Genomic DNA, 276578 nt, shown 5'->3' with positions numbered 1-276578 from the left:
AAGCATCATACGATGGGACTTGCTTCTGGATGGAATTCGGATACTGAAATATGATGTATGTTTTGTGATTTCAAAAATGATTTCCATTGATCACTTGTAAAATTTGGTGCAGTATCAGTTAGTACTTCACGGTATTCACCAATGTCTGGTATGTAGTCTTCTAGAATCCGCTTTATAATTGGTCTAGACCTGAATGCTTATAGCTGAAGATACTTACTAAAAACGTGTACAGGGCTACGATGTATTTGACCCTGTTGCGGGCTTGGGGATAAGGTCCCGCAGTGTCAATAGATCCCTTGGTTGCTTTGTTATTATTGGGAGAAGTACGTTAAGACATGTCCTATTTTGATGCTTGACCTTTTGACAAACTGCGCAGCATCTGATACTTGCTCTATACGTCTCCTCATATTAGGAAAATAACAATACGTAGAAATTTTGCCAGCACACTTTAGCATGCTGTAGTGTCCCCATGTGTGGTGTGTGTATTGAATTAAGTTATCCACATATTCTTGAGATATGCACACAAACCACTTATCCATTCGTCGGTCTCTTCTAAGGAAATGTACGCCATTATGTATAATGTAATACTGCTGTAAATGTTTGTGTGTTCTAAACTGCAAATTTTTTATTACCTTGCCCCATCTTGGGCCTTCTTCCTGCAAGCGTTGCATGTTTTGGCACCGGTATGACATCTCCCTTACTTTATGAATGCATATGATTTATTTACCGGTATGTTAGTATAATTACTTATATATTTGCACCTGGTGTGGATGTAAGTAAGGGCAATGCATAACGAAGTATTTTTGTTGTACTTATCTTGTAATTTGCCTGAGTCGAGTAGCTGGTGATTCTTTCTAATTAAAACTCCAAGTCATACAATTGTGGAGGTTTCTTTGTTGATAATAACATTTTTCCAGAGTCATTTCAAAATACATCAAACTTGACATATAGTCTCTTTGACAATCCAACAGCTGACAGACTTACTGACCAAAGAAACATGACCACAAAGCGAACCCCTAGGCGAACTGACGCTGCATTGCCACGTTTGCTTATATATATTACAAACAATGAGTGTTCATTACTTCAACTATTACACCATCATGAAATTAATAGTTACAATTAAAAGTTACAAAGATACAAAAGGTAGACAATAAGAGTACTTACAGCATAAAATATTAGTTCGTTATGGACGAGTTTTAGGTTAGAAATTCTACAATTTAAGACTGAAAATTAAATATGACTGTTTTACAATAATGCGGTTCATTAATTTAATAAATACAAATCAATTATCCATCGCAAAATATTGCTAACATTTACGTAATATATACACAAGTTGTTTAACCTCTTTAATGGCTCATAACTTTGAAATATGCATCCAAACGTAAGTAATGGATTTAATTACATGTGCTATCAATGATCAATTAATTATTTTATAATGGTATTAATTCTGGTTTACAAATTTAGGTTTGAAATTACATATGACTTGAAATTACGTGAATTTAAATTTGGTTCTTGCTTTTTGATCGATTTACAATAACGTTTTCCAAACTGAACTTTCGATATCTAATTGCAGCTAATTAACAAAAGTAATAACAATGCTAACACTTATAACTACTTCTAATCAAATTAATTCCATACTGATTATTATAGTTCTGAGTAAATGTAGATGGTTCATAGTGATTATTATGTTACATATTTACACATTATTTAATTATTCATGAATTTTGTTTAAATATCATTCATAGTATTATATAGTACAATTACATAACAGGAAAAGGTGCCGTAGTGCCATGATTTTTATTCTTTGTGTAACAGAAAGTACCAATAGCTGGCTACAAATTCTGGATATCGAATATTATAGGAATTTTAGGGGGGGGGGGGGATGTATGTTACAACGGTTAAAAGTTCCATCACTTATTAAAAGTATCCTGAAATCTGATGTTTGCTCTTATAACTCGTGGAAATCGTCGAGGCCTTGGAGTAGCTTTGACAGCGCATCTGGCAAAATATGCTGTTCTCCTTTCATGTACACTGTTTCAAAATCAAACCCTTGAACATACATGCACAACCTCACTATTCTTTTATGTAACAACTTGTACATAAGAAAAAAGGACAAAGCTTGATGCTCACAGTAAACTTTAGTATATTCTTCCCAAAGGTAATATTGAAATTTGCGAAACGCCCAAACTAACGCTAACGCTTCTAACTCAGGTACAGAATAAGATCTTTCACATTCCATGAGGGTTCTACAAGCAAAACTGATTATATTGACTTCATATTTACCACTCATTGTTATTATTTGAAACAGACACGCACTGAGCCCCTGATAACAAGCACCAGTGCTTAAACAAAAGTCCAACTCTGTATCTGGGTGTTTAAGAATAGGTGTGTTAATTAGTGCCTGCTTAATCTGCTGAAAATCATTTTCACATTCTTTAGTCCACAACCAAGTGTGGTTTTTATGCAATAAGTTTAATAGTGAACTACTGTTCAACAATTGTTGTGACAGAAATTTCCTAAAAAATTAGGCCAGTCCTAGAATACCTTTTAATTATTTCTTTGTGTATCGCTTCTAGTTTACTGGGGTCAGGTACAATTCCTACTGGTGAAATGATATGCCCTAAGAATTTTATTTTGTGTTTTCCAAATTCAGACTTATTAAAGTTAACAGAGACATCGTATTTATCAAATTTTAGAAAAACCTTTTCCGAAATATATGTGTTCATTCCATGTTTTCGTCGCAATTAATCGGTCATCAACATAGAGTGTAATCTGATAAGAAATTCCTGTCAGAGTACTCTGTCTAATGCTTCACTAAATACACCAGCGCTCACGTTTAACCTGAAAGGTAGCACCCTAAACTGGTAGCTTCTTCTGGCAATTACAAAAGCTGTGTACTTTCTACGCTCTTCAAGTAATAAAATTTGCCAGTATGAAACCTTTAAATGAGGAATGTTAAGTTCCTAACGCCATGAAACTTTAATAACTGTTCTTCTAAACTCTCTGGCCTGTTTCTTATAGGAACAATGATTTTGTTTATTTTTCTTTTGTCTAACACCAACCACACTATTCCTTCAGATTTGCCAACTGTGAGAATTGGACTGCAAAAAGGTGAGTGCAGTGTTTCAATAAACTTCCGTCTAATCATACTCTCTGTCTTATTGCCTCTTTCTTTGCTCAAAGAATGCCATATGACATTCTACAACAAGTTTCATGCAGGTACACTTCCATTTTATACTCGTATCCCTTACTAATACTGGGTTGTTTTCGAAAAATGCTGTGATACTTAAACAGTAATTTTGTCAATTCACTTCGCTGTTCATTGTTAAGACCAGTAGATTTACTAATTTTACTGTCTGTTGTTTGCTCACTGAGGATCACCCCACCAACATCATCATGTTCTATTTCATTTATCATTAAGATTTGAGGGTAGGTAAGTTTAACATTAATGTCTGGTGCCTGCCTAGTCCGATTTGACGTTGTAGTTCTTATTAAGACTACTGTCAGTGTGTGTTCTCCAACATGTTATTGACATTCCCCATTGGCGATGTCTATCCTTATCCCATACCTTCTGAACACCTCCATACCAAGTATACAGTTCACTGTGAGTTTATCTACCAACAAGAAAGTACACGGCAAAATTACACCTCATATGCTAATGGGTATGCTGGCCTGTAATTTAATAACTTTAGATTTACTTCCCATCGCGGTTATAACCTTACAGTTCTCTACAGATAGTGTAGGTACATGTACTTCCCGCACTATCTCTTTAAACAAACTCGTTGACATCAGGCTTGTTGATGTACCAGTATCCAAAAGAACTGGTATATCTATCTATGTTTATCACCTTTACCTTTATTGTTGCTAGAATAATTTCACTTATCTTGTGTGTTGTTTCCTTCTCTTCACTGAACAAATCTTCTTTTATTTCTGCTTCCTTCTCATAGCTTAAAACCAGTTTACAGATACGCTATGTGTGTAAGCTTGTTTCAGTTTCTACTTCCTCTTTCCTATTTCTGTTCATGTTAGTGTTTATGTCACTAATATTATTACTGTGGCACACTGTCATTTCATTACCTTCTTCCTCTTGAAAATCTATTTTTAAATTATGGCTTAGTGATGCATGATTATTGATATTTCCTGTGGGCAGTTAAGGTACTGTTTCATTTTCTGCTGTCACTTCTACTATGTTCACCGTATGTTCGCGTGCTCGCCAGTTCGTGTCCTGATTGTTCCAGTTTGACTGCATGGGCTGCTGGTTCTCTGTTTTATCCTTGTGTTCCACATTCCAATCCTGGTAATTTGCATTTCCTTGTCGCCTACTATCAAAGTTTTCTCTCGAACTTCTGCTATCTCGGCCATTGCCGTACCAATGGGGCTGATATTTATTTTCTTACCTTCACTCACCCTGTGGCTGATAAGTAAACCGATTGTACTGATTTCCGTTGTGGCGCAGCTGTACATAAGGATGCCATTCATTCATATGCATGTGACCGTTATAGATTGCAAAGCCATTGCTGTTACAGCAGTTTTTCCTCCCATATGGGTTGTGTTCATTACCGTCACGATAACCAAGCATGGCTTGCCCATCCTCATGAATTAGATCTATTGAGTCGAGCACTGAGAGAAAATACTCGAGACCATATTCGGATATGGTTACTAATTTTTCCCTAAAATTTACAGGCAGTTTGTTCTTCAAGATTTTCAATACATCGGCATGAGAAATCAGAAGATTCCAGTAGCAGGTCTTGTTTAGATATGTATCAAAATAGTTTCTTAGCCCCCAGAATTTTGGATGTTATGGTAATGGGTTGAATACCTCTCGTCTTAATCTCTCCTGAACAGCTTTTGACCAGTATTTATCTAAAAATACATTCTCAAACCGATCATATGTCTCGCAGAATTATGACATCTATGTAACTCACAAAAGGGCGTCGCCTTCTGTGTGTCCTACCTCATATTTGATTTTTTGAGCTTCTGTCCAAGTCCTAGGCAGTATATTCCTAAAGGTTCGGACAAACACTACTGAGTGTCTTCGTTTTGTTTCATTTGAAAATACAGGAAACTGTCAGTGGTTTATTACGCTGTCGGCCATTAGCAACGCTGTCCAGCAGGATGGAACAGCATTTACTTGCGGTGATGACATATCTGTCTCATAAAAGTTTTGCTCATTACTCGCATCGCGCGTCGGCATGCGCTCGCGGGGCGTGGGTTGGTCGTCGTTGTCTGCGCCACTGATTGCTCTCACCAGCGGACGACTGTTTATAGCTCCGCTTACAGCCCCTGGCGATGATATTACCAAACTTGATTTGCTAACTATTTCGTCCATTAATCTTCGTTCCACCTGTTTGATATCATGTTCTACGCGTTTTAAAATTTCTTCTTCCTTGTCCCCCACTACTTCCCTTACCGCTTCCACATAAGCAGGCAGTTCGTGTACGCATTTTTCCGCGAACGTTGTGTTTTCATCTTTTGTATTATCCTTTACTGTTTCGTAAAGTTGCACAATATCTGGGTCGATACTTTTATGTTCTAACTTAAGTAATCCTATATCCACTTTGATTTTCTCTACATTTTCTGGCAAGTCTTCACAGGATGAATGCAGCTTCGCTGCTTCTGATTGTACATTATCTACGTTGACCTGCGTACTCTTTTGCATTACCTGTAAATTATCCTGAGTTTCTCTGATTCTGGATAGCTCCTGTCCATATGTGTGTGTGCATGTTTCAAATGTTTCTTCCACTGTGACTTTTAATTTGTGACTCATATTGTAAACTGAAGTTCATAGTTGTTCGTTAATTTTCCTGTCCACCTCTGTGAAGATTTGCAAAATCTGCTTTGTGAGCTTCATATCCAGATTATTGGGTTCAGTGTGCAAATTTTTTACTTTGCCTGATATGGGTGTCATGTTTGTATTTACCTTCCCGATTTCGGACGTTGCCGTGGTCATGTCCGCTTTCATATTAGTCATGTCTGTTTGTATTGTGTCTAAACTCGACATCTATGAATTTATTGTGCTCATGTTTGCCTGTATTGTTTCTAAACTCGACATTTTTGAATTTACTGTGTTCAAATTGGTCTCTAAACTCAACATTTTCGAATACAAGTCTCTTTTCATTGCGTTCATGTCTGTTTTCATTGCGTTCGTGTCTGTTTGTATTGTTTATGATAAACCTCGAAATAAGGCTTGCATATCTTCCCTAGTCACATCTGACCTAAGCCTATCAGCATCTGTGTCTGTACTGTGCATACTACTTTCATTTAAATTGTTCCTTTGCTTTGAGGTGTCATTAATTTCGTCTACTGTAATCAACATATAATTTGTAAGGAAATGTTCCATATTCACAGGCGTCGAATGCAACAATGTCATGTCGCGCCCAGCATCCAAATAAACACCACTTGATGGTCCAGACCACTCGTTGTTACGTTTTGCAAATGTAAGTCTACTAAATTGGTATTTTGATTTTGAAATGATATTTCATTATCGTTCTGTCCATCCATTATGGAAATATTTACACCTCTGCAGTTACCAAAATTAATATCTTGTCTGCTTGGACTTTACTTCCACGCTATTTCTTGCACAACAGAATGAATGTGCAGCTATATGTAATTGTAATCTCAATTGTTGTTCACTCAATATACTTTTTGTACTGATAAAGAAATGTCATTCTCTCCACTTGATTGCAATTGCGTTCGCCTCTGAATCTTTAGCTTCTGGACTTTAGGAAATAGGTGCTTGGATATTCTAACATGTCTACTAGGAACACATTCTCTATATGCATTGTGCGGAACTACCTTATTGTTGTCTTGTAACTGGTACTTCCCTCTATTGTATTTTTAGTTGTCCACTCTTGATATTGTTATCTTCTTCCTTCTAATTTGTTTGTTATTTTTTTCAGTTAGTATTTCTCCAGTATTACATTATCATCTCCGTCATGTCATCAGTTGTTCGTTAATTTTGAGTACATGGAATATAAAGAAATTATTAACATAAATGTATATCCATTGTCTTAACAATACTAGTACTCACTGTTTTGACCACTACGTATCGTGCCAGTCACTTGTCACCACTTTATAATATAATATAAAGATTAAAGTTTTAGATATATGGAAATAATGAGATTAATTTTCAAGAGTGTTAGACATGCATAGTAAGCTGAGCTATGCCTGTAAATGGGCAAAGAATGTATGCATATTAGTTACACATAAACGAAATAGTCTTTCTCTTGTTGTAGATTTGTGCTTAACTATTAATAATACTATGTCTAATGGCCATATCCACCTACAAAATCTTGAATGTGTCCATCATTCCTTTTGTAATCGGATCTTTGTAATAACTCCAAAGTACACAGGTGGGCTTCTTAGATTTTTGTATGTTACAGTACTACTTGGAATAATAACTCAGTTTTTCACTAGCGAAATACTACTATATACTTTCTTCTACACACGTCAAAAACACAGACTTTTTCGTTATTCACACAACCAAAATGGCTAACGCAAATTTCGCTCTAAAATAACCTGCGTCTACCTTTGTTCATTAACAGAGAATGAGTCCTCCCTCCTACCGAGGAACAGGAAAAACATCTTTTGTTTTTTAACATTTGAAAATCAAAAATACATTGCGGTAGGTGCAGGCTCTACGCTGGGCTACCGCTTCATCTTTTCTCTTTGCTTTTGAAGAAAACGAAAACATAATAGCAAGAAATGCAAAAGGAACATCACAAATGGTAAATTGTGGTACACCACAGAGTTGTAGAATTTAAAAAAAAATAAGCTACCGCTGTTAAAGCGCCTTAGCAAAGTGAGTAATTATAATGAAATTAAGGTCCCCAAAATAACCACTAAGAGACTATATAAGAAAGACTTTAAACATAGCTGCGCTACAGCAACGGTTCCACGTAAATCAGACTAAGAGCAGCCGACCAGTTGCAAAGGATAAAGTAATCTTTACCTAGGTTTCAATAGATATAAATCTATCTTCTTCAGAAGACGGCCTGGGGACAATGAACATCGTAATATATATTAAGGTATGAAACATGAGTCAAGAATGAAGTTTAACATATATTAGGAAAATATTGTATTACAGGTTGTGAGAAAGGTTCTTGGTACTTACAGTATTATAACAACATGAAGTGATATGTCCTTATCGTTTAGGCAAACATCTGCATAGTTACATTAATCATATAAAATATAGCCCTGAAAACAGGGTTTGTCAGACAAATAAAATAGGTACATAGAAGTTGCAGAGCGCCTAAGCGACTGAGTAAAATCGGCCAGCGTAGTAGCACAGCGGCCAGGGCAGGTGGCGCTCATGTCGCGAACTATGTGCCGATAGGCGTACTGAAGTAACATTTGAAATATCAATATTAAATGCGTTCTTAAATAGAGTGATAATAAATAAAATGGCAAGCATTTAACACTCCCGTTATGACATTGTGGGAGGTATAGGAACAATAACGTAGATACATACATCAAAAAGACAGGTGGCGCTTCCGCCGTGAGTTACAAGCAGTGGTCTATATAGCCAAAATATAAAAGTTATATTATCATATTAGTGAAGCCCATAGAACATATATAAGTCAAAACATCAAGAACAATCAGTAATGGCTTTTAAGAAAATTATGAGACCTGGTCTACAATCCAGTTGCTACGTAATATAGAATAAGAGAAAATTACATGAGGGCTCCTGTAGTGGCAGCCATACATCGTGAGAAGAACACATTATATGAACGGTAGTAAACTGAAAGATTTGAAAGTGCATTATAGCTTCCTGAGGAAATAGACTACTGAGGTTACTATCATTAATGTTATATATTAAACAGTACGGGTTTAAAGCCTTCGAAAAATTGTTTACAGGCAAGGTTCAACTGATCATTCAGTATATTGCCGTCTTTGAGCTCTAGATGTTTAAAAATAAATAGCTCTTCCCACAGATCTAGTCTCCGTCCTTTGACCTGTCTATGTAGGATAACCGTGTCTTCTAACTGTTTAGGCGTATGGCCGGTTATCAAGAGGTGTTCAGCAAAGGTAGAGTTGCGGATATTTGTTCCTTTTTTACCTAAAAGATGTTCTTTATATCGTGTTTTCACAGCTCTGCCGGTTTGACCAATATAATAAGAGGGGCAGTTGTTACAGGTTAGCTTGTAAACACCTGAATTAGAAAACCAATCGCTGGCAATCTCTACTGACTGTACAAGATTTCTTTTTAAACTGTTATCTGTAGAAAAGGAGACGTTACAGTTATATTTTTTATTTAGAAGACGTTTAATCCTATACGATAAGTTACCCAGGAAAGGGATGGAAATAAATTTTTTAGTTTCAGTGGTATCCGTGGGGAGAATATTTCTCAAAGTCGAACATTTTTGGGAGATTTTCTTATTGAGCAGGTGATCGATCATGTTCTGGTTATACCCATTATTAACCGCAATCGCTTTGATGACATTCAATTCCTTTTTTTGATCTGCAGGTGATAAAGGAGTGGTTACCATCCGGTGAATGGCGGAATGAAAAAATGCCAATTTATGAGCTTTTGGATGGGTTGAGTCAGAAGGAATGACATTATCTGAATATGTTTCCTTGCGGAAGATATTAAAATGGAAGGAATTATCTTCTATAGAAATTGTTAAATCGAGAAAATTAAGTTCACGTTTATCATTTTGAAGTTCTTTTGTGAAGGAAATTTTTTCATGTAAACCGTTGAAAATGTTAAAGAGATGCTCTAACTCATGATCAGTGCCATCGAAAGCAATGAAAATGTCATCAACATACCGTGCATAATAGCGGATTTTGTGGCGTAATTCTGAACTTGAATTGAAAAACGTTGTTTCCAGGGCGTTAATGAAAACCTCTGCTAGAATACCGGCGAGGGGGCTACCCATTGCTAGACCATCTGGCTGTACATACATTTTCCCATTAAATGTAAAGTAATTATATTTTAAAATGACCTTAAGCAAACCAATGAGTTCGGCAATCTGAGTTTCACTTAATTTTTTATGTTTCAGAAGATTCTCTTTTACAAGGTCTATGGTTTCATCAACCGGAACATTTGTGTAAAGGCTGACGATGTCAAAGGACACCAGTCTAGTGTCATATATATATATATATATATATATATATATATATATATATATATATATATATATATATGTTAAGAGCAGCAGAAACCTTAGTCATAATCAAGTCAGACCTTCATTCAAACTCTTCAAAGAGGTATGCCAAGATGAAGTTTTTAAAATTGTCAAAGCAGTGAAAAATTCATGTAGTACAGACATTTTTAATATGTCAAACAATCTACTGAATGAAATAATACATTAAACTTCTGCACCATTAATGTATCATATAAACTTGCGTCTCATAGAAGGGGCTTTCCCCGATCCTCTCAAACTATCCAAGGTGACTCCAGCCTTTAACAAGGGTAGCAAATATGGTCCAGCAAACTACGGGTTAGTTTCACTAATTCCAGTACTAGCCAACGTCTTTGAAGGCATAATGTATCAGCAGATGTATGAGTACCTAAAACTAAATGATGTGTTAAGTACATCACAGTTTGGTAACAGAAAACAAAAGTCAACTATACGTGCTATAGAACTCTTAGTGAGAGACATTTTAGCAGCATATGAGGACCATGCTCGCATACAGGTAAGCTTATGTGATCTGAGTAAAGTCTTTGACTACAATGACCACTTTGTTTTGCTATCTACACAGGAGTACTATGGAATATGTGACAAAAGTTTAATGCTCATCAAATCATACCTTAATAAAAGGAAGCAAGTGGTGAGTTCAGGAAGTCATCTGTCAAACACACTTGAGGTTCAACACAGAGTGCCATAGGGATTTAAATCACGACGACTTCTAATCCTTGTACATATAAACGACTTACTGAGAAACATAGATGTAAAGATGTGTATGTATGCAGATGACACAACTTTCCTGTCTGTAATCCATGTACTTGATAACCTTGTTAGTAGTATAAATTGGCAAAAGAAAATGCAATATCATGGTTTAATGCAAATGATCTACTATTAAATGAAAGAAGACACAGAATATGTGGTTCAGTCTGTCAAAGACTGTAAAAATAGAAAACAAAATACAGAATTTTTAGGTATCATACTTGACAATAAACTAACATGGAACTCTCATGTTAAACACACAATGGTTAGGCTGTTAGGAGTTATATATCTTCTGAAGAGACTGTTGTGCTGTGTTACATTTGAATATGTAAGGTAACTTCCTTTGCTTTTTTGAGTCTGTTTCACGGTATGGATTCATACTCTGGGGAAACAGCAAAAAATAAGTGAAATTCTGGTGCCCCAGAAGAAAGCTGTCAGACCAATGGCAAAGGTAGATGGTAGGACGCACTGTAAATCATTGTTAATTAAATATAGAATATAACAGTTATTAATCTATATATTCTTGATAGTGTTAACTATATACTTGTTGAACTACTAAAATTAGTTGTAACGAATCAAGGCATGAATACAATACAAGAATCTGTACTCCTCTGCTCTTGCAACAAAATAGGTCAGCAAAAACGATCATTAGTCATAAGTTCACAGCAATTAAAATATATAAAAAATTATCTAAACATGTCTCAAGCATGACAATCAAATTACTTAAGGAAAAGTTACACAACTTCTTGTTAACTAACCCATTCTGCTTATTAGAAGAATTTTTAGAAATGTCCCATCTCAATTAAAATAAGTAATAATGTATTTTATAAAATTAATATGTTAAGTGAACTGATGAAGGCTACTGCATACAACAATGATGAATGACTAATAAAGAATCTGAATTTACAGTAAATGTTCTCGCTGCTCATGAGTCAAAGATTACAAAACGTGTCATCTAAACAGTTTAAAACACCAGAATTTATTTATTCAAGAACATATATATACTGGTATATGTAAACATATCATACAATGTTTAGAAGGAAATAAATAGACTCTGCTTACCTTTCCATTGTGTTTTGTTCTACTACTATGTACTGGTATCAAATAATGTTGAAAACAGTTGTATTTTTCTCCTTCAAGAGATTTGATCTTATCATTGTTAAAAGAGGTGTTTTCTGATGAAAATTGTTTCCTCTATTTATTCTTCATTTATGGGTGGTACAGGCTCATCTCGGTCAAGATATTTTAAAACCTAGATTATTTTTCGTTTTCAGACATTTTGACTCTTTTTGTGAAACAATACTCAAAGGAAAAACATCCAAGACTTCACGGAAAACTGTCACAAAAACGAAAAATTAAAGACGACACAACAGTCCACAATACATTTGTACAACACACACACACACACACACACACACACACACACACACACACACACACACACACACACACACACAATTTCTGTGTCTCTGTTTTTCTTTCACTCTTAGGTACACACACTCACTAATTATTTAACATTTAGAAATCCTTGTACAGAATAGAAGGAGCTGTCAAGTAGATATTATTTCTGTTTATGTTTGAAGCTAGTTTCAGTACCTATTAAATTCTCTACGCTACTAATTAAGTATACAAAGATTTTTATGATTGAAAACCTCTCCTCCCATCTGCGCCACACTAAGGCTGCATTGTGGGTAGTATAAGCAGTTGCTCCTTACAATAACATATTTATGATTGAACTATTGACAACATGAGGGGGTAAACCTACCGAAAGTATACTACAAGGCATTCTGAAGGATACACAACATATGATCCTTAACACATGTGTCTGTGCAACCAGTACCTTTTTCCCCAGACTATGATCTCATAAATTGTGTGAATAAAAATACTAAAAGGAAGCTAACTTTTTTACATTTTCGTATCCACAATCTGATATTATTAATAATGCCAAAGTTGCAAAGTTCTGATGCTTAGTAAGAGCCATAACATGTAAATTCGCATTCAGATCCTTATGAATATAAACACCTAAGAATTGAAAATATTTTGTTTAAGTAACAGCAATGGTAAATAATTGTTAGTGTTATAGATGCAGATCAAACAACATGAAAGAAGGGACAGTTACTTTTCAGAGACAAATATTAAAGCCTCATGTGAGCTGGAAGGCAATGTATATTGGCCACAAAAGGTCTGTTCTCTCACAGCTTGTAGAAGGCTAGTCTTGCACACATGAATGCTCACATCAGTATCTTCACTATTTTTCAAATGAGTTCCAAAGCGAATATCAAGTGAAGTGCACCTTTCAAAAGACTGATCACAAAGCCAAGAATGATTATGACATGAAACAGATACAGAAGAAATTCTTAAACAGTACTGAAAGAGAAAATTTTTACATGCTTAACATAAAAAACGAGAGAAAGATGTGAAAGAATTGCCCAACAGAGGCAGCAGTATTATAGAAAAAGGGCAGAGGAAAAAGATCTCAGGAATGAAGACATGGAGGCAAATAAAACTTACTCTTCAAACTAATTAGATCGACAACAAATATTCATATTCAGATCGGTAACAAGCTTCTGAAATTCCATATTTGTAGAATATTACAGTATAGGTAGCTAATGTTGACCACAGGAAAACTGCAGAAAATCTTCCCAAAACATTTCAAATGTACATTGGCACAAAATTAAGTATTATATTTCTTTTTTGGTGTACTGCATCTTTTCTGTATATGAGTATGACATACAGAAAAGTTAATTTGTGATGAGAATTATTATATGATGAAGTCATATCTCGAATCATATTATAAGTACATTGGCTATTGTATTATCCCAGATACTGCTCCTGTCTGATGATATTTGATAACTGTAGAAAATTTTATCTCTGAAACACAGCTTTAAGTGGAGGTTTAATATTAAGAAATTATAACTCTTCCATTATTTTGATTATTTAAGTACACTCAGATTGGTGAAATAAATTCAATGCTGTGAATCATAATGGCAGAAAATCTTATGAGCAAATTAACATGTTTCTTCCATATTACTGTTAGCATCAGAGTCACAGGGTGGTTTTCTCTAGTGACCCTTTCATTTGTCTCTTGTACATGAACTGGTGCAATGAAGGGTTGCTCACCTTACAAGGCATCTCAGAGAAAGATGTAGCACTCGATGACATTAAATTATTGTAGTCTTGGTGGAGTATGTCAAGTTTCCACTGCTTTCTGCATAAGTGAGCATATAATTTCAAATATGTAGTGAGTGTGTAATAGAAAACTAAAATGTACTTCACCAGCTCTGTGCCCACTAGGCTTAAGGCTTCTTTGAAACTGTAAGGTGTAATTCACCCTTAAGAGAAGCCTTAGGCTTTTAACACAAGCTACAGGTTTTCAGCACTCACTGTACTCAGCGTCTCATATTGAAAGGACCAATACTTGATGAGCTTGTGTGCACACTTCATTGCTCCAAAATTAATCTACATATAATACATAACGCCACATGAGCTTATACTCAGGAATACAACCTAGCTGCCTTGGTGTTCATGAAAACAATTTTATATTTTACAGAAAAAATTAATGGTATTCTTTTTAGAGCTCTTCAGGTATGGATTCTTTATTTAACGTAACAAAAGAATGTTAATTATTCAGAACTAATGTTTAAACAGCATAAATCCAATGGTCTCTCTCCCATAAATAGCTCTTGGAAGAGAACAGTACTTCAGTAAATTTTTTATCTTCCACTGGAATGAATATTCGTTTGTTGTTTTTCAGTCAGAGGAATCTCGTCTTAAACACACATAAGTTTCGGATTAATAATAAAATGCAAAGTTGGAAAGTAAAAAAAAAGTCCAAGAAAAAATAAATTTTAATTTTTCCATTTATCTTTTCTCTTTTTGCGTGATAGGTATGAAGGTTTGGGGCTGATATTTTACCAGTTCTCGGTAGTGGGCCTCTTTGGTAGAATAACACATTTTTATGCTGCATGTAGTATGCTCATATTTTATTCGTTCTTCAGTACTGAGTTTCAATTTTTCTTCATACCATGCTGCATTCTACCCATGCTATGACACAAATCAACAAAACACTTGTCTTTGATTACAGGAAGTTTTACATAATTATCTGTGGTTTCCCTGTCTGTAGATAATTTCAAGACTGATCGCTTGTATTTAGTCTCCCCATCCCTCAAATTTGGCACACGCCAGTTTACCAAGCATTCTTATATACTTTCCAGATAAATGACAATGAAATCTTTAGCATTTCTCACAATAATAATTACTTCAAGCTCTGTGTTCACAGCAGGCTGATTGTTTACTCATCTGACTTGAAATAAATATGAACCTAGCACAAAATCAGAGGTATCAGTGAGCAAACCTAAGTTTTGGTTCACGTTGAGAGGGTTGTAATAGCCTCCTTCTCCAATACAGCTTTTATGGTGTCAAATTCAGTCTGATATCCCCAGTCAAAAATCCATGGATCATGCTTCTTAAGGAGCTTTCCTAATACAATATTGGTTAGTGCTTAGTTTGATAGAAAACGTCGATAAAATGCACACGGACGAAGATGTTTTGAGCGGTTTTTGGTATGGGATATGGGAAAACTGTATACTGCATTGAATGTCGATTTATCATGCAAAGTGTCTTCTGCCGTGGTAATATGGCCAAGTGACTGGGTTTCTGTGTGACCAGATTTTTATTTACTGAAGTTCTCAGTTACAAGGGATGAACATGTCTTATGCTATACAGGATTAACCATTGTAATCAAAGTTCGTGTTTTTTATAATTTTAGCAGTACTATCCTTTCCAGAATGGAAGGTGGGAGACGAGTTACTGGCAGAAGTAAAGCTGTGAGTACCGGGCGTGAGTCGTGCTTTGGTAGCTCAGTTGGTAGAGCACTTGCCCGCGAAAGGCAAAGGTCCCGAGTTCGAGTCTCGGTCGGGCACACAGTTTTAATCTGGCAGGAAGTTTCAGTACTATCCTTGTTCAAACATCATTCATCCCACAGTCATACATTGGTTCATTCCGAATTTCAGCGTTTATCAATGAAGAATAAAAATATATTTTGAGAATTTTCAGAAGTTACAAGTGTTGTTTTTGGATACTTGTAACATATATTTTCGAGGATCTTCGTGTTTCGAGCGTTGTGCGGACCTCTCTTGTAGTGAACCGGCGTTTGCGATTTACAAACAACTAACACATCACATTAGTTTTCACTTTTAAGAGCGTGCATATTTCCAGTGTAGAATCTTACCCTGCGGTAAGATAATGGTTGCAGTTAGTAACGACACTATACTCGTTAGAATACTCTTTATTTACCATACAGTGCGAATAGGAAAGTATGTTACTCTGTTTTGCAACCATAGAGCGTACCGAGTCACCTCAGGCATCTAGTGCTAGCAGAAATGGGGCTGATCAGCTACCGGGCTTTACGGTCCATTAGATGTCTCGTCATTCACCTTACCATGAAACTTTGCGAGTCCAAGGTGCCCATTTTTGCGGCGTAGCTTGCAAGAAGTAGAGTCAGGATAACAATGCACTGAAGATGTATCAGAAACACGTCACTCTTTTTACGAATTGTTATAATTAAATGTCAGTTTATGACATACCCTTGTTAAAAAGCCTTCAGAACAGTGTTAAGTGACGGTTAAAGTTTAGTTTTGTGTAACTGCAGCATAGCTTATTGCACTAAGTCTGACAGTTCAGAAGCAGAATAAAAGGGTCTCGCATCCAACCATGTACTAATAATTCTTTTTTTTCATCTTTGGATTTATAAAAGGCTCTCGGAATTTCGTATTAATTTAAAAAAACCTGTGTTTTGCTATATCCTATGGTGTTTACACGCAATATCACCTCAAAAAACCCTAGAACTTTAGCTACGCTACAGTTATGTGTCACCAAAACCAAGATTTCAAGGGGGAGGGGATGAAATACCATGCACTAGCCCCGTTGCATTTAGCACAGTTTTCTTGGCTCAAGACATCGGATTTTGGTTGCATCACACTGCATTTTAACTTATTCTTTTCTTTTCAGCCATTGCATTCATTTGGAGCTGCAGGATGTCCAAGTGAACTTTCAAACTATATTTATACATATTCCACAGAAAAAACACATTTTGGATATCTGATTGGCCTAACCAGTTTTCATGAGCTGACACTTTAATTACTGTGTAAAAATTGTTACCATCATGTTTGAACGAAAAGGCATTGACCCCATATCCCACCTCCTCCCCCCCCCCCCCCCCCCAATCCAGAAATCTTGATTGTGGTGACAGACTGATTTGTAGCATAGTCCAAGTTCTACATTATTTTTGAAGGTGATATTTTGGCTATGAGTTGATGACGGCAATAAATGAGAATGCTAAATAAAGGTTGTGGTAATATATTGACATTTTGTGTAACCTAACATTTACGTTTGCACATTATTAACGCATTCTACCATACTTGATGTAACTTTTACCATAAAAACTAAAACATCAAAGTAAATTCAGACAACCTGTATTAGACAATGGACAAGTCGAAGGCGAATGTTCTGATGCATATATTGTATATATACACACTCGGAAATAGCGCCGCATTGGAAAACAAACAGCCAATACTTTTGACAATGTAGAATATAAATGTCACTTCTGCTCATCTTCACTCACCACAATGTACTCTTCGGTCTGTTAGTCAGACTAGTGTCACAAAATCTAAAGAAGTCGCTCCTGAGAGAGAGCTTTCCTATGTGTAAATATCATCCAGCAATGCAAAACACACTATTATTAAATTGTTACCTAACTCCAACATTTTACAAATGGAACATTTTACAAATGGAAAGGTGAAAACAATGTCTAGAGCATCGTCAGATGTGAACATATTTCCTTCATCTTCAGAGCTGCCCAATTCTATGGACTATGCCATTCTGTAGTTACAGAAAATTAGACAATAACGTTCATCTTAACAAAGTTATGAAGGCTTTTAACACTGACATGATAGTAACTGACATTTAATTATAACAAATTGTAAAAAGAGTGACATGTTTGTGGTGCACAGTCCAGTCACATTTATGTGAACTCCACCTATTGAGTAAAATTTTATATTAAAAATATATCATATAATTAATTAAACAAATTGGTTTTTTCGCACTTTTATCATTTTGATTCCTTATAGATTTTTAAGCCAATGCAATGTCTTTCAGTTTTAACTTACATCAATTCCAATATTGTCTATGCTGTTGAGATTTACGCCATTTGATTATATTCGTCTTCTTCTGCCATAAGTATTTCTCATTCTTGACCTTGGATACAATAAGGATATTTAATCAGACTTCCTCTTCTGATACAGGCAGCTACAGTGACATGACATTGGGATAAAGCGCAGAATAAAAGAAAGCTTTTATGTGTTTGCACTAAATGAACTCTCACACTTCATACTTTCATAGGATTATTATTCAGACAACATGTTGTATCACAAGAAATACGTCTTCTCGCCACAAGAACAAAAGGCAGAGTCTCTCTAATAATTGTACAAAAAAATTGAAAAAAGTTTCCATCATTTGCCTTTCGCCTTCCAGCATAGAAAATATCTCTTTGCCGATGCTTACAGTGGCGGCCCTAGTGTTTATTGGTAATAACTTTTATCTTAGCATGTCAGGGCTTTTCCTTTATGTAACTATACACTATGTACGACATCAACTGGCAATAACTATTGAAAGACGGCAGGTGGCTGCACTAGCAGTGGAGGGTATATAGAAAGTTTCTGGGGGATACGGACAACAGTGCAGTTGTTTTGTAACATGGAAACAGAGCGATTTATGTGACATCCAAAGGGGCATGATCATTGGATTTTGGGCAATGCGTGGAAGCATGTCTGAAGTGGCTAAGTTTACGAACTCTTGAAGTACTGCTGTGGTAAAAATATACAGGGCATGGCAAAATTGCGCAATCCAAAACTGGCACTGAGACAACTGTGGTGCACCACAGGCCGAGACGACAGGAGTCAACGACAGCTGCAGATATGTGTACAGGCGAATAGACATGCCGCTATTGAGCAACTGACCGCCCATATGAACCAAGGGGCTACCAGCAGTGTCTCCTCAATGACCGTTCGGCAACTGTTGCTGCATATCGTCCTCTGCAGCCGGTGCCTGGTTCATGAACCCAAGCTGAATGATGTCCATTCGACAAAGGCTGGACTTTGCATGCTACTACCAGAACTCCACGCCGGAGGAGGAAGGATTATGATCTGGAGAATGTTTATGTGGCATCCTCTGGGTCATCTCGTCATTCTGGAGAGCATAATGGATCAACATAAGTATCCACCTGTCTTTGGGGACCATGACCACTCGTACATGAAGTCTGTTTTTCCTCGGCATGATGGCCTCTATCAGCAGGATAATGCAATGCTTTACGCGGCTCAAAGTGTATGTGCATGGTTCGAAGAGCATCAGGATGAGTTTACCGTAGTCCCCTGGTCACCAAACTCTCCCGATTTAAAGCCAATTGAGAATCTGAGGGACCACATTGCTCGGGCTGTTCTCACCATGGATTGTCGACTGAGTAACCTAGTACAGCTGGGCATGGCACTGAAATTGGCATGGCTCCATGACCCTGCAAGTACCTTACAGAATCTCACTGACTCTCTTCCTGCACGTCTCACCATGGTCTATGCTGCAGGAATAATTAATTATTCGCAATTTTCACAGGTAGTCTCATTAATGTGACTGGACAGTGTAAACCTTCAATGTTTCGTTGCTTGAATAGCTTCTCATGAGCTTAATAGAAGAAATGGGCACCGTGGACTCGTAAAAATAATGATGGTACCGTGACCATAGACAGATCTACAGGATTTCTCTCTATTAGAGCGTCCCCATTTCTGTTAACATTAGATATCTGTTGAGAACACCTTACAAAGATTTCCTTGACGAGGACACAGACGGCGATCCGACAGGTTCCTCTCTTGTGGCGTTCCCACAGCTGCATTCATCATAAATTAACGATGTTGTTTAATTCATTACTGACAATAACATGAAAAATGTTTCAGATAAACAATCAATTTTCTACCAAATTTATCTGTTGGCGTAGTAGACGTTAGGGTTCGCCTGCAAATTGCTTCAGTTCCAAAAGGCTACTGGTAGTTCTATCAGCACAAAGGAAAGGAAATCGGCAAGGTTAGTTTAAAGTTATCTGTTTATTGTTCCACAAAATACTGTAGAAGGCACAATACATGCCACTGTGTATGCTGTTTGGGGCATGGGATGAATCAGTTGCTGCTCATAAGCAGCTGGAAATTTCCGTGATTACTGTCACAAGAATAGAAGCTGCTGCGAATGGGTATGTTAGGATGGCTACCCTGAGTCATCTACCTGAGATACCAAAGGTACATTAAGTACTCTCCTCTCCTGTTGATACTGTGTGTTCTGCAGAAAATACAGGATGTATCATCACTGCGTGTCTACTTGACTGTGAGTGGCGTGTGAGTGGTAGGTCTATGTGTCCTGTACAGTGGAGACAGGGATCAGGGAGAACAAACCAACAAGTTCGAGTGCTGCCATTCACTGAAATCGAAACTCACTCTGTGAGACTCACTTCACTACATCTACATACACACTTTGCAAGCCACCATACGGTGCGTGGCAGAAGGTACCTTGCACCACTACTAGTCATTTCCTTTCGTGTTCCACTCACAAATACTGCTGGGAGCGTGATCTGTCCTTGTCAAAGTGAGGAAAACACAAAAGGGTAGTGGTCCATCAATCAAAAGCTGTTCAAATTTACGATGAGTTAGGGAAATGGCAGCGAGGAGTGGGAAGCAACTTCAAGTGCACTCAGTGTGTAAGCCAGGGTGGGTCATTCAATATGTTGGAGGGCTGTTCTGGCCGCCACTGAGGAAACAGCGTTTAACGAACTGCAGATTATGGCACATGTTTGGACAAACGATGCCTGTTATCCGGGCTCTGAGGGCAAACATGGATCATTCCAAGGAGTGGCAGAGAAGGTTGAGAATGCCAACCTTGCTCATGAGTTGCAACGAGTCCCACAACAGATCGTGGTAGCCTAGTTCTGAGTTGTGTTAAAGGTCTGAAACAAAGATTATGAGGGTTCTGTGACAAGCTAGACTGTGACTTCATAGACTTGAACCATAGGGTTCGGAATTGTAAGAAGGGTCCGATGTGCACAACACATCAGAGGAGTTCAAGTAAGTCTGTTTTTTTTTTTTAGATTAGGGTACTCTTCATCCAGTCCATATACGATAGCTGTAGGAGACTTGGAAGATCACTGCAAAGCCCAAAGATACGTCATCCATAGGCGAGAGTATCAAAATCCTCGTGGTCAGGTGCTGAAGTTTCCAAAAGAAAATATCAGAGTCTGTTGCCCTCTTAAAAAGCAGTGAATCTCACGTAATGCACGTACAGAAAGTTGGTTAAAACCTGAAATTGACAGCACTAGGCTTTTTTGAGAAAATTTAAACGTATATCGAAAGGAAAGCCTAATGCAAAATGGAGGTGGTGCATTTGTCACATCAGAAAAGAAATTCAAATACACTGGGAATGAAACTCAAGCTAGATGTGAGATTGTCTGGGCAAGACTCTGTGTCAGTGGTGAGCATAAAAATGTAATTGGATCCTTCCATTGACATTGACCAACAGACTCACCTCCTGGGATAACTGAAAACTTAAGAGCAAACGTCAGATTCCCAATATGTAAGTTTCCCAGTCACACTGTACTCACTGGAGGAGACTTCAGCCACCCAACAGTAATTTGGTATAGTACCAGTTTGTTAGTGTTTAGTGTGACAAGACGATCAATGAATATGCCTTATCTGAAACTTACCGAGAACAGATAGTTCCTAAGCCACTCATGATGGAACTATATTAGATCTAATGATAAGAAATAGATCTGACCCCTTTGATGATGTTCACATCGAAATTGGTATCAGTGACCATGAGGCTGTTGTAGCAACAACCATTACAAAGGTACGCAACGTTACTAAAATAAGTAGATTTATATCTTCATAAAATTGGATAAAGAAACAGTAGTGTGATCTCTCAATGAGGATCTTAAAACTTTCAGCTCAGGACAGGAGCATGTGACGAACTATGACTCAAGTTTAAAAGAATAGTTGACCATGTACTGGACAGATATGTACCTAGCATAATAGAACATGATGGATGCGACGCTACTTGGTACACAGGTGCAGCAAAAAATTTTCTAAAACAACAAACTATCGCATAACATGTATAAAACAAAGTGTAGGGCTATAGACAGAAAGATGTTGATCGAAAAACATTTGGCCATAAGGAGCACAGTGCGTGAAGCCTCAGTGACTACCATAGCTGAATATTGTTGAATAATTTTTCAAAACACAAAGAACCTCTGATGATATGTGAAGGCATTTACTGGCATCAAAGGGTGGTGAACCAAACTCAGAAAACTGAATACTTAACATTAATAATTCGTCCTCATATCTGTTTCGCAGAACAACGCCTCTTGCACCATTGCGAGGAGAATACTGCTGAAATTAATTTCAGTTTCAGTCAATCAATGACTGTGAAGACTATGGGTAGTAGGTTCCCTCTATTCTCATAGTAACAACGACACTTGTGTCAATTTCAGTGGGAACACAAGTGAGTGACAATTCTCAAAGCAGGATCAATTAGCATGCATTCATATGTTAGTAAGGAACCGCATCTTTGCGCCCGGCCTGTTACATGCGGAGAAATACTAAATTATTCATTCGAAGTTCTCTGTCGCATCTGAACAGTGTTCACCTTTGCAATTCATTCAGAACTCGCTACAATATTCGTCATCAGGTATCCCTTTCGTAATGTTCGTTTTGCTTACTAACTTGAAAATCGAAGATTTATTCATCATTCTTAAGTTAAGCTGCCCAGAACTCTGACTCAAGTATAATAAATTTTAAAGTTCCATTACAGATAAAAATCCATTACATATACATCTACATCTGTACTCTACAAACCATCATGAGGTGCATGGTAGAGGGTACTTCCCATTGCACCAGTTATTAGGGTTTCTTCTTGTTCCACTCACATATGGAGTATGGGAAGAAAGATTGTTTGAATACCTCAGTGTGTGCAGTGATTATTCTTATCTTATCCTCATGATCCCTGTGTGAGCCATATGTAGGGGTTTTAGTAGATCCCTGGAGTACTCTTTTAAAGCCAGTTCTCGAAACTTCGTTAATAGACTTTCTCAGGATAGTTTATGTCTGTCTTCGAGAGTCTGCCATTGCAGTTCCTTTAGTATTTCTGTGAAACTATTTCTGTGACACTCTTCATTGGATTAATCAAACTGTGACCATTCGTGCTGCCCTTCTCTGTATAAGTTCAATAACTCCCGTCAGTCTATAATGGATTATACTGTAAATGATGAAAGTATGTGAATGCAGCTTGCCGCTAACTTGGTGTAATGTCTCTCACACATAAACCTGTATAGTAAAGTAAGGGCCTCCTGTTTTATCTTTAGGCTGATCCGTGATAAGACAGGCAAACAATTATACTAATGGAGGATTCTGCGTATTTTCTCTAATTTCATTCGCTCTCTCTCTCTCTCTCTCTCTCTCTCTCTCTCTCTCTCTGTCCTTTATCTATATACAGTTTTAAATATAATATTTTATTACGTGAACTCAGCCCAATAGAATCTCTGGTGGAGCCCTTCGTCTTAATATTCAGCGGCTGGCTTGCTGTAAAAGATCTTTATATCTATTACTATTGCTAAGCGCTGCATTCAGTTGGGAAAATCGATCGTTTGAACAATTTGTTCATTTTACGACAGATTTAGAATTTCAGATGTGTCCGAAGCCTTTTTGGACGATTTTATAAAATCTCGGTGACTGCAGGCTCTCTTCGTCACAACTGAAACTTCCCCACTAATTACAGGGCCAAGACAATCATCAATGGTTCAGACAGAGAACTCATTCGTCATTCACTCTAGAATAAAAGGGTCACAAACCTTATTTCTGAGGAAAATTGTATATTCAATCCATCTCCATTACATGTTCCGTTTTCTGTTGATTCCAAGTCTTACTTAATTTGCATTTACAGTTTTTCTCTCTCTTCAAATAACCCGCTAGTGGCACAAACGTTAATAGCTCGCTTTAGCAAGAAGAAGAGCAAATATGTCTCTTTTAGCAACCCGACAATCTTCCAACAGATACTTCCGAAGCTGTCCTAGTTATCCGTCTATAATAACCATGGAGAATACATATATGTATCTCTGTTATTCCAAAGAATAAACGTACTAGAAAAATACCTTGGCGTCGACGAGCTGTCGGCGCATATATTACTAGAAAATCCGATCAGATACTTTTCAAAAGTGAATAAATGTGGATGATTTGATTGACCATTATTAATTATTGCGTGGTAGAGGGTAATTTTCCGTGGGGAGATTACAAGTCCTACCTGATGTGGGTCCCCACACACTTGAGCAATATTCTAGGGTGGGTTACATGAGTGATTAGTGAACAATCTCTTTTGTAGACTGATTTCCCCAGTATTCCACCAATAAATCGAAGTCTACCACCTGCTTTACCCATGACTCAGCTTATGTGATCATTCCATTTCATATCCCTACAAAGTGTTACACCCAGGTACCGAACATTTAGAGCAAGTAGACAATCTCTGCACCATGTTGAAATCTTGACAAGATCTGATTGAATATTCATCAGATTCTTCCAGATCACAGGTAACTGAATAGTATGCAAAAGGCCAGATTTTACTATTAATATTGTCTGCAAGGTCATTAATATACAACATGAACAGCAAGGGTCTCAACACACTTGCCTGGGACACAGTAGAAGTTACTTCTACATCTGACAATGACTCTCCATGGAAGGTAACATGCTGTTGTTCCCTACCAAAAAGTCCCCAATCCATTCACAAATTTCACTTGAATCCCCATATGATCGTACTTTTGACAATAAGTGTAAGTGTGGTACTGAATCAAATGCTTTATGGAAATCAAGAAGCACTGCAGCTGCTTGGTTGCCTTGATCCAAAGCTTTCAGTATGTCGTATGTGAAAACTACGAGTTGGGTTTCACATGATCGATGTTTTCGAAATCCATGCTGGCTGGCATGGAGGAGGTCGTTTTATTAAAGATACCCTAATAAGTTTGAGCTCAGAATGTGTTCTAAGATTCTACAACAAATCTATGTCAAGGATATTGGACGGTAGTTTTGTCGATCGCCTTTAATACCCTTCTTGTAGATAGGTGTAACCTGTGCCTTTTTCCAGGAACTGGGGACAGTTTTTTGTTCGAGGTATTTACGATCGATTATAGTGACAAGAGGGGCTAGATCTGCAAATTTGGTGTAGAATGTGACAGGGATTTCATTAGGGCCTGGAGCTTTGTTCAGTTTTAACCATATCAGCTGTTTCTGAGCACCACTGACACTAATACGTACTTCATTCATTCTTCAGTGGTACGAGGACTAACTTTGGGCAAGTATCTTGGGTTTTCCTTTGTAAAGGAACATTTGAAACCGGAATTAAGCATTTCAGCTTTTGCGTTGCTCCCGTTAATTTCAGTTCCTGTCTCATTCGCTAGGGACTGGACACCAACATTGGTGCCATTGACAGCCTTTACATGAGACCAGAATTTCTTTGGATTTTGCAGAATATCGTTTCACAATATTCTGCGAAACTAGTCATTGAAGGCATCAGGATTTGCTCTCTTGACAGCCAGACATTTTTCATTCAGCATCTCTGTATCTATAGCTCTCTGCTTTGTTTTACACCTATTATGCAGTAATCTCTGTTTCTTTAGAAGTTTCTTCACAGTGACTGCATACCATGGAGGTTCCCTCCCATTATGAACTGTTCTACTGGGTACATATCTATCCATTGCATGGTCAATGATTCTTTTAAACTTGAGCCAGAGTTCCTCTACATGCTCCTGACCTGTGCTGAAACTTTCATCTTCCTCACTGAGATATGACATTACATTACTTCTCGTCTTATTTGTCCCTTGCACTTTGGTAATCGTTGTTGCCACAACTGCATCATGGTCACTGATACCAGTTTCGATGTGTACAACCTCAAAAGATCAGGTCTATTTGTTGCCACTAGATCCAATATATTTCCATCATGAGTAGGATTCCTAACTATTTTTTACGTGGTTTTCAGAGAAGACACTTACAAGGGGAGGCCGCCAATTGTGAAATTCAGATTCGATTCATACTGCGCATAATAAAAGCTCATGGCCAGAGGAGTAATGTGGCAAAGCACCAAGATGCACTTCTCAGCCGTTGTCGAGAAAATCCACAGTTAAAACAAACCGTTGCGGTGAAATACTCTCTACGATTAACAATTTTCCACAGCGTCGTGGCGCAGCAGTAAGCGCTCGGGTTCGTAATCCGGAGATCGCCAGATCGAATCTCGCGCCGAGTAATTTTTTTTATTATTAGTTTTTTTGTAATTCATATATATATATATAAACTATTAATGAATTTCTTATGCATGTTGGTGAAGGCGGATCGCTCTCCAATATTACCGCCTCCATTTTTCCGTTTGTTTAACATGGTGTACCAAAGCTCTCACGCCCGCGCTGATTTTCGACAATGTTATAAGTTGCGCTAGGGACCGCATCTACCTTCTCTCGAAGTTAGCACGCAACTACGCTGTTATGCGGCGGCTCGTTTCGGCCCATTCAACATCTGTCTTTCAAGTGTAACGAGCGAGTAACGGAGTTTATATTTCATACCTGCCATAGCGAATTTGTGTTAGTGGGGCCTCTATTCTAATTCTAATGTTTGACTTACGCTATACGTATTCGTTTCGGAATATCGTTTCTACGTCTTCCGTTAACTATACGTGGTTAACATTATGAAGACAATTAATAACATTTGTGAAATACAACTTTGTTTACGGAAAACATAATGATGTTCGAAGACGCCAGTTTTTCCACGACAAACAACTTTCAACAACTTATTATATGCATAATTGTTGCAACTGATTATATATACATACACATTTGAATTGCAAGAAACAAATACTAAAAAAAAAAAAGTTGCATAGTGCGAGATTCGATCCGGCGACTTTCGGATTACAAACCCAAGCGCTTACCACTGCGCCATGGAGCTGTGGAAAGTTATTAATCGTAGAGAGTATTTCACCGCAACGGTTTCTTTTAACTGTCGATTTTCTCGACAACGGCTGAGAAGTGCATCTTGGTGCTTTGCCACATTACACCTCTGGCCATGAGCTATTATTATGCGCAGTATGAATCGAATCTGAATTTCACAATTGGCGGCCTCCCCTTGTTAGTAAAGTTTCACAAGATGTCTTATCATGCCCACCACTAACAAAACTGTAATTTTCCCAATTAATTGTTGGACGATTAAAGTCTCCTCTTATGATGTGTTTGAGGAATTTATATACTAGGGAACTGAGGTTTTCTGTCAAATTTTTGGTTACACCACAAGATGAGTCTGATAGAAGGATCCAATTATCATTTTATGCCCACCCCTGATACTGAGTCTGCCCAAACAATCTCACATGCAGCTTCAATTTCTATCTCAGTGGATTTGAGTTTTTTGTCTGCTGCAACAAATACACCACATCTGCTTCCCATTTGCCCATCTTTTTTAAATGCACTTCAATTTTCCCAAAAAATCTCACTGCTGTTAATTTCAGGTTACAACCAGATTTCTGTACTAGTATTATGTGAACTTCACTACTTTTCATGAACGCTTCAAACTCTGGCAGTTTGTTGCGAATGCTTCGACCGTTAACCATTAGGATTGTAATACTCTCACCGTTGCGAGGCATTTCTTTCGATCTTACACTGATACTTCTTCGTTTTCTACAGCTATCGTTATCTGGATTGGATAGAGAGTCGCCTAATCTAAAAAACCTTTGTGTGCACCCCACACACAGTCAGCTACCTGACTAGCAGCAACCTTTGATATATAGTGCTCACCTGACGTATTTAGGAGGACCCTACAGTTCTCAACCCTATGGCGCAAGGCCAGGAAGTCGCTGTCTAACTTTTCACAGAACTTTCAAGGTCTCTGCTTCAGTTCTTCCACTCGACTCAGAATCAAAGGGCCATGATCAATTCTGGGGACAATGGTTCAAATTGTGAGTTTTGTTGAAACTCTGTGTGGAAGGCTGGTCTTCTAACCTTCTCTGCCAGTAGCTGGAATGATCCAAGAATGAACTTGGAGCCCACCCAACAGGCATCATATGTTCCAATGTGAGCCACAATCTGCAGTTGGTTGCACTCTGTTCCCTCAATGGCTGGTGCAATAGCCTCCTCTACATGTTGAATGAGGCCACCTGGCATACATACTGAGTGCACCTGGTGTCGTTTCCTGTCCCTTGCTGTCATTTCCCTAGCCACTGAGCATACAAGAACACAGTACTTGTACTCATCGTTACAGTTACTGTTAATCTTCACTCATTTAAATCTATTGATTATACAGACCTTCGAAAAAAATTTTAACAACTTTTTTTTCTTTGATAGCTGATCATTATAGATTTTTATGAGCTGAATCCAATTCTAGCCATAGTTTTTTTGTATCACCTATAGTTTTCGAGCAATATGCTTTTTATTGTATAGTACAAATATCCTATGCTATGCATTAAATGGGGAAATTCATGAAACACTTTGTTACAACATAAGCATGGTTTGTATTTACAGTAAGCTACTTAAAACAATGATATGTGTATATAGAGGCACTTGTCAGCTGGAGTTGGCTTGTATTTTCTTTCTCTTTTTTCATTGAATCTTCTTGTGTAGCTTTTTCTACGATGGGTTGCTTGCTGAACTTCTCGATGAAGTGACCAACAGTAGCCCCCATCGTGTAACTGTTCCAGGTGCTTTAGTAGCGTTTTTCCATCACTTCAATGTCCTGGTGAAAACGCTCTCCTTGCTCCCCACTAACATCTCTTGTATTGTCTGGAAAGTAATCAAAATGACTGTTCAAAAAGTGAACTTTCAGTCTCATTATATATCCTAAAGTTTTAAACTTCTTTAACATTGTAGCTATAATAGAAACATATTCTGGGTCCTAAGAACTTTGTAGCGACTTGCTTGAATGATACCCATTCTTCTAACTCATTTAATGTCATTGTGGATTCAAAGTTAACATCAGACATCAATTTTCTAATCTCAGGTCCGACAAAGACGCCTTCTTTTAGTTTAGCTTCTGAAAGGTGCGGAAACTTTTGGCAGAGATACTTAAAACGTGGTCCATCTTTAGGGAAAGCCTTTACGAACTGTTTCATTTGGGCTAACTTTATATGTAGAGGTGGTAGGAGTACGTTTTTTGGATCTACAAGGTTTTTTTGCAGAATGTTCTTCTCGCCAGCTTTTAAAGACTCCCTCACAGCCCAGTTCTTCCTCACCAGTGTTGATCCCAAGCCCTACTGTCTCATTCACACAAGGAGCATGGAAATTTGGTAAAGCCACCTTGCTGACCAAGGAGTATGCATGTTCCTCTTAGATCGCCGTATATCATCCAACCATGAGCAGAATAGCCCATTTTATTTATCACTGTTCCTAGGTTTTCATAGCTTTCTTTCATATGTACAGAATGTCCAACAAGTATAGATGCATACATGTTACCATTGTTTATAATAAAACAGCCTTTAAGCTCTCTCTCTCTCTATTTGTTTAGTCGGTTCAGACTCTTTGTGACCCCATGAACCAAATCACGCCACTTTTTCCTGTCTTGCACTTTCTCCCGTAGACCTTCCAGGTTGGAACACATTGCTTCTGTGATGCCATCAATCCATCTCATCCTCTGACGTCCTCTTCTTCTAGTTCCTTCAATCTTCCCCAGCATTAATGTTTTAGGCTAGTTTTGGATAAATCAATAAACAGCCTCCAGTCTCTCTTTTTGTATTCAATACCAAACTCATTTATCAGAACAGGAATGTCTGAGCAGGACACTAAATCACATTATTGTTGAAAAAACTTGGAAAATTGCTACTCTCTCTCTTTCTATACATGTATATGCTGGTTCCAACTGCCAATAAGTTCTTTTGTTTTAATCTAGAGACAAGAAATTCAGCTTTTTCTTTCGTTAAGCCTAGATCTCTAACCAAATCGTTAAGCTCGGTCTCAGTATACAATTTGGGCTCTAGATTTTCTGCATAACAATGGAATTCGTCATCATCTGTTTCATCTAAATCAAATTGTACATCAGAAAATACTTCTGTAGGAATAGAATTTAAATCATCTGGTGGTTCAGGAACAGCAAATCTACACCACGCCCTACTGGTCAGATGGTGGACAGAAGGTTAGGGTAGCTTATTACTTTCTTCTTTTCCTAATTATGACCAGGAATATCAACAGTGCAAAAGTAGCAATCACAGGAATGATTTCTTGGCTCCCTCCATATCATAGGAACAGCAAATCTAAAGGCTTTTTTCCTCCTTTTTGGACCATTTTCTCAGATCTTCGACACATACATAACATACCTTTTCCTGAGCCCAAGATTTGTCTTGATCACCAAGTTTAGATTCAAAGTATCATAGATAAATCTTTTTCACGAAGTCTGTAATGTTTCTTTGGTGTATTTTACTCACAAATTCACCAAAAACACAACAAAAACTGTCAGCAGGGGTTTTACAACCACGATTAGACATTGTACTGAGTACATGTACAGGAAATGGGAAAGTGACATTAGAATGATAGTAAACAAACACCATCTGTTAACACAAAAATAGAATCGACCTTTTTTGCCAGCAAATATTTTTCAGCAGTGCTACCAACATCATCTACATTCATTACACCTCATCTTCAAATTATTGTAACCATATAAAAACTTTTAAATACTTTAAAAAAATCGCTTAATTTAATAAATTTAACTATAAAATGTGAAGAAATGGTGGATGATCAGTTTTTTGAGTATCATATTTTGATTTCCCATTCTAAAAACATAAGAACAAGGTATTTTCAACAAAAAACTTGTGCCATCATTGGCCAGTGTTATTCATGTTACAATCCTTTATGCACAATTGTGCTTGTAGATATTGTTAATTGATATCCACTTGGTAACATGACTGAATGCGGTTTCTGGTAATGATAGTTGAGTTTTGCCTCCTTTTTGCCTTTTTAATTGAAAGTAGTTTTCCTCTTTGGTACATGGCCACAGACCGCTTGATGTGACGCTAGCAGTTGAGCTGACCTGAGCTACGCTATGTGGAACATTTTTTTACACTGATAAAGTACACACTATGTCTCAACTCGGTAGCCTCATAATTGATTAATTATTTTACAAGAAAGATGCTGAACAGTACTGGTGCAAGATATCCACCGAGTGAGTCCACAGGTATTTTCTTCGTCCATTTAAAGAACTTATTTAAGAGGAAATAGTGTCAAATTTAAATTTTATTTGTTTTGTGTACTTGCTGTAGTGTCTGTTCTTGTCACTCAACTGAATATTAGCGTCTCAGAAGAGCTTGTTCTTGAAAAAACTTCGTTTTATCTGAAGTCCCGATAATCGCGACATAACCTGAAATGTTGCGTGACATAAGCATAAAAAATTCTATTGAAGTTTCCTTGATAGTGGAAATTTCGTTTAAAAAAGACAGCTGCTAGTTTCATCAGTGTCTATTGTCGCAATAAAAGTGTAATGAAGCGTTTCAAATACGTATTTAACTAACACATTTTGTATTATGTCCATTATAATTACCCGGGCTGTTATGCCGTGGTCGGTTGATGAATTCTGTGGTGATTCCCAACGTTTCGTCTCCGACTGTGGGAGACATCTTCAAGGGGGTCCGTAGCTCGATGGAGGTCCAACACACCCACTGGCTCGCTACTGACTGCCGCTAAATTCCGTGTCCGCGCGCTCCCACGCCGCAGCGTGACGTCCCGTGTTTTGAAAACGTCAGTGCAATTGGCCGCTGTCCGTCGCCGTCGATCGCCGTTGCCATCACCCAGAAGTGGACGGGTGGTACACATCTTCTTTAACACCAGCATCCATATACCGTTTAATTTCACGCCCTCCTCCTTTCGGTTGAAATTATTTGGGTGTTTAGCGATTTCGATTGCCTCCCGGTAGAGCCTTTCGTAATATCCGCTTGTGGCCGCTAGTACTTGCGTCTCCTCGAAACGAATATTGTGGTTCCCTGGCTGGAAAGCATTCTCCGCAACAGCTGATCGTTCCGTTTCTCCTCTTCTACAATTTCCCTTGTGCTCTTCCAAACGTTTAGAAACAGTTCTTTTGGTGGTACCCACATAAACATCACCACACCTTCATGGGATCCTATACACTCCAGCTATTTCCAATGGTTTGCGAGCGTCTTTAGCAGGCTTAAGGTATTCCTGTATCTTCCTGGTGGGCTTGTAAATTACGGTAATATTCCGCTTCGTCAAGATCCTCCCTATTCTTTCCGTTACATTTTTAACAAACGGCAGGAAAACCTTAGATTTTGCAGTAGCCTGTACGTCAGTATGATTTCTGCATGGCTGCCTCAACGCACGGTTTATTTCGGCGGACGAATATCCGTTCTTCGTTAGTGCATTGTGGAGATGTTCCATCTCAGCGTCGAGCAACTCAGGTTCACAAATATTTCTAGCTCTGTCCGCTAACGTCTTGATAACACCCCGCTTCTGTTGTGGGTGGTGGTTCGAATCCCGGTGCAAATAACGGTCCGTGTGCGTGGGTTTGCGGTACGCTGTGTGGCCCAAACTACCATTTTCGTTTCTAAAAACAAGCACATCGAGGAAATGTAATTTGCCGTCTACCTCCTCCTCCATTGTAAACTGAATTCTCGAGTTTATACTGTTCAGATGTTCGTGGAACCGGCTTAGTTCCTCCCTACCATGTCTCCACAGCACAAACGTGTCATCCACGTATCGGAACCATACATTTGGTTCTTTGCTGGCAGTATCTAAGGCCTGTTCTTCGAATTTCTCCATAAAGAAGTTTGCAATTACGGGACTTAGGGGCTTCCCATAGCCACGCCATCCGTTTGCTCATAAATTTTGTATTGTTTACTAGTTAGACGCGATCTAGGCCTAAATTTTCCGAGTTATAATCGTTTAAAAACCTGACCAAACACGCTTGATAACGTAAATTCTCTAAACGCAAATTAATTACAAATTTATTCTCCTGTCATTGTATCTCTAAATCAGTGCAAAAGCAGCAACCACCGCACGTAAGACATTTGTATCGTTTTTCGTTTACATACAGCCAATCTTGCGTCCTTGACAAATTTAAACTTAACTATTCTTTCTAAACTGACAGTGAATGAGAAATGTGGGAGCTGTTATAGGTCAATGAGTAGAAGGATTTGTTGCCAATCTTGTAGGAAATGTTTTCACTGGGTGGGGGAGGTTGCGGTGGGGAGAATATTGGGAGAACAGAAGAGGCTCTCTCCTGGAACTGCAGAGTATGCAGTAGGAACGATTGATTGGGGAATGGGAAAGGAAAATCTGTGCCCTTCATGCACAGTTGGAGGAAGCAAGAAAGGAACCGATAAGGATAAAGGGAGATAGGGGAGAGGAGGGTGGTTAAGAACTGGCAGCTGGTAGGAGGATAGGAAGAAAGAGAACGAGATGTGACAGTTTTATCATCAACACCAAAAACAGGTATCTACCACTGCCAGAGTTCAGTGGAGATGAGCCTCAGGTAGAAAGAGGAACAGGAAATGTGCAGCACACTTCAACCGAAGCCAAGAAGCCTAGGAATGTACAAAGTGTTAGGAAAAAGAAAGTGCTGCTGCTAGGTAGTAGCCATGGGCGAGGTGTAGGCCCACAGTTACAGGAAAGTTTAGGGGCAGCGTACCAGGCCACCAAGCCAAATGCAGGTCTTTATTTAAGGCTGGCTGGCTGGTTTGGGGGAAGAGACCAGACATTGAGGTCATTGATCTCATCAGGTTGGGGAAGGACAGGGAAGGAAATCGGCCATGCCCTTTGAAAGGAACCATCCTGGCATTTGCCTGGAGCTATTTAGGGAAATCATGGAAAACTTAAATCAGGATGGCCGGACGCGGGATTGAACCATCGTCCTCCCAAATGCGAGTCCAGTGTGCCAACCACTGCGCCACCTCGCTCGGTTTTATTTAAGGGTTTGACAAAAGAGAAGCATGTAGTGATAGAGGATGGGGTGGGAAACAGTTTGTACAGGAATGGGGCATATGACATAGGTGGTGACCTGGACAAGATAGCTTCTCCAACTCATGGCACCAATGTACACTTTGTTGAGCTGTTCCAGCATCATGATCGACCCCATCTTGATGGAGCTGTGAGGCTAATCAGTGTGGGGTTAGGGATGGCTCTGAGCACAACCAACTTTGCTATGTTTCTCTGGTGCCCATTGGGACTACAACAGATGGGGTTTCACTAGGCATGGCCTAGACATAAACGGAATTGGGAATGGAAGATTGGTACAGCTGATTCATGAAAGTATAGGGGGTGGATCTCGGGCCATACATGGTCAAAAACCTGTTGTCATGGGTAGGAAAAGTAGCTTTTTTTAGGGATAAATCCGAACAACAGGTTCCCCTACCTAAAGAGTATCTTCAGCAGTTTAAAAAATTACTGAAACAATCATTCACAAGACAGTATTTACACTTCAAATATCAGACATACCAGATATCACAAAGAAAAACAAGCCATTGGAAAGAGTAACATGGGCATTTCACAGACAGAAGTTGAACTCTAATCTTTGAACTGCACAGTAGTTTGTGTTACTGAGCACTGGTGCAGAGACACAGAAATCAAACATGCAGTATTATCATTGTATGAAAGGGAGAATTCTTACTGCAGAGCTGCTTCAGGAGGTGGAGGATCATCCATTTGTATCAGAAAAGGAACACAGTTCCAATCAAGGCATGACCTCAGTACAGTAAGTGAAGACAAAGACTTTGAAATATCAGCTATTGAATTAACAGGGCTTCATATCACCAAGAAATTAATCATTTTGTATGTGTATAGATCTCCTAGTGGTAGTATGGACACTTTTTTGAATAAATAAACAGAAGTTCTAGATAAAGTCTCAAGTACAAATGTCAGCACATTCTGTGTGGGGACATTAACATCAACACTAATTTCATAAATGAATCCAGCAGCACCTTCATAAATATCCCTCAAATTTTGGCATGTCCCTAATGGTCAATAGTCCAACAAGGTAACTAGAATGACTGCATCACTAATTGGCCATGTGGCCATAAATATGGACAGGGAAAAATGTGATGTAGCTGTGAAAGATCTCGGACTATCAGACCATCTCTGTCAAATAACAACAGTATATTCAGGTATCGAATCATTCCCTAACTTACAAACCTACAAACGACATCTATCAGAAATCAAAATAAAATATTTTTCAAAAGAACTAGCAAAACAAAGCTGAGATGAAGTGTATAAAGAAACCAATGTGAATAAGAAATTCTCTAAATTCTGCACATCGTTTAAATTGAGCTTTAAAAAGGCATTTCCAAAGTTATGCATGTCTGTATCAACATCTCACAAAAACAGATGGATAACAGCAGGTATTAAGAAGTCCTCCCAAACACTTAAACACTTCAGTTCCATGAAAAGGATTTGCAATGGACCAGAATTCTTAAATTTCTATCATAGATACGAAAAGATCTATAGGAAGGCGCTGATTGCTGCAAAAAAGTCATTTAATGACAAAATAATATATGATGCAGAGAACAAAAGCAAAGCAGTCTGGGATGTTATAAAAAAGGAAACGGGTAGAGGCAAACAAACGCAGAATAACATACTGCTGAAGGAGGGGGATCAGATTAAATTAGATTAGATTAATACTGGTTCCATGGATCTTGAATACGATATTTCGTAATGATGTGGAACGAGTCAAATGTCCCTGATCTGAAGAATTAATTTATTATATTTGTTAAGGGGCCTTGTATAGTCCTTATGCATTGTTTCAGTACACACATTGGTACCTCATCTAAGCATACTGACATTTTATTTTTTAGTTTTTGAACTGTTTTATTGACTTCATTCTCTGTCGTTGGAAGTAACATGATTGTATTTAGTGCAACATTATTTACAGGTGTTATATTTGTTTTGGGGAATTTTTGCAAGTAACGTCTCTGCAATACTTGAAAAATGCTCATTTACGTAGTTTGCTAAGTGTTGTGGATCATTTATTACCTGATAGGGTATAAAGAGTAGGGATAACACATATTTCAAATAGATGCAAACATTTAGTAAAACACGTATCAGAACCATATTACATCAATATAGTGGTTCCACAAGGTATCATATTAGACCAATACTATTCCTGATATACATCAATGACTTTCCCACCAGTGTTACTCATGCTGAAAAAATTCTCTTCGCTGATGACAGCAATATTATAGTCACTGAAAAACAAGAGAACTCCTTGCAGAGAAAGCAAATGACACTGTCAAGCAAGTTTACGATTAGTCAATAAGCAATAAAGTGACATTGAAAAGAAAGAAAACTAAAGCCATGAATTTCTGTTTGAAGAGGAAAAGTTACACTGTTAATTTAAATGTAGATGGCACCTTTATAGACTGTGTAACAAGTTGCAAAATTACACTTATTTAAAAATCAGCTAAAAAGTGCATGTGATGCAATACATTTTATACATTGAAGGATTACTAAGACAAAACAGAGTAGGGGTTTGATAAAAAATGTTATACATATAAATAATAATAATGATTATAAAACACCCAATATTCCACATAACACCTTCACATTATGTTTTTTTCCTTTCTAGAAACACTTACCCCCAAGCTATTCATACCACAGTACTAACACCTCTTCCTCTTTCTGAGCTCAACATCTCACTCATTACACAGGGATGCTGACAGTTTTTCAGGATAGCAAATGGGAAACTATGGTACAGAAAATGGCCCAGAGATCACTAGTGTGTGTGTTTGTGTATGTTGTGAGTGAAGTGCTAGGAAACAATGTGTGTATAGTGTGCAGTGACTAATTGTGAGATATGAGTGAACAGTGTGGCATTACATTATTTAATAAGTTATTTGTAAAAAAAAGTATTGTATACCAGGAGTAAATCTAATGATTGTCTCTAACTATAAGTCTGTAAATGAATGTATATACAAATTAGCTTATTCTAAATTGATCTAAATTTGCAAATACTTTGACATGTCCTATATCCTGGTAAAAAGAGATCTACAGATGAACAAAGCCACTACTACTACTACTATTACTACTACTACTACTACTACGTCCGCCCCTGGTAGCTGAGTGGTCAGCGCGACAGACTGTCAATCCTGAGGGCCCGGGTTCGATTCCCGGCTGGGTCGGAGATTTTCTCCGCTCAGGGACTGGGTGTTGTGTTGTTGTAATCATCATCATTTCATCCCCATCGACGCGCAAGTCGCCGAAGTGACGTCAAATCTAAAGACTTGCACCAGGCGAGCGGTCTATCCGACGGGAGGCCCTCGTCACACGCCATTTCATTTCATACTACTACTACTACCTCTAGGTAAGCTTTTATTACAAGTCTGCAAATCTTAGTAGATACAGTCACAAGAGAATGACTTTCCACTCAATTATTTGGTCCCTGGGAACAACTAGAATAACTATAATCCTTACCCAATACTATAATGGGGAATGACTTACACTTTTCAAGCCTTTGCCTGAAATTAACAGAATTATTATACATGAAACCCTGAACAATGGAAGTAAGTTCATTACCCATAGACTGACACTGAACCTTGAGACCATTGGATCAATGCTTTGGGAATGTAGGGTTACTACAGGTAAATCAGAAGAAAATGAGAGTATGAGGAAATGTGGGACATAATTTTTAGGTAAAACAATAAACTGGTAGCCAAGATCACAGGAATTCTTTTTATTCCATGATTACCAGTTTTGGTGAAACTAAAGCCACCATCATCAGATCTTAGGACACATACAGGTTACAACATCAAGGCAAACAGTGGTGATATTAATAACTGTCCTAAGATCCAATGATGGTGGCTTTAGTTCGTCGAAACTGGTAATCATGGAACAAAAAGAATTCCTGCGATCTACCAGTTAATTGCTTTACAACCATCTAGTTCGCTCTCACATGAGCACTATGTGCTCCCTACATAATTCTTAGGATTCCATACATTAGTCAGTAAAAAACGGGACACTTATAGGATCACTTTGTTGTTGGTCTATCTGTCTGTATGTCTATCCATCTGTTAAAAATCATTTTGTTCTCAGGAATGGGTAGACATATCATGTTGAAATTTATGTCACACACCAAAGTGTGTGGTCCATTGACATTGTGATAAATGTAAGCTTCTAAGTCAATAGAGTCAAAAGGTAACGCCATTTACGTCACATATTATGATACTTGCAAACTCACTCATCAAAATCTATTGGGTACTTCCCATTGGGCTAGAATCATGAAATTTGGCAAGAAAAAAGGTTTGAAAGCACACACATGGGACAAAATTCGAAAAGTGTTAATTTGTAATTATATCACACGAAAAAAGTATTTCTTTCGTTGTTTGTTAGCTAACTTCAAACTGAAATTTAAAACATTCTCGAAAGTCTTGGAATTTCTAGGATCAATATCAATGTCGGTAACAGGCAAAAATCGTCGAGATCCTCGACTCCTGGGATGGAAGAACTGTCTATATACATAATTAGGTTCGTATACAACCTTCGCAACGCAAGTCCTACTCGCACCTGGCCAATTTTTTCGTGCATCAAAGAGCTATGACTCCACACAGGTTCTATTAGTTGATGAGAAACGCGACTGAAGTATTCTCCTTGAAAAACAGGATACTGATTTACATATTTAAAGCGTGACTGTTTATCACTCTCTTCTTCATTTGTGTAATGCAAAGAGGCTTGGAAACATTAGAGAAACGAAAAGTATAAGGTAAAGTTTTTCAGCATTAATTTGTGAGAGGTAACATTGTTTATGAACGAATTCTACATGATGTAAATGCATACACAATTTTACCATCTTCAAACAAGAGTGGCACTGCTGTAGCAAGAAATAAAGGATAATTATGATTTGGTGAGAAGGAGATATTATGAGTGTTATAACTGCTTAATGATGACTTTACAGTTCGCACCATTGCTCCTGTTATTACGCCTTGCATGTCATGCTTACATATTTCACTGTGTTGCTTTAAGAGGTTGCTGAACCCCTACGTTTCTATTTTTCCTTATTATCGATTTTGCATTAATTGTTATTTTATGTGTTATTTAGTTGCATGTTTCTGGTGAATTTCAAGTGTGCTACAGACAAGTGCTGAGAGTTCATCTCCCTTGAACTAAGCCAGACTAAGTAAGCCAAGAGTTACAATATTTTCTATGTGAATAATGTAGTAAAAAACTTGTGAGGGGAATAATTGTTGGTTTTAGAGTTAGATGGAAGCTACTAGGATGAGACTGCGAAGTCTATGAAATAAGTGTGAGATATGACAGGTTGTATCAAAGTTTAAATAAATCTGTTTATAAAACCCATGACTAGTTATACGGGGAGGTTGAAGAAAGTAATGTACAGGTGACACAACTCACTCTTCCTGAATAACTGGGTTGTTCATAACCACTCCTCATGAGCTCATAATCCTTTAGTGACGGGTTATTCCCTTGTGGTTAGTTAGTGATGCAATTTAGTACCTCATGAGTATATTGTCCATTTTATGGACTACAGTGGTGGAAATTGTCTTTCCTTTGAAACAAGTACCATGAGTTATGCTACAAGTTCTTTTAGCTGAACATTTTCATGGTACATGTTTGATTCTGCTTCTACTGCACCCCACTACTATTTAAATGTATAGATGAAATTTGGTGTTGTTCCTACAAAGTATAGTAGTAGTAGTAGTTACCTACTCTATCAAAGTTAATGTACAAGTGACCATGACTCCTGATGCTATGGGAAGAGACATGAGTAAATATATGTACATATACGAGTTTACTGTCATACAAATTTATTAATTTTGGCACCAATAACAAGGATCTGTTGTTGTCTTGGAAACAAAGTCAAATTACCCTTGACCATGCCACAATGCACATTACAGGTTGGAGATGTCATGAATATGCATGAATTCTCTCTAATATCATGTCTATTCCTTTAATTTTAATTTTATTTGGAGTGATGATATGATTTCTATGCAACAGAGGATATTGCATGTGGTTTGTAACACCAAGACAAGCTGTGCCTGAACAACAGCCTTTGGGAAATGATCACAATTGAGGGAAATTTTAAAATATGTAGTTGTCAAAGGCATGGCCCTCCTTATTATGAAGCTTAAAGTCAGGTGATTTTGAGGCAGTATGTTTTAGCCCGAATAGTGTTTAGCATATTCTGACTGTTATTACTTCACTGCTACAGATGGATGAACTTCAGAAATACCGTGCGACTTTGTACACTCATTTTATTGTCATCTTAACAATTTGGTACCACGAACTGAAGTTGGCTTAAAGGTGTGAAGAGGAATGTTACTGTGCTTTTTCGCCACAGTATCATAGCTTAGACTCCACTTTAATTTTGTTTTTCTGCATAGTGGAATAAGAAGTGACAGCCAACAATACACTTTTCCTTTTTCTATTGGACTTATTCGTGTTGTGGAACCTCTGTTCTAATTAATTACATCACAACAACACTATAGATGGCGGTTAAGTCTCACAAAAAAAACAATTCATTCGGAACTACGAAACTATTACACTAAATATGGTAAGCGATTCGCACCACCTGCTTGTCCATTATTATTTTAAATTTTTCTTTATTTACCCTTCGCTTTTTATAGACAAGTGAAACATCTATACCATTTTTGGCCATCTCGTCAGAAAAGTAAAACAGTACAATATTCACAGAAAAATAATAAAAACTAAACAATGCAAAATCAATGCGCGAAATTTGGAGTAATAAAAGAAGTGATAGCCAACAATATTTTTTTACATTTTCTATTGCACTGATTCAAATTGCTGAATCTATTATAATAAACTATATTACAATGACACTGTACAGGAAACTGTCTCATGCAATAATCATTAGATACACACAAGGGTTTGAGAACATTTATAAATTGGACGAAATTAATGAGAATGCTATATATAAATTTTATCTGCATACGAATACAGCATCAATATGTATGTACTGACTGACAGTTTACCCAGACAGACTTACAAATTTATCTAGCATTTGTCTTGTAAACATACGATCATATAATCATATAAATTATCTCTACAATTCGACTTTATAATACTTGGCTCGATATTTTTTCAAAATATAAGGTGCCTCATGTCAATATGACATTTACAAAAAGTTGTATATATGTATGAATCGTTGTATATATCTATGAAAATTATTCTTCTCTTTACATCTGAGTCAATGACAATACTACACCATAGTCATTACAAAAACTCAAATCTGCATAAATATACATAAAACAAGGCAAATATGTGTAATATTCAAGTTTTGCTATTACCGCCAATTGCAGACAAGCAGCATTGTCCCAAAAATCACGTGACGAGCTCGGTTTGATATTCAAACATGCACAGTAGGCTATGCTACTCTGCAGATATATATATCCTATGACGCATAACTCATTGGAGGCTTAGAAAACCTCTTCCTATTGGGAATAAGAACTGCCTGCTCTGCTCTCAGACTTTAAATTCTGATAGGGAAAAGTTCCCAATCGTCCTCATTGTGACCTTTGCTGCCAGTCCTCGCTATCTGTCATCGCGTTGGCTGGCAGTCCTCTCTACCCATCATCGTAATGACTGCCATTCATCATCTTTTTATCCAGACGTCGCCCTCGCCACTGGACATCGTCAGCCCGCATCTGCACAGCTAGTCTCTTCGCCTCCATTAGCCTTGCCATGGTTTCATCACCTGTTTCTCTGTGCTACCGCCTCCAACTGTTTATCGCAGCCACCTCATCATGCCTGATATAGCAGCTTCCATCCCTGTCACATCGGAGAGATTCTCATCGCTCACAACTTCACCACAGCTCTTCACCATAGTCCCAGTGCCACTTCAATACTGTTCAATACTCTCCATCATCAAGTACCATCCTAGTACACCTCTCCATCTCCTGCTCCCTCTGTCACCACATGAAGCATGTCCTCTATCCCACCCCCTTACATCTATCCCTCCTTACCCACAATATCCTGTTCCACCACAGCAGTTACACATGTATCTCTCTCTGTTGTCAGCTGCCCCTATCTGTTTCCCTTTAGCCAAGACTCGTAAGCCACTGCCCCCCCCCCCCCCCACTGTGGCATGTGTCACAGCCCTCTAAGCAACAGTTGCAACAGATGACGTCACATACATCACCTCCTTAGCCTCACTGCACCGAGCAATGCAAAGTGTGCTGAAGGATAACTCCTAGGTAACCATCCTGCAACCCCAAATTGCACATCTGTCCTTCCCTCCAACAGTTATTAAGAAACACACAAAACGTCAAAACACTGACATTTCTCACACTCCTACACCTAATAAACCACAAACTGAACCTGGCGACAGTCAGCATACACATACAACTCCTCCCCCTCCAACTTCTTCCCCTACCATCAACACCTTCATCCTCTCCAATCCTGACCTAGAGTCCTTAAACCCAAATACCTCACCTTCAAAATAAAATAAAAATCTACCAAGCCACCACATCCAACAAATCTTTCCAAGAAAAGACTCTGTCTTACTAAAGTTCCTGAATCTCAACGTCCATACCGACCTTCTCTCCAAAATTCCTCCCAGTACCCTTTGTTCCAAAGCCTCCTTAACATGTCTCACCACAACACCCAGTTCCAAACAACCCTAACCTTGCTGCCATTTCCACCCTCATAGTAGTGATCATAAAGCTCAACCTTGAGATCATCGATTGATGTAGTGGCGTCTGAATGGGACAACCACTCGAATTTAAGGATACAGGGTATTTTTCTGGCTCAATAGTATGTAAAAAACAACACTTATTTCTGTCAAGCAATGTTTATAATGTATATGTTTTACAGATTTTTATGTTGATATCAGGTAATGCAGCACACTTTCTAAACAAATTAGAAGTATTCAGAATATTTTTGAACCTTCTCAGGGTTATTAAAAAATTACAAAGAGATTGATGCATTTTTTCCCAAAATGCTTCCTCAAATTGAGGTACCATTTCATCCAGTGTTATACATTTGAAGGAAACCAAATTTTACCAGATATGCATGACATGATGGCTGAGGTACTAGACCTATTTAATTCGACCTATTATGAATATTACAAGGATAAAAAATATCACATCTTACTTTTTAATTTTTATAATTTTTTACTAATAAGAATGTTATTTTTTCTATAATTTAGTTGATTCTGCTATGAAGCTTAGGACTACTACGTAAGTATGGACTATTGCAAGTTACAGAAAAAAATTAGAGAAATGCTTTATAAACTTTGGGAAATATTTGTATGTGAATTCTGAAAATACAAATTTCGTGAAATTGCGAATGAAGATAAGAGTCCAATTAAGCTGTGCCTCAGAACATTCCTGAAGCACAGTCTCCATCCTGCAGCATTTCTTCATCCTCAAGCTTCCTCTTGGCATTCCTTTTAGCACTTCTTGATTCTTTGGTAACTTGAAGAGCGAATCTTTCAGCTTCATGCACCCATTGTCTGACACACGCAAGCAACTGATCTAAATCAAAACTTCCAACCTTCCTATCACTCCATCATTGAAACATATCGACTGGTAACCAACTTTTTATGTATTTAGTCCAACAAAAACATTCTTGCGTAATCTTTCCCATATGCAATGGTTGAAACTTTAATTTGTATTCTGAGCGCCCTCATTAAGACATTTACTAAGCAAAATAGGATCATTCAGGTCTCTAAAATTTGCTAGGCTCAGGAAGAGAATGCGTATGAAGGTATATTTGACCACTTTCTTGTGCTTTTTGGTAACCACACCAAGAATCCTTTAGGGGAAAGTCCATGAACAGGGTGGTCATCTATGGACAACTTATGAAAGTATGTGGCCCATACAGCTTTTCTCATTGCTCTAGCATCATTCAGAGGTGCAGTCTGTCTAATGGCCAGTCCATAATAACTCTGAAGAAGGTCTATTTCACTTTCTGTCAATCTGCCTTGGCTAGACAGAGATTTTCCATCAGATAGCAACTTTCCCTTCATTTCTCTTCGTAGCTTCCTCAATCTAGCATCCATCCTCTTTTCCAAACGTCCACAACACTCCAGTTTTGTTATCAAGGTATCGCTATAAACATTGATCTCATTAATTTTATTGAAAGCTTTAGAGTCCCCATCGCCTAGGTACTTCGTATACCTACCGTTATAAACGGGCAGCGACGTCTGAAACATTTTTAGAGCTCCATCACACTCCGAACCCCCACTGTAACCATCATAATTCTTAGAACACTGATGTTCAATATCTCCTTCAGTGTTACCATGGCAGTACTTAGATAAGCACTCAACATCAACAACTTTTCCATTCGTCAGAGAAGTAGCGCTTACAACACCATTCAAGAAACAAAGTCCTCGATGTTGCCATGTCCCATTAAGTGCAACAGCAATGTCCCTGGCTCCACTAATATTTACAGTTTCTTCTACTGCTCGTTTCATAGATGCTTGAGACACAGCTGTGAAGGCACCTAAAAGTATTTTTATGTACTTGCTGAATCTACTTGGAGGAGGACAAAGGTCCATCGAACCACAAAACGTTTGAGCAGCCTTTTTCCGTTTCCTATTGCACACATTGCATTCACTAACTTCAAATTCACATCATATTAATTATGCACAATGTTCGAAGTCATTTTCGAGTTAGATTTATTGCAGGATCTACACAGAGCAACTAATTTTGACTCTAAACCATTCCTACTACTTTGTTGTTCAGTTATTTCCAGACAGCCTACACCTTCACATTATTTACATTTCGCCACTTCCTTTGTCAAACAAGATAAGATGCTCACATCATCAACAACAAATCCACTACAAACTGCATCATCATTAAAATTTGAACACCATGAAGCCTGCCACGTGGGAGTTTCTTCCCTGAAGAACTGATACATAGGCTACTTTCAACAGTGTGGCTTGCTTTGTTTGTGAACTGGTTACCACGGAATTTCCTTTTATTGTGTTTCTTGATGCATGACATAGTTCGTATTTATTGTGCGCTAAGGGATATGTACTTCCACAAATATATTTAGCACATGGGCAACAAACATTCATTAACACGTGGACAAACTGCTTCAGCAGAACAAAAGTAAATACTTGCAAAGATAATCATTTACAGACACTAGAAACCTGCACTGTCACCAACAAACACAATATATCATACGTATAATCGCTGGAAACAGAAAGTTCACACTTGTTTTCGAATTAATACTGGTTTCTGTAACAGAAATAAAGGGGGCGTGGTGACATATGTGACCATAACTTTAAAATTTGGTATATGTTGGTCATTTTTCATTTTAAACCCTATAATCTATATATCAATGTAATCAGGAAAGATTATAGAATTTAATGAAGTCATTATAAACTTCGTTTTTTCCACCATTTATAAGAACCCTGTATCATTAAAAGTTTGAAAAGCCCCTCAGATCAATAATGACCCTGGCCTCTCGCCTTGTCTATGTTGTGTCTGTATCTATCGCCATCATAGACCTTCTGCTTAAAGAGGGAGCCCCAAAATGTCACCACCACCACAAGGTTGACCCTTAGAAATGTTATCCTCAGTCCCAATGTTGCCAAAAGTCACCTTACTGCAGATTGTAAAAACCCAACTACCTGTCCACACTGTAAAGCTTCCCATTTTCTTAAACAGTACCTTTAGCCTAGTATCTGCTCCTATCTCTGCAATGACTCCCAACCCACCTATTGTGTGAAATGGAATACTAAGCCACAACCTACCAAACTTGAGCTCAATGTCTGAATTCATTTAGTTGATATCCCCACTCACCACAACAATTTCCTCCATCTGACTTTACTGCCGAAGACATTATGAAGTTCATTACAATCATCCTTCAAAACGTACATCCATTCTGACATCCACACACCCTCCAACAAATCTCCTTTGCTACGTGCTCTATCTTTCATCTCAATGCACAAGCTAGCTACTCCCCTAGGTCCACTTTGTCTTCACCCACCTTTACACACTTGTCTAATCCTCCTCATACTTCATCCAGACAACCCAGTCTTATCCCTTATAATTCCGTGAAAGCACTGTAAAATCCTGTTCGAGAAAATCTGCTCCATCCCCACCAATACATAACATTTACTGCATACCCTACCCCAACACAATGTCCATATCTTTATCATTAATGAAACGTTCCTCCAACGCTACCGCACCATCTAAATGTCTCCCTTTATCCTCCACCACACAGATAACCTCGTTCCCCTGGCTAGAGGTGGAGTTGCAATTGGCCACAGCAAGAACATCCCTGTCTGTTCCAAAAATTCCGGAACATTCGAAATTTCACACCAATGGTGTGTTAGAGCGAAATGCGGTTGGCATCACTGTACACGCCTGTGTCCCATGTGAAACTTTCATTGTTGTATGTCTGTTAGTTATTTTTCATTGCTGTATTGAGTAGCAATTGTGTCGCACAGTTTTAAAATTTTGAGATGGCAGAGTTAGAGATGCAATGCGTCTGCATTAAATTTAGTGTGAAATTCAAGACACGTCAAATGATGTAGGAAACCTATGGTCATGAGTGCTTAAGCTATACTCGAAGTTACGAATGGTTCACACGTAACATTGATACCCCACTCACCTCAACAATTTCCTCCATCTGACTCCCACAAGTCAGCACAGAAGTTAAATAAGACCCTCGTTCAGCACGCCCTTCGACATCTACCGACGATGTTCATGCCAGGAACATTAACGAAATTATGCATGCCAATAGGAGACTGACTGTCCGAGAGATTGCAGAAGAATGTAAAATTTCAGTTGAATCCTGACAAAGCATCCTGGAATGCATCGTGTTGCCGCCAAGTTCGTACCATGGCTCATGAGTCAAGACTTGAAAGACCTTCGTCTCGCTGTCTGTGAAGAGCTTTTGGGTTCCATAACAGAATCATAACTGGTGATGAGACGTGTTTCTACAGTTATGGTGTTGAGACAAGGGTTCAATCTTCATAGTAGGCAGGGAAAAGTTCCCCAAGACCAAAGAAGCTCATGAGGTAAGGACAAATATCAAAGTCATGCTGATAGTTTTCTTTGACGAATGAATTGGTGCCACAGGACAAACTGTTAATAGATGGTACCATCAGGACGAGTTGCGACGCCTGCGAGAGAATGTGAGAAGGAAATGGCCCAAAATGTGGTGAGACAATTCATGGCTCTTACATCACAATAAGGCATTTGCACATTCATCCTTGTTGGTGCGTAACAGCTGCAAAAAAAAAAAAGAGGAAATCACTGTGCTGCCTCAACCTCCATGCTCTCTAGACCTGGCCCCTGCTGCGATCTTTTTTTTATTTCGAAAGTTCAAAACCCCATTGAAAGGAAGAAGATTTGCAACGATCGACGAGACAGAAGAAAATTCGCAGACTGCGTTTTGGGCGATCCAGCGAGAGACTAACAAGACTGCTTCTGGAAGTGGAAACTGTGTTGGGATCGGTGTATCAGCTGTAGAGGAGAGTATTTCCAAGGAGATTTCCAGAATAAGTAACCGGTAAGCATGAAAAAATTTTGTGGATATAGTTCTCAATTTTTTTGAACAGACCTCGTACAATACTTCCACCGAACACCTTATCCTTATCCTCTTTTTGCAGTCCTGTGCCGCCAGCTACATCTGACCTAATCACCCCATTTCGTATTACTTCCTATTCTATGTAGATCATATCTTTACCACCTACATTATTGCCACTGACCACAACATCCAGAACTCTTGTAAATCTGCATTTTTTGTCTCCTGCTACATAGAAAAAGCCTATGACCATGTATGGCATTCTGGTCTTCTTTTCAAATTCCAGACATTCACTTTTACAATTAACTATGTCCACCTTATTGCATCCTCCCTATCTAATCGCCCATCCTTTGTCCCTATTAACAATATCAGTTCCCATACCTTCCATCCCACTGCAGGAGTGCTCCAAGGCACCATTCTCTCTCCTCTCCTTTACCTCCTGTACACTGCTGATATGCCCAAACGACTCCTACCAGTCCACCTCCTTCAGTATGCTGATGACAGCACTTTCCTTGCCCTCTGCCCTACACTGCAGAAATGCCAAAGAGCTCTCCAAATCCACCTCAATCAGTTTACTTCCTGGTGTAACCACTGGCTCCTCAAGATTAGCCACTCCAAAATTCAGGCAATAATTATAGGATGAACCACCTGCACCTACTGCCTCCATGCGTTCTACCTTAACATTTACAACCATCCTTCCCCAGTTAACTAAACCATTAGAATATCTTGTACTACCCCTTAACCGGCATCTAATGTCGAAACCTCATCTATTAAACAACCAACTGAAAGCTCACAATAGACTAAAACCACTAAAACGTCTAACAGGCCGAACTTGAGGATTACATCCCAACACTATTCTCCACACCTACAAACCCTTATCTTACATGTCCTCTGCTATGCAAACATTGCAGCGATCTCCATCCCACCAACGTTCTGTAAGTCCCTACAAAACTTCAAATGCCTTGCACTTCATCTCGCTTTCTGATCTGTTTACCTACTTCCACATGGATCTTCTACCATGTCATCAAATTGCCACCCTTCCTTACCCACATCGAACATCTCCGCATCTCCTATACTACCCGGAAACTAGATTCCATTAACTGCATCGTCTCTCCTCTGTTCACGAATCCTAGTATGCTGGTACGCCTTCGTCCATATGCCTACACACACACTCCATATCCTATCCCAACACAACTTCAATCAACTCTCTCAGCCAGACAATGAGATCTGCCCTGATACTGATCCCTCCTAGATACTTTGACTCTTCCCACCAATCTTTTCCACATTAGGGCTCCTCTTTCCTTTTCCCTCTCCATCCCTTTTTTTTGTAACTACTACTCTACCCACACAACACACTACTTATCACCCTCAGTCTTTCCCACCGATTGTATTTCCCACAATCCACCTCAAGTCGTACATGTCGTCTCCATAATTTTCCTATTTGATACATCTCTATCTTTTATCCACTCCCATCAACCCTATATGGAACACAATCTCTCCTCCAATAATATTTCTCACACAGTGCAGGCCCTTCATATTTTAAGATTAGACTAAGTGAAAGTGCATTGCTTTAATGTGCTTTTTAATCAGAAGAGTTTCACCTTACTAAAGTGTGTTTTTAACTTGTATAAATTTTTGTTTTTTAACTGTCCGTTTTTGATTTTAACTTACAATTAAAAAACAGACTCAAATTTTGTTTCTAATTACAAATTTTCTAATTCCCTTGGCTGAAGAGCCGAATATTATACCGCTGACAACCTCTCCCCACCTTCCCCACCCATGTGCATCGAAGGGGATGAAATAACAATAAATGCGTGCTTTGGCTTGTTTAGTTGGCTATGCTCTTACTCATTGATTACATTCGCAGGTGCGTAACAATCGAAATTATTGTATCGATTGAGACGATAGTTACATATGAATCTGTGGTTGCAATTATTATGCGTATCAAGTCTTTGGTTTGTGAGACTCCGGTAGACAAGATTTTGTTAAAAAGTGAAAAATATATATATGATCGTATAAGTTTTCATGAGTGAAAATAATTAAAACATGATTTTATTGTGTATAATATGATGCGTATCATACATTGTAGCATGCTTTAGAGGTAAGGAGAAATATATTTTAGCAAAAAAGTGAAGTAGCGATTGCTTCCTTATTACCACCGTACTTTTGCAATTTAAGAACTACCTTCCTACAGTAAGTCAGTGTAACTGCCAGTAAAGACTGGTCCAACCATACAGTATTGTTAACTTGCAGAGATCTGTACTTTGACCGAAACATATGATTAAAGTGAACCACCACTTCTTAACTCCGGTTGTCCTTTTCTTACGCCAGAGGCCAATGTATTACCACAGATGTGACATTCACATTCGTTGATTCGTTAACTTTCAATCAAATTGTCACCATCCAGCCTACCAAGACCTTGGTGTACGCTACCGATCATTGTCACAACAACCAAGATTTTGTGGTGCATGGGCGATCCAATATCGTACTGTAGCCCATAACTCGTTTCCAAATAAAGAAACAATGCGTACTATATAATTATTTTGTGACATGTATTATTAGTGTTGATAGAAAAAAAGTTCAGATGAAGTTGATTTTTTATACCACCAACAAAGCCAAGTGAAAAGTACGTGCATGAATTCTAAGATTGTTAAAAGAGGGTGTGCACTAAACCCACTTCTCAACTTCCAAATGCAAAGGATGCGGAACTAAACTTCTTGTTTGCAATATTATGAAAAAGGGGAGTTGCTACTTGACAGATTCCGTAGTCATGAGTGTGATGCTTGAACTATAGAAATGGACTGTAGATAATTTTAAAATGTCCCATATTAAAGATTCCTCTTTCAATATATATCATCTAAAAGGAAATTGATTACATTACTAAGTCTGAATATAATTTTCTTTTTGTAATTGATGGAAACCTATTTTAAAAATCATATGTCGCGGGTGTGACAAAATTCAGAGGTGCAATGTAGCACATTGACCATTACAGGGAAAAATCAGTGAATTGAATGATTATATGTAAACAAATTAATAACTGTATAATACTGAAAACTTACTGCATTAGCCATGAAAGTATCAGAAAGAAACTTACATTATTTTCAAAGTAATAACATAATTTTCGCTGTTGTGGGTGTGACATAATTATGTGACGGATGTGACAAATTTCTCTCAATATTTAAGAGAATTAAAGGGTGATAACGTATTTATTACAAGTTTTGCAGCACAAAAAAATCGCATTGCTTAATGAAACTGTTGTTGGTGTAAATTAATAAAAAAGATGCAGTTCTTTAAAGAGACTAACAGGCAGCTCACTCTCTCTTAGCTCAACATAATACACAATATGGAGAGTGAAGCATTGCCATGCTCAAATAAATTAAGGAATGAATACCCAACTAGCTAACTAAAGAAATATACACAGAAATACAGTCTTAAATAGTTTCATGAAAGTAATAAAAACTTTATTTCCTTTCATTTGAATCACAGGAGAATTCAAAATTTAACAACATTCTTTTGTAAAGAAACAATTGAAATGTTGTTTTCATTAGCAGAAAAGAGTTTGTTTTCTTTCTCACATGGTTTTAAAAACATAACCTTGATTGCATTGGCCACACACGCTGGTTGGCAAACAGCAACGAAATGCTGTCCATTTCCCCTCTTGATGATTAAAAAGGTTCCAGCTTTAATTTCCTTAGTTTCATTTATGGTTGCCAGTACTTCATTTTCTGATGTTGCTTGGTTATCTTGAACATTACTCTCTTCAGAATCTGAATAAACACAAAATTTTTCTTGGATTTAGAGATATCCTGAAAGATTTCATATCTTTTCATTTCACTGCCAGATGTTTCCACAGCTAAAATATGGTGACTGTCATAGTCTCTGTAATAATGGTTAGAATGCTCTTTAGGAATAGGAATGACATCTTCTCAAAGCCTTGACTGCCATTCCTTTATCTTGTCTACACCACTGCTTGAAACGAAGAGAATGTGAACTTCATTCAATTTACCACTTGCATAATCTGAAAATAACTTTGCATCATTCACCACCACTGTCCGACTTCTGATTCTTCTCCAAACAGTTCTCTTCACTGTTCCTCCTATCCCATCAACAGCCCATTTGCCGTGTGAAGCAGCAAAGAAGTTCCACTCAATTTCAACTCCCAAACAGGATTTAGTGCAGCAGAGGTAGAACAATATAAATTTATTTTTAAACTGTGCAGTGCAGTTGTCAGGAAAAATATGAACTTGTAAATTTCGATTCTGCTGTTTTAGATGTGCACCAAATTGCAAATTTGTCATGTGAAAGATAACCACTTGCAATTGCATAAGAAGAACAGTCTTTAGACTATCCCATACATAGCACATAAATAATGTTATTTGTGTATAGCTCCAATGTGCAGCCTAAATTTCATCTTGTGACATTAAAGAAAAGTTCTTGGCGAAGTCAACTTGCGTGGCAACATAGTTCTTCGTAAGCTCTTCCTTACAAGATTCAAAATATTTGGCTTGTTTTTCTCTTATCCAGAAATGCCTTTTAAATGTTGTCATCTGGTCCTCTAACTCTTCAGTGGCTGCTTTCAGTGTTGATGTATTTTCCACCAACTTTGGCACTCCATCATAGTCCTTCCACTGCTTCCAGGACAGAATTTTATCATCAGTCAACCACAATGAGAGGTCACATTTGCACTTACTGCATTTTTGTGTCATGCAATCCTCATTTTCTACATCACAAGTAACTTTCTGAAGCAACTGTAACCACATGTGAACTGCTTTCAGGTAGAAATTTAAAATTTGCGTGGTATTTGCATACACACACATTATGAGGTGTTTCTGAAACTGGTAGTACATGACTTGGCCTTAGTTCATAAAATGTTGACTTTCCTAATGGATATAGGGGTTTGAATTCTTAAATTCCTCATAGGCCTCACCAACAGTCATAATCATATACCACTTCGGAACATGTTCTCGTTTTCTACTTCTACAGTCTTTAACAGATTTTACATCATGAATACCAGGAGTAGCTCGACTATCATCATCTGGACTCAAATACTCAACTACTTTATTTCTTGTTTCAGTTGACAAACTTCTTTAACCTTTTGGGGATATGTTAACATTTCTTTTAATGTCAGCAAGATCCAGTTCCTTAACCAGTGGCGCAGTGGTTAGACACTGGACTCGCATTCTGAAGGACGACGGTTCAAACCCACGTCCGGCCATCCTGATTTAGGTTTTCCGTGATTTCGCAAAATCGCTCCAGGCAAATGCCGGGATGGTTCCTTTCAAAGGGCACGGCCGACTTCCTTCCCCGCCCTTCCCTAATCCGATGAGACCGATGACCTCGCTGTCTGGTCTCCTTCCCCAAACCAACCAACCAACCTTAACCAGTTTCCTGACAACAGCAGTCCATTTCCTTGGACTGTTTGGAAGTGATTTTTTTGCCTTATGTACAGCTTTGCCTAATGTCGGGGAACATTTGTAAGATCCTAGTTCACTGGTATGGTTTGTTTCTGCCATATTTTTATGTTTCCTTTCTCTACACAACCTGTGTCTAGTTTTATCATTCTCTCTCTTAGTAGACTGTGTTGGTTCGTCAGCAGTTGCGCTCTGTTCTTCATTCTTCTCATTTTGTCCTATGTGAACATCGTAACACGTGAACAATAGACCCAAAAGAAAAGACTACTTACCACAAAAAAGTTCTGCACTACATACTAGGTCACTCACTCCAATCACACACACACACACACACACACACACACACACACACACACACACACAAACCAACCAACCCTCATAATCTGCTTGCATACACTGCATTTCACTATGTCCGCCATGGGTCCAAAAAGTTGCGGGAACTTAATGACGGACAACATGTCGTGCCCCATTTCAGCCCACAGATGTGCACTATTAAACTTAGAAGTCATATCCATACCTAACAAAAGAAGCCACAAATTGACTTAAACGACTTACCATGCGACAAACAACAAACCAATAACATCAGACGACACCGCAATGACATAAACACAACAGAAACTTAATTCTTAACTCACTGAAACTAATTTCCATTCTTCTGTAACAGTCACGACTGACAAATGCACACTTCAAGCACCAGCACCCAAATGAACCCAATACACCACATAACACGCAGACCATACACACACCACCAGAGGACATCACCAACCGCAACAAGATGACATCTGCAAACACAACACACTCATAAACTAAACTCCACACCGCCATGACATCACACAACACAACACCCTTACGTCATGGTTCAAAGCTGACGGGTGGGGTCAGATGCCTCCGTTGACCCCAGTATTTTTGTAGTATGCAAGTAATGATCGGTACTGACTTGTTCTTGCCGTTCCCTCTTCCTCTTACATGATATTTTAAATCTCTTTATCATAGCTTACTTGTTTTTTAATGCTTCCGGATAACTGTTCAGGAAAGCAGCTTTCAAATATTAACAGAAATTTACTATGGAATAAACTGAATTGACATTAGCATCTCTTTCTATACATAGCTCACCCCCTACCACTTTTTTCAACATACTCCTGTTCCCAGTAAAAAGCCTTATTGCTTTGTATGAATCAGCCTCAGGGCTGTAAGGTGTTATATTGTGCATCATGATCAGAGACTCAATTAATAATAGAGTACACACTAATTGTTCCAGCCTAAGTTCTACATTATAAATGTTACCAATCAATGTCTTACTGTCTCTCTACACACAAGTTGGCAAACTGTTTGCTGAAATTATGCTGGAACACCCAAATAATGATTCCAGTCCCTTTTTCCGTTCGTATCTTTTAAGAAGTCTACATTGAAATCTTAGGCTACTAACTGTTTCTTCTTGTCTGACATGTAGCTCGATAATGCATTTGTATTTCTCATAAATAGCTGAAAGCTTCGCAAAGATAATTTTACAATTACCAGAAAAGTATTCTGCAATAGCAATTCACAAGCACATACTTCTACATTCTGATCTACCCAAGAACTATTTGTTTCAACATATTTCTGACTTTATGTCCAATTTTTACATATGTTTGCAAGTCGTCCTTTTTCCATGTCAACTGTAGACAAAAATGATGCAAGTCTAAAATCCCTGGTATTCAACTTCTTCATCCATACTTTAACGTGATGTTCAGAGAAGCACAGACCATGTATCACCTCAGATTTTCCCCATCTGCTAGGCATATAAGAAGCCCATCTACCTCATTATTCAACTCCCTAAAGTTCTGATGAAACAAATTGATTTTATTTTTCTGGAAGCTGCTACAGATACTATATTCGTATTTTGCTCTGATTTCTTTCAACATCTATGCTCCATAAGCTACCATATGGTGTGTGGTGGTGGGTACTTCATGTACCATTGCCCTTCCCTTTTTCGTGTTCTAGTCGCATATGGCTCGCAGGAATGATAATTGCCAGTAAGCCTTCATGTGCTCTCGAATCTCTCTAAGTTTCTATTGATGGTCTTTTTGTGTGATATATGTAGGAGAAAGCAAAATATTAGTTGAGTCTTCTAGGAACACACGCTCTCGGAATAATAAATGACTGAGTGGGACACATAATGCCTCTCTTGCAGTATATGCCACTGGAGTTGGCTGAGCATCTCCATGATGCTTTTGCACTTAATAAGTGAACAGGTAATGAAATGTGCTTATCTTCCCTAATTCCTGTAGCAGCCTGTCTTTTACGGATCCCATACTGAAAAGCAGTATTCAAGAATTGATGAAATGAGAGTTTTGTAAGTTACTTCCTTTGTTGAGGGGCAACATTTCCAAAGGATTCTTCCAATTTCAGTCTGGCATCTGCCTTACTCGCAATTTGTTTAATATTGTTGTTTCACTTCAAAGTGCTCCATACACATTCTCCCAGGCATTTTTCTCCAAATACTTACTCCTAATAGTTTATGGAGTAACTGCTTCCATTGATTGTTCTTCAATTTTGTACTCATACAGTGAAGGGTCTATCTGTGGATTCGTTATACTATCCGACTCTAACCTAAAAAGAAGTGCTCCTCCGACTCCAGTAATCGCAGGAATATTCTCTTGTGTGCCTGTGGCTCCCCTTACATTTTCTGCAAGATTTTCAGCTAATGTGCCCTTCCCCTTCCTATTCAGGTGCAGGCCATGATTTGTGTATTCCAATTGTAGCAACAGGCTCGCAAAGATACGAGTTTTATACGATTAAAGTGATACATAAATTGTGCAGCCATGTAAATGTTTTCCTCAACTTTTGTTTTCAAATTGATAAAGAAAATATTATGCAAAAGATGCAGTAAAATGTTGCTGAAACTGCAAAATGGTATTGACCTTGACTTTACTACTTCAGCAGGCTTTTTTATTTATTTTTAATTTTTTTTCCCAAATACTGTGGAAATTAAAAAATTCTTCCTCCATTACATTCACAGAAGTTATTTTCCTCAGAGAACCTAGAAAGTGTCTTTGTGTTTCATTTGTCATTGGTAGTCAGAAAAGTTGAAGAAGACATTAATTTTTTGGAGATTAGTAAACAGAGTGACACCAGTGACATCGTGGAAATACAAAACTCAAGAAATGACAAATCAGTGATACCACTAAGCACCCAAAAATGTTTACAAAGCAATAAATGACAAACTAACATATCTCCACGGAGTAGTGATTTTTAGATATGGATGTTCTTGTTAGTAACATGAAAACAGCAGATAATAGTTTAAATATAGAGGTTTTTGCCAGGGATGTAATTGTAACTAATATGCAGTGTGGTGAGAGGTGGCATAGTCACTTTAAGATAGTAGTGATCCACAGTTTAACAATACGTCTATTTAGCGAGGCATGGATTCTATATCAGAACAAGAGATTAGATGCCAAAGGGGGAATATTCATTGCAGTCAATAAGAATATTGTATCTATCAAGGTCAAAAATGAGTCTGTGTAACATGTCTCTCGGAACACAAGTTAATTGTTGGATATCTTTACTGGCCACCTGATTCTGCTGTAAAGTTCTACAGTCATTCGAAGAAAACCTCTGTGAAGTAGCACAGCAATATCCACATCATGCTATTCAAGGTGGTGGCGACTTTAACCTACTGCGTGTAGTCTGGTACATCTATGAATTTGTTGGAAGTGGTACATACAGGCAGTCTTCTGAAGTACTTTTGAACACGTTTTCCAAAAACTGTCTTGAGCCGCTACTTTGGCAGCCCATGTGCAGTGGAAATATTTTAGACCTAGTAGCTACAAATAGGCCTGACTTTATTGACGGAGTCATTTTAGAGATAGGAATTAGTGATCATATCATCATAGTGACAATGATTACTAAAGTTAATAAATCTATCAAGAATGCTAGGAGACCGTTTATGCTAGAAAGAGCAGATATGCAGTTCATACCATCCCACTTAGATAATGAGTTGACATCTTTTAGGCTCAGTGTAATGAACAAAGAGAGATTATGGGCAAATTTTAAATGGATTGTAAATACGCTCAGGAGAAGTATGTGCTGAGTTTAAATGAATTAACGACAGAAAAGGTCCCCCCCCCTCTGTGGTTTAATAATACAATTCAGAAAATGCTGAGGAAACAGAGACTGTTCCAATCTTGGTTAAAAAAAATTGCACAAATGGTAACAGGCTCAAGTTAGTGGAAATTAGCATGTCTGTAAAAAGATTGATGTGCAGTGCATACAACAACTGTTATGCCAACAACTGTTATGCTTTAGTGAAAGATCTTGCCAAGAACCCAAGGAGATTCTAGTCCCGCGTAAAATCACTAAGTTGACTGAAAGCTTTTATCCAGTCGTTCATTGATTGGTTTGGGGTGGCAACAAAGACAGCAAAAGGAAAGCCGAAGATTTAAATTATGCTTTTAAGAAATAATTCACACAGGAGAGTCGTACAAGCATACCATTCTTTGACCGTCACACAGACTCCTGTATGGAGGGCGTAGGGGTAGGCGTTCCAGGTGTCAAGAAGCAACTGAAAGAGGTGAAAACAAATAATTCATCAGATCTATATGGAATCTTAATTTAGTTTTTTCTTTCTGTGGCGATATCCTGCAAATCGCGGATGAAGGCAGCAAGCAGATTCCATATTCCTAGATTTCCAGAAAGCACCTGATGTGATGCCCCTCAGCAAACTGTTAGCAAAGGTACAAGCTTAAGGAATAGGTTCCCAGGTACGTGAGTAGTTTGAAGACTTCTTAAGTAGTAGAGCCCACTACATTGTCCTTGATGGTGAGTATTCATCAGAGAAAGAGTATCGTTAGAAATGCCTCATGGAAGAGTGATGGACTGCGTTTATTCTATGTATACGTAATTGATCGGATAGACAGAGTGACCAGCAGCCTGCGGCTGTTTGCTGATGACTCTGTGGTATCATCATTCACTGGCTGTATGAGGAGACAAGCTGACTTAGATAAAATATGTAATTGGTGTGGTGAATGGCAGCTTGCTCTAAATGTAGAAAAAATGTAAGTTAATGCAAATGAGTATGAAAAACAATTGTGTAGCATTTGACTACAGCGGTAGTAGTGTCCTGTTTGGCATAGTCATGTTGATTAAATATCTTTGTGTGACATTGGAAAGCAATATGAAATGGAATGTGCAAGTAAGGACGATGATAGGGAAGCCTAATAGTCAACTTCAATTTATAGAAAGAGTTTTAGATTTTAGGAAAAAGTGGTTAATCTGTAAAGGCAAGAGCATATAGAACACTAATGTGACCACATCTTGAGTACTGCTTGAGTGTCCGGGATCCTGAGCAGGTTGGATTAAAGAAAGACATCAAAAAATATAGAGGTGGGCTGCTTGTAGGTTCGATCAGCACACAAGTATTATGGACACGCATTGTGAACTTAAATGGGAGTCCCTGGAGGGAAGAAAATGTTCTTTTTGTGGAACATTATTGAGAAAATTTAGACAACAGGCATTGAAGTTGGCAGCAGAACAGTTCTGCTGCTTCTAACGCATATTTTGCAGAAAGACCAAGAATTTAAGTCAAATTAGGGCTCGTATGTAGGTATATAGACAATAGTTCTTCCCTCATTCTGTTTTGTGAAGGAAAAAAGAAATGACTGGTAGTGATACAAGGTGCCTACTGCCAAGCACTGGTTGGCAGATGGTGTATATAGGTGCATAAGGGTTATCCGGAAATAACGGTTGCAAGGCATGTAGCCTTAGCCTGGAATGTCTGTGGGGGAAGTTGGTGCCACTGCTGTGTAGTGGGAATCCAGTGGAAGGAAAGAGCATTCCCAACGATCAGTAGCTTGTTGGTTAGTGTTTGGTGACTGTTAGAAATGAGCGTTCTCATTCTGGCTCCTGCCAAGTGTGAAATGCACACTGTAACTTGCTACCTAAATGCTAAGGGCATGAACGTTGCTGCGATTCATCATAAAATTGTTTCAGTTTATGGAGAGGATGTATGTGACAAAATGGGTACAGAATTTCAATTCTGAAAGGACTGAAGTTCACGATGAAAGCAGAAGTGGAACGTCATCTGTTGTGACTGATCATGTGGTGAAGAAACTTGAACATTTTCTCTCTGATGATCGCCATTCAACAATTGACAACCTGCTTGCAGTTTGTCCAAGCATTTCACGAACTATTGTTCATGAAATTGTAACTAATCAACTAAATTATCAGAAGTTGTGTGCATGATGGGTGCTCAAGATGCTTACCAAAGTACACAAAATGAACAGAATCAGTGCTAGTGCTGGATTTCTTGACTGTTTTGAGACTGAACGCGAGGCTTTTCTCGGAATATCATGGTGCCAGTATTTTGGAACAGAAAAGAGGTTGCGATCTTTGATTTTTTTGGAAAGAGGTGAAACGGTAAATGCTGCAAGATATTGTGAGACCATGAAGATACTTCGCAGAGCTATACAAAACAAACTATGTGGTATGCTGACAATGGGAGTCTGTCTCCTTCATGACAACGCGGTTCCGCACACCACTCATGTAACACAGGAGTTGTAGACTTCTTTTGGTTAGGATGTTTTAAGCCATCCCTCTCACAACCCCAATCTTGCACCTAGTGTCTATCACCTGTTCATCACCTGTTCACTAAATAGAAGGAACATCTTCATGAAAATACTTTTCTGGCAGTGACGAGATGAAAATCTATGTGAAGAACTGGCTGAAAAAGGCTGCGGGAGATGTCTATGACACAGGAATCATAAAACTCATCCCATGGATGACAAAATGTATTGAGGTAAATGATGATTATGTGGAAAAACAATTCAAGACTTATACTACAATGCATGTAAATTTTACTAAAATAAATTCATTTTTTCTATTTCAAAAAAATCTCGTAACCATACTTCCCAGATTAGCCTTGTGGAAACAATGTATGATCGCAAGTAGAAGTACTTGTGATCATGGACTATTTGGTTTTTACATAATACACCATGTGTTAAAAAAAGAAAAACAAATCAGTTCACATTTGTTGGGTTCACCAGATCACAAAATATCTCCCTCTCTCTCCTGTCCCTGTCACCTCCCACTTCCTCCTCCTCTCTGTACGTCTTTTGTGAAACACAATCTGTGTCACTGCCCCCCTAGTAACTAAATGACATGCTGTAAAGAACATGAATGACATACAAATAAAAACATCACAAACACCAATTATGTAAAATATGTCGTGAAACTTCAGGGAATACACTGATGGCTTGCATTATTTGATAGACACTATTTTTGCATAGAATTAATATGTTGTCATTATTGGTAGAACTGTTGGCAGAGGCATGAAGAGCAAGTTTTTTTTTTCACTAGAGACAGGAAAGACTAAACTTTTGTATTAGTCCAGGTGGTATGAACTTTGATGAGTCTAGATTGGAGGCAGTGGGAGGTCCTTTTGAGGAAAATCTGTGAACTGGTGCAGCGGGTCAGTATGACACATTTTTGTATCACTGTGTGCTGAAAGCTTATATAAGGGTTCCCTTACTTTTATATTATTTTTTGCAATGAAGATAATGGTGACAGACTTACGCGTAGTGTAGCACGATGTGTGTTAGCTTGAAAAATGTCAGCTTGATTGTGAATTGCTGAAGCCAACAGATGCCACCCAGATTTGGAATGTTTTGATGATTTCCGTAAAATCTCTTAATGAATGCTGGGATTGTTTCTTTGAAATCACGAAGTTAAACCATGTACTTCATTTACCTTTGTTTATTTCATGAATATGAAAAATTCATAACTTTGCTTCTGTTGATTGCATAACTTTGTGTACTTCTGCCAATAATTCTATCATTATGATATGGAAGGAATTTGTTAGTCAATGTGTATTTGATTTTGAGGCTCTTATTTATAGGTATGATAAAGCAGAGCCTACGTTGTTAAGTCAAATTATGCAAAGTCTGTCCGAAGGAACATTGCACTGTTGTTAACAGCACAAGCACTGCAGTGTTGTATTTATCTGCCAATACCAGGCAGCGACCTGCAATTAAAATGTTATCCGCAGTACGGGAATTACATAATGCATGGACGAGTACTGGTTGTGATGCAGGAACAATGGCATATGGAAGTTTGGGTCTGTCCGTGAGTGTTGTGCAAGGATAGTCAAAGCGGTTAAGGTGACTGTTCATGTAAAGCAGGAAATCTGGATTTGAATCATCATCTGGCACAAATTTTCATTGTTGTCATTACCTTATGCAGCTGATAGGTGTCCGCATTCGCAACTGTGAAGTATGTTTCATGTACTTATTTATAGCTTGTGATTTTTTTATTGTTATTCTGTTTAATTGCAGCTGTGGGTTATTACAAACAATGTCAGACGATGAGGTAGAGAAATTTGAGATAACTGATTATGACTTGGAGCATGAGTTCAATATTAATAGACCTACCAGGAGGCTAACAAAGCATCAGCAGATATATGGTAAGTAGCTCATGGCATAAGAGTAATAACTTTCCTATGAACATGATACTAAACTATATCAAGGAAACGGGTGTCATGAACCAACAGCTGTATGCCAATTTCATAAATGCATGATCTGAATCTTAAACATGCCATGATGGTACCTGAAAAAAGTGTACTGCCAATTCCTTCATGAGCACCGGGATCACTATAAAATAACACTAATCTTTGTATATCACTACTTTATTTCATTGTGTATGGCTTCTAAAACTTCACCCACTATAACAAAGTATACACTTCATTATTATGGGACAGTTGCCGAGGTATGAATAAAATTAATTATTTTACATTCATTTGCAATAATAGACTATATGTGCAATTTGAACATGCCTTGTGGGGTGATCCAAGATTTCCACCCTCAGCTGCCCCGTACTTTTGCTTTGTACGTGTGCATCCATGTAAATGACTTTAATATTGGAGTAACTGAATGTGGAAAATATGAGAGAAGTAACATAACAAAATTGCCAGACTTGGTACATTTAGAAGTTTCTTATTTGCTTCCAATTTTATATTTGCAGTTGTATTTGTACTAATAAATAAGTAAATATTTTTATTGTCATATGTTTAGAACATATCATTTTTGTCTTTTTAAGTTACATTGTTCTATGGCACAACTTGACTAGAAGAAGGGATCGGTTGGTAGGACACGTTCTGAGGCATCAAGGGATCACCAATTTAGTAATGGAGGGCAGCGTGGAGGGTAAAAATCGTAGAGGGAGACCAAGAGATGAATACACTAAGCAGATTCAGAAGGATGTAGGCTGCAGTAGGTACTGGGAGATGAAGAAGCTTGGACAGGATAGAGTAGCATGGAGAGCTGCATCAAACCAGTCTCAGGACTGAAGACCACAACAACGACAACATGTTTAACCTGGACTAAAAGAAGCACTGTATATTATTTTAAGCATTGTTACCAAGAGTGCCTTCAACAAGAGGCATTTTTCTGTACTGTGATTGTGGTCATCATAATATTAACTTTTTCTCCCATTACTGATATCTTACACTTACAACTTCCCATGCTACTTGTCATATATGAGGCATTCTGAGCAAACGGAAATCAAGTCACAATAAAAAAGTTTTTAGGAAAGTAGACAAAGTTTTTGCTGAATAATTAGTTACAGGAAAAAGTTTACACCATTTTAAAATGTTCAAATGATAGAATATATTTTGTATAGTGAATTTTCATATATTATATTTTCATATATTATCTTTAAATGTTATTACATACTACCTTGAATAAGAAAATAAAATTATGGACTTTATTCTTTTGTGGACTGAATGTATTGTATTTACATCTACCTGTGTATTCTGATCTTTAGTTTTTATTTAGGAAACAAAGAAGAAAATGTTCCATGTGTCTGCTTGTATGAAATATTTCCAAATAAGAAGTTATGTTATTCAGATTCAAAGAAAACTGTAATGACTTTTGTCTACTTGCCCTCAGGGACTCAGCATTGATTTGTAGGGTACGGGCTTGGTGACCCCATGGTTCCTGAGCTGGGAACTGGTAAGCACCACCAATCCCGTCACCGTAAGCTCTGGGCATGCTTCAGTGACCACCATGCGGCGTGGCGGTGGAATGTTGTGTGTCTCAGGAAACGGGGATATTAGCTTGACCACCCAGATTGCGAGGATGGGATAAACATCTATTAAAAAAAAAAAAAAAAAAAAGAACCTCAGTCTCTAGGTGTGCTGCGCACTGATGGGATGCATGGCAATTGAGGTGGAACAGTCATTAGCGGGTAACCTCTGGGGAACCTACCGCAGCTTAGTTGTATAAGGCTTACTCAGGCAGGCAGGGCTCTGTCTGAGTGGACCCTTATTTCCCTAGTTGCTCGTGGGACTGAGAAGGAACCCTTGAAATCATCATCTCCTTCTCCCAGGGGGAAGGGTGTACTGCCTGCGAGTATTCATACCCATTCATCCAAAAGAATGAAAGGTTAGTCCTCCTGATAATAAGAATACTTTGGACTGCAGTAACAGGGCCCATGGAGTTACGAATAACAATGTGCTCCTGGTGATAAAGAGGAAGGAGGGGACATTTGAAAAATTGTCCCCTTTTTATATCCATAAGGGTTTTGAAAGGCCTTGCTGGAACATTAAAATGTGTAATATGATTGAGCAATGGCTCATTGTTGGCTGAAATTAACAGGTCAAAGCAGGTAGACCACCTTAAGAAATCACAGAAACTGGGTGACTATGATATCATTGTTGAGATGCACACCTCACTCAACTCCAGTAAGGCCGTTGTCACATGCCAAGATTTTATGGATATGGATGTAGCAGAAGTGAAGCAAGAATGGGCATCCCAGGGAATAGTCAATGTGTAGCAATGAACGTGCAGGAATAATGAAGCAACTGAAAAGACTGCCACTTTCATTGTCACATTCAATTCTTTGAGACTGCCTGAACAACTTATAGCTGGGTTAATGTTCGGCTTTACATTCCAAATCCTCTGCGGTGCTATAAATGTCAGCGTTTTGGCAATACAACGATCAGTTGTGGAGGTGAAGCGATCTGCAGGAACTGCGGAAAAGCCGTTCGTGATGCTGGCACTGAATGCCCATCTCCGGTGATCTCCATCAACTGCTCTGGTAACCACCCAGTCTAGAGCCAAGACTGTCCTGTTTTTGCTGAAGAACGCAAGATACAGTAGATAAAAGTGTATCCACAACAAGCACCTGTACTTGCATATGTACATGTCAAGGGAAAAAGAATAAGGACAAAGCAATCCAGGCAGTTGCACCAGAAAAGACAAACAGCAATTCCGCAGCAAGCATCCAGAGTGTCTCTCAATGCCCCTTTCCCCTGCATCCTCGTAGGGACAGAGTGCAGGGAAAGGCTCATGATGTTCGGGTCAAAAGCTGTCCCAAGTGCCGTCAGACTTCATTCTGGCTGTTTTCAAACAGTGCAACAGCATCCAAGGATGGGTCGACCACATCACAAGAGTGTTCCATCATTTCACTGACCTCTCCATCCCACAGTCCTCAGGTCATCTTAGGAAGTGACCAGCACATTGGTGGACATATGAGTTCTATTCCACAATCCAGAAAGGCGTACGGCTCTTCGACATTTTAAATGCCAACCGACAGCAGACAACCTTAGGACCTTTCGAGTTGTGAGGGAGAGTAAGAAAAGGTCATGGCAAGTGTACTTGGACTCCATTAATTGTTCCACTTCTTCTATAGAAGTATGGGAAGCCGTCTGAAGGATTTCCAGTAAACACAGCTGTATACCGATAGCAGCAGTGCTGAAACAGGGTGCCTCCAAACAACACCTAGAGACATTGCTCAGACGCTGGTTGAACATTTTGCACAGACTAAAGCCCATGCAAGCCAGGATCCGACATTTCATCGCTATCATGCACCAATAGAGAGGGAAAAGTTGGCCTTCAGGTCTAACAGTTCTGAGGTCTACATCTCCCCTTTCGCCATGTGGGAGCTCGAATCGGCACTGATTGAGATCCGTGACACCGCACCCGGTCATGACCAAATCCGGTACAGCATGCTTCGACATTTGCCAGCAGCATCAAAGGAAATACTCCTCAAATGTTTTAATCTGATATGGCAAACAGACAACTTCAACAACATGTGGGGGGAGGCAATTCTGAACCCTCTCCTCAGACCAGGAAAGGACTGCACATGTCCCAGTAGTTATCAGAGTATCGCCTTAATGACCTGTGTAGGAAAGACCGCGAATGGTTGACCATTGTCTGGCCTGGTTGTTAGAGACCAGGCAACTCCTTAGCTGCTCTCAGTGTGGATTCCGAAGATTTCGGTCCACCATTGACAATCTGATCCCCCAAGAGGCGGCTATTTAGCAGGCTTTCCTCCGTAAACATCACTGTATCGGCATATTCTTTGATATAAGTAAGGCATATGATACTACTTGGAGACACTGTATTCTCACACAACTGTAGCAGGGGCTTTCATGGCCACATCCCCATCTTCATAAGGTCTTTCCTGTCTCAACGGTTTTTTAGGGTCCAAGTTGGTGGCACGCTGTCTGATCTATTTGATCAGGAGAATGGTGTTTCTCAGGGCAGTGTTTTAAGTGTTACTCTCTTTGCCATAGCCATCAACAGTATCACATCCATGGTAAGGAGTCCTGTACAGTTTTCCTTATTTGTAGATTATTTTGCTGTTGTCTGTTCCTCCTCCAGTGTTGCAGTCCGTTGCTCTTGGTCTAGTGGCTCGCATTGTTACCTTTGGATCACGGGGTTCTGGGTTCGATTCCCGGCCGGGTTGGGGATTTTCTCTGCCTGGGGACTGGGTGTTTGTGTTGTCCTCACATTCGTGAAAGTGGCCAGATTGGACTGTATAAAGATTGGGAATCTGTATGGTCGCTGATGACTGCGCAGTTGAATGCCCCACAAACCAATCATCATCATCATCATCATCATCATCATCATCCAGTTTTGCAATGATGAGCCATCACTTGCAGCTTACAGTGCGGAGGTTAGAGGAGTGGGCTCCAAAGATGGGTTACCTGTTTTCTACAGATAAGTATGTGTGTGTTCATTTTAATCATTGTCGTCTTTTTAATTTGCCTGCCCTGAAAATGGGGGACACCATCCTACATTTTAGAGACACAGTGTGGTTTCTGGGCCTCATTTTTTATTTTCAATTGTCGTGCTTACCACACCTGATAGACCTGGCAGCCAGAACCCTGAAGGCACTGAACTTCATCAAGTACCTCAGTCACAGGTCTTGGGGAGCGCACAGGGCATGTCTCCTTCAGTTTATTGGGCTTTTGTGCATTCGCGGCTGAAGTACGGTTGCAAGGTGTATAGGTCAGGGAGGCCCTCTTACTTGTGGACCATTGATGTTGTCCATCATAAGGGGATTTGGCTGGCCACAGGTGCTTATCGGACCACCTGTACTGAGGAGGGGGAATCGCCACTTACCACCTGGCGCCAGCTCCTCATGGTGCGTCAGGCGTGTAAGCCCCTCGCAGCTTCAACTCCACCCTTACACCATACTGTTGCTCGCTGGAATGCATTTTTTCCAACCGCCCTCAAGCCATGATGACATTTGAGATCCACATGCAGCGTGTGGTGGAGTCACTCGTTACGGAGCCAGTGCGGACCCAAATACAGGTTTTTAACTGTCTGCTACCCGTGTTACTGGAGAGACTCGGAGTGATTTCAGATTTGGTGTGGTACAGGAAAGATAACACTCCTGCTTCCGTTTTTAATGCAATATTCTCTGACATTTTATCTGAGTATCACGACCATGTAGTTGATTTTGCAGATGGGTGTAAGCAGGGGATCTCTTTTGGTTGCTCTGTTGTTTAACCGGAGCGTGTCCTCAAGGTCAGACTGCCTCCAGAATTTACTATCTTTGATGCAGAATTATATGCGATTTTGCGACAACTAGAGCGGATGAGATGTTCTCCCGGTGTTAGATTTCTCGTCTGCTCAAATTCTCTGAGTGCCCTGTACTCTCTCCAACGTTTGTATCCAGCAGATACCTGTACAGTAACCCAGAATATCCAGGATGGCCTCTGACAACTACAACGATTGGGGAAGGAGGTATCTTTCTGTTGGGAACCGGGGAACATTGGAATTAGGGGGAATGGGAGGGCAGATCGAGCAGCTGAGGAGGCGTATCGTGATCCTCTGGTATTTTGGTGTGCTATCCTCCTGCATGCTATCACCTCACTGTTGAGGTACAAAGTCAAGATGAGTGGCTGGCAATAACTGATAACAAGCTCCAGGTCATCAAGCGCACAACTTGGCTGTGGAGTACTTCCTTCCAGCCACATTGCCGGGGCGAGATCCCTCTTACTCATCTTCGCATAGGACACAGCCCTATGACACATGATTCTTACTTCGGCGTAGGACCCTTCAGTGTGTGCTGCTTTCACTGCGTAGATCACAGTGAGCCACATTTTATTGGACTGCATTTTATTTGCCGACCAGCGGACTGCCGCGGATTTGCCATCTATTTTATGTAATGATCAAACGAATGTGGTTAGAGTTTTAGTTTTGTGAACTGTCCAACGCTTTAAAAGGATTTTAGGGAGATGTTCTTAATGTGTGAAAGGGTGACTGGCTCGCCGTTGTTTTTTCTGAGTGCTTTTATTTCTTCTGTGTTTTTTTCCTCTCTGTTTTAATTTCTTGATTAGCTCTCGTCCCTCCTGTTTGGTTTTAGTGCATGTGAGAGTGCATGTGATACAGAGTGACAGTGTGGTCATTTTGAGTGCATGTGTGTGCAACACTTTTAGTTCATCTCCACATTTGTTTGTTTTCATAAGTGTAAGGGCACTGATCACCTCACTGTTGGGCACCCATCAGATCCAAAAAGACACACACACACACACACACACACACACACACACACACACACACACACACACACTCTCACTTTCATTTGTCTACTTGTTCTTGCAAAGCTGAAGTGGCTCTCTTGTGGCAGTGTCACATTCTAGGCTCTTGAAGAAATGGTGATGTGCAGGCAGGATGTACAGCAATAAATCCTCCAGGTACTCTTTCTTTGCTTTTGTTACTCATCAATGATTGGTAACATTGAACAGCATCCTCTCTATACCAAAGTATGTCATGGATTGATTGGGCTTTTTGCTTGTCATCTTCTTCATATTACCAGGCTGTATACGACCCGGGAGATCAGGGAAAAACCCGGGAATTTTTTCATCCGGGAGAAAACCGGGAAAAACCCGGGAATTTTTTAGAATTCCGGGAAGTTTTCATTGTTTTTGTTTTCAGTTAAATTTTTGTAATGTTGACTGGCAAGAACCGATACTCTAACAAAGGAAATTATTGTATACCGCTATTTCAGAATAATACTGCAACAGTAAAACATGAACGAGAGAAAAAACAAAAATAAAACTTAAATTGCAAAGGAAATGCGCCATATACAGCAACAAAACACAGTGCTCATACAAGTGTCTGCCAACTGCAAAATGTATCAAAGGCTTTAGGAAGACTATGCAATGTTCCGTAACAACACATTGCCTCCGATGAACTTGTCGCCATAACGGTTTACATTAGATTCGTTTTAGCAGTTACGAGCGGGATCGTGCGCATCCACAGTTGAGTAGTACCTTTTCCCGCTTCTGGCTACAGAAATGTGGCTGTTGGCTATGTAATAAGCAGTCGCAGCAAGCAGCTAGATGCTACCGGGAAACATTTTACTGGAGCACCCAAGCTGCTAGATTCTTGCATGCGCAGCAGGCCCAGTTGTAGGAGGGGGGTGGGGGGCAAATTCATACTATTGAGGGAAAAAACCTTGTTTCACAAAGCGACTAGCATCCAGCGCACGTTAGTCTATCGATTATTCATATGACTTTGAAACGCATCCCTGTCAGTTTTTGAACATTTTTGAACACATTCTAAGTTAATTTCTGAATCAATTGTAAGTTGATTTGTGAATGTGTGCATAGTGTACATGATGTCTCTGTCAGGGTAATCCTCGTCCCATGTAGAAACCAAGTTTCCTACAGACAAAAGGGGCTATACAAGCTGAGCAGAGTAAGGCCGAACGGATGAATGGCAACCGCTGTCTGATTGTGCGGTTGATTGGGTTTGCGAATGATGAGCGTTGTTATAATTACTAGCTAAATCCATAGATTCAGACTACAGGAGTGGAAATAAACGAATAACAGGTAAGAAAGATTACGTATTACCTTCTCGGTGTATCCAAGAAAATGAAAGTTTGACAGAAAATTTTTGGGCAGATCGCTATACTAGTAAGGGCCAGTTGTACAATCCCCGGCTAGCAGCCGCTTTAAATTCTATTCTGGAAGAAACTCGGAATACGCGTTGTACAAACATGTAGCAACGCCTTACTGGAGAATAATCGCGGGATAGCTAAACCGGTGATTCTGGCAGAATTAGTGGAGTTAACCTGCGAATAAGCTTTGACATTGGCAGTAACAGTTACAGAACTAGTGCTAACAAGACAGTTTGTTAGGACGAGGAAGTAGAAGAAACGGGGACATGATATGAATTATGGAACAATATGACGATTCCAAGTTTGTATAAAAATTTCGTACTACTGCTTTTCGATCTCATACTTGAGAAACTGCAGCGTATGAATGAAGTGTGAAACTACTTCCTAATGTAAGGCTTTTTGCTTGTAGTAGGCCTGATAGGCATTTGATATTGGTACTTTGTGAATTATATTCTGTCGTTACAAAAAAGACCGTTTGTGCCAAAACAGTCTCGTTTATTTGGTGTGTATTACAATTGTTGCAGTATTAGAAAGGCTTATTTCGTTTTATCTAGCAGAGAGTGGCAAAATAGACGTAATCAGATCAGGAAACCACACCAGTCTTGGGTCCTATTTGCATTAACAGCTTTTTCAGTATTAGACAACGACATTTCGACTTTTCATGTAGCAAGATATTTCACGAACTTTGATGAGGTAATAGATTCTTTCGCAGAAAGGAAAGTACGCAATGTAAAGCTGTTGCAAGATTAAAGAGAAAAAAATTCTAGGAGCTAAGGATTGAAGAAGTTTGTATTGTCTTGCTTGTCTTATGTCTTTACTGGGTTTATGCATCCTATATTTAATTTTATGTCACACAGGGCAGCAAGTTGTTAGCTGATACGGAATGAAGAGTGCAAATTTTCTGAAGAGAGACCAGATTTCAAACCGACCAATTGTAAGCAGGAGCAGGACATTTTAATTTCCACTGTCCTGAATATGGTTTGATGGCATTCATTACAAAATATACAATTCCACAGAGCGAAGCACACTGACGTACGACAGAAGAATGCTGTGTGAGGAGGCGAGGCACTGCCCTTTGGCACATTTACGACCAAATAACATGTCTTACATTTCCTCGAACACACGTTTTATGCAGCAGACTCTTCAGAAAGATGTGCGCTACAAAATGCACATATTTTTGAAAATTCGATTTTTTAAAAACTTTTGACGTCCTATCTCAAACACTCAAGGGAGTGGCTGGATATCGCACCGGTTCGGAAATATTGTAGATCCTGGGCTGATGCGCAGAGCAGTCTGAGTTACAGTGGGGTAGTCTCCACGTGACCCGTGTTTACATTTAGTGATTTTGCTTTTTTCGTTTACTGCTCTCACGTCAAATGAAAACAAAACAGATTTCTGATTTCCTTCCACCTTTCTGACAGTCAAGCATTAATTGCCTTGCAGAACAATGAAGTTATTTTTGTCGGTTTGCTAAAGAAATTTTCTTTTTAATTCCACACACTGTTCGGTGCATTTCAAGTGCACGTTTTCAACTTCTAGCACATATGACATAATGCCATAATAAAGTACCAAACATGAGATAACACAGTACTGGTACTCCAAGAAAATTTACATCCCGAAAACTACATTGAAAAGCGTAATGTCAGGTCGTGGCCTACTTAACTGGGAATATGGACATACAAATGTGCACTTTAAATGTGGACATTTTAGTATGGGTCTCGAAATTCCGATGCTCTTGGAGTATCCTGTGATGTCTTGTTTCTTCTATGACATAATGTACACTCTTTTAATGCTTTGCATGTACGAACATACGGGCACCCTGTGACATCGTAGCTGCACAAGCGCGGTGACGCCTGTCATCTGGCGCTCTCTGGTAACTGCGGAAACGACCCTATTTCTAACAGGTCACGGGAAAATATTCCGAATGGTGGTTTGAAAAGCGTTACCATCAAGGTACCATTCTGGCAGTTACAACGGAGCTACGTGTGATAATGTACGATGAATTTATTAAATCACAGAGCGTTTGACTCTCATTTAAAAATCAACTCTGATGACGAGCCATTTAGATGAATTTTGAGCCCAGATCATCAGACAATTAAGTCGTTATTAAAAATTTTACGATCTCATTTGTGTGATATATCTTAAATTGTAATACGCGCATAAAAGACCAACATTGTATGTGAAAGCTTAGCTTCTCTTGCAGCGTATTAATCTTACAGACCAATACTATATGTGAAAGCTCTGCGTTTCGTCTAGCAACACCATGTATATTAACCCATTTAGTCCTGAATTATTTGTTTTTCAAAAATTGATTTATATCTTATCTACATTCATTCACAAGGTTGTAAGGAAGAAAGTGAAAACAATTTTGAGTATTTATTTTTATTTAGTATTTCCAAAAATGGGCGTCCTTCCAGAAGGACGTCAGGACAATATAAGGGAATGTGTTTTTAAAGTATATGACATTGCACAATTAACTTGTTTTGGTTTTTATACTTTCAAATAAACATAAATAAATTTGAATTATGGGCTAAAACAGCTAATAAATACAAAAAACAAAGAAAATAACCTATACACATATTTTATGCACTAGTATGATAAGACAAAAAGCAACAAACATGAAGTGGTTCGTCACATTTTATACACATAGTAGTAGTTTTTTTGTGGCAACTTCGACATTTCAGCTGCTTCTTCTGTTTTGTTATCTCGTCTGTTGGTAATTCAGCAACATAATGTTCTCTTCCATCAAATCTAGAATCGAGTTTCGCCCTCTTTCTAGGACATCCTCTGCTGGTAGTGACTCTTTTGTTACTTTCAAGAATTGCAGTGACAATTTGATGAGGAAATGTCAGATGATCTATGGGTTATTCGTTGTGCTTGTAAAGATCCCAGGCATTTTGCTCTGCAATGTCTATAAAATGTGCAGTGATTGGGAAATACCACTTTTTCCCTCTTATAGAGCATCTATATAGGGATTCATTTTGGTCAGTTCGATCTATGCCTCCCAAGTTGGGTTGAAGCACGCTAATCCTTTTCTTTTGCTCCCTGGAAAATCTTGCTACAAAGCGTAGTGTTTGCACTCTGTCAAAATTGGTGGCTACAGTAACAACATTGTTGTCATTCCAACGTACAATGGAAATCCCGGATGCTGAGTCAGAACAAATTTCATATGATTCTCTATTTTCTTTTATCATTTTATCTACAAATGATAGAGTACAATTTTTAACTCTGTTTCCTCTTATTGTTCCTGTTGCTTCCACGCCCCTCTCTTGTAGGTCATGTAGCGCAGCAGCATTGAGCTGACTTACTGGTAATTTATCTACACTTGGATTTTCTTCAGCACCCGAATCTTCATCTGTTACATCATCAGTTGAATTTAGAGGAGGGTGTAATGTTAACATTCACACCAGTATTAGGTATTTCCTCATCTTTTGATTCTAACATGTCCAAAAGTTCCATAAGAGTACATCGTTTTCTGTGAGTACAAAATGACAACATATTACCCTGACTTCCTTCTGGAAGGATGGTTGAAAACATTATTGAATTACAACTGACAAAAACTTTCAATCGTAATATGAGCCCATAAATAATTCTTTAATATATTATATGACAAGTTTCAGAATTATTGACGCAATATGAAAGAAAATATACACACCCATCGATGACAAGGTCGGTCAGTTCGTCCATGGCAAAATCGGCCCTATTTTCAAGACACAATTTCTCACTCACTATAAACGACATCGTCAAACTGACTGTCGCAGCGCGCAATTGACTGCCTACTTCATATAACAATGCGTCACAGTCCAATGCAACAATGCGTTATTCGCAAAAATAAATAATTTCAACAGTGAGTTATGTCGTCCTTCCAGAAGGACGTCAGGGTTATCTGGGTTGATTTAAACCATTAACTTTTTCTGTTTGTGTCTTCGCACTAATTAACAGTGATGTTGCTGTTGGCTGACTACATCACGTGTCCTAAGCTCTGAATACCCGCTGTCATCGGCTGGTGAGATCACGTGACATGAGCTATGACTGGCTTACAAAAGCGCATCGCAATCTTGATTTCAGTGCTTCGGAAAGTAACATGCGGTGTTTGGTGGAATTCGAATTTATACTATCGTAATACGAAAATATGCAGCGTATATGTTGCTGCACATCAAAGATCCTTCCAAAACGCTTTTTTTCCCTGTGTTTAGTTTTATAAAGTGCCGGGAAATTCTACTCCCGTGTATAAAACCATAATCATTCAAAGGACTTATAGAGTTCCAAGAGAAAATATACTGTCAGTTAATAGGGTAAAAGTATGTTTTCACCTGGGAGAAAGTGTATTTTTAACCAGGAAATACGGGAAATTTTTTTCCTTGTCCACGTATACACCCTGTATTACACATCAGGTTTCAGAGTCTGCGTAAACATCACAGTAAAAGAAGATTCTGTTTCATAATATAACCATTTCTGTCGGCCAGTTGATGTCATAACCATCATTATTTTCCTGTTTGTTACTGAAACTCTGAATTTCTGGTGAATATGGGGTCTTAGAATTTAATTTCACTTACCTCAAATTTGGTTGATGCTTTCTTTGCTTTGCTTATCTAATGATGTCCCTCCAGTCATTTGGAGTGTAAATATATGAAATTTTCTTACTGGCTATTTCTGCAAACCAAAATCACTATCACTAAGTAAGTAGGAATGCCCAGATACCAAGAATTTGTGATCATACTCGAATCGTGACATAAGTTCATGAGAGACAATGACATTTTATGGTTGCTACAATGTGGTACAAGAATCTGAATATAAGGTTATTTTACTGTGTGTCGAGGTATGTGCTTTAAGAGGATGCACTAATCATGAAGTAGCTCTTGAAATCCCCTTCCTATCTATAGCTTTTATTTTTCAGTGCGATTTCATGTTAGTCTTCACAGTGTTTTACATACAACTCGTACATTTTTTCGCATCGTTAAATCCTGGTGGAGATATTTCCTTTCCGGATTCTTCCCTTGAATATAATGGATCTGGAAAGATGCTATATGTTCAATATTTTAGTGTCTTCAATTTTATTTGGTGCTCACTTCCTAAACTGGACATCCAATACACCAAAAAATTCATTTTCATTTATGCTTTTATATTGCCTTGCGACAGTACCTAATGGTTATTACTACTGCAGTTGCTCTTTTAAACAGCAACCAGTTGTGTGTTTACTGTGGCTACTTTAGGTACTTGGGCTATGCACGGCTCTGTTTGCAAAGAATAGCTCGATGTAGTCATAGGGTCGAGTCACACGTCTGCTTTTATGCCCCGCGTATGGTCTTCAGTCCGAAGACTGGTTTGATAACAGCTCTCCATGCTACTCTATCCTGTGCAAGCCTCTTCATCTCCAAATAACTACTGCAACCTACAGCTTTCTGAATCTGTTTACTGTATTCATCTCTTGGTCTCCCTTTATGGTTTTCATCCCTCACAGTTCCCTCATCTACTAAATTGGTGACCCATTAAGGTTTCAGAATGTGTCCTATCAACTGATCCCGTATTTTGATCAAGTTGTGCCACAAATCTCTTGTCACCTCAATTCTATTCAGTACTGCATCGTTAGTTATGTGATCAACCCATCTAACCTTCAACATTCTTCCACAGCACCACATTTCAAAAGCTTCTATTCTCTTCTTGTCTAAACTGTTTATCATCCATGTTTCACTTCCATACACGGCTCCACTCCAGACAAATACCTTATGTTAACATCTTTCTCTTCTTCTCTTTTCTTGTTATTGCCAGTCTACATTTTGTATCCTCTCTACTCTGGCCATCATCAGTTATTTTGCTACCCAAATAGCAAAACTTATCTACTACTTGAAGTGTCTTGTTTCTTAATTTCATTCCCTTAGCATCACCTGATTCAGTCCGACTACATTCCATTATCTTTGTTTTGCTTTTGTTGATGTTCATCTTATATGCTTCTTTAAAGACACTGACCATTCTGTTCAACTGCTCTTCCAGGTCCTTTGCTCTGTCAGACAGATTTATGTCATTTGCAAACCTCAACATTTTTATTTCTTCTTCCTTAACTTGAATTCCTACTCCAACTTTTTCTTTGTTTTCCTTTACTGCTTGTTCAATATAAATTTTGAGTAACATTGGGGATAGGCTACAAAGTCTCACCCCCATTTCAACCACTGTAATGCTTTCATGCCCCTCAACTCTTATAAATTCCGTATGGTTTCTCTATAAGTTATAAACAGCTTTTCAATATCTATAAGTGCTATAAATTTAGGTTTGCCTTTCCTTAACCTATCTTCAGTTAGATAAGTCATGAGGTCAGTATTGCTTCCCATTCTACATTTCTCGGGAATCCAAACTGATCTTCCCCGAGGTCTGCTTTTCTACTAGTTTTTCCATTCTTCTGTAAAGAATTTGTGTTAGTGTTTTACAACCAGGAGATTTATAAACTGATATTTGGTGATTTTCACACCTGTGAAGCAACTGTTTTCTTTGAAATTAGAATTATTACATTATTCTCGGAGGGTATTTCACCTGTCTCATACATCCTGCACACCAGATGGAAGAGTTTTGTCATGGACGGCTCTTCCAAGGTTATCAGTAGTTCTGACGGAATATCGTCTACTCCCAAGGCCCTGTTTCAACTTAGGTCTTTCAGGGCTTTGTTAAATTTTTCTCACAGTATCATATTCCCACCTCATCTTCATCTGCATCCACTTCCCTTTCTATAATGCTTTCAGGTACATCTCCCTTGTCATCTCAAGCTACCCATTCATCTTTTACTGTATTCCTTTCCAAACATCTGTTGCCTGGTGCTCCCTCTGAAGCTCTTGACAACATTCTTTCAACTTATCCAGGTCCCACTCCTATTAGTACCTACCTTTTCCCAATTTTTTCAGCTTTAATCCACAGTTCACAACCAATTAATTGTGGTCATAGTCCGCATTCCCCTGTGAATGTCTTACAATTTAAAATCTGGTTCCTTGAAACCTTCTGGTGTTACCAGGTCTCTTCCACGAATACAACCCTCTTTAATGTTCCTTAAAATAAGTGTTAGCGATGATTAAATTATACTCTACCAGGCAGCTTCTTCTTTCACTCCTTTCCCCCAGTCCATATTCACCTACTGTTTTTCCTTCTCTTCCTTTTCCTAATAACAAATTCCAGTCCCCAGTCACAATTAAATTTTCATCTCCTACAACTATCTGAATAATTTCTTTTGTCTCATCATAAATTTCCTCAGTCTCTTCATCATCTGTGCAGCTAGTTGGTAAGTAAACTTGTCCTGTTGTGGTGGGTGTGGGCTTTGTGTCTATCTTGGCTATGATAATGCATTTACTATGCTGTACCAGCACAATAAGGCCATTTTGGTTGATGCTACAAGGCCAGAACAGTCAATCATCCAGATTGTTGGCCTTGCAACTACTGAAAATGCTGCTGCCTCTCTTTGGTAACCACGTTTGTCTGGCTTCTCAACATATAACCTTCTGTTGTGGTTGTACCTTCGGTGTGGCTATCTGTAACGCTGAGGCACGCAAGCCACCCCATCAACAGCAAGGCCCATTGTCCATGGGGGAGGGAGGGGGACAGAGAATTAATTTGAATGATTTTTATTCAAGAAAGGACATCTCAAATATACAGAAAGTGGTCCTAGGATATTTATTTGAAATATAGACAGAAAATACTGTTATCAAATGCAGTAAAGTCATATTAAGAGCATTACGAGAATGGTGGCAAAATCCCCAGACTAAATAGTAATCAAAGATACGCGAAAACTACATCCAGTTCGCAATCACAATACATTTAACATTCACCCACTCAAAACACTTAAAGAGTTCAACTTGATGATATAAAAATTATCACATGTTATACAAGGAATATTAACTTGTACTTTGTCTATCCTCAGTTCCATGATACAAGTGGAAAAATTTGAGAGTCCCACTCTCGAGCACATCACGCCTCTCAAAATATAAAGTCCTTCAGAAGTTTAAGTATAGTAGTGGCCATTCAGCACCCAGTATCAGATACCTCCATGATCAAATACTACTCATTACCACCTACAGGTCAGTTTCCCTCCAGAATTCATTTAAAAGTGCCCAGAACTGCTCCCTTGAGCTCTTCACTTAGAAAGCTCTAGTCTCCTCTTGACTCCCATAGTGTTCTGCTGTTGTCTGCTTTTCCATTGGCTGAAGGCCATCCCCACCAAAAATACAGTGTCGTTATGTTCTACAGACATCATTTGACTCAACTTGACCACTTACCAGATGAACCTATTGCATTACAACAATATTTAAATAAAGAGGTCTTATAAATATTTGTTCACATTCAGACCATTCACAATAAATATAAATAAATGTTTGTCCAATAATAAATAAGCCAGTATTCTGCAAAAGTGTGCTCACAATAAATAACAACAGATTATCACTAAACATTGTTTAAACAGTAATTTAGACCTGCTTGTCAGAAGCACCTTTTGGCACTCTTTTACAAAGGAGGTGTCAGCTAATACACGTAACTGACCACTTCTTAAATTACTGTGCTTTTGTATTGTCAGTTGTAATTAATATTTAAATGAAGTTACTGGCAAAATAGTAAACTGTTCATTAAGTAAATATGCAAGTATGACAAAATGTGTGATATTCATGATGTATTCATTTGCTCTGTAGTTATGGAGGAGACAATGTTCTGACAAACATTTGCATTATGAAAAGTTTTTAAAAACATAGTAAATCAAGAAACAAGATAAACACAATACTTAGCTTTCAGAGATGTCAGCTATAGGGCAATGCTATCATCCGAAATACTGTATGTTGAAATCACATGAAGTGTTTAAAAGTTATTAATTCAGAGGTTCATTGTGAAAATTTTTATTCACTATGAAATATTAACTTCTGTGGTTTTCAAGGTAGTGAAATATTATTGTGTCACTGGATGCACCTCATTTTATTTTAGATTGCAGATGTATTCAGACATGCTTTAATACTTAGCTGTTAATTATTATAGGTTCTTGAAGAGCTGTAAGAAGCTCTCTTTCACCTTGCCTGACACGCCACCTTTTCTTGTAGCATTGTCTCCTGCACAAATACCATGTAAGCAACAGCTGTCAAAATTTTCAGCTCTGGGATTTACACATTTACGGCGACACTGCTCACTTTTGTAATTGGCCTTGGCTGTACCGGTCACCTAGCCGGACCTGCTGCAACCCACCCTGAGCTCTGGGCCCTCTAGTGTTCTCCCATACAACAATTTCACCTTCCTCATATCACTTTCAGGCAGCCAAATCGCTTGCCTATGTATGCGTAATGTTATAGCGTTTTCCCACTAATTTGAAAGGTATTCAGAAAATATTTCTGATGCACCCTTACATATCTTATTCAGTCCCAAGAAATATTTGAAACTAACACTTTTAGGATATCTGGAACCACCTCTTTTCCAAGACCTCATAATCGGACATGGCTCAAAAAGCCTCTGAAGATACATATTGTGCTAGCTATAGTCACTAAGTTTCCAGGAGGAATGAAATATGTTTTCTGTATCTTCTTCAAGTTGTTCATGGCGTTGCATTTTGTAGCAGGGGTGTTTGCAGGAAGTCTTAGAACTAGAACTCTTATGCCCTTCCTTGTAGTATACTCTTCCCTCAGTTCCACTGCCATTGCCTAATACTTCTCTGCCACTTCCCAGAATGTTGCGACTTGTCTGCTCTCTGTTTCACCTTGATTGCAGACATTGTTGTCACCTGCTGCAGAAGTACCATTTTTCTCAGCAGCTGTCTCGTGTCCTGCATCAAAAGAAAAATGTGACAATATAACAAATAGTGACTCTGAAGGTATGATGTAATATTATGTATGTATCTTATATTTTAGGTACAAAATGATGTAAAATATAAAAATACTGTTATCCTGCATTTAACCTCTGCACGCAAGTCTGATTATTAAAGTTCTAACCCTAGAACACTGTAATTTATTGCTTGAACAGTACACACACATGGAAGACAAGGCACAGCAAAGTTAGCAATTCATAAGTAGCCAGCAGAGCCTTATGCTGTGGCCCATATAATCGTCAGTTGTAACGGGTCACAACAGGCAGGCTGCGCGCACAACTGCTGTCATATTAGCAGGCCAGGTGGCCTCTAGTGGCCAAATCAAGCAAAACTTTACACGCGAACTATGAAGTGGTGCGCACACAAAATTGGTAGTTGTAGCACTCCTTTTCCTTTGCGAAGAATTGAGCACTGTGCTCATGTCCATTTCTTCTGTAGTCGACATAGGTTGTTGGGTCATGTAACGAGTTGCCATTGGTGCTTAGGGTCGGAAGTGGTGCGAGTGGGGAAGGTGCGGTGCCCCACTCCCCTGTGAGAGGCCATACAGTATGACACGCAAAGCTTGTGCAGCATTCATTTCCTCATCTGAGTCCAACCCCAGGGAAGGAGGTTGTGGCAAAGGTGGCGGAGCAGGTGGCACCAACTGCAGTGGAGGCAACAGGAGCAGCAGCAGCAGCAGCAGCAGCAGAGGTGTTGGCTGCAACAGTGCAGGAGCCAGGGTCACCCAGGGTCCGCTGACAGCTGAAGGGGGCATCCACAGCACAGAAGAAACTTATGAAAATGTTAGGAATGACGACGGAACCAGCCACAACGTAAGTGGCGGTGACACAGTTGGAGGATTCTGGGGACAGCAGAGGTACACTCGGTGCGCAGCCGCCCTGCGAAGTGAAAGCTGGTCAGTGCGTTGTGACATCCTCCCCTTATCCATGTGAATGAAGCAAGAGTCGTCGGCCACAGGTGCTCTTGATTAACACCGACACCCTTTTCAGCTGACGGCCAAACCTGTGAGCTCAAAGGGTGGCGGTGCCGGTGGATGGCCTGGCATTGACTGAGGCAGATGCAGCAGAATTGGGGGCTGACGACTGTGCCACAAGTTTGCCAAACTCTTACTGCCAATAGTGATGAACTTATACGAGCTGAGGAGCCAGTCAAGAGCTACTTCCGGTGACACATCTAAAACATATTTTTTCATCTGAGTATTAAATGTGTGCACTAGTTTTTCTGCTTCCCCATTCAATTGAGGGTGAAAAGGGGTAGCCGTGACATGGTGAACAACACACTTTTTTTTTACAGTTATCTTCTAATTCTTGAGATATGAACGGGGGCCCATTGTTGGTAACTAAAGCATACGAAGACCTTCCATTGCTAAAATTTTTGACAAAGCATAAATTGTTGCCGTCACAGAAGTGGACAGGCAGCGCACCCGAAACGGAAACTTAGAACCATAAATTACAATGAGCCAGCAGAAATTCAGAAAAGGTCCTGCAAAATTTACATGAATTTGTTCGCAAGGATGCTGTGGATCCAGCCACAGTGCTGAAGAAGCATGGAGAGCTGCCTGAGAGGTGGCACACTGTGAGCAGGCTGCAACAACTTGGGCTATTTCTCCATCAGCACCTGGCCAAAAATCGAGAGCTGACACTTTTGTACATGACGCACCCCAGTGGTCCACATGTAATAAACGCATAACCTCACACTGAGGGGCAGATGAGACTACAACGCAGAGAGCAGTGCCCTCTGTAGCTAACAGCAGCACTCCGTCCCAAACAGAAAGATGATTTTGTAACGCAAAACAATTTCTCAAAGAATCGGAAGCAAGGCTCAAAGGTTTGTCCGGCCAGCCATGTTTCACAAAAGAAATAACTTTACTTGGGACTAGGTTCTCATTCAAATGCGCAAAAAATAGGCAAAGTTTGGAATTTTTTTGAGACAGTGAAAAGACATAAAAAGGATCTGCTTGGGGATTGTGATTGATTATTTTATTTTAGGAAAAAAAATAAAATAATAAAATGGTGCTTGCAATTGAATAGCTGCCCAGAACAAGGTTGTAACCAACAAGAGTAACTTTTCTCAGGAAGAAGGAAAACATTATATTGCATAAACGTTTATACTTCGCAAGCCAAAATTACAATGAAACAAGTGTACTGACTTCATTATTTGACTAACAACCACTTGTAAAGGTCACATGTAAATAAAGAACGAAGTAATGGAAAAAATACCATCTTGACACAGAACAAGGTCGTAAACTTCTACAGAAGGACAAGGTTGTAACCAACAACAGTATATAAATGATTGTATTTAACCACAGTATTCAACAAAATATTCATACAAAACATTGTTAATACTAAATTTCTATAGATCTGTCAATATTTTGTGTGTAGTGCAGAGGAAATAATCTCACTGAAGTTGTTTATTGTAGTATGCATTCCTTTGTTGGCAACAGCTGAGAATAAAGAAGAGGAATTTCGGTTAGTGGTGCACTGTAAGGCTTAGAGTATGTATTGCGAACCCCTTGTGATACCTTTAAGATGGAATATGCATACCAGGGTTGTAATACATTTTGGTTGATTCTCATACGAACTGTTCCTGGATCATCTGCTGATATCTGCAGCCAATGTGATGATGTTATTTTGAGGCTCGGAACCCTGCTCAGTGGATGTTCCAAGTCACTCAAATCTTTGAAGTCCTCAGGCTGCATATCATATGCAAGTAAAGGTTTCATTGGCCTTAGTGAAGCAATAACCTCTATTGAATGTTTAGGAACATGCACAGTATGACGTTTCTTTTGACCCTCATCAGGATAAAGTCTCAGTCACACTCCAGAAAACTTTGACCTGATACCAAGAACTTTAGATTGACTGTTGTAAAATATCCCAGAGTTTTTAAGTATTGCCAAAGTGACAACATAAGCCAATTATTGTTTTGCCCTATGCATCTGTCAGACCAAATAATTCGTCTTTTCTTCTCCCCGAGCAAGGGGCTGATAGTTTGAGGTGATGCACTTTAATATACGAAGAACTTTCGGTTGATCCTTGCCTGCCCACACTTTCATGCCAAAAGCACGTTGTTGCATCATTAGTTCCAGCATTGTGTGTGGCTTGATTATAACATGAATACTGCCGTTGATATAATTCTGAGGAGTGGGACGATACAGGACAGAAAAGCACTTGCTGTAAATCCATGTAAAGTACAATGTAGTTAGGACTTCGTTTGACTTTGTTTTCATCTTCCTTCATTGCTTTACAAGCTACTTCAGCCACGGAATGATGTAATTTACTGTGAACTTCAGTAGTTAATCTCTCTCATCTGTTTGTGCTGACATAATACCCAAGTACACCTGTCACAATATGAGCAGGAATCTGCTCTGGGGAGACCAAATTGCAGATTGAAATCTGAGTGAAAAATCTCTCTGTATGTGTGTTGCATTTATATTCAGGATGTTGTTCTCTAAAATATCAAACATATTTTTTTAAATGTAGATCAGCAGACAAGCAACTCTTTTTCGGATTTGTGGCAATGATAATGAGTTTCTTGTTTTGACAACGATCATATGTGATTTCGCATAGCTTTTTTACATGGTCAGGTATAGCATAAGGCTGATTTTTGTCTTTGCTCCTCTTGTCACAGAATGACTCTGAACTTTTTATTATCTCTTGCAATTTCTGTATTTGATGAGAAGCTGTGTTATAAGCATGACGTAATATCTTTTGACAAATCTGGTATGTGCCACCTGGCAGCACTGTTAAGAAATGAGAAAAACTGCAATGTCTATGTGCTCAAGTTTTACACAGTTTTGTACTAACAGTGCTGACTGTTGATCATAACTAAAAGTATAGAAGTCTTGTTGTGTCTTTTGTATACATTGGAATTTGTTTTCATTGGTAGGTTTAACTGCAGCTGAATGCCTGAAATCACAAAAAACGATTATCACATTTTGAAGCAGTGTTTGGATGACTATATAGTATTTTTATAAACTCACTGTAATTCGTAATTATTTATACAGTTGAAGACAATGATTAAAGTCTAATGCTGTCTGAATGTGTAAGTCAAGTGCTCTGTTATGTTAGGTTATTATGCATTGTGTTACATAACCTTTTCATTGTGCAACCATTGACTAAGTTGTGATATGGTTTGCACAACTTGATGTTTCACAATAAAAGCTAGACAGAATTTTGCTTCACTAGTCACAAGCTAGGCTACTTATTTAAGGTTACGGAATCATAATATTACAATTAAAAATAGCCGTGTGTAAAGTTGGGTTACAACCTTATCTGGTGGAGATTTTGTCACTATTAACTTATCCTCGTTGATATATATTGTTTTTCAGCATCCCTGAGTTGCTTATGTTTCACATCATGCCACTCACTCACATATTGTTTACACTTTTTGCCTCCATTCATGTGTTTTTTAGCACTGACTGTAAGAGGTACACTTGATGCGTCTGCCACCTTATTTACAGATACAACCTTGTTCCGTGCAACCCGAACTTGTTACCAATCTAACACAAGCAGAAGATTGTGTAAAGCAGTTACAATATCCTTACCTTGTGACAAGTACTGTTAACAACCTTTTTCCATGTAAAAACCAACTTTTGTAAAAGTAAGGGTTACAAACTTGTTCTGGGCAGTTATTAAATTATGGTTTCATCAAGGACCTGCAAGTTTGAAGTATGCAGACTGTGTGTAGTGTAGCCGCTCTGGAGTTATCTTAAATAAAAAATGGATAACATCAGTCGATAGTATATTAAATTTACGTTAGCTCATACGTAGCCACAATGAAATAACCTTAAATTTAATGTTATAGTGCTAACTTGATCTTTGATTTTGATTTTTGTGGGTTTTTGTCACTCTTTATGGTTTTACAAAAAATAGTTAATGTAAACAAATTTCATACATTACGGGTACGGGCTCCCAAGAAAAGTGTTTACTTTTCAGGGGTCAAAGGTAGAAGTTAATAGGTTGAACTGTTGTTATTTTATGCTGCACACAGTTTTGAAAAATCATTTCTCGAGAAATACCTGTTTAAAGTTTAGGGAAAACTTTGAAATGTATTATTAGTTCAATTTGCATAAAAACTACATGTTGTTATATATTTTTGATGTCACTGAATACAAATCTGAAGATAGATTTTCAAAATTCAAAATGGCTAATCCAATATAGCAGACCAAAAATTATATTTTGGCTAAAACTTGACCAAAAAGAGTGTTTCTGTTACTTATGTTTTGTCTGAAGTTCCATATATCAACCCTTCCTCTAACTTGAATCATTTCTAAAGAGCAATTCCCTCATTTAGTGAGAAAAGATGATCTAGCTGAACTGGATATCCTGCATTTGGCAACTTGCACACATTGTTCATCAGCTTTTTCAGCTAATATGTTTGCTTGCATACTGCAATATAAATCATTTTGTGAACATGCATCACAGTATGACAAGTTTTCAATCTGAGCCATGCGTCTCTGGCTGAGAGCCCCAGGGTGGCCGCAACACTGAATTGAACAATGCACTGTAGAAACTTCTTTGTCCCAAGATTCTAGGCACATATACGTTTCAAAACAGCAATTAAAAAAAAAAAAATTGAATTTTCGACCATTTTGAATGAGAACCTGCCCTTAAAACAGGATCTGTTGCTACCATGGCTGGAACTTTAGTGCTAGTAATAGGAAAACTGTCATCATTTAGAACTTCCACTTCTAAATAAAAACAAAGCAATTCCTCATTATTAAGTTCTGGATCCAGATCTGTTTTTGAATATGTCATGCATTGCGATGCGATTTTGTAATCCTTGTTTACAGCAATGTTTGACCCTTTTCCGAATGTATTACCGCTGCTCTCTCATTGGCGGCATAACACAAACAGCTGACACGCCTTCTTTGTGCCACTCGTACCTCATGGCAAGCGCTGACAACATTCCTGCACGAAACATGGAAGTACGCCACTGTCCCTGGTCTAGATTTTTTCCCTGCATCTTAAGGACTGCTTCACTTCGTGCTTAACAGTATTCCCAATCCTGTAACAGTTATTTACAGCATATGGACATGGTTTTTGTGTGTTCTAGAGGAGCTTCATAAATGGTTCTTAAAAGCGAATTAGTCCAAAATGACCAAAAACTTACTTGTTTTTCTTGTTCTCTGAATGCCCTGTACACTGTACAGCATCAGTTTATGTACTTATGCATCATAAGTTGGTGAATGTATTATAAAATTATTCTAGGCTATTGTGGGTTACATCCACAAATTTAATTTCATTATTGCCAGTCTCACTTCCTCCTGGGCAAATGTAACCACATTCATGTGCTCCTTTAGCAATTCAGAATGAAGATGTTGATACTACTCTGTTTCTTCCATTGTTCTTTTCTCTGATGCAAAAAGGTGTTGGCAGTTGGGAAAAACACACAAAAGGAATTGGAGCGAAGCTATTGTTGCAGGTCTTCTTCCTATTATATTTAAAACAAATTTAATTTTCTGTTCATTGTATTAGTAGTTGCTGTTAATAGTTTATTGATCCTGTTACTGCACAAAAGGTCTCTCGCTGCCATCTTCCTGCTCCCTCTCCTCTTCTCTAACCATCAACCTCACCCCCACACCCAGCAACACAGTTTGCGCACTTAACTTGTGGAGAACAGTTAGTTGTACACTAGGCAATCTCTCTCTCTCTCTCTCTCTCTCTCTCTCACTCACTCATTAACTCTACTCTACTCTACTCTACTGGACGTAGTGTTAATTATTTCCTCTAAGTAGACTGATATCTTCCAGTCTGTTGTCATTGTGCTGTCGGATCGTCTAAGGGTTGATAATACAGTAGTGACTGAACATTGTTTTTTGCAAGTTTGTACGGATAACCCCAAACATCTGATTCCATTTGGCCCTTAATGTACACCTCCCATTTTAGTACTCTTCTTTCTTTATATTGATGTTTGATAGAAACTCGGCCTTTTTTTCCCTTCTGTTTCCCTTAAAGATCTTTCGTTGTGTCTCCTTGCATGACATGCTCTGCATCTTAAGGACTGCTTCCCTCCATTCTCAACAGTGTTACCAGTCCTGTAACAGTTATTTACAATATGTGGACATGAATCTTTTATGCTCTGTAAGGTAGCTTCCTGAATGGTACTTAAAAATGGGATTAGTCCAAAATGGCCAAAAATGCACTTTTTGATTTCCTTGTTCTTGAAATGCCCCATATACTGTAATGACAGCATCAGTTCATGGTACTCATTTGTCACAAATTGGTGAGTGTAATATAAAAAATTCCAGGCTCTGCTAAAGTGTGGATTACATACAAAAATTAATATAGGAATGACTTGTACAGGTAGAATATCATACCATAATTGTGTAGTTAATCATTTTTTATTTTAATTTTAGTGGTGTTAGACCACAGTAGGAACCACTTACAAGTAACCAATAAAGTTCCACACAATGCTTATGCATAAAAAACAACAACTTGAACTACTATAGTTAAATGGAAAAGGTGTAAAGTATTTGCTGGCTACTTCATTTGTGAGAAGAATTTTTTAATTGGGATTAGCAGAAGACCTGCAAAGGTACAGAGATGAGTTGCATGCGAGACATAAACTCTTTGTTTAGTTAGAATGAGTGTGACAGATATACTCAACAAATATCAGTAGGTGATGTTGGGTGCATTAGAAGAAAAGGTATTATTGTGTAAATATTTATTCTTAATATGCCAATCACCTACCTTCTGAGAGAGGACAAACATTAATACCTCGCATTTGCATAAAACCAGTCCGCGGCTAGTGATCTAGTGGTTAGTGTTGCTGTCTGCAGTTTGGGGGCTTCTATGTCAGATTTCCTGACAGGTCAGGGATTTTCTTTGCTCGTGGAGTGGGTATTTGTGTTGTCCTAACCATTTCAACTCATCTTCATCAATGTAAAAGACACCAAAGTGGTGTAAAATAGAAAGACTTACACCAGGTGGCTGACACAACCCCTGACAGTCTCTCCTCGCTAGAGTCCATATGACCATTTCATTTCAATGTATAAAATCAGAGAAATGTGAATCTGATTTGCAGTTGTGTTAGGGGAGGAGAGAATAAAGTTAATGGCACTTTTCACCACATAGTATTAAGTGGTTTGCAAAGTAAAAGTGTAAATTTAGACAGAAATTACTATATAGATTCATATAAATACAAGTATTACTTTCAAGCATGCATAACGGTTTCAATAAAGCAAATAAGATGAAATGGGAAGAGAGAACAATGTCAGTAGTTTATCTTGTTACAAAATTCATGAATTCCAACTAAACTTTGTCATGAAAAAGACTTGCCCCTTCCCCTATAATGAAGAAATGGAGCGAACAGTGGATGATGAAAGATAAAAAGAGAATGGTGGAGAAGGAAATGCACAAATTGATGCTTACTTATGTCTATTTATTTCCTGTGCTGTACAATCACTTTCAGTCACAGTTATTTTGTTGTGGTATCCTTTGAACTTTAAAAATAATTTGTAAATTTGTCATGATTACATGACACAAAAGATATTTCTTTTTTATGGCATTAAGAAGAATGAACATTTGCCATTTATGTAGTCATTTTGATATAAAGTATTTCAATGTCATAATCATCTCACTGTTTCTGGAATTTGACTGGGGCAGCGAGAAACACAAGCTTCTACATTCCAGTTACTTCCCTTCCAATCCACATTTTCCTTCACTCTTTTTGAGTTATTTGTCACTTGCTCTTCGTTTTTGACTCTATCATTGAAACTTTACGGCTAATTTGCCCTTTGGTATCCTCTCCCATCTTGTTCTTCTCATATGACCACACTACCCCAATCTTGATCTTCCTGTTTTGTTTCATAGAGCCCCCTTTTCAAGTATGTCTTAATCTTCATTCCTCTAGCTAAAATTCCACATGGTGGTTGCTTTTCATTTTTCTGTTTATGTAGTTGTATTGCTTCAGTTCAAATCCTCAAGAACTTTAATTCACTCGTCTGTACTCTGTATTGATTTCCTTCAGTGTTCGTGTTTTGCAGCGTGGTTTACTTAAATGAGTCACTTGTAGATGATTCATTAGCCCATGCTCCATATACATTGTCATATTTGAGATATAACTTGCTTTGAAATGTGGGGTGGATATGGATGGCCAGAAAAGCACCACTTTATTGCCAAAAATAACAGGGTGTAATAGTAATCCTCTAATTCACTGATATCACTTGCCCGAGATTGACGTCTTTCTTTAATACAAATGTACTACCATATTTGACAGAACTTCAAAATTAGACTGTGATGTGAAAATGAATACACTTCATATGCTGTAACCACTGTGTGGACACTTTTATTGTTCCCAGATGACTGGTTTCAACAGTTTTATGCTACCATAATCTGATCTTATGGAACCTGTTATAAAATTGTCATGTTACATTACAAGAAGTCAAAACATAAGACACTCCCCACGTATACAAGTCTTGATAAAAATCCAGTTGATAAAATGAACACAGACAATAAAATGCGCACACGGTTGATAAAATCCTCGTGTAGTCCATGCTGCAGAGTGCTGTGCAGCCATCAAAGTGCGTGGATGATTCAAAGGTTTTAACATCTGTGTGGATTTTGTTGTCTGTGTGCATTTTTCATCTGTGTGCATTTTATCAACTGGACTTCTGTCAAGACCTGTATACGTAGGGAGTGTCTTTCATGCTTTGACTCCATATAATGTAACATCACAATTTTATAACAAGTTCCATAAGATCTGATGATGGCAACATAAGATTGTTGAAACTCATCGTCTTGGAACAACAAAAGTATCTATACTGCAATTGCAGTGTACAAAGTGTGCTCATTTTGAACCATACTGATTTCCCCAAAGCACATGTGTATCTTACAAATACTATGAGTCCTACTGAAGTTGAGCAAAGCATTATCCATGTTCAGCTTGTGTAAAAAATTACTCTCAGCACATAATTTGATACATTTTATCTTTACTGTTGGGTGGAATTTAAACAGTACCACACATCAATAAATTGTCCTCTTCACTGAATATAGCGTAGCTGTTAAAGCGGGTACACCATGAGAAACATTTCGTGCCAGTATGGACAGAAATGTGAACAGTGCAGACATAAATATGTAGTGAACTACATTGTAAACAATGTTGGGATCACAAACAATATCAAACTTATTTTTGGTGATCTTTACATTTCTTAGTCAGTTTATATTACTTCTGATTGCAGGTATCTGGGCTGATGAAAATGGTGATGAAGGTGGAGGAGGAACATCAACTAGAGCCAGCTTTAGGGGTGCAGTTGGTGGAAAAGGATATAGCTATACAGCCCCTGTAAGTTTCGTCTCTGGTGGCATACAGCAAGCAGGCAAGAAGAAGCCTGGTGAAAATGAGAAAGAGAAGGAAGAAGAAGAAGAAGAAGAAGAAGAAGATAGTGAGGATGGGGAGGAGACACGGGCTGGATTTGGCACTCGGAGACGGAGAGGTGCTGATATAGCTACTACATCAAGGTAATTTATATGTTAGGTTGTTTATAAAGTTTGTTACAGAAGCCATATATGTTAGACTTCTGTACTTCCTTTGACAAAACGCTCATTCAGTCTTGGCTGTAATATCATCATTTGCATTGTTCTAACTTCTAGCCCCCCTACTCAGAAGGAATCATCAGTTTGCTATGCTAACAGTGGGGAGGGAGGGGGGAGGTAACAATTGTAGAGGGAACCAAGGGATGTATTTATGCAGAGATGAAGAAACTCATGTAGTATGGAGTAGTGCGGATAGCTCCATCTAACCATTGTTGTAACTGAAGATCACAACGAACAGTAAGAAGTGACTTACATTGTTGTACTCTAGTCTTATCTCCGACATTTTTATACCTCCTTCTTCTGTTGATCAATTGAAGCTTTTCTCCTGTTACCTAAGGTTTCTTTGCAGTTTTTCGTCTTTCTACTGAGTGGTTGTAACTAAAGTGCAGCTACTCACAGAGGTCCATTTTGAGCTGTAATTACCATATTGCATGGAACCTTGGTAGACATGCTAATGCGTCAATGCACAACCAATTTACAATGGAAAAATGTTAGTTTTAATTTTTGCCACCAGGTGCAAATCTGGTACTGTGAATGCAGGAAAGGCGTACAGAAATGTTTGCATATGTAGTGAATTACAAACAGGACATGGACAGAAAAGGTCAAACAAGAAAGGCATAGTGTTGATTTTATTATTAACCATAGCTTAACACAGTTTGTTCAGTATGAGCCCCGGAGAGGTCGATGAAATACTGCAACAATTTCACACAGCAGTTCCAGTGGAATCTGAGCAATGTGTTTCTGTAACTGGCTTTCAGATCAGTTAGAGAATGAATGTGTCCTGGTAAATGTGTTACTTAAACCAAAAGTCACATGTATTCAGATCCGGTGATCTTGCAGGTCATGCATCTGGAAAACATGTTCATGGAAGGTTGCTTTCACTGGGTGAGCAATTTGTTGCCTCAAAGTTGTGACTTCTCTATATTCACTGCAGCCTGTAGTGAAAAATGTGCCTTGTCACTCCATATTTCCTGGCCACTTGTCAACAACTTAGACCTGGGCCAGAAACTGAAGAGCAAATTCAGAACAGTGTTGTGGATCATGATGTTTCAGTTGGTGCGTCATCTAGATCTTTGACAGGTACTAGTGTAAAATAGACTGCAAAATTTTCCGTACTGTTGACCATGGGATGCATGAGCACAAGTACTACTTGGTTAGTGGCATGTGCTGCATGATCAGTTACAGCAACAGCTACCGTGCCAATAACTTCCACCAGGATTGGATGTTTTCCTCTTCCAGGTACCACACAAAGCTCACCTGTGATTTGCCAGGTTTGCGCGTGGTGGCCACAATTGAAACTAATTTTTTCCAGCGTAAATCGGTTCCACATTAATGCATTATTTTATCTATCAGGTTTTGCTACCATACCATAACTATGACTACGCTGGACCTCGATGAGTAGGTGCACTTTAATTATAACCACCCGGTGTAAATAGTTTTCCGGCCTCTAAGATTGCAATTTTCAGAGACATCCATTCCTGTTAAACTTAACCACCTACAGTGGTATTCATTATTGCAGTATCAACAACCTTTGTGAACATGAAATGCACCTGATCATTCTTCAATACTTCAGTATCCCAATTCTTCACACATTGATTGTTCCGGCAAGTTCTCTTAAACATCATCGTACTTTTCATCATTGCTTAAGTGTGATCTGAATCTGTATTTGTTCCTGGGTATGCCTTACAGCCCATTTTATGACTTCAGAATCCATGTCTCAAGAATGGTGTAATCCAACTGGAATCTGCGTCTTCAGGACATTTCCAAATGTGTGTCCTCTATTTGTGGTTATTGAACAGTGTCTTCACTATTACTAGCTGATATTTGCTGCAGAACTCAACTAGTGAGCAGATTTTTCTTTATCACTGTTACAGCTATTGTGATGTTTGTTATTTATGATGATAATGTCTAACAGTTGTTTTTATTTTTTCAAGTGAGGAAGATGAGGGAAGCGGATTAGAGTTCCGGCACCACAACAAAGTCAACTCATTTGTAGATGGAGATATTGCTGGTTTAAGAAGGAAGAAAGCATCAACTGTGTCTACTTCTCTGATGCAAAAAGGTGTTGGCAGTTGGGAAAAACACACAAAAGGAATTGGAGCGAAGCTATTGTTGCAGGTCTTCTTCCTATTATATTTAAAACAAATTTAATTTTCTGTTCATTGTATTAGTAGTTGCTGCTAATAGTTATTGATCCTATTACTGCACAAAAGGTCTCTTGCTGCCATCTTCCTGCTCCCTCTCCTCTTCTCTAATCATCAACCTCACCCCCACACCCAGCAACACAGTTTGAGCACTTAACTTGTGGAGAACAGTTAGTTGTAAACTAGGCAATCTCTCTCTCTCTCTCTCTCTCTCTCTCTCTCTCTCTCTCTCTCTCTCTCTCTCTCTCTCTCTCGCACACTCGCTCACTCATTAACTCCACTCTACTGGACCCAGTGTTAATTATTTCCTCTAATTCTTTCAGATACTTCTCTTCCATTACACTCACTAGCCGGTGTCCTGTGTCTCCACGTACTCTGTTATGCAATTGCCAAATTCGGTTCTTACTTCTCCACACTCTCCCATTACCATTACCCAATTTTTTCACTTTGCCTTCTCACACAGCGTCTCTGAGCCTCCTGCCCCACAGGTCTCAAGGTTATTGCAGCCTTTTTTCCCCTTTTCTCCTGCATTCCCTTCCCCTTTCCCCATCCTCCCTGTCCTTGCTCCTTCCCCCCTCTTGATGTTCTTGCTTATGTTGATCTGGCTATCCTCCTGGTTCCTCACATTTCTGTCTGCTCCACCCCTTTTTTCCTGGCTTTTTGGTCCCCCTTTGGGGTTTGACTTCCCATTCTGAATTTTGCCTCCATAGTGTGAGCCAACTGGGAAGAGCATATTACTTAGTGTCTTTGATGTGACCTTACCACCTCTCCCATCTTTTACTCTTGCCCTTGTCCTTTTCATGCTATGTAGCCAGCATTGTAGCCAGTTGGTGCGGTGGGGTCATTATCTACTGGTTTGCTTAAGCCCCTCACAACACAGGGATCATACTTCTGATATGTGAGCTGCTACCTCCCCATGCATGCCTAGTAATGGTTGCTTGTTATTCTTGAGCATCAGAACTCCTGGCAATGGCCACTATGCCAGACAGACCTTGCTGTGGCTAGGTGGCAACCACTAGGAGAACCCCTAATTGGAGCGGGTGGTATCAGGGTGGACACTTTGCATATGAAACGCATTAAACTCCAAAAAACTGCCTGTTCTTCCGCGACTCTCTCTTTAGTTGGGAATCGCTCCTTTCACACTACTTCTTACGACCCTGTGGTCTTCCCTTCTGTAGCTACTCCCTGGGATTAGGACCAGGCTTGCTGACTTGTGGTGAAACCCATTCCCCAATCCCAGGTTTGCACCAGGACTGTTGGGGACACTTTCACTGCCACCAAATCAATACTTTTTGTATAAATAATTGAAAACAAGTTTGGCAAAGTGGACTCTCGGAGTAAGGTGCAGTCGAGTTCGCTGTTGATTAGAACTACTTCTGCCACCCAGTCTTCAAACCTTCGTGCCAGTGACCACCTTGGTGACATTCCAGTGTCCATTACTCCTCACTAGTTTTTGAATGTGGTTCAGGGTGTCATTTTTTTTTATAGGGACCTCATCTTTCAAACTGATGAGGAACTCTGGGCCTATCTGGAACGGCAAGGTGTTCGTTTTGTTTGTCGTGTTCACCAAGGCCATAAGGACAGTTGCTTCGATACAGGTGCCTTTAGTCCAGCATTTGAGGGGGACACCCTCTCGGAGGAAGACAAGGGGTAGTTTCAAAGAACGTTTCAAGTGACATGTATCGAAAGTGTGACTGTCGCAGAGCAAGATATCGATTTTATTTACAGCGATCAGAACAACTATGACAGAAGACGAATGACGTGGATTTGAGTTGTAATATTGGCAACAACAAAAGCAATACATAAAAATTGTGTAATGGCGACATTAAATGTAATTTCACTTACCTTACTTATCATCAGTATCTTCATTCAGGACAATTCCATATTTTCTGTGTGCAGGCAGTAGAAGTCCTTTTTTTTCCATAGTTGGGGTATGCTCTAGCAACATCTGTTAAACCGAGCGAGGTGGCGCAGTGGTTAGACACTGGACTCGCATTCAGGACGACGACGGTTCAATCCCGCGTCCGGCCATCCTGATTTAGGTTTTCCGTGATTTCCCTAAATCATTCCAGGCAAATGCCGGGTTGGTTCCTCTGAAAGGGCACGGCCGACTTCCTTCCCTAATCCGATGAGACCGATGACCACGCTGTCTGGTCTCCTTCCCCAACCAACCAACCAACCAACCAACCATCTGTTAAGAAAACAGGTAAAGTCTCACAGGGAAGTTTTTTACCATGTATTGAAAAATATACAGTTAATTTTTGTCTCCTGGCCATTCTTCTCCTCTGATGGCTGATTTCAGGGATTTCCGTAATCGCTAGATGTTTTGTGTGTGCACAGATGGAGCATCAAAAGACACGTATTTGACAGAATGGTTTACAAACTCATGGTGAAATCCCTCTTCCTTCAAAGTGTTGTATGATTTCCATCCATATTTAATGACATTGGTGCTTGGTGCTGGGCAAGATGAAGTTCTTAATAAGAGGCACTAAAGTTCGTTTAGTCTTGGAATACACTTTCACAATGAAAAATTTTCTTGATTCTCTTTCTATGCCTCCATATACCCAAATTTGTTCAGTTCCTTTGTTGGGAAGCCGTCCTTTCCCATATTTTCGAGTTGTTGTGTGTGACTCGTTTATTTCCACAATCTTGTTGACATCAGCTGTTGGACCACTGTAGTTAGTCACAATTACTTCTCGACAGAATCTGTAACAGTCACAAAACAGTATAAATGGACAGTCCACTTTCTGACTCTGTGTTTTACAGTATATAATCTGTAACCCAGTAGGAAACTAAAATAATACTTTGCTGTATTGTCAGTTTAAAATTATCAAACCATGTGTTTTTCTTTATACTTGTTCTTTTCCAACATTTGCTGTGATACAACTGTAACAGGACTCGTGACTGCTACTTCTTGAACCTAGTTTGACGCAGTTCTCCCCTAGCAATCCACACAATTTCTAGTGTTGTGATTTGGGAGCAGATGGCCCTCACTACAGAATTCCAAATAATTTTCCATCATACTCAACCTAGGAATCAAATCATGCCACTTGAGTCTAACACTACTGGAAACTGTAGCTGCTTCGGTCATCTTGGTGAGAATACTAAAAAAATATAATTATTACTACTTATAATGTGTCAGTGCTGTTGCTTGAAGTGAGATTTTTTGCTGCAGGTTGTGTGTCATCACTGTAAACAGAATCGATATCTTACTCCAAGACAGTCGTGTGTTCAATATATATCACTTGCAAGCATTCTTGGAAATTACTGGTCAAGGTAATGGTTTACTGGTATTACTTGAAGCTGTATGTCCTGCCACACAAGAGGCGTTTTAGGTGTTTGTGTTTCTGGCATATGTCTTCCCCCTGTGCACCCAATACACTACTCAGTGAATGTAGACGCCCACTCTGTGAGGGGAGCTCCTATACTCCTCCACCCATGTGCATTAATTGTCATGGCCATTTGCTGGTTGGCCCGGGTTATGTGAAGGGGAAGAAGATTCAGGAGTGTAAGTCCCTCGATCGTTTATTTTATTCTGAGGCTCACCAGAAATATGACCACCTTCACCCTGTCTCTGTGACATCTAACTTGGCCTCTGTTACGTCCTTTTTCCCATCCTCTCTGCTCTTCATCCCAGTCCTGAGCTCTCTGTTCTCTACCCTCTCTTGCAGTGCCCAAGCTATCCGCTCTGGGTGCTGTCCCCTATCTGGCTGAAGTGTACCCACTTAATAATAATAATAATAATAATAATAATAATGGTTTATTTGTCCATAATAACTTTTACAGTCGTGGACATAGACAGTCAGTACATACATGAACAATAAAAATAGTTTAGTAGTAGAAATAAAGTACATTCAACATAAAAATCCTTGATGGAGTACAAACATTTAGCAATTAACAGCTGCTTTAATTTTATTTTAAATATGTTTCCTTTTAACATTTTTATGGTATTTGGCAGTCTGTTGTAAAAAAATCTTCCACCAGAAAATGGATTATGATCGGTTGCTTTCTTATTTCTGAATTTTATGTGGTAATCCTCTTTCTTCCTTGTATTATAACTGTGGATATCACTATTTATTATACTGTGCTCCATATTTTCTTTTACAAACAGTATAGTCCTTAGAACATATACTGAATACACTTCTTCGGCATCTCCTGGTGAGAGGCCCCCTCCCCCTTGCATCATCCTGATGAGATGTCTGCTGCCACATGTTGCCAACAGGACCTACAGTCTGTGCACCCCAAGGTCACCCACTATCTTTTAGTTCCAGATCTAACTGAAGGCTGCTCTCTCTCTCTCTCTCTCTCTCTCTCTCTCTCTCTGGGCCCAGCCCTTCTCAACCTACAAAAAAGGAGGAGGAGAAGGAGAAGAATAAAAGAAGAAGAATCATATGTGCTGGGACAAGACCCCTTCGGTGCTCCCAGAGGTGCTGTTTCCCCCCTCGAAACCTGAGTCTGACCTCTTTGTTTGTGGATGTCGATCCATCCTTGCCAGTGACTGATGGCTATCTGACAGTGTGACGAGCTTCAGCTCATTCCCCTCCCATTTGGATCCCTGTTCTGTGCTTATTCTGTGGAATTGTAACATATTCTACAGTGACCTTCTGGAGTTGCAGCCTGTTATTTCTTTAACTCCACAGCTTTTCATTTTCCAGGAATCTCATTTTACTGATGCCCCCTACTGACCCTTTGTGGATTCTGTGCTCTCTGTTGAAACTGGGTCAATCCTTTGGGGGCTAGCGTTTGCACGTTGGTCCATATGGACATTGTTAGAACTTGGATCCACCTTTGTACCACATTGGAAGCAGTTGCTGTCCGGGTCCACTTGGACTCTGGGGTCTTGGTTTGCAATCTCTGTTTCCCTCCTGGCAGCCACCTTTACCTGCTGCCCTAATTGTCCCCCTTCAACAACTCCCCCCTCCCTTCCTTGTTTCTTCAGGATTTTAATGCCAATCACCCGTTGTGGAGCAGTGCTTTTTCATCTTGTCATGGTCTCCTCATAGACTATTTTCTTGTGGACCACAGCCTGTGCCTTCTTAATGATGTTTCCCCTACCCAGTTTAGTGCTGCTTATAGCTCTTACTGTGCCATTGATCTTCTGCTCACTTCCCCTCCTCTTCTCCCTTCAGTACAATGTTCGCTGTACATAATGACTATTTACCATTGATTCTGTCATTCCCCCCCCCCCCCCCTCCACCCCCCCCCCCTCCTGTGGCTTTCAGTCACTCTGATTGCCTGTATATACACCCCAGGTTGTGTTTACCCCTCTTTGTCAGGTTGTAGTGATGTTATCTCTTATGTGCCTGATACGATTATTCAGGCTGCTGGCACTGCCACCTCCTTCTCGACAGGCCCCTTTCGCTGCCGGCTAGTCCTGCAGTGGAACACAGCCATTGCCATTGCCATTCGTGATTGCCGTTGAGCCTTGTGACGCCTTAAGTGACACCTATTCTACGACAGTCTCATTAACTTGCCACAGTCTGTTATTTAATCAAACTGAGCGAGTGGCTGTGTTGGGAATGCTTTGTCTCTGCACCCTCGAAGGCTTGTGTACGGATGTGTTGTTTCTCGTGGAATACCTTGTGACCCATCTTGCATAGGCTTTGGCATCTGCCTTCTATCAGGCCGTCTTCCTCCTCTGGAAATAGCAGGCCGAAGATTCCTCCTTATGTTTTACTCCTTGTCAGGGTGAAATCCTCCAATGAATCTTATCTGGAATGAAATTTTTACTCTGCACCAGAGTGTGCACTGATATGAAACTTCCTGGTAGATTCAAACTGTGTGCCAGACCGAGGCTCAAACTCGGAAACTTTGCAAAGGTCCCCACTGTCTAATAAACTTCCTGCGATTAAGGGGACTCCGCCATGAGGTATTATTCTTCCACCCATCCTTTCCTGTCTTTGTGTCAGCCATATCAGAGCAACCCATGGTTTTTTTAATCTGTAATGACCCCCCCCCCTCCCCCCTATGTAGTTACATGTTCCCCCTCACTGCCCTTGTTAGACTGCCCAGCGCCTTTTGCCCTACACACTAAACACGTACACCTACTTCCCATGTCACAGGTGTTAGTGGATGACCTTATGTGGTTACGTCCATCCATGGTTTTCATCTCAAAAGTGGTTTTCCTTCTTTCTGGAATCGGAGCCCCTCAGTTAGCATTGGCATTGTTGGGAGGCTTTTGGCCCTGCGTCCCTGCTGGCCCAGCTTTCCCCAACTTGCCCCTATAATTTGTCTGGTCTTTTGCACTGTTTTTTCCCCTTTTCTTGTATCTTCTTCTTCTGGTGTTGCCCCTGTTGTCATGATCGTGGTACGATGTGAGGATCAGAATGGGTCGGTAGCAGTGCTGGTGCCCCGTCACATGTAGTGCCTCGGGAGCACCCCCTGCTCTTGCCTCTCCATATCTCCCCACTCCCATTCTTTACTCTATTCTTCCTGCTACCCCAGTATTCATTCTACCTTTTTGTATGTCCACTTTCCTTTCCCTTTACCTGGACTGTGCTGTTGTTTGTCCAATAGTTTCTGCTACCTTGAATCGTAGACGCCATGACCTTGCTGTCTGGTCCCCTCTTCCACAACCCCTCTCCCTCACTCAGCCACCTACCCAACCAACCTCTCAGCCTTCCCCCTCCTTTGCTCCAACACACACACACACACACACACACACACACACACACACACAGAGAGAGAGAGAGAGAGAGAGAGAGAGAGAGAGAGAGAGAGGAGGGGGGGGGGGGGAGGGGGGGAATGGGGGAGGGAGGTATGAATTGCCTGAAACACATGTTTTAAATAAAAAAAAAGACACTAAATATGGATGAGAATTTTAACATTTGCAACTACATTCTGGGGATGTTTAATGCTGGAAATGAAATGAAAATTACCAGGAAGCTCATCATGAAAGACTAAAGTACTTGTGAAATATGCATACAAGCTACTTATTATGATGTAAACGTAATAACCGAAGAAAAAGTAGCAAGTAACGGAGCCGAGCATTGTGTCGCAGTGGTAGGACATAGGATAGTGGTTCAAATAACTATTCAATTTTACATTTTTGTGGTTCCCATAAATTGCTTAAGGCCAATGTCAGAATGTAAGGCAAATGCCAGAATGATTCCTTTGAAAAAGAAACAGTCTGTATCCCCATCTGTACCCATTCCAAGCTTGTACTCTTGTCTCTAATGACCTTGTCAGCAGTGGAATGCTAAACCTTCCTTTCTTCTTTGTTTTGCAAATAATAGAATACCAGTTTAATAGTTTAAAATAAAACTGTTTTTGGACTTACTGAAAAACAAAGAAGTGAATTTCACTTGGTGGTACCATTTGCACACATTTTATACCAGAATAAATAAAGTATTAATGTTTATGTTCTATTTTTAATAATTACTGGGATAAAATAACGAAGAATTTTTGTCGTTTGAGTAACAAAACAAATGATTTTCAATTACCAAAAGGTAAAAAGTGATTCCCAATATTATTATTGCACTTAACTGTCTTATGACATTATTTTTGAAATTAATATAATCTTTTGTCGCTGTGTTGTTTCAGATGGGTTTCCAGCCAGGAAAGGGCTTGGGAAAGGACCTCCAGGGTATCTCTGCACCTGTAGAAGCCCATTTACGCCGTGGAAGAGGCGCTATTGGTTAGTTTGATCATCAGTTTTGTTATTTGTTAAGCCATGTTTCAATGATTTCAGCTAAACCGAGGTGGAGAAATATGTCTTACTGCATTTGACATGCATGTTAGGTATCTTGTATTTTACTGTTTGAGGTGTTGATGTACAGATTACTGTGTCAGCAAAAATGGTATTGTAACTTGGTTTTTAGTTTGCCAGTAAACTGTCACTTGTTCATCAAAACATTTACCTAAAGATTCTCAAGGATCGCAAAAAAAGTGAAGGTTGGAACTTTTTTTGTTCTTGCCTTTGCAATGTTGTTGCTACATTTGATTTGTGCAGGCTGAAAGGCTCCTCTGTCTTCTGTATTATTTCATGGTAGTACTTGGTAAGCTCGTCATCAGTACCACAATTTTTTTATGGGCTAGCCTCCTCTCATTTTGTTTTACATCCATTCTCCTTGCAGATGTTTGCGATATCTATTGTGTTGCATTTTACTACATTTTCTGTGTCCTAGATTGCCTCTACAGATTGCTTCCAACTTCAAGACTGATTTAAAACTACATGCCAGCATGGGGTTTTAGAAGTGTTGTTTTCAGAATTGAGACTTTGAGGGCAGGACACACATCAAGTCTGGATAGCTTGCTCAGTAAATTTTGTCCACTAAAGGCAAGGTTGTTGATTAAAGTTAAGGATAGGCTCATAGTTTTAATCTGCCAGGAAGTTTCGAAAAAATGCACTCTCTGTTAGAGTGTGAATAATTCATTCTACATTGTTACCAAGTTTTTGCACAAAATACTTAGAACTTGACAAAGTAAGTTGGACCGAGAATAGCATTTCATTCTCATTCTTGCTGCCGGATGGGTCAACCTATTTGTTCTGGAGGGACAGTGCTCTGTTCTTTAAGAATGAAACATCATTTGCCTGTTTTCGTGTGGTTGGTAGTAGACTTGCAACACTGCAGAAACATCAGCACATGCACTTGGTTGCTTTGCAATTTTTCTGACACAATGTTAGAAAATGTTAAGTAAAAAAAGTTGAGTTTTTTTCGCACCTTATAGCCCCATTGGCCAGCTTTGTGGTGAACTGCTTATCATTTTGCTAATGGTCATACTTCCTGTAATATTTCAAAATTAAGTAACTCACCACACGAAATTAGAATATTTTGCAGTGAAAAATAGGAGTCACTGTGAGTTCATGTTTAGTGCATATGAGTCAGAGGTTGATGCCTATAAAATGTAGCTAAAACTTTCAGAAATTAGCCATATGGGAAAATAATTCTCCTATTTGTATGTTGTCGTATGCCAAAAACTCATTACGTTATCTCAGAGCAGTTATGTTACCATGTTAAGAGTATTTTGCTCTCACTGTACCGTTTGCCTGTGTGAATGGAAATGAGTGAGAGTGAGTGAGTTTCATGTCCATAAATCATTTGCATTCTTTTATCAAAATGATGTGTAACAAGTAAGTTTACAGGATATGTGCACATGATTAGTGTTAACATTACTGAATACAGTATTTTTTAGTCCTGCTCATGCAGCCACACGAAAAAACAACACTGGTAGCCCTAGTAATGGGTAATGAAGGTCATTTTTCCCTCTAGTGGTGTAGGTATGGACCTCACTGTTCTTCTCAGATTGTGATGAATTATTTATGACAAATTTTATTGTTGCTCTTCACCATATAGCAGAGATGCTGAGTTGCAGATAGACACAACAAAAAGACCGCAACAAAATAAGCTTTCAGCCAACGAGGCTTTTGTCAAAAATAGACCGCACACACACACACACACACACACACACACACACACTCACACTCACACACACAGTCTTCCCATCTGAAGCCAGACACTTGTTGTGTCTATCTGCGACTCAGCATATCCGCTGTGTGGTGAGTAGCAACTATTGTTTTCATAATATTGTTACATTCCATCCTGGATTTTCCATTGTTTGAATTTCATTGGCAAATATATGTATTGTGATGGCACAGTTAAAATGCCTAGCTCCTTGAAGAGATATGTTCATGCAGGGTGTATATGACCAAGGACAACCGGGAGATCCGGGAAAAACCCGGGAATTTTGTAGAATTCCGGGAATTTTTCATTGTTTTAGTTTTCCGTTAAATTTTTGTAATTTTGACTGGTAAAAACAGATACTGTAACAAAGGATAGTACTGTATCCCCCTACTGCTGAAGAACACCTCAACAATAGAACATAAACGAGAGAAAAAAACGAAAATAACTTAAATTGTAAAGGAAATGCGCCATATACAGCAACGACACACAGTGCTCATGCAAGCGTGTGCCAACAGCAAAATGTGTCAAAGGCTTTAGGAAGACTATGCAATGCTTCATAACAACAAATTGCCTCTGATGAGCGTGAAGTCACAACTGTTCACATTTAGATTTGTTTTAGTAGTTACGAGCGGGCTCATGCGCATGCCCAGTTGAGTCAGATTCTCCCGCTTCTGGCTACAGCAATGTGGCTGTTGGCTGTGCAAGCAGTCGCAGCAAGCAGCTGGATGCTACCGGGAAAAGGGGGCGCCAAATTCATATTCTTGAGGAAAAAAAACTTGTTTCACAAAGCGCCTAGCATCCAGCGCACGTTGGTCTATCGATCATTCATGTGATTTTGAAACTCATTCCTGTTGGTTTTTGAATATTTTTGAAAGCATTTTAAGTTGATTTCTGAATGAATCGTATGTTGATTTTTAATTGCGTGCATAGTGTACGTGATGTCTCTATCAGGAGAATACTCGTCGCACCTAGAAATAAACTTTCCTCAGACAACAGACAACAGGCGACGTGGCTATATGAACTGAGTGGAGTAAAGCTGAACGGATGAATACCAATTGCTGTCTGATTATGTGGTTGATTGGGTTTGCGAATGATCAGCGTTCTTATAATTACTAGCGAAATCCACAGACTCGGACTACCAGAATGGAAATTAGCAACTAACAGGAATAACAGGTGAGAAAGATTACGTATTATCTTCTCGGTGTATCCAAGAAAGTGAAATTTTGACAAATTTTTTCGCCAGATCGCTACACTAGTAAGGACCAGTTGAACAGTCCCCGGCTAGCAGCCGCTTAAGTTCTATCCTGGAAGCATCGTGGAAAACGTGTTGTACGAAGACGTAATAACGCCTAACCGGAAAATAATCATGGGATAACTAAATCTGTGATTCTGACAGGGTTAGTAAAGCTAATCGCCGAACAAATTTTGACAATGGCAAGAATAGCGACAGGATTGGTGATGACGAAATTGTTAGAACGAGGAAGGAGAAGAAACTGGGACATCACACAAATTATGGAAGAATAAGACAATTCCTAATTTATATAAAAATTTCTTAATACTACTTTTCGATCTCATGCTTGAGAAACTGGTGCGTATGATTGAAATGTGAAACTATTTCCTACCATAAAGCTTTTTGCTTGTAGTAGGCCTAATAGGCATTTGATAGTGCTACTTCGTGAATTATATTCTGTTGTGTTATAAAAATGACCATTTGTGCCAAAACAGTCTCGTTTACTTTGCGTGCGTTACAAAATTGGTGCAATGTTAGAAAGGCCTATTTTGTTTTATTTAGCAGACAGTGACAAAATAGACGTAATCTGATCGAGAAACCGCACCAGTCTTGAGTATTATTTGTATTAACAGCTTTTTCAGTATTAGAAAATGACATTTCGATTTTTCATGTAGCAAAACATTTGACGAACTTTGATGAGGTGATAGACTATTTCGCAGAAAGAAAAACACGCCATGATTATAGAGGAAAATGATGCTAGGAGCTAAGGATTGAAGAAGTGTGTACTTTTTTTGCTTGTCTCTTGTCTTTATTGGTTTTATGTATCCTATATTTAATTTTATGTCACACAAAACAGCAAGTTATTAGCTAATAGGCAATGAAGAGTGCAAATTTTCTGAAGAGTTCTTGTTCTCCTTATTACTAATAATCCCATTCGCTAATAATTGCGAGATTTTTTTTTTTAAGAGGGGCAGGCTGTCAAACCGGTTGACTGGGAGCAGGAGAGGCACCACAGGACATTTTAATTTCCACTATCCTGAATATAGTTTGATGACACCCATTACAAAATAAACACGTTTGAATACCACAGAGCGAAATAAAGTGACATGCGATACAAGAATGCTGTCTGAAGAGGTGTGGCACTGCACTTTGGCACACTTAAGACCAAACAACATGATTACGTTGCCTGGAACACATTTGTTGTATGTTTCAGAGTTTTCAGAAAGATGTGCGCTACAAGATGAGCATATTTTTGAAAATTCGATTTTTTTAAATATTGACCCGATTAGCAAATATCGTAGATTCGGGGCTGATGCGCAGAGCAGTCTGAGTTATAGTGGGTAGTCTCCATGTGACCCGTGTTTACATTTAGTGATTTTGTTGTTCAGAAATGTGTGTGATATCTTATGGGACTTAACTGCTAAGGTCATCGGTCCCTAAGCTTACGCACTACTTAACCTAAATTATCCTAAGGACAAATGCACACACCCATGCCCGAGGGAAGATTCAAACTTCCACCGGGACCAGCCGCACAGTCCATGACTGCAGCACCTCAGACCGCTCAGCTAATCCTGCGCGGCGATTTTGCTGCTTCTCCTTCATTTACTCTCATGTCAAATGTAAACAAAACGGATATGTATGGCCGGGAGCTATCAAGTGAATTAAAATACATTCACATAATTACGGAAGGCTAAAATATGTTATTAGTTTCAGATTTTATTTCCACCTTTCTGACAGTCAAGCATTAAACGCCTTGCAGATCAATGAAGTTATTTTTGTCTGTTTGCTAAAGAAATTTGACTTTCATTAACCTTTTCTGCGGAGGCAGTCAATGTATTTGAAACGAAATGTTTAATTCCACAGTACTGGCTAGTTTCAACTGTTCGCTGCATTTCAGGTGCACGTTTACATCTTGTAGCATGTATGGCATTATACCATAATAAAGAACCACACGTGATATAATACAGTATTGGTGCTCCAAGAAAATTTACATCCCAAAAACCGCACTGAAAAGCTTAATATCAGTTCGAGGTCTACTTCATTGGGAATCTGGACATATGAATGTGCACTTTAAGTATACATTTTAAATGTGCATATTTTAGTACTGTTCACGAAATACCGATGCTCTTGGAGTATCCTCTGATGTCTTGTTTCTTTTATGACAGAATGTATGATCTTTCAATGTTTTACATGTACGTACATACGGGCTTCCAGTGTCACGGTAGCTGCGCAAGCGCGGTGTCGCCTGTCTGTTACCTGCGCTCTCTGACAACTGCTGAAACGAACCTATTTCTAACAGGTCGCGGGAAAATATTGCGAATGGTGGTTTGAAAAGAGTTACTTTCAAAGTAAATATCCTGTTACGTAAGTCGAAATATGTGCGAGAATGTACTTTGAACTTCTTGAATCATAGAGCGTTTGACTCTCATTTAAAAATCAACTCTTTGATGACGAGCCATTTAGAAGAATTTTGAACCCTGAAGATCAGACATTTATGTCATTATTAAAAATTTCACTGGCACATTTGTGTGATATATCTTAAACTGTAACACGCGCAAAAAAGATCAACATTATATATCCGCTGTCATCGGCTGGCGAGATCACGTGACATGAGCTATTACTGGCTTATAAAAGCGCATCATCGATTTAAATAATTCGGAAAGTAGCATGCGATGTTTGGTGGAATTCCAATGTATACTTTCGTAATATGAAAATCTGCGGCATACATGTTGCTGCACATCAGAGATATTTCCAAAATGCGTCTTTTTCACTGAGTTTAGTTTCCTAAAGTGCGGAAATTCAACGCCCGTGTATAAAACCATAACCATTCAAAGTACTGATAAGTTTTGCAGGGAAAATATACTGTCTCTTTACACAGAAAAGTGTGTTTTAACCCGGGAGAAAATGTGGTTTTAACCGGGAAATCCGGGAATTTTTTTTTCCTTGTCCACGTATACACCCTGTGATGACACCTGCAGGCCAACAACACAAGTTATTCTTACTGATTGCTTCTGTGCAGTCAGTACTTTCTTTCTAAGTGGTGAGTTACCCCAGAAATTTATTCTGTAAGACATTATTGAGTGGAAATACACAAAATATGTTAGGAGGTTGACTTTTTTTATTTCCAAAACTAGCAATTATATGAAGAGCAAAAGTGGGTGAACCTAATTATTTGAGAGGCTTAGTAATATTCTTTTTCCAATTCGAGTTCTCATTGGTATGTACAACAAAAAATTTGTAGCACTCTTCCCTGTTTAATGACACCTGTTCATGCAGTACATCAATTATTGGTATGACTCTGTGTGTTGTAGGAATTGAATGTAGTGTTTTTTCAAAACTTAGGTAGAGTCCTCTTCTGAGAACCCCTTAATAATTCTTTGAAAAATGATATTTACAGTCTCTTTTGTGGCATTCTCTCTAATGGGATTTATCATAACACTAGTGTAATCTGCAAAAAGTACCAATTTTGCTTGTTGAATGTTAAGTGGAAGGTCATTCACACACATAAGGAACAAGAGTGGGTCCAAAATTGTGCCCTGGAGGAACTCCCTGTACGATTTCTCCCCAGTCACTAAAATTTTCTATACCTGGCGCTAAAATTTTTTGCACCTCTAGCATTGTTCGAATTAATGAGCACCACTTTTTGTGTTCTATTTGTTAAGTATGATTCAAACCAGTTGTGTGTAAACCCATTGATTCCATAAAACTTGAGTGTTTGTTAAGAGTGTAACATGATTTACACAATAAACTGCCATGGAAAGATCACAAAATTTCCAACTGGCAGTGTTATATTTAAGCCTTGTAATACTTGATGAGTGACTCTGTTGTTGTTGTGGCCTTCAATCCTGAGACTGGTTTGATGCAGCTCTCCATGCTACTCTATCCTGTGCAAGCTTCTTCATCTCCCAGTACCTACTGCAACCTACATCCTTCTGAATCTGCTTGGTGTATTCATCTCTTGGTCTCACTCTACGATTTCTACCTGCCACGCTGTCCTCCAATACTAAATTGGTGATCCCTTGATGCCTCAGAACATGTGCTACCAACCGATCCCTTCTTCTGGTCAAGTTGTGCCACAAACTTCTCTTCTCCCCAATCCTATTCAATACTTCCTCAATAGTTATGTGATCTACCCATCTGATCTTCAGCATTCTTCTGTAGCACCACATTTCGAAAGCTTCTATTCTCTTCTTGTCTAAACTAAACTATTTATCGTCCATGTTTCACTTCCATACATGGCTACACTCTATACAAATACTTTCAGAAACGACTTCCTGACACTTAAATCAATACTCGATGTTAACAAATTTCTCTTCTTCAGAAATGCTTTCCTTGCCATTGCCAGTCTACGTTTTACATCCTCTCTACTTCGACCATCATCAGTTATTTTGCTCCCCAAATAGCAAACTCCTTTACTACTTTAAGTGTCTCATTTCCTAATCTAATTCTCTCAGCATCACCCGACTTAATTCGACTACATTCCATTATCCTCGTTTTGCTTTTGTTGATATTCATCTTATATCCTCCCTTCAAGACACCATCCATTCCGTTCAACCGCTCTTCCAAGTCCTTTTCTGTCTCTGACAGAATTACAATAAGTCTACAAATGCTAGAAACGTAGGTTTGCCTTTCCTTAATCTAGCCTCTAAGATTTCATCTTCATCTACATCCTCTTCCATTTCCAAAGTATTGTCCTCAAGTACATCGCCCATGTATAGACCCTCTATATACTCCGTCCACCTTTCTGCTTTCCCTTCTTTGCTTAGAACTGGGTTTCCATCTGAGCTCTTGATATTCATACAAGTGGTTCTCTTTTCTCCAAAGGTCTCTTTAATTTTCCTGTAGGCAGTATCTATCTTACCCCTAGTGATATATACCTCTACATCCTTACATTTATCCTCTAGCCATCCCTGCTTAACCATTTTGCGCTTCCTGCCGATCTCATTTTTGAGACGTTTGTATTCTTTTTTGCCTGCTTCATTTACTGCATTTTTATATTTTCTCCTTTCATCAATTAAATTCAATATTTCTTCTGTTACCCAAGGATTTCTACTAGCCCTAGTCTATTTACCTACTTGATCCTCTGCTGCCTTCACTACTTCATCCCTCAGAGCTACCCATTCTTCTTCTACTGTATTTCTTTCCCCCATTCCTGTCAATTGTTCCCTTACACTCTCCCTGAAACTCTGTACAACCTCTGGTTCTTTCAGTTTATCGAGGTCCCATCTCCTTAAATTACCACCTTTTTGCAGTTTCTTCAGTTTTAATCTACAGTTCATAACCAATAGATTGTGGTCAGAGTCCACATATGCCCCTGGAAATGTCTTACAATTTAAAACCTGGTACCTAAATCTCTGTCTTACCATTATATAATCTATCTGATACCTTTTAGTATCTCCAGGGGTCTTCCATGTATACAACCTTCTTTCATGATTCTTGAACCAAGTGTTAGCTATGATTAAGTTATGCTCTGCACAAAATTCTACCAGACGGCTTCCTCTTTAATTTCTTACCCCCAATCCATATTCACCTACTACGTTTCCTTCTCTCCCTTTTCCTACTACCAAATTCCAGTCACCCATGACTATTAAATTTTCGTCTCCCTTCACTACCTGAATGATTTCTTTTATTTCATCATACATTTCTTCAATTTCTTCGTCATCTGCAGAGCTAGTTGGCATATAAACTTGTACTACTGTAATAGGCGTGGGCTTCGTGTCTATCTTGACCACAATAATGTGTTCACTATGCTGTTTGTAGTAGCTTACCCGCATTCCTATTTTTTTATTCATTATTAAACCTACTCCTGCATTACCACTATTTGACTTTGTATTTATAACCCTGTATTCGCCTGACCAAAAGTCTTGTTCCTCCTGCCACCGAACTTCACTAATTCCCACTATATCTAACTTTAACCTATCCATTTCCCTTTTTAAATTTTCTAACCTACCTGCCCGATTAAGGGATCTGACATTCCACGCTCCGATCCGTAGAACGCCAGTTTTCTTTCTCCTGATAACGACGTCCTCTTGAGTAGTCCCCGCCCGGAGATTCGAATGGGGGACTATTTTACCTCCAGAATATTTTACCCAAGAGGACGCTATCATCATTAACCATACAGTAAAGCAGCATGCCCTCGGGAAAAATTACGGCCGTAGTTTCCCCTTGCTTTCAGCCGTTTGCAATACCAGCACAGCAAGGCCGTTTTGGTTATTGTTACAAGGCCAGATCAGTCAATCATCCAGACTGTTGCCCTTGCAACTACTGAAAAGGCTGCTGCCCCTCTTCAGGAACCATGCGTTTGTCTGGCCTCTCAACAGATACCCCTCCGTTGTGATTGCACCTACGGTACGGCTATCTTTATCGCTGAGGCACGCAAGCCTCCCCACCAATGGCAAGGTCCATGGTTCATGGGGGGGTGGGGGTGACTCTATAAGTAGCATTCTTAGGTGAGCGACCCTTCTGAAGTCCAAAGTGTGACATTCTAAGTAATTTGTTTCTACTTGAATGTGAGACTAATCTTGAGTACATTGGTTTTTTGAATAATTTGGGAAAGGGTGTCAGTAAGGAAATTATGTGATAATCAAGCCTTTCTTGTCACCTTTCTTATGAAGAAGTTTAACACTTGCATATTTTAAAATGTCTGGAATAATTGCATATGCCTGTGATGCATTACATACAAGGTGTATGAGAAGGAATGGTCAGTATTCCAGGATATGACAGAAATGATTGTGAAGATAAAAAAAATATAGTGAACTGGGTTGTAAAATATATACCTTAAGGGCTATGAGAATTTTTTCATATTTGATGCTGTGAATCATACATCTTCTACTCATAGTTGTTCAAGGTATTCCTTTTAGAGCCCATGTTTAGTAGACTTTTTTGCTTTTAATGATTATTCCTGTCATATACCTGCATATTGACCATTCCTCCTGGGACATCCTGTATATTACTAAGGACACTATTTATTAAATTAGACTTTTTCAGAATTCTGTTTGAAATTCCATCAGCACTACATGAGCTATTGTTTTTTAGATTTTTTTTTTATAATTCTGTCAGTTTCAGTGTAGGATGTGGGTGCTACTTCTAGTTGCTTTAAGATTTGTAGAATGATCATTTTATGATTACATGACATTTTCAGTGTAAGCAGGAGGTGATCTTCTGTATTTTGAGAGTCTAGTGTCCTTTTAGAACACTTTGTTACCAAGATTACTTAATAACCACTTTCCCAAAATGACATCCTTCTGAGACATTTTTCAATTTTGGGAAAAGAGAGAAGTCTCAAGGACTCAGATCAAGTGAATTGGGGGAAGGGTGCAGCTTGTACAACAACAGGAATGCATTTTAGATTTCTGTGATGGAAGTGGCCATGTGACATGGGGCATGATGCAGCATCTACTTGTCTGCAATGTTCGATCTCACCCGATTCAACCTTTTGCTGAGTCTCTCAAAGACATGTTTTTAAAACACTTGGTTGATAGTTTATTGTAGGTGTCCCAGTAGGTTCACAACTCTTTGGTGAGTACATACTTCGCTACCAAAGGGCCTCACCCTTTGCAGCATTACTTCCTTTCCTTGCTGCAGGCTTATACTTCCACTATCCCTTTCCCCCCTCTGCCTCTCCATCAAATGATTTTCTTGGTGCGGATCCTGCTTGTACTTGGCTTATGAATTGGGACTTGAGTTTCCACTTCCGATGTTTTCTACAACTTTCATTAAATACATGGTGTCCATTGTTGGGTTTGACCTGCCAGCAATTTTCAAAATTCTCAAGAAGTGCGGATTGTGCAGAGAAGGTCGCCAGATGCGGTGTGTGCACTATCTTTGTGCCTTTTCATATTTGCACCCTGCCCTTTAATAAGGTAATACACCTAAAACCCAGCACAGTAGCCATCCTTTGGGGAAGGGGTTGTCAGGTAAGCCCCTGACTACACAGGCATCACACTGTTGGTGCCTGAGCTAAAAACTTCCCGTTGCTGAGCCTGCGTTGTGCCCATGGAGAAAGACCCCATTTGGAGGGGTGGTACCATGGCACATGAACCACAAATGCAGCAGATGAAGTTATCTCCCACTGGTGACCATACAGCCGCAGCAGTCTCTATGGAAGAAAAGTCTTTGTTCAGTGTAAAGAGACATAACACTAAAATGTTTCCTTCTTTTGCTACACATTGGTAGGAACATAGAGCGAAGTGGCTAGCAGAGGAATGCTTCCTGCAATACTTAGTTTGCACAAGGGCTTATGGTGATTCCTTCTTGGTCGCAAAGCCCTTATTGTGTGTGAAGAACCTAGAAGACAGGTTTGGGGAATTTTGGTATCCATCTCTAAAATGAAAATTATCAGTTTTGATCAAAACAGCATCCCCTGCTCAGTCATGGGCACTGCTCACTTGTATAAGTTGAGTGACGTACTGGAGGCTGTCACTCCCATTAATAGTCTAAATATGGTTCAGGGCATCATTTCTCACTGAGACCACCTCTTGCAATCTGATGAGCTGCACTCCAACTTTACCAACGGGTGTACACTTTATCTTCGTGTCCATAGAGGGCTGAAGGATGGTAGGGTTGCTAACAGTGTCTTCATCTTGGCTTTTGAGGACAATTCATTGCCTGAAAAGGTCAAGGTGTAAACTGATGCAGTGTGAAACCATATGTCACATCCCCCCTCCCCCCCTCCTGCCCCATGTGACATTTCAAATGTATGAAATTTGGGCATATCTTTAAGTAGCAATGCTAGCCTCATCTACCGAGATTGTGGACAACTGTTGCGTGGCAATGCTCCTTGTGCCCCCCACCCCCTCCGGTCTGCGTTAACTGTGGAAAGCACCATTCTCCCTGCTTGACAATTTGCACCATTTTCTAGAAACAGAAGAAATACAAGAGTATAAGACTTCCGGCAAACTTACTTATCTAGAGGCCTTGAAGTAGTATGAACAGTTGTATCCAGCATGTATAACAGTGTCATATGCAGCAACTGTGGCAAACGTCGCCATATATGCCAAGGAGTAAGTACTTGTCTTCTTGGGGCATAAGGACTCCCGGCAATGGCCATCGTGCCAAGTGGCTTTTGCTGTGGCTCTTGGGGAGAGCCCCTGATCGGAGTGGGTGGTATCAGGGCAGATGACCCGCAATGAAGCAGATGAAGTTGTCTGATGCTGGTGGTTGAATGGCCCCAGCAGTCCCTAAGTGAGGTAAGGAACACTATAATGCTGAGAGATACAACCGCAAATCATTCCATTCCCGGGCTACATGAATGCCGGGCTCAAGGTTACGGACAGACGTACTCCCCTTGATACATAGTTTGTGCCAGGTGTGATGGGGAATTCTTTTTAACAACAAAGCCTCTGTTTTTCATTGAGCACTTAGATGTCAAATTCAGGAAAGTGGCGTGATTATCCAAATTGAGGAACGGATCGGTTTTGATACAAACAGCATCTCCTGCCCAGTCCCATGCATTGCTCGCCCGTGGCAGGCTGGGTGATCTCCCGGTCTCAATCACAATCCCCCCCCCCCCCCCCCCCCCCCAATAAAAAGTCAAGTACAGGGTGATTCACAAAGATATTTGCATATTTTAATATGTCATTCTACAAGTAAAACTAAAGAAAAAAGTTCATATAAATATAGGTCCATAAATGTTTAGTTATGGGGCTAAGGCTAATAAAAGATTTTGCCTGAAATTTAGCAACTTCGCTAATAAGAAGCCATTGCAAAACTGTACGAGGTTAAAGTAAAGTATGATTTCTTTTTTGTTTTGTTTTTATTGGTCTGGCGAATCTAATAAAACATGTCCCAGATGTGTGTCTGCAGTAGTTTTCCAGAACATCCAGAGAAGCAAAGGTGTAATTTTGTAAAATTTTTCATTCATTAACTACTAGCCCAATTTGTTTTCTAAATTCCAGACAGTTGCACAAAGTTTCAAAAGGAGTTGTAGAGAATCTAATTTTGGAAAAATGTTGGTAATAATGTTAACTGAAACTGTATGAATGTGTCAGATAATCTGCTTTTATTAATACCACAGCACTCGAGAATTCATGTTAAACCAGAAAAAACAAAGCTCAGTGTTACGGAAGCTGTACAGTGTACAGACAATTTCACAATACATTCACAATAAATGTTCAAAAATGTCTCCACGGAGCTCAATGCATTTAGCTGCAGATGTATGAACAGATTTTGTTGCTAGTTTGTTTCACAGGGTTGTTCATAATTTTGTCAATTGCATTCATATTGTGAGCAAGTAATGCCGCACGTGTATTGACTTTGTCCTCATAAACTATTTCTTTCATCCATCACTGTACACAGAAATCCATTGGTGTTAAATCGGGCGATCTGGGTGGCCACAGATGTGTAGCACCATGACCAATCCATTTCTGTGGAAAATGTTCATTTAAATGTATAGTAACGGCGCCATCATGACATTTGTAATCGCGCTGCAAGTGGAACATCTTTCAGCAAGCAGGGCATTTCTTCTTGAAGAAATTGTAAGTATGTCCCACCAGTTAGATGAATGGTCCAATAAAGTGTGTGTTGATTATATCACACCACACATTTATGCTAACTCGCTGCTGGAAATTGTGTTGCACTGTTGCATGTGGGTTTGCTTCAGACCATACATGCTTGTTATGTAAATTTTTTACACCATCTCAAATAAACTGGGCCTCATCAGTAAATACAATTTATTTGTGTAACTGCTGATTAGTATTTAACCAGTTTCACAACCCCAAGCGAAGGGTAGGATTTCCTGAATTTAAGTGATGCACTTTTTTTACGGTAAGGCTACAGATTATTGTGCTTTAGTGTACGCCACACCTTAGATTGTGAAATGCCTAATCGTTGAGAGATACATCATGCACTGATACCTGGGCTACGTTGAACAGCATCCATAATACCCTCATCATCGTCTTCACATATTGAGCACTCGTACTCATTACAAACGCTAGGTATAGAACCTGTCTCCCGTAAGATTTGAAATACTCTGCTAATGATTCATGCATCCGGAATCCTCCGAGTTGGATAATGTACGCGACATTCATTAACTGTAGCTGTAGCATTACCATCGCATTTGCCATAAATAAACACCATATTGGCGTATTCCTTTGTCGTAAATTTGAAAGGCATCCCTATTTCATAAATAATTTACAAACTACAACAGTTACTATGTGGTTTCACTTATTTGCATTATTGTTATTATGTTCTTTCACTGAACAGTACAGAAAACTAACTCGTTACAAGGTTAGGAAATGGCTGAAACAACTCGCTAACGGTTGCCAACAATGACATAAACATTTCTACATTCTTAATGGAAAGTAAACGAATTTACATGGATAATAATCTTTGCTTCTCTGGATGTCCTGGAAAACTATTGCAAATACACACTGAGACATGTTTTATTAGATTCATCAGACCAATTGCAACAAAATAAATGGAAATTGCTCTTTGCTTTAACCTCGTACACTTTTGTGATGGCTTCAGTTGCTAAATGTCAGGGAAACTCTTTAGTTAGCCATAACGCTATAACTAAACATTTGCGGATCTATGTTTATATGAACTTTTTTCTTTAGTTTTACTTGTAGAATGACATATTAAAATATTTGCGTGTCTTCGTGAATCACCCTGTATAGTGCAGGGAAGGATATTCCATAGAGATCTCCTCCTCCAGTCCGATGACAAGTTGAGCGCCAGTCTACAGTGGCAAGATGTACACTTTGTCAGGCATCTGTATAGTCGGCCTAAGGACGACAGCACTGCTACCGGTGCCTTCATCTTGGCCTTTGAAGGTGATTTGCTGACTTCAAAGGTCAAGGTGGTGATAAACCGGTGTGATGTTAAACCTTCTGGTGACAATAACTATGCCAGCTGTACCTCGAATAGTGGGCCCTCAGGCCCCCTTGTGGGTTGGGGTCACTCTTTCTCCCATTGCTCTCCAACATCTAAAGGCCTAGTTCTTAGGATGAGCTTGAGATTATAGTGTCCCATGAGGACATAGATATCCCAGGAGCTGAAGAACCAATGGACACACAGACCATAAGCCCTGAGCAAGGTGGCAGAAGATGATCTTGAGGCATAAACTGCCTCCTTGGTGACTCCATGCTTTCCCAGGCTACAGAAAGTGTTGTCCTCCAGTGAAATTGTGGTGGTTTTTTCCCGTAGCTGGCAGAGTTATGACAACTCTTTAAGTGTCACACCTGCTTTTTGCGTTGTGCTTCAGGAAACCTGGTTTCTAGCAATAAGGACCCCTACCCTTTGTGGCTATTGGGGGTATTACAAATATTGTGCTGACTGTAACAGGATGTCATGTGGTGTCTGTATCGATGTCCTTACCTGTGTATATAGCACACCTGTGCCCCTCCAAACACCTATAGAAGCTATGGCTGTCAGGTTGAGGACATGCAGGGAATTAACATGTGCAAAATCTATATTCCTCCAGATGGTGAAGTACTGTGCCATGTATTGGCTGCACTAATTTCCCAACTCCCCCACCTTTACTACATCTGGCTGATTTTAACATCCATAATCCTTTGTGGGGTGGAAACCGAGATTACTGGCCGTGGTAAAGATATCGAGGCTCTACTAACTTGACTCGACCTTTGCCACTCATTTCAGTGTGGCATATGGCACATACTCAGCCATTGATCTCTCAGTATAGAGTCCTGGCTTTCTATCATCTATCCACTGGAGAACTGACGACAACTTATGTGGTAATGACCCCTTTCTGCTCTTTCTGTCGCTCCCCTGGCATCACTCGCCAGGACGCTTGCCTAGATGGGCTCTTACCAAGACTGACTTGGACACTTTCACCTCTGCTAGCACTGTTGGATCTCTATCGCATGGCAACATCGATGAGGTGATCCAGATCATTACTACTACCATTGTGACTGCAGCTGAATTGGAAATCCCTTGTTTCTTTGATTGCCCCCCCCCCCCCCCCCCCCCCCCCCCCCCCCACCCCATTAAGACAATGCCTTGGTGGTCGCTGGAAATTGCAATGGCCATTAGAGATTATAGGCGGGCCCTGCAACATCAAAAGCACCTCCCATCCCCAGAGCACCTCATTGCCTTCAAATGGCTGCATGCCTGAGTCTGTCAACTAATCAAACAACAGAAGCTTGAGTGTTGGAAATGATACATCTCCACCATCAGTACACAAACCTCTCCTTCCCAGGTTTGGGCCAAGTTCATGAGACTTTATGGATATGATCCCTGCAGGAATACCTGGAATTTCTGCACATGGAGCTGTAGATACTGACCCAGACGCAATTGCAGAGTATCTTGCCGAGCATTATGCTCGAACCTCTGCATCTGAGAGTTACCACCCCACCTTTTGTATTATCCTAAAACAGCAGGAAGAAGAATGATCTTTTGCTACATGTCACCCTGAGCCATATAATGCTCCATTCAGTGAGTGGGAATTTCTCAGTGCCCTTGCCAATTGTCCTGACACGTCCCTTGGGCCAGAACGCATCCATCACCAAATGATTAAACATCTGTTAGCGGATTAACAGCAACACTACCTTGTTGTCTTCAGCCGCATCTGGAGTGATGGTGAGTTCCTGTTGCAGTGGCATAAAAGTGTCATCGTTCCAGTGCTAAACTGAGTAAGAACTGCCAAATATGGATAGCTACCATCCTATTAGCCTCAGAAACATTCTGTGCTAGCTGCTTGAACATATGGTGAACCAGCGGTTGTGTTTGCTCTTTGAGTCCCGGGGCCTTTTGGCTCCATCCCAAGGCAGTTTTCACCAAGGTCGCTCCACCACTGACAGCTTGGTATATGTGGAGTCTGGTGTTTGACTGGCCTTTTCCCACTGTCAACACCTTATAGCCAATTTTTTTTTAATCTGATGAAAGCCTGTGACACCATGTGGTGCCACCACATTCTCGCTACATTACTCGAGTGGGACCTCTGGGGCCTGCTCTCGATTTTTATAAAGAACTTCGTGTCGCTCCGCACCTTCAGAGTTCGTCTCAGTGCTTCATACAGTTCCCCCCATATCCAAGAGAATGGGGTCCCACAGGACTCTGTACTGAGTGTCCCACTCTTTTAATTGCCATTAATGGTATCGCAGCAGCAGTGGGGTCCTCAGTATCGCCCTTGTTATATGTTGATGACTTTTGTATTTCCTTTCGCTCATCTAGAGTTGATGTGAGTAAACATCGATGGCAGGAAGCTATATGAAAGGCAGTCATGGGCCCTTACCCACGGCTTTCAGTTTTCGGGCACCAAGACTTACATCATGCACTTCTGTCATCATCGTACTGTCCACCTACATCCAGAACTTTACCTTGATGACCATCTGCTTAACGTAGAGGAGACTTATCACTTTTTAGGAGTAGTTTTCGCCATCTGCTTAATTTGGCTTTCCCATCTTTGTCAGCTTAAGGACAAGTGCTGGAGGCATCTTAACATTCTTCGATGCCTGAGTCGCACTAACTTGGGTACAGATTGCTCTACACTGTTGTGGCTGTACAAAGCCCTTATAGAGTCCTGTTTTGACTGTGAGAGCCTTGTGTATAGTTCAGCATTGCGGGTGCTGGACCATATTCACCACTGTGGAGTTCGACATGTAGCGGGAGCCCTGCGAACAGTGTACTCATGGAAACCGGGGTTCCTCCATTGCGGATCAGGCAACAGCAACTGCTTGCAAATTATGACTTGTACATTCGCAGCTCGCCTCAACATCCAGATTACTGTCTCCTTTCCCCTAATACAGCGAATCAACTTTCACAGTGGCGGCCCAGATCAGGGATTACGATTGCTGTCTGTGTCCGGTCCCTTCTCATTGAACTTGAGTCTTCCCCTCTACCACATTTCCTCTGGGTCCATCAGATACATCTCCATGATCCGTGTCTCGGCCTCAGCTCTGTCTATCGCAAGACCCAAAAGACAATTCCTCCTGCAGCCTTCCACCACCAATCCTTCTCTATTCTTGGTGAGTTCCAGGGCTCAGTAGTAGTCTACATCGATGCTCGATGATCACTTTGGATTCGCTTACGCTCATGCTGGCTATACTGCACAGTGCTCCTTGCTGGATGGCTGCAGTGTTTTCACTGCAGAGTTGGTAGCCATCTCCTGCACTCTTGAGCGTATCTGCTCCTGCACAGGTGAGTCCCTCGTCATCTGTAGTTACTCCTTAAGCAGCCTCCAAGCTTTTGACCAGTACTTCCTACGCCATCCTGTAGTAAAGACTATCCAGGAGACTGTTTATGCCATCAAAAACTGTAGACATTCAGTGACCTTCATTTGGACCCCAGGACATATTGGAATTCCAGAAAATGAACTTGCTGACAGGCTGGCCAAACAGGCTACTGGTATACTGCCTCTGGAGATTGACACAATGAAACTTGATCTCTGACCGGCCTTATGCCATAAACTTTTCGGCATCTGGGATACCAAATGGCACAGTGTAAATGCGCTAAATAAATTACATGCTATAAAGGAGATAGTGTAGAGGTCATCCATGTGAGCCACTCCAGGGACTCTGTTGTTCTTTGCCGACTCACTGTTATCTCTTCCATCGTGAGGATCCATCCCAGTGTCGATGCAGTTCTCGATTGGCAGCAGCCCACATCATTTTGGACTGCCCCAGTGTAGCCTCCACAAGGTGGTCTTTTACCCTTCCTGATTCACTCCCCAGGTGCTAGGTGACAGTGCCTCAGTGGTTGATCTACTTTTATGTTTTATTGGAGAGGTTTTTTTTTTAATCATTCAATCTAAGGGTGTGTGTGGCCTTCTCTCCCAGGCCTTCACCCTCTCTCCATTTTAACAATTCAGTCATTCTTTGCTGTTTGTTCGCCTTGGTGTTCATCTTTTCCTTATCTGTGTGCTGAGATTTTTGTGTGTTGCAGAGTGGCTGGCTTGTTCTTTTTGATTCTTGCAATCAGCCAGCCCAGGCCATCAGCTATACTGCCTTAATACCTTGTAACGCTTGTTTTCCCCCTTTTAAAATATGTTTTCCCCTTTTGGTTTGCTGCTTTTGTTTTACTCTTTCAGTGTGGTTCCCAGTTAGTTTTACACCTTTTTTACTTTCGCAGATTCTTTTGCGGAATAATTTTAATCTGAGACCTGTTTGAATGAGGAAAAAGGAACTGATGACCCTGCAGTTTAGACCCTTTACTCTTCAAACCAACCAACCAACCAACCAACCAACCAGCTACAATGCCGTTGTCGCCATTTGTGATGGTACTCCCACCTGTTATATCTCCTACAACGAACCCTCAGGGCCGCTTGACTAAACCTGCCCCCCTGATGATTGGAGGCTCTCTCCTTGCTGCTCCCCCCACACTTACTTTGGGATCGTTTGCATTCCACCCACCAGGGATATTGTTCCCCGCTTCCCAGCCAGAGACAAATCACCTTCCTCCAGCTTCTCTCGACAGGAAGGGGTCACTTGGGACACTTCCTTCCAAGGCTTCTTCTGGTCTACAACCAGACATCAGCCAGTGGCTGATAGAACCACAGGCTGCTAATGGCAGGGCTTCACTGTTGTCATCATTACCTGAAACTGATTCATAGAAGTCCTTTCAGTCATCCAAATCCTCTAAGAAGAGGAAAAAGTCCTCAAAGAAGAAGAAGATTTTTGTGGCTCCCACAGACCTTGCCTGTTTCACTCCTGTGGCCGAGGTGGAGATTCTGGCGGCCCCTGAGGCCCTGGATCACTTCACAGAATGGAATCCTTAACCTATGTGTGCTGATGCCTTAACTCCTCAGCCAGTGGTGGCAGGTGACCCTATGGCATAATCTGTCTCCTTGGGTCCCTCGTGGTCTTATGGTACATCAACAACATTATTCTCCAGTGGAATCGTAGTGATGTTTTCCAACACCTGGCTGAGCTATGTCTTTTAAGCACTTCCCCTGTGTTTGCACACATGTTCTGTACACACTATATAGTGAACTTATGCCTCTTAATACACCTTTGGGGGCTGTGGCTGTTCAGGTAAGAGCATTTCAGGATATTACCATCTGTAATTTTTACCCCCCCCCCCCTACCCCACCCCTGCCTCCCCCCTCCCAATGGTGAAGTGCCTGTTGCTCCCTCACACTTCAGTGTGGCACACACAACTTTCTTGGCCATTGACCTTTTCATCTGCAGCCACAGTCTTCTTCCATCCATCCACTGGAGAGTCTATGATGATCTGTGTGTTAGTGACCACTTCCCAATCTTCCTGTCCATTCCTCAGTGTCCCTTGGACGCTTGCCCAGACAGGCTCCCAACAGTGTTGACTGGGGTGCTTTTGCCTCTGCTGTCGTCCTTGGCTCCACGCCGTAAGGAGGTATCGATGAGGCAGTCCAGAATACAACTGAAGGCATTCTTTTGGCAGCTGATTTAGCAATCCCATGTTCCTTTGACCTGCCCCTACGGAAGACAATACCTTGGTGGTGGTCATCAGAAAACACAGAGGCCATTAGAGATCATAGGCAGACTCTTCAAACATAAGCGCACCTGTTGACGGAGGACCTCTCCAAAGATCAGATGTCTCTACGGATACCAGACACCTGCAGTTGTACCTGGTATTACCTTGAATGACACTGTCTACACTGACCCAGATGCTGTAACTGAATATTTTGCTGTATGTTATGCTCGAGGATCAGTGTTTGAGAATTATCAACCTACCTTTTGTGTCCTAAAACAGTGGGTGGAATGAAAGCAATTATCTTTCACTACACACCACTTGGAGCCATATAATGTTCCATTCAGCAAATGGGAATTCATCAGTGTCCTAGCCCACTGCTGTGATACAGCCTCAGGGCCGGACCACATCCACAATCAAATGATCAAGCACCTATCGGTGGAGTGTGAGTGACATATCCTTGCCCTCCTAAACTGTATCTGGAGAGAGAATTAGTTCACATCTCAGTGGCGAGAAAGGATCGTCATCCCATTGCTGAAACTTGGTAAGTACCTTCTAGGGATGGACTCTTATCGCCCAGTTAGCCTCACCAATGTCCTCCGTAAGTTGCTGCAATGTATGGTGAGCCGGCAGCTGCATTGGCTCCTCGAGTCTTGTGATTTTCTGTCTCAGTCTGAGGGTGGTTTCCAACAAGGCTGTTCAACTAGAGATAATCTGGTTTACCTGGAGTCTGCCATTTGAACAGCATTTGCCTGACCTCAACACCTTATAGCCATCTTCTTTGACCTGCAAAAGCATGGCAACACTACATCCTCGCTGCCTTACATGAGAGGTGCCTCAGGGCTCCACTCCCGATTTTTATCCAGAACTTCTTGTTGCGCCACAGTTTCTGTGTTCGAGTTGGTGCTTCCCACTGTAACCCCCTGCCCCCATATCCAAGAGAATGGAGTCCTGCAGAGCTCTGTACTGAGTGTTCCTCCCTTTCTAGTAGCCATCAATGGTCTATCAGCAGCTGTGGAGTCCTCAGCGTCACCTTCCTTGTGTGCTGTTGACTTTTGCCTCTGCTATTGCTCCTCTAGTGTAGGTATCGCTGAATGACGACTGCAAGACGCCATACAAAAGATGCAGTTATGGTCCCTCACCCATGGCTCTTGTCTTTCAGCCATCAAGACTTGTCATGCATTTCTGTCAATGTCGTACCGTTCATCCACAACCAGAACCTTACCTCATGACCAACTAGTCAGTGTGGTAGAGAGCTGTTGCTTTTTAGGACTGGTCTTTGATGCTCCGTTGACATGGATTCCCCCATCTTCGCCAGCTTAAGCGAAAGTTCTGGCTGCAATACACATCGCTTCCTGAGTAACACCAGCTGAGATGCAGATCACACTACCATTCTGCAGCTTTCCAAAGCCCTGATACAGTCGTGTTTTGATTATGGGAGCCTGGCATATGTTTCGCCATCACTATCAGCATTGTGGGTACTGGATCCAATACACCACTGTAGGGTTTAACTTGTGCCTTTCGAACTAGCCCAGTGAACGGTTGGGTCCCTCCATTGCAGACCAAGCACAACAACAGCTTGTCAAGTATGCTACACGCATTTGCAGCTCCCCTAAGCATCCAAACTACAGTCGTCTCTTTCCAAACACAGAAATCCATCTCCTACAGTGGCTCAGAGCAGGGATTACTGGATGCAATCTGCATCCAGTCCCTCCTCTCTGAACTCCAGTTGTTCCTCTACCACCTCTCCTCTGGTTCCACTCATGTACACCTCCTTGGCACATCCTTTGGGTACAGCTTCATCTTGACTTCTCACAAGGTCTGAAAGACTGTTCAGACTGAGGCCCTCCGCCACCAATTTTTCTCCATCTTTGGTACATCCCGGGATTCAGAAGTTAGTCTATACTGATGGCCTGATGGTTGCTGGTCACGTAGGCTTTAATGAGTATCCATGTGGGGCATACTAAACACTGCTCTTTACTGAATGGCTGTAGTGTTTTCAATGCAGAGGTGGTAGCCATCTCTTATGTTCGTGAGCATATCTGTTCCTGCACCAGTGAGTCGTTTCTCATCTGCAGTGACTCCTTGAGCAGTTCACAAGCTCTAAACCAGTGTTATCTTTGCTATACCCTGGTGGTGGCTACCCAGGATTTCTCTGTATGCTCTTGAACAATGTGGATGCTCGGTGACCTTCGTCTGAACCCCAGACCATTGTTATCCCGGGGAATGAACTCACTGATAGCTTAGTCAAACTGGCTACCAGTAAGCCTACTCTTTGAGATCAGTATTTCGCAAACAGACCTTCAGTCAGTATTGGGCTGTCAAGTTTTAGTAATCTGGAATGGGGACTGGTGCACTCTTGACTTCACCAAATAAACTATGGATGATAAAGGAGACTACGAATCTGTGGAGGTCCTCCACGCGGCTTCTCACAAGGGCTCTACTGTCCTTTGCCGGCTCTGGATCGGCTATACCTGGCTGCCTTGTGGTCATCTCCTTGGTCGTGAGGACCCACCCCATTTTTGTTGTGGTTACCATTTGACAGAGGTCCACATTTTGCTGGACTGTCGCAACCTTGCCAACCTGCGATGGACTCTCAATCTACCTGACTCACTGCACCTGGTATTAGGAGACAATGCTTCAGCAATTGACGTAGTTTTACATTTCATTCGTGAAATGGGCTTTTACCACTCTCTTTAATGGAAGGCTGCGTAACCTTATTGGCCCATTAAGGAATTGGCTGAACACACTGTTGCCTCCTCTGCCCAGACTGGGCTGTGGATGAGTGGGTCAACCCTGGCCCTCACACGTTACATGCTCATTTAACCCCCCCGCCCCACCTTACATCCTCTCCTGTGGTATGTTCGACTTATGTTTCTCTTTGCTTCTCGTGCCCTGTTTTCCCTTATCAAGCCATCGTTGACCTTAGGCGGACCTTGGGTTTTCTTCTCCGGGGTTTACACGGTAGGCCATTTCTAATGTACAGTAGACCTGTCTGTTCGAGGAAACAGGGACTGATGACCTTGTAGTTTGGTCCCTTTATTTATCCAACCAACCAGCTCAAAGCGAGCTTGGTGTTTTTGTATAACAAATTTCGATAAATGGGCTTGAATCTTGTGCCTTAAATATCAGTGCAGCTTATGTCATACGTATTTTAATGTGTGTAACAGTTCTATTATGTTGTGTTATACACTGTTATGTATGACATACATATGTCTACTAATAAATTTTAGGTAACTGATGTATTTTATTTTATTTATAATGGAATATGCAGTGTTGTAACTTCTCATGTTAGATGTCTCATACTATACTGCTACCTGGTGACAATAACTAAGACTTAAGGTCCAAATGACTTGCAGCAGTTAGTTTGCCTGTTTCCTTCAGAAGGACAACTTCAACTGGTTGCCATGTCATGCAGGATGGCATGTTATATTCCTTATGTTTATTACCTCAGAAAGAGTAAGATCAGCATACACATGGGTTTCTGCACCCTTTTTGTGCACTCTGTGAAAGTACTCTATACAGAGTCTAATACACTGAAGTGCTAAAGAAACTGATATAGGCATGTGTATTCAAATACGGAGATACGTAAACAGGCAGAATAAGGCGCTGTGATCAGAAATACCTGTGTAAGATCGGTTGCCGCTGCTACAGTGGCAGATTATCAAGATTTGGGTTTGAACGTGGTGTTACAGTTGGTGCATGAGCGATGGGACACAGTAACTCCGAGGTAGCAGTGAAGTGGGGATTTTTCCATTTGACCATTCCATGAGTGTACCGTGAATATCAGGAATCCAGTAAAACATCAAACCTCCGACATTGCTGTGGCAGGAAAAAGATCCTCTAAGAACAGGATCGACAATGACTGAAGGGAATGGTTCAATGTGACAGAAGTGCAAGCCTTCCGCAAATTGCTGGAGATTTCAATGCTGGGTCATCAGCAAGTGTCACCGTGCGAACCATTCAACAAAACATCGTCGATATAGGCTTTTGGGGCGGAAGGCCCACTCATGTACCCTTGATAACTGCATGACACAAAGCTTTACGCCTCTCCTAGGCCCATCAGTACCAACACTGTACTATTGAGGACTGGAAACATGTTGCCTGGTCGGACGAGTCCCATTTCAAATTGTATTGAGTGGATGGACATGAAAGGGTACGGAGACAACCTCATGAATCAATGGACTCTGCATGTCAGCAGGGGACTGTTCAAGGTGGTGGAGGCTCTGTAATGGTGTGGGCATTTACAGTTGGAATGATGTGGGACCTCTGATACGTCTAGATACGACTCTCACAGGTGACACATATGTAAGTATCCTGTCTGATCACCTACATCCATTCATGTCCATTGTGCATCCCAACAGCCTTGAACAATTCCAGCGGGACAATGCAATGCCCCACACGTCTCGAATTGCTACAGAGTGGCCCCAGGAACACTCTTCTGAGTTTAAACACTTCCACTGGCCACCAAACTCCCCAGACATGAACATTATTGAGCATATCTGGGATGCCTTGCAATGTGCTATTCAGAAGTACTCTTACTGATTTATGGACAGCCCTGCAGGATTCATGGTGTCAGTTCCCTCTAGCCCTACTTCAGATATTAATCAAGTGCATGCCACATCGTATTGTGGCACCCTGCGTGCTCGCAGGGGCCCTATACGATATTGGGCAGGTGTACCAGTTTCTTCGGCTCTTCAGTTTATGTTGCAAGTTCTGGGATTATGGGAAGATAATGTACATGTAGCACAATTGTGTAATGTTAATAACGACTTTGGATCAATTCGGTAAATTATTATATTTTTTGTGTGTTGAACACAAACATGCAATTAGTTACTCAACAGCAGTGATATTATTGTATAGGTTGAATATTCTACTTAATTATATAACAACATTTTTGATTAGGATAAGATGTATTGACCTGTATTTTGTGTAAACATTGTCACATTTGAAGATGGCCGTTGAAGTGGCAAAAATTAGTTATCTGTGTAGCAAAACTTGCAATCTAGGCAATAAGTTGTTCTGAAAGGATACTAGACTCTCGTGATCATTTAATCTTATTCAAACTGCTACATTTAGAAAGTGATCATTAAAAGCACTCACAACTTGTGAATTATCGGTCACGACATTGTCAGTTACTTTAATTGTTGTGGTAACTTATATACTGACTGGCTGTTCTGTCTCCCATTTAACAATATTTCACATACTTTTGATCTTACTATCCACATTATTAATTTATGATACAATATACATTCTTCTTGACATATTAATGACTTCCCTTAAAATATTACAGTATTTTTTGTTGTATGCAAGTAATGTCTGATCTTGACTTATGCTGACCTTTACCTAAATTTGCCTCTTCTTCTTACATGAGATTTTAAATCCCCTGGTTATCCATGGCTTGCTTTTTTTAATGCTTATGGATAACCCTTTAGGAAAGCAGTTTTCAAATATTGACACAAATTTATTATGTAATAAATTGAATTGACATTAGCATCTCTTTCTACATACACTTAGTCTCATACTATCTCTTTCAACTTTCTCGTAAAACATTGTATCCTATTCTTAGTATAAAGCCCCACTGCTTGGCATGAACCTGTACAGGGCTGTAAGGTGCTATATTGTTTATTTTTGTTAATTTGCACCAATCCAATAACAGTTGGATACAAATCAGTTGTTTCAGCTTAAGCACCCCATTATAAAAATGTTATCAGTCAGTGTCTTACTGTCTTGCTACACACGAGTTGACAGACTGACTGCTGAAATTAGATTGCAACACACAAATAAAGATTCTAGTTCATTTTTCCTGTTCATATCTTTTAAGAAGTCTTCATTGAAATCTCCACAAGTTATTGACTGTTTCTTCTTGCCTGACACAGTTCATCTTCTTGCCTGACACATAGTTCAATAATGCATCTACATTTCTTATAAGTAGCTGAAAGTTTCCTTCAGAGGATCTGTAGTATTTTACAATTACCAGAGAAGCATTCTGTAGTAACAACTCTCAAGCACATCCCTCTAGGTTCTGATCTGCACAAAAACGTTTTGTTTCTATATAATGCTGACTTTATGTCCATCTTTTACATACATTACAACTCCTTTTTCCATGTTGACTACATATACACAAATGATGCAAATCTGAAATCTCTTATATTTAACTTCTCCATTGGTGTGGTTACATGATGTTCAGAGAGGTGCAGAATATCTATTACCTCAGAATTTTCCACATCTGCTAGGCATACAAGAAGCTCATCTTTCTTGATTTCCGACACCCTAATGTACTGATGAAACATTAAATTTAGTTTCCTGGGAACTCTTGCATTCATTGTGGGTCTGTTCTGCTTTAATGTCTTTCAGTACTGTCTGTCTGTAACCTGACTCAAACCTAAAAAAAATGTGCCCCTTTGGCTCCAATAATCACAGTAATTTTGCATTGTGTGCTTGTGGCCACCCTTGCACTTTCTGCAAGATGCTCAGATAATCTGTCCTCCCCCTCCATTATTTATGTATCCCCATCTCCCAATTGCAGCAACAGTAATGGGATGGATATGAGGCAATCCACTCAGTTCTCTGCTGATACAGCTGACAGCCGCAGCCATGGCACTTGTAAAACCTCCACAAACCCCGCATGAGTGTCTGCTGTTGCTGTTCCTGTCTTCCTTCAGGTCACCTTTAATGCTATATTGTAAGTTGCCAGCCAGGCTGTCTCCTGCTCTTGCTATGAGTACCTGATCCTCTCCATCAAAATCTCTGTCACCTGGCTAAACTTGGCAGTAGGTTTCACAGTGCTTGTGGCCTGTTATTCTACACCGAGGTTTTCCGTAGCATTCGGCCTGCACCACTTTGTAACAACTGCATAGTAGCAGAAATCTTTTTCTTTGTACTTGACTTTTCTACAAACCTAGGCTTAAAGTTCTTCCTATGACTCTGCTTCACTCTACTTTGGTTGAGGCTCTTCTATTTCAGGTGACAAGTCAAACTGATTGTTAACCATTTGAAGTATAATGTCTGAGGTTTTCTCCTTTTGCCTGTTAATTGTTACTATTTACCAGCTCCCATTGTCTCTTTCCCCATTCAACCTATTTAATTCAAAATACACCCTTTTCAGTTATACATGAAGGTCAAAAACTTTTCTCCCCTGCTCAACGATTCTCTTGTCTCAACTACATAATCTACATCGCTGTGGGAGAGGCTCATCTGACACTTTACTGGCTTTCCAGTGAAACCTCATCTCACAGTCCAGACATGTTTCTCCTGTACTAACTAACCAATGGCAGCATTCACATTTATCACACCTGTCCCAAGCTTTACAGTGAACTAAAAAGTACTACCACATGTTTAAAGTGTAATAAAGTAATAATTAGTGACAACTTATCTTTGGTGAGATGTACAGCTAATTTATAGGTGGCAGGAGTGGTGATAGATACAGATCTCCTCCCAAGTTTAAATAATTGTAGGTGGCAGGATTGGTGATAGATACAGATCTCCTCCCAAGTTTAAATAAAATGTTAGAGACATTTTGTACACAGCCGTGTATGACCTATTTTGCATTGCAAACTACTCGAATTTCATGCTGTGGATTACTTAATTTTGAAATATGCAATAGCTATGATCATTATTAAAAAACTAGCAGTTCACCAGAAGCTGATGAATGACACTATAAAGTGCAAAAGAATAATTTTTCTTTACTGAATAGTTTCTTTAAAATCATGTGAGATAGACTGGCACTATTGCATCTTGTGTGTGTGTGTGTGTGTGTGTGTGTGTGTGTGTGTGTCAAACTCTTGTCAGCACACAGACTACTGGCTTTCTATGTATTCTCACACTTGGGAGTGGCTGTCTCAGTTTCCTATACACTGATTTTCTTGTTCCGTACTCTAATCAGAGACTACTGACTTATCAAAATATTTGTCGTATTGGCATAACCTGTTAATATGATCATTTACAGATTCACTAGCTGTAACTTACAAGTTCTGGTGGTGAGTAGGGTTCACCTGTTCTACACCTCTCCTACCATATGGTGGCCACATGCAGTGGAATCCTGTCACCACTACTGCTGTTCCCTTCCCTACCACACTAAACCTACTTTTGTTCTGACCAACTGAAACAGAAAAAAAGGCCCCATAAACGAGACACATTTTAGTTACTTATGCTCCTACCTGACCACAGTTAAAGGATGTGACATGTTTCTTTATTTGAAACAATCGTGTAACATTCTTTATGTTGTAAAATTAATGCACACATGTGCACGTGCACACACACACACACACACACACACACACACACACACACACTCGTTTTTTTATAAAGTTTAGCTAGTCGTAATAGCAGCTCCAGTCCAGTCTGTCTGAAGCAAAGAGAGATTGTCTCAACATTTTTTTTTTTTTTAATAGGTGCGTATGGACCAGAGAAAGGGAAGAACCAACAGCAATCTATTGAGGTCGTTGATTCGGAAGAGGAAGAAGAAAGAGAGTTTGGGGAGAAGCTCTCACAGTGGAGGCGGAAGGACGCTGGGAGCAAGAAGCGTATCCGCTATGTCTACAAAAGTGTGGACGATGTATTGGAGCAGGGTAAGACCCAGCCCTCGATCAGGAAGGATTACAGGTCAGCACTTGTTATCGCTCGTAAGGAGAACTGTAAACTCACAGATAATTGTTGTTTGGGCCACAGCATGTGCATATTCTTCCGCATTGCTTGTGGTGATTAATGTGACGATTAGGCTGTAATAACAGAATTTACAGCACATTATATTTGCTAATGTTATGACACCAAGTTCATGTTCTCACCTGTTTTCTATCCTTGTATTTGGGATGGGCTTTTTTGTTTATTTGATTATTGGCTTTTTCAGTAAGAATGAAATCTAAGAGGTGACAGAGTTTGTATTTGTAACAATGTTGTTGCAATACTTGATTACTTTTCCTCCAGAAAACATTTTCACTCAATAAAATATATAACATTATTATGATTAGTTACAGAAATAATTCAGTTTTTTACTTTATTTCTTTCTTTCAACATTTTTAATGGTAGTGCTACATAGTTCTGGTAATATTTTCTAGCAGTTTGTGTTCACTTATGCAATTTGTACTTATAACAATATTTTTCTCTTACAGTCAATTCAGCAAGGTGAAAGTGATCGATATGACCGGACCACAGCAGAGGGTGCTAACAGGCTACCATGCAATTGCCGGCCAGCAGAGGCCATCAGAAGAACTGGAGGTACGAAAAGACAAGGCATTTACAAATTTTGCTTTGCCTGAGCTCCAACACAACCTCAATTTGCTGTTGGATATGTGTGAACAGGTAAGTTGAAGAACTTTCCTTCTTTGTTACTTGGTTTGCTCAAAAGGAAATGTGAAAACTGAACTTATTATTTACCTTCTGATAGGTAAGACAACCAGCAAAGAAAGTATAATCTGAATACTATCTGATGGGCATATTACAGAGCCACAAGACAAGGGAGCCATAATTGGTAGAATCACATTTGAAATTCAAGTTGCAGATTGTGAGTCAGCTTTCTTACTGTTTCCCAAATCACTCTTGGTGTATTTGAGGAAATGTGATTAACAAAGACTAATCTATTTGCTTTGAAAACTTCCTCTATTGTGACTTTGTACAGGATGACTGATTGTATGTTGCTTGAGAGAATTGTAGTTCTAACAGAAAAATAAAAGAGAATGAAATTCGCAAAGTATATAAAGCATTTGCAAGCAGAAGTGATGACAGTAATTCATTGTGACATTTCTGGTTATTTTTCTCTTCTAAAGTGCTAATTGTTGCCTTTAATAATTTTCCATAATTGTATCATATCTTTTCTCTATGATCATCCAATAATTCACTGTTGGTTCAAAATCCTAAATTCTCCAGCTGTCTTCCTCACTTTTTTTGTGAATATCTTCAAGTTATAAAACAGTGGCTGACAGCTACTGGTCTAATCTGTTTCATAGCAGTTAAGTTTTTCTTGCTATTCATTAAAATAATGGTAAGTAGCTGAAAAAGTTTGAATTTCACACTGTCGCTTGCAAGTTCATGCACATCAGCTGTAGTTCAGTTTTTTTGCAACATCCATTAAGAGCATCACTTTGAAAATCAGGGTAGAATACTTTCCTTTCATGGGTGGACTATTTAAAGAATGTGATTGTTGTCACAAACAGTATAACCCCACATTTAGGTTCCCGGAATTAACGGTATCCCACCATTTAAAAAATCTTTTATCATTCCAGTCAAGTTTCAAATATTCACAGTGTTAATTCACACCCATTAACATATTTACAATTTTCTAATGCATCAATGTTTTACAATTTTTCAGCAATTTATGCTTTATGGGACAGTTTCCTTGGAGAAAAAAACAGAAGTAATTGACAAAAAATGCACTGGCATGGCATTGGCCTTTAAGAAGTGTTTACAAATGTTACGTGATTATGTTTCTTGACACCAGGGTGCTCTACTCAGCAGATCTAGATCAGTGAAGTCCGAACAATTCCTGCTTTGTCTCCAGCTACCACTCTGCTTGGCATGGTTGCTGATGGGAGTAGCTTGAACCTTTCATTAGTTATGTATTTTTTCATGCTTAGCATGACATGTTTCGAGAATTTGTTCTCATTATCAAGTGTAAATATTTATGTAAGTATTTTTGTGATGTTTCACAAAGAAGCAGTGTGAGTGATGGTTTGCTTGTGTGTGTGGTTTTCTATGTAATGGAAGAGGCACAGTACACCTTGTGACCTCAAAAAGATGACTGCAGTGGAAGAGATGCAAGACGACACACACACACACACACACACACACACACATCCACACATCACACAACATACATAAATATTTGCACTTGGCAGTGAGAATAAATTCTCAAAATGTGTTGCGCTAAATTTGAAAATATACATAACTGGAGCAGTGTTTCATTATTTAAATAATGAATGACACAGTTGTAGGCTTTCCAGAAACATTGGTTATGGTAACTGAAACTAAATCGATCCTTTCTACATCCCAGACAATTAACAGTTTCAGTTCCATCAGCAACTAACCATAGTAAAAAAATTGGATAATTGTTTTTTTGATAATAAACAAGTCCATGGCGAATATTTTGATGCCTATTACATGCATGTATCATATACAAACTATGAAAATACAAAGGGGGAGGGGGAGATCCTGTATCTAAGTTTTGCCACTTAAAAAGTTATTTCCCACATTTTACTTTTTTCTTTTTTTCAAGTCCCATCAAAAATGCAAAAGCAGGTGTTTCTGGTAAGATTAAACAACTCATAGGTTCTTACTCATTTAAGAAACATGAAATGGAATTGAAATAAACTATAAGATCTAGCATATTGAAAAACATGTAAATGTTGTGTGCTAATGGTTGGAAAACAGGAATTTATGACACTGTAAAAAATTTTTAAAATTGCATAAACTGAACTTATTATTTACCTTCTGATAGGTAAGACAACCAGCAAAGAAAGTATAATCTGAATACTATCTGATAGGCATATTACAGAGCCACAAGACAAGGGAGCCATAACTGTGAGATAGTTGATTAATGCTTCTGGCATCTGGTGACTTCAGGTATTCATTGTTTCATTGCTTTCAGCTTCTAGTTCTCTGTGGTGTTATCATTGAGATGCGAGCTATAATTTTCTGTAATTCCGTGATTGGTTGACATCCTCTCCCTGAAATTTTCAGTTTCTTCATCTGTCTGTTGCTTTTCTTAAATACATAATGTGATCTTCATTTCCATTGGTCCATTTCATAAAACCTCTCACCCTTAAGTGCTTGCCTTTTCATTGTCCAGGTTCACTACAGCATTTTCCAATTTCTGAAATCCAATTATTAATTCCATGCACCTTTATTTTATTCAAGAATCTGATACCTCACACTAATTGGAACCTGGAAGCCCGTTTCTTCAGACCATCTCCCACCAACTTTCGTATTTCACAAGATTATACATGTATGACTATCAACATTAATATTATATTTATTTAATGCAACAAAATTTACAGTTAGTATACAACTTGAGCCTCTCTCAAGCAATTGCCTGCTCAAGTACTTTTAATGACTCTGGGAACATGACTTTTATAATACATGTAATAAATCAGTTGTATTGTAAAGTTACTAAACAAAATCATACATAGCCGCTTTTCTTTCTTGGCTATTTTACAAGGCTACTACTCGCTTTTCCAGTGGTGGCTGCTCTTCTAATCTTCTTATGTGCTGATAACCACAGCATTGAGCATCCAAAAAAATTAAAATAAAAACAGAGTTTTCACAAAATATTGATTATTGTGCTGGCATATTACTTGTTAGAATGATAGGAATCTTATGATTTGAAATTGTGAAGTTCTATTTGTATGCTAGTGCTAAACCAGACATGGCAGTAAAACCAGACATGGCAGTAATAATGTCTGTGTACAGGCATATTTGGATGCCGATGATTTTTATATGGTTGCTTAATTTTGTTTTTACATAGTACCGTGTTCTCTCTCTCTCTCTCTCTCTCTCTCTCTCTCTCTCTCTCTCTCTCTTCTGATACTGCATCAAGTTCTTTGTATTACTTAGGGACCCACAGAGAAATATTCACAGAGCTATTGGCAGTGTGATACAATGAGTGTTGCGCAGTTAGTAGACCAAAAATTTCAAAGAAAATTGGTTATCTGTTTAGGGTGACTATCATTCTGGAAGATCATCAACTAGTCAAAACATTGCTGCTGTTGAGAAAGTGCATTTGTCATTGTGGACTTTGAATGGTCATGCTGACTTCGGAATCAGCTCGTTGTCAATGGAAACATATGTGCCTAAGCAGGTTTCAGTAGAATGGACATAATTCTGTGTTGACACCATATTGGTGAAGCCTGCTGATGGGACATGAATGTCATTTATAGGCATTCAACCTTTTTGTTGCCCCGACAGAAGCTCTCAATGTTCAGAAGACGACAAACTGTTCAGAGCTGCACTAATAAACCAGGTGATTCACAAGGAGTACTGCAATAAACCATTCATTATGCAGATAAAACTGTAGGGTCTCATGGATTTAGCAACTGTACCCCATTTAATTCAGTACACCTGCCTGACTAGGTATGATGCTACACAGCTTGCTAGATCCCTGCTTTCATGATGTGGGATTTTGTTGTTCCTGGATGTTCTCAGTGAACAAAACAGCTGTATAAGTATCTAATTTTGAAAGCTGTAAGAAAATATTGCAGTGCTACTAACAACATAGCCTGGAAAAGCCTTGTAAGTTTTTATTCTGGTGTTAGCTATTCTTGAGGTGAGTGAGATGATACACAAAGTGTGTACTTCGAAGAAAATCAAGTATTTAATTAATTAAAGAAATAACCTTCTTTTGCTAGACCAATGTCAAATACTTTCGAGGCAGGCATATTGAACTTAGGTACAGATGAGACACAGTTTTTACATGTTCCTCTCTCAATTAGAGGAAGGATTTTAGTTTGAGAGCAGACCTGAAGAAATGAGTCTACAACAAATGAGGAACTCTACAGTTTAATTCTTGCAAGGAGTGCGAATGGTGTGTACCTGTACTCATGTTGCACTTTAGTTTTGCTTTTCGGAATTTTCATTACTCCTTCCTGTGTTGTTACCAAGTGCATTCGTCTTCAAGTATTTTTGTGGCTCTTCCATTTTACAATTAATCATTGCTTTTAGATTGTACATATTTTAATCCTTTCTCCTTCCCATCATGCTTGTTTTATATTTTGTCACTTGATTCTGAGTTCCATTTCAGCACCTCTGTATTTGTCCTGTACTAATTACCGTGAAGACATAGGTCTTGGGCAAGCTGCCTATTACTGCACAATTGTTTATATTCTGCATGCAATAATACAGCAAAACCATGAACATTATGCAGTCTCTTGACTGAATTATAATTTATTTCATAACTCTGTTTTCTGTAATTATGAAAAATGTGTTCCCAAATGTGAGTGAGCACTGATACAGTGCATAAGTTTTTGAATTTGTCTGCTAAATGTGAGGCAGGAACTGAAAGGTGTGTTTTAAAGACTTGATGATTATGAGGGGGGATGGTGATGATGCTGGTGCTTATGGTGTTGGAGATGCATTAACAAATTTCAGTGTGAGATAATCTTGTGTTTCCTTATTGCATACATCAAGCATAAATAAGTTTAATTAAAAAAGGAAAACATTATTCATTAAATAAGCAGTAGTAATACAGATGAAAGAAATAAACAAACATAGAGATTACTGCCTTTTATCCTATAAATACTATGTATAATTATGAGTCTAATTGCTTGTCAGTAGTGTTCTTCAGGAGACAAAATTCTTGTAGCTGTCGATAGACACATGTATGAGTACCAATGGTCTTTGTCTCCTGTTATCCTAACAGAAGATAGGTCCCTCTAATCTTCTGATATGAGGTACCTGCCCTGCCGTTCTGACTATCTCCAATCCTGCCCTCTTTCCTCCCAGGAAAAGAAACTAATAGTTCAGAAAGTTGTGAGAGTTTTTTGGTACGTTCCTATGTTTCTGTCAGCACTACTAAAAAAGACATCACCTCCTGAAGAAAAGTACTCCGTAATCGTTCTTCTCATAATTTTACAGTTTTTCAAGTGAATTTACATTTTGCTAAGAATAGTTCATTTCATATGAATTTTTGAGATTTGTGATTCAATAACAGTGAAGTATTAGGGACCAGAAAAATTTGCATTTTGCCATAAATGCAAAATAGATGAAAATTCTGCCTCAGAAGGCGAAAATGAGAAATTACTTAATAGATGCTGTTCTATAGCGAATTGTATCCAGATGGGCTATTTATCAGAGATAATTTGAAATAGTTTTATTTTCTATGTACAATATTGAAAATTTAAGTAATTATTGGCGAAGCCCAATTTGGAAAGATAATGCGGGAAAAAAAAAAGTGTACGAACGCAATGATGTATCAGTGCACCATGCCAATTGTGTATGGTTGAATGGTCTGTTTAAGATACATGTCACATAATGCTACGTAGCACTCAGCTGTGGGACCTAGCATTTTAAGAAAGAAACACGTACGTTTGTTTGTCAGATAAAGCTCAAAATACAATATAATGCAGACAGTTTTAATGTGGCAAATTAGGTGGCAGATGCTTTGAACTGTAGTTCATTAAATACTACTGCTAGAGGCCGGGCCTGAAATACGTCAACAGTACCATGCTAACGTCAACAGTCAATTTCACGATAGCCGTCCATGAATGCTTTGTGTTGTTTATTGTTCATTATTTTCTTTTCTTCTTTTGAAATAAGTGAAGTGACTCATCCGGGTCCATCACAGATTAGGATTACGGCCTTTACAACACCTGAAGAGGTTGGTGATCCCTGTGTCAATGTGTCAGTTCTGCTGTAGGCTGCTGCTCAGTGAAATGGAGGGGTTTTTTTTTTCCCCTGCACAGCTCCTTCCCCTGTGGCGGTTAAAATTCTGTCTGTTTATGCCCATGGCCACCTGCAACAACAGCCTATAGCGCCTGCCTTCTGTGTTATAGCGTTTTGGGGGGGGGGGGACTGTAATATTTCTTGATGGTGCCAAAATTCTTCCCCTAATGTTAAAATCGAGTGCCATAAGTTCTTTTCAGCTTCTATGCTAAGTGCTTTGTCAGTTCTATCTGTAGAGTTGTTAATCATGGGTTGTAGGGCTATGAATGTCCACAAAAGGTCGAAATTAGTGGTCTGCAGATATTTCAATCTTCAAATTGGGCAGGAAAAGAACAAATAATGCCCAGAAACACCATATATTAGAGACATGTTTACTTAACTGGTGGTGAAAATGCTGCTGCTTTTCAACAGAACAATCATTTTTGAAAGCTTAAATACAGCCAAACGAAGAAAACAAAGGCCATTGTGGAGGGAAAAGGTGTTGAAGTTCCTGCAAAAGCAAACATTCCAGTCAGAAAGTTCCCTATCAGCACTTTTGCTAACAGTCAGTTTAAAAGAAATGATAATTTGTGTCTTAACATATGTAGTGCCACCTTTTAAATTTGTGTGTCTGATCATTTACAAAGAAAATAGATGCAAATTTCGACAAAAATAGATGCTAATTGAGCAAAAAATAGATGTGAATTGTGCCAGAAATAGATGCTATGTTTTCCGGTCCCTAAGTATTATAAGTGTGTAGTATAGAATAGAAGAGGATAACAATTCTCTGTTGTAGTCACATGAGAGTCCTCTGACACAGACTCATGGCTTTAAATGTGTTATTCCAATGGAGAAATCGTATGATTCTAATTCTGCAGTTTATATTGCGTGGATAATTTTCTTTATATTATGTGGATATCATTTTCTATGTTTATTTATGGCTTTTCTTTTGTTGTGTATCACTACTTTGTAAACTAAACAGAACTTTCTTCGGTAGTGTAGTTGGTATGATCTGCTCGATGACAAACTATAACTGAAGAGGAGGCCGATACACAAATTATTTTCCTACAGATAGCTTAACAAGACTTTGCTAATAAGCTTCCATAGTTTTATGAGCTCTAGAAACTGATAGTATATGTTTTTTCCCAACATGCAGGACATAATCCAGAATGATCGTCGATTGCGTTACACAAAAGATCAACTGGTTGTTATGACTCAGGAGAAAGATAGACTTAAATCAAAAGTAAAAGATCAGGAGCAGCAAATAGAAAAACTACAAGCCCTTTTGACAATGATTGATGATGCTTTTAAGGATGGGAACAGTTTGACCCTTGATAAAGCAGCAGCATGCTTCAGAGAGGTGCAGGTTAGTATATTAGATTTAAGTTAACAACACTTTGGAAAGTTGAGAGTCTATTGTTTGTGCAGTGTCTCCAGCATGGATTAGTTTGTCACTATGTACATTTAGTGATCATATTAACACAAATTTTTCTTTTTATTCTTATGTATTTGTTTTTACGTGGGGTTCTATTTACACAGCAATATGTGATAGAAGCTGACAAAAACACCGAAGTTTATGCGATCTTCAGTTTCCAAATCAGAGATGTGGATACTGGTGCATTTGTGTTGCAATAAACTGTTGTAACTATCATTCTTAAAACAATTGCAATTTGTCATACTTTCCTTTATTGATGGGCTCCATAGTTTTGAAACAGTGGACGTCATAAGACTTTGTGGCAATGGGGTTTAATGTTTAGCTTAGCTGCTGCCACCCTTAGTAATGTAATATAACCAATACTGTGTGTAGCATTCTAGAGCCATTACATGAGGATTAGGAAATCTTCTGCAGCCAAGGTACCAAGCAATCTTGGCTGCAGAAAATTTCCTGTATACCATGACAGATCACTCCCTGCAACATGTGCAACCTATACATTATGCAGAGGATTATCATGTAGGTTTTTTGTTTAAAATAGGTGATGAAATAAAGCTAGGTCCATCACTTATGGTACTCTTGATTCCCCACTTAAATGGTACAGCAAAGCATTTCTTATATCTGTCTGTAATTTCTATAAAGAAGCCCAGAACGAAGCACAATCCATATGGTACAGTGCCAGCATTACATGAGTAGTTGGAGCTTGTTCCCCTTGCCCTTCCCCTTCCCCTTCCCCTCCCTGCCCCACACGAGGCCACTACTTACCCCATAGAGACTATTAAATCTAATGGTATAGAACTACAGAAACATTTGCAGTCTGCGTCTCTCACTGGATTGTGCGCAGACATTTTTATATATTTTGGTTAATCTCTGCTATAGTTTGATTTCATGATGGGACGTACTGATTGTTCTGAAGAAAATTAATTTTTAATTTATGTGGTGTCTAACATTTTGTTTAACAGCTAGAAAAATTAATAGCTTTACAAACGGGCTCTGTAAGATGCCCATACAGAAGTATATGGCTATACAGAAAAGCTTGTGTGAACATCCAGCTGATGTCTTATTTTTTCAAGTGGCATACATAATCCATAGTGATATATGGGAGTGTACAAAGTTCATAAGTTTGTTCTCTGAAAGTTTGAGAACTCTTTATATAGTTCATGCATTTGCTACCAGAAGCCTTGTCAGTGTTCATCTGAGAATTTCAGGTGCTACTTGCAAACATTCTGGGTGACACAGCAGATGTCTAGATGGTAGACCATTTCATCCCAACATATCTTCATTTACCCACTCAGAATCCATAAAATATGCAGTTCCTCAAATTATTCAGTTGATGTTATGAAGAGGAGCACAGGCAAACATTCATGATGGGCTCTAAAAAAAGAAGTAATTGGGATTTAAATTCGGTGAGCCCATACAATTTGCATCTGCTCATCATGCAAAACACATTCTCTTTAGATGCCTCATGTTTCACAATTGCATGAGGGTTTTTTGCACCCTAGATCATACTGTTATGATGATTAACCTGAAATATTACCTCGTTCACAGGATATTACGCATCAGCAACTTCACCATCTCATAGTAGTTTGTCAATTTCGTTGTGCAAGGTAGTGTGTTCCGACTTGTCTGCTGGTGACAGTTTATGGACAAGCTCAAATCAAATAATGGAAAATCGAGGATGGAATGTAACAATATTAGGGAAGGAAGTTGCTACTCACCATATAGTGGAGATGCTGAGTCGCAATACGCACAACAAAAAAATTCACACAATTATAGCTTTTGGCCATTAAGGCCTTTGTCAGCAATAACTTGCACAAACCTCTGCTGTCTCAGACAACTGAAACCACACTGCGAGCAGTAGCACAGTGCATGATGGGAGTGGCGACTGGGTGGGGGTAAGGAGGAGGCTGGGACGGGGAGGGGGAGGGATAGTATGGTGGGATGGCGGACAGTGAAGTTCTGCAGTTTAGATGGAGGGCAGGAAAGAAGGTGGGGAGGGGGGAGTGTGTGTGGTGGTGAAATGACGGCTTAGTGCTGGAATGGGAACAGGGAGGTGTCTGGATGGGTGAGGACAGAGACTAATAAAGGTTGAGGCCAGGAGGGCTACGGGAACGTAGGATGTATTGCAGGGAAAGTAAGCAATTCAGAAAAGCTGGTGTTGGTGGGAAGGATCCATATGGCACAAGCTGTGATGCTGTCATTGAGATGAGGGATATCATGTTTGGCAGCGTGTTCAGCAACAGGGCGGTCCACTTGTTTTTTGGCCACAGTTTGTTGGTGGCCATTCGTGTGGACAGACAGCTTGTAAGTTGTCATGCCTACATAGAATACAGCACAATGGTTGCAACTTAGCTTGTAAATCACTATTGGTTTCACAGGTAGCCTCTTTTTGTTGTGCCTATTGCGACTCAGCATCTCCGCTTTATGGGTAAGCTGCTGTTTGTACAACTTGCAGGACAGGCCTATTTGTTGAATACACCTTACAGTATGTCGTGATACTGTTAATTTACTAGTGTTGTTGATATGGTGGTGATACAGGTTTGCTTCGGGGACACTCCAGCTTCACATCACTTACAAACAGTTCTCTCTTCCCTGCCACTCATCTTGAACTGACTTAAGTGACTGCAGATCTTTCAATGGGTTTGCAGGTCCTCAGCCAGGATGCTCACTGGAGATGGAATTTTAGTGACCTCACATGTGCCTACATGTCGTGAGAGCACCTTCACCTATACCCGTTTTCTCCCTTTACTCTGGCCCCACACGTTCCTCATGTACACCTTGTCACTCACCACCATTGGTGCCACATTCGTGATCCGATTAGGAGTGCAGGCTTCCCTTTGGTGGCCAAGAATAGTGCATCCCCCCACTGCGTCCCACTTAACCCTCAGATCGCTGGGGTCAACACACACTGACATTAGGTCATTGAAGAACCAGAGGTTGCTCAGTGGGATGTTGATCTTGAACACAATCAACTTGGGAGGGGTCGTTTTGGCACTTCGTAGCAAGCTGTGTAAGCTCAGAAAAGTGGTTGAATAGATTCTGAATGTTTATCACCATCATGGTCCTCTTGTTTGGGATACGCCACAGGAACCACATAAATGTACCTTCAACCATAAACACAAAATGATTACCATCTTTGGTGCACTGTTGCTGGCCAAGATAATCAATAAATAATTTGTTAATGGGTGGAACTCATGAGTGAACTGCAAGAGGGTCCTTTTGTTATTGATGGGTTTCCCTCACTTATGCTCTTCATACCTAACCACAAACTTCTGGAATTCAGCTTTCATGCTCTTCAGTGTTATGTGCTCATTAATTTTCATCTGCGTCTTATGGACACCCAAGTGCTCGCCACACAATGATTGGTGAAAATATCTAAAAACAGCCAGACCAAGCCCCTGGGAAGGCAGATTATCACTTTTCCGTTATGTCTAATGCATAACAGAGTGAGTATCCCTTCCTCCATCGAATACTTGTTCACTGGATGCCTCTCTGTAAATTCTTTTTATATGGCAGTTAATTCCTCAGCTTTTTCTTGCTCTTGCTCAAGATCACAGAAGAATGCAGGGATTTTGTTCAGTTCAGCAGCGGCCACTTGGCAACAGGGTACCCTTGCAGCACTTGCAGGTAACAATGCCTCTGGCTCATCTTCTGCTCCCCCTCCCAACTTCCTGACAGAATATGTGGCTTAGTGCGTCAGCCATTTGCTTCTCTCACTCTTTGGTATATACAATGTCAAAATGGAAGGCTGAGATTCACATTGCCCATCATGCTATTCTCCCCATTTTGCATTGGTGGACCAAGCCCCAACTCCTATGATCCAGCTAATACACTGAATAGTGCAGTTGGGGAGACCGACTGCCTGATAACTTTGTCCTTTAATCATTCGTTCACACTCTTACATAGCTCTCTCTCTCTCTCTCTCTCTCTCTCTCTTTTTTTAAAAGGGGGCGAGAGCCGACAGGGTGCCCGCCACACTTGATCATGGTCATTCATCCTAATCTGATACTTTACCTTATTCATCACTGCTAACCTGTTGGTTAAGACATCTGGAAACTGATCTAGCAATCCAAGCAATTGCTTTGTTCTAGTTTCCGGCAAGTGCCCGACATCGAACCCTGACCCTTCATCTTGCACATGACACACATTAAATAAACTTTGATGCCTACAAAATGTAACCCTTTTGACAAGACAAAATTTAAAATAGTACTCCTTGCAGGCTACTGAGAACACATCAAGAAATCACAACCCAGTAACATTTTCAGAGTCAGGTGCTCAACCGCTAAAAATCTTCATGGCCACGTGAACTTCGCAATTCTGTGTTTGATGCAAACCTGCCCGATGACCTCTAAGGTGTTGCTCTAAATGGATCAGCAATCCTCAACCTACTGTAGATGTGGCAGACTGGCAATATGTGTACTCATATTATACCATTCACGATCGACAAATGATACACTACTACCTGACTCAATCCATACACTGGTTCAGAAGATAAGGCAGCAAACACATTATGTTAACTCTGCACATTGTGTGACAGTCACGTGGTGCTAAGTAGGTATCCTGTCCCCATGCCAGCCTCTGGCATCAGCTGTTGTTGTGTTGCCTGAATTCCCTCTACCCTTCTTGCCCCCCCCCCCCCCCCCCTCAGTTTCTCATCAACACGCTTAACATTCTCCACGCTGATTATTATTTGTTGTAGGTCAGAAAATTACCTACAATTGGTCTTGTGGTTGTATGCTCTCCAGAACAATCACTACTGCTTCACTTTTGCTATATCCATACAGAGGGCAACCATTGCCGTCCACACCAGGTCAACATAATCAGGCAATGTCTCATCAGCTGCCTGCAGCTTAAAAAAATACTCATTAGTTAGAAGGGGAGGTATCTTCTAACAAATCAACACTTTCTTCAACCACACCCAGTAAGGAAGTGCATGTGCTGCTCACGTCTCCGACTGTTTGTGCTGTGATGGTAATTGGCTCATCCAATGCACCCCACAGCCACTGGCACAACTCAGCCAGGCTGTTCTCTTCCGCTTCCCCTCTGATTGCAGTTCATGCTACGAATTATATATTTTTTTTCTTGCTCCGATGATATAGGATGCTACAAACACACAAGAAGATGTTACAATGGAACTGATAAAAATCCTTTAACTACCTAACCCACTGACTAATGATAATTTCTCTTAATTGTCAGTGCCAAGGGATGTATTTGCACAGCAAAGGTATGGTAGAGAGATCCTTATGTAGTAAGCCACTGAATCTTTTTTTTACAAATCTTATTTTGCACAGCAGTAACTACAAGTTTTGCATACATTGGTTCTTGAGCAGGTACTTTGGTTCCTAATATAGTTAAGCACTACGCAGTTATGAAATCACTAATAATTTTAGAAACACCACGGACTTCTGCCCAAGCAGGTATACACATGCAGTGGACTTCTGCCTGTTAAAAGAACTAAATGTCAGCAAGGTTCCTACCCACCTAATATTTAACCAAATAGACTTACAAAGCAATTGGGCCTCAGCCCACAAATATGATTTTAAGAAAGATTAACGGGCTTCTGTCCTTAGAGAAATTGAGAATTCGATCTATAATTTACATTACTTTATCGTGGGCCATAGGCCACTACAAACCGAACAAAAATATGTAAAAATACTAATGGGCTTTTGCACTTTATTGTGGGCCATAGGCCACTACAAACCGAACAAAAATAAGTAAAAGTACTAATGGGCTTTTGCCCAAAACAGTTAAGCACACAGTGGGTTTCTGCCCCTTAAAGCAACAAAGAAATTGATCTATAAGTTACTATAAGTTGTTGTTGTTGTTGTTGTTGTTGTTGTTGTTGTTTTAGTCTTCAGTCCAAAGACTGGTTTGATGCAGCTCTCCATGCTGTTCTATCCTGTGCAAGCCTCATCATCTCCGAGTAATTACTGCAAACTACATCCTTCTGAATCTGCTTAGTGTATTCATCTCTTGGTCTCCCTCGCCGGCCGCGGTGGTCTAGTGGTTCTAGGCGCGCAGTCCTGAACCGCGGGACTGCTACGGTCGCAGGTTCGAATCCTGCCTCGGGCTTGGATGTGTGTGATGTCCTTAGGTTAGTTAGGTTTAATTAGTTCTAAGTTCTAGGCGACTAATGACCTCAGAAGTTAAGTCGCATAGTGCTCAGAGTCATTCTTGGTCTCCCTCTATGATTTTTACCATCGACGCTTCCCTCCAGTACAAAGTTGGTGAACCCTTGATGCCTCAGAATGTGTCCCAACAACTGATCCCTTCTTCTACTCAAGTTGTTTCACAAGTTCCTTTTCTCCCCAATTCTATTCAGTATCTCCTGATTAATTATGTGATCAACACATATAATCTTCAGCATTCTTCTGTAGCACCACATTTTGAAAGCATCTAGTCTCTTCTTGTCTAAACTATTTATCGTCCATATTTCACTTCCATACATGGCTACACTCCGTACAAATACTTTAAGAAAAGACTTCCTGACACTTAAATCTGTACTCAATGGTAAGAAATTTCTCTTCTTCAGAAACTCTTTCCATGCTTTCGCCAGTCTACATTTTATGTCCTCTGTACTTCAACCGTCATCGGTTATTTTGCTGCCCAAACAGCAAAACTCATCTACTACTTTAAGTGTCTCATTTCCTAATGTAATTCTCTCAGCATCACGTGATTTGATTTGACTACATTCCATTATCTCATTTCGATTTTGTTGATGTTCATCTGATATCCTACTTTCAAGACACTGTCCATTCCGTTCAGCTGTTCTTCCAAGTCCTTTGCTGTGTCTGATGGAATTACAATGCCATCACCAAACCTCAAGGTTTTTATTTCTTCTCCCTGGATTTAAAAACTACTTCAATTTTTCCTTTGCTTTTCGTTAATGCGTGTCCATTTTACAGATTGAATAACATCGGGGATAGGTTACAACCCTGTCTCACTCCCTTCTCAACCACTGCTTCCCTTTCATGCCCCTTGTCTCTTATAATTGCCATCTTGTTTCTGTACAAATTGTAAATAGCGTTTTGCTCCCTGTATTTTATCCCTGCCAGGTTTAAAATTTGAAAGAGAGGATTCCAGTCAAATTGTCATATGCTTTCTCCAACTCTGCAAATGCTATAAATGTTGGTTTGCCTTTCTTTAACCTGTCTTCTATGAGGGGTCGTTGGGTCATTATTGCCTCACATGCTCCTGCAGTTCTACGGAATCTAGATTGATCTTCTGCGACGTCAGCTTCTATCAATTTTTCCATTCGTCTGTAAATAATTCGTGTTAGGCCATGCCCTATGTAAATGTCAGAAGTGACTGATAGTGAGCGACGTCTGGATACATGACACTTCAGCAACAAGCAGCAGCATCGAGCAGAAAGCTTGAGTGTCCTGCATGCGAGTGAACACAACCTGCTACAAGGTGGCTGCTTAGAACCAACCAGCTCTATAAAACGGTGCTCCTATACTGTAGAATACTTTATTTGTAGAGTAAGGCTACAAAATTAGCTTTACTTAGGAAAATAAAGGGAAAAGGAATGCTATGCATGAAATTTACAAAGAGAAGAATCTTCATGGTAAACTTCATAATTTATATCATCAACTCCGAAGATCACCAGACAAATTCTTTGAATAAATGTGAATGAGCAGAGGAGCATTCGACTCTCATCAATAAATGAAAGACGAATGTTTTTTACATGATCAAGAACTTTTAACAGCTGATAAATGTGGAAGAATGACAGACTAATGCAAAAGAATGAGTGTAGCACCTGTGAACTAACTGTGATGTAACGGTAGCATTCCTGGCTGGAAACTGTAGTTAATAAACGAACCTGAATTGGGTCCTGGCTACTTCTTATATTTTAACTGACTCAGCTACAATTCTGTATACTAAATTTTATGTATACTGTTTACACTGCATCGCTAAGTATATTTTTAAGGTCTTGCCAAAGTACTTGTTCTTTAAGTGTATACACACCTATCCCAGTATATTAAGCACATTAAATTCCTAATAAAATACAATGAACAACCGTGAAATTTTACTGATATTTAATTTTGCGAACATAATTCATCAGCAGTCAGCGTTAAGGTCAAGTGTTTCAGTTAATCTAAATAGTCTTCAAAAGTAAAGCATACAAAAATTTTGAAAAGAAAGTCAAACATTTTGTGAAATAATTTGTCTAAAAGTATGAAATAAAAAATATTAGAGAAACATTTAATGTTCCTCATTTTCTGTTCAGGATTTTGAGCATCATTCAAAGGCACGTGGAATGTTTCTCTGATTTGTTTATTTCTTTTACACAAATCATTTCATAAAATATTTGACCGATTTCTTTCATTTTTTTATTTTCAAGTTTTATTCAGAAAGCATGACCTCATTGACAGACACCTCATTCGCTTTCCTAACATCCTCTGTTCTCAAAAATCGTAACTGTACTTGATTCGAAGGAAGCCTTTTTGACTTTTAAATCCACACCGATGTGTCTTTTTATGTGCAAAGTAGCTAGGCCCTCAACAGATGAACTTTTTGACACTTCATTTACATAGCTTTCCAGCTGCTTTTTGTGAAATATTTCAATTTTTCCTCAACTCAGTAATTAAGTTTTCCTTAAGTACCCTGATTACTTTCAAGCAATTAAATATCTCCATGCAAAATCAGACCTCATGCTGGTCACTTTGATATCTCATTTGCCTGTTTCTCTCTCCTTGTTTGGCTATGAAAATTCGGACAAAACCTCATGGTGTAATTTATAGGGTGTCTTGTTTTTGCTCTGCTCACATGTCTGACAAAAAGTATCGAGTGTTAATCATACGATAAAATAGTCCTTTGTGTGTGCTGTCACTTTCAAAAAACGTCATTTCAATATCTTGAATCGTTTATGAGATATGACGATTTTTACGACCACTTGATTCTCAAAGTGCAGGAAAGGATTTGGACACACCGCGAGCAATCCGTTCGTGGATATAACCATCAATATCTCAAGAATAAAAACAGATATCATTCCACTCTCAACTTTAAATACAATTTAGATATATTGGTTACATTTCATAAACAATAATGTATGGCATAAAATGAACTACACGGAAAGTCTATGTGATGTGATTTTATCTCTGCAAACCCTTAAAAATTTCGTGCAGCCATGTACTCAGTTTTGTGCAGCACAGTAACTATGGTGAATAATGAAAGTAAATTCTGACCTTTATTGAGGAAAGATATCAAGCTGTAAGATGTGAAGAATCAAATTTTTTTACCATATAGTTTGCTTTTAAATCAGATGATAAGTATTTCATAGATGTTGACATGTCCGCTCCACTGCTTTGCTGAGAAGATGCATGGCTGTCGCTCTCACTGTTGCGTGTGCTGCAGCAAGATTCAAACATGTTTAAATTCAAACATCATTAGTTGTAGCAGAGGACATGCAGTCCATGCACGTTGCACATGTAGGACACTTCCGTAACCCTACCTGCGGTGGTGTTCCGTTGTCTGAAGCTGTCGCACGCTGTCGATTGCTTGTCGCTTACGTAGGGTGTGCAGGGTGTATACGACCCAGGACAACAGGGAGATCCGGGAAAAACCTGGGAATATTTTCATCCAGGAGAAAACCGGGAAAAACCCGGGAATTGTTTAGAATTCCGGGAATTTTTCATTGTTTTAGTTTTCAGTTAAATTTTTGTGATTTTGTCTGGTAAGAACCAATACTCTAACAAAGGATATTATTGTATCCCGTTACTGCAGAATAATACTGCAGCAACAAAACATGAATGGGAGAAAAAAGAAAAACGAAAATAAAACTTAAGTTGCAAAGGAAATGTGCCGTATACAACAAAAAAAAAAAAACAGTGCTCATACAGGCGCCTGCCAACAGTAAAGTATGTCAAAGGCTTTAGGAACACTATGCAATGCTTTATAACAACAAACTGCCTCCGATGAGCGTGACGTGACAACTGTTTAGATTCATTTGAGCATTTGCGGGCGGGCTCTTGCGCATGCACAGTTGAGTCGCGTATGAGTAGTACCTTCTCCCGCTTCTGGTTACGGAAGTGTGGCTGGGCGCCACTACTTAATATTGCCCCTGTTTGGAAATATTGTAGATCCGGGGCTGATGTACAGAGCAGTCAGAGTTGTGGTGGGGAGGTGGGTCGTCTCCACGTGACCTGTGTTTACGTTCAGTGATTTTGTTGTTTCCTCTTCGTTTATTGCTCTCATGTTAAATGATAACAAAACAGATTTTTGTGGCTGGGAGCATTCAAATGAATTAAAATATGTTCGCATAATTACGGCAGACTGAAATATGTTACTAGTTTCAGATTTTATTTCCACCTTTGACAGTCAAGCATTAATCGCGTAACAGAACAATGAAGTTATTTTTGCCAGTTTGCTAAAGAGATTTGGCTTTTATTAATCCTTTCTACTGAGGCAGTCAATTTATTTGAAATGAAGTGTTTAATTTCACACTATTAGCTAGTTTCAACTGTTCGCTGCATTTCAGGTGCACATATGGCATTATGCTATAATAAAGAACCAAGCATGAGTACTGGTACGCCAAGAAAATTTACATACGGATGTGCATTTTAAGCCGAATTATGCATTTTAGTATGGTTCGCGAAATCCCGACGCTCTTGAAGTATCCTTTGATGTATTGTTTCTTTTATGACATAGTGTAAGATCTTTTAATGTTTTACACGTACAAACATATGGGCTTCCTGCGTCGTCATAGCTGCGCAAGCACGGTGACGCCAGTTATCTGGCACTTTCTTGCAAGTGCTGTAACGAACCCATTTCCAACAGGTCGTGGGAAAAGGTTGCAAATGGTGGTTTGAAAAGAGTTACATTCAAAGCAGATTTCCTTTTACGCAAGATGAACTATGTGCGAGAATGTACGATGAATTTCTTAAATCACAAAGCGTTTGGCTCTCATTTAAAAATCAACTCTTTGAGGATGACCAATTAGAAGAATTTCGAGCCCAGATGATGAGACTTTTGCGCCGTTATTAAATATTTTACTGGCACATTTGTGTGATGTATCTTAAAGTGTAACACGCGCAAAAAAGATCAACATTATAAGTGGAAGCTTAGCTTCTCTTCCAACTTATTAATCTTCGAGACCAATATTATATGTGAATGCTATGTATATTAATTTAAGCCGTTAACTTTTCTTATTTGTGTATTTGCACTACTTAAGAGTGATCTTGCTATTGGCTGACTACATCACGTGTCCTATTGCTGTCATCAGCTGGCGAGATCACGTGAATGAGCTATGACTCTTACAAAAGTGCATCGCATAATGGTTCAAATGGCTCTGAGCACTATGGGACTTAACTGCTGAAGTCATCAGTCCCCTAGAACTTAAAATTACTTAAACAAAATAACCTAAGGACATCACACACATCCATGCCCAAGGCAGGATTCGAACCTGCGACCTTAGCGGTTGCGCATCGCAATCTCGATTTCAATGCTTCATAAAGTAACATGCATTGTTTGGTGGAATTCAAATTTATATCTTTGCAATATGAAAATATGCAGCGTACATGTTGCTGCACATCAAAGGTCTTTCAAAACGTGTTTTTCCCCCGGAGTTTCGTTTTGTAAAGTGCCGGGAAATTCTAAGTCGGTATATAATACCATAAACATTCAAATGTTTGATGACTTTTACAGAGGCGAGGAAGAGTATACTGTCACGTAACACGGAAAAAGTGTATTTTCACCTGGGAGAAAGTGTATTTTTCACCGGGAAATCCGGGATTTTTTTTTCCTTGTCCACGTATACACCCTGGATGTGGCCTTAGTATTTTGCAACCGTGACTTGTTAAAAATATAGTTTGGTAGTTTTCACACTTGTCAGCACCTGCTTTCTTTGGAATTGAAATTATTATATTCTTTTGGAGTCTGAGGGTATTTCTCTTGTCTCATACATCTCGCTCACCAGATGGAAGAGTTTTGTAATGGCTGGCTCTCTCAAGGCTATCCGTATTTCTAATGGAACGTTGTCTACTTCCAGGGCCTTTTACCGAGTTAGATTTTTCAGTGCTCTGTCAAATTCTTCACACAGTATATTTAAAAACAAAGATGATGTGACTTACCATATGAAAGCACTGGCAGGTCGATAGAAACACAAACACACACATACATACACACAAAATTCTAGCTTTCGCAACCAACGGTTGCTTCGTCAGGAAAGAGGGAAGGAGAGGGAAAGACGAAAGGATGTGGGTTTTAAGGGAGAGGGTAAGGAGTCATTCTAATGCTGGGAGCGGAAAGACTTAGCTTAGGGGGAGAAAAGGATGGGTATACTCTCGCGCGCGCGCGCTCGCGCGCATACACACACACACACACACACACACACACACACACACATAAATCCACACACACACAGACACAAGCAGACACATTCAAAGGCAAAGAGTTTGGGCAAAGATCTCTGCCCAAACTCTTTGCCTTTGAATGTGTCTGCTTGTGTCTGTGTATGTGTGGATTTATGTGTGTGTGTGTGTGTGTGTGTGTGTGTGTGTGCGCGAGTGTATACCCATCCTTTTTTCCCCTAAGGTAAGTCTTTCCGCTCCCAGGATTGGAATGACTCCTTACCCTCTCCCTTAAAACCCACATCCTTTCGTCTTTCCCTCTCCTTCCCTCTTTCCTGACGAAGCAACCGTTGGTTGCGAAAGCTAGAATTTTGTGTGTATGTATGTGTTTGTTTGTGTTTCTGTCGACCTGCCAGCGCTTTCGTATGGTAAGTCACATCATCTTTGTTTTTAAATATATTTTTCCCGCTTGGAATGTTTCCCTCTATTATATTCATCTCTTCACGCAGTATCATATCTCCCACCTCATCTTCATCTACATCCACTTTCATTTCCATAATATTGCCCTCAAGTGCATCTCCCTTGTATAGACCCTCTATATACTCCTTCCACCTTTCTGCTTTCCCTTCTTTGCTTTGGACTGGTTTTACATCTGAGCTCTTGATTTTGATACAGGTGATCTCTTTTCTCCAGAGGTCTCTTAAATTTTCCTGTAGGCAGCATCTATCTTATCCCTAGTGATATAAGCTTCTACATCCCTTCATTTGTCCTCTTAACTGTTTCCGCTTGGCCAGTTTGCGCTTCCTGTCACTCTCATTTTTGAGACGATAGTATTCCTTTTCACCTGCTTCATTTACTGCATTGTTATATTGTCTCCTTTCATCAATGAAATTCAATATCTCTTGTGTTACCCATGGTTTTTTTATTATCTCATCTTTTTACCTACTTCATCCTCCGCAGCTTCCACTATTTTTTCTCTCAAAGCTACCCATTCTTCTTCTACCGTATTTCTTTCCCCTGTTCTTGTCAATTATTCCCTAACACTCCCTCAGGAATTCTCTACAACCTCTGGTTCTTACAATTTATCCATGTCCCATCTCCATAAATTCCTACCTTTTTGCAGTTTCTTCAACTTTACAGTTCATAATCAAGAAATTGTGGCCAGAGTCCACATCTGGCCCTGTAAATGTCTTACAATTTAAAACCTGGTTCCTAAATTTCTGTCTTATCATTATACAATCAATCTGAAACCTTCCAATGTCTCCAGGTCTCTTCCAAGTATACAATCTTCTTTCATGGTTTTTAAACCAAGTGTTAGTGATGATTAAGTCATGCTCTATGCAAAATTCTACCAGGGGGCTTCCTCTTCTATTCCTTACCCCCAGTCCATGTTCACCTACTATTTTTCCTTCTCTTTCCTTTTCCTACTATCGAATTCCAATCCCCCATGACTGTTAAATTTTCATCTCTCTTAACCATCTGAATAATTTCTTTTATCTCATTGTACATGTCTTCAATCTCTTCATCATTTGCGGGGCTAGTTGGCATATAAACATATATAATAGATGTGGGCTTCGTGTCTATCTTGGCTACAATAATGCTGTTCGTAGAAGCTTATCAAATTCCTATTTTTTTTTATTCATTATTAAACCTACTCCTGCATTACCCTTATTTGATTTTGCATTTATGATCCCACATTCACTTGACCAGAAGTCCTGTTCCTCCTGCAACCAAACTTCACTGTACTCTGGTCATCACAAAAATAAACCTGATGTAAACATTACGCCATGTATCCTTCCGCATTTTCTTGAATCTGATTGGATTTCGTTTTATGTGGAGCGGAGCCAAACTGTGATCAGTACAGTCAAGTACGATCATAATGTGTTTTAAGCCGTGTTACACGCACATAGACTAAGCGACAATGCGGGACAACAGCTTTATCGGTGCATTAAACTTTGACAGCACTGGCCAACCAGCAGTCCAACTAACTTGCAATGGTGTGAGTAGTTGCAGTTCAGACATAAAAAAAGATGAGATATATAGGGAAACATTCCACGCGGGAAAAATATATTTAAAAACAAAGATGATGTGACTTACCATACGAAAGTGCTGGCAGGTCGATAGAAACACAAACAAACACGTACATACACACAAAATTCTAGCTTTCGCAACCAATGGTTGCTTCGTCAGGAAAGAGGGAAGGAGAGGGAAAGACGAAAGGATGTGGGTTTTAAGGGAGAGGGTAAGGACTCATTCCAATCCCGGGAGCGGAAAGACTTACCTTAGGGGGAAAAAGGACAGGTATACACTCGCGCGCGCGCGCGCACACACACACACACACACACACACACACACACACACACACACACACACACACACACACACACATATCCATCCGCACATACACAGACACAAGCAGACATTTGTAAAGGCAAAGAGTTTGGGCAGAGATATCAGTCGAGGCGGAAGTAAAGAGGCGAAGATGTTGTTGAAAGACAGGTGAGGTACGAGCAGCGGCAACTTGAAATTAGCGGAGGTTGAGGCCAGGCGGATAACGAGAAGAGAGGATATACTGAAGGGCAAGTTCCGATTTCTGGAGTTCTGACAGGTTGGTGTTAGTGGGAAGTATCCAGATAACCTGGACGGTGTAACACTGTGCCAAGATGTGCTAGCCGTGCACCAAGGCATGTTTAGCCACAGGGTGATCCTCATTACCAACAAACACTGTCTGCCTGTGTCCATTCATGCGAATGGACAGTTTGTTGCTGGTCATTCCCACATAGAAAGCTTCACAGTGTAGGCACCTCAGTTGGTAAATCACGTGGGTGCTTTCACACGTGGCTCTGCCTTTGATCGTGTACACCTTCCGGGTTACAGGACTGGAGTAGGCGGTGGTGGGAGGGTGCATTGGACAGGTTTTACACCGGGGGCGGTTACAAGGGTAGGAGCCAGAGGGTAAGGAAGGTGGTTTGGGGATTTCATAGGGATGAACTAAGAGGCTACGAAGGTTAGGTGGACGGCGGAAAGACGCTCTTGGTGGAGTGGGGAGGATTTCATGAAGGATGGATCTCATTTCAGGGCAGGATTTGAGGAAGTCGTATCCCTGCTGGAGAGCCACATTCAGAGTCTGATCCAGTCCCTGAAAGTATCCTGTCACAAGTGGGGCACTTTTGTGGTTCTTCTGTGGAAGGTTCTGGGTTTGAGAGGATGAGGAAGTGGCTCTGGTTATTTGCTTCTGTACCAGGTCGGGAGGGTAGTTGCGGGATGCGAAAGCTGTTGTCAGGTTGTTGGTGTAATGCTTCAGGGATTCCGGACTGGAGCAGATTCGTTTGCCACGAAGACCTAGGCTGTAGGGAAGGGACCGTTTGATGTGGAATGGGTGGCAGCTGTCGTAATGGAGGTACTGTTGCTTGTTGGTGGGTTGGATGTGGACGGACATGTGAAGCTGGCCATTGGGCAGGTGGAGATCAACATCAAGGAAAGTGGCATGGGATTTGGAGTAGGACCAGGTGAATCTGATGGAACCAAAGGAGTTGAGGTTGGAGAGGAAATTCTGGAGTTCTTCTTCACTGTGAGTCCAGATCATGAAGATGTCATCAATAAATCTGTACCAAACTTTCGGTTGGCAGGCCTGGGTAACCAAGAAGGCTTCCTCTAAGCAACCCATGAATAGGTTAAACTCCAGCACTGCCACGCACTTCTTAAGTGACGAGATGGAAAGCATAAAATGCCTTCATTCTTACCTTACATAGTATTCCAATTACAAACAAGAGTGAATGAAAATTCCTAACTTACACACAGGGTAATTCTTCTGAGCAAGCTGTGTGTGATGCAAAGGCGTACTGCATGGATTTCACTGTACTGTTGAGTACTGAAGCCAATGAAGGTATTAATTACAGTTGGTCATCAGGTAATATCTTAGCTCCTTCATTATCCAAGTTCGAGAAATATGTTTCAGTTGTGAAACTGTCATCTGCTATGTTGATAACGAGTCGGCCAACAACAGAATCCATGAAAACAACCGGGCACCGCATTGTCGCCTCGTCTTTTATGACGTGCTGCGCTGTATCCCTCCAGTGTTCGGCAGTGACATGTGAAAAAGCTGCATGCGTTAGTTCCAGAACATCTGGGAGCTTAATAGTCTTGATATTTCTTGTGACAAATTCCTTAACTTGGCTCCAGATCTGTTCTGTTGGATTCATATTGTAATGGTACACTGGCAAATGTAAAATTGGAACATTTGTATGGTGTGCTCAATGATGTGGAAATGATTGTTTTCCATGTTTCTGTGACACTTACTACATCTGTGACATAAAACGACGGACCTAGTCCAAATAAAGAGTATTTGGTTTTTCATTTTTGCCTTAAAAATTAAGTAGTTGTGTTTTATTAATTTAGCTAACCTTTGTTAACAGTCCTTCATAAAAAATCGATAATTAAGAATTTATATTTGGAATGAAAACAGGAATTTTGTGTGCATAATGTAATTAAAAAGAAGAATGACATACATTATTCATAAAAATGATGATGAAACAGTCGGAACTCAACTGTACCGAGACTGTGACTGTACACAATTTTTGAAATAAAAACTACATGTCTAAAGTATGATTAAGAAATACGTTGATGTGTGTTAATACATTTGAATATCTTGAAGTTTCATTTAACGTAACTTAGTAGTTATACACTCCTGGAAATTGAAATAAGAACACCGTGAACTCATTGTCCCAGGAAGGGGAAACTTTATTGACACATTCCTGGGGTCAGATACATCACATGATCACACTGACAGAACCACAGGCACATAGACACAGGCAACAGAGCATGCACAATGTCGGCACTAGTACAGTGTATATCTACCTTTCGCAGCAATGCAGGCTGCTATTCTCCCATGGAGACGATCGTAGAGATGCTGGATGTAGTCCTGTGGAACGGCTTGCCATGCCATTTCCACCTGGCGCCTCAGTTGGACCAGCGTTCGTGCTGGACGTGCAGACCGCGTGAGACGACGCTTCATCCAGTCCCAAACGTGCTCAATGGGGGACAGATCCGGAGATCTTGCTGGCCAGGGTAGTTGACTTACACCTTCTAGAGCACGTTGGGTGGCACGGGATACATGTGGACGTGCATTGTCCTGTTGGAACAGCAAGTTCCCTTTCCGGTCTAGGAATGGTAGAACGATGGGTTCGATGACGGTTTGGATGTACCGTGCACTATTCAGTGTCCCCTCGACGATCACCAGTGGTGTACGGCCAGTGTAGGAGATCGCTCCCCACACCATGATGCCGGGTGTTGGCCCTGTGTGCCTCGGTCGTATGCAGTCCTGATTGTGGCGCTCACCTGCACGGCGCCAAACATGCATACGACCATCATTGGCACCAAGGCAGAAGCGACTCTCATCGCTGAAGACGACACGTCTCCATTCGTCCCTCCATTCACGCCTGTCGCGACACCACTGGAGGCGGGCTGCACGATGTTGGGGCGTGAGCGGAAGACGGCCTAACGGTGTGCGGGACCGTAGCCCAGCTTCAAGGAGACGGTTGCGAATGGTCCTCGCCGATACCCCAGGAGCAACAGTGTCCCTAATTTGCTGGGAAGTGGCGGTGTGGTCCCCTACGGCACTGCGTAGGATCCTACGGTCTTGGCGTGCATCCGTGCGTCGCTGCGGCCCGGTCCCAGGTCGACGGGCACGTGCACCTTCCGCCGACCACTGGCGACAACATCGATGTACTATGGAGACCTCACGCCCCACGTGTTGAGCAATTCGGCGGTACGTCCACCCGGCCTCCCGCATGCCCACTATACGCCCTCGCTCAAAGTCCGTCAACTGCACATACGGTTCACGTCCACGCTGTCGCGGCATGCTACCAGTGTTAAAGACTGCGATGGAGCTCCGTATGCCACAGCAAACTGGCTGACACTGACGGCGGCGGTGCACAAATGCTGCGCAGCTAGCGCCATTCGACGGCCAACACCGCGGTTCCTGGTGTGTCCGCTGTGCCGTGCGTGTGATCATTGCTCGTACAGCCCTCTCGCAGTGTCCGGAGCAAGTATGGTGGGTCTGACACACCATTGTCAATGTGTTCTTTTTTCCATTTCCAGGAGTGTATATTGCATACATAGTAGGACCTACTTCCAAGAGTGTAACAACACCATTGTACGTGTGCTACGGCTTCTGACCAATCATTGTGTTTGTGGTTATTTACATCGGGTTTATTCTTATGATGAACAGAGTATAATTTCCACTATATCTAACTTTAATCTATATGTTTCCCTTTTTAAATTTTCTAAGCATGATTAAGGGACTTGACATACCACACTCCGATCCATAGAATGCCAGTTTTTTTCTCCTGATAATGAAGTCCTCTTGAGTAGTTGCTGCAAGATCCAAATAGGGGACTATTTTACCTCCGAATTATTTTACCCGAGAGGATGCCATCATCATTTAACAATACAGTAAAGCTGCATGCCATCGGGAAAAATTGGGGCTGTAGTTTCCCCTTGCTTTCAGCCGTCCGTAGTACCAGCACAGCGATGCTGTTCTGATTGATGTTACAAGGACAGTTCAATCAATCATCCAGACTGTTGCCTCTGCTGTTACTGAAAAGGCTGCGGCCCCTCTTCAGGAACCACACATTTGTGCACTCTCTCAATAGATTCCCTTCCATTGTGGTTGCACCTACAGTATGGCTATCTGTATCACTGAGGCATGCAAGCATCCCCACCAACAGCAAGGTCCATGGTTCAGCAAACAGTTAAGGTTCTAAAACCTGTCATGTTTCACTAAACATAATTTCCCAAAGAGCATCAAACCAGACTTTACAGCAGTTAACAAAACTCTGTACATTTACAGTAAAAAAAGAATCCGCCTACCAGAGCTAATGAACTCATTGCATTCATTCTCAAAAAAATTGCAAGGTGATGAGCCTTGTCTTTTAAGGAAACCAGAAATAACAAGGCAATAACACTACCAATCAAGACAGCTGCTTGAAATCAGAATACAGCCAGTAACCTGTACCAACATGTGCTCATACGTGGCACAAAGTATGTTCCATAAACAGTTTATGGCTTAATGTTAAGTTGAACGCAGGCTGGACTAACACTTCCAACAAAAACAGCATTTTGTCCCCACTAGAATTCCAACCCGAGGTACAGTAAGTTGAAATCACCAGCATCAATAAAACCTAATTTCACTGGTCTGTAGAAATATACTCCTAGGTGGAATCCAGTGAATGCTCACTGTTGATTGAACAGCAGAATGAATACTCAGAGCACAGCCTTGGAACAGTGTGGTGTTTGCACCTTGTGCCACTATCATTAGGCCAACACAATCGCCAGCTGCTCTCCCTCTCTCCGGCATATGCTGCAGTCAGCACTCGGCCAAGACTCCACTGGCCTGGTTGTACATGGATAATGCACATGATCCCAACACGAGTAAAACTGCAAGCCTATGCTCCGATCATGTCAGAAGCCTAACACCGTCTCCCGGTTTCGCGCTTGTGCCTTGCTTAACATCCTACCTTCAGCCGCAGTGTGTGCCTTCTTTCCCAGAGTGAGAAAGAATATTTTTGCACCAGAGCTTGACCATGGAGAAGGAGTGATAGGTACACACCAGTTGTTGATTCCTTCGGACTCCCGAAGTACACACTTTTCATGATTTCCAGTGTCTCACTCCAATTCTGCAGGCAACTAGGACTTTTCACAGGGCACAGAAATCATTTACGTCAGGACTGGTGCACCCATGATGATTTACAGTTCCTATGTGATGCTAGCTTGTTAAATTGTGTTCAGAAGTGTGTGTGTAGCGTTATAACAGTGACTGTTGTGCAAATTCCCAGATTCAAAATGTTTTTTATTGTGAGGAGAATGGCATTTTGTAAACATTGATGGTTCATCTTTCTGGCTGTGTGTGGGAACTGCATAGATAGACATAAACCAATTTCTGAATCCATTCTGTCATTAGAAATATTTTGTGAAGATGTTGTTGGATAGCTCTTAGGAATGTTAAGAACTACATTACTCAGTGCACACCTGTACTAGTTACTTTATATTTGTCTGTTGATTTCGGTCCATTTCAGACCTTCCATATGTCATGTGTATCAAAAGAGAATGAGCTGTACAATGTATACAATGACTGCAGGTAGTGCCTCATGAAAGATATTTATACCTACATTTTACATGTGTTATGTGCAGACTGTTACATAATTATAAAAATGTACTTGCAAAACTTACTCAATTGTGCATCCCATAATTGCAATGTCTACTCATCCTGAAATGTATTAACAACATGTTTTATACCCAACATATCCCCTGCCTTATAGTGTAAACACTGAAGTGCTAGTTAGCAAAAGTTGCTGCTCTTGTTCAAATATATTGAAATTCGCTCACTGTCTAATTACAACATGGTATTGTTAAGCCATTACAAAAATGCCACTATGAATTAAACAGTGCAATTACGAAGAGGATACAGTCAGTTCCCTCTAATTGTATTAGGTTAAGCTTTAATTACATTGACACACTCCGTGCATAATACATGTACAATATGTGGACAAATAATCTTTCATGAGGTGCTAGCTGCAGTCATTTTACACTGAGATGACATTCGCAATTATGGATTGCTATAAAAACAGCGTGGCTCAGTATTTCTGCAGGGGACTTCCAATGACTTGTTGAGTCCATGCCATGTTGAGTTGTTGTGCTACGCCAGGCAAAAGAATGTTCAGTATGAGATTAGGAGGTATACCACAAATTTTATAACCTGAGTGTGTAGTTTGTTTTCTGTTGATATACATGACCTGCGGATGGTCTGAAATGAACCAAAATCTGTAGTCAAAAACAAAATGGCTAGTACATCTGCATATTCTATCACTGTGTACTGTTGTGAATATTGTAGATAACCTCAATAACAAATTTACAAGCTTTACTTTTATTTCACAAGTTTTACATAATCCTGTATGGCTGTATAGTTAGTCTTTTGTTGTTAATTGTGAAGAATTTTATTTATTGGTATTTCAGGACCGATATTATGAAGAGTATCGTATGTATGAGTTGGAGAAGCTGGCATGTGGCTTGGTTGCACCCTTGATCCATGAGAAGCTGAAATCATGGAAAGCTTTAGAAAATCCAGCAGAACCAATACGTCTTTTCCAAACCTGGAAGGATATATTGGAAGTTGGACATCCGCCTGGGACAGAAAATGGCCCTTATCAGCAGTTGGTTTGGGAAGCATGGATGCCAGTCATTAGAACTGTTATTAGGTAAACTAGATGAATTTATTAATATTACTGGTGGAGAAAGATCAACTTCTCCCAGATGCTGTTGTGCCTTCTGCTTGGTTTTACTGGTTTCATCCATTGAGGATAATGTACCAAGTATTTGAGTGCAGATATATCATGTGTTAAAATTTGTTTTGATTTTGATAATTTTTAGCATCATTTGAAATTTTGTTAACTTTAATCCTTACTGCTTTCTTTTCTATAGGTAAATATGTATTCTGATTTCCAGAATTTATAAGATTTGCACCTTGTAGGACTAACGCAAACTGCGAAAATAATGACAACTTGCAGCATGGACCATAAAGGATTATAGGTCTCCCAGGAAATCTTAAATGCATAGGAAATGTAGCAGCCACAGTCTGTGTCAGAATATGTTTGTTGTAAGACAACATTGTGTCCCCTCTTGTATGTATACAAGGATCTAGAGAGTTGGGACTCAATATGATGGTGGAACTCAGATAGAATATCCGAGGTGAAATGTATGGTGCTGCCAATAGACACACACAAATCTGCAAGAGATACACTTCTAGCTTTTGGAACTAATAGTTCCTTTGTTGAAGAGAGGAGAGGGATAGGTTTAGGGAAGGTTAAAAAGGAAGGGCAGGTCACTCTGGCCATAGGATGAGAGTGCCCCACCTGTAATGAAGACGAGGCTAAGTGAAGGTACCTTTATGGTGTAGGGACTAAAGAGTTTTTTGTGTGATACTAGGAAATTCAAGAATTTCACATGATTCAATACGTTCTTGGTGCTGCCAAACTAATATGTACAAATTTAATTAAACCAAGAGGAATGGTGCACGCCTAGCACAACCTCGAAATTGCTACCTGCAGGGTGTATATGGCCAGGACAACTGGGAAATCCAGGAAAAACCAGGGAATTTTTCCTCCGGGAGAAATAAGAGAAAAAACCCAGGATTTTTTTTAGAATTCGGGTGATTTTTCATTGTGTTAGTTTGCAGTTAAATTTTTGTGATTTTGACTGGTAAGAATTGATACTCTGACAAAGAATTTTACTTTAGCTCACTTCAGAATAATATTGCAACAGTAAAAAAGAAACAATAGGCTAACACCAAAATACAGCTTTAGTCGCAAAGAAAATGTGGCACTTCCAATAACACACAGTGCACACACAAGTATCTGTGTGTCAAAGACTGTGGAATACTTCGTAACAACAAACGGCTTTCAATGTTTCCCGCGGACCTCACTTTGATGAGTGTGAGGTCACAACTATTTACATTTCAACCAGGTTGTGGGAAAATGTTGCCAGTAGTGCTTTGAGGAGCGTTGCTTTCAAAGTAATTTTCCTTGTATGCAAGATGAGTTATGTTGGGAGTGAGAATGTGTGATGAATTTATTAAATCATGGAGCTTTAGACTCTCATTCAAAACTTAACAATGAGGACCAGTCACTTTAAAAAAATTGGGCCTAGACGACCAGCCATTTATACCATTATTGAAAATTTTACTGGCACAATTGTGTTTGGTATATCTTAAAGGGTAAAATGATAAAAAGACCAAGTTTCAAGGCAAATTTTTCATATTTATTGTAATTTTTTCATAGATTACAAATTGTGCAATAACTATGGCAAAAAGTATAATCATTCTTTAAAAAAAAAGTGTGAAGTGAGTTCTTGAGCAATTTCATACTTAATTAGCTTTTCTATGGAAAAGTCGAAGTGCTCAATGAAACATGTATTCAGTCAGGTAGCCAATAGAATGTTTGTTGCACAGCAGTGAAAATTTATGATAATACTTGTCGGAAGTATTCAGCTGCTGCAATTTAAGCTGTGTGTTCATGATCTTGTGTAACCACACCCTTAAAAAAATATTTTTAATGACCAATACTATATGCAAAAGCTTAGCTTTTCTTGTAGCTGTAATGTGTGCATATTAACTTAAACTATTATCTTTTCTTATTAATGTGTCTGTGTTACTTAACAAGGATGTTGCTATTGACTGACTACATCACGTCTTATGCTCTGAACATCCGCTGTCATTGGCTGACGAGATCACACAACATGAACTCTGATTGGCTGAAAAAAGAGCTTCACAATCTCGATTTCAGTAGTTCAGCAGCTACTGTGCTATATTTGGTGGAATTCGTGTTTACACGTTTGTAATACGAAAATATGCACTGTAAATGTTTCCATACATCAAGGGTCTTCCCAAAATGCATTGTTTTTTCCTGGTTTCTTTTCTGAAAGTGATGGGAAGTTCTGTGACAGTATAAAATCTTCACCATTCAAATGATTGATAAGTTTTACAGCTGCGAGGGAAAGTACATTGTCATTCAACACAGAAAAAAATGTGTGTTCACCAGGGGTCGACTATATTTTCACTTGGGGAAAAAATGCAACTTTTGTTCACATGACCACAGTCTCTGGCTGCCGAGGTCTTGAGCTGGGAAATCCAGGAAAAAGCTTGGACTTTTTTTTCCTTGTCTGTGTATACACTCTGTACTTGTGAATTAAGTAATGAGATAACCTTACAGCAAAGCTCCTCAACAAGCAACAACATAAAAGTTCTGAATCATCATCTGGATATGCATTTAAACCATCATTCAGTCTAACTTTTTCTGATGATTGACGATGACGACAGAGATGATATTGCCCCTCATCAGCTTCCCCCTTCATTGCAAGGTCAGCAACTTGATGTCTAGAGATGTCTCACCATTTACGTGGCTACTGTTCTGCACTGCAGTCTAAGAGGATTCAGGCTCCACATGGAGGAATAGGAAGCGCTTCGTGGCTCTGCATACAACAACATTATTTCAAAATTGATTTCATCTCAGTGTTAATGGTAAGATGGCTGAAAGCAGACTGTTGTTCGTGTGTAAGACATTTCATTCCTGATCGGTTCTCCTCGCTACCAACATACAGACTGCTGCTATATCAATATACATTTGTTATATATTCAAAATGTGCTCCATCTACTTGCTGCTGCAGCAGCCCTGTGATAATGAGATATATTAGTGAATGCTAATGAGCCTTTTATTCTTGGCAAAGTTAATGTATGTAACGCATTTTCACCTCTAACAGGGTTTTAATAGTTGATCATCTCCGTAATGAGTGAGTCCTATGTATTCATGGAACAGCACATATTTTCTTTTCTATAAGAATTATCTGCTTCATAAGCTCTTCTGCATTTCCACCAATGTATGCTCAGAGCTGCTGTTGGAAATATGTATGCTGTAAGCTCTCCAACAAAAGCATCATCTTGACCTTGAGATACTTGTGACACAATCAGGAAGCATAATATAATCAGTGTAACTAAGATCATTGGTTTCCAAGCTGTTTCCTAGATTCATACACAGTTTTATATATCACACCATAATGAGCAAGAGAACAGTGTCTGCAAGACTCATTTTTACATCTTGGCCCTGCTGTCATGACAAACAGCATCAAACCACTGATGGAAATGCCTTGCAACTCTTCTTGTTTAATGACAATATTATGAAAAGGATAGATTGGCACTCGCCTTATAGCAGAGATGCTGAGTCGCAGAGGGGAGCGGGACGGCAGGGGGTGGGGGTGGGGGAGGAATAAAATAAAAAAAAATTAAAAGGAGAGAGAGAGAGAGAGAGAGAGAGACTGTCAAACAAGTAAGTTTTTGGCCAAAAAGGTCTTTATCAGAATTAGGCCACACACACACACACACACACACACACACACACACACACACACAGAGAGAGAGAGAGAGAGAGAGAGAGAGAGAGAGAGATATACAACTCTTGTATACATGACCACAGCCTCTGGCTGCCGAGGTCTTCTCATATAAAGATTTTTTTCTTTTGCAGTTTTCTGCTGCTCTTTTGGTTTTTCAATAACTTCATAATTACATTTGATGTTTAGCAGATTAGAGAGGAAGCAGCAGTTGTAGAATTTAAATGTTCTTCAGATAAGCCCATCTGTGTTAAAGATTACTGTCAGTGTCTTGGCCTTAACTTAGCTAAATTGTGGAATGAGGATCCTCTCGCTAGTATTATTGCTTAAAAGATTTTTGGAGCTCATTTGATGATGGGTTTCTCAGGTGCCCAACCTCGTTCAGTGAACTTGATGCTCCATTTAACAATTCTGCCAATTGACTAAAAATTCCATAACATTTATTTGCTGTGTACCAGGTCAGTGTATCTTCTGAAGAAACCAGTCTTGTGGCCTTGTGCTGATGAGATAAATACTGGACCAGTTTCACAAGTTAGTTTGAGATTTGATCACTTGAGAGTCTTATGGGGAACCTACAGTGTGTTGTCAGGGTGGATGCCTCATATATTTATTTAATAAATTATATCCAATCCAGTCACAGTTTTCCAAATTACATGTTTTGACTATTATTCGTTGTCCATATTAGTACATTTGCAAGTATAAAGGCTTATCCTCGGCTGATGACACCTAGTACTAGTAATTAGGTATTGTAGGTATTAGGTCTGTAAGGAGCAGAAATATGTGAACACTGAGTAATTTTCACCAATTTATTCACAAATATAGGTTACAATAACATGCATACTATACGAACTCACCTTCACCGTGTCTGTCACCCTAGCCTGAATAATTACAGACTACCAAGGCTAACCAGTGTGAACTGAGAAAGACTAATATTTGGTCCAATCCTCCACTGACAGTACATCACAAACACTTTGCCAGCATCACAGCTGTGGAGACATTTTGTGGCGGGCGGTCACCTGCACTGATGCAAGTAGCTGGCAGCTGCACGCATGTGTGAGCACGAGTTGCTGCTTGCATGCCTTTAGCTCTTACAATCAATCACGTGCAGAGAAGAGCTACCTAAGGTGTCACCTGGGCATCATAAGTTGCTTGTTGCAGCATCGGAAGTGATTGCAGTATTTATGTAATTTTCAGACTCAGTAATGGTTGGTACTGACAAGTGAGCTTTTAATGTACTAACTTAGTGGCGATGTGTGCTATAGAAACCAGACAAAGTAATATAAGAATTAAGAACATAATATTGCCACTAATTAGGGATTAACTTTACTGGAAGGCTCAAAAGACTTAACCTCTTTGCTGACCGTAGAAAGAGACTATTTCGTGTGTTGGAAAGGAGAATGTATGACTTAGTGTGAATCAGAGTTAGCAGTTGACATTTTAATATCATTTTCAAAGTTTGAATTTCGAAATATGTAACTACATCTGTGTAGATTATTTTTGAAAGGGCATCTGACCACCTGGCCATTGTGTACCTTACCACATTAGAACCACCATCAGTCCTCATATTTTAGTCTTTTTAATTCTCAAGATTGTCTCTTGATTAATATTCCTTAACACTTTTGCTGCTTTGGGTGTCTAGACGTGTCCTGCTACACGTTCCCCAGGTGATGTGGGCATACATAAGTGCGCTGCTTTGGTCTTTCTACCATGCTGTGGATGTCTGTATTCGTCTGAGCTGTTGACCACTCACTGCTGCAGACAAATTACATCCACATGTATATAAGTGAATAAAAAAATTTCGAGTATTTATCATACAACATGTGTGTGTCAGTATGCTATCATCTGCAGAAAACCTTGTTTGAATATCTTAAATTGTTTATGTGACATGGTGATTGTTATGCCCTCATGATTTGTGATGTGCAGAGAGGTGGATGGGTGCATTGCACATGACCATCCTTCAGATATAAAACCCAATAACTCGAGAATGAAATGAGATATCGTTCTGCTCTCTGTTTTAAATAAAATTTTGATATCTTATCTAAATTTCATTTGCTGCAACATACGAGATAAAATCAACTACACGCAAGGTTTACCAATGTGTTTTTACGTCTATAGACACTTTAAAATTTCATAGAATGTTTTACTTAATTTTACACAGCACACTAAGTTTTGATGGACAACGAAAAGAAATTCAGTTTTTTATCGAGAGAAGATATCAGACTCTAAGATGCGCAAAAATCCAATTTTTTCACCTAATAATTAATAAGATAATGATTCAGATGATTTTATATTGGGTGGAACGCTGTCTCTCAGCAGACACACCAGCATTTGGCGAGCAGTACAGCATAACAAAAGACACCTCAACACAGAATGCAGAGAGCACGTCTGTAACAGTGAAAGGGTTAATTATCCTGCATCATATGAGAGCAGAATTAATTTGAATATTATAAACAGATCATTAACAATGGTGTGTAATTTGGAGACAATTCGTGACATCTGTATAAACAAAACTAACCTCTGCATTGCCTGCCTGTCATTTGAGATATTTGTGGTTTAAATATTTGTAATATACAACACTGTAAATGTAAAGAAATTATAGGATGTTAGTACTGTCGAGGCCATATTCAGGCAGGTGCAAAATGTGTAGCTGTACAGGGCAGCAAAATTTTTGGGGCAGAAAAATGTTGCCATTGGTTTTTTTTTTTAAGTATAATTTTAATGTTCATTACATCAGCCTTCAGTCATTCAATAATTTATCGGCAAAGTGTTGACAAATAATTGTACCTGTCATTAAATTCGTATTTTACTACTAGTCTACCTAGTTTTTCATGTACAAGCACATTAAAGCTTTGTCAAACAGGAAGCGCACAACCTGTGTGGGCACCCGCCGCACTCTCTGTGTTGCGCGGATGCATGCTACAGCTTCCTCCTGGTCAAACAGTTGGTGGGTGCCCACACTAGCCCGCCCTTGCCTGTATTGTGCAGTTGGCAGTTTGTGATTTTCTACAAAATCTGTGGCAGGCAAATGTGAACAAGATGGCAGCAGAAATAGAAAGAATGATTGTGTTGGTGCTGGAAATTTATTTTGTACGATACGAGAATATGACACTGTGATTATAAAAATGTGATGAAAAAGGCAGCAAGAAGGAAGAAAACTGACGCAAGTGTATTTCAGACTGTAGTGTACAGTACAGTTCAGTTGGAAATAATAATGGGTTTGCACAAACTAGTGGTGTCATTGTAGGACAATTTAAGCTACAAATATACCGTTTTGACAACAGTTTCCGCTGTATTGATTGTAAGTCTATAGGCCTCAAAAAGTCATCACCATTGAGTGAGTATACTGAATGCATTTTTCACCACACACCAGCCCTTGCATATTTGTTTATTGAAAACTGCTTTTGAAGGATCTTACAGGGCTGCTGATTCGGGGAACCTTTCTTCACCTGTGAGCACAGGACAGATGGACATATTTGAGCCCGGGCATGATTTCAAAGGCTGATACATATTCCCCATCTGAACTCCCATAAAAATTCAGAAATTTAAAAACTTATGCTGCCACAGTGTCTGTCATAGTGATCCATATCGATAACCATGAAACTGTGATCAATAACTGCAAGCCAAACATTGAAAACAAGTTTTTATAACAAAAATAATTTGAGCCACTATTTTTAGGACACTTCATTCTAACATGCTTCCCATCTACGTTCTGAGTGCAGTTAGGGAATTGTCACCGTTCCATTAGTACCATCTCAATTTTCTTCCAGAATTTCTCTGCTGGTTGAGATAAATACGGTGGATGTGAAATGTCGTAGAGGTCTTGACACCCACATATCTGACTTAGCTGGAGGGAGTTGCCTTTCCCATGTGGAATTAAAAAGCAATGGTCTGGTGTGAATCACCAGTGGCCAAATATCTGGAACCAAATGTACTGTTTGTTAGTAGTAAATGTGGCGGATGGAATGAAATAATTTGCTTGTGGTGTGACAGACAGGTGAGGCTGTTTGAGCAAAACAGGAGAATCTACAAGACTGCTACAGCAATTACTTAAAATTCGTAAAGGGAGGCACCAGTTGAGCCAAGAAGTATCAGAATTGTCCATGAGCAGGTCATATGGAGTTTCTTCCTGATACACAGTTGCCACATCATAAATATCAAATGTGTTGAAGAGTCAGAGAAAACAGAGAAATATTTTCCTGATGATTGGGATTGAGAGGAAGAAGCATAATTCAATCCCTAATGTGGGACCACCTGGGGGGGGACCAAAGCGAAAATAAATAAATAAAAATGTGGCTGCAATCACAAGAAACACCACCACTTGTATCCCCTGCAATTCTTTTATCACCCAGCTCAGTGGTGTCACAATGTAGTGCTGGTCACCGTTGCAATTTTTGAATGGGGAATCTTCCAGTGACTTTTCTCGCACCAGAGAAATGTATGAGAAGGCAAAAGTTTGTTTCAGTATAGACAATTGTTGATTGACCTGTAGTTCGCACTTGTTTGTATACAGTGCTGACAATATTTTTCAGTGTATATTTTGTTCATATAGTTCAATGTTTTATGATAATAACTATTTTTGAAAATATACAGGTACAGTAAGTAATAAAATAAACTAAATGGTTTCTACAATAAATACCAATACAATGCAATAATACAACAGTACAACAACAACAATAATAATACAATAATACAACAATATAATAATACAATAAATATCTATCATAAATAATATTCTACTAAGCAGTGACAGAAGAATCAATTACATCACAAATAAAGAAGAAATTGACAAGTCTTTCCTGTGAACCTGTGGCTTTCTCTTGTTCATTTGTTTTTTGAGATTTTTGGTTAAATGAGTTTGTGTAATGTTCCCAGTTGTTGGCGAGACATTCAAAGATAACTGAAGAAACGGTGTTCGCAAGACCAAAGCTCCTCGCAAAGACAGTGAAATTCCCTGTCATCTTGTGGTTTAGTGTTAATTCTATGTTTCTACTTTTTTTTGTTCCCTCTAAGTAAGTTTGAATAAAGGCAACAGTTGATTGTCATGAGAACTGCTACTCATGTTTTTTGGACAGCAGCTGATTCACTCACAACGAGCGTAGTTCAACAACTGGATAGCTGCATCCTGTCTGTCCTCTGTTTGACTACAGCTGATCGCAGTGGCAACAGAGCGTTCTGAGTGCACCAGCAGGGCACTCTCTGTCGGACACAGCCTTACTCTCCATGTAATCACATAGCCTACAAGATCTTGCGTGTGGTGTGTTGTTCAATTCTTCATTCATTGATAGTTACATTGCTGTCATACACAACACAGCATTTCATGTGGTTCTCTATTTAAAATTAAAGTACGTAATTCGAGTACTAACATGTATTGATGTATTTGATGTAATCAAAGTACAGTGGACTCTTGACTATCTGGCTCATGACTATCCAGTCTTTGGACTATTTGACCTACGGGTACTTAATTAACATCGTAATAGTACTTCTCTGTAATAAAATGAGGATTAATTTGTTTTGCACACCAGTACTGAACTTTTTCAAAGATTTAGCAAGCAGGCACTGGGTGCAATTGCGTGGCCTTTCAAAATGTTTTGTACATCTTTTTTGCTTCTAATACATGTGGAGTCACAGTTACAATATTGAACAAATTATAGGAATCACTCATCAAAAAGTGATATTAGAAGTGCTCACAAACAACAATGAACACATGTAGAGAACAGCTGTCCTGGCAACCCTGTGTTGTTTGTTTCTTCAGTTGCATATCAGACGGCCTACTACTGGTTTTTTGTTGTCCTAGCTTCTAGGGGTCTAACACTTTGTGGAGACAAAGAAATGTTTGACTGTGCAAAAAATGGAAATATCATAATTTGTCTGGAAATAATTGCAAGGTGTGATTCTTTTTTTGGCTGACCATATAACAAGGTTTGGTGACTCAGGAAAAAGATTTACTTCATCCTTCTCACTAGCAACTTATGAAGGTTAAATATGTCTTTCGGGGAGGTCAGTGACCCAAAACATATGTAATGAAGTTATTTATTCTAAATATTTTTCAATAGTAGATTCTGTACCATATATCGCATAAGGACCAGTGAAGTATAATAATTAGATACATAAACGAAGATGGGCTCTCAGTTGAAAGAGTCCTGTGTTTTATAATAAATGCAGGTCGCAAAGCAGTTTTACAGATTTTGCTTCTATGTCTGTAGCTAGTCCTGCCGTCAGGTGCTGAGTATTCTCTGGGTTGCACAGTATTTTATTAGATGAGAACCAGTTTAACGTTAAGGTGTGGGTGTACTGTGATTTCTGGTGTAACCTTAACATATCTCGACCTGAGGTGATTAAAGTTGTGTTGCCTGCATATCAGATAACTGACTGAAGTGCAGCATAATGTGGTAAACCGTTAAATGTAACACTGAAGAAGAATGGTCCAAGGACAGAGCCCTGAGGCACCCCATAAGTGACTTTCTTCAAGGAAGAATGCCTATTTTTAATTGACACAAATTGCCTCCTGTTACTTAGATAAGAATTAATAGTTTCTAGTGCTGTATTATTTGTTCTATAATACTATAGTTTGTCTAGTAAGGTGTCATAGGGGATACAGCCAAAAGCATTACTCAAATCCCATACCTCTAGAGAGACTGTATTCTTATTTTCAAATGCAGTTAATGTCTGATTAACAATTTCAAAGACAAATTTAGACATGGCTGTTTCTCAGCAACCATATATTAATTTCAATGTGAGAATTATACAGCCAACCGGTTGCAAATAATTTTTTGGTACACTGACCTAGGTTACAACACCTCTAAGGATGTCTTCATCAGTGTGAAATTTTGATAAAACAATAAAACTACATTGCAAAAAAGCAATCATCAGAATTAAGAGCAGGTGGGCTAAAGTCGAAAAATAAAATAAAACTTTTCCAGTCTTTGGCAGAGCTCCTTCTGTGAAATTTTCATAGGCAACTACACTCCTGGAAATTGAAATAAGAACACCGTGAACTCATTGTCCCAGGAAGGGGAAACTTTATTGACACATTCCTGGGGTCAGATACATCACATGATCACACTGACAGAACCACAGGCACATAGACACAGGCAACAGAGCATGCACAATGTCGGCACTAGTACAGTGTATATCCACCTTTCGCAGCAATGCAGGCTGCTATTCTCCCATGGAGACGATCGTAGAGATGCTGGATGTAGTCCTGTGGAACGGCTTGCCATGCCATTTCCACCTGGCGCCTCAGTTGGACCAGCGTTCGTGCTGGACGTGCAGACCGCGTGAGACGACGCTTCATCCAGTCCCAAACGTGCTCAATGGGGGACAGATCCGGAGATCTTGCTGGCCAGGGTAGTTGACTTACACCTTCTAGAGCACGTTGGGTGGCACGGGATACATGCGGACGTGCATTGTCCTGTTGGAACAGCAAGTTCCCTTGCCGGTCTAGTAATGGTAGAACGATGGGTTCGATGACGGTTTGGATGTACCGTGCACTATTCAGTGTCCCCTCGACGATCACCAGTGGTGTACGGCCAGTGTAGGAGATCGCTCCCCACACCATGATGCCGGGTGTTGGCCCTGTGTGCCTCGGTCGTATGCAGTCCTGATTGTGGCGCTCACCTGCACGGCGCCAAACATGCATACGACCATCATTGGCACCAAGGCAGAAGCGACTCTCATCGCTGAAGACGACACGTCTCCATTCGTCCCTCCATTCACGCCTGTCGCGACACCACTGGAGGCGGGCTGCACGATGTTGGGGCGTGAGCGGAAGACGGCCTAACGGTGTGCGGGACCGTAGCCCAGCTTCAAGGAGACGGTTGCGAATGGTCCTCGCCGATACCCCAGGAGCAACAGTGTCCCTAATTTGCTGGGAAGTGGCAGTGCGGTCCCCTACGGCACTGCGTAGGATCCTACGGTCTTGGCGTGCATCCGTGCGTCGCTGCGGTCCGGTCCCAGGTCGACGGGCACGTGCACCTTCCGCCGACCACTGGCGACAACATCGATGTACTGTGGAGACCTCACGCCCCACGTGTTGAGCAATTCGGCGGTACGTCCACCCGGCCTCCCGCATGCCCACTATACGCCCTCGCTCAAAGTCCGTCAACTGCACATACGGTTCACGTCCACGCTGTCGCGGCATGCTACCAGTGTTAAAGACTGCGATGGAGCTCCGTATGCCACGGCAAACTGGCTGACACTGACGGCGGCGGTGCACAAATGCTGCGCAGCTAGCGCCATTCGACGGCCAACACCGCGGTTCCTGGTGTGTCCGCTGTGCCGTGCGTGTGATCATTGCTTGTACAGCCCTCTCGCAGTGTCCGGAGCAAGTATGGTGGGTCTGACACACCGGTGTCAATGTGTTTTTTTTTTTTCCATTTCCAGGAGTGTAGTTTGGCAAGTTTAACTTAAATTTTATATTTTTTTATATTTATTTTATGTAAGCTTTATGAAAAATTTCGTACAGCTCTGTGCCACATTTGTAATTAATTTTATACATATTGTAAAGTGAAATTTTTGTGATTCTGGCAACATTATCAGTGTATCATTTAAGCTTTTCACCTTTTCTGTTTGGTTTAGAACTGTTTCTTTTCAGTGGTGAACAAGAGCACCATAAATCAATATACACTGTGTGATCAAAAGTATCAAGACACCCCTGAAAACATACGTTTTTCATATTAGTTGCATTGTGCTGCCACCTACTGCCAGGTTCTCCATATCAGCAACCTCAGTAGTCATTAGACATCGCGAGAGAGCAGGATGGGGGGGCTCCGTGGAACTCATGGACTTCAAACGTGGTCAGGTGATTGGGTGTCACTTGTGTCATATGTCTGTACGCGAGATTTCCACTCTCCTAAACATCCCTAGGGCCACTGTTTCTGATGAGTTAGTGAAGTGGAAACTTGAAGTGATGTGTACAGCACAAAAGCTTACACTCCGACCTCGTCAGTTGACTAACAGAGACCGCCGACAGTTGAAGAGTGTCGTAATGTGTAACAGACAGACAACTATCCAGACCATCACACATGAATTCCAAACTGCATCAGGATCCACTGCAAGTACTATGACAGTTAGGCAAGAGGTGAGAAAACTTGGCTTTCATGGTCGAGCGGCTGCTCATAAGCCACACATCATGCTGGTAAATGCCAAACAATGACTCACTTGGTGTAAGGAGCGTAAACATTGGACGATTGAACAGTGAAAAAAACGTTGTGTGGAGTGACAAATCATGGTACACAATGTGGCAATCTGATGGCATTTTGTGGGTAAGGCGAATGTCCGGTGAACGTCATCTGCCAGCGTGTGTAGTGCCAACAGTAAAATTTGGGGCTGGTGGTGTTATGGTGTTGTGTTCTTCATAGAAGGAGCTTGCACCCCTTGTTGTTTTACATGGCACTATCACAGCACAGGCCTACTTTGATGTTTTAAGCACCTTCTTGCTTCCCACTGTTGAATAGCAATTTGGGGATGGCGATAGCATCTTTCAACACGATCGGGCACCTGTTCATAAAGCACAGCCTTTAGCAGAGTGGTTACATGACAATAACAACCCTGTAATGGACTGGCCTGCACAGAGTCCTGACCTGATTCCTATAGAACACCTTTGGGATGTTTTGGAAAGCCAGCTTCATGCCAGGCCTCACCAACTGACATCGATTCCTCTCATCAGTGCAGCATTCTGTGAAGAATGGGCTGCCATTCCCGAAGAAACCTTCCAGCACCTGATTGAAAGTATGCCTGCACAAGTGGAAGCTGCCGTCAAGGCTAAGTGTGGGCCAACACCATATTGAATTCCAGCATTACTGATGGAGGGTGCCACGAACTTGTAAGGCATTTTCAGCCAGGTGCCCAGATACTTTTGAGCCCATAGTGTGTGTCTTAAAGAAGTTAATAGAGAGAGTTTCAACAGTTGGTTTGTCTACAAGTCCCAGTTTGCATTTCTCAGGCAATCTGTGAATAACATCTGACCTAAACACGTCATGCCTGGCTTCGTATTTGCAGTCACACAGTTATTATCTGACTGTGCATAATGGTACGTGAGGAATGGTGGATCATGATCTGCAAAACATTCATCTGCTATTCTAACAGCGTATAAGTTTCGTGAGAAATCAGCTATAATTTTGTCCAAAAGAGGCATTCCCACTTGTTGGGTTATTATTAATACAATATAAATTTAATGACCTGAATAGGTTTAAAAATGTTTAGGGCTGGACTCATCTGAGTCAGACAACCCTATATGTTGAAATTGCCATATACTGCATTTGTTTTGAGTTTTAAAATTTTTCTCATCATTTGTCAATTTCCACCCCCCCCCCCCCCCAAAAAAAAAAAAAAAAAAAAAAAAAGAAGCTACATCGCCATTTGGAGATCTGTATACAAACTGTCAATTATTGTACTCTGCTTGATCAGTCTTATACAACTCAATTCTCCATTTAATGCAGAGGAGTATGAGCATAAATTTATTTTAGAAAATGGTGTGTATTGTCAGGTACACATTGCAACCCCTACCCACATTTTTCTTCCCATTTCTGCACATTATAGCTGCCAGAATGTACTCATTAGGTATGAAGAAATCTACTAGATTTTCTATAAGCCAGTGATCTGAGACACACAATGCATTACATTTTATCCAGTAATGTGTTCCTAATACTGTGAATGTTTACTTGCAGGAGGATAAGTAATTAGCATTTTTTTTTCTCTCTAGGCAATCAGGACCCAGTATTTTTTACAGGAAGCATTTGTACTGTGTGATGACTCGTACTGTGAACAAAGAAGAATATACGGGTATTTGTCTATTGTAGTTCTCTGTTGACACATGAACTTGAAGTTATATTGCATCTATGGGGTATTGTAACAACAACTGAACTTTTTGATTGCTTATGTTCTAAGAACATTTTTATATTTTTAATACAGGTGACTGGTTCATTATATGCCACATAATTTGAACCACTTAAATACATAACATAGTTTCTTGCGACATTACTTTTGTTTGGCTGATATCTTCTAGGAGAGCACTCGTTTTTGCTCCCAGTTTTGGGGTTCCAGTAGCTGCAGTGTTGCTATTTATGTCATTTACTACACTAGTTAATTTTTTGCCGTGACTGTCTGCAAAAAACACCACATTGTATTTATTACCTCATAGATTTTTGTTTGAATTGCCATGTCTTTAGCCAGCAATGTAGTTTCCTGTTGTTTATAAAAGTGTTCATTGTCGTCATTATTAATACTACAGTCAGTGTCTGTGCTGCTTTTGTGACAGTATGTTTATCTTGGCTTTTTGTTGCTGGTGATACACATTTTTCTTGTTGGAGTTGTTATTTGAAGCACTAGAACCCTTGTTCAGAGTAAGGAGTTTGTTATTATCGCGTTTTTAGTCACATCATGAGCACAGTACATCGGTTGTGTGTTGCTCACTTTCTGTTGTTAGTTTTTTTTTGTTTTTACTACTTTGAATTTCTTCATGTGGTCCTCATATTCGAAATGTGTTGTAGCTAATTCCTCTTTTAGTGCATTAATATCTTCTTCCTGTGATGCCAAAAGAACTTTAAGAATGCATACAGTGAAGCATTCAGCAGATAGTTTTTCTGTTAATATTTTGTGTGTCTTCAAGAGTTCTCCATGTTCAGAACGTATTGCTGCTAGATCTTCTTTTACTATATTTATTTCCTTTTCATTTATTGTTAGGGAATCCTTTAAATTGATTTCTACTAAAAGTTTGGCACATGTACAACACTGCCACTGATCTTCATCGTTTATGAATTTGTGATTTATTTTTACGCACTTATCATGAACCCAAACCCTTTCATTCTGTAGATAAAATACATCTTACTATCATTATGGAGCACATATAACATACAGAACAATCGCATAATAACTAACTAAATATTAGTTACCTGCATGGATACTATCAGAAAGCTGCACTGCATATAGTTACAAAAGGTCCTACTTCAAGAGAGGACAGAAATGTCAGTCCATACCACGTTATTAGTAGAACTGTTTTCCTCATACTCTAATCGTTGAACTACTCAAGAATTTCTTGTCAAAATTCGTGTCACTGTCTTTGAAGACTCCATCCTCCGTGGGTGCTGATGACCATGATGTTGAGTGCCCCACAAACCATCATCATCATCATCATCATCATCATCCATCCTCCATCCTCCACCTGACAATGTATGCTATGAGCACGTGGAACTATATAATTTTTTGTGCCTTGATGCTTTTATAAGAAAATTTAATGTCTAGCAGCAAGTTTAATTAATTCATGTGCTAAACTTACCACCACCACCACCACCACCACCACCACCACCACCACCACGATCATCGTCATTGTTATCAATCTGCTTCAAGTTTCAGGTGCTATAAGTATTTTTATTGTACTAGTTGAAATTGATGGAAAACAAAATAAATTGTGGTATGATGTAGAATTGTTTGTATGAGGATATGTAGCCACTATCTTATAGAAGAAGAAATGAGCAGTGGATAGGTGCACATACATGATGATATTGATGGCTGTGTGTTCCCATAGGAGACAATTGCAACGCATTCAGGTTTTCATTAGTTTACCCGAGCGATTAAAAGTGAATCCACGAATAGCTCCTTAAAAAAACCCTTGGCCAATGTTCTCTCCATCTTTCTCTCCTTTTCCAAGCTTCTGGTGTATCTCTAATAATCGTGTGTGTGGAATATTAAAACCTAATTTTCCTTCCTTCATTCATTCATTCACTCAGATTTGTTCTTCTTTGTCAGACCACACTAACCTCATGTATACATGTACAAGAAAGAGCCATCAGCTTTCCCTCCTCCTAACTTGCCTTTCCTCCTAACCCCCTTTGCTCATAACCCCCTTTGCTCCTAACTCCCCTTGCTCCTGACCCCCTTTGCTCCTAACTCCCCTTGCTCCTGACCTCCCCTCCCTTTCGACCTCCCCTCCCTCCTGACCTCCCCTCCCTTTCGACCTCCCCTCCCCTCCCGGCCTCCCCTCCCCTCCCAGCCTTCCTTCCCTCCCTCCCTCCCTCCCGGCCTTCCTTCCCTTCCTCCCTCCCTCCCGGCCTTCCTTCCCTTCCTCCCTCCCTCCCGGCCTTCCTTCCGGCCTTCCTTCCCTCCCTCCCTCCCTTCCCTCCATCTCTCCCTCCCCTCCCTCCCTCCCTCCCTCCCTCCCTCCCTCCCCTCCCTCCCTCCCTCCCTCCCTCCCAGCCTTCCTTCCCTCCCTCCCTCCCTCCCTCTTGGCCTTCCTACCCTCCCTCCCTCCTTCCCTCTCGGCCTTCCTTCCCTCCCTCCTTCCCTCTCGGCCTTCCTTCCCTCCCTCCCTCCTTCCCTCTCGGCCTTCCTTCCCGCCCAGCCTTCCTTCCCTCCCTCCTTCCCTCCCTTCCTTCCCTCCCTCCCACCTGGCCTTCCTTCCCTCCTTCCCTCCCTCCTGACCCACCTTTCCTTCCTTCCCTCCTTCCCTCCCTCCTGACCCACCTTTCCTTCCTTCCCTCCTTCCCTCCCTCCTGACCCACCTTTCCTTCCTTCCTTTCTTCCTTCCTTCCTTCCCTCCCCTCCTGACCTTCCTTCTTTCCCTCCCATTTGATCTTCCTTCCCTCCCTCCCTCCCTTCCTTCTCTCCCTCCCACTTGATCTTCCTTCCTGACTTTCCTCCCTTCCCTCCCTCCCGGCCTTCCTTCCCTCCCTCCTGGCCTTCCTTCCCTCCCTCCTGACTTCCCTCCCTACCGACCCTTCCTTCCTTCCTTCCTCCCTCCCTTCCCTCCCTCCTGACTTCCCTCCCTACCGACCCTTCCTTCCTCCCTTCCTTCCTTCCCTCCCTCCTGGCCTTCCTTCACTCCCTCCTGGCCTTCCTTCCCTCCCTCCTGGCCTTCCTTCCCTCCCTCCTGGCCTTCCTGCCCTCCCTCCTGTCTCTTCCTTCCCTCCCTCCTGGCCTTCCTACCTTCCCTCCTGACCCTTCCTTCCTTCCCTCCTACCCTCCCTCCTGACCCTTCCTTCCCTCCTACCCTCCATCCTGACCCTTCCTTCCCTCCCTCCCTCCTTCCCTCCTAACCCCTCCTTGCCACTAATTCTCCCTTTCCTCCTAATCGTTCCCCTCCTTGCAACAATTTTCCATTTACCTCCTCCTTCCTCCTGACCTCCCCCCCTCGTCCTCCTGACTTCCCCCCCCCTTGTCTTCCTGACCCTCCCACTCCCCTAGTCCTGACCCTGTTATCTCATCCTTAATGCTACCTTCCCTCCCAGCCTTCCCACCCTCCCTCCCGGCCTTCCTTCCCTCCCTCCCTCCTGGCCTTCCTTCCCTCCCTCCCTCCCGGCCTTCCTTCCCTCCTTCCCTCCCTCCCTCCCTTCTGACCCACCATCCTAACCCTCACTCCTGACCTCCTTTGCTTCCTTCCTTCCTTCCTTCCTTCCTTCCCTCCCCCCTGACCTTCCTTCTTTCCCTCCCATTTGTTCTTCCTTCCCTCCCTCCCTTCCTCCCTTCCTTCTCTCCCTCCCACTTGATCTTCCTTCCTGACTTTCCTCCCTTCCCTCCCTCTCGGCCTTCCTTCCCTCCCTCCCGGCCTTCCTTCCCTCCCTCCTGGCCTTCCTTCCCTCCCTCCTGACTTCCCTCCCTATCGACCCTTCCTTCCTTCCTTCCTCCCTTCCTTCCTTCCTTCCTTCCCTCCCTCCTGGCCTTCCTTCCCTCCCTCCTGGCCTTCCTTCCCTCCCTCCTGGCCTTCCTTCCCTCCCTCCTGGCCTTCCTTCCCTCCCTCCTGGCCTTCCTGCCCTCCCTCCTGGACTTCCTTCCCTCCCTCCTGGCCTTCCTGCCCTCCCTCCTGTCCCTTCCTTCCCTCCCTCCTGGCCTTCCTACCCTCCCTCCTGACCGTTCTTTCCCTCCCTCCTGGCCTTCCTACCCTCCCTCCTGACCCTTCCTTCCTTCCCTCCTACCCTCCCTCCTGACCCTTCCTACCCTCCCTCCTGCCCTCCCTCCTGACCCTTCCTTCCCTCCCTCCCACCCTTCTAACCCCTCCTTGCTACTAATTCTCCCTTTCCTCCTAATCGTTCCCCTCCTTGCAACAATTTTCCATTTACCTCCTCCTTCCTTCTGACCTCCCCCCCTCGTCCTCCTGACCTCCCCCCCTCGTCCTCCTGACCTCCCCCCTCGTCCTCCTGACCTCCCCCCTCGTCCTCCTGACCTCCCCCCTCGTCCTCCTGACCTCCCCCCTCGTCCTCCTGACCTCCCCCCTCGTCCTCCTGACCTCCCCCCTCGTCCTCCTGACCTCCCCCCTCGTCCTCCTGACCTCCCCCCTCGTCCTCCTGACCTCCCCCCTCGTCCTCCTGACCTCCCCCCCTCGTCCTCCTGACCTCCCCCCCTCGTCCTCCTGACCTCCCCCCCTCGTCCTCCTGACCTCCCCCCCTCGTCCTCCTGACCTCCCCCCCTCGTCCTCCTGACCTCCCCCCCTCATCCTCCTGACCTCCCCCCCTCATCCTCCTGACCTCCCCCCCGTTGTCTTCCTGACCCTCCCACTCCCCTAGTCCTGACCCTGTTATCTCATCCTTAATGCTACCTTCCCTCCCAGCCTTCCCTTCCTCCCTCCCTCCCGGCCTTCCTTCCCTCCCTCCCTCCCTCCCTCCCTCCCTCCCTCCCTCCCTCCCTCCCTCCCTCCCTCCCTCCCTCCCTCCCGGCCTTCCTTCCCTCCCTCCCTCCCGGCCTTCCTTCCCTCCCTCCCTCCCTCCCTCCCTCCCGGCCTTCCTTCCCTCCCTCCCTCCCTCCCTCCCTCCCGGCCTTCCTTCCCTCCTTCCCTCCCTCCCTCCCTCCCTCCTGACCCACCTTCCTAACCCTCACTCCTGACCTCCTTCCTTCCTTCCTTCCTTCCTTCCCTCCCTCCCTCCCTCCCTCCCTCCCTCCCTCCCTCCCTCACTCTCGGCCTTCCTTCCCTCCCTCCCTCCCTCTCGGCCTTCCCTCCCTCCCTCCTTCCCTCTCGGCCTTCCTTCCCTCCCTCCCTCCTTCCCTCTCGGCCTTCCTTCCCGCCCAGCCTTCCTTCCCTCCCTCCTTCCCTCCCTCCCTCCTTCCCTCCCTCCCAGCCTTCCCTCCCTCCCAGCCTGCCCTCCCTCCCTCCTTCCCTCCCTTCCTTCCCTCCCTCCCTCCCTCCTGGCCTTCCTTCCCTCCTTCCCTCCCTCCTGACCCACCTTTCCTTCCTTCCCTCCTTCCCTCCCTCCTGACCCACCTTTCCTTCCTTCCTTTCTTCCTTCCTTCCCTCCCCTCCTGACCTTCCTTCTTTCCCTCCCATTTGATCTTCCTTCCCTCCCTCCCTCCCTTCCTTCTCTCCCTCCCACTTGATCTTCCTTCCTGACTTTCCTCCCTTCCCTCCCTCCCGGCCTTCCTTCCCTCCCTCCTGGCCTTCCTTCCCTCCCTCCTGACTTCCCTCCCTACCGACCCTTCCTTCTATCCTTCCTCCCTTCCTTCCTTCCTTCTCTCCCTCCTGGCCTTCCTTCCTTCCTTCCTTCCTTCTCTCCCTCCTGGCCTTCCTTCCCTCCCTCTTGGCCTTCCTTCCCTCCCTCCTGGCCTTCCTGCCCTCCCTCCTGTCCCTTCCTTCCCTCCCGCCCTCCCTCCCTCTCTCCCTCCCTCCCTTCCTCCCTTCCTTCTCTCCCTCCCACTTGATCTTCCTTCCTGACTTTCCTCCCTTCCCTCCCTCCCGGCCTTCCTTCCCTCCCTCCTGACCCTTCCTACCCTCCCTCCTGACCCTTCCTACCCTCCCTCCTGCCCTCCCTCCTGACCCTTCCTTCCCTCCCTCCCTCCCTTCTAACCCCTCCTTGCTACTAATTCTCCCTTTCCTCCTAATCGTTCCCCTCCTTGCAACAATTTTCCATTTACCTCCTCCTTCCTTCTGACCTCCCCCCCTCGTCCTCCTGACCTCCTCCCCTCGTCCTCCTGACTCCCCCCCCTTGTATTCCTGACCCTCCCACTCCCCTAGTCCTGACCCTGTTATCTCATCCTTAATGCTACCTTCCCCATAACACTGGCTAAATTCTGGTTCTTTTCCAGCTTGAAACCCTGTCCCCAACCTTTATCGTTCCTTCCCTGCCAACTCCCCTCAGATGTTGACTCATCATGCCTAACACCTTCCTTTCTCCTTCCTCCCAGTCACCTTCCGTCCCCTTGTGCACCTTCTTCCTCCCTCACCTAATGCTGCAGTAATTGTTTGTTTGTCTATCCACTGCCCTTTTCTTTTTCATTTCAGTTAGGACATTACATTATCACATCAATGAATTGTTTGTTTGCTAAAGAAAGTGTATTTTCAGTGTGCGTGGTAGGTTTTGACTGCAGAGTCTTATCTTGAATGATGAGAAGCAACTCATGTTCCAAAGGAAATTTTTGTTTGTTTGTCACAGAATGCTCAGTGACCAGGCTTTGTATTTTTGCTATTGATGGCAGCTAAATGCATTATTTTTGGGTCCTCTGTGTTACAGATAAAATGATTTCTAATTCAATTTCCTGTATGACATGTCTGTGTTAACATTGGAAAAACTTATTTAGAAATTATTAATATTATTTGAAAGGCACATTTGGAAAAGGTAAGCGACCTCCAGCACCACATCTGGAAAATATTTCTTTCAAACTTATCTGCAGAGCTGTTCAGTGCTAGTTATTCACTTTTGCTATGTAGGGTGTTAACTAATGTTAATTTGAAAATCTGTATTTATGGTAATTACTACAATCTCATCATATAAAATTACTATTATTTGTAAGAAGACAACGTTGACTGCCTAAAGTTAATGCCAAAAAGGATTTTTTGAAAGAGCATGGCCAGTTCTTTCCCTAACTCGAATAGGGCTCTGTTTCTAACCATTTCGTCTTTAACCAGATTTTAAATACTAGTCTTAGTTCCTTTTGCAATGACCAGTTTATTATATCATAGTTTGCACCTTGAAGAAAGTGGCAGGAAAGTACTGTACTTGAATATTACTTTGATTCAAAAATTTTGAAGTAATTGACCTGAAAATACCACTAATTCAGAGGTAATCTAGTGGAGGTAGCAAGGAAGTGAATATAATAGTAAAGATCAATTGCTCCCATTATTCATTATTCAACTTATATTCCTGAAAATACATGCCTCATCCATTGAATTTAACACAGGCTGGCAAAATATTTCTTCCATGTGTTAACAGCAGTGCCTGTCTTGACACATGGCTGAGATTTATACACTCTTCACTTAATATTGGAACGAGTTATATGCATGTCATTTATTACAACTAACTTCCATTTGGTACATCCATGTGTCACTCATAATACATTTGTTAAAATTTTAGAGAGATTGACCAGGACTTACCTTCAGTAGGTGCAATTTTTAGTAGTGTTAACAGAAATACTTTGAAGTTGAAAGTAGTGGTCCTAGCTTTTGGACTGTTAGACTGTGTGTTCTTCTTCTTCTTCTTCTTCTTCTTCTTCTTCTTCTTTTTTTTTTTTTTAAAAAAAAAAAGACAGATTGCTGGGGAAAAAGGGAAAAACAAGGGGTTCATTCAGACTGAGTGGAGTGTGATGCACCTTGTTACTGAAAAGAGACATAAAAGATGAAGGACAAAGTATATGTGGTCAAGAGAGCTCATTGACAAAGACTCTATCATAGATGCTAGAAGAAACAGGGTGAGAAATAAATGTTGATTAAAAGAGGAACGAAATGGAAAAGCGAAAATAATAATGAGTGATTCTTCAGGCTTTGTTGGCTGATTTACAAGTTTCTTTTTTTTGCAGCTAAGTTGTCATTTACTCTTTCCACAATATTTCAACAACTTCCCTGTGGTCAATACAGCAAGATAAGATCCCCAACAGGTACAGTGAACTTAGTGCAGCTGCTTCACATGACAACTCTGACCAGTCATTTAACAAAGTTCTGTTTATGGTTCTATGGCAAAGTCTTGGGCAGCTAGTCAGTCTTACAGCAGCAGTTTGAAGTCTGTGGAGGAAACCTGGCAGCAGTGCTGCTGTCATGGATCTTCTTTTGCCATATGAAGCTTTGTCACATGTTAAGTGCAGATTTCATTACTCTCTGGACTCCAACCAAACTGTGAATACAACATGCCATGTGGTATCCTAGCAGTTGTTGCCAAAATCGTAAAGCAATCAAAAGAAATTCCAAACCAACTAAAAGACTATGCCAAAATGTGAAAAAGTTTAAGTTACTTATTAAGTTTGGTTAGAGTCTGTGTAGCAGGAAACGAAGTGTGCACTTGAGACATCATGAAGGTATCAAGGGAAATTGTCGAAGTATAGTGTAAAGAGAAAATGACAGCTTAAAACCCATAAACTTGTGATGCAACAGTAATGCAGCTAAGGAATAGGAAGAAACACAAAAATAGAGTGGAAGAGCTGGGGATAACTCTCTCTCTCTCTCTCTCTCTCTCTCTCTGTCTCTCTCTCTGTGTGTGTGTGTGTGTGTGTGTGTGTGTGTGTGTGTGTGTGTGTATGTGTGTGTGTTGTTGGAAAGGATGGGAGAAAATAAATGATTAAAGAATGAGTGGGTAATGAAATTTTACCTCGTAGGACAAGGGAGTGGATTTTGCTGGCATAACTAAAGTACAGGAGATTGAGATTATGAGATGGTGTGTTGGAGAACAAGTTCTTACTTTTGCAATTTTGGGAAATTAATGCTGGGTGGGAGGAACGAATGGCCCTTGAGTGTAGCAGCCACTAAGGTTTTATCTGGAACATTTGTGATGTTAAAGAAGAAGAATGCCTGAGAAAGATTATTGTTATATATGTTGGGAATTGGTGTTGGGGGGGAAATACATTTACAATTGGACATGTAGGATTTAGGAAAGCGGGCATTTGTTATGTGAGAGGGGAGTCAGTAATTGAAGTGGAGGTACTATAGTTTCTTCATTGGTTTGATGTATTCTGAGATTAGAATGGAAGCCTTTTTGAGATGGAGGTTAACATCCAATGAGGTATTATGACCAGATAAATTAAAGTTTCCCCCTCTCCCCCTCTCTCTCACTTCTCACTATATGTTTTTCCTTCCTCTCTGAACTGAAGCTGACACAGTGTTTATCAGTGTGCTATCATTGACATCATACTCAATCTATAGCTTGCTGTTTGCCTTCACCCATCCTGGTAGCAGGTGGACTACTTCCCAGTCTTTGTGAGCAGCAGCCCCCTCCCCCCTCCTTACTCTCATGCCTTGCCCCTTCCACCTCTTTTTCCAGCTTTCCTCTATCAATCCTTTTCTTCCTCCCTGAAGTTCCAGTAGCTAGACTCTACTTCGTTTTTGTTGGGGTTTCTAAAAATTGCACCTCCTGAAGGTAACTTTATTTTTACTTCAGCTAATTTTTTTTAGCTGATATTAGATTACAATTTTATGATGCTAAATGTTGTTAAATGGTGACCTGTTAAATAAATAGATCAACTTTCATTCCTGAGGCACTGGATTAACATGTAACGTGCTGCAGCAAGCAGTTTGATGCCGGTTGTGCCTCAGCTAAATCTAGGTCATCTTACAGAGAGAATTTTCAGAACTGTACGTCCCAGGCAGTTTTTCCCCAAGTGCTGTTCATATGTAGTCAGTGAGTGGTGGACATAGATTAATGAATTTTTTTGGAGCTATTGTTATTCAGTATAATAAAATTCTACCACATTAGTGTTAATTGTTGATCTTTAAATTTGTTGACTTTTTCAATGCTTCAGTAAGCAGATTATGTATTTCTTATTCTTTCATTGTGAATACTTTGTTGACAGCACATGGAATTGTCGAGACTGTGAACCTGTCATCAATCTCCTGGAACTCTGGCTGCCACTGTTGCCAACTTGGGTCTTGGAAAATATCAGAGAGCAGCTAGTTTTGCCTCGTATTCAACGGGAAGTGGAAGAATGGAATCCTGTTACTGATACTGTCCCTATACATGCATGGATACATCCATGGCTGCCATTGCTTGGTATGTAAGTTCACATTGATATAACTGGATCACGATACAGGTACACTTACTGTACTTTTCAGTTTTACTGCTAAATCACCTTCTCTTCAAATAGTACAGTAATTTTATTTCTTTAATTTGTTCTTGAAAAATGAGTCTCTTTCACTTTTAATGCAGTTTTGAAAAGGGTTTGAATTCTTTCCTGTTTAAAGAAATTTGTGTATAGTGATGCTTAAATATTCACTCATCATTTTATTGTGTTAGAGATATCATATTCCTTTTATTTTCGCTGCAGGGCATCGTATGGATTCTACTGTGTTCCCTGTCATTCGTAGTAAGCTGAGCAAAGCATTAGTAAATTGGCATCCTTCAGATCATTCTGCAAGGTTGATGCTGCAGTCCTGGAATGCTGTTTTTCCTCGTGGTGATATGGAAGCTTTCCTAGTGCATAATATACTGCCAAAATTGCAGTTAGCATTACAAGAAATGACTATCAATCCACAACAGCAGCAGTACGGTGAGTTGATTTTATAGAGTTTCCTTTTATAAAAATATTAAAATAGCAGTAACATGAAGATACTTAATGCAAGGCGGTCCTGTTTTAATCATTGCAGCATGATTTTAACATGTAGCATTGGTCTATCAGATTAGGAGACCTAGCAGTGCATAGCTACCTAATCTTTCATTTGCCGCACTATGCTATGTGGAGATCTCTGAGTCATGGCACCAAGCTTAACCTTTTTCTTTTTATTCTCATCCATGATAGTGACATTATCTACATAGGTTGAAGGGTATAGTATTAAAGGACTTCCAGTAAGTGCTGGACTGTAGAGTAATGTGATTGAATGTTAGACTTCACAATGACAACATTTGCTGGGATACCCTAAATTGTGAATATTTTCAATTGTTTTAAAAAAGGAATTAAATAACCTCTATTAGACATCACACTTCTAAATGTTGAAAATGAGCTCACATTAGGTTGGTGCATAAGTTCATAGTGTTTTTGTTTTGCAATGTTAGTATTCCAATCAGTGTGTTTATTTATCGATTGTCATTTTTTTATTGGTAGTTCACTGTTGCTATTTGAGTTTACGTATTGTCATTTAGAGATAGTGAGTGGAGCTGTGGACACTAGAAAATGGAGTGCCAAGTGAAGAAATCAGAACATTTCCAACATCTTTTTTCTGTTTGAGTTCCTTAGTGGGGTGACAGCAGTCGAGGCAGCCAGAAACATGTGTACCATTTATGAGGATTATGCCATTCTACAACACATGGCAAGAAAATGATTTTCTCAATTTAAGGAGGAAGACCTTCGTGGTTTGATGATGATTGTTTAAGTGCATTAATCCACAATGATCCATGTCAGTGCACTCGAGAGCTGTTAGATTTGATGAATTGTGACCATTGCACCATCATGCGAAATTTGCATGCATTGGGTAAGGTTCAAAAATCCGGTGCGTGCTCTAAGCCAAAATAACAAGAATCAGCAGTTGGACATATATGCAGCTGTGCTTGCTCGTTATCAATTGGCTAGTGAACAACACTGACGATTCCTATCCTGCATCGACACTGGTGACGAGAAATTGTGTCTTTATGCTAAAATAAGGACTGCTGACAAAGGCCTTAATGGCCGAAAGCTATAATTGTGTGAATCTTTTTATTTTGCCTATCGCGACTCAGCATCTCTGCTATATAGTTAGTGGCAACTTTTCTTCTCTGGTATTGTTATTGACCATATCCGCTGTAAGATTTGCTCTTTGCACCCTTCTACCACCAATCTTTACTAATGTTTAAGTGGAGAACATATTCTATCACAGTGAGAGCCACTTGTATACCTGCTATTACGTAAACACTGTTCGGCCTTTTATGTCTCCATGATTACCATTATGTTATCAGTTAGGATGAATGGGCATAGTTGGAGGGTATGTACTAGCAACACACAGAGCATGCTCAACAGTTTGACAGTCGTCCTCGGTGCCTATTTCACTACGTTCGCCCTCTGGATTCTTACCCCAGACAACAGTTTCTCTGAACTCTGAAGTTGGGAGCTGGCGTTATAACATGTCCTTAGTTCTTGTCACCCAAATAGCCTTAATTTACGTTTATTTATTCAGTCTCAGCATTTCTTCACAGTAACTATTCCTTTCTTCACTCTCGTTTAATTTTCTATGTCTTTCATTTTCTGACCTGTCCATTTTTCCACTTTCACCCCACCCTCCCCCACTCCCCTCCAACCTCTTATCACATAAAATGCTCTTAGCTCTCCAGTCTTATTAACTCGTCCACGATGTTTTGGCGGAAATCTCTGTCTTGGGTATTACCCTACCTTCCATGTTTAAGATCCCACGTTTTCAAATCTCGTCCGGTGCAGTCCCCAACAATCACTCTTTCCTTCTCATCACATCTAGTAGATATCCCCCGACCTGGGATTCAGCATGATTTTTCCGAACTCTCCCTGTGTCCTGAACCTCAGCAGTTCTTTTCCTTCACCCACCTTTTTCCCTTTCATCCCTTCTACCAGGAGGAGGAGCCACGCTCCGAAAGCTTGCATATTTAATACCTTTGTATGTGTGTCATCCTGTCACAGCTTGGTGAGTGGATTCTTTTTGTCTATGTAGTTCCATTATATTTTCAAAAAAATGATTACTTTTGAGGATAATAAGCGGATAGACTTAGAGAAGATGATGGCAGCCAACTATCTGAGCTTCTGTATATGCTTCTTTTTATGTGTTCTCCATTCTGTTTGGTGTGATCGTGCTTTTAATGGCTTGGTTTATTGTTCAATATTTTGATTCTTTGATGCACATGTAACTATAGTTATCTTGCAGCTGATAGGGCATGGCATATTGAATGATGTGACAAAATGGTTGAGAGAATTTGTATTTGGGAGAAGCATGACTCAAATCTGAAGTCTTGCAATTCTGATTAAAGTTGTTTGGGATAACCTAAATCATACAATTTGTCAACCTCTTCCTATTGTCTAACTGGATGAATCCTTTATTTCTTATTGTTGGTGGCAGTACATTGAGACTAGAAATGACAGTTGCAAAAGAAAACCAGGTGGTCTGCCTACACCTGACCAGAACATTAACGATAAAATGAAAATAGGTTGCTTGCACAAATAACTACGCTTTGGCATTGAAGCAGCAGTGAGGAATCATATTGGCAAAGAGATATTTAGGGAAGAAATGTAGAGATTAGATAGTTGTGTGGATGGTATGAAAAGAATCTCTCACACATCTGAATGACAGAAAAGGTGAGCAGTAAACAATGTGTTGGAGGGAAGTAGCCTTAACTAACAAAATGTGTCAGCTTAAGTTTCTGTTACGTAAGAAGCTTAGCTTGATGTTTATTAGACCTTTCCAGTTGTAGACCTTACATGCAGTTACTGATCTGTTCTCCCTTCATTCCTTTCAGTTTCATTCAGTTCACTTCAAGTAAATTTTTGTGTCACTGATTCTGCTCTTTCGCGCCAATGACTGCAGCTCTTCACGCTCCATGATCCAAAGTGGCATTTGCCATTCTTAAGATTGCCATCTCTTGTGATTTCCTTTTAATTCATATTCTTCCAACTACTTTAGAATTTTATTCTCTGGCATTCACTTGTTCGTATTTGGTGATCTTAGAATGACAAAATTTTGTCTGTTGGTAGTATTTCATTGCCAGTTACCCTGCTGCACCTTCATGGTATACATTATTTTACTTGTAATTTAGGGGAAGTTTTCACTTAATCGTGTAATTGTCGTTTTTCTGACATGCCTTTCTCTCATTTGCTGGATGAAGGAACATCTGCTTCTGATGACTAATTCTTGTCACCACCTTAACAATTTCAGAAATCATTACTTCTCACATACATTAGTTAATGGATGTGAGTGCAGCAGTATTCTTCATCCACAGCAAAAAACAAACACATTATTATTTGTAAGTGTTGTTTCTTTCCTAACCTAATATATACTTTATATATGAGGATTGCCCAGAAAGTAATGCACCGCATTTTTTTTCTCAGACAAAAACAATGCTCCGAATGCGAAACATGAAGTACGTGTTATTTGAAGTCTCCTGAGTGAGTACGCCAAGTTTCCGTCACTTCCAACAGATAGAGTGGCTGTAGGACAGTTTCAAAATAGGATCTATAGGCGATGTATGTTACAAGGAACATGCCATCATTGAATCTCTCTCTGCAGAGAAAGGAAACTGTGAGGAGTATTCACAAATGCTTGTGCAAGTCTATGGAGCATCTGCTGTTGACACAAGTACAGTTAATCACTGGGCACGGAGGGTGAAGTCGTCAAAAGGCAGTTCGGTGGAGCGTCACAATTTGCAGAGGTCAGGGAGACCATCCACGGTTATCGCAACTGACAGCCCTGACCTAGCTGCCTTGGACTTCCTCTTGTTTGAGCCATTAAAGGATGCTATTCGTGGAAGACTTTTGAGGATGATGATGAGGTGATTCACACAGTGAAGCACTGGCTCCACCACCAGACAAGGATTGGTACCAACTGGGCATACACTCCCTTGTTACGTACACTCCATAGTTTCACGCTGGAAGAAGGCTATAGAACAGGAGGGAGGTTACGTGGAAAAACAGGGTGTGTACCTAAGATACCATTCTTTTGTGCATGTAAGTCTCATTATATTCAATAAAGAAGAAAAAAAATGTGGTGCATTACCTTCTGGGCAACCCTCGAATGTCACACACTTGTTATGTGCTCTTTGACTGTTCTGTTACTAATCTCATTTAACTTTATTATGTATTTTTGAATTGTTTCTCAGATCAGTGGAAATGGGTCATGGACTGGCAAGATCTAATACCAACACACACGATGGCCACCCTGCTGGAGCGATTTTTCTTTCCCAAGTGGCTGCAGATACTGACATTGTGGTTGAGCCATAATCCAAATTATGAAGAAGTGACGAACTGGTACACTGACTGGAAAGGCATGTTATCTGAGAATTTACTTATACAGCCTGGAATTCAGGGTAAGTCCCAGATGCTAGCATTGTGAAGCAATGCTTTACTTAGCTTTTACCTATTCAGCAGGATTTGCCAGTAAGGAAGTATGTTTCTTTCCATATCCCTGTAGAACAGTTTAGGAGAGCACTGGAGATGATGAACAGAGCAGTATCAATGCAGTCGCAACCATCATCCCAGCCAGGTGCTGTAGAATCTGTCTCGTACCTCACCAACATCGAACAGACCCCTGCTGCTCAGCGTGGGAAGGAACGGATGGAGGTTTGTGTCATATAATTGATACATTTATTAATATTTTACATACCAGAGCTATAACATTTATCTATCTGTGGAACTTGGTGTATTTTAGAAAAGAATAATGTTTCTCATAAAAAGTAAGGGGAATATTGCATAGTGTTGTTTTCTCTCCCTTATCTTACTTATTTATTTAAAACCTCTCCCCTTAGTTTCTCCCTCTTTATGTTTCCAAATCCTTAGTATGTAGGGCTGTTGAGCTGATGATTACCTGAGCGTTGTAATTGAAAAATGTAATGTATTCCCTGTTAGTAACTTGGGAGTGCCATGATAGTTGCAGCTTGGTGTCAGTCATTATACTATCATTAAAATAATGCAGTAAATTTCAAACACACAAAGAGAGAACGTTCTGTTAACATGAAATAGAGCCTAAAATAAATTATTACCACTTTTTTCTTTGGAATAGTGTAGGCTTTAGTCCTCCCTTTGGATCTCTAGGAGGGAAGTGCCAAGGGAGGGGGCAAACTTGAGGAAACAATTGAATAACCAATGAAAGGCTAATATTCTATGATTGGGAGTGTGGAATGGTAGAAGTTTGAATGTGGTAGGGAAATGAGAAAATATGATGACCGAAATGCAAAACGCAATGTAAAATTAGTGGTGTGATCAGTGACATGAAATGGAAAGAAGACAAGGAATTTTGATCAGATGAGTATAAGGTAATATAAACAGCAACATAAAATGGTGTAACGCGGGCAAAATTTGCCATGAATAGTAAGGGCAGAGAGTGTGTTACTGTGAACAGTTCAGTGATAGGATTCTTCTCATCAGAATCGACAGCGAAGCAGTGCCCCAAGATGACCTGTAGTGGAGTAAGCAATGGAAGAAAGATAAGAGAGTATGGACTCAGGAATAGAAATGGGAGAGGAGAAAGACTAATTGAGTTCTACAGTAAATTTCAACTTGTAATAGTGAATTCACTGTTCAAGTATCACAAGAGGAGAAGTTACACTTGGAAAAAGGACTGGAGACATGGAAAGATACCAACTGGGTTCAGTGTGTAAAGAAGTGGGATGCTGAAGTAGTGAGGACTGATGAGGAGCTTTTGAAGTTTGTTAAGACTGTAGATAATGCGACAGTGAATACTATAGTAGGCAGTTCAATAGAAGAGGAATAGATGTCTAAAAATCGTAATCTTAGAATAGAAAGTGGACAGACAAATATAGGAACAGGGAAGGTAAGAAGCAATGCAAGGCAAAACATTAAGTAACAGAAGAAACACTTCAATTACTCAGTGAAAGAAGGTGGTCACAGATGTTCAGGAAAAGAAAGGAATGTGGCAATATAAGTCAATTAGGAATGAAATAAACAGGAAGTGCAGGAAAACCAAAGAGAAATAGATTCAGGAAAAATGCTTAAATCTTGAAGAAGGAAACAAAAACATAGTCATTGGAAGAATTGTTTAAGTATATAGAAAAGTCAAAGCAGCCATCATAAAGAAAATTAAAAACAAAGGTGTCTACATCAACAGTACAAGAGGAATTCCATTGTTAAACACAGAGGAAGAATGCAAATAGGTGGAAAGAGTGTATTAATGGACTCTATAAAGGGAAGAACTGCTGACATGCTAGAAAAAGAAATGGGAGCCAATATGAAAGACAAAATTGATGATATGTAGCAGAAATGAGATTAGCAATAAGTTTATCATGAAATTTGGGGTCCACGATTTCATGAAATGAAGGAATTCTGCTCCCTTAGAAACAAATTAACATTTGACAGGCAAAGAAAGAAGGAAGTAAAGAGCATACCAGCACAGGCGAAAATGGCATTTTGGGGTAGTGAATCATGGGCACTGAAAAAACCGAAACAGAAGAGAATCATCATTTGAGATGATGTGCTACAGAAGAATGTTGAAAATCAGATAGACTGATATGGAATGAGGAGGTTCCACAGAATTGAATTGGCATGGAGGAAAATATGTGGAAAACATTGGCAAGAAGGGAAGACAGGTTAATAGGACATCAGAGAATAACTTCCATGATGTTGAAGGGAGCTGCATAGGGGAAAAACTGCAGTGGAAGACAGAGATGGAATATATCCAGTGAATAATTGAGGATGGTGGGTGCAAACTGTACTCTTGAATTGAAGAGATTGGTGCAGGAGAGGATTTTGGATTGTGCCGTATCAGACCGATCAGAAAAGTGATTGCCACGCCCAAGAGAAACAGAGGCTTTAATATGATTGCCAGTATCTCATAAATTAAAGCAATCTTATTAAGTGATAGCTGACATCTATTTTGTGTTGACCTATAGTACATATAACCTACCATTTCATAAGTGAGTTTTGGTGTTGGTTGTGGTCTTCAGTACGAAGCTCACTATGCTAGTTCATCCAGCACAAACCTCTTCAAATCTGTATAACTGCTCTAACCACTATCAATTCTAATGTGTAATGTAGTCTGGCCTTGGATCTCCCTCTACAATTTCTGTCCCTCTTCCCTCCTCCACACTTAATTGAGCCACAATTTTTTTTTTTCTTCCATGATCGAGTCAGTATCTCTTCAGTAGTAATGCATTCTTCTGTCGCCTGTATTAAAAGCATCCACATTTCAGTTCTGCACAAGGCTCTACTCCAGACAAATAATTTCAGAGGGGGGGGGAAAAAAAAAAAAAAAAAAAAAAAAAATGTTGATGATGATGAAATAGTGACAACACAATACCCTGTCCTTGAGCGGAGAAACTCTTTGACCCAGCTGGGAATTGAACCTCCGTATGACATTCAGCTGTGTTGACTGCTCAGCTTCGGAAGTGGACACATCCAGAGAAGACTTAGTAACACTTAAATTTATATTTTATGTTAATAAACATAGCTTTTTCAGAAATACATTTCTTGCTCTTGTCAGGGTGCATTTTGTGTCTTCTGTAGTTTGGCCATTGTTAGTTATTTTGCTGCCCAAATAGCAAAACTGTACTATGTTTGATGTCTCATTTCCTAATATAATTCTTTCAGCATCACCTGATTTAATTCAACTATATCCCATTATCCTTGTTTTACTTTTGTTAATGTTGAGTCTTCTAATCTTTTCGAGACTTAATCCATTAAATAATGATAACCCCCAGCAAATGAAATGTGCTTCTTTGTAAAACTAAAATGCAATCTCTATATGGTCTAATGTTATTTGATCTTAGTCTGTTATAGCTATTAGCCTATGGTGACAGTAATCACAATGAAACTGGAGTTTTATCTACCAGTAAAATACTCTCCTCTGTCACAAATAATGTTAGTATTCATTTTAGTTTCTCAAAACAAGACGTATTAATCTTGATGGAGGTACTGTGATCATTACTTGAAGTGTCCAAATTCAGTCTCAGTATCCTATTTGTTTGTTTCCATGTGACTGGTTTTGGGCCAGCTGCCCATCTTCAGATCATTTTTATAGTTACAGAGCAACCTTTTGAATGTGGAACTCAGTGTGTACTGTCATAAAAGTGACTGTCGTGACAGAGAACTCTCAGTTCCACATTCGACAGGGTACACTGTAACTGTAACAGATGGTTTCAAGATGGGCATCTGACCTAAAACTGGTTGTATGGAAACTGGGAAAGTGATCTGAAAACTGAATTTGGACACTATTTTAGTTTAATTTGTAATAGCATATAGTAACAGACTGAATATTAAACACTGTACCTCAGACCAAACATATACAAGTAGGTTAACATGTAATATTGGAAAACTGCATCCAGTTTTTGTTCTTTAAATGCCAAACAAAAAGACATTGTATATTTGAAGCAAAATGTAAATAGTTTTTCTTCCTCACATGAGTCCATTCAGTTTATTGCAGTTAACTTTCTGAAAACATGCTTGCCTGGAGGAGTATTGCATCATTATTGACAACACAGGCATTGCAGTATCACAAATAATTGCTGTTTCACTTCTTACACATAGTAAATTAAAAAGAACCCTTTCAGATGACTTCATCAGAATATCAGCCAATTTTTTCTTTGCTACAGTTTTGGTGGTTGAATGATTTGTCCACTTGTCACGAAGAAATCAGCCTCACTGTTAATTCTCAAATTATCTTCATTATTATAATCACTCCATCTTCATGCCAAGGGGTCAATGCCAAGGGGCCTATGAAATGAATAATTAATCTAATCTATCATGGATACCTGTTGTTATATCAAAGTTACATTGTAAAGTACTCGTAAAAGCAGTAGTTTCTTCCTAGTCACATCCAACAGTTAGCCCACCATCAACAGATATTGCTACATAGTCTATTCTCATTGTGTTTGCAGTAAAACAGCCAAGGATGTGCTTTCTTCATCCCTTCCATCAGCTGCAAGCTTTTGACGTAGAACCCAGTGATTCTGCGCTACTTCAGCATTTAGAGGACATTTAACTACCACCCACTTTTGAAGAAATTGACATAATGGCCTGGGATATAAAATCTGCAGTCACTGGTTTTAAAACATATTATCCACTTGCATGAATATCAAGAGCTCAGATTTGAAACCCAGTTCTAAACAAAGAAGGGAAAGCAGAAAGGTGGAAGGAGTATATAGAGGGTCTATACAGGGGTGATGTTCTTGAGGACAATATTATGGGAATGGAAGAGGATGTAGATGAAGATGAAATGGGAGATACGATACTGCGTGAAGAGTTCGGACAGAGCACTGAAAGACCTAGGTCGAAACAAGGCCCCGGGAGTAGACAACATTCCATTAGAACTACTGATAGCCTTGGGAGAGCCAGTCCTGACAAAACTCTACCATCTGGTGAGCAAGATGTATGAGACAGGTGAAATTCCCTCGGACTTCAAGAAGAATATAATAATTCTAGTTCCAAAGAAAGCAGGTGTTGACAGATGTGAAAATTACCGAACTATCAGTTTAATAAGTCACAGCTGCAAAATACTAACGCGAATTCTTTACAGACGAATGGAAAAACTGGTAGAAGCTGACCTTGGGGAAGATCAGTTTGGTTTCCTACATTTCTAGCATTTATAGACTTAGAGAAAGCTTTTGACAATGTTGACTGGAATACTCTCTTTCAAATTCTGAAGGTGGCAGGGGTAAAATACAGGGAGCAAAAGGCTATTTACAATTGTTACAGAAAGCAGATGGCAGTTATAAGAGTCGAGGGACATGAAAGGGAAGCAGTGGTTGGGAAGGGAGTGAGACAGGGTTGTAGCCTATCCCCGATGCTATTCAATCTGTATATTGAGCAAGCAGTAAAGGAAACAAAAGAGAAGTTCGGAGTAGGCATTAACATCCATGGAGAAGAAATAAAAACTTTGAGGTTCGCCGATGACATTGTAATTCTGTCAGAGACAGCAAAGGACTTGGAAGAGCAGTTGAACAGAATGGACAATGTCTTGAAAGGAGGATATAAGATGAACATCAACAAAAGCAAAACGAGAATAATGGAATGTAGTCTAATTAAGTCGGGTGATGCTGAGGGATTTAGATTAGGAAATGAGATACTTAAAGTAGTAAAGGAGTTTTGCTATTTAGGGAGCAAAATAACTGATGATGGTCAAAGTAGAGAGGATATAAAATGTAGACTGGCAATGACAAAGAAAGCGTTTCTGAAGAAGAGAAATTTGTTAACATCGAGTATTGATTTAAGTGTCAGGAAGTCGTTTCTGAAAGTATTTGTATAGAGTGTAGCCATGTATGGAAGTGAAACATGGACGATAAATAGTTTAGTTTAGACAAGAAGAGAATAGAAGCTTTCGAAATGTGGTGCTACAGAAGAATGCTGAAGATTAGATGGGTAGATCACATAACTAATGAGGAGGTATTGAATAGAATTGGGGAGAAGAGGAGTTTGTGGCACAACTTTACTAGAAGAAGGGATCGGTTGGTAGAACAGGTTCTGAGGCATCAAGGGATCACCAATTTAGTACTGGAGGCCAGGGTGAAGGGTAAAAATCGTAGAGGGAGACCAAGAGATGAATACACTAAGCAGATTCAGAAGGATGTAGGCTGCGGTAGGTACTGGGAGATGAAGAAGCTTGCACAGGATAGAGTAGCATGGAGAGCTGCATCAAACCAGTCTCAGGACTGAAGACCACAACAACAACGTCTATCTTGATTGCATTAATTTTTTAAAAAAATGATTGGCTTCATTTCAACATAAGCCATCCTCAGACCTGCAGGCAAACCTGTATACTGATCTGAGGATGGTTCATGTTGAACTGTAAATGGTCATTTTAAAAAGATAAAGCCATGACTATGGATAGTAAATCTGTTTCAAAAGCCATGCATTGTGTCTCTTAAGGAATTCCATTTCTTCATTAATAGCTTGCATCCATTTTCTGTTTTCAGTTGACTCCAAAGCTTCAGAAAAATAGTTCAGATTGTTATGTTCGTGTGTGTCAACTTTTGTTACAGGAATTCACCACTTTTCATCCAGGCTAATTTTCTTCATTCTGTTCTGTTTCCCAGTTTATCATCTTCAGAAAATTCAGAAACTTCAACTTTCAGGAATTTTGTGGCTTCTTTGTTACAGTCACTTGCTACTTGACTTCCTTCAGAATCAAGTGTGCCACGTTGTCCTTCATTATGACTTCTCCCAGAAGCAGAGTGCCTATGACATTTGCCTTCTTCTGCTTTGGGTACTAAGTCTGACTGTTTCAGATCTGGGAATTCTTGCCAACAAATAACAAATTCAACATGATCACTACAGAAGCTACAAACTGCTTCTGGTTTAAATTTTACAATATTATTTAAGACTAGTTTCCTTTTGGAAGTAATTCAGACTCTTTAAATTTATCTTTGTCATTGACATACCTAACAAGGTGTCCAAAAGCAGCCTGTCATCAAACTTTGAATGGAAATATTTGTTTATAAGAACATAAACAACCTGTGCCAAAAATTTCTGAAGTGATCAAGATTTCCTTTTAGTCGATTGTACAACTCATTAGGGGTTTCCTTTGGAAGTGATAACCTTCCAGCTTCTGTTCAGGGTGCTTTCAGTAGTTCACTTGTCTTCAGCAGCAAATGTTCAGCTTCAGTGATTGTCCAACTCTAATGTTCAGTTGTGCCATTTTTCTCAGGGACATAGGGTGGCAGAATCAAAAATACTGTTCCCTTATCTATGAGAAATTCCTTGACATCTTTGTTATTAAATTATTTAGCTCCATCACATCTTACTTGCTTAACTGGTTTGCTTCACTGGTTTGTGCTTCGTTTAAAAACTGTTTAAACACATCATATGCTTCACATTAGTGTTTCAGAATGAAAATTCAGTGGTCAAATGTTATTGTGTAGCTGTGCCAGTTGGCTGCTCTAGCAGAGAACTAACGAGCACTCATATCAGCCACATATAAAACATTTTCCATTGTAGCACTGTATAATTCAGAGCATCATCTAATTTCAATATTAACTGTTCCTTGACCAAATGCGCACATATTAGTACCTGTTTTCCCTGTAAAATCACTTCATGCACATAAAATTCATTGCATTGTTTATCTGGAGTTATATGCTTTGAGGCACCACTGTCACAATACCATTTATTTGGAGCAGTGTACGTTCCAGTAGATCCATGCACAATGTGTGGAGTAATTAGTAGCTACATGCCTGAAGTAAATACATTTCCTTTACCTTCTCTGTTTGCTACGAGTTAGTGTTGTCATGACTGTTCCATGGAAACTCTGCTTGACAGTGCCCTAGTTGTTTGCATTTACTACGCAGAAATTTTAGCTTTGCTCGATCTTTTGATGACTATTATTTCGTTCTTTTCATGTGTTTGAAACCACAAATTCAGTTTATTCCATTGTATTTTATTCACACAGGTCAGTAGCAGAAAGTTTTTTAATGAGTACTTTCAACCTGTGATTTACTGAGGTATTGTGCCCCATAGATATTCAAAATTATTGTATTATTTTCCAGAGTAGATAAGATTTGACTGTGTAACATTCTTTCAGACAGCGTATTCTCTCCATGTTTTGTTAACTCATCATTTACATCTACAAACAACTTCAGCAGCTTAGCTACATGTGTACCAACACCTTCTGTTTCAATGCATTTTACCTGGAAAAAGTTCCAGTTAACGTTTTTAAGCAGTGTGCTGCTATGTTCAAATTGCACACGTAGTTTGTCCCATATTTCTTTAGCTTTATTGCATGTCAACACAAGTTCAGCAGTTGGTTTACTTAGCACACTTGCTATCGTATTTGGTACTTTTGTCATCCCTTTGCCATTCTGTGTACGCTAAATGTCTTGAAGAGTTCATGTGAACAAAGCATCATAGACACATGCATTTACATTTTTCCCAATCATCAGGCCCTTTAAGTTATCTACACTCCTGGAAATTGAAATAAGAACACCGTGAATTCATTGTCCCAAGAAGGGGAAACTTTATTGACACATTCCTGGGGTCAGATACATCACATGATCACACTGACAGAACCACAGGCACATAGACACAGGCAACAGAGCATGCACAATGTCGGCACTAGTACAGTGTATATCCACCTTTCGCAGCAATGCAGGCTGCTATTCTCCCATGGAGACGATCGTAGAGATGCTGGATGTAGTCCTGTGGAACGGCTTGCCATGCCATTTCCACCAGGCGCCTCAGTTGGACCAGCGTTCGTGCTGGACGTGCAGACCGCGTGAGACGACGCTTCATCCAGTCCCAAACATGCTCAATGGGGGACAGATCCGGAGATCTTGCTGGCCAGGGTAGTTGACTTACACCTTCTAGAGCACGTTGGGTGGCACGGGATACATGCGGACGCGCATTGTCCTGTTGGAACAGCAAGTTCCCTTGCCGGTCTAGGAATGGTAGAACGATGGGTTCGATGACGGTTTGGATGTACCGTGCACTATTCAGTGTCCCCTCGACGATCACCAGTGGTGTACGGCCAGTGTAGGAGATCGCTCCCCACACCATGATGCCGGGTGTTGGCCCTGTGTGCCTCGGTCGTATGCAGTCCTGATTGTGGCGCTCACCTGCACGGCGCCAAACATGCATACGACCATCATTGGCACCAAGGCAGAAGCGACTCTCATCGCTGAAGACGACACGTCTCCATTTGTCCCTCCATTCACGCCTGTCGCGACACCACTGGAGGCGGGCTGCACGATGTTGGGGCGTGAGCGGAAGACGGCCTAACGGTGTGCGGGACCGTAGCCCAGCTTCATGGAGACGGTTGCGAATGGTCCTCGCCGATACCCCAGGAGCAACAGTGTCCCTAATTTGCTGGGAAGTGGCGGTGCGGTCCCCTACGGCACTGCGTAGGATCCTACGGTCTTGGCGTGCATCCGTGCGTCGCTGCGGTCCGGTCCCAGGTCGACGGGCACGTGCACCTTCCGCCGACCACTGGCGACAACATCGATGTACTGTGGAGACCTCACGCCCCACGTGTTGAGCAATTCGGCGGTACGTCCACCCGGCCTCCCGCATGCCCACTATACACCCTCGCTCAAAGTCCGTCAACTGCACATACGGTTCACGTCCACGCTGTCGCGGCATGCTACCAGTGTTAAAGACTGCGATGGAGCTCCGTATGCCACGGCAAACTGGCTGACACTGACGGCGGCGGTGCACAAATGCTGCGCAGCTAGCGCCATTCGACGGCCAACACCGCGGTTCCTGGTGTTTCCGCTGTGCCGTGCGTGTGATCATTGCTTGTACAGCCCTCTCGCAGTGTCCGGAGCAAGTATGGTGGGTCTGACACACCGGTGTCAATGTGTTCTTTTTTCCATTTCCCGGAGTGTATATTCACATTATACTCATCTATGGTAGCCATGTTCGTACAGGAGGTTCCCTTTACTGTGTGACTTGTCAGAGCAAAAAATTTCATGTGTCAACACAAACTGAATTGAGTCAATCTTCTTCTGAAACTGTGTTTCTTCTTCTGAAACTCCATTTTGTTCAATTAGACATTGGCTGAGCCCATACCCTGTTGCAAAAATTATTATTAAGTTTGGTTAGTACAGTTTCGTTAATGAACAGTTTACTCCCATTAGACTCTTCCTGCTTTCTGTTATTGAACTGCCATCCCACTGTCCAGCCATAGGGGAGCAAGTGACAAAATGCAGTAGCTACAGGCAATGGATTTACAATATAGGAAGTGGGACTCAGATCACCATTTTGCTGCATCGATTTGTGTATCCTTAAATCTTGTAGGGCAGATTCCAGTATGGTTTCTGTGTAAGGATGTAACCAGTTTCCTTCCTTGTTCTTTGTATCTAATGACCTCATCATGAACAGGTATCAAATCCTTATATATATTCATTACATTACATTAATACTTGTTTCATAGACCATGAATGTGCCCTTTTGTAATGGTGTGGAACTTGACAGTTTAACATAAGTTTTCATTACACAATTATTTTTTTATGGTACTACTTCATATCTAAAAATTTATCTAATGACTAGAAGAAGTTGTCATTCAGAAATAGTTTTAATTTGTTTTTAAAGTTTTCATTACACAATTATTTTTTTATGGTACTACTTCATATCTAAAAATTTATCTAATGACTAGAAGAAGTTGTCATTCAGAAATAGTTTTAATTTGTTTTTAAATGTTTGTTGGCTATCTGTCAGACTTTTAATGCATTTGGCAAATGACCAAAGATTTTTGTGGCAACATAATTCACCCATTTCTGTGCCAAAGTCAGATGTAATGCAGAATAGTGAAGCTCATCCTTTCTTTTAGTGTTGTTGTGATGCACTTCATTATTATTTTTCAATGGGGATGGGTTATTAATAACAAATTTAATAAGCAAATACATGTATTGCTGAGCCACTGTGAATATCCTAAGTTCCTTAAATAAATGTCTGCAAGGTCAGCATGGTGGGTGCAATGAATACTGTTTCTTTTAATGACGAATTACCCCAATATATGATGCCATATGAAAGCAATGAATGAAAATAGGCGCAGTAGGCTAATTTACTGATATTAAATAATGGAAATTCCATGTAGGAATATGAACATGAACAATGTAGGAAAAGACAGATTGCTACTTACTGTAAAGAAGACAAGTCAAGTTCCAGACAGACACAGTTAAAAGACACTTACATATTGCTTTCAGCCACAGCCTTCATCAGCTAAAGAAACTTACACACGCAAGCAAGCAGACTCTCTCTCTCTCTCTCTCTCTCTCTCTCTCTCTCTCTCTCTCTCTCTCTCTCTCTTTTTCACACGCGCACACGTCTGCCAGCTCCAGTGTCTTGGTCTGCTCTGTCTCTCTTTTACTGATGAAGACTGTGGTTGAAAGCTATGTGTAAGTGTCTTTTAATTGTGCCTGTCTGCAGCTTGACATGTCTATTTTACAGTAAGTAGCAATCTGTATTTTCCTTACATTGTTATTGTTTATTACAAAAATTTACAATAACCCATTCCTTGAATCATGGAAAGGTCAGTACCAGGATGTTTCCTTTGAAAAAGTGTTGGCCATTGTCCTCCTCCTTGATTGTGCATTTTGATCATGTGGCCTTTCTGAAATGGCCTTATTGTGTACAGGGCACAAAGCTCTAATTTTCTCCAATTTGTTGTAGTGACATGACATAACTAGCTGCCTCAAATCGCCTTTTTGAGCCTTTGCTATAAAAACAAAAAAAAAATCTGAGCAATAAATGGTAGTATTAAATGTGTTGCTCATATTCTTCGTAAATTGAATGGGGTGTAGAATTTGCTAGGTTTTTTGTCAGTAAGAGCAATTTGGAAACAAGGTTTTAATTACATGGTAATATTTATCAGTCACTAATGTTTTGTTACAGATGCTGGCAGAAGCTGTTCGAACTGCAAGTCAGATACCACAAGGATTTAAGGATCTCATTCAGAAGCGTTGTGAGGAACGTGGTATTGTTTTTGTGCCACTTGCTAATAGGTACCGTGAAGGCAAACAAATTTATCGCTGTGGAAAAGTTCAAGTGTACCTGGATCGCAATGTTGTTTTTGTCAGTTATAATGGTGGAAGTACATGGGCTCCAACATCACTTTTTAGTGTGTTGGAAATGGCTGCTTAAAATTTTTGGAAGTGTTCTTTGTTGTGCAAAGGGGCCGGTGTTCAGCAGCATTTAAAAAGAAATTATATGCTGTTTTATAGTGTTGTGTCAAATGAGAAGAGAAATAAGTATGTGCATAACTGTGTGACAATGGTGTGATGAAAGCGGAGACACTGCCTGTGATCAAATTAAGACCTCACTTTTTGATCGTGAAAAAAATTCAGATTATGTACATATCGAAGCGAATTGCTAATTTTGTTTATTTTTGTACTTGTATTGTGAAGTTTAGGCTAAATGTCTCAAAGTGATATACTGTGTATTCCAAAATTTTAATGAAATATGTTGTAATATTATTGAGAATATACCATTCCCTTAAAATTTTAAAAAGATTACATGTGACTTTATAACGACCATGTAACCTGATAAAGTATTTTGGGCAGTAAAATTTACATGGCTGCAATCAGTATTCCCCACCTCTTGCTCACTGATATGCTGCAGCTTATTGTTTGAATAACTGCGGTCAGTATCTTGCTAATAATGCAGAAGACCAAAAGTGCTACAATAAATGTGTTGTAAACGCTTATTGGAGGATAATTTAAGAAAAAAAAGGGCAAATGAGCCACTTGACAAATAGGGAGTCAAATTGAGCACTCTATATACAATAACTTTATTTATTTGTGTAGTTATTCAGAAAAATGCTGAATTGTTTTAACAGTCTATTGAAAATAATGTTTTGGCATCTAAAAATTGCATTGTACGATGTCTTCAGCTGTACTGGCTGTATCCTACCTTTCATTAGACTTAAAATTTGCTGATATTAACTAATACTGACTTATAAATATGCTCATAAACAGATGAGTTATCTTGCAACATGGATATTGGTATTTATTAATAGTATTAATCAAACCCAGACTGTGCACTGTGTGCATTGATATTTATACATAAGAACATATTTGCATGTAACAGAATCCTTGGTAGTATTTGAATATTATAGCATTTATATAATTTTGGTAGTATCTCATGTTTTGTGATTGAGTGTACAAAATGTACTGACTAGAGCTTAGTGTCAGTCTCATTTTACTATCCAAGGGAAATAGTGAAACATATTCCTTAAGACAGTATTTCGGTTTTGACAACAAAGTTGTTTTGTAGGCGGGAAATTAATGAATAAAAACTTTTTGCTTTATAGGTGATGATCACTCATAAAATTTCAAGCTTTTTGGAAACAGTTTCTGTCAACAGTGTCCAGTGTATATCATTTTCAACTGCTCACGCAAATTATTTTTTATGCCTGTTCAAAGCTGTGCTGTTTACAATAGATTATGAAAGCTTGAGGTAATTACGAGGTGATGCGTCGATTTGAATAGATTTTAAAGCCCAAGTATTTCAATAAAAATACTTGTTGTAGTAAAGATGTTATAATGTTTCGTTTTAATTTATTTGAGATTTAGCAATTTCTGTCTACTTGTTATAGTGTTTGAATATCAACAGTATTATGAAAGAAAAGGTTGCTGCTCACCATAAAGATGACGTGTCGAGTTGCGAACAGGCGCAGTGGAAAGACTGTTACAGATGAGCTTCAGGCAAAGTCTTCTTCACAAAAGAAAAATACACACACATTCACACTAGCAAGGACACATCATATACATGACTGCTATCTCCAGCTGCCCCCACACCAGAATCTGATTCTGATCAGAGTGGCTGGAGATAACATGTACCCTTTGTGTGTGTGTGTGTGTGTGTGTGTGTGTGTGTGTGTGTGTGTGTGTGTGTGTTTGTGTTTGTGTTTATGGTGAATAGCAATCTGTCCTTTTCATAATATTGCCAATATTCCAACCTAGACTTTCCATTGTTTATTGTGTTTGATTACTTACAAAAGACCACAACATAATTTCTGTCACTTCTGAAAGAGATTATTTTCAACCCATGTATAAATATTCAGATGTGTAAAGATAAGTATATATTCCCTTTTGAAATCTAGATTACTAGGCCACAATATTAAAATGGTAGGAATGAACTTTATCCTTCCTCTGGAATGTGGAATGCAACCCCCCACCCACCCACCACACCTTCCCCACTCTTCATGGGTTCCATCTCTTGATGAAGTTATGAAGTTCATGTTTTGTCAACCAATGATGAACTCTTTTTGTAGGGAAATTTTTGAGCCACTTAAAAGATATGTTCACTAATGTGGGGGTTTTGAGTACCAGTGAATCAAATTATCCTCTTTCCCTAGTGCGTTTGATATTTATATTGTATTTATTACAATATTAGAGCACCATCTACTTTGTGTGTGTCAGGGTGTATACGACCCGGGAGATCCGGGAAAAACCCGGGAATTTTTTCGCCCAAGAGAAAACTGCGAAAAACCCGGGAATTTTTTAGAATTTCGGGAATTTCTCATTGTTTTAATTACCAGCTAAATTTTTGTGATTTTGACTGATAAGAAACAATATTCTAACGAAGGATATTACTGTATCCTGCTTCTGCAGAATAATACTGCAGCAACAAAACATGAACGAGAGAAAAAAAACCCGAAAATAAAGTCGCAAATGAAATGCGCCATATACAACAACAAAACACAGTTCTCATACAAGCATCTGCGAACCAAAGTGTGTCAAAGGCTTTAGGAAGAAAATGCAGTGCTTCCTAACAGCAAATTGCAACCGATGAGCAGGACATGACAACTGTTCACATTAGATTCATTTGAGCAGTTGCGGGCGGGCTCTTGCGCATGCACGCTTGAGTCGCGTATGCGTAGTACTGTCTCCCACTTCTGGCTACAGATGTATGGCTGGGCGCCACTATCTAAATTGCTCAGGTTTGGAATGAGTGATCATGATGTTGTCATTACGACTATGGTTACAAAAGTTAAAAAGTTGGTCAAGAAGGCTAGGAGAGTATTCTTACTAGAAAGAGCAGATAAGCAGTTGTTAGCATCCCACTTAGTAAATGAATCGACTTCATTTACTTCCAGTATGATGGACGTGGAAGAATTATGGGCAAATTTTAAACACATTGTAAATCACGCATTGGACAAGTATGTGCCGAAAAAGTGGGTTATGGATGGAAAAGTCCCACCGTGGTTTAACAGCGCAATTCGGAGAATGCTCAGGAAACAAAGGCAGATGCACTCGCGGTACAAGAAAGATCGGGAGAATGAGGACAGGCAAAAGTTAGTAGTCATTCGTGCTGCTGTAAAACGAGCGATGCGCAAAGCATTCAACCACTACCACCGTCATACCTTAGCAAAAGATCTTGCTGAAAACCGAAGGAAATTCTGGTCTTACGTAAAATCGGTAAGTGGGTCGAAGGCTTCCATCCAGTCACTCACTGATCAGTCTGGCCTGGCAATGGAAGACAGCAAAACAAAATCTGAAATTTTAAATTTAGCATTTGAGAAATCTTTCACACAGGAGGATCGTACAAACATACTGCCATATGAGTCTCGTACAGATTCCCGTATGGAGGACATAGTGATAGACATTCCTGGGGGTGTGAAGCAGCTGAATGGGTTGAAAATAAATAAATCGCCAGGTCCTGATGGGATTCCAATTCAGTTGTTCCTTACTTAGCTTGCATTTATTGTGAATCTCTTGCCCAACGTAAAGTCCCGAGTGACTGGAAAAATGCGCAGGTGACGCCTGTATATAAGAAGGGTAGAAGGACGGATCCTCAAAATTACAGACCAATATCCTTAACATCGGTTTGTTGCAGGATTCTCGAACATATTCTCAGTTCGAATATAATGAGTTTCCTTGAGACAGAGAAGTTGCTGACCGTGCATCAGCACGGCTTTAGAAAGCATTGCTCCTGTGAAACGCAACTTGCCCTTTTTTCACATGATATCTTGCGAACCATGGATGAAGGGTATCAGACGGATGCCATATTCCTTGACTTCCGGAAAGCATTTGACTCGGAGCCCCATTGCAGACTCCTAACTAAGGTACGAGCATATGGGATTGGTTCCCAAGTATGTGAGTGGCTCGAAGACTTCTTAAGTAATAGAACCCTGTACGTTGTCCTCGATGGTGAGTGTTCATCGGAGGTGAAGGTATCATCTGGAGTACCCCAGGGAATTGTGGTAGGTCTGCTGTTGTTTTCCATCTACATAAATGATCTTTTGGATAGGGTGGATAGCAATGTGCAGCTGTTTGCTGATGATGCTGTGGTGTATGGGAAGATGTCGTCGTCGAGTGACTGGAGGAGGATACAAGATGACTTGGACAGGATTTGTGATTGGTGTAAAGAATCACAGCTAACTCTAAATATAGATAAATGTAAATTAATGCAGATGAATATGAAAAAGAATCCTTTAATGTTTGAATACTCCATTAGTAGTGACACAGTCACGTCAATTAAATGTTTGGGCGTAACATTGCAGAGTGATATGAAGTGGGACAAGCATGTAATGGCAGTTGTGGGGGAGGCGGACAAGCATGTAATGGCAGTTGTGGGGAAGGCGGATAGTAGTCATCGGTTCATTGGTAGAATTTTGGGAAGATGTGGTTCATCTGTAGAGGAGACCGCTTATAAAACACTAATACAACCTATTCTTGAGTACTGTTCGAGTGTTTGGGATCCCTATCAGGTCGGATTGAGGGAGGACATAGAAGCAGTTCAGAGGCTGGCTGCTAGATTTGTTACTGGTAGGTTTGATCATCATGCGAGTGTTATGGAAATGCTTCAGGAACTCGGGTGGGAGTCTCTAGAGGAAAGGATGCGTTCTTTTCGTGAATTGCTACTGAGGGAATTTAGAGAACCAGCATTTGAGGCTGGCTGTAGTACAATTTTACTGCCGCCAACTTACATTTCGCGGAAAGACCACAAAGATAAGATAAGAGAGATTAGGGCTGGTACAGAGGCATATAGGCAGTCATTTTTCCCTCGTTCTGTTTGGGCGTGGAACAGGGAGAGAAGATGCTAGTTGTGGTACGAGGTACCCTCCGCCACGCACTGTATGGTGGATTGTGGAGTATGTATGTAGATGTAGATATTGTAGATACGGGGCTGATGCACAGAGCAGTCTGAGTTGTAGTGGGGATGTGGGTAGTTTCCACATGACCTGTGTTTACGTTTAGTGATTTTGCTATTTCCTCTTCGTTTATTGCTCTCACATTGAATGAAAACAAAACGAATTTCTGTGGCCGAGAGCTACCAAATGAATTAAAATACTTTCGCATAGTTACAGACGGCTAAAATATGTTGTTAGTTCCAGGTTTCATTTCCACCTTTCTGACAGTCGAGCATCAATCGCCTTGCAGAACAATGAAGTTTTTCCGTTGGTTTGCTAAAGAGATTTGGCTTTTATTAATCTTTTGCGCTGAGGCAGTCAGTTTATTTGAAACAAAGTGTTAATTTCACACTGTTGGCTAGTTTCAACTGTTCACTGCATTTCAAGTGCATGTTTTCCATCTTCTATCTCGTTTGGCATTATGCCATAATAAAGAACCAAACATGAGATAATACAGTACTGGTGCCAACCGGAGTGGCCGAGCGGTTCTAGGCGCTACAGTCTGGAACAGCGTGACCGCTACGGTCGCAGGTTCGAATCCTGCCTCGGGCATGGATGTGTGTGTTGTCCTTATGTTAGTTAGGTTTAATTAGTTCTAAGTTCTAAGGGACTGATGACCTCAGAAGTTAAGTCCCATAGTGCTCAGAGCCATTTGAACCATACAGTACCGGTACTCCAGAAAATTTACATCCAAATCTGGACGTAACGATTGTGCACTTTATGCCGAATTATGCATTTCAGTATGGTTCACGAAATTCCGATGCTCTTGAAGTATCTATTGATGTCTTGTTTGTTTTATGACATAATGCAAGATCTTTTAATGTTTTACACTTAAGAACATGTGGGCTTCCTGCGTCATCGTAGCTGCGCAGGCGCAGTGACGCCTATTATGTGGCGCTCTCTGGCAACTGCTGAAACGAACCAATTTCTAACAGGTCACGGGAAAATATTGCGAATGGTGGTTTGAAAAGTGTTACTTTCAAAGTAAATTTTCCTTTTACGCAAGATAAACTGTGTGCTAGAATGTATGATGAATTTCTTAAATCACAGAGTGTTTGACTCTCATTTAAAAATCAACTCTTTGAGGACGACCATCTAGAAGAATTTCGAGCCCAGAAGATCAGATATTTACATCATTATTAAAAATTTTACTGGCTCATTTGTGTGATGTATCTTAAAGTGTAACACGCGCAAAAAGATCAGCATTATATGTGGAAGCTTAGCTTCTCTTGCAGCTTATTAATCTTCAAGACCAATATTATTTTGTGAAAGCTTTGTTTTTCTTGTAGCAACACTATGTATATTAATTTAAACCATTAACTTTTCTTTTTTGTGTGTTCGGCCTACTGAAGATTGATCTTTGGTATTGGTTGACTACGTCACGTGTCCTATGCTGTCATCAGCTGGCGAGATCACGTGACAGGAGCTATGACTGGCTTACAAAAGTGCGTCGTAATCTCGATTCCATTGCTTCGTAAAGTAACTTGCGGTGTTTGGTGGAATTCGAATTTATATCTCCGTAACACAAAAAAATGCAGCATGTATGTTGCTGCACATCAAAGATCTTTCCAAAACGTTTTTTTTCCCCCTGAGTTTCGTTTTCTAGAGTGCCGGCAAATTCTACGTCTGTGTAGAAATCCATAAACTTCTATGGACTGATAAGTTTTACAGTGCTGAGGAAAGGTATACTGTCACTTAAGACGGAAAAAGTGTATTTTCATCCGGGAGAAAGTGTATTTTCAACCGGGAAATTCGGGAAAAATCCGGGAATTTATTTTCTTTGTCCATGTATACACACTGGTGTGTGCAAAGCAGAGTATAATGTTGGTCCACTCTTTTAAAATTAGACATGACATACTTCAGTACTAGTCATATTAATAATAATAAATAATAATAATAATAATAATAATAATAATAATAATAATGAAGTATTGCAGTCCTTGCCTCATTTTACAGACCGTACACCCACTCGTATGACATAAAACAGTGTTTTCTAGTGACTTTTCATGATCCAAACCATAGCGGCATTCTTTGAAGTAGCTCCTCAGTTTTTTTCATGAGGCTGAATGTACCCTGTTTCAGTCCATAAATTGCCAAATAGGCAAGTGTCAGGAGGATTTGCACTATGTGATCTGATGTTTTTCTGGCTTAATTATAACTTTCAGAATTCCTAGGTGTCTGCCCAGGTTACATCATAAGTTCTTCACAATAATGTGACAGACAGACTTGATGCCTTCTTCAGTTGGTTCTTGATAACTGCTGCTCTGTTCGGATTGGCATCCTATATATTGGGTGCTTATAATTAAACCGCAGCTACTCATAGAGGTGCAGTATCGGATGGAATTATCATATGGCACAGCGAAACTTGGTATTTATGTTAATCCGTTAATGTGAAACTGATTTACACTGGAAAGTAATTAGTTACAATTTTGTCTAGCAGGTACAAATCTGGCACCGTAAATATAAGAAAGACATATAGAAATGTTTCCATATATAATGGATTAGTAACAGGATGCAGGCAGAAAAAAAAAAGAGGTATGAGCACCGGAGAAGTTGATGAGATATTGGATCCATAAAATGATATAAGCAACCGTTGCTCGCAGTAGTTTCTGTGGAATCTGAACACCGTATTTCTGTATACTGGGCTTCAGATCAGGTAGAGATTGAATGTTTCCCTGGTGGACAGGTTCTTTTGGATGTCCTGAGCCAAAAGTCACGTGGGTTCAGGTCGTGATCTTGCAGGGTGTGCATTTCAAAAATTTCTGGAGATAACAAGTTCATACAACATTGCATTAAGCAGATCATGTACTGGGTAAGTGACATGAGGTGTTGCCTCATATTGCATGGAAACAGGTATGCAAGGGGGTCTCAATAACGTCCAGATCACAATACGTCTGACAGGCCCTCTGAGTCTCTTCTCTTCAACGGAGAATGGACTGAGAATAAAGATGCTTGTGAATCCACTCCACACAATGCACCTTGTAGTGCCTCATCACTCGACAGAATATTTCCTGCCCACATGTCATCGACTTAGATCTGTGTCACAAACCGATGAGCAAATTCGCAATGTTGCTACATATCGTGAGGTTTCAGTTGCTACTCCACATATGTTTTATTTGAGTAGCAGTGCAGTAAAACTACAAAAAAATTTCTGTACTGTTTACTGTGGGATGGACAATTCTCATAACACTGCATGAGCATTAGCACTAACAGAGGCATGTGCTGTGTGTTCATTTACAGCAACAGCGACTTCATCAATAATTTACACGGTGCCTTTCTCTTTCATGTGCCACACCAAGCTCACTCGTCCTTTCAAATTTTGTTATAATTATCTTTAAACCATTTACTGACATCGGGTATCTCCTCAGACCTTTCAGTCAGCAGTACTCTCTGAGTGCAGCAATTTAATTGCCACCATTCATATAAAACTGTCTTTAACAGCGCGTGGTCTCTCTTCTTGATAGTCATACTGTTCACTCATGTTGTCTCTTGCCAATGACAGTGTGGATATCCCCATCATACAAACAATATACAGCACCAGATTTGCACCCAATGACCGCAATTGGAACTATTTTTCTTTCCACTGTTAATCAGTTCCACATTAATGTAATAGCATTTCTATCGAATTCACTGCCGTATGTCATATGATGATTACAGCCCATGCTGGACCTCTTTGAGAAGCTACGCTTCAAGTATAAGCACCCAATACTTTGGCTGTTATCTCCTTCATCACTCAGCTCCACATTGACCCAAGAAGAAGCAGTCATCAGGAACTACATGAATATGCCAAAAAGTCTGTCTGCTGGAATATCGTGGACACATTTTGATCTGACCCAAGCAGACACCTGAGAATTCTACAAACACATAAGCTGTTGTGAATGTTTGATGATAAGTCTGTGACTGTTACTTGTAATAAGGAAGTAATTATCATCAGCTCTTGATGGTAAATTATGACACTATTCGGTAATATTTTAATGTGCTTGAAAAAGTGATGTAGGCATATGAAGTATTTGTGCACAAAATACAAATACAGTAACTGGGGGGGGACAGCACTCAAAAGGGGAGGAGGGAGAGAAATGAAACTTTTTGGGTGTTATTTCAGAATTGCAAATTTACCAAGAACTTGGCAGTATGAGGTTACTTTGTGTTCTATCTGGGACAGATACAGGGGTCTTGCTGGCCATGGGCATATCTCTACATCATGCAGACAGTTTGTAGACACATACCATGTGTGGACAAACATTATCTTGTTGAAAAGTGGCACAACAACACTGTAGCATGAGAGGTAATGTGAGGATGCAATGTACCATTGTGCCATCAGAGATCCCTCAGTTATTACCAACCATGACCTGAAGTCATGGACGGGCGGTCGCAGAGGGTGGGTCAGGAGTCCACTAAACACAGCAAGTGGCTACACGAGTAGCAGGGGTTGTGTGGCGTGGACTGGGCGGTTTTTTAGGTTAGATGGCCTCGGGCAAGTACAGAAAGGGCAACAGCCTCAAAGGGTGCGGGGCAAAGTCAGGACATGTGGGGAGCAAGCAGCAATCGGTAGTGTAATTGTAAACTGTCGAAGCTGCATTGGTAAAGTACCGGAACTTCAAGCGCTGATAGAAAGCACCGAAGCTGAAATCGTTATAGGTACAGAAAGCTGACTGAAGCCAGAGGTAAATTCTGCCGAAATTTTTACAAAGGCACAGACAGTGTTTAGAAAGGATAGATTGCACGCAACCGGTGGTGGCGTGTTTGTCGCTGTTAGTAGTAGTTTATCCTGTAGTGATGTAGAAGTGGATAGTTCCTGTGAATTATTATGGGTGGAGGTTACACTCAACAACCGAGCTAGGTTAATAATTGGCTCCTTTAACCGACTTCCCGACTCAGCAGCATTAGTGGCAGAACAACTGAGAGAAAATCTGGAATACATTTCACATAAATTTTCTCTGCATGTTATAGTCTTATGTGGAGATTTCAATTTACCACATATAGACTGGGACACTCAGATGTTAAGGACGGATGGTAGGGACAGAGCATCGAGTGACATTATACTGCGTGCACTATCCGAAAATTACCTCGAGCAATTAAACAGAGAACCCACTCGTGGAGATAACATCTTGGACCTACTGATAACAAACAGACCCGAACTTTTCGACTCTGTAAGTGCAAAACAGGGAATCAGTGATCATAAGGCTGTTGCAGCATCCCTGAATATGGAAGTTAATAGGAATATAAAAAAAGGGAGGAAGGTTTATCTGTTTAGCAAGAGTAATAGAAGACAGATTTCAGACTACCTAACAGATCAAAACGAAAATTTCTGTTCCGACACTGACAATGTTGAGTGTTTATGGAAAAAGTTCAAGGCAATCGTATGTCGCCTGATAAACAAAGTAAGAGCCTACAGAATATCAGACCAGCTGTGTGGCTGGATTGAAGAGTTTTTAACAAACAGAACACAGCATGTTGTTATCTATGGGGAGACGTCTACAGACGTTAAAGTAACCTCTGGCGTGCCACAGGGGAGTGTTATAGGACGATTGCTTTTCACAATATATATAAATGACCTAGTAGGTAGTGTCGGAAGTTCCATGCGGCTTTTCGCGGATGATGCTGTAGTATACAGAGAAGTTGCAGCATTAGAAAATTGTAGCGAAATGCAGGAAGATCTGCAGGGGATAGGCACTTGGTGCAGGGAGTGGCAACTGACCCTTAACATAGACAAATGTAATGTATTGCGAATACATAGAAAGAAGGATCCTTTATTGTATGATTATATCATAGCGGAACAAACACTGGTAGCAGTTACTTCTGTAAAATATCTGGGAGTATACGTGCGGAACGATTTGAAGTGGAATGATCATATAAAATTAATTGTTGGTAAGGCGGATACCAGGTTGAGATTCATTGGGAGAGTCCTTAGAAAATGTAGTCCATCAACAAAGGAGGTGGCTTACAAAACACTCGTTCGACCTATACTTGAGTATTGCTCATCAGTGTGGGATCCATACCAGATTGGGTTGACGGAGGAGATAGAGAAGATCCAAAGAAGAGCGGCACGTTTTGTCACAGGGTTATTTGGTAAGCGTGATAGCGTTACGGAGATGTTTAGCGAACTCAAGTGACAGACTCTGCAAGAGGGGCGCTCTGCATCACGGTGTAGCTTGCTCACCAGGTTTTGAGAGGGTGCGTTTCTGGATGAGGTATCGAATATATTGCTTCCCCCTACTGATACCTCCCGAGGAGATCACGAATGTAAAATTAGAGAGATTCGAGTGCACACGGAGGCTTTCAGACAGTCGTTCTTCCCGCGAACCATACGCGACTGGAACAGAAAAGGGAGGTAATGACAGTGGCACGTAAAGTGCCCTCCGCCACACACCATTGGGTGGCTTGCGGAGTATAAATGTAGATGTAGATGTCATTCTCTATGACTGCTCACATTGTAATGCCAGGAGTAACACCGCTGTGCCTCTCGAAAAAATTGGAAGAAAGGAACTTCTCTCCAGGTGGGTGGGGTATTTGCTGACAATGGTGATCCGGGGCAGTGCAGAACTGCAATGCGTTGCTGAACGCAATGTGATCTGATTCGTCAGAAGTCTATGTTCCCCGTTTGAGGCACCTACCAAATGCAGTCATTTGTATTGTGTTAATGGCCTGGGATGGTAATTCCATGGTCCAACTGCTGTTAGTCTCCGACCAATGGTGCAGAATGTGCTTGGATAGCAGGTGCAGGTGCAGGTGTAAAGAACTTACAATATAATTTTTGTGCAGTATGATCCTTGTGGTCAGACGTAGTTGACCAGAACATTGATGACAGATGTAGCCAGCTGAATTGAGATCCAAAGACTCTGTCAGATACTGATAACACTATCTCCCATGAGTACATGGCATCTCCATGTCCTTCACAGTCATCACTGAATGTCAGACGCTGTTCATGCCCATTGTATATCTTACCGGGCCCAGTAACATCACAAAACACAAACAATACTGATGCACTGTGGTGGCCTTTCTACTTTGTCAGAAAGAATTGTAGTTCAAATCAGCCAGTGACATGTACATTGGCATCGAGCTGCAGTTTCTGGGTGATTTACTTTTTCTTGTCAGACTGTGTATGTATTTTCATAATGGAAATATTAACAAAAACAGATACAAAAATTTATCTCTCTGCTTCCATGTGACACTAAAATGATTCACATCGTTCAACAGAACCTCCTTTAACTTTTGAAGTTCAGAGTTCAGCTTGCTGGTTGTTACATTCTAAGAATCTATAACCATTTCCACGGAAGAAATATTTTGACTGATAATTGAGATTTTTGATGTATACACAATTCCATTTGTGAGAACTGATGGAATATGCACTCTTTTAACACTGCCTAAATTGACCATAAGCTGGAACAGGACTGATGCCATTTTTACACAAATGTAGCAGTGTTTAGGTCTCAAGCTGAAACTGCAGAAATTGGAATGAATCCTCTTCATTTCTTAGTTACGGAAGTTTTAAACATACTGGACTCTCTTAAAGTTTCATCACATTCCACAGAAAGGTATTAATCTTTCACAAATGTATCATAAAATTATGTTTGCACTGTCCTACTTTTCCTTTGAATTTTTGCTCTTATCATTTACATAAAATATCTTTAAATTTTTGTTTGTGGGACATTCACAACTGTCTGCAAAATGTTCATGCTAAACAAATCCGATGCAGTGGTAAAATACTTTTATTGACCAAAGTCTTATATGACAGAAGTTGCTATACGCTGCCATGGTTTTGGTTTTACAGCCCCATCACCAGGCATATTTGAAATCTAAAGTAAAACAATAATTGTAACCTACTCCTTTAAACAATAAAATTTTTTAAATAGCCTAACTAGCAGTACTAGGACACAATGTCCACACCCAAAAACAACTAGCAGGCAAACTAGCACAGATGGATTGTCATAATACCTCCCCAATTGTGGCTTCAAAGAACGTGGACTTTCAAATGGGAAAATGTCTCGTCCCAAAATTTCTACCGGGAGTGCATGCAGACTAAGAAAATACAGCCGTCATAGGACATTATGTGGAAGTCGTACACTAGCCCAAAGCTCAAGTAAATAACGACCCTATGGTGCAAAAAGCAAATAAACTATAAACCTGATTTGGTGATCAACTATAAACCTGAGACAACGGTGGTAACATTCGAGGTCAGCACTAATAAATTGCACCATGTGGGACCTGCGTGGCTACAGCAAGAGGACTGAGCAGTAACATTGCAGTTTGTATCAATGGTAAACACCATGAAGGGACCACATAACATTGCATGAAAAGGGAGTGAAATACAAGTATGTACGAATGCCGATAAAAGAATAAGTAGAAATTTAGCAAAAGCCAAAAGTAATGCCAGTTCAGTAGACCTATGTGTATCTGTTTCAGGAGACATATTTTAAAATCTCTGGTGCCTCTGAGCCATATGCTTACATTCTCCTTTGAAAGGACAGCCTTAGTGGAGAGAGAACTAAAGAATGACTGCCAATTTTTGTAAACAGCTCCTACCACTCCTCGCTTCTTTCCCTCACATCCAGCCTACAAGTTGTTGCTGTATCAGTGCATGTATGTCATATAGGTTGCCAATATTCTACTTGCCCCCACATGATGTGTTTGATGAAGTAGCTCTCTGTGACCACCTTACTCAGCTCACTCACCCATTCATCCACTGTGGCTTTTTAACGCATACAGTGTGATTCAAGATTCTGCAACCACCTTCCCCAGGAGTAGGGAGCCTTCTAGTGTCCCCATATTATATGTGTGTGTGTGTGTGTGTGTGTGTGTGTGTGTGTGTGTGTGTGTGTGTGTGTGTGCGCGTGTGTTATATACGGAACGCAGCACACACTTCAGCACTGCAACTACGTTGTTCAGTGCTATTGATCTATTGCTGTCAGGTACACGGCACCATGATGGCTGCTCAGTAGGGTAGACTGGATGCTCTACAGACTACTTGCTGTTTTAGAGCACCATGGTAATGTCCAGTAACTGGAGCATGACATACCAATATGATCCACCATGCTGCTGAAGTGTCTGTTCCATATTCTTTGGCCCAGCTGAAAAGACAACCTGTCCCTTGGGGGCGCGATAAATACTGGATCGGGACCAGGTGGGCAGCTCTTTGTACGTTCAAATGATGGCCAACTTCAGAGATCCTTGCAGATGGCTAACGAGGATAAAATAATGCTGCATTATTCGAGACAGCAAAAAGAGATCGTGGCAACAGTTCGTGATTTTCATAAACCTTTCCATATGGGAGATAATCAGGAGGATCTTTGGGAGAGGAGGGAGGTGCCCAGTGGCTGCTGTAACATGGAATGGCTATCTCTAGAGTCTGTTTTGCCTCAGTTACCACTGCTGCCAGTCACAGTCACTGGGACTTCAGTTCCACCTCTGATGAAGAAAACTACTGCCCCTTTTTCCTGTGGCAAATGGATTCTGTATTATCTACAGCTTACGACATGTCATCAGAGCCCATTACAGTATGTCATGGCACCTCACATGGCAAGGCAAAGAAATCTTCTTGCCCATTTTTAACTTCTTTTGGGTGTCACGACACTTTCCCAACTCATGCAGTGAGGTAATTTTAATGCTACTTTTAAAGCCTGGGAAAGACTGTATACCAGAGCACGTCAAAACGCTGCTCAGTCTCGCTCGCTTCTCACTGAGTACGCGGCTCGTTATCGCTGGCACAGGCGCGTGAGGTGGGGATGACTGACGTCACGGTATGAAACTGAGGTGAGACGAGGATTGTCGAATAGGAAAAGTGCCGGCCCGAGACTGCGAGAGCGCGAGCTGGCCGAGAGACTCGCATTATCGTAATGTAACGGTAGGCAGTAAACTGTCACGGGACTGAACTCACAACAGCATGAGTGGTTGCGGAACCGGGACCAGTGCAATGACTACCATCACAAAAGATGTTGTGTTGAAGAAACTTGCTGATGGGACGTACATTCTGATAAATAAAGTGGGAGTAAGGAGTGACAGTTCCAGTTGGGAAAAATTTAAGGTAAGCCCTTCAGTTATTACTAAATAATTACAGAATAGAGCTTCCGAATTCGATACGTGATAGTATTTGATTAATCGAATCGCTTCGTTTGTGTAGCATGTTTAATGAATTTATACGTTTGTTGTGTCCGTAAACGAAAAGAAAAATTGTCTTCGTGAAACATACATGAAGGTGTTTATTACGACTGTTTCAGGTGGTTGTTGAAAGAGATACACGTCTTCCGTTGGTTACGTTCAGTGCCAAAATGGAAATTGTGGAACATTGCTTGCTTACAAAGGAAGCACAACGCGAATGAACAGACATAAATGTAAGGATAATCGATACTTGTCAAGCGTTGCACCTCTATTAGGGACAAATGTGTTTTAATGTGTGCAACAGACCTCCGACCATTTAATATGGTAAGTGGTGAAGGGTTCATAAGCTTAGCTCAAGAGCTGATAAATACAGGAGCAAAAAATGGACAAATCACCGCCCAAGACGTGCTACCTTCCCCAAGGACTGTAGCACGACATATTAAGGAATTAGCTGATCAAGTCAGGAGTGAACTTATTCCAGTAGTGAAAGACGCAACTGGTAAAAACCAGTGTTCAATGACGTGATGAGTCGACGGACAAATGGAAACTAAAATACAGTGTACTCTTATCTACGAGGTTTCCTGATGTTGCAAAGACTGGTGAACATTATCATTACGGAAATATATGAACAAACGGCAGAGTTCCAGATAACGTCCTCGGAACTATGACAGGTTACTTTAGTTACAGATCAGGGAGCTAACATCAAGAAAGCACTAGAAGCACACAGACGACTCCCATGTCTGATGCACTGTATTAATGCAGCACTGAGGCACACATTGAATGAAGGTTTCTTAGTCGATGAGATTCCTGCAGTTTATGACTCCATCATGACTGTACGTGAACTAGTAGGCTTTGTGAAGCGATCTGGCTTAGTCGTGAGATTAGATAAAACCTTACACCACGATGCAGAAACCAGGTGGAACAGTGTGTACATGATGTTAGACTCATCCCATTCCCAGAAAGACCAAATAGAGACCGATTTGAGTGATTCAAACAACCACGAGATGATGACGTCGTATCAGAATGCGACTGTGGAAAGCGTTATTCAATTTCTGAAGGTTTTCAAAGAGGCCACGGACGATTTGCAAGGAGGCAATGAGCCAACACTACCATTTGTAGTGCCGTGGATTTTGAAACTGATAGGTCTCTGCTAATATGGAAATGACGATGTGACAATGTGTAAGCTAAAGAAAAGGGCAGAACTGTTTATAAAACAGAAAGTTCTACATGAACTACATGACATTAATTACGTGGTAACGTTCTTGCATCCCTGTTTCAAGGAACTATTAGTTTTTCCCGAAGAAAGAAGAGAAAAAATTCATCAAGATGTGCGAAAAATGTTAAATAACGTTGTTGATACGAACGTAACGAAAGATGTCATGCCTTCTCCCACAAAAAAAATTCAAAATTGGCGAACATTCACCTCAAAATCGAAAGATGAGGTTGAGAAATATATGAACATGGAGAGTCCAAACGATGAGTTCACAAATCTTCTTTCATGGTGGAAAACAAATTCGTGTGCTCTGTCGAAACTCAGCAAAGAGGTTTTCTGTATACCTGCCAGTAGTGCCTAGAGTGAAAGAAATTTTAGTAAGGCAGGGTTGGTACTGACTCACAAAAGAAGTTGTCTAGATTCCTATCGCGATAATGATATTCTCATCATCCATAACAATAAGAGAACCAAATAAGCTAAATTTGAATCACAGAAGCAAAGGCAACTGACAACTGGTTTTCTGAGGAGTGTACGTAATCAGATATAATACTGAGAAGTGATAAGTAACGACTTCACAATTATGCAGTGAATATTACATACTTCATAATAAGTAATGTAAATTGTTGTATAACTATGGTACTAACAGGAGAACAGACTGAACTGCAGTGCAATATCTGCAGAAATGGGACTGCTGAATTAAGGTTTCATATTAATTTGCAAAACTATATTCTACATTATTCGTTTTGAATACGTACACTTTCTTTTAATAAAATGAATTTATTATTGTGTACTACGGTCGTTTACATCGCTTCAGTAGAAGAAAATTGGTTGTGTATAAGATGCTACTTCTTCACTAAATAACAGATTTATTCCAACGTACTGTTTAGCAGGTGGATCACATCCTAAGCTGCTGCTTTAAATCGTTTTTCTTTTGGGTGCTATTCTTCGACCATAGATATTGGTAAACTGGTCATGACGTATATTTCGTGGCACCAACATCTCTACTGCTATACCACGTGACTATTGGCAAAACAATGGTGGTATCCTGTTGTGCTTATGGTTGTACCGAGCGTTTTGTGAAGGGAAGTAACATTAAATTTCACGTGTAAGTATTATTAGTTTAATTTAGCGGCATTTCTTGAATACTGATAAGCTATTGTGTGTATCATATCCTTACCCAGAACGCCACAGTTACGTAAATTGAAGTGCTGTGTGTGTTTCCAGGCGCACATTGCAATGGTATATATTTCTTGAAATGGTAAGCTACAAAGCTGCTTTTTCTCTTTCGTATAGGTTTCCAAAGGATGAAGGGCGCAGGCAGATGTGGATACAGGCAGTGAAACGAAAAGATTTCAAGCCTACTGTGCACACACGCATCTGTTCGAAGCACTTTGAAGAATATATATATATATAGTGTGTGTGTGTGTGTGTTAGAGAGAGAGAGAGAGAGAGAGAGAGAGAGAGAGAGAGAGAGAGAGAGATTTATTACCAATAACCCTTCCCACTCCAAAAGCAATGGCAATGTACATTGCTACTACATAAGAAGAAAGGATGATTTTTACTATCCTAGATTAAATCTGACTTTGGTACAAAAAGGGGGTGAATTATGCTGGTATTATTTTAAAGATCAATTTGCAAAAACAAGTTAGGGGTTTGATTTCTCATCAGGGTTTAGTTTTATTTTGTACTTCCCAGTTACAAAACATACGAATATCAGAAACAGATACTGAATACCATTTGCAAAAAGGTAGTTGTATGGCCTATGTTAGTTTCCAGATAATAAGCTGTAATGTATGGGATAAATAATATGCTGCTACAAAAATCTTTGGTCATTTACCAAAAAGCATTAAAAGCCTGACAGATAGCCAACCAGCATTTAAAATCAAACTAAAAGAATCTATGAATGACAGCTCCTACTCAGTAGACGATTTTTTAGGTATAAATAAGTGATTGGAAGAATTGTCATATAATGATAGGTCTACCTTTCATTAAACTGACACATCATTGCGAAGTATCGTATTCATGATCTGTGGAACAAGTATTCATGTAAGTAAGTACTGATTTTGTAGATATCTTATTTGATACACCTACGAAACAAACTGTTTAAACCAAAAACGAGCTTTCAAATGAAACTGCTTTACGTTTTGTGGGTGAAAGACACAATTGAGTTCGTTACATTCGATGTGAACACGTGTGTTAACGTTACAGGTTTCGTTGTTTATGCCGATTTATGAAGTCTATAACACTTTCTACAACCAAGGCACTAAAACACACACACGCAATATTTACATTTTATGCAGTGCATAACGCGTATTGTTAGTAGAGAATGCATCTCATAATTGGTAACACTCAAATATTCGCAGCGAATATATTGCCGAACATCGAAAGTGTTTCAGCAGTTCATAAAGTTCATTGTGAAGTAATGGCTGTAAAACTAAATTTGTACAGTGGTTACGCAATAATTTATCACTTCTAGCTGTGTTTACATAAGCTACATTTTATGTGGTGAAGTTAGCAGGAAATCCACTGAGGAATACTGGAAGTGAAATCAGGAATCAGAATGCTGCCTTGAACTCCCGCCGACGTTCTGCCAACAGTCACGTGATTCTATGTTGCAGCCACGCCAGATGTATAGCCGCCGCACCATGGAGGTATTCTACCTCCATGCGCCGCACTGCTTGCCCCATGGAGGTAAAAATAAGAGGAGTTGTCATTACGTCACAAACTTGAAGCCGACCCAAGAGAAGGTCCGCCATGTTAGCTACCCCAAAACATTCGCTTCTGGTGGTTTGATTCCGTGTAGTCGTGAAGTGTTTTGATAAAAAATGCCGGGCTTGCGTCGCTCACGGGTGTACTAATCGTTCTGATTGTAGTCTAAAGTTTAAACAAATCACATTTCATTCGTAAGTGGACTTATTTAAGCGCTATTTTCTTATATATACTTGAAATTCTGATGCACTGTGAAGTTTTACAGTATGGTTTTATTTCTGTGATTTAACTTTAGATTTCTATCAATCCAAGGCGAAGAGCTGTCTGGAAGTGAGCATTACACTTGGTTTTCACTGTGTGGTTATTCTGAAGTAACTGAAAAGTCCTGGCAAGAAATATCCTGGAAATGGGGACTAATGTTTTAAAATGCAATAATTTAATATAAAACTAATGTAACTACATGTAGTTAATTAAATCTTCAGTAAAACGTGTGGAACACCTGTTACAGTGGTTAAATTATAAGTACTTAAATGGTTACATATTTGTTAAAGCAAAGTTCCCTATCGAAGTCCAGGCTTAGATCATTACATTAATCGCTGTGTTGTCGTATTACCCTGTAAATTTCTGTTCTTTGCCACGCTGAATGTCATTTGGTAGGTACAATTTAAAAAGAAAGCAGATGTGGAAATTGCAATGGGCCTGACAATCTTAAATTCAGTTCTGTTCCTTCGTAATTTAACGTATTTTTCACTTTGTTGACATGACAGCTGGCTTGTTTATATCATACCCTGTATACATCTATGGGACACCAAAGGAAATAAGGTAAGTTTCTTGCAAACGTGAACATTTAAAATTTGCATTTGACTTGAAAATGCAACGAATACAAATCGGTGCCTCTAAACTATCAATCATTGTTTTTGGAGTTCTGGCTTTATCAATTATCGACACAAACACAATGAAAGTGAATAGAAATGGATTACAAAAGCACGCTTTTCATAGCACATACGTCTCTTCTCGGTTATTCTAAGTGTATAAACAAAAAGGAATTACAGTACTGAGGCAAGAAGCGTAATATTTTTACGTATTACTGTATCGAATACGCATTTAAGACCAGAAAAACGTTTGAAGTTGCGTTCCTTATGCTGTGTTGTTCACTAAAACCGAGTAACATTTACTATATAAAACAAATATCACGTGCACACGACATAAATAACGAACAAGAAGCAATTGTAAACACTCGTCTGCTAATGTTTTGGGGGATCCAAGATGGCGGCAAGCCCCGCCCACTGGCTTCAAAACAACGTACAGCCCAAGTCTGTAGCGCCATCTCCCCTTATTCTACCTCCATGGCTTGCCCAGTCTATTAGTATCTATGGTCGAAGGTGCTATTGTACAGAAGCGTCTCGCGGGCCCCGAGGAATCATGACGTCATATCATGGCATGACGACGTCTCTCATGCAAGCTAATATCGCTGGTAGTTTTCGAAACGCGGATATTCTTTGAACATGGCATGCTGATGTCTTGTGGATTTGTGTGCGTTAAAGCTTCTCAATCACGGAAAAAAATTGATAATACTTGCTGCAAAAGCACGTGTTTGCAGACGAGAAAGGATAGTTTATATTCCAGACAATGGACGGTAAGTAACTTCCGTTAGTAATCTTATCATGCGCAAGAAAAGTAAAATGTATGGTAAATCTACAGAAATTTCATTCTTTGTGCCTATAGTATTCTGATGCATTATGTTACTCAGTAAAGTTTCTTTCAATGCATCTATGTGGATTATTTGTGGTAACGGCGTATTCTCATAACAAATGGCTTCGCTATTTAAGTTGCAATCATCGTAACTTTTTCCTGATCAAAAATTGTGTAGTAACTGTATTCTAACAGTAACCTGCACATTTGAAAACCTTTGAATGTTCACAATTAATCATTGATCATATTCAGTATTTTTGACAGTAAAATAGATATGAATTGCAGTGACTGAATCCAGATTTGTGAGTGGTGTAATGTGTTTTTGTAATGGATGTTTCAGAGTTTCTGAAGTGAAAGTCCAAGGAAGTGAAGACAACGAGGAGTAGCTTTTTTGTCTGTTTCATGGTTTATAGGCCTATTGGGGAAACTCGCCATGTAAAAAAACGAGTAACGCATCCAGCTTGGTACCTCTATGGTGATGTGGAAATCCGAGCATTGTTAATAAAGAAATTAATTCTGTGTGTGTCTTTCTTTTGATTCCTTTATCATGTTGCTTATAGTAGACCAAATTTAATTAAAATACCCAGGTGATAATTTCAACATAAATTGGACTATGTGCATAGCTGCTTCTCGCAGGCAAAGTATAAATATTTACCATCCTATGGCATGCGTGTTCACTAGTCAGTTATGGCAAAAGAAATCACTGACTCAAAGCATAATTTGCTTGGTAGACATAATTGGAAATGGCCTTTTTAGTTATAAGTTTACATTATTAGATTATAGTACTCCCTGAGAGATTATCTTCTGCATTTCTTGGCCCTGACATGATTAGGTCTGGAATACAGCATTAAGTGTGCTGTCAGCAGCATGGTAGTCAATGTGTTAAGCAGTCGTTTAGGAACTAGTGTGAAGTATATGCATCTGTACAGCCTTGGCTAAAAAGATACAGCTAGAATGCTAATTACTGTTTCAGGAATTATCCTTTACACAGTTAAATATATTATGTTAAATATGTATCTAAAACTGAATTCATGAATAACTTTTTAGTCATTTAAATAAAAATACCTCAAACCAAAAAATTGTCTTGAAATGGTAAGGGATATCAAATATAAGTAAATATTTTTCCTCAGTAAGATTAAAGTGTAAAATTGCTGATACCTGGTTGTTACCATGAGATCAGTGCTGGCCCCAGCAGAGCAATGTGCTGTGACCACCGGCACCTTCATGCCAGCCAACGGGTTAATACACAAAACAGGGCAGTGCAAGACTTGGTCCGTAATTGTCATTGGTTGAAGCAACTAAAATTAAATTTCTGAGGTATGCTGCAACTGTGTTATTGGTATATTCCCCAGCATTATTTAAAATCTTTGCATTGAAATGGCACTGACAGTGTGTAATATATTTTTCAACTGAGAATAGATAAAAATTTATGTGGGAATATATTTCAAGAAACCCTTTCAAACCAAACCTCTCAATTATGTTGACACACCAGTAAACCCACCTGAATGGCACACTGGGTTACACAAGCATTAGCTGTAGAATAGGTAATTTACACAGAAAACTTTTCATACAAATTTTGTTCTAAAGCACACTGAAGTTAAGGGAAAGATGCAATGCCTAGATGAGATAAACATGGACACACAATAACTCGTTTTGCTCAGATATATGGAAAATTAACTGTAGTAATGATGTATAACATATATATGACATATAACACATCTGAGGTGCAAATTTGTGGAGAGGAGAGATTGCATTGAACCTGTTGTGTATAGTGCATATTTTGTTGCAGTGCTGGGATGATGTCATCCAGATTTCAAAATTAGGGGTCTCATAATGAAACTCTCATCAGCTTTAATATTTAAAAATAAACACGCCTGAAAAAGGAAGCTGAATAGGACTTTAAATTAAATTGCAAAAATTTTCTTGTTTTGCACATTCACTGCAGCTGACACTTAAAAGCTCGTGGCTAGTAGCTCTTATTGACCTTTGTGTCAGCCACAGTGAACATGTTGAAGATTTTAAAGTAACAAAGTAGTTGTTGACATTCTGGTATTAATGGATGGCAGCAGGAAACACAGCAATGAAATAATGTGAATGACTTAAACCAGGAATTAAACAAGTCTACATAGCTTTGAACACAGTCATTTCACACTTCTTAGTCACTGCATATTTGTGTGCTATAACTAATACAGCAACCTTTCATTTTCTCATCTTTGATCTGGGACACATGTCACATCTTACTTATTTTCCTAGAGCAACACTAGGTTTAGTAGATCCACATTTCAGAATTCTGGTAATTGTAGTCCTACTTCATGCTGAAAGTGTGGGTTGATAGCTGTCTCTTCAGATATGATCTCATCAACTGCCATGTCAGAAACTTGAAGGAAAACTGTGATTATTAAATTTTCTGTCAGTGATGAATATATCACTAATGTATATACCACACAAATATTCATGATGCTATAGAATAGTGCAGGGCCATCTTCTGGAACACCTGCTGGGTAGACTAAACAGTGCACTTCACATCCAGTGCATCAGTTTCTTTATAGGTAGTATCATAGTACACTACTATCTCAGGTTTGATTGTTGCGATGCTCAGTGAAAAACCATTATGCCTTGAAACACGTATGTTGTGTGGCGGCGATGGCGAGGCATTGCAGAGTCTCTGACCAGAGAGCTATTTGTCGTTCCTAGTCTGCGCTTGACCGCGCGAGAGTTCAGTTCTGTGGCAGTCGAGTTACGAGACAGTTCAGTTGCGGGTTAGCAGTTGTGTGTGAGCAGTCGGCGGGCGTCGACATGGCATTCTGGTCAAGATTCAGGACGAGGTATATTATTTTTAAATAAGGTAATGAAGCAGCATTGCGCTCAGCTAATGATGTAAATTAACTGTAACTAATTTGTCCAAGAATCGCCCCAATAATAATTTTGTTTTCAAAGCAATTTATGAAGTCTATAACACTTTCTACAACCAAGGCACTAAAACACACACACGCAATATTTACATTTTATGCAGTGCATAACGCGTATTGTTAGTAGAGAATGCATCTCATAATTGGTAACACTCAAATATTCGCAGCGAATATATTGCCGAACATCGAAAGTGTTTCAGCAGTTCATAAAGTTCATTGTGAAGTAATGGCTGTAAAACTAAATTTGTACAGTGGTTACGCAATAATTTATCACTTCTAGCTGTGTTTACATAAGCTACATTTTATGTGGTGAAGTTAGCAGGAAATCCACTGAGGAATACTGGAAGTGAAATCAGGAATCAGAATGCTGCCTTGAACTCCCGCCGACGTTCTGCCAACAGTCACGTGATTCTATGTTGCAGCCACGCCAGATGTATAGCCGCCGCACCATGGAGGTATTCTACCTCCATGCGCCGCACTGCTTGCCCCATGGAGGTAAAAATAAGAGGAGTTGTCATTACGTCACAAACTTGAAGCCGACCCAAGAGAAGGTCCGCCATGTTAGCTACCCCAAAACATTCGCTTCTGGTGGTTTGATTCCGTGTAGTCGTGAAGTGTTTTGATAAAAAATGCCGGGCTTGCGTCGCTCACGGGTGTACTAATCGTTCTGATTGTAGTCTAAAGTTTAAACAAATCACATTTCATTCGTAAGTGGACTTATTTAAGCGCTATTTTCTTATATATACTTGAAATTCTGATGCACTGTGAAGTTTTACAGTATGGTTTTATTTCTGTGATTTAACTTTAGATTTCTATCAATCCAAGGCGAAGAGCTGTCTGGAAGTGAGCATTACACTTGGTTTTCACTGTGTGGTTATTCTGAAGTAACTGAAAAGTCCTGGCAAGAAATATCCTGGAAATGGGGACTAATGTTTTAAAATGCAATAATTTAATATAAAACTAATGTAACTACATGTAGTTAATTAAATCTTCAGTAAAACGTGTGGAACACCTGTTACAGTGGTTAAATTATAAGTACTTAAATGGTTACATATTTGTTAAAGCAAAGTTCCCTATCGAAGTCCAGGCTTAGATCATTACATTAATCGCTGTGTTGTCGTATTACCCTGTAAATTTCTGTTCTTTGCCACGCTGAATGTCATTTGGTAGGTACAATTTAAAAAGAAAGCAGATGTGGAAATTGCAATGGGCCTGACAATCTTAAATTCAGTTCTGTTCCTTCGTAATTTAACGTATTTTTCACTTTGTTGACATGACAGCTGGCTTGTTTATATCATACCCTGTATACATCTATGGGACACCAAAGGAAATAAGGTAAGTTTCTTGCAAACGTGAACATTTAAAATTTGCATTTGACTTGAAAATGCAACGAATACAAATCGGTGCCTCTAAACTATCAATCATTGTTTTTGGAGTTCTGGCTTTATCAATTATCGACACAAACACAATGAAAGTGAATAGAAATGGATTACAAAAGCACGCTTTTCATAGCACATACGTCTCTTCTCGGTTATTCTAAGTGTATAAACAAAAAGGAATTACAGTACTGAGGCAAGAAGCGTAATATTTTTACGTATTACTGTATCGAATACGCATTTAAGACCAGAAAAACGTTTGAAGTTGCGTTCCTTATGCTGTGTTGTTCACTAAAACCGAGTAACATTTACTATATAAAACAAATATCACGTGCACACGACATAAATAACGAACAAGAAGCAATTGTAAACACTCGTCTGCTAATGTTTTGGGGGATCCAAGATGGCGGCAAGCCCCGCCCACTGGCTTCAAAACAACGTACAGCCCAAGTCTGTAGCGCCATCTCCCCTTATTCTACCTCCATGGCTTGCCCAGTCTATTAGTATCTATGGTCGAAGGTGCTATTGTACGACTGCCGGTATAACAGTCTTTGGTTGGTCAGTTAGTTAAATGTTCGGTAGATCATTTGAATGATTGTTTTATGGAAATGATGTGGAAAGAGCGTATTTTTTCTCTGGCTACCACCTTTTCAATAGACATTCTTCAATGGAACAGAAGGAGTCGTCCAGGAGAAGTGATTTTTAAGTTCGATTTAAAACTCACTTTGCTATCTACCAGACATTTTAATTTTTAAGTTCGATTTGAACTTACTTTGCTACCTGCCAGACATTTTATGTTATTAGGCAAATAATCAGAGATATTTGTTGCTGCATATTGAACTCCTTTCTGAGCCACTGACAGCTTTAACAATGGGTAAGATCTTTTTTCCCTCTCGTGTTCTCCCAATGGACAAGACTGTTCTTCTCAAACTGTGATGGGCTGTTTATAACGAATGTCATTAGCAAATATATGTATTTTGACGAGGCAGTTAAAATGCCAACCTCTTTGAAGATTATTGTGCCTACATGATTTCCGTGACTGAACATCGCATATTATTTTTACTGCTCTCTATTGTGCAATCAGTATTTTCTTTCTAAGCGATGAGTTACCTCAGAACATCATTCCATAACGCATTTATCTTTGTTGAGTTCAAGCATCGTAATCTCAAGGTTCTTTCAGCTTTGGCAACAGGTGGACCTGGCTTTTTGTAGTTTTTCTTATGCCTGTTGCTGTGATTTGTATATTTTCAACCAAAAAACACAGCATATAAAAATAAAATTGCAAGGCAGTGATGGTTAACAGAAGAGTATCAAACGGTAACTACGTGCATTGATTAATACATTAAGCATCTATGACCTGAAAAGTGGAGCACCTCAGAAGATGGTCGTTTCCTTCGAGCGTTCCAAGTATGAAACTACAGAACCTGCGAAAGACTGTTCATGAGTACAAAGCACCTGCCTTCTCGAACATTCTACCTGTACAGCGTTGTTGCAAAAGTGAAATATCTTTTATAGAACTAGGGCCTACAACAAAATAAAAATAAAACACAAAAGTTACACAATTACCTTTGATAGCAAAATCTACAAAATTAACTCTGAAACAAATATGTTAACAACCTTGCCCGTAGTTGACGGCAATCTTTAATGCTGACGGAGGTTGTAATAAATACAATGAACCGTATTAAGTCGTCGAAGAGTGAAGAAGCAGTGGGATAATAGCTAAATAAAGAGGAAGAAATAAACACAAGCATAAAGGCAATAAACTTCAGAACTAATTCCGCGAAAGGAAATCTTGCGTGTGCGCAGTTACACACGAAATAGGAAACATTTGTAAAATGAGACGTCACTTTAAAAACAGCCGTAAGTACTAAACGCACACACACAAAATTCAACATTAATATCTATGGTAGGCAGGAAAGTGGGTGGCTAGTTTTCCTTGCTACTGCAAGAAATGACTTCGTGTTAATGCTTAGTTTAGACCCCACGAAAAGCGTGTATCTTCATGTAGAAAATAATTTACAGTCGTCATTTCTTGCTTTATCAGAAGGTTTCACGATTTCCCATTTCGCTGTTACGTGACAGTTTCTGAGTAATCTGAATGCCACCACTGATAGCACTTTTACAGGAAACTTTGGAAGCTTTACTTTTATAATTTCGTGAACTGGATTTGTTCTAATGTCTCAGTTTTGATTCGTGCGACCGAAATGTCTTAAATCTCCCAAAATGCATTCATACATACGAGCACAACTGTGACATGTCACACGTGCATGTTCCTTACTAGTATACTTGTAACTCGGATAGCCGCACACAGTACGATCCGCGTTCGGAACGGCCCCATGCGACCGGCGGCGCTGCAGGTGGCCAGCCGAGTGCGTCGGGTCGCCTCGTTATCGAGACCGCGCTCTCGGAACACGATACTCTCGCAGGCAGCATTCTCGCTGCTCAGTCTCGCTTACGAGAACGAGAGGGAATTCGGCGACAGTTGACGGCCTCTACTGTATACACCCAGGTAGTTATCGTAGTGTTAACTTCACGAACAGTGTGGGTAAGAGCTTGCAGCAGATGGCAAACTGCCGCCTTATCTGGATCTGGCACTCCAGACAACTCCAGTGTGAGTTCAGGAGATACTGCTTCACCTTTGATAATCTGACCCTCCTGGAAGTGACTATATAACAGGGTTTCGGGTTTACTGAGCCGGCATCACTTCATGGGTACATTTTTTTTTACTTTGAGAAGGCTTACAATATTACTTGGAGGCACAGTAGCCTAAGGCAGCTCCATTAATGGGGTTTTCCAGGATATCTTCCAATCTTCATCACAGTCTTTCCCGTCACTGCATTATTGTAGACATTGAGTAAGTGACATCCTCTCTGATTGCTTTGAGCAAAAGAATTGTATTCCTCAAGGCAGTGTTTCATATGCGGCTGTCTTTGGCATAACTGTTAATAATATAACATCGGCAGTTAGATGTTCTATCCAGTGTTCTTTGTTTTTAGACAACTTCTCTGTCTTTTGTTCCTCCTAGAGTCTTGCAGCAGCTCTTCAGTGGCAACTGTCTATTCGATGGTTGGAAGAATAGACAGAGAAGAGGGTTTTGATTTCTCAACCAAGAAGTGTATATGCATTCTTTTTAACCGTTCACATTCTGTTTCAGATTTTCTGGAGTTGGAGATGGGGGTGGGGGACACGGATTTAAATTTTAAAGACACCCTGAGGTTTATGGACCTCACATTTGACTCTAAACATACATACATGAAAGATATTAACAGTTGCGAATACGAAGAGCCATCTGCTATACAAGGGAACGACGGCAATGTAAATTTGTGCTGGACTGGGACTCATCCTTGGATTTCCCACTCTCACAAGCGGTCACCTTAACTGCTTTGGCTTTCCATGCATGATCCATGGTCAGACCCAAACTTCCAATCCTCATCATTCCTGCATCATAACCTTTACTTGTACACACATTATGTAATTCCAGTACAGGGGAGGCCATTTTAATTGTAAGTCACTGCCTGTTATTGACAGATGAAATGATGTTGTAGTGCCTATGTTGTTAAGAATAATAATATTCATTCGGATGTGCATGCTTGTTCAAAGGACTGAATCACAGCGACTGCAGCCATTATGAAATACATGAAATGTATTCACAGTTGCAAATATGAACTACCATCAGCTCTATAAGGAAATGACAATTAAAATTTGTGCCAACCGGATTACGTGCTTTATGTGAGCCACCTTTACTGCTTTGGCTATGTGGCTATTCATGTATGAACCATGGCAAAAGCCAAACTTCCATATGTCATTGTTCTTTTGTCACAACATGTAATATTATGTAATTTCCATATGGTGGATAGCTACAATATTACAGTGCCTGTGTTGTTAAGAAGAAAGATGCAATGTTCCCTTGGATGCAGGAATGGTGACATGTGGAAGTTTGGGTCTGGCCATGAGTCGTGCATGGATAGCCAAAGCGATTGAGGTATCGACTTGCATAAAGCGGGAAATACGAGTTTGAGTCCTTGACTGGCACAAATTTTCATCATCATTCCCTTATACACTTGATTGTTGTTCATGTCCACAACAGCAAATATATTTCATAATGGCTGTAGTCGCTGCATTTCCTGTTCCTTCGGACTTGCATGCATTTCTGAAGAAACATTGCATCATCCTTCTTAACCACACAGGCACTGCAATACCATACTAAACTTAAATGGTTGCCACATCGCAGAGACCTGTAAAGACAATCCGTAAAAGTACTCATTTCTTCAAAATGTCTTAGCCATGATTCATGGGTAACAGACTAAACTTGTCTGCTCCAGTTTTACAGGGCATTTGTGTGATCTTGACATGATTGTGGGTGCACTGTGTATGTATCTGCTCAACCCTCACATTTAAAACTGTTAGACGTGGCGTACTATGCAGGAATTTGGTTGACTCTTGGTGCTCTAGAGTTTTTGCACTGAGGCTAGTGAGCTGACACTTTAATATCAGTTGACAAATCCTCATGGAGCATACCATACCATGCTGTTGCTTGGCCACCAATGGAAAGGCTTTTTCATAATTGATGTGAGCAACTAGGCACTATGGGGTATGCTCAAAGGAGTGCCTTTTAGATATGGGTGTAGTTGGATTTAAAATTTTTGACCAATGTAGGAATATATCTCCATCTTGGTTCCTGCAGAGATCCAGATTTATTTTAGATTTTTTGCTGAAACTGGTATGAATTTTGTAGTCTCTCCTCGGTAGCTCCGATCTGGATCATATCAAACCTGAAAATCTACATAAGTGTGGAAAGGTGTTCATACAAAAATGTACATGACGTTAATGTTAGATTTCATTAACACAACTCTTTATTCCTTAAACAGCTTGAATAATAGTAATGGTGGCCAGTCCATGTACTACAAAAAGTAGTTGGTGCAAGTCTTCAGACCAGTACTCACAATTACAGTGGCAAAGTTAATTGTTCTATTGTGGCACAAAATAAATAGTTCACTGTTGCATGAAGTTGATGCAGTACACAATTAATATTGTCGTACAGTAGTCCATTACAGATTATATTCTTCAGTAGTTCATTTAAGTGAGTTTATCACATGACTTACTAAGTTCATCATTAGCTCACTCCACTGACAGTTGCCATATACCATACATGTTCACAACACAGTTCAAGTACACTATTCTTAGATCACAGAATCTACTTGAAAGCAATTAAATATCAAAGTTCTTGTGCTTTGTGGTTGGCAGTATGCATATTTTTGCGTACAGAAGAAACATATTTGTGCTGTGAGCCAACACTGAGAGCACACTCGAATATAGGTGTCACTCATTAGCTCTCCAACTGTGGACTTCCAATTTTGGGCGACGTCGACTACTTTCAGACAGTTATAAGAACAAAATGTTGTTTTGAAAACTACATAATACTATGAAAAATGGTTAGGTTGGAAATTGCTGTTTTGGAGAACTACAAGAAATAATGCGATTTTGGCTTATAGAAATTATTGCTCATCAGAAATTTAGAAACATTTTTCGGAACTATAATCCTTACACAATGAAAATCCCCTTGTTTACATCTATGAGGACCATATTGCAAATTAGAGAAAATTTTGTGAAATTATCAAATAATGAAGTAATTCCTCAGTACTGTATGTAACTTTATTCATAAAAATTCAAGCAGTAAAGAAACTGTAATCGAAGTCTGGAACCTCACAGTATTTACAACAGAATTTACAATGAAAAGTGTCAGCCTCTCTCAACTTCAAATTCAATTAATTTCAGGAAAATAAAATGTGTCACTTGAAAGTTGGAATATTATGCTATTGAATGATATAAGTCCTTATACTGAAATATGTCTGCTAGCTCTCTCTAAGTTTGCAGAATTGTATGGAATGAATATTTTGACATCATGATATTTTCTAATCAACAGTCTCCATGTCAATTAACCAAATAATTGAGTAATGATCAGAAGAATGTACTGAGTAATGAAGCTAAGTTAAATTAGGCTTACTTATGGATATGCAGTTTTTATGTCCTGACAACACACTACGTCACAACATAATATGTCCGTGGCTTTATTGGAGGTATAAGGCATTTGGAAAAAATAACAATTTTTGGGGAAGAGAACATAGCAGGTGGCTATGCTGTCTCATAACCCCCACCCCCCTCCTTACTTCCATCACTGCTACTGAATAAGCAGATAGTCGTTGGAAATAGCTACCTGGGTAATTCAATGTTCAAACAGAAAGAAACTAAACAGAAAACATAGCATATTAAAAATAAAATTTTCATGAAAAAATCACGTATTCAGATTATTGGGTCCCTGTCCAGGGCACAAACAGAAATTACAAGGAAATGCGAAATTTCTAACTTATATTACAATACATAACTTCTTGTTGCAAACGAAGATACATTTACAGGTTGAGTAATTATGTCCATAAGAAAAAAGAAAGGCTTTTATTGCTCTTTCACCAAAAACACAGAGAAAAACATTTCATACTGATTAAACAATGCACAGTTTTCCTTATCACTCATACTTTCAACTCAAACAATTGGTTTTATGCCTCACATCTCCTGCTCACTATACAGCTCCAGCTGATGAGTCCTATAGTGTCGTTAGGTATTGTTCTGCTCATGGAAGAAAAACAAACAAAAGCCCTACTTTAGTATTATAGTTACTACAGTTATTACTATTGCTTTACTTGCAACAGAAAACCTCATCATATAACTTGATAACTGTTGCTTATATTACAAATGTTTAACTGTATATTTCAAATGACCAGGCACATATTTTACATATTACAAAGAGCAGAAAATCATTATCATAATATCATTAACAATTAACTAGTTAAATTAAATTTAAAAGGGTGGAAGCTGTTTCCAAATCATCTTGTTACTGCACTCAAATCAGATTACTACACTCGCTAAACTTGAAAATTAAATTCTCATGAAACTCCTAAAATGTTACTTACCATTCACTGTTGTCAGAATATTCATATTACATCTGAGTTACTGTTATCAGTTAATTAGCAAAACTATTATTTTAGCTTGTCATTACCAAAATTGCTAAGACCATTACTTGACCACGGCTGGCTGGGCGCACGTATGTGAGCAGAAGCACCAATGCCCTCATCGGCAAGTGAACTGGTAGCACGCTAGTGGAAGAAATGAGCGTTATGATAAGTCACAAGGAGAACACTAACTAAAACAATCTGCTGGTTAAAATCAAGACCGTTGTTACTGAACATAGATAAAATTGTATTTCATGTCTTTGATCTCTATTAATAATAATAATATCAGATGGATTGTCAGGAGCAATCATTTGTGACTCATTATCTATCATCATATGTCCCTAATTAAGGCAGTGTTCTGCCACTGCGGATTTCTATGGCTGGATCAAATGAGTGTAACAATGGTGTGCCACACACCAGTCCTGAATAGTATGGGTTGTTTATAGCCAGTGTCATCCCGCAGTGACACAGAATTTTGTATACCCAGGTTTCTTCAGTCCTGAATCATCCTTTACTGACCCAAGAAGGGCTCTAATCTTAGCTGGTGGCATAAATACACTTTTAACGTCGTATCATCTTAAAATTCTTGAGATGTTCGAGGTGTACTTGCAGCAAAAGGTAAGAACAAGTTTACAAGTGTCCTCTAATAGTTCACCTGGCAGTCTGAACTGAAGAGCATGACATATTTGTTGGTCAGGATAACCATTATGCTAAAAAACAACTCAAAGATAGTCCAATTTCTGTATTAAATTTTCTGTGTCAGAAATGGTAGAACCTCTCTTCACCAAAGTCCGCTAGACCCCCATACATTGGTGTGGTGGATGACAGCTGGGTGCATAAAGATAACAGTCAATATGAGTGGGTTTACACTATACACTATGCCCCAAAGTCCATCATCATTTTTGTGGGGAAAAAAAGGAAGTTTGCTATCCTTTTCAGCCTCCATCACAAATTTGATACTAGGATGGAAACAAAATGTCTAAGCATCAATTTCATGATGTCAAACAGTAAAAGTATTATCAACATATCTCCAAAACAGGTGGGTTTAAGAAACAAAGTCCTGAGTGCCATGTTTCAAAATCTTCCATAAACATATCGCCTTTCGATCAGTTTGCTTAAAATATGTAATATTGAATAGGAAATATGTCAATGCCAGCACATGACAACATAACTGGCTGTTTCATTGTCAAGTTTCTCACCAATTAACAACAAGGTCTCGTCAAGAGAAACTATGGTGAAAAGTGATACGTCATCAAAACTAACTAGCAAGACTGAAAGACAAAGGCATAATGACTACAACTGCTGAATAAAATCCACTGAGTTATAAATGTGATGTTCATATTTTCAAATGGAGGGCTGGGAACAGAAGCTAAATATTTGTCAAATTGTAAGTAGGAGTACCCAAATTGCTCACCTTTGAATGAAGAGGAATTCAATGTTTGTGAACATTGGATGAACCATATAATTCCAGGGGCAGTTCCAGGGCAAAGTTTTTTTAACCACTTCATCAAGAAAGGAACTCTTCTTAAGAAGTGAGAGAGTCTTCCAGTTTATTTGTTCTGTAGGATTATTCTGTAGTCTTTGAAATGCTACGTCCTCCAGTAAGATCCATTTTAGCCAAATAATCTTTGTTTGAGGGAAGAACTGTGGCACTGTCTCTGTCTGCTGGAACGATTACTAAATCTTGATCATCTCTCTCACGAACTGGATGACTACACTTTCAAGAGATGAAGTATTGCTATGTCAGTGATGCTGGATGCAGCTTGTGGGAGATCTCCTGCCTGATTTTCTCTGTCCAGTCCCCAGGAAAGCAGGACATGGCTTGCTAAAATGCACAAATGAAATCAATAATGGGGACATTCTCCGATCTGGTAGCAAAATTTAAGCCTTCCTCTAAGTCTGATAAGGTAGCGTCCACAGTTCCTTATTAGTGAGGTTACTCACAATCCATTGATGGGTGTCATCTTCAAATATGGAAGTTTGAGTTGATAACACTTAGATGATTGTTTAGTGACAGTGCTGCTCCACGCCTAGTCCAAAAATTCCCAAGACGAACTATGCACTCATTTCCAAGATGCAGCAAACAGCCTTGATGAGCTTTTCAAATGCAAATAATACAAATCTCTGGATATAAAATCCAGTTGTCTACAAGTAAAACAAATGTATTCACATACTAGAGCAACTGGCACGCTTTTTAATCTTACTAGCTGTATTCAGTGGATTTTGTATGGTAATTGAAGTCGTCGTGTCTTGGTCCTTCAGACTTGCTTGCTTTTACATTGTGTCACTTTTAACCCAGGTTCATCTTGAAGAGTCCCTTTTGTTAATTGCTAAAAAACTTGACATTGAAACAGCCAATTTATGTCACTGTGTGCTGTCATCGACGTATTTCTTATTTAATGATATATATTTTGAGCGAGGTGCTGGAGTGGCAATGGGGAGCCCTCTTTTCCCCATAGTTGCTAACTTTTTTATGGAAGACTTTGAAGACATAGTGCTCAGGACTTCATTTCTTAAACCCACCTGTTTTTAGAGATATGATACTTTCATGGTTTGGTCTTGTGAAAAAGATGCTTTGAACAATTTCTTAGATCATTTTAATTGTCTCTATCTTCGTATGAAATTTTGAATGGAAGTTGAAAAGGGTGACAAATTTCCTTTTTTTGATGTTTTTGGCCCCAGAAATGATGATGGGACTTTGTGGCATAGTGTATGTTATAAAGCCACTCATACTGATTCTTATCTTCATTTCTTATCTTCATTTCACTGATTCTTATCTTCATTTGTCAGCCACTGCACCAATGCACATGGGTCCTGCGGAATTGGACGAAGAGAGCTTTTGGTATTTCTGACACAGAATGGTTATACTGACCAACAAATATGTCATGCTCTTCAGTTCAAACTGCCAGATGAACCATTAGAGAGAATATGGTGTAAACTGTTGCTTTTTTAGCTTTTGTTGGGAGTATATCTTCAAACATGTCAAGAATTGATCATTTGGGCTGAGGAAACCCGGAGTATACAAAATTCCATGTCATTGTGGGATGGCTTATATAAGCCATACTATCCATACTGTTCAGGACCAATGTATGGAACACCATCATCACACTCACTTGTTCCAGCCAGAGAAATCTGCAGTGGAAGAACACTGCCAGAAAGAGGGTCATAAATATTAAATAATGAGATGCAAATGATCACTCCCACTTCCCACTATTGGGAATGTGTTCTAAGTGAATCTGCTGAAATTCGATTATCTGATAAAATTATTGATAGGGATAAGGGTTTCTCTTTAAATAAGACATGAATCCAGTTTTACTTTGTGTTAAAGAAGAAGCATCTTCATTTCAACAGCAGATTCTTTAGTTAGTGTCTGCTTAGCAATATATCATTCTGCTTATTTCTTCCACCAGTGTGCTGCCAGTTGACTTGTGCTTGAGGGCAGCGGTGCTTCTGCTCGTGCACATGGGATGGGCTGTCTGCGGCGTATAAAGGAACCATCGATTCTGTTGGGAACTTAGTTCCGGCAAGATTGTGCATCAACACACTCACCTGAAGATGGTGGCCAGCTGGTCCATTGAAATATTGTGTCAAGATTACTGCATTATCCGGTTGCATGCCCAAGAAGAGTATTCCTAAATTTGGTATAATTGCTCATTACATTGACACAAAAATAGCTAATAAGATTAAGAAAAGTGCATTTTACCCTAGTATGGGTAGGCATTTGTTTTACTCAAAGGCAACTGAATTTTATATCCAAAGATTTATATTATTTAGAGATTTTGTCTCTGCTGTCGGCAGCACCTTGGGAACATGTGGATAGTTCCCAGCATTTTTGGGCTTGGTGCAGAGGAGAGCTGTCAGTGAACAGTTATCTAAGTTTCATAAACTTTGTCAATGTACAATATCTGATTAGGATATCCAGCTACAATTGTGAATTGTTGACATTATTCATCCAGGGATAATACTACTTTGATGTCACTCAATTGAGGGTTTTCATGTGCCACCACTGGGTAGAGCTCCTCATTTGATATCATACTGACACACTTACAGACACTGGTGTTCAAACAGTAGTTGTGATTGAACAGCATTGTTTCTACACCAGATGGCTGCTTTTGGAATGACCTCACCTCACCTGCAAGGAAATGGAATTACTAGTTAAGCATGGTGTTTTTGTGTTTTCTTCCCATTCATTGCCATCAGTGTTATTACTTACACTACCTCACAGGAGGCACCTTTGCTGGTTCTCCCACAACTGGGTGAACTTTTTTTGATCCCTATAAATATATATACTGTTAGTGACCTCTATTGCCAGTTCATCGAGGTTATTATTACCTTTGGTAATAAACACACAGTTACCCATGCCTGTGCATAACTGGTTAAAACATTTAGGAGAGCAATGTAGCTGATTTGTGTGTGTGCTGCAGTCACAGCTTTGGTTGTTGTGATGAAGTATGCTGGGTACTGCATGTAACGCAGCTGATGAGCGTCTCTGTGTCAGTGCATTCACACAGCATGCTTCACTTGGCACTGTAGGTTGAAAGTCATTGTTACAGCATCACAAGCATGGTCTGTCAGTGAACACACCCTCTTTATAAACTGTAAATATGTGTGTTAAAACGGAATAATTTTTTGTAGTATACGTTTATTTACAGTTTTTCTCCTTGTTGCTGACTGTTGCTGCTGCTGTGACCATCTCCACTTCCTTGTCCAATAGTAGTTCTGCTAGTGCTGTAAGAGTAACAACAAAAAAATCTTATAATGTCATACACACATGATAATAATATTAATATTTGTAGGTGGTTGAATACTTACTGCAATTGCTGACACTTCCTACATGGTGGGAAACTGGATAGATGTTTTGAAAATTGTATACGATTCCAACATGTGCAGTGCAGTGTGTTGGTGGACCCAATCAGGTATGCATCTTCTTGACATCCTGTTCCATTGTCAATATTAGTTGAACAATATTCCTTCTGTCTACAGTCATGTGGTCCACCGCTATCATGCTTTTATGTTCTTTATACAGAAAGCTGTGAGTGTATTTCCCTGATAGATATGTACAAAAAATAGACATGCCAAGTTCTTCTTTGCTCAGCACAAGCGTGCTGTCAATTGAACATGAGATCTTCACGTACATACAGAGAGTGATGAAATGATGTCACTTGTGTCAGCATTGCATGCAATTGGTTGAACAGGTGTGCTCTGGGCAGGGGGTGCACATGCAGGTGTGATCTTAATGATAAGGATGTCAGGATTCGCCATAATGGCCTTGGCCAGATGTGAATTCTGGAGATGGTCTTGATGATAAGTAAGCACTGCTGCTGAGTCAACAAAATATAACAGTGCTGATTCTTACGTCAGGGTTTCCAGAATGGCTGTGGTGTACATTGCTTGAGACAATGATGATAGAATTCCAGGAACAGCCTTGAAGATAAAAAGCACTGATATTGACATCAGGAAAATATAATAAGCATAACTGCCTGAGAACTGGAGTGACCTCTAGGTCATGGTCAAGGTTAACTCGTGTGTCCACCAACCCACAGCTTATATTCACACTCCATACGAATCTAAAGAAATATTATTAATTCTCATCTAATTTATTTCAAACTTCATATACAGTCTTGTATTGATAACAAAAGTATACTGTTAAAATTTCTTGCCATTATCAAACATCAGTTTATAGAAATTGCTGAGCTAGGATATTTTTTAGCTTCAACCATGTTAACTTGCCAATGTAAAATAAATTATTTCAGAATTATTATTTGTTTAAATTTTGTTGTGTGATTGTTTTGAAAGAGTGAGAGAATGTATGGAGATCATATATAATGTGTAAAGTTTATTTTATTGGAAATAATGTAAAAAAAAGTATGCGTGACAAAATTTTTACAATCTTGAGATATATGTTAAGTGTATCCCATTTGAACACTTTTGTATAAAAACAGCCAGAATAAGTGTTAAGAGCCAAATAACTTAATATTTTATTTCTGGGGATGATTTTGACTTTGTTAATTTGTTTTTGTTTAAATTTAGTGTTGTAAGTTTAAATCTTTTGCCTTTACATCCTGTAATTACATTGAAGAGTCAAAGAAACTGGTACACATGGCTAATATTGTGTAGGACCAACACGAGCATGCAGAAGTGCTGCAACATGACATGGCATGGGCTCAACTAACATCTGAAGTAGTGCTGGAGGGAACTGACACCATGAATCCTACATTGCTATCCATAAATCCGCAAGAGTATGACAGGGTGGAGATCCCTTCTGAACAGCACGTTGCAAGGCATCTCACATATGATCAGTAATGTTCACTACTGTGGAGTCCGGTGGCCAACAGAAACTTTTAAACTCTGAAGAGTGTCCCTGGAACCACTCTGTAGCAATTCTGGACATGTTGGGTGTTGCATTGTCTGCTGGAATTGCCCAAGTCTGTTGGAATGCACAATGGACATGAATGGATGCAGGTGATCAGGCAGGGTGCTTACCTATGTGTCATCTGTCAGAGTCATATCTAGACATAAAAGGGGTCCCATACCTTTCAAGCTGCACATGCCCCACACCATTGCAGAACCTCTACCAGCTTGAACAACCCCCCTGCTGACATGCAGGGTCCATGGATTCATGAGGTTGCCCCCATACATGTACATGTCCATCTGACGATACAATTTGAAACTAAACTCGTCTGACTAGGCAACATGTTTCCATTCATCAACAGTCCAAATTACCAGCCCAGGGTACACGAGTGGGCCTTCAACTCCAAAAGCCCATATTGATGATGTTTCATTGAATGGTTTGTCTGCTGACATGGCCCAGCATTGAAATCTGCAGCAATTTGCAGAAGGGTTGCACTTCTGTCATGATGCTCTTCGGCTGTCATTGATCCCATTCTTGCAGGATCTTTTTCTGGCCACATGCCTGTTGGAGATTTGATGTTTTACCGGATTCCTGATATTCATGGTACACTCGTGAAATGGTTGTATGGAAAAATCTCCACTTCATCACTACCTCGGAGATGCTGTGTCCCATCACTCGTGTGCCACCTATAATACCACATCCAGACTCACTTAGATCTTGACAACGTGCCATTGTAGCAGCAGTAACCAATCTAACAACTGCCCCAGACACTTGTAGTCTTATAAAGGCATTGCTGACCACAGCACCATATTCTGCCTGTTACATATCTCTGTATTTGAATACGCATGCCTATACCAGTTTCTTTGGTGCTTCAGTGTATATTGGTTAGGAGGTGGATTACCCTTAGTATCTGATAGTAGGGAGCCATTCTAATTGGCTGTTTAGTTGATCAGCCAATGAGAATTAAGCATTTCCTGTCATTGGTGTAGGATCATGCATTTAATTAGTGAGTAAAAGAGTCTCACAGTAACAAGCTTATAGGCTAGTTACTGTGGAGCCACACACAAAGTTTTGATAAGATGTAGAAGTTTATCAGTTCTATTGGTTATTTTATTGTAAAAGTGAAGTGACTGAAGTTTGTGATCATTTGTTGAAATTTTGGGGTTGGAAGTTATTTTCTTATGAAATTAATGATTGGTTACCAACTACATGTGGTGTGTTATGTAAAATTTATAGAACGTTAATGTGAGCACTTCTTTTCAAGAAGACCACTGGACGATTGGATGTAGTAACCTGCAAATAGCTATGGTTCAGTAACTGTTTAGATAGTGGAATTTATTCAATTTGAATGTGAAATTCTGGCTGCTTTGAATATGTAAAATTGTAGCAGAACATTCCAAAAGTGAAGGCTTGATAGCTATTTATTTAATTTGGGAAGTAATAAATCAGAATTGATTGAACTTTAACCTTTCTGTATGTAAATAGATAGAATCCCAAACACCTAATCTATTTTTTTTTATTAATGTGCAGGTACTGTAACTGTGCTGGGGTTATGCAGTCTGTGTTTGGTAGGTACATCTACATCTACATTGATACTCCGCAAGCCACCCAACGGTGTGTGGCGGAGGGCAGTGTTGGTGTTACTTCAATGCTGCTTTTCATTGACTGAATTAGTATATATTCTTACAGAGTAAAGGGGATGGAGTTCAAGAAGCCTGTCAAGGTAGGTGAACTGAAATTTCTCACCAAAATGTGGAATGTTATCTGAAGACGGTTTAGGAGAGCAGACAAGATTAATATGCCCCACTGTAGTAAGTTAAGTGGTTTTTAGGATTCAAGGTATAAACCAGTGCTTCTGTGCTTTGGCATGTTCACATGAACTTGTGAAGAAGCATTAAGAGCAGATCAAAATTCCTCCTTCACCTGACATCTGAATCATTTTGTACTGTCTCCAACCTCAGCTTGACCTCCATCACCATCTCAGCTCTGCATGTAACTACTCATGTGCCAGAGACAGACGACCTAAATTCCACGTCACCCCCAATCTGTTTGTGATTATACAAAGGAAGTATGTTGTGACCTACATAGGTTTACGACAGGTATGTTCAGTGGAATCAACAAAAATATTTCATCTATGGAGATCAAAATTGCATCTGACTGTGAAGGTATTTGGACACAAGTAACCAGCCTAGGTGATAAGTTAATCTAATGTTTTTATAGACCAACCGATTCCTTTGTAACGGTTGTAGAATCATACAAAGAAAGTCTAGACGGTAGTGAGGAAATGCTTGTGAAGTAGTTCTGAGTATATTTTCCGAAATCTGTCTCAGCCAGCTGGTTCAGCAACCTACATGCAGTGAAATTTTTGAGATCTTATAGCTACAAACAGGCCAGGAAGTTTCATATCAGTGCTCACTCCACTGCAGAGTGAAAATCTCATTCTGGAAACATCCCCCAGGCTGTGGCTTAGCCATGTCTCCGCAATTTCCTTTCTCCCAGGAGTGCTAGTTCTGCAAGGTGTGCAGGAGAGCTTCTGTGAAGTTTGGAAGGTAGGAGACGAGGTACTGGCAGAATTAAAGCTGTGAGGGTGGGTCGCGAGTCATGCTTGGGTAGCTCAGATGGCAGAGCACTTGCCTACGAAAGGCAAAGGTTCCAAATTCGAGTCTCGGTCGGGCACACAGTTTTAATCTGCCAGGAAGTTTCATATCAGCGCACACTCCCTGCAGAGTGAAAATCTCATTCAGGCCTGACATTGTCGATAGTGTCTGTATACAGACAGAGACTCGGATCGGCTATTATGATGTCATTATAGTGATGATGGCTACTAAACTTAATAATGTCATCAAGAATTCTTGGAGAGTGTTTAAGTGGCAAAGAGCAGATAACCAGCTGTTAGCTTCCTACTTAGACAATGAAAGGACATCACTTAGTTCCAATAAGGTGGTGGCCATAGTGGAACTATGGGCAAAGTTTAAGCTGACTGTGCAAGGTGTGCCGTAAGTCACAATTGGATATATTTAATGTTATTGTATTGAAATAAGGAGAAACATGAAAAGCAAACAGGAACATGAAAAGACACCCTAGCACTTGCAGGAACTGTATTGAATGGAAAAAAATACATGCAGGAATGGAATAATACAAAAACAAATGTTCTTACCTTGTGCATTTTGCTGGTAAATGAAGCAGTAATGCATTTAAGCATTCCACGACTTTATTGTCATTATCATATTTTTTGGGTCTTTCACTGTGTGGTGCATTTGCCACAGACCCAGCTGCCAAGGCCTTTCTTTCCAGTTTCTGAAGATTCGCCTCCACTTGGGGCTTCTTTCCTGAAGCAATTAAAAAAGTTTTCCCTAATTTTGTCATATGCCTCACCTGTTTGTTCCTTTTCATGCACTCATCTGTATCTACATTGTTGAATCCTGCTTAGACATCGAATATGGAGTGTCTAGGAAAACTGCTTTCTCAGATTGCTGGACAACAATTCAAGCAAATCATATTAATGAGTTTTATTACAAAAAGTCGGGTGCAGCACTTGTGTTCTCTTTGCATTGAGGCCACTGCTGTCGCATTGTCATCCTGGAGAGGGGTCTGTCAGTGTGCAATTGGCTGACGTCTTCTTCACAGCCCTCTCTGCTCTCTCGTTCCTGACTAGCGTGCCAGAACTTGGCATTACACCACAACATAAATCTACATCTATACTTTGTAAACCACCATGACTTGCATGGTAAAGGGTATGCCATTATTGTCTCAGTTCTTAGGGTTTCTTCTTGTTCCATTCATGTATGGAGCGTTCAAGTAACAATTGTTTGAGAGCCTCTGATTATTCTAATGTTGTCCTCATGATCCCTATATGAGAGATATGTAGGGAGTTGTAGTATATTCCTAGAGTCATCATTTAAAGCCAGTTCTTGAAACTTTGTTAGTAGAGTTTTTGGGATGGTTTACTTCTATCTTCAAGAGTCTGCCAGTTCAGTTTCTTCAGTATCTCTGTGACACATTCCCAGAGATCATACAAATCTGTCACCATTCGTGCTGCCTCTCACTGTATACATTCAATATCCCCTGTCCGTCTTATTTGGTATTGGTCCCCACACACTTGAGCATATTCTAGAACTGGTTTCACGAATGATTTGTAAACCATCTCCTTTGCAGACCGATTGCACTTCCCCAGTGTTCTACCAATAAACCAAAATCTACTACTTGCTTTACCCACAATTGAGCCTATGTGATCATTCCATTTCATATTCCTACAAAGTGTTACGCCCAGGTATTTGATATTGTAGTAACAGGATACTGTGTTTTTTTGTTTTGTGAAGTGCACAATTTTACATTTTTGAACATATAAAGCAAGTTGCCAATCACTGCACCACTGTGAAATCTGTGATGTCACCGCCAGACACCACACTTGCTAGGTGGTAGCCTTTAAATCGCCTGCGGTCCCGTAGTATACGTCGGACCCGTGTGTCGCCACTATCAGTGATTGCAGACCGAGCGCCGCCACACGGCAGGTCTAGAGAGACTTCCTAGCACTCGCCCCAGTTGTACAGCCGACTTTGCTAGCGATGGTTCACTGACAAATTACGCTCTCATGTGCCGAGACGATAGTTAGCATAGCCTTCAGCTACGTCATTTGCTACGACCTAGCAAGGCGCCATTATCAGTTGCTATTTATCTTGTGATGCATGTACCGTCAGACCGATGTTCACCAATTATGAATTAAAGTTAAGTATTCCAGTAGTTATGTACGTTCTTTGCTACTATAACATTCTTGTCCAGCTCCAGACCTCACGCCACGCCAGCCTTTCGGCTTCCTCCTAGTGGATTGGCTGTCTTGCCAGTCCACAACAAAATCTTATAAAGATGTGGTTGAATATTTATGCAGCTTCTTTCAGACAGGACTTCATTATAAATAACAGCATCATTTGCAAAGAGCCAGAGGTTCTTATTAATACGGTTTGCAAGGTCATTAATATACTCATACAACGTGAACAGCAAGGGTCTCAACACACTTCCCTGGGACACACCCAAAGTTATCTCTACATCTGACAATAACTCACCATTCAAGATAACATGTTGTGTCCTTCTTACCAAAAAGTCCTCAATCCAGACACAAATTTCACGTGATATCCCTTACGACCATACTCTTGACAATAAGCATAGGTGTGGCTACCTTGATCCAAAGCTTTCAGTATGTCAAGTGAGAAAAATGCGAATTGGATTTCACATGATTGATGCTTTTGGAATCCGTGCTGGTTGGCATGGAGGAGGTCATTCTGTTTGGGATACCTCATTGTGTTTGAGCTCAGAATATGTTCTAAGATTCTATGATAGATTATAGTCAGAAGTGGGCTAATTCAGCCATAAATTCTGTATAGAATCTGATAGGGGTTCAACTGGGCCCTGGAGTTCTCTTCAATTTTAACAGTTTCAGCCTGTTTCTCAGCACCACTTAAGCTGATGCTTATTTTGCTCATCTTTCAAGAGGTACAAGAATTAAATTGGGGCAATTCTCCTGGGTTTTCATTTGTAAAGGAACACTGGAAAATGGAGTTAACCATTTTAGCTTTTGTTTTGTAACCCTCAATTCAATTCCTATCTCATTTGCTAGGGACTGGACACTAAATTTGGTGTCACTAACAGCCTTTAAATACAACCAGTATTTCTTAGGGTTTTGTGATCATGTAACAATATTCTGCTACAGTAGTCCCTGAAGGTCTCATACATTACTCTCTTGACAGCCAAAAGCGTTTCATTTGGCATCTCCCTGTCTATAGCTCTATGCTTTGTTTTATCACTATTATACGGTAATCTCTGGTTCTTTAGTAGTTTCTTTACAGTGACTGCATACCATGGAGGGTCCCTCCCATTATGAATTGTTCTACTGGATACATATCTATCCAGTGCATGTGTTGTGATCAGGGATAAATACAACATGGCCAGTAAACTGAACACAACTTTATTCCACGGAAGCATTGAAGATTTGAACTCAATATTTACATAATGCTCAGAAGGGCAAATTATGTACGCAAAGAGCTGTAGCAATACACATTGAGACCTGAGGCCAAGCATAACTAGCCTTAAATAGACTGGGGCCCATGGTGGGTTCTGACGGTGGTCTCCCTTACTCTCTCTCTGACACAGACACACAAGTCTGAGGCACCTTCTGCAGACAACATAGCACTGTTACATGCACATTGTTTTGAAAGTATGTGCTCGTGTCACTGCACTCCACCTCTGTTAGGCAGATTCTAGAGATGCCCATACTGTCCTCCTAGTCCACTGGGATCTGGCTAAGGTGGCAAGGTGCAATGGGAGTGTATGATCTGAAGTGCTTCAGGTAGAGACACATTCTGTGCTCACCATCCCATTTGAAACCATACAGCAATGCCAGGGCTGCAGCTCTCAGAAGCAATAGAGGAACTTCTGGTTTGTCCACCAAGGATGGGTGCCCCGCCTGCCCGGGAGTGGAGAACCGGCAGCAGCAGTTGATGTGACACTTGATGGGACAGGCTCGGAGAAGATGGTGTGGGTCAGTAGTTGACAGCCATCCACACAAAGGCAAAGCTGATCATGATGCCTCGAGCAGAAGCTATCTTCCATGAGGATGTCACAGATACATAGATACAAAAATTTTGGACAAGGCTGTGATGGTGGCAGTTGCGGATGTGGGAATACAATGAATGACATTTGGGAAACAAGAATAGGTGTAAATGACTAACAGCCATTAAGCATTGAGAAAGGGGCCAGCGAAATTCACATGTGTATGGTCCCATGCATGCAATATCCATGGAGATGCTTGGTGCATTGTGCACTGTGAACAGGAGGCAACCAGGTGGGTAATGTCAACATCCAAGCCAGGCCAAAACACATGTTGATGGGCTAACACTTTTGTGCATGATACACCCCAATGATTTGCATGTAGTAAATGGAGAACCTGTGAATCAAGGACTGAGGGGACACTACCCAAGGTGCAGTGTGATATGTGTCTAAAAGCGGAACACCATCCACAACAGAGAATTGATGCCACATGACGTAATAATTACAGAAAGAGTCAGACGGACAAAAAGCTGGTAAATCTGGTCAACCGTAACGAATGTTGTGACCTTCTATAAACAGAATCTGAAGCTACGGCTTCTTGATCCGTGTGATACTTACTGGAAAACCATCCACTGTCTGCTGTGGGATGACATCTATGTGGAAACAAAGCAATTCCTCCTGATCGAATCCTGGGTCCAGACCTACCAGCAAGTGGGACAAAGCATCAGCATTTGCGTGTTGATTCGTATGGTGGTAATGAATCTCATAGTTGTAAAGCAAAAGGAAAAGAGCCCAACACTGAATGCAATGTGGCGCATTATCTGGTAGTGATACAGAAGGACTGAATGAGAAAACCAACGGTTTACGATCAGTGACCAAGAGGAAATTGGTACCATAGAGGAAAATGTGGAATTTTGTCATAATGTATACAAAGGCCAAAGTTTCCTTTTCTGAGAGAACCCAGTTTGCGCAGGAGTCAGCATTTTCGAGGAATAAGCAATAGGCCACTTGGAGCCACTGGGATATCTTTGAACCAGTACCTTCCCTATGAAGCATCCACCGTGGTTCCCCAGCCAAAAATTTCTGGCAGTAGGTGACTTTGGTCAGAAAATACTGAAGTTCTTTGACTGATGTAGGTCTTGGAAGTGACACAACAGCAGAAACATGTTGATGCAGGAATTTGAGACCCTGCGAGGAACTTCAAACCCAAGATAAACGACAGAAAACTGAAAAAATTGACATTTTTCAAAAATTACACATCAATCTGCCTGCTTGGACAGAAAAAGAGTATGGAGACTTTGTAAATCGTTCTTAGTGGAGGCACCAGAAACTACAATGTCACTCAAATAGTTTGCACAATGCAGCACAGACACCATAAATTGTTCCAAAAACTGCTGAAAATTAGTGCGAGTGTTGGTGACTCCAAAAGACAACCACAAGAACTGGTCCCCCCGCAGGGCTCGTCACTCTTTGGCGGGTTTGTGTTTGGCTACCACGGGGCCCCAGACTTTGTAGCACTTTTTCCCTTCTGCGTGTCTATCCTCTTGCTATTCTTTTTACTCTCGCTTGGGGGACATGAATGGGGTATTATTGGAAACGTTCTGCATTCTGGTACTGACCTGTGAACCGTCTCAACTTTCTTTTTGGCTCATTTTTCCTTTCTTTCTTTCCCTTCTTCTCTTGTTCCTCTGGTTCGGCGTTTGAGGACCCTCTTTTTTCTTCTTCCTCCCTGTGCGCTCCTGAAGGCCGTCCCACGAGTCTGATGCGTAAAAGGTGACTGGGTAATGTGCATTTCCCAGCCCCGGGCTGACAGGTAGGGTTTGCACGTACCCCTGGTACAGGCCAGGCCTAGGGAGAGGTGATTGCCTAAGCTGTAATCTTCCACTATTGGCCATTGGTCCCTCCGTTAGGTGTTTGGGAGGTGTGACCTGAGGTCTGAACAATCACCTAAGGCGGGTGTGTCCCCTTGTGTAGGGCCTCCCAGTTAGAAGGAGGACGCCATCAGAGACGCTGGCAATCACAGGGGATTTCCTCATGATGAGTCACTCATCCTCTCCATTGACGTCGACGAAACGTAAACATAATGAGGTTACTGATTCGAAGACTCTTCCCGCTGCACCGCAGTTCCTTGTGGTATCACATACTGAAGACAGTCAGTCCTTCACCACGGTCAATCCATTTATTATTCTGAGGTGTTGATGCAATTGCTGGCCCTGTGGAATCCTGCTCTCGTTTAGGGAATGGCATCTTGCTTTTGGAGACAGCTTCTGATGATCAAGCATAGCTACTACTTGCTGCCTTGCTTCTTCACAGCTACCCTGTTCGTGTCGAGGCACATAAAACTTTGAATTCTTCCCATGGTGTAATTTACACCAGGCTGCTTGACGGTCTAACCGAGGCTGAAATACAGTCTTATCTCTCTGATCATCGTATAATGAAAAAGATCGATTCCTCCTTGGTGCCCACCTGCACTCTTTTCCTCACCTCCGATAGGGTAGTGTTGCCGTCCAAGCTTAAAGCAGACTATGAAATCATCACAGTCCAGCCATACATTCGGAATCTGATGCACTGTTGCCAGCATCATCGGTACAATCACACTAGAATGTCTTGTCGACACCCAGCCAAATGCGTAACCTGTGGCAGGGATGCACACAAGGGTGAATGTCCACCACCTTCTCCCTGCTGTATCAACTGCAATGGCGGCCACGCCACCTCCTCCCAGGATTGTCCCATGTATCTAGATGAGTGGGCTGTTCAAGAGATTCAGGTAAAGGAAAAAGTGCTTTACCCAGTATCTCGCAAGTTACTGGCTAGTCGCAAACCCTTTGTTTTCCCGTCTTGCACTTATAGTTCAGTTCTTCTTACCCCTCGCTCTATGAAGGACATGGCTACACAGGCATGCGACCACAAATTTGGCTCTGAGGTTGTGAAGTCCCCCAGTGTCAAGGTAGAATCGCCACTGCCCGTCCCACTGTGCAACAAACTGTCAAACTCTCGCCTAAAGGGTCGGAGCTACCTACTACACAACTGGCAGGCGGGAAAGGCCCGAGAAGACTTCCTCTGTCCCTCCAGCCAAACACCACCCGAGTCTTTCTCTACCCAGAAGGGCTCGAAGGAGTCCGTTAAAGACAAACGGTCCTCCCCTTCACCAAATCGAAGATCCTGCTCGATGGTGTTGCCACGTGGTCACTTAGCCCAACCAGCCTCTGTCTCGCCGGTGTGCACCACCAACCGTTTTTCGGCGTTGGACTCCACCGACCGACCACAAAAGCATGCTGATGCTTGTGTGGACCCCATGGAACAGGATCCTCCTGCTTCTGTGCCCTGTAGTAGCGACTCTCCATCGGCTGTACCTCAGCAGTCACTGAGTTGACACCACTACATCTCTTCCTCCTCATGATTGTCCTCCAATGGAACGTTTGCGGCCTTCGGTCCCACAAAGAGGATTTGTGGCTGTTTCTAGCATCGCAGTATCCCCTTGTACTTTGCCTTCAGGAAACGAAATTGCGCCCTCAAGGCCGCTTTGTGCTTCCACATTACTTACTGATTCGTTTTGACCTTCCCCCTGAGGTCAGCATCCCATCTCATGGGGGCGTCATGCTACTTATATGGGATAACCTTCATACTCAACCCATCTCCCTGACTACCTGTCTTCAAGCTGTTGCCATTCACCTCTTCCTTCCCCACCTGACTGTCTCCCTCTGCACCATTTATGCACCTCCGTCCTTCGATGTCACCAGGGCCAACTTCCATCAGCTTATTGAGCAGCTACCTCCACCGTTTTTGCTATTTGGTGACTTTATGTGCATCATCCCCTTTGGGTTTCTCTCAGGACCTGCAGAGAGGTGTCCTCTTGGTTGACATTCTTAACCAACTCAACCTCTTCTGCTTTAACACTGGTGCACCCAATTTCGTTTCTGACTCCTTGCACACCCATTCCCATTTGGACCTATCCTTTTGCACTGCCCAGCTTGCCCAACATCTTGAGTGGTCCATTCTTTCTGATGCCTACTCGAGCAACATTTTCTGTGTGCTCTCCGTCTGCTGACTCCTACCCAATCTACCCATTCACATGCATGCCCAAATTGTAGCTTACTAAGGCTGGCTGGCAGATTTACTCCTCCTTGGCGACCTTCGCAGAACAAGATTTCCTCAGTTGTGATACCAGGTGGGCTATCTCACAAACATTATCCTTACTGCTGCAGAACATTCCATTCCTCGCACTTCCTCTTTACCACGTTGTGTCCCAGTCCCTTGGTGGACTGATGCGTGCCGCGACGCAATTCGTGCACAGAGATGTGCTCTCTGCGTTTTTAACCGCCACTCTATGCTGGAAAGCTGCATTCATTATAAACAGATGCATGCAAAGTGTCGTCGAGATCTTCGGGACAGCAATAGGGCTAGTTGGATTTCGTTCACTAGTTATTTTAACAGTTCCACACCTTCCTCTGTTGTGTGGGCTAACCTCCGACGGCTCCCTGGAACCAAATCCATTCCTCCATTTCCAGCCTGACAGTAGGTGCCACTGTCATCGTGGATACTGTTGTCATCTCCAACACCTTGGGCCGCCATTTTGCGGCAGTTTAGAGCTCTTCCCACCATGACCCTGCCTTTATCCATAGGAAACGAGTGGAGGAGGCTCGTGCAATACCCTTCTCTGAATCGTGAGTGCTACAATGCCGCCTTCACTATAAGGGAGGTAGATCATACTCTCAGTTCATCCCGGTCCTCTGCCCCAGGGACAGGTGATATCCACATTCAGATGTTGGAGCACCTCTCTCTTGCGGGCAAGCACTTTCTGCTTAACACGTAAAACTGCATCTGGGCTGAGGGCACATTTCCTGGACGCTGTCCTGAAGCCAGTCATACCCATACTTATGCCTGGTAAGGACAAAAAACTTCCTTCTAGCTACCGCCCCATCTCTCTTACCAGCTGCATTTGAAGGTGATAGAATGTATGCCTGACTAGTGTGGTGGCTCGAACCTCGGCATTTTCTCACGAATGCACAGTGTGGATTTAGAGCACGGCATTCTGTACTTGGCCATCTTGTTACTTTGTCCACCCATGTCTTGAATGGTTTTCTGCGGAAATCCCAGACTGTGGCCGTGTTTTTCGATTTGGAGAAGCCTACAACACCTGCTGGAGAACTGGTATCCTCCGTACTCTTTAAATGTTGGGCTTCTGTGGGCGCCTGCCCTGTTTTCTTCGGGCATTTTTACAAGACTGCGTTTTCAAGGTGCATGTGGGTTCTGCTTTGTCGGACACCTTTACTCAGGCAAATGGTGTGCCTCAGGGTTCCGTCCTGAGGGTCATCCACTTTGCTATCACCATTAACCCTATCATGACCTGTCTGCCACCAGGCGTCTCCAGCTCCATTTTTGTCGATGATTTTGCCATCTATTGCAGTTCTCCACAGACCTGTCTCACTGAGCGGCGTCTTCAGCGCTTTTTTGATTGTCATCACTCCTGGAGCATCGCCAATGGCTTTCGCTTTTTCACTGACAAAACCGTCTGTATGAATTTCTGGCAGCGCAAATGGTTTTTCACATCATCTCTACATGTTGGGCCTGTTGCCCTTCCGTTCGTTGACACTACGAAATTCCTGGGGCTCATGCTCGATAGGAAACTGTCTTGGTCCTCCCATGTCTCTTACCTGAGAGCCCACTGTACACAGTCCCTCTATGTCCTACATGTTCTTGGTGGTACTTCTTGGGGTGCCGATCGAACCCTCCTCCGTTTGTATTGGTCCCTTGTCCGTTCGAAACTCGGCTATGGGTGCTTTGTGTATGCATCTGCATACCCATCCCTTTTACGCCGTCTCGACACTATCCATCATCGTGGCATCTGTTTGGCGACAGGCGCCTTTTACACCAGCCCAGTTGAGAGTCTGTATGCTGAAGCTGCTGAACTACCGCTGTCCTACTGCTGTGACTTTCTCCTCAGCAGGTATGCATGCCGTTTGTCTGCCATACGTGGCCACCCTTCCTGTGCCTCATTCTTTGATGATTCCTTCGATTGTCAGTATGGAGCTCGTCCCTCTTCTCTGTTACCTTCTGGAGTCCGCTTTCGCTACTTGCTACGGTGGCTTAACTTCACGCTACCTGCAACTTTGAACCCTTCACCACCTTGGCTTCGTGAAGCCGCTCATGCTAACCTTGGCCTTCATTTGCTTCCTAAGGACACTACTCCAGCTTTGGTCCATCGCCTTCAGTTTCACGACCTTCTCATGGAATTAAGCGATAGTACCTTTGTATACACTGACGGCTCTCGGACTGACCGTGGGGTTGGGTGTGCATTCGTCATTGGCACCCATATCTTTCGATATCAGCTTCCGGCCCACTCCTCAGTATTTACAGCCGAGCTTTTCGCCTTGTATCAGGTTGCGGAGTATATCCGGTGATATAGCCTTCCCAATTGTGTCCTCTGCTCCGACTCACTCAGCGCCCTCCAAAGTCTGTGCGCTGTACACTGCTCATCCCTTAGTGCAGTGGGTACAGGAAAACTGCCACTTATTCACTCTTGGTGGAGCCAATGTCATGTTTCCCGTCGAGAGGAGATTATTTTAACTCGGCTGCGTGTTGGGCACTGCCTTTTTAGCCATCATCATTTGCTCAGTGGCGCTGCCCCACCACTTTGTACGCATTGCGCTCAAATTTTAACTGTCTGCCACTACCTGCTGGAATGCCCCCCTTTTTTTTTTACCAATTTACGTTCTATCTTGGGTTTGCCATCTGATTTATCAGCTGTTTTGGCAAATGACGCGCGGGCTGTCACCTGTGTTTTACTTTTTATCCGCCGGAGCAATATGGTGAGCGCCATTTAATTTTTAGTTTTGGATCTACATTTTTGTATGGTGTTTTTTTAGTCCTTTCCCCACATTCCTTGTTTAGATGTCTCCTATTCTTTCCATTGGGACTGACATAATGCATACAAGTTTGTGAGTTAAACAAGGTTACCGCAGCTCCTGTACTGACTTGCATGTGCAGAAATCAATGAAAAGCTCATTTGGTGTAGCAGGAATAGCTAATGCAATGTGCAATGCACAATAGCTAAAACCTCAGAGACGGATGGATTTTCACACTGGAGGGCATGCTCTCGCACCCAACGATCTGAAACTAAGTGAATGATAGCATCTCTCACCATCTGATCAGCATATGACTCCTTATGCACATCAGACACAAAATAATGATGACGACTTAACCCATGGAGTTCAGCCACTTGTGCTCAGTAGAATTGATGTGGTTGATTCCTACAGCAGTAAAACTCAACCCAGGATGCAATAACATGGATGCACTTACCGCAGTATTTTGAAAGAAGTTCACGCATTTGGTCAAATGTTAAAGAAGATACATCTTGCAACTGGGTGAGTTGACATAGGACTTGATACATTCTTAGCAATATCCATGAAACGAATAAGGCACGGCATAAAATAGCGTCAGTAATCTCACGAGCTTTAAAGTGTTGGTGCAGACTTTTTTCATATGCGTCCCGTCCCTCAACAGACTCATCGTATGTACAAAAGCGAGGAAGATAAACCATGAGGTCTACAGAGGGCAAAACAGCAGGTGACGTGGACTGAGCAGCATGCCAACTAGACTAAACAGAGGAAGTACCCGAGTTTGCTTGTACAGAGCCTGTGATTGGTGGTGTAGCACTGTATCGAATGGTTCTTGCTGTTCGACTAACTGATGCAAAATGTCCTATGTAGTACCATCAGCCATTGTGAGAATAAATGGAGGACCAACCAGAGTAGAAATCTGCATGGGGAACAGGACCACACTCGTCACCAATCACGCTGTAATTAGGTATAAGTACAACACAACCAGAAGACTGAACACAACATTATTCCACAGGAGCATTAACAAGTTGAACACAGTATTTAAGAAACATTCAGCAGGAACCTATTATGTACGCAAAGAGCTATAGTAAAATGCACAGAGAACTGAGGCCAAGCATAACTTGGCTAGCCTTAATTTATTTATTATTTATCGTATGGTTTTACCAGTGCAAGTGCGATATTTACATCATAAATTTGCATAACATGACATATAAATACAAATATACATACACACACATACATAATAACATAAACAGAACAAACACCAGTCATTATTAAATCTGAGCAAAGTTGAAATATAATCACAGCTACAATTCGTCAAAAAGTTATGTCCAAATGTGACAGCCATTTAATGGGAGCAGGGCTGGCCTCCACGAAGTCTCTCCAGTCACCACAGAATCTTCGCAGTGGGCGATCTTGCACTAGGTGTTGTAATGTTTGTTCATCAGTTTCACAGTCACACATTGGGTTATCATTGGCGCCCCATGTGTATAGCATGGATTTAGTGCTCGCGTGTCCAGATCTCACATGGTTAAGCTGGCACCAGATTTTACGAGGAAGCTGCATTCCTGGGAGTTGTTGGCTGGGGTCCTCTATATTGTGTCGGTTAATGTCACTATTGGTCCACTTGGTTTTCCAGGATTTGTGGCAGTTATAGGTATTTCCTTGGGAAAGTGTTCTGCCTTCCCATATTGGCGCTCTTGATTTAAGCCGATATCGACAGCGGTCATCTAGTACTTGGTGTATCGGTAGTACTCTTGCCTTATCTGCATGATTTATTTTTTGCCAGTCCTGAATTGTTGCCTGCTGTCTACGGATTTCACGCGGAGTGATGTTTGAGAGGACATGAAGCCATTCTAGAGGTGTTGACTTTAGTGTCCCTGTTATTGTCCTCGTGGCTTCATTGATCTGAACGTCAATCTTCTTTACATGGGCGCTTCTACTCCACACAGGGGCACGGTACTCTGCCACGGAATAGACGTGTGATATTGCTGTAACACGTAGTGTATTTGCATCCGCTCCTCATGTGGTACCTGCTAATCTCTGGATGATGTTATTTCGGGTTTTCAATTTCTGGCTAGTTAGTTCCAGGTGTTTCTTGAAGGTAAGTGACCTGTCAAGAGTTATGCCTAAATATTTGGGAAATTTGTTATGTTTAATTCGTTTTCCGCAGAAAGTGATATTTAGTTCTCTGTCTGCTAGTCTGTTATTTAAATGGAAGGCGCAGGTCTCTGTTTTATTTGGGTTTGGGCACAGTCTCCATTTTTTGTAGTACTGGTTTAGTACTTCTAGGTCAGCAGTTAGAGTTCTTTCACCATCTTTTAGCCATTTGCTTTAAGTAGCTATAGCCACGTCATCAGCGTAGCAAAACTTAATTGACTCAGTGCCTATCATGTCACTGATGTAAACATTAAAAAGTAGTGGAGCCAATACAGATCCTTGGGGGAGTCCGTTTTTTATTCTTTTTGGCTTGCTGCTTAGTGACCCCAGGTTTACTTTGAAGTATCGGATTTTCAGCATTTTTTCCAGCAGGTTTGTCAATTTCAAGCATGGAATCATGGCGGGCTCTGATGGTGGTACATACACTCCTGGAAATTGAAATAAGAACACCGTGAATTCATTGTCCCAGGAAGGGGAAACTTTATTGACACATTCCTGGTCAGATACATCACATGATCACACTGACAGAACCACAGGCACATAGACACAGGCAACAGAGCATGCACAATGTCGGCACTAGTACAGTGTATATCCACCTTTCGCAGCAATGCAGGCTGCTATTCTCCCATGGAGACGATCGTAGAGATGCTGGATGTAGTCCTGTGGAACGGCTTGCCATGCCATTTCCACCTGGCGCCTCAGTTGGACCAGCGTTCGTGCTGGACGTGCAGACCGCGTGAGACGACGCTTCATCCAGTCCCAAACATGCTCAATGGGGGACAGATCCGGAGATCTTGCTGGCCAGGGTAGTTGACTTACACCTTCTAGAGCACGTTGGGTGGCACGGGATACATGCGGACGTGCATTGTCCTGTTGGAACAGCAAGTTCCCTTGCCTGTCTAGGAATGGTAGAACGATGGGTTCGATGACGGTTTGGATGTACCGTGCACTATTCAGTGTCCCCTCGACGATCACCAGTGGTGTACGGCCAGTGTAGGAGATCGCTCCCCACACCATGATGCCGGGTGTTGGCCCTGTGTGCCTCGGTCGTATGCAGTCCTGATTGTGGCGCTCACCTGCACGGCGCCAAACACGCATACGACCATCATTGGCACCAAGGCAGAAGCGACTCTCATCGCTGAAGACGACACGTCTCCATTCGTCCCTCCATTCACGCGTGACGCGACACCACTGGAGGCGGGCTGCACGATGTTGGGGCGTGAGCGGAAGACGGCCTAACGGTGTGCGGGACCGTAGCCCAGCTTCATGGAGACGGTTGCGAATGGTTCTCGCCGATACCCCAGGAGCAACAGTGTCCCTAATTTGCTGGGAAGTGGCGGTGCGGTCCCCTACGGCACTGCGTAGGATCCTACGGTCTTGGCGTGCATCCGTGCGTCGCTGCGGTCCGGTCCCAGGTCGACGGGCACGTGCACCTTCCGCCGACCACTGGCGACAACATCGATGTACTGTGGAGACCTCACGCCCCACGTGTTGAGCAATTCGGCGGTACGTCCACCCGGCCTCCCGCATGCCCACTATACGCCCTCGCTCAAAGTCCGTCAACTGCACATACGGTTCACGTCCACGCTGTCGCGGCATGCTACCAGTGTTAAAGACTGCGATGGAGCTCCGTATGCCACGGCAAACTGGCTGACACTGACGGCGGCGGTGCACAAATGCTGCGCAGCTAGCGCCATTCGACGGCCAACACCGCGGTTCCTGGTGTGTCCGCTGTGCCGTGCGTGTGATCATTGCTTGTACAGCCCTCTCGCAGTGTCCGGAGCAAGTATGGTGGGTCTGACACACCGTTGTCAATGTGTTCTTTTTTCCATTTCCAGGAGTATATATATATATATATATATATATATATATATATATATATATATATATATCAGCATGGAACTATATGTGCAAATTAATTTGCGATGAGAATGTAAAATGATTCGTTCCACATCATTACGATTTATCGTACAAAATGATCCAAGGAACATGAAATTAAGTATCAAGGATCTCTCGCCCAGTGCACCGTCACAAGCGCCTGGAAAAAAGTGCAGATGACTCGCCGTTGGAGCCGAAATATCGCATGCGCGGGAAGGTGAGTTCGACAGATTCTGGCAGCTCACTCACGCGGTGGGTGCAAATGACGTCACATGGTGCAAGGGGCCGGCGCCATGTTTGGTCTCGTCTCCCCACAACCATCCGTCCGGTGTCGAAAAACCTGCCTCCGTGCCCTTGATCTCGTTTGAAATTTTTATTGTTTGATCTGATCCTGCCGTCTTTTTCAGTAGCTTCTTGTGTCCGTTCTCCAGGCAATGTTCACCAACATCCAACTTCTGTTGTTCCTTTTGCTTTACGGGCTGGGTGTGCTCAGCACAACATTCAGAGACAGTGCGAATCTAAAACTTCCTGGCAGATTAAAACTGTGTGCCGGACCGAGACTCGAACTCGGGACCTTTGCCTTTTGCGGGCAAGTGCTCCACCAACTGTGCTACCCAAGAACGACTCACGCCCCGCCCTCACAACTTTACTTCTGCCAGTACCTCGTCTCCTACCTTCCAAACTTAACAGAAGCTCTCCTCTCGCAGGACAGAAAGTCAACAGACCCACCGACAAGATAACCTCCGCTTTACCCGACCAGCACACAACAGGGAGTTCAGTGGAACGACGCCGCGCGGGATTAGCCGAGCGGTCTGAGGCGCTGCAGTCATGGACAGTGCGGGTGGTCCCGGCGGAGGTTCGAATCCACCCTCGGGCATGGGTGTGTGTGTTTGTCCTTAGGATAATTTAGGTTAAGTAGTGTGTAAGCTTAGGGATTGATGACCTTAGCAGTTAAGTCCCATAAGATTTCACACACATTTGAATGGAACAACATAGAAGGTATTGGCGCCCACAACCAATTATACATTGAGCTGGACAGCGTCAACATAATGAGGAAAATACACTGCCTGAATTTACGTCAATGGCCAGGGCAGGTAACTGGAACGGTAACGGCCACAAGGCAAAAGATTCCGTTGGTACACTTCAATTCAAATAACCAAGTACAGTTAAACTCCACATGAGGGTGGCTAAAATTTGCCAACTTGGAAACACATGTTGTTGCTTGTGGGAATATCCCAACAGCCAATGACGAACTCCAAACGACCCAGTGTGAACAGTCGTGACTTGCTGGTAGATTAAGTCAAAACTCTACTTTCATGTCCAGGATCGGTGAGCCACGAACCTCGTAGCAATGGGAACAGCACCACACACTCTGACACCGCAAAGAGGACGCCAGCAGTCCCAGCCAAACCATGCGCCATGGCGATTTCCTCGCCGCTCCACGCAGCATAATAGCGATAACCGTGTTCGACTAAACACAGAATAGCAACCAAGGTTTAATCCAACACACAGCATGAGCCAGCCATGGCTCACACACATCACCAGTGCCTTACCTTACATCCTTACATTTACGTCTGCCCCTACAGCGCCAACTTTCCACGACTCCTTTAACTACATTTTTCAGTAACGAATCCTTCGTAAAATCTACTCATTGATTCTCTCTCTTCGATTCATTATGTTCTTCGTTAGACATTTCTTCTCGTTGTCTCGTTCTGAACATCTTCATCCTTACTTGAGCAATATACATGATCAATAGTCTCCTGTAACGCCACATTTCAAAGGTTTCTAATCTTTTTATTTCTGTCTTCCTCATTTTCCACACTTCACACGTCTACACTTTTTTATGAATCTCTTTCTGATCTCAACACATTATATTTTTGATTGTCAGCAGCAGTTTCTTTTGAAAATAAGCTATTCTGTGTTGCAATCTTTGCTACTGTTTCTTTATTTCATGTTCTTCCTCGATCTGTTGCACTCCTGAAATATCAAAATTTGTCCACCCCTTCAAGAGTGCCTTGTCACAGAATAATTTTTATATGTCTAGCATGTCGACTTGCAGCGTACACTGTTACATTAGTTTCAGTTTTTTTTGTATGCCCCCTAAATTCCTCTTTGTTTTCGGCGACCTCAGCTTTGTCATCAGCAAACAGGTGGCTTCCGTCAACTCCCCCTCCTGGATGATGCCCTCTCTCCCTCCATTTATCCCTCCTATCAACCCTGATCCTCACTTCCTCCTCTCTTCCTCTGTTCTTTTCCTGGGCTCCCCCCCCCCCCCCCTTCCCCGTTCTATCCTGCTGTTTCCCTGCTTACCTCATCTATCCAGGTCCCCTCCCCCCATATGCCCTTGGTTGTGGTGTGTCATCTTCGTGCCGATTTTTTAGTGCAGTGTTTCCAGTGATTGTTAAGTGTTGTGCGTCTTTTCCGAAGTGTTGCGAACGGTCATCATACTGTCGCTGGGTGTGATTTTTATATCTCTTGCGAACAGAAACCAGACTGTCGCCGTGTTTTTTAATCGTCTCTCTACTATTTTACCTGTCTTCTTCCTATGTATTTTATTAGCATCGCTCACCCTTTGTTTTATGTTTTAACTTTCACAATTTTCCGCCATTTTACAATTTAAGTCACCGTTTTATCGCCTGCTTTTATTTATCTTCTTATGTTTTAAAAATTCTGTAGGCTGAAGAGCAGTGTACTAAGCTGCTGCCAATTCACTGTGCAATCGTAATAATAAATATTTCACACAGTCAACGGCGACTATGACGTCTTTTAAGAAATATTATATGACTGTGAATCCCAACCATGAGAAGTTAATCAAATGTATGCCTAGCCAGGCATATGGGATATTACTGCACTACCAACGCACCAAGATTAAACTACTGAAGACAAGAGTGTATAAAATTTAATAAGAAATGTAAAGCAAACGATGTGACTTCTAATTATATCAGTGTAAAATTAAGACGACATCTACAGCAGCAAAGAGAGCTAAAAAGGTATGTGAAACAGTGTGACTTAAAGATTAGATTAGAGACAGCTTTAAACGAAAGAAGTGGCTTGGTGTAAAGTTATATTTAGCCCATCTGCAGTTAGCAAAAGTTATCTCCCCAATACAATTTTACCACATGATGCAACTAGTGAACGATTACACTCATTATGTCAGTAAACAGATCAGGACAACGCATTCTAAGAAAATACTAAATTTAGTTACAAAACAACATGGGGAAAACCGTCTACAGTCTACAAAAAATTTTCATAGTAATTTTAAATTCTTTACAAGAGTTGATAATTTAACATGTATCGTTTTTACTGAGAAAGAGTTAGGTGTTTTAAACAAAGGGTCGAAGTTTAATGTTAAAAATAAGCTCCAAGGAAGTGCTATCAAGAATCTCATAGCAAATACTAAAGTAGCGTTAGATATGGCAAAACTCACAGTAGATGAACAAGGAAGACTTATTCAAGGCAAGTAGTTTGCTCTTAATATCAATTAGCGCTCTCTTAAACTAAGGGTGTACAACATTACATGTAAACCTCAGCTGATGTGATATGCATACTGCTTGCTTTTATGGATTTGTCAGGAGAAACGTTAGAGAGAAACGAGAGCTGGTATGTGAATCGAAGTCTTCCTAGCGTCAAAACTGTGGAACACCTGGTTCTTGCAGGTAAAGTATCGACACAATTCTTCAGGTGGTCTCAACTCACTGTACGAGTCAAGGTAGTGGATGGTATTTCGTTTCTTTCTTAACAGTTGCAATCCAGAGAGTGTCATATTCTCCCATAACATCTAAATTGACAATCCCATATTTCTTCAATTTCCACACCATCTTTGGTATTTTATTGTGCATAAACATTCCACTAGAATACCTCCACATCCCCCCCCCCCCTCCCCTCGCCACACACACACACACACACACACACACACACACACACACACACACGCACCTCTGTTGGAACTCAAGTCACACTACTGCACATGGTTTGAGACTTGTGTCTTCTGTCTTTATACCAAATCGGTAGTCACTCAGCAGTTTCTCTTCGAGACTCAGTTATTTGTGTGGGAATGTCTAGCCATTTTATATGACCATTGAAATTAAATTTCAACCACACCCGGTTTTTTTGTAAAATTAATTTCCATAGTCAGTCTGAAGGCTGTCAGGAGACCGACTTGTCCCCTTCTGCAGCAATTCCGCAAACACCTGTGTAACTTCCTTCCCTGCCTTCGTCTTTGCAGGCAGTGCCTAGCCGAATTGGGAATGCATACCTATGATTATTAAAATAAATTTTAAGCCTTTATTTGAATGTGAAAATTGATTTATATCTATGAGATAAGCTTGCCATAAATCGCTTAACCTCATATTATGATATGTCTGTGTGGCAATATTTTGTGTGCAGGTTTATGATGCTCATGCACGATTTCCTCCGTAATTACTCGATGATACATCTTCCTTGATTGTCTGAAATGATTGATAAGATCTCATTTGCTTGAGCGGTACCTGCTGCAGCTGATGCTCTGGGTAGTCATAACCGTTCTATGATTTCATTCAGGTCATCATAGCATACACTCCAGGTGCAGAGTTTTCATTCTTTTTGCTGAATGTCAATGCCTTTGCTTACGCCATATGTACCTTTTGAAGCATGTCCAATACTACTCCTGTATTTCTTACTTGATAGCCTTTTACTTATCCTTGTGGGTTGTTGCCTCTCCTGAGTGTGTTAGTCACATATAATATTTCAGCGTATGTTTGCTTCCCCTTCGAGACATACTTGTCAGTAGTTGAAGTTTTGAAGAATGTTAGTTCTAATGAACCAGGTGTAGTGATGGGGAGCTCGTGAATGAGTCGTTCAAATGAACGCTTCACTCCAATGAAGTGTGAACTAACCACTCAATTTCGATGAACTGGTACTTCAAACTCTTCACACATAGCACACTCCACACTTTTTTCTAGTTCACTCACTCTCTCCCCCCTCTCCCTCTCCCACTAAATCGGCGTTACGTCATTCATCCTCCCGTCACTTCAGTCCTCCGTATACTGCCTGTCGACGAATCGCGCGGTGTTTGTGGGGAACGATAGGTTTACGATGGGTAGGGGTGGTGAGGGGCGAGGGGAAAGCAGTGTCAGTTGCTTCCTGCAGTGCTGACATCATTACCCGTGACTATTTGTGCAGTTAAACTTCGCGTCTACGGGTAGCCTACCGTTGGCAGCGCTTGCAAACAAATGAATATTAGAGATACATACGAAGAGGCTCGCTGTGTGAGCACGCACAGCCAACATGAAAACAAAAGGTTTGTTAATAACACTGAAAGAGGGATTTTACCTGAAATCGTACCAATGACTACAGGTGACAGTTTACGTTTTGAATCTGGAGGGTTATTATTCCCAACAAAAATAAAATCTACAGGAAAACTTCTGAATAATTACTTAACGTAGGTGTATAGACTTTGTGACATTGGTAAACATACTCATTCTATTATGGATTAAATTTTAAAAGGAACGTAAAATTGGCTGCATTTCGTTGGTAGCCCTAGTTTTCAGTCCATGAATACAACAAATAATGTTTCATTTGGCAGATAGACTTTTTTGGGCGCTTCATGAGAAAATGTCGAGCAAGATTAAATGTAATACCTTCTTTATATGTGACAGGCTTCTCCGTTTATCTTTCCTTTGTCCCCTTCCACCATGCTCTATTTAACTCAGACGCTGTAAGAGCGTAAAACGTTGCGTGTACGTTACTGTGTAGTTCGGCCTTCTGTTGGTAAAATTATGAAGTATTACGAAGCTTTATTGTACGAGCGAGGCGAAGCGAGCGTAGCCGCGGCTGAGCGGCGAACTGGGCAACTTCGCCAGGCTTCCGTACTTCATGAATGAACTACTTCATTTGAACGCTTCACGGCAAAGAGTGAAATGAATGAAGTAGTTCACGGGAATGAACGAGTTCGATCCATCTCTAACCAGGTGTTCTCTCAAATTTCGCATTCCACATCTATATTTTATCCTTGGTTAACTGTGTAGGATGGGTACCTAGCATGCACGACTCATCTTGCTGACACCATATATAGTGTTTACTCCTTATCACTATGTTAATTAATGTAAATGGTAGTAGTGTTTCCTTCTTCTTCTTCTTCTACCCTTCCATTCCCATCCATGGTATGTGAGAGCCTTTTGAAACATTCTGTTAATTGGCTTAAATGTTTCTGAGAGAGATTGTACTCGTTACAGTTGTCCAAGTTTCAGCAACTGTAATTTCCATCGAACAAATTTGTCACTGACATGCTGTTGTACACTAAACCAGTTTTTTGATGACACACAACTTTTCTAAGGAGCGATCAAAAAGCTTCGGTTTAGTGCATTGCTGCAGCATATATGCCACCCAGCACGACTTTGTTGTGGCTCTTTAAGCACCGACGTGTAAGCAACGGGTTAGTGTTGCTTTCGAATGGAAAATTTTTATTTCCTTTTTTATACACTCTGGTATTATAGGGATTGATGGGATGCAACTTTCTTATCATTTACCTTAAAAAGTGATTATTTTACCTGTAATGTATGTATTTCTGAATAACAAATATATGAATTGCAGGTTATTGACTTGCGCAAATGAGTGCATGTTATAAGATAAAGCTGCTGAGATATGAGCTAGATCCTAGGACATCGCTTTAAGCATTTGTGCCTGCTATTCCCAAATATAATCCGAATATGTTATATTTTACCAACAGCCTCGATAATTTTAAAATGGAAATATCCCAAAATGGCATTTTATGCTTTTCCTCTTTGAAGTCTCGGTCATGAACTTGACTTATGTTTCAAAGTGGATCGAATGGGTGAGAGAACTTTTATGCCCTCTCCTGTAAGAAGAAAACATATAACTTAGCATTAACGATTTTCGAACTTCTGTAAGGACATAATTCTCACGCAGAAGTGACAGAGGCCATTTGGGAAATTCTTATCTTAGGCAGGAAATTTTACTGTTAACATGTTAATCAACACCTATGATTTCTTTTTTCACAATATCAAAGTAATGCCTGCTTCTTGGAAAAAGACGTCCAAGCTCAATATATGACTTCAATTGAGAAATCTGTTTTCTAGATGTTCTGGTTTTGAGTGCAGACAGTGTGGCGGGTTGCGTATTTGCTTAGTATGTGAAAGGTCTCGTGTTCGATACTCAGCAGGGAATAAAATTTTTTATCACACCAAAAACCTTCCTTCACCTCTGGCAATACCAAGTGAGGAATGCTCAGTCTGGCGTTATTCAGAATTCTCGTGAAATGTGATGCCTTCCCACTACCGAGTGGAGTGAAATCGGATTAAGTTAGACGACGACAGAGGCGAATTTTGCGATCACTTAAAATTCACAATGTTGCTTACTGACAAAATGTAGTTTTTGCGTCGTTACTGAAAAATAAGAAACAAAAACATCGTTACGTGTTTGCATACGATGGCTACAACAAATTCGTTTTGTGCAACACAGTTCTCTTTCGCAGATGTTTCTTTTTTTGCTAACGATATTTTTTCAAAATTATGGAACAAGACTGTAAATCACAAGTATGATTTCGTCAAAATGTTTGCAATACTCATTCCTATTAAAATTTTATATGCGTTTGTTTTTTTATCAAGAAAAACATAACGAGAAATTTGTAGAAATGCAAGAAAAATGTGAAGAAGACATTATTCGAGCCGTCGATTGCTGACCGGTGGTATCAACTTTAATAAATAAGCTTATCTTTTAGGATAGCTCGTTTTTCGGAGTTTACATTTCATGTGTTAACATTTGGCCCCATTAAGTTATTGTATGCTTATCATTAATTATTTTACTACGGTATGGACTTTGGGTCTACTGGTTGCAGATGTGAAGGCTCACAGCTGATTGCCAATATTGTTAGTTTTGCGTACTAAACAGGAAGCGGGTTTAAGTTTGTCAGTCTTACTCCGGAAATTACAAAATTTGTTTCTCCATTATGTGCGCAGTTAACGAAAGCTGTTAATATAATTAATAACCACTGCATCTAGCAAGTGGATGCCTTTTTGCTTGGTGGGGAGGGGGGGGGGGGAGGGGGGTATCGTAAGGACTCTTGTTTTGAGATTGACCCACAATGACAAGCAGCTTATTACATGAACAACGTTTCTATAGAGTGAATTTCCATTGGTGGTAAGACAGCTAATATATATTTATTAAGTTTATGTCAATATTTTAGTTGCAATGTCACCCTTTATTAAGAATAAAAAAATTAAAAAATCAGTCTTCACCGATGTTTTACATGCAATGTTAAAATATTGTCACAAGTGCTTTGTATTTTGTGCATTAGGGACAGACAACACCGCAGCTGTTTTCGTAACTACACTGCAGAAAATACTGCAACCGGCCACAAGCTTTTTAGCAATGATTTTATTGTACCGTTACTACTTTTGTATGGGAGCCCATTGTCAGTAGATAGGTGTGTTTTACATTTGTGTTCTAAAATGTAACAAAGTTTTTGTCATTACGTAGTTTACTAAAGATTTTACATTTGTGTCCTAAAATATAACAACAGTTTTAGTGATCACACAGTTTACGCAAGGTATATTGTGTATATGCAGTATACATTGTACTTAGTTAAATGAGAAGCTCTCCTTTACATATTATAAGACAGAGGTTTGATTGTCTTATCCGATCCATGAGCTAAACTAAATAAAGGATGACGGATACATCTGTTTATATCGGCTGCTGATTTGATGTGCCGAAGACCATGATATGTGTACAGATATGGCATGCTTCTGGTGCTACAGCAAATGTAGTTCTACGTAGTACAGATTATTTAAGAGTTATTCATTTAATTATGTAGAGTTGTGAGCTGCTGGTAATGGCTAATGAAGAAAATTCTCTAGGTTAATTATTTATTATTTCTGTCATTTCAAATTAGAAGAGTTGTATGAAATTTTGGAGCATGAGAGTAGCCAGTGGAGGTGCAAAACCCTCCTGAAATGTTGACGAAGCTAAAAAAAAAAAAAAAAAAAAAAAAAAAAAAAAAAAAAAAAAAAAAAAAAAAAAAAAGAGAGAGAGAGAGAGAGAGAGAGAGAGAGAGAAGTGATTTTAAAATCAATTGCAATGTAGTCCATATTTCAAAATTACTCCATTTTCAAACCGCTGCTATTCTCAGCATGAAGTCGTGCGCAAAGGGATTATAGGAGTGATGATCCAGCGTTGGCAATAATATTGGCACCAATGATTGGACTGAGGCTGATAGGAGTGTGATCTGCTAGTCCCGGAAAGTCCAGGTAGCGCTGTCCCAGCGTAAGGGCTATCGTAATCGTCGCAGTTACTGACGCAACGAGGAGGCGTTTGTCCACACCACAGCACCTTAGAACTACCGTCGGCGCCGCGTTTCCTGCAAACTGCCTCTATAGTTGTTATTACGGTGGTGAGTAATTTCTGAGTGTTTATTTCGAGTAATGTTACATAGGGGAGAGGAACAGCTAGTGCGCGCAGTATGATAATCTCTCTGCTTTTTTTACGTTTGCTTTTTACATGTGCGATGACAAGACGCCACGTAGCCGCCACACGTTGAAACCCGCGCCACTGCGCGGCGTACACGGTGGAGCGATCTGGTGGCGGCGTTGCGCCGCGTGCATCGCGACACAGGCGCCACCGAGTGAACTAGTGATGGGTTAAACTGCGATTTTTCGATATCAGTGATTTCTGTGAATGCTACTTTTCAGTATCTGTTATTCTTAACTGTGATTTGTCGCAGTTAAGAGTCGCAGTTAAGGAACCTAAGTCGCGTATCCCTCCGCCACTGCTGCTTCTGCGACTTCTGCTACTTCTGCGATTTCTGTGACTTCTGCGATTTCTGTGACTCTTGCGATTTCTGCGACGTACCACCGTATGAAAAAGTTACATCCGTCCACACAGAAAATTGCATCTCAACAAACCTGTCATTGGTAAGTATGTTTTACGTTTATTCTTCCGTTGGCTTTAATTTTGTATTACAGAAACAACTGTGAAAATATTAATAGTGTAATTAATATGTAAGTAGCCGCACAGTACCGTAATAGATCGTGTTTAGAAAATGAATTCTAAGATATTGTTATGTTCATAGGTACCTGAACTACATTTCAGTCACTCAGTAAAGTGATAATTCAAAATATCATTGTCAACAGATCTGAAGAAATTGCCAGTCTTTAGACCGTTTTCGTCAGACGACAGGTTAGTTTCTAAGCGTTTTGATGGACTTAATTACTTCAGTGAGATCGTTCTTGCGAATGTGATATAGCAAATACACTCCTGGAAATTGAAATAAGAACACCGTGAATTCATTGTCCCAGGAAGGGGAAACTTTATTGACACATTCCTGGGGTCAGATACATCACATGATCACACTGACAGAACCACAGGCACATAGACACAGGCAACAGAGCATGCACAATGTCGGCACTAGTACAGTGTATATCCACCTTTCGCAGCAATGCAGGCTGCTATTCTCCCATGGAGACGATCGTAGAGATGCTGGATGTAGTCCTGTGGAACGGCTTGCCATGCCATTTCCACCTGGCGCCTCAGTTGGACCAGCGTTCGCGCTGGACGTGCAGACCGCGTGAGACGACGCTTCATCCAGTCCCAAACATGCTCAATGGGGGACAGATCCGGAGATCTTGCTGGCCAGGGTAGTTGACTTACACCTTCTAGAGCACGTTGGGTGGCACGGGATACATGCGGACGTGCATTGTCCTGTTGGAACAGCAAGTTCCCTTGCCGGTCTAGGAATGGTAGAACGATGGGTTCGATGACGGTTTGGATGTACCGTGCACTATTCAGTGTCCCCTCGACGATCACCAGTGGTGTACGGCCAGTGTAGGAGATCGCTCCCCACACCATGATGCCGGGTGTTGGCCCTGTGTGCCTCGGTCGTATGCAGTCCTGATTGTGGCGCTCACCTGCACGGCGCCAAACACGCATACGACCATCATTGGCACCAAGGCAGAAGCGACTCTCATCGCTGAAGACGACACGTCTCCACTCATCCCTCCATTCACGCCTGTCGCGACACCACTGGAGGCGGGCTGCACGATGTTGGGGCGTGAGCGGAAGACGGCCTAACGGTGTGCGGGACCGTAGCCCAGCTTCATGGGGACGGTTGCGAATGGTCCTCGCCGATACCCCAGGAGCAACAGTGTCCCTAATTTGCTGGGAAGTGGCGGTGCGGTCCCCTACGGCACTGCGTAGGATCCTACGGTCTTGGCGTGCATCCGTGCGTCGCTGCGGTCCGGTCCCAGGTCGACGGGCACGTGCACCTTCCGCCGACCACTGGCGACAACATCGATGTACTGTGGAGACCTCACGCCCCACGTGTTGAGCAATTCGGCGGTACGTCCACCCGGCCTCCCGCATGCCCACTATACGCCCTCGCTCAAAGTCCGTCAACTGCACATACGGTTCACGTCCACGCTGTCGCGGCATGCTACCAGTGTTAAAGACTGCGATGGAGCTCCGTATGCCACGGCAAACTGGCTGACACTGACGGCGGCGGTGCACAAATGCTGCGCAGCTAGCGCCATTCGACGGCCAACACCGCGGTTCCTGGTGTGTCCGCTGTGCTGTGCGTGTGATCATTGCTTGTACAGCCCTCTCGCAGTGTCCGGAGCAAGTATGGTGGGTCTGACACACCGGTGTCAATGTGTTCTTTTTTCCATTTCAAATGGATATAGCAAATATTAGCAATCTACTCTGTCAATTATATTGCTAGTAATTAGTGACAGCAAAAATTGTTTAATAATCCTTGTGTTTTTGCAGACGCAGTTCTGACTGATTACTGGTTGCTGTACATATCTATCCACATCAAGGCTGTTGAGAGAGACTCGTGAAGATTCAAGACAGCTCTTAGAGGATTTGCAGTTTAAAAGTGAAATAATTATGAAATAAGTGTGTGACTGATTAAAGTGTTTTATTGAAGTTGTTGTGCGATTTTAAAGGAATAATAAATGTTAAATACATTGAGTGAATAATAAAAATCTCATTTTCCACATGTTAAGCCGTCCTATACCCGTAATTTTCCGCCACTTATTTTTGGTAAACACTTGTTGGAGAGTGACATGCCGCCCCCCCCCCCTTTCTCCACAATCTTGGTGTGACACTGACCTGTAACATATCCAGAAGTCTACAATATGCATTTTGAGGCTGTTGATATGAAAGTGGGGAGTACAGATCTTCCAGTTAAATCAGGAATAGCTTAAGTGCATTACTTGAAAGTGACACAGGAAAAGCTTACTTATGTAGGTGGTAGTAGTGTCGGCAAAAAGTTCTTGTGTGTGAAGTTGCCATGTAGAACACCAGGTGTAAAACTTTTCTCCCGAGTCTTGAACTGTGTCGGAACAAAAGTGAGGCATTCATATGACTGTTTTCATTTCTCTACACTTATACAGATGTCTGAGTTCTGCTGTGTTAACATTGCAAAGTCCTGTAGGCATGTGGAGTATTAACCAAAACTGTCATATTGGAAGCAGAATCAAACACATTTATTACGTTACTTGATATTTTCAGGAGAAAAAGGCAATGTTGCTTCTTATTAATATAATACATTCAGAGTCACAGCAGTATTTGACCAACCATAACTGATGCTGAATGTGCATGTCGTCATATAATATGAAGGGCTTATCTCAATAGTGGTACAAGTCCATTACCTACACTTTTCTGTCTATAATGTTTCTGAAATTAGTGATCCAAACAAACATAAATAAAGGTTCATCTCTAGCAAGAAGCCATATGCTTGAATATTTCTGGTATCTCAACTGCAGATTTTTCAGCACTCATTTAACTTTACGACTCTATATCTCAAAATTAACAAAAATGGACTTGTACCACTATTGAAATAAGCCCTTCATATGCACACACAGCACATCGATCTCGTGAGGCACAAGGCTCTCATAACGATGTACATACGTCAGTCAACAGATGACACTAGGAAAAGTATGTTAACTGCGCTTTTTAGTTGCTACTTGCGACTCTTAGTTGTGATTTGTCACAGAAATCGCAGTTTGACTCGGTAGCGAATAGCGTAGTATGAACTTTGCTCAACAGATGGCAGTGCTAACTGCGCTTTTTAGTTGCTGGTTGCGACACTTAGTTGCGACTTGTCACTGAAATCGCAGAAAGCAGTGCTAAATTCGACCAATAGATGGCTCACGTCTTTCAATGTGAAATACTACTTACGACTGCTAACTGTGACTGAAATCGCAGTTAGATTCTGTAAAGTTGCTACTGTGATATCTGTGACTTCTCAGTCACTGTGATTTCTAACAGATACGCGATTTCCTGCCCACCACTAGAGTGAACCTTCGCAGAAGAGCTAGCCGTACGAAGGGTGTGGTTTCGGAGGGCGAACAGGTGTCTACCAGGGCCAGAGCTCATTGGTGGAAGCGACCGTTGGATTTAGCTGCACGCCCTGTCTGTCGTGGCGGACTGCAACAAGGAAGAGGGCGTTGGCAAGATACGTGCGACACGGCGAGATGGGCGCAGTTTGCTTCAGGGCTGTTACCGAAGCAGAACTTGGAGACAGCGGAATTGCCTGTGTGTGTGTTACTAGACAGGGCTGTTCTCTTGTGTTGGAGGTCCGCAGTGTCATTAAGTGGGTGCGCTGCTGTGTTTACTGAGTGAATTCTGCCTGATACGCACACATTATAAAACCAGTACTTGCCTCCCAACTGTGATTCATACAGTATCTCTCAATTCTGGATTCCCTAAGTTTTTCAGATGCGAACTCTTTTGGCCACTGGTTTTGCTGTCATTTGATTTTTCGTTATGTTCTGTGCAATCAATCCTCTCCTTATTTAACTGTCACGTTGCAGGTGATGCTTATTTGGATTGTATTTTTATTTAAAAATTCTCTTAAAGATTTGAACTAGAATTTGCTCCTTGCGTAATGATTTTGTGTGTAACCATTAATATGTATGTATTTTAAATATTTTTTTTTTAAATTACGAAGCAGCATTGATACTTCACTGATTTTTACCGTAGTGGAATTTCATACTGTTACGTGAGCATGTTGGTGTTGAGTAAATTCTTCTTGTTGAGCTGCTACAAAGCTGATTTGTTTGCCCGTACTGTAACAGTTTTGGTCTGGGAAAAGCAATTGTCTTTTAAATTTCCAAACTGTGCTATTTTTTGAGAAAATAAATATTCAGAACTTGTTTGAATAAAATAAAAATTATTTTAGCAAGGAGCACGAACCACCACAGCTCAACCCAGTCCTACCATTCCCTCTAGCGGCAATATATAGTTGTACTCCGCAAACCACAACGTGTTATGTGAGGTAGGGTACTTCAGTATTAGTATCATCTATTTCTCCGCTGTTCCATTCAGGAACGGTAACCGAAATAAACTGTTCAGACGTTCAAATGTGTGTGAAATCTTATGGGGCTTAACTGCTAAGGTCATCAGTCACTAAGCTTACACACTACTTAACCTAAATTATCCTAAGGACAAACACACACACCCATGCCCGAGGGAGGACTCGAACCTCCGCCGGGACCAGCCGGAAATAAACTGCTTTCTAACCGCGCGGTCTATGGCGTCTTGTCACAGTTCGCGTGGCTGTCCCCGTCGGAGGTTCGAGTCCTCCCTCGGGCATGAGTGTGTGGTGGTCCTTAGCGTAAGTTTGTTTAAGTTAGATTAAGTAGTGTGTAAGCTTAGGGATCGATGAACTCAGCAGTTTGGTCCCATAAGATCTTACCACAAATTTCCAAAAACTGCTTTCATCACTCAGTATTTCCTCCGATTTCCCCTCCCTCATTATAATGAACCTTACTCGATACATTTGTTGGAGTATCAGATATCCTTCCATTATTTCTGCTCAGAACCCCTTTGTTCCTATTCAGTGCACTTACTGCTCGTTCAACTGATAATTTTTAACATTAAAAATTCCTTTGCTCAAAATCCAGCACTCCTTCACAGCCACCGAGCGAGGTGGCGCAGCGGCTAGCACACTGGACTCGCATTCGCGTGGACGACTGTTCAATCCCGCGTCCGGCCATCCTGATTTAGGTTTTCATTTCCCTAGATCACTTCAGGCAAATGCCGGGATGGTTTCTTTGAAATGTCAAGGACGATTTCCTTCCCCATCCTTCCCTAATCCGAGCTTGTGCTCCGTCTCTAATGACCTCGTTGTCGATGGGACGTTAAACACCAATCTCCTCCCACTGCTTCACAACTACAATCCATTCCGGACGCGTCCTGACTGTGCAATTAATGAATCTTCTGGCATGATGTTCATTACATCACAAAACATAACTCTTTTTTCTTTATTCTAACATATTTTTGAGCGTAGCAGTAATGAAGCCACTTCCCATTTTCACCCTCAGTTTTCTTGTAAACTGGTTCACATACTGTCAGAAGTCATACGTTGGCAGTAGCTGCAAGCAGCAGAAAACCTTGCGAATTCCATCGACAAGTTGTGAACAGAATTTAGAGTCACAGGGATAAAGATAAATCGAACATACCACAACAGCGGCAGACTGTTTCGGCGATTACCTATAGTAAAATGATGAATTATACGAAGGATATACCCTTGGATTCGGCGACAGTACTTCCTTAATTAAAAAGTATACATATTGACCGTCATTTGGTTCTCAAAATGTTCACGGAGTTTAATGGCAGACTTAATGGGTCGTTTCTCAGATCCCTCATGTACATTTACATCTAAACTCTGCGAATCGCCGCAAAGTGTATGGCAGATGGACTTTATATGTACCTTATATTTTGATTTCCTCCTAAGCCATTCACGAATGGAACATAGGGACGTAGGAAGAACAACTGATTATAAGCGTCTGTGTGATCGCTTAATTTCCTAATTTTATCTTCGTAATCTTCACGAGATCGAGACATAGGTGGCTGAAGAATGTATGACTTTTCTGCTGTAAGATCTGCCTTTTGGAATATTTTCAGTAGATTTTCGCGAGATAGGCGACGACTTTCTTCCAGTGTTCCCAGCTCCGGATTTTCTGCATAACAGTTACAGTTTCTTCCCAGTCAACCAAACTTGTGGCCATTCGCACTGCCCTTCTTTGTACATGCTCTATCCCCCCCCTCCAGTGCAGAGTCCTGTGGGTCCCACACGCTTGCATAGTATTCAAGTATGGGCCGCAGAAGCATTTTGTTTCGAATTTCTTTCACAGACGTGCCACAGTCCCCAAGTACGCTACCAACGAAAAGAGATCTACTGTTTGCCTTTCCCACAACTGTTCCCAAGCGATCATTCCATTTATCACCTTTACACACAGTTAGTCCCAAGTATTTGTAGCACAAGACTGATTCCAGTTGCGAGCCATTTATCTTGTAACCAGAGAGTAACACGATTTTTTATTTCGTGAAATTCACGACTTTACATTTGTCTACATTTAGAATTAGTTACCAGTCCGCGCACCATTCAGATATTTTGTAAAGGTCTAACTGATTACTACTATACCCCTACATCTGAAGAAGACTGTCCATCCAGGATAATGCGCTGCGTGCTGCCTGTCAAGAAATCCTCGATCCCGTCACAAATCTAGCTAGATTGCGATCCCATTTATGTCCCAGGCGTTTATGTGCCACCGAACGAAATGTATTTCGGAAGTCTAGAGACCCTGATTCCACCTGGTTGCTTCTGTTGCGTGGGATATCATGTGCGAAAAGTGCAAGTTGGATTTCGCAAGATCGATACTTCCGGAATCCATATTGTCTTTCATGGAGAAGTTTACAGTGAGGAAGTCATGGGATAGCGATATGCACATAAACAGATGACAGTAGTACACCAGATACAAAAGGGCAGTGCGCTGCAGAGCTGTCGTTTGCGCCCAGCTGATTCAAGTGAAAAAGTTTCGAAGAAGGTTATAGCGAGAATGAAAAGATTTTGTGCGCAGAATGGTAGTTTCAGAAATCATTTTGTTTTGAGTCATCAGTCTGCTGACTGGTTTGACGCGGATCACCCCGAATTCCTCTCCTGTGCCTACCTTTTCGTCTCAAAGTAGCATTTGCAACCTACATCCTCAATTATTTTAAGGACGTATCCCAATCTCTATTTTCCTCTATAGCTTTTACCCTCTAAAGCTCCCTCTAGTACCACGGATGTTACTCCCTGACGTCTTAACAGATATTCTATCATCTTGTCCCTTCTTCTTGTCAGTGTTTTCCAATTATTCCTTTCCTCGCCGATACTGCAGAGAACCTTCTCATTCCTTACCTTATCAGCCCACCTAATTTTCAACATTATTCTGTAGCACCACATCTCAGGTGCTTCTTTTTTCTTTGGTTTTTCCCACAGTCCATCTCTCACAGCCATACAAAGCTGTACTTCAAAAGTACTTTCTCAGAAATTCCTTCATCAGACCAAGATCTGTGATTAATACCAGTAGACTTCTCTTGACCAGGAGTGCCCTTTTTGCTAGTGCTAGGCTACTTTTTGCGTCCTCCTTGCCCCGTCCGTCATGGGTTATTTTGCTGCCTAGATAGCAGCATTCCTTAACTTCATATACTTCGAGATCACCGGTTATGATATCAAGTTTGCCGCTGTTCTCAATTGTGCTACTTCTCATTACTGTCCTCTTTCTTCGATTTACTCTCAGTCCATATGCTACAGTCATCAGACTGTTCAGTCCATCCAAAAGTTCCTGTAAATCTTTTTCACTTTTACTTACGATAGCTATGTCATCAGCGAATCTTAGCATTATATTCTTCCACATTGAATTTTAATCCCTCTCTTGAACATTTCTCTTATTTCCATCATTTCTTTCTCGACGTATAGATTGAACAGCAGGGCTAAAGACAACCGTGCACTTAGTTCTTGGTTTCCATTCTTATTTTTCCCTCTTGGCTCTTGTACACATTGTGTATTACCCGTTTTTCCCTATAGCTTACCCCTGTTTTCCCAGGATTTCGAACATCTTGCACCATTTTACATTGTCGCACGCTTTCTTCGGGTCGAAAAATCTCATGAACCTGCCTTGGTTTTTCTTCAGTCCTGCTTCTTCTAACATCTGCAACATTAGAGCTGCCTGTCTGATGCCTTTACCTTTTCTAAAACCAAATTGATCGTCATCTAACAGATCCTCAATTTTCTTTTCTATTCTTCTGCATTTTATTATTGTCATGAACGTGCATGCAAGAGCTGTTAAGCTGACTGTGCGATAATTCTCGCACATGTGGGCGCTTGCTGTCTTCGGAATTGTGTGGATGATATTTTTCCGAAAGTCTGATGATGTATCGCCAGTCTCATGTATCGTTTTGTTGCCACTTGCCGGCAGAGATTTTCGAAATTGCGATAGAATGGTATCTGTCTCTCCTGCCTTATTTGTTTGTAGGTGTTCCATAGCTCTTCTAAACGCTGTTTCTAATACTGAATACTCTGCCTCTTCCTATCGACTTCTGTTTCTTCTTCTATTACATCAGATAAGTTCTTCCCCTCGTAGAGGCCGTCAGTGTGTTCTTGCCACCTGTCCCCTCTCTCCTCTGTATTTAACAGTGGAATTCCCGTTACACTCTTAATGTTACCATCCTTGCTTTTAATTTCACCGAACGTTGTTTTGACTTTTTTTTATATGCTGAGTCAGTCCTTCCAACAACCATCAAGGCTGAAGTTCCACTCAGGAATCTGGGAAAACTCAGATTATTTATATCAGAGGCCTACTTGATTGATTACTACAGTTTCCTGAACTCCACCAATTTTTGGATGGCATAACTCTAATTTTCTTGGCCTACCAGCTGCTGCCCGCAATTTTGTAGTGTGGAGGTTTGTACTGTCGGTAAACATCTTGTATCAGCTGGCCATTGCCAGACTCAGCGACCTAACGTTGTTACAACATGCAACATTCACATTAATCACTATTAATATGTGGCATACTTGAACATAAACCTTCGTATTCTGTGCCTACACGAAACCTCACGATTTCCGTCTATCATTTCTGTCATATAACAGAGCGGGGTGGCGTAGTGCTTAACGAGCTGGATTCGCGTTCACGAGAGCCGGGTTCAGCCCCAGAGCCCGATGTTCAGACTTGGGCTTCCGTGGTCTCCTAGATCACTCTGGGCGAATGCCGAGACGGTTCCTTTAAGAGGTCACTGCCACATTCTTCTCCTTCAATTGTAAAAAATCCGAGCTGTCGACGTGACAAAAAAACACTAACTGAACTTACTTCCCTATGTCTACCGTAGCAGATGATCGATGAAACTCAGAAGCGGAAACCATGCGTATGTTGTCAGCATTGTAAAAGATGGAAATTCTTTTCCATCTACGAGGGTTATTCCAAAAGTAAGGTCCGATTCGCCGTAACTATTGAAATTTGGCGCCAATGACAAAACACGCATGCGCGCCGACTCCCGGCAAGCCTTGCGCGTCAAACGCCGCCATTCGCTTTGTTACTGTTGCTGAGTGTAGTTCACAGTGTCACTTTACAATGTTTAAGACAATTGATCAGCCCGCCGATTGTGAAGTAAGGGCAGTGATACGGTTTTTGTCTGCAAGAAACAATTCAGCAGCGGAAATCCATCGGCAGATTACTGAAGTGTACGGTCCTAACATAATGAGCGACAGTAAAGTGCGCAAGTGGGTGCGAGCTTTTAATGAAGGACGGGATAATGTGCACGATGAACCACGGTGTGGCCGACCATCAGTGATTTCAGACGATTTGGTCAATGCGGTTGACAAAAAAATTCGTGAAGATCGCCGATTCACTATTACAGACGTAGACATGCATTTTCCGAATGTGAGTAGAACAACTTTGTACAGAATTGTGTCTGAACAGTTGAAGTTTCACAAATTGTGTGCCCGTTGGGTTCCCAGGCTGCTTACTGAGCCCCAACGAATGAAAAGAATGGCTTTTGCTCTTGATTTTTTGGAGCGATATCATAAGGAAGGTGACAGTCTTTTAGACAATGTTGTCACAGGGGATGAGACATGGGTTTCTCACATCACTCCAGAGTCTAAACGTCAGTCAATGCAATGGCGTCACACGTCATCGCCAGTCAAGGTCAAGGCAAAGCAGACAATCTCAACACGTAAGGTTATGGCGACTGTGTTCTGGGATAGACGTGAAGTATTGTTAGTCGACTTTATGGAGAGAGGAACAACGATTAATAAAGCCGCCTACTGCGCTACCCTGACTAAACTTCGACGTGCAATCCAGAATAAGCGACGTGGTCTTTTGTCGTCTGGAATCTTGTTGTTGCATGACAATGCCAGACCCCACACTGCAAATGAAACGCAAGCTCTGATCAAGAAATTTGGATGGGAACAGATGGACCATCCTCCTTACAGTCCGGACCTGGCGCCAAGTGATTTCCACCTGTTCCGTTACTTAAAGGAGTTTCTCGGCGGCAAGCGCTTCGACACAGATGATGAAGTGAAAGAAGCAGTTAAGGACTGGTTATCGTCACAGGCGGCCGATTTCTATAACATGGGCATTCAAAAGCTTGTTGAACGATGTGACAAATGTTTAAATAAGTATGGAAGTTATGTAGAAAAATAGATAAAGATGTAAGGAATGTAAATAAAACAATTGTTTTGAAAAAACATTTTAGTTTTGATTTTTTTTTTATAACCGGACCTTACTTTTGGAATAACCCTCGTACTTCTCCTCTCTCCGTGACGTCTTTGTACCGCTTCCCCCTCACTAATTAGTTATTGTTTGAGGTGATACCACTTGTTGGAGTTTCGTAAACGTTCACTGCCCTCTCTAAATGAAGTTTACTTTCGTACAAACACATCTCTCTCACTCTGTCTCTCTCTCTCTCTCTCTATTGATGTGCAATCTTTAGAAAGTGTATTTCTTCTGAAAACATACACCTTTTTAAATGGAGCAATGCCTGTAGACATTAACAAACTAAACGTATGGTAAACTAAAATTAGAATGTCAGTGGTGTTTGTTGCAGGATTTTAATGCATGTCGTTTACGAGATATGGTATTTTGAAAAGTTTCCACACCGACACTTGTACAATACCTGTGGTAGTGTGGTAGCACACACTAAAGAAAAACACAAGTGCGTACACCAGCTATGTGGATTCTGACCAGAAACAAGACAACTGACCATCACAGGTTGTGTTCAAAATGAGCTTCGGTAGCGAAAGTACACGCTTCCAGTCTGGGATGGAACTACTGCTGCATACGTGTTAGCATTCCAGCGGAGATCGAACAGGTTGCAGTAATGCGTCGTTGCAGATCATTGGGTATACTTGATATGTCCTTGTACACAGAGCCTTTCAGCTTTCGCAACAGAAAAATGTCTGCAGCTGTACAAACCGGGGAAAGGGCCGGCCAAAGTACAGCTCTTCTGCGTCCAATACAGCGATTTGGAAACAA

General features: G+C 40.5%; 1 protein-coding gene across 1 annotated transcript; it reads left to right on the top strand.

Annotated features, from left to right (window-relative positions):
* Positions 1 to 49378: 49378 nt before the first annotated feature.
* Positions 49379 to 200927, top strand: LOC124605560 (tuftelin-interacting protein 11). Its single transcript, XM_047137324.1, has 14 exons — positions 49379 to 49525; positions 61142 to 61269; positions 88994 to 89273; positions 91283 to 91466; positions 99035 to 99128; positions 127864 to 128074; positions 128581 to 128770; positions 135975 to 136184; positions 157553 to 157794; positions 182165 to 182361; positions 182636 to 182857; positions 187114 to 187320; positions 187425 to 187573; positions 199283 to 200927. The coding sequence occupies exons 2-14, from the start codon at positions 61161 to 61163 to the stop codon at positions 199529 to 199531; spliced, it is 2544 nt and encodes an 847-aa protein (XP_046993280.1). The 5' UTR covers positions 49379 to 49525; positions 61142 to 61160; the 3' UTR covers positions 199532 to 200927.
* Positions 200928 to 276578: the final 75651 nt, after the last annotated feature.

Source organism: Schistocerca americana, chromosome 3, assembly GCF_021461395.2.
Source record: "Schistocerca americana isolate TAMUIC-IGC-003095 chromosome 3, iqSchAmer2.1, whole genome shotgun sequence".
NCBI lineage: Eukaryota > Metazoa > Arthropoda > Insecta > Orthoptera > Acrididae > Schistocerca > Schistocerca americana.
The sequence above is the reverse complement of the archived record's forward strand: the minus strand, read 5'-3'. Positions and strand labels throughout refer to the sequence as shown.

Excerpts from the sequence above, each read along its gene's own strand:
- LOC124605560 (XM_047137324.1), top strand. The coding sequence starts at position 61,161 with ATGTCAGACGATGAGGTAGAGAAATTTGAGATAACTGATTATGACTTG. Across the intron at positions 61,270-88,993 it reads AAAGCATCAGCAGATATATG|GTATCTGGGCTGATGAAAAT; the intron begins GTAAGTAGCTCA and ends TTCTGATTGCAG. Across the intron at positions 182,858-187,113 it reads TCCACAACAGCAGCAGTACG|ATCAGTGGAAATGGGTCATG; the intron begins GTGAGTTGATTT and ends ATTGTTTCTCAG.